Source organism: Rhinolophus hipposideros (assembly GCF_964194185.1).
Source record: "Rhinolophus hipposideros genome assembly, chromosome: 2".
In the NCBI taxonomy this organism is placed as follows: domain Eukaryota; kingdom Metazoa; phylum Chordata; class Mammalia; order Chiroptera; family Rhinolophidae; genus Rhinolophus; species Rhinolophus hipposideros.
The window spans coordinates 86,465,395-86,753,752 of record NC_138048.1 but is presented as its reverse complement, the minus strand read 5'-3'; the positions used below and the strand labels follow the sequence as shown (position 1 = coordinate 86,753,752).

Below are 288,358 nucleotides of genomic sequence, written 5' to 3'. Positions count from 1 at the left end.
GAACATATAAACTGTGTATTTAAAAATTATTTTTCCATAATGCTAATTTGGAAGTAACATACATGAAAATTCTGTAGACAATCTCAGCTGGACATAGTCAAGACTGAAGTCATTACTTGTTTTTCCTCCTACTTTCCTGGTTCATTTTCCTCCCCAACTCCTTTACCAGTCCTTCCTCTTCTTTATAATCCCTACACATTTGTCTGATTCAGGACTGTTTCTCAGCCTTCTTACTTCTTTACTCAGGTTCATGGTTTCAAATATATACATATTTGAGATCAGTGGTACCCCGGTTTCCAAACGTCTCCGTTGACGAACATTTCGGTTTATGAACGCCATAAAATTTTATGGATCTATATGGTATCATTAGATAGTAAAACTTATGCTAACTTTGCAGTTTTAGGGGTTGATTTTAAAGGTCTGGAATGGATTAATCCATTTTGCATTACTTTCTATGGGGAAACCGCGCCTCGGTTTTCGAATGCTTCAGAACTTGAACGGTCTTCCCGAACAGACTACATTCGAAAACCAAGGTACCACTATATATTCGAAATATATTTCCCCATTACCAACCTAACTCCTGAGTTCCAGATTTATACATTCAAGTCCGTATCTCCAATTTTCTGTACCTAATCTTTTCAATGTCTAATAGGTATCTTAAATTTTACATACTTAGAGAACTGTTGTAAACTTGATAAAGTTAGAGACATTGTTTCTTTAAAACTGTTATGTATGTTGTAAAAGCATGCTAAATATTTGTTGAGTGAATAAAGTGATTGCCCTAATTTCCTCCCAGATCTACATTTTGTCATATATATATATATATATATATATATATATATATATATATATATATAATTTTAGTTAATTGTACTGCTATATATCCAGCTGACTAAGGTAGAAAACTTAGGGACATTCTCAATTTTTCCTTTATCTCACCTTTCACATGAAATCAATCATTAAATCCTCTTAATTCTACCTGAAAAAATGATAGGTAATCCCTTTCTTAACATTACTACTATCACTGCAGATTCTTGCCTTCCCTAACAAAAGTATTATAGCTTCTGTTATTGGCTGAATTTTACTCCAATTCATACGTTGAAGCCCTCACCCCAGGACCTCAGAATGAGACTGTATTTGAAGATAGAGCTTTTAAAGAGGTGCTCAAGTTAAAATGAGATGTTTGAGGTGGGCCCTAATCCAACCTGACTATTGTCCTTATAAAAAGGGATCATTAGTACACACAAAGACTCACCAGGGGTGCATGTACACAAACAAAAAATCATGTGAAGACACAGCTAGAAAATGACCATCTGCAAGTCAAAGAGACAGGCCTCAGGAGAAACCAAACACTGAAACCTTGATCTTGGCTTTCTAGCCTCCAAAACTGTGAGAAATAAATTTATGTCGGTTAAGCCACCGAGTCTGTGGTATTTGGTATGGGAGCCCTAGTGGACTAACACATCTACCCTAGAAAGATCTTTTAGTCTTCCTAACATGACATCATATCCTCTCTCATTACATATATATATATATATATATATATATATATATATATATATATACATATATATATAATCTCCACTTATTGTAGCTAGATTACGAACAAAGAAAAGACAGGAAAGTAAATATAAATAACAGATACTTGAAGGATAAAACACGGTCTCACCCATCTCTCTCTCTAATCTCCATGCCTCCATAGTGATCTTTCTTAAATGTTGAACAACTGTAAATGAGCATGTTACTTCAGTGCTTCAAAAAACATCTGGTTCCTTATTACCTGATAGTAAGCGCAAATGTCCTCGCATTGTACACAGAACTCTCTGCATTTTGTTTTTCCTTTACTTGTCTTTCCATGTCCCTCTGATCTATAGCCTAAGAAAGAGAATAGAGCAAGAAGCAGATTGCCGGAGAGAGGCAACGATGAGTCAGTCCCATTGGCTTCCCATTTCCAGGTCCTGCAAGCCATGTGCCAGGCACTGTTATGAGAATTCTCTACACCAGATCTCAATTGTATATCATAAAACACAGAGAGATCATGTAAATTGTTCAGTCTCACAGTGAATGAGTAGCAGAGTTGATATTTAAAGCTACACAATCCAGCTGTGCTATTCTGCCCCTTGCACCCTATTATTATTCAAATACACTTCAGTTGTTGCTAATTTGTTGAATGAAACATTTTTTTTTAATTAAGATAGCTCAAATTGGTTTCTATTACTGCCAGTAAATTACAAAAACGTTAAATAACCTAGCTTAAATGTCACATTCTCTGAGGAGAAAAAAAAAGAAAAAAAAGGCAAAGTTATATAACCCTCCTCCTCTTGTCTTCTTGGTAACCCTTTACACTCTCTTCATAATAACCCTCATGAAATAATGATATAATTGCTTATTCACAGGTTTTTTTCCTCCAACTAGCATCATGTCCAGCACATAGTAAAAACTAAAATAAATAATACTTACTTTTATTCTATGGCATGTAAACATCTCTAAAAGAATTGCAACATCTTACTCTTAGCATACACCCATAGGGCCTGACATATAGGAAGTGCATAATACACCACTGATGAATAGTCGATTCATGTAATTAATTAGAACACTTTGGCAAAGTCCATATTCATTGATATAGTAAGTAAAGAGTGAAGAAAAATACCATATTTCCCCGAAAATAAGACCTACCCCCAAAATAAGCCCAAGTTAAAAATCATCAGCCAGATGGATGCATTTAGTACGTTATGATGATGTTCAAGAGGATGACATGACTGTATTTGAATAAATGTAAATTGTTGTACATAAAAATATAAGACACCCCCTGAAAATGCGTCCTAAAGTACCTTTTGGAGCAAAAATTAATATAAGACCCGGTCTTATTTTCGGGGAAACACGGTACATGAGGGGAAAAAAAAGAACCAAAACCCAAATGGGAATTTTAAGAGCTTTGATTGGAGGAGCTGAGAATTCCGCATTCTACCTGTAAAAACAAAGTTCTAATATCAGATAGATTCTGGTACTGGTTTAAAAAGTCTGACATTTGGATTCCAGAAGCTAGGATTTGTTTGATTGCATCTCTCTCTTCCTCTTTATTTTGTCTCATTTTTCTTTTTACAGATTATACCTATAATGTTCTTAAAGACAAACACGGTGGTATTTTTAAAGTTGGGTTGGAAACAGAATACAGGGTCTTAGTCTTTTTGTAAATCTGTTAGATAAAACATTGCTAAAGATCCTAACTCTGTTCATTTTAATTTTGTCATCACAGGTTTTCAAAGATTGACTGGGATTTGGAAATTATTTATTTTTATTTTTATTGAAGTTTATTGGGGTGATGAAGTTTCTTGAAGCACTAGACATTTTGAAGCTGAGAGATCATTGCAGTTTCTATACTAAAACTTTCAATTACCAACAAATTATAGCTTTATAGATTAATATAGAAAGGAACAATTCTTATACGTGTAGACAGAAAAATAGTAAGAGGAAGAATTGCTTCCTAAAGCTGGTAAACTTTTATGTTAACAGACTTTCTAATTGAATAAACCAAAACAAACAAACAAGTAAACAAGCAAAGTCCAGATTTTTTTCCTACTTTGTGTCCCTTATAATTATTAATTCTATATGAGGAGTAATGGGTTTGGATGATCAATAGAAGTAATACCATCTGGTGAATTCTGAATAATTTCCCCCTTCTTGTACATACATGGATATCTTATCAACTTCCCATAACAAAAATATTAGAGAAGACAGATATACATATCAAAACGTATTTTAAAGCAGAGGTCTGATTGTAAGAATACCTGACGTCTCTTATATTATGGCTTAGGAGGTAAAAGCATACCGCCTATGAATTAATTCATAAAAGCACAAGTTGCTTTTCTTTTTAATAGCAGATGTTTCTTCTATAACAATTAGAAACATATTAAAGCCTCTAATACTGTGAATGATACTCCAGGACAGTGAATTATTGAGTGAAACAATCTTTTTTTAAAGACTAAAATAGCACGAGAACAAATACTTGCAAATGTCCTGACTAAATTTCTTACAAGACAGGTAAACAACCTGAGCACGCAGCATCAAACAAAATTTCAAACATATGAGAAATTTTAGTTGGGCAACTAACTGTTACTATCATTCCTAGAAACCAAAGGGAGACCTTAACCAGTTCAGCCACATTCCCGGAAGCTAGGGCTTCAAGGGCCAGGTTCAGCCTCTAAGAAATCCCCATGTGTGGGATAATAGGTTTTCTAGCTACTTGCGAAAAGTGGCATCAATTCGAGAAAAGGTGTCATTGATTTTGATGACTGTGCCTTTTCTGAGAAACAGAGTGAACAGCCAAGAATCTGGGCACAGTTATGGCAATGAGACATTACAGTTGTCATGGATAGGCAAAATTAATCTAAGTGACAGAAATTAGATCAAGGGGGTTGGAAACTGACTGCCAACAGCATAAGTGAACTTTCTGGGCTGATGGAAATGTTGTATACTTTGGGGAGTTGGTTACAAGGCTGTGTATATTTCTCAAAACTCATCCAACTGTACATTAAAATGGGTGCATTTTATTATCAAAATCAAATTATACCTCAAGAAGCTGATAAAAAAATAAAAATCAGGGTTGAAAGAGTTGCTGGCTTTGGAGGCAGGGTCCTATGACAAAACAGGGAGGCAAAGAGTGTCCTGGAAATGTCCCCCTTCTGAACTCTATGATCTTTTTCTTGTTTTTCCTCTTCTTAGCCTAGATATAGGGTTCTCTGGAGGGCCCCACAGACTCCTCAGGCAGAACTTTTGGTCTAAATTTTCCCTCTCTCATCTCTTCACGAAATTCTTATCTGTAGCACCCAGGTGCTCTACAAGTATGTGTTGATTAAATGAATGGATAAATAAAGGAAGGAAAGGAAAGTTTAACTAAACAATTTATACTAACGTATCAGTATCTTGTAACAAACTATTTAATTAGAAGCGTTTTTTTTCTTTCTTTTTTCCTTACTTTTGTATTAAAAATCAATTTCTAGTAGGACAACTATCTGAAAGGAAGGTATTTATTCTTCTAGACAACGATAAGAGGGATTTGTATTTGTTTTGTTTCCAACTCTATTGCCAGGGTAGAAAGCTTGACACCGGGTAGGCACAAAAATCCTCGTTGTGTGAAAGAATAAAGCCAAACAATGTTGTCACTTTAAGCAAGACCAGAAAAAATGAGTACAACCATTCTCTTTAAATGACTTAAGATCCGGATTGCTACTGACACTTTTCAAGATGAGCTTTACTGAAAGTTTTGCTCTGAGAGCATTACAACTGTCTGCAAAGTTGCCTGAGAACAATATAAGTAAGGAAAGATTTTGAATGTCATTAAAACTTCTCTGCATATACCGCCCACAAAAAAGAATTTTTTTATTGTAAAGTAACAAATGATCTCTGCAAACAATTGCAAAAGTATAGAAAATAAAATAAAATTATTCCACCCAGAGATACACAATTTTAAGGTATTTGTGTTTTTCCTTGCAGTTATTCTGGGTGTTTTGAAGGAAAATATAAGCACTCACCTGCATACATTTTCAGAATTGAAATTATATTGTGGATGGATTTTTGAGTTCTAATTTTTATCGCATCATATTATAAGCACTTCATCTTCATCATTCTTCATAATTCTTTAAATTGCTGCCTGCTCTATGGAATGTGTATCGAACATTTATGAGAAAGGAGCCTCAGTGCATTGCCGAAATAGAGTTCTGGGTGGGTGCCATCAGTAATGGTTGGCTCAAGAATGAAGTACGCGTACCTGCCCCACCTCCCGAGATAATGATGTCATGCTGTCTGTGGTGCTGAAAAGTAGCCCTTCTGGGAATCAGACTAAGGACACCTGAGGGCCTGGAGATGAAAGGAAGAAATGACTTATGAAAAAGAAGCCTGACAGGGAAAGCCGGGCAATCAGTGCTAAATGCCCTGTCAGCCAGTTCAAAGTATTTTGGGCATTGAGAGTTCTGTCTATCATTAAGGAATGGGGTAACGATGTATCTGTGTGAGCACTGGCATCATTCTTTACCTATACACTTGAGCAACCTGGAAGGAAGAGATGTCTAAGTGAGTATTAAAGCTCTCTTAAGATGGATTATCTTTGCTGTGATGATCGTTAAGATCTACTGAGTGTTTACTGTGTCGCAGGAAGTGTTCTATGTTCTTTCCACCCAGTAACTCATTTAACCCTCGCAATGATTCCAATAAATGATTTCTGTCATTATTTCATTATCCTCATATTATGGAAAAGTTAGAGGCAATGAGAAGCTATGCAAATTATTGTCAGAAAATAAGATGTAAAGCAAGGGGTTCTGGTCCCAAAATATATGTATATGTAGTTATTTTATAAATATATTTGAATATATAATTCATGATATATCTGTAGCTTTATATCTATCTATCTATCTATCTATCTATCTATCTATCTATCTATCTATCTATCTATCTATCTATCTACCTACCTACCTATCTGTAGTTTATATAGACCACGCTGTAAACTGAGGCTGTCTACTACCAGTCCCAGGCCTACGGTAGCTCTGCAAAAAGCCAGGACACCCTAAGGTCTGCTGCCACCTGCCGGCTCCCTTAATGTTCAGCTGCTGATGGAGACTCATGGGGTACTCAAGATGAGTGAGGCAGGGTCTCAGGGAGTCACTAGAGTGGGAAGAGTTGTGGTTACCAGGTTAATTTTAATTCTAGTTTGGTTTCAGAGCTAAGCCTGGAGCAACTCAGAGGCACTCTAAGGCCAGTCAGTAGTCGCCTGCCTGGCACCCATGGACTCCAACAGTTTTCCAAGAATGAGTGCAATGCTGGTAGGGCTGGTTGCTCGTGGAAAAAGTGCCTCCAGCGTTATGAGAGTTCGGTGGGGTGGAACCCCAGTAGAACTCACCAGGCCAATCACATTCAGATTTGGCCATGGTGTGGGAGGGCTCAACACAGGAATGATATTGACTACCTGCTGGCTGCATAAGTAATGGTCAATGCTACATAACTCAGTCTGCCCCCATGTGCCTCTGACACCCCCTGAGTCACTGTCCCTTCATCAGAGCGCAAGGTGAGTGCCTGAGAGTGAGTGAGTCTGTGCGCCGGCCATTTAAGAAGATGGCTAGGTTTCCAACAGCCTTCCATCCCACCTGGACAGTCGGGATCCCCACTGTTTTTCACAGCCAGATGTTGTGGGGGTTCCTCTTCCCAACACCAGTACTCTGGAATGGAGAGCTTGATGTGGGTCTGGGGTCCCTCGCTCCTCTGGGGGGAACCTCTGCAGCTGAGATATCCTGATTCTCAACTGCCACATGGAAGTCTGGGACCCATTCCTCATCTCCGCCTGTCCTGCAAGTCTCAACGTGGTTTTTCTTTATATTTTTAGTTATAGGGCTTCTGGTCGGCTAATTTTCAGATCATTCTCAAGGTTGATTGTTGTAATTTTTGTGTGTGCATGGAAGGACACAAGCACAGTGTTAATCTACTTCGCCACGTGGGATCTCTCCTTGAACTACTCTTATAATCACTTTTCCTATCTGCTCAATTTCATGTCCTGTCCTCTCTAAATCCATTTTCAACGCAGAGGTCTGATTTCATGTAAATAAGTAAACAAATAAATAAATAAGATTGTGGGTATGGTATGTGTGAGTGAGTGTATAACCATTACCATCTATATCAAATCCTTCAGAGATCCCATTCTCCAGCAAGTTAAAATCCACATTCCTTATGGCCTCCTTGACTCCGAGACCCATCCTTGGCAATCCAACCTCAAGTATGTTGACTTTGGATCTGATACATCATCCTGTAGTTATACCACACGGCATGTGTTTTTGCTCAACACAGTAAACCTTTTCTTTGCTTCCCTGATCAAGTTGCCCTTGCTTGTGCCTGCTATGCCTGTTTCTGTATTTCCTTTACCCAACTTCTACTCTGCCTTTAAAGCTCAGTTCCTGTTCTTTCCCCCGGAAATCTCTCCAACAGATATTGAACTCCCTCAATGACTTGTGTATATTTGTATCACTGCAACAAATGATTATGTTTATATCACCACCTTTTCCCATCAGAACACAAGCTCTCTAAGGGTAAGGACTTTGGGTTAAAACACCTTGGTACTCCCCATACGAAAACATTGTTTGGTGAGTGGTACACACTCTAGAAATACTAGGAAAATGAAATTAAGAATGAAAATACCATAAACTCAATCAATTATATGAGTCATTAATTCTGAGATATGTAGCAGAATTCTGCTTTAACACATTTATAAATCACATATTTGACCTACTTGGAATCATGTTATTGTATCTTCATTATGTCCATTTATTTGAAGTTCAATTAAAACTCCTTTCATTAAATGATGTGTTTTGAAAATTAAGTAATTTGATTATTTTAATTTTTTAAAACAAGTGAAATATTGCCAGAATTACGTTAGTCTACATTTTCCAACAAAGCAAAATGGCCAAAATAGAATTTTTCTTTGATTCTGCAGCTTACATTATTCCAGCAATATCTTAATTAATATTATCATCTATATAATGCTGTGCTTGAAAAGGGTATTAGCTATTAGATTAGATCTCTACTAACCCTAGGGAAACATCCTAGATTCTTTTCACATAAATCCCTTTATCAACCCGTATTAATGAAATGTACTCTTTAAACTCATGTGACTGACTTCATTTGAATGACAACTATTCCCCCCCCCTTTCTTTTATGATACATATATATCTGACTTTCCTTCTCTTTTTTCACAGTAGGCACTCTACATCTTCACTGCTCCATTCATTCATCCAACAATTATTTGCTGACTTTTCTGAAAGTTGGTCTCTGTCACAGAGCCTCTGTTCCGGAGCTACTTTTTCCCCAGGTGTTCTTGTTTACTTTCATGGTGTCATCGTTGTGTCCAAACGAGACCTCTCTTCTGACATCCAAAGCCTGTATCCATTTGCTTGCTCAACATCTTTGCTTGGATTTCTAGCAGACACCTTTGATTCAATATATTCCAAACTGAACTTGCTTATGCCCCGGTTTTCTCCTTCTGATCAGGGAGAAGGAATATGCAAGCAAAAGCACTGAAAATCCTTTTTATGCCTTCTTTGTCTCTCACCTTCCTATCAATCACCAAATCACATCGATCTTGCCTACTTGATACCTCTGCCATCCATCCACTTATTTCTTTCTCCACTGCCAATGTCACAGTTGAAGTCACCATCATCGTCTTTCCTGCGTTACTCTAATTCACTCGTAAATAGCCCCTGGCATCTACTTTTGCTCCTCTCCAATCTATTATTCACACTGTTGACCCAGTGATCTTTTAAAAAATATTGATCTGATCATCTGATTCCTATGCTTAAAACTCGAAATGATTTCCCATTGCTTTTAGGACAAATTCCAAAATATATTTCAAATGGTCCACAAAGACATGCCTTCCTTTCCAAGCTAATCATTATCTCTCTTATCCTGGATCCATCTTTAGCCTTCAATCATGAAATGTGCTCTAGTTTCTCAAAGAATGTTCTTTCTCACTGCAGGACCTTTGCACACTCTTTCTTGTTTCTGTTCATATTAAAGCAGAAATAAAATAGCCATGCTTTTACAAAAATCCAGCAGCATAAACATCTATAAAATGAAAACTAATAAATTTTTTCCTCTCATCCCCATGCCTGCCACTCTTATCAAAAGTATCCAATGTCATTTGCCTCTTGCACTTTTTTGCTTAAATGTGTTCGTGTGTGTGTGCATGTGTGTGTGTGTGTGTGTGTGTGTTTGTGTATATTTTTGGAAGAAGCATAAAGAAATGGGTTTACTCTACACTCTATTCTGTAATATAGTGCAATGATTAAAGTGCAAATTCTGGAACCTGACTGCCTGAATTAAAATCCCATCTCTGCCACAAAGTAGATAGGTGTGTAACCTTGGACAAGTTACGTATCCACTCTCTCTTAGTCTCCTCATCTGTAAAATGAGAAATCAACAGGATCTACCTCATAGGTTGTTGTAAACATTAAATTAATATACACATAAGCATACATGGATGGTGATTCTGCCCATAGCTGAATATATTTATTTTATCAAATACTCTAAATGTAGAAAATAACTACAACATAGACACATGGACCTGCTCTTTCCACTACGAGACGGTTCCAAGCCTAAATCTTATTTATGACCCAACTTCAAAAGCCTCAGTCTAACTGACAGATTACCTCTGGGTTAGCTAATAATCCCGAAGACCTGGACATTTCATTACTCAAGTATTCACTTCCTTTGGCAAATGATTACCTGTCCTTTTGAGAAAGGCAAAGGAAAACATTATAGAACATATTATTGGTGCTGTTTTATGGTTTGTTTGTTCTTTTCCAAAGTATCTGGGCCTCCCCATCATCCAGGGGGCTTTGAGTCTGAGAAACCTCTCAGGTCTAGTTATTGAGAGGCTATGATGTCATGAAGACTCATTATTGTAGCCCAGTCAGTGCTCTGCTTACTAGGGAAGTTACATAGCTCAAACAGGATCTCCGTTTTCCAAGGAGTCCCGTGATCAGCTAGCCACCACCAGTGATCTCTGTCAATGAAACTATTCTGAGAATCACTTTGACTCTGCTGCCTGTCATGGCACTACACCTCCTTTTGCCACCCTGAGATTCCTTCATCCCCACTGGCTTCCCCAACCTATAAAGACTTGTACCTCACACTTTCAAAGGATTTTAGTGCTTTTCTCGCCAGTGTATTAATCTTAGAGTCAGAAATAAAGTATCTGTGAAACCCTCTTAGGGGACATAAAGAAATGGGTGACTGGGTCACATATGATCTAAGATTTCGAGTTTTTTCTTCTACCACATACAGATGGTGTCTCTCATATTGGTTTCATTCAGCATGGATCACCATTGAATTGAGTTTTCAGTCAGCCGTGCATTATCGTTGCTCAAGCTGCCATGATGAATACTGAATCTCTGATGAATTCTTATGTATTGATGAATCGGTCTGATCTAAAATTGTATATTGTCCACTTTGGTCTAGCACTTTGGGATTCCAGTCTCTCACACAGTCTCAGTGTTTTTCCCAGAAAGATTATCAAAGCTTTGCAATTTTTTTGCTAAACAACTTTCTCTTTTGAGATCTAATTTGTGATAGTGACCCTGAGGCACGGAGCAGATGATTCTAGTTATAGATTTGTGGGCAATTTAAAGATGGTCATAGTAAAGCTTAAAAAGAGTTATCTTCTCATTGCAAGGTAACTGTTTCAGATAACTTCATTACCTGGTCTTTGAGCAAGGCAAGAACTAATTATACAATAGACTGGAGAGAAAAGATTTCTTCTGCTGGCAAAGCATACTCAGTGGGATTTAGGAACCCTAAACTTCTCAAACTGTCATCGAAAGTCTCCCATTTCAATTACTAGGGACCCATTTTTCCCTCCAACAATGTCTTAGTTTTCTATAGAAGACTTAGTAAGCCTGTGAATTCATTCTAGATTATTCCATGTGATAACTGATTTATTTACTCCTTTCTTTGTGCACCTTGCCTTACCAAGTCCTGCCCTTAATGCCAAAAAGTGGCCTGAGCCATCAGCCCCTCTCTGATCCAATTCTAAATTTTCCTAGTTCTATGAAGTTTGTTGCCAAGACATTTTTTGAGAACTATTTCTAGATTACTCAAAGCTCTTAGTTGTACACAACAAAAGTTGACCCTGGAAATTATTCTAAACGTGGTTTTTCTTTTAATTATATTTTACATTTGGTTACTGTTTGCATATAGAGAATCTAATAATTTTATATTAATTTTTTGACCTTCCAACTCACTAATTTATCTAGTTTTTTCTGTTCTAGCACTATTCCGAGTATGCAATTATTATATCTCCAAATATTATAATAGTAATCCAAATATTATAACAGTAATTTTCCTTTTTATTTAGTGTTTGTACCTTTCTTTCTCTTGTATATTTGCTTTTGCTAATACTTCTAGATCAATGTACATAATATATTTACATAATGGATTTGTTAGTGGGCATTCTTGTCTTATTTGTGCTTTTAATGGTAATGCTTATACCAGCAATTCACCAGTAAGATTATTGATGCTGACTTTTGGTTTGAGAGAGGGGTACCATACAATAATGACTGTCATTATTTTAAAAGTATTTATATTTATGCCACCAAAGGTGTTTATGCAAAACCGATTTTGAATTTTATCGGATGAGATTTGTGATCACTTGAAATGAGCATATATTTCCCCTTTTGACTTATTAGCATGATGTAGTATAACAGAATTTCTAATTTACGTCCCATTATTTTTAGATATTTTAGTCATATCCCACTCTTCCTTTCTTCTTAGTCCTACCTTGTTTTTTTTCCTGGTCTACAAAATAAAAACATTTATTTTGGGTCCGAAATTCACTTTTAAGATTTAATTACCGTACTTAATCAACTTCCCGAGTAGTATTTATCTCTCCGACAATTTCTCCCTTTTCCATTATTCTTTCTTCTCTCTGTCCCTTTTTCCTCTCCAATAACTACACCTTATATGATATTGATGAGAGATTTATATTCCAGGACACCTCGCCGTGGGTACTTATCAAATACTTCGCAGTGAAATTTGGCTAAAAGAACAGATGAAAGTACGTTTGTACACCTGCCTTTCGAAATTAAGGTAGGAGAGTCTAAAACAACTTAATATTTATTACATGTCTGCAAAATTCCAGACACATTGCTGAAATGGTGATTATGTCATAGTTTTAACCTTAAAGGAACAGTAAGTCTGATGAGAGACCAATGGGACAATACAGTACACTACAATGGCCTGTTGCCTACATAGGAGAGATGCTGCTATCTGGGAAAGACCCTGCAGTGCATGATATGTAGTTGAGATCTGAAAGACTACTTTCCTGGTTTATAACTATTGATAAAGATTCAAAAGCAAAAGGAACTAGATATCAAATTCTGGAAAGTTATTTAAAATATAGCCAATGCTTGTCATTTTTCCTAATTTTGAATCTCTGTAAGAATGAAATACAATGTTTTGAGCTGTCTTATAAAGATGTGCAAAGTTATTAAAACTTTACCTCCAGAGGGTGATGTCCGCCAGCTAATTGGTGGAAGTGCATTATCACATGGCATCTTAAATCAACCCCAAGTCGCTTGTCTACTCTAAGATCTCAATTTTAGAGCATCTGTCTGCAAATTTTGGAGATAGATTTCTCTCTATCCCAGGAAAGAAGAATACCAAGTGTAATGGAGATTTTTAATAACATGCCATTGGCTATTAGAACACGTTATTCAGACTAATGAATGTAAGTCTGGGAGTTACAAGTGGAGGGGCATTAAGTTTATTTACTTGAGTATACTATATTTAAAGCAGAAAGCATCATATATAAAAATCACCATCCTCACAAGTTTTCAGTCTTTACTAAGAGGTAGTACTAATGATAATAATAATGATAATGGATGTGAAGGAGAGTGGATGGTGCTTGCAGTGGACAATTTATGTAAGACCATCTCTTTGGAAATTGTTTTCAGAGGTCTATTGGACTTACAAATTTGAAGTCATATGTAACTTTTTGTCCTAAAATGACATTACTAATTTTGTCACATATCTTACCCATAAAAAGATCTGAGATGACTTTTTGATGTTTAAAAAAATTAAATTTATTCTTTGAGATTGAATATTTGACATCTCTGAGGATATATAAAATGTGTTGCAGATTCTGAAGGCAGATCAAAAATAATGGCAATGATAGAATTTTGGGAATAAGTACTTAGCCCCCTGGGATGAGTATTCGGAATATGAAAACACTCAATTGGATGCCTTGATAAAAACTACTAGTCATCATCTATGTCCATTGTTCCTTCTTATATAGTAAGAGACTGTCCAAATTTTTAGCTGGATACATGACCACATGGAATAAAGACTACATATTTCTGCCTCCCTTTAAACATAATGTGACCATGTCACTTAGTTTTGACCAATGGAATATAAGCAAAAGTGTCATGTGACAGCCTTGAATTTTCATGAATAGACAATCATCATGCATTTTTTGCCCTTTCTTTTCTGTCCCTTTTGCCTTCCTACAAACTAGAATGCTACAATATTGCTGGACCTAAGGCAGCAATTTTGGTCCATGAGGTCGTCTTGGGATTGGAGGCCATATAAGTAGTAGAATAACAAGACAAAACCCATGCATTTAAAATTTTTATGAAAATGAGCCCTGTATAAGTCCTATACCGCTTGCCTTCAAGCTTTTATTTAAGAGAAATAAGCATATTTTTTCTGTAAGTCACTGTCATTTGGGATCTCGAGTACTCAAAAGGATCTTCATCCTATCTGATACGTATGAATAAATTCTTGTGTGTCTGATCAATGTATCATATTATTTTTTACAGTCAATATGTACTTTCAGAATAACAGTAAAAACAGGCATATATTTTGCAATTTACCAAACTCATCTGTGCTTTACATTCACATTGGTGTTTTGTCATTTAAATATTAATTTTCAAGAAAATTTCCAAATTGGGAAAAATATAAGAGTATCATGAGATTGGCCAGGGATGGGGGTGGTGGTGAAGAGAAGCTCTATTCCTGATATCCTTGTACAGAATGTAGGAGAGGGCATACTCCTCGTATGATCTACCTAAAAATCCATCCTTGTTCAGTCCCTACCTATTATTTCTGCCAGAAGTATTGATTTGGCACTCACTGTGCTACAGGTACTATTTTAAGGCCTGACTATAATGTAATGATTAAAAGAAAGTCCCAACTTCATGGAACTTATATTCTAGTGTGTGAACATAGATGGTAGATAAGTAATCAAATAAATACATAATATGTGAGAACTGATAAATGTTATGCAGAAAACAAAGGCAGGATGAAGATGTAGAATAGAACTGAGTGTTTGTTGGGGAGTGGTGATATTCCGAGATCTTCTCAGTCTGGAATAAGGCAAACATTTGATAACCATATACTTTGTCCCATTGTTTTTAATATGTGCCAGCTCCTGCACTCTCACAGATGAGCACACACCAACATGGCAATGACCTACCCATTCTTGTCCCAACAACATTCTAAAGACTCTTAAACGTGGACATTCCATAGGGCTTGGATTCTAGAATGAGAAAGGCAAAAACCCCCATTTTATTTTTGCCGGTTTGAGGTTATTTTTAAGTTCATGCGTCATTCTTGACAGTAACATTTAATTTCTAAGAGCCTGATCTATATTCAAATTTCACTTTTTACATATTGTTGCAGAGGTGATACTTTTACTTCTCACACTTTTTTTTTCAACCAAGAAAAAAATGTTTTTAAAAACTTTCCTTTTAGGAAGGCTATCCTGATTAAAAAAAAAAAAAAAAAGTCTGGAATTCAAGATGGTGAAAGAACTACGTGTGTATACTGGTCATGTCTTCCCACTCACTCCCCAAATGCCATTGGGCAAGTCAGTAAGCTAAGTTCTTCATCTGTAAGATGAATCGAAGTTCACAGGCTTCTCCAATTAAATGAGATGCTCCCTGTGACAAACGTAAAAGAACTAAAAAACCCTGAACATTACTGTTCTCTTAAGGACCAGGACATTTTAAAGTATTGAGATTACCTGAAGAAGTACATGTGAAGACCCTGTGGGCTGAGAGAGCAGCAGCTTCTGGTAGGCAGAGTTTGAGTAATTGCATATTTGTTTAAACTTGTTTCCTTAATTTATTATAATCATTACTCCCTGCCAGTAAGGGCATATTCTCCACATTCTATGAATAGTTACAAATTAAAGAGAAATTTGCTGGGGATAAACCCATCTCAGTATTTCCTCTTTAAACACATATACATATAATAGTTGTTTATAAAAAAGAAAAAAGAAAACCTCTAAACACAAAATTAGAAGTTGATGCCAAGCTAGGAGAAAAATTGCAACATATATGACACATCCTTACAATAGAGGGAATTTTAAGAATCAATAGGGAAGAGGTACATATACTGAGAAAGGTAAGAAAGTATCTGAATACACAATTTAAATAAAAGGTTAACCTAGAGAGATATGAGAAATGTTCATTTCCATTGATTATCAAAGAAAAGAGATTTTTAGAATGATGCAATTTTTTTTCCATTGGCAAAGATTTTATAAAAATTTTAAAAACAGAACATATTTGTGAGTGATACACACATCTGCTGGTGGTAGGTATATAAACTGGTACAGGTGGAGAAAATTTAGTAACATGAATATAAAGGCATAAAAATGTGTATAAGATGGAAAGGTTTTGAAAATAGAGCTCTGTTGGTTTTATTTCTATTAATTGATCTAGTGAAAAATAATATACCAACTAAGTCTGATGTAGCAAGATGTCCATTAGAGTATTATATAGAATAGAAAGTTGTAGAAACAATCTAAATAAATAACTGGAGATTGATTAAATTAAGTAGGACCACTTAATGATCTTAAGTTACTTAATAAATTAAAATATTACTTAATGAAAAACATGTTATAGTTAATATGTACTTCATGTGTTCACTAAATGAATATATGGAGAGATATATTCTAAAAATAATGGGAGAATAAATAAAATGTTTTTCTTTAGGTGGAATGATAAATATTCCAAATTATCTGATTTTATATATATACATAAAATCAAATTATCTGATTATATATATATATATATTTATAATTATAAATAAATCCCAATGAACAGAATTTGTTTCTTTTAAAAATTATTAAAGACTGGAATCTTAAAGTAGGGTAGAAAATTCAACTCAAATATGCAAAAATATTATATTATTTTCTCTAATTGACTTCCCCTTTCTGTTGAACCTATATGCCTTCTAAATCTTGGGTCTGGAGAGGTTAAACATTCTCAATTAAATGCAGCTGAATTTGTTAGGAAGTTACATAGACTTCAGGTGTACAATTCTGTAATACATCATCTATATATCACATTGTGTGTTCACCACCCAGAGTCAGTTCTCCTTCTATCACCATATATTGGATCCCCCTTTACCCTCATCTACCACCCCCTTACCCTCTGGTAACCACTAAACTATTGTCTGTGTCTATGAGTTTTTGTTTCTTCATTTGTTTGTCTGGTTCTTTTCTTTTTTTAGTCACCCCAATAAACTTTAATTTAAAAAAATGCAGCTGAATTTCTCCTGGCTTAAGGGTCATTTTAAAGTAAATCTTATATCAATTCAAAGCTCAGACAATTTCTCCTCTCTCAAGGAGTCTCCCTTGCTCCTGATGCTTCCACAAATGTTTCAAGACCGTAAAAGGAGGATGATATACTTAGGAGGAAAGTGTCTGCTGCAGACTGGCCTGTGGATGTGCTGTCTTGTTCCACTGGTTGTTGGGTATCGGCCTCTTTTAAAATAGAAGTTTTATCATTTTCAAGTGTGGTGAGGCCAACGGATGAGGAGACAACTGTGACTGAAAGGATAGTTTGTTACTCATTGTTCCACCGAGTAGAGCCTACTCCACGCCACACAAGGAGCCAGACCGGGAGTAGCAGGCTCCATCAGGAGGGGAAAGTGTGTTCAGGAGGGTTTATTGTGGTGTCCATGGGAAGGAATGGACAGGCAGAGTAAGCAGATGAGCTAGTTTGAATCATGTCAGCAGGCTCTGGGTGTAGGGGCCGTGTCTAGTTGTCTGGTTACCTGGCCCTGGAATGATTAGGACAGGAGTATAAAAGCACCATAAAGGAGGTAGGTGGGAATATAGGTTTTGGACTGGTTGGTTTTCAAATAGAAGATGCACATACAGGTCAATTAAGTCCTTTAGACGTGAGCAAGCCTTTAGAGGGGCAGTGTCATCAAGTCCAGGGTCAAGAAGGACCCAGACGTCAAAATGTTAGAAATACATGGTTAATGCCAGCCTCCATTCCTGCTCCCATCCCTAACATAACTTCTCCCTTCTGGTCTCCAAACAGCTGACATCCACGGTCAATGCCCATGGATTCTATACCCTTGATTCAGTCAGGGTCTCTGCACCTGCAGTTTCTTGCCTGGATTTGTCTCTTCTGGTCTCTGGTTGTCTTGGCACTTTCACTTCACCTTGCACGGACTTGTGGCAACTGGAATTTTCCACAAACCCCACACATTCACAGGGAATGGGGCCTCAAACTCAGGTCCTCTTTCTGCCTAAACTTAAAATTTTTGTTGCTTTGCACAGTGTCCAGGTACATTGGAGGCAGTTTTGTCTCAAAGTTCTACAGGCAAGATGACATAGACACACCTCTGTTTTGGAAATCTTCCTCAGCTTGTTTTGGGGGAATAGATGTTTGAATGGGCTTTCCTGTCTTTCTTCTTCTCCTCCTGCCTTTCCTGTCTCTTCTCCTCCACCCTTCCCAATTTCTCAACTCCTCCCAACACCAGGAGAGCTTTCCTCCTTGTTTTAGAGGAACTTAATTTACATGGCATCCTCATTTGTCCCTACTCTGTAGTTTATAAAAGCAACTCTGTGATGGAGTTACGTTAGCCTGGTTTTGTATTCTTGGAACTGTGAGAAGACGAAAAACTAGGTTTCGCTAGTATAAACACACAATGGTTTAATATATTAAAATATCATTCCTGCTGTAATCTCCCCTTAGTGAATTGGGCATCCCCACAAAGGACATTCAGCTCATGTGTATACCTTCCCCTCTCAGAAGGGTATCTTCTCAGAATTCATTACTCTCATCTCTTCAAGTTCATCTGGGTAAACTTGGCACCGTGCAAATCCTCACATTTCACAAATAAAGGTTGTTTCTCTTTCCCCAGGATGCTGAACTTCTTGTAATCCTACCTCCATCCTTATTCCTCCTGATCACTTCCTTAACCACTGGAAGACTTCGCCAAAGCTGCAAACAAAGCTACCCCTAAAATGGCATAATACTAGGAGATGTCTTCAACACTGGGGATGCAGGAAGTCAGTGTCTCTCTGATGAAGGGTGGCAGGAAAATGCCCCCACCTCTCCCAAGTTACTGTGGAATCTCGGGCCCCCAGACACTTGATGTAAGGACAGAGGTACAGGTGTAGCCACGGAATCCTTCTGTCTTTCCTGTGATCTTTCTGGCAGGCGGTGAATATCATATAGTTGGCTGGGGCTTCTTGTTCTGGCTCATCTATATTCTCCTCCTCTGAAACAGTCTCCAAATGTGCCGCAGACCACTGCTCATTGGCCTGAGCTGCTGCTGTGGAAATTGGAATTCCTTTCTAAAAGGAGTCCTTTAAAAATCCAAAGTCCAAGCTAGGGGACTAAAAGATGCCTTTCCATTTCCCGCCCTCTCTGCTATCTGCTGGCTACCCGATATCTGTTTCTGCAGGTGGTTTCTCCCATAGAATCTTGACCCTCAATTAGAAATACAGAATTGTACACCTGAAATCTATATAATTTTACTAACAATTGTCACCTCAATAAATTAAAAAAAAAAAAAAGAAAATCCCACCCCCCCAAAAAAAGAAATGACATAACTTCTAAACATGGGTCCATTTTAGATCTATATATTCTGACCTCTACATCTTGTGCTTTCAGTGTTTGCATATTAATATACAGATATAAGCTAGCAAAGTATTTTCATTTTCTTTCAATTAAAATTATTCGATCAGGATAATTGCATATGCATGTATAGCCACACCTAGCTACATCATAGTGAAACTGCAGAACATCAAAGCCAAAGGAAAAAAACATCAGAAGTTCTCAGACGAAAAAGACTGAATTATCTGGTAGAACAATTAGCTTGAACCTTGGAATCTTTACACAGTTAGCTATCATTCGAGAGTTAGAGTAAAATGCAGATATAGAAAGACCAAGAAAATTTACTGTTCGTGACTCTTACTGGAATAGTGAATACAGGATGTAACTCAAGAACAAAAAAAATGAATCCTGATGGAATGACTGGAATGCAAACAACAATGAAAATAATAGAAAAAATAAATATGTCGGCAAAAATAATAATATGCATAATGTTGAATATTTTAAAAAATATAAAACTAAAGAATAAATTAGTCAGTGAACTTTTGGCTACCAAATGCAAATTTTTTACCAATTTGAATTTTGACTTAATTTTGTTACTGTGTTTTTAACTGTACTGAACTTTTACATTTTGTATAGTAAAGCTATCAATCTAGTCCTATATAGCTTTTTTTTTTTACTTTGATATCTTGTTTAGAAAGTCTCATACGCCAAGGTTTATGTACAAGGTTTATGTACGCCAAGGTTTACATTTATGTCATTTTTAAGAACTTACATTTTTTCTCTTGTTTACGAAAGTAAGAGACACATAAACTTAATTAATGTAAGAAATAGGAATACACTTATATACTGAAATAGAGATCAGGGGCCGTGTTAGAGTACAAAATCATAAATTTAAAGAATCTGAGGCTAAAAGAAGAGATGTCATAAGATCTTGACGCTCCAAATGAAGACTTTAAATTTACTCTGAGAGTTGCTTGTAAGTTGGGTTACCAATTATTTCTTCTAGTGCACTGAGAGGGGGCTGTGCCCTCAGAGTGAGAACAATGCCATCAGCAGTCTTACTGTGCTGATATTTTTAATTAGAGATTGAGAACATCAAATGTGACATGACATTATGTCTATTTCCTTTCTTCAGATACTTTAGATTGCATGTTTTAAGTGCTACAAAACTGTTTAAACATGTAATGGGATTATTGGGTTGGGAAAAGTTCCAGTTGATGACAGTCAATTGAAGCAAAAGGTTAATTTTATTAAGGGCTCCTGTAGCTGTCTACCAATAAGTAAATAAGTAATAAAGCAAAAGTTGTCTTTCTATATTCAGACCTAAATTATACTTTTGGCAGTGTGAGCAGTAGGACACACACACACACACACACACACACACACACATCTATACATATATCTATATCTAATATATGTGTATATGTAGAGATATATGTATATAAGACAACTAAAGTAAATTAAACTACAGAATATGGAAAAAAAATATTTTTCAGATTCTCATTGTCCCTGATGTGTTATGTTTACACTGTAGTTCAGAGGAAACAAACCTTTGAAGCCAGATGGTCCTGGATTAGGGTTGTAAGATTTAGCAATAAGAATACAGGGTGCCCAGTTATATCTGAATTTCAGATAAACAATGAATAAATTTTTAGTGAACATCCCATGGTATATTTTATTAGACAACCCTATCCTGGATTGTATCTCAGCGTCACCTGTCCTGCTGGGTGACTCAGACTTTAATTTCCATAATTGCCAACCACGGAGAATAAGAGCCACTTTTCAGGTTGTTGTGAGTCTTGCATGTTGTACACAAAAAACTTTGAACAATATCTAAAACATGATAGGTGCTTAAGAAATGTTAGATTCTTTCCCCTCTTGAGACTCTATCCAGCCACATCGAAATAGCTACAGTTATACATTTACAATCCTTCATGTTAAGAAGTATGTAAATCAGTAACGGATAAATTAATAAATTTGGATGTTGCCAGCCAAGATTTTAAGGCACTCTAGAATTAATCAATTAATTCATGCCCATGTTATACCTGTTATCTTACTACAAACATTAAGAATCTTCTGGTCCTGAAAGCTGGGAGGGTGGACAGAGGCTAGATTAGAACATTTGAATGTTAAATTTAAAATGCCCAAAATAGAATCTAATTGTTTTTGAGATTTTCTAATTTCAGTAAAAAATGCAATCATTTATCCAGTGCTCAATCTAAAACCTAGGAGGATTTCAGTATGATCCCAATCAAAATACAAATGGATTTGCCTGTAAAAATGCAAAGAATACAAAAAACTCAAGACAATTTTGAAAAAGGACAGATCATACCTACCATCTAAATCATGGCTTCAAACACTGTTGCTTAATAAAAAGAAACAGCGTTCCTTGGATAAATGGCTAGTTCTTGAACTGAGGCAGGAGATATAATAGATTTGCCTGAAGCATCTTGTAGTTACAAAAAGTAAGAAGTGTTAACAAACAAACAAACAAACATAACCTTACATCAGTGGGTGATTGTCAAAGTGACATAGGCGCTGACAGAAAGAGCTCCCAAAAACCAAGGCTGGAATGATTTGAGCAACAAAATAAATTAAGTAGTATTAAATTATAACCCAAAGTATAAAGTAAATATTTATGAGTTCATACTAATACAAATAATTGATTTGGTGAATAAATAAGAGATATATGAGGCAAATATCCCTTGTGTAATAATTCCAAATACAGTAGTCCTCCCTTATCCCCAGGGGATGCGTTCCAAGAGTTCCATTGGATGCCTGAAAGCATGAATAGTACCGAACCCTACAGTATATATTACACTATGTTTTTTCCTATCCTGACATATATGTAAAGTTTAATATATAAATTAGGTATGGTAAGAGATTAACAATAACTAATAATAAAATATAACAATTATTTTTTAAAACATATAACAATTATAACAATGTACTATAATAAAAGTTATGTGAATGGCTTTGGGGCCATCATTAAGTACAATAAGGGGTACTTAAATATAAGCATTACGATGCCATGACAGTCAATCTGATAACCGAGATGGCTACTAAGTGACGAATGAGCAAGGCAAAGGGATAATTCATGTCCTAGGCAGGATGGAGAGAGATGTCGCAAGATTTCATCATGCTATTCAGCACAGCATGCAATTTAAAACTTATACTTTGTTTACTTGCGGAACTTTCTGTTTAACATTTTCAGACTGCAGTTTACCAAGGGTAACTGAAGCAGAGAAAAACAAAACCTCAGATAAGGGGTTACTATTGGAATTTATGTATTAATAGATACTCTGCCCTCGAAAATGTAGAGTATAACTCCCCACTCCTTAACTATGGACTGTGCATAATGACTTCTTGCCAAAGAGTACAGTATGGAAAGGGTGGGGTGAAAGAGTAATTTTATGATGGTGAGACCTGATAAACATTACCTCAAATAGGCAATCATGCTCAATATCAATGGTGATAAATTATGTTGGATTATGTGCCCTTAATATGTGTGACAAAAATGCCACGTTACCTCTGTAGTCTTCCTCCCCACAACCCATAATTTCAGTCAGAGATGGGAAGCAAGTGGAATTCTTATATGTAATTGATGGTACTATAAAAATCATATAATCACTTTGGAGCACTGTTTACCAGTTCTTTATAAAATAAAACATGTTACTTAGCAATTCCATTCTTAAGTTATTTATTCAAAAACAAATGAAAAAATGTGTTATAAAAAAAACTGGTACACAAATATTCCTGGTAGCTTTAGTCAAAACAGCTAAACACTGGAAAAAACCCAGATGTCCATCAACTAGTGAATGGATTGCAAATTGTGTTCTCTCTATCATGGAATAGTACTCTACAATAAAAAGAAACAAACTCTCGATGTAACAACATGGTGGAGCCTTAAACACATTTAAGCTAAGTGAAAGAAGCTAGACACAAAGAGGACATGCTTGTTTGATGCCATTTAAATAAAATTCTAGAGCAGGCAAAACTTAATGAATGTGGCAGAGAGATTAGTGTTTGCCTAGAGCTGGGGGCATCAAGCTTGGGGGTGGGGGATTTAAACTCTGAAATGGTACAGTGGGAACTCTTAAGTGATGGAGATAGTCTGTGTTTTGATTATGGTGGTAGCTACACAGTTCTATCCATTCATCAAAAATCATTGAACTACTCACAGGTGGTACATTATAGATGATGTAAATTATACCTCAAAAAGTTGATTTAGAAAGTAAATATATAGTATATGTTTAAGTACGCAGTTATGGATTTAAATCACAGCTCTGCCACCTACTGTCCGTATGACTTGATCGAGTCTTATCATTTAACCTCTTCATGCCTCAATATCTTTAAATGGAGCTAACAATAATATTTGTCAGGATTGTTATAAGGGTTAAATGAGCAAATAGATGTGTGAGAAGTGATCAGAGACTCCCTGGCACATAATAATAAGCTCTAAAGGAGGAATAGTGGCTCTTTTTACCCTTATTTTTCTCTTTAATATATAGCACCTTTTCTTTTTTACTCCTAGAGCAAACAGCCTTTTAATTTATCTCTTTACATTCACTCTTGTCCCCCTTCTCCGCTGAGTGGTTTTTTAAAAAATATGGATGAATGTTTTCCATAGTGGCTGCACTAATCTGCAATCCCACCAACAGTGCACTAGCGTTCCCTTTTCTCCACATCCGCGCCAGCATTTGTTGTTTGTTGATTTATTGATGATGGCCATTTTGACTGGGGTGAGGTGGTATCTCATTGTGGTTTTTATTTGCATTTCTCTGATGGTTAGTGAGGTTGAGCATTTCTTCATATGTCTGCTTGCCTTCTGTATGTCCTTTTTAGAAAAATGTCTCCTCAAGTCCTCTGCTCATTTTTTAATTGGGTTGTTTGTTTTTTTGGAGTTGAGTTGAGTAAGTTTTTTATAGATTTGTGATATTAATCCCTTATCGGATATATCATTGGCAAATATCCTTTCCCATTCAGTAGGATCCCTTTTTGTTTTATTGATGGTTTCCTTTGCTGTGAAAAAACTTTTTAGTTTGATGTAATCCCACATGTTTATTTTTTCTCTTACTTCCTTTGTGTGAGGGAATATATCAGTGAAAATCTTATTCTGGGTAATGTCTCAGGAATCTGAAAATGGAACTACCCTATGATCCAGTAATTCCACTCCTAGGCATCTATCCGGAGAAATCCAAAACTCCAATTCAAAAATCTGTATGCACTCCTATGTTTCTTGCAGCACTATACACAATAGCCAAGACATGGAAACAACTGAAATGCCCATCGGTAGATGACTGGATTAAGAAACTGTGGTACATTTATACAATGGAGTATTACGCAGCCATAAAGAAGAAACAAATCTTATAATTTGCAACAACATGAATGGATCTAGAGAACATTATGTTAAGTGAAATAAGTCAGAAAGAGAACAAGTACCATATGATCTCACTTATATGCGGAATCTAAAGAAAAGAATAAGTGAATGAACTAATCAGAAACAGTTCTGGGGACAAAAAGGAAAAAACTGAGAGTTGTTAGATGGGCGGGGTGGGGTGGGGATAAAGGGAAAGGTGAAAGGATTAGGAAACAGTTGGTAATCACAAGATGGCCTCAGGGTTTTTTTAAATTAATTTGGGGAACGTAATCAATAATGTAAAGATTTTGTAGGGTATCTGATGGACACGTGTCCCATTTGGGAGACCACCTCAGGGATACTGTAGATACCTGATCATGGCATTGTACACCAGAAGCTAAACAATAATGAATGCGAACTATAATTTTATATATATTATGTGATGGCTCTGTGCGAGGTCGGAGGGATAGTGGATGGGGGCAGGGGGGTTCACAGTGTGAGGGATATAAATGATGAATGTCTAAATATTACCTTGTCGTGTACACCTGAAACTAATAAATTCAAAAATATATATGAAAATATAAAACAAAAAAAATAAATAAAATATACCCTTAAAGTTCAAAAAAAATATATGGATGAATGCATATTACATTCTTGCTAAAATCCTTCAATGATTTTCCTTGGCACCTTCAATGAAGTTCCACACTTTTCATCGTCGCCAATGAAACCCTTCTGGAGTGGCTGTCTAAGCACCTTTTATCACTCCTCTCTTACTGCCTAGGCTCCAGCTCTACCAAATACTTTTTTTTTTTTTTTTAAATTCTTGGAACTCACTGAACCCCTTCATGCCTAGGGCCTCAGCACCAGCTGTTCCATCCGCCTGGAATGCTCTTGAGCCAGATTTTTGAATGATTGACTTATTTTTCAGCTCTTGGCTTGAAATGCCACCTCTTCAGAGAATATTTTTCTGACAACAGAAATTTAAAGGAGTTGCCCATGTGTAGTCACATTACCTTTTTACATATTCATTACTTTGAAACAATCACCAGACAAAAGGTAAATGTACAGTCAAAAATGTTTTTTCCCCTGAACCACTTGAGATGCCGACATGATGCCCCAGTCTCTACAATTTTAGTGAGTATTTCCTACAAACAGGAACATTCTCCTATATGGCTGCAATACAACCAACAAAATCAGAAAGTTAACTTTAATGTACAGCTGCCATTTAAGCTTTGGGCTCTACCCACATCATGTCAACAATAGCTTTTATAACAGAAGGATCTGGTTCAAAAGCACGTATTGGATTTAGTTGTCCTTAGTCACTTCAATCTAGAAGAGTCTCTCAGCTTTTCCTCGACTTTCATGACCACATTATTAGCCCATTATTTTGTGGAATATCCCTCAATTTGGATTTGCCTGATATACTTCATGGAAATTACCACAATATAATTTACCCCATTTCTTTCTTTCTTTTTTTTTAATTGTATGTTTCTCCTAGAAACATACACTCTGTTGTTTGTTTCTAGGAGAACTAGAACATAAACTCTGCAAAAGGAGGCACATTTTCTGTCTTGTTACTGAAAAATTTGGGCACTTGAGAGGCAAAACAATAGATATCTATTTCTTCTGCGGTGCACATCATGTAGAGGATTAAAAGAAAAATTAGAGAACTTACTTTTCTTTAGATTAGTAAGACTTGGGTGTCTATAACAAAGCAAATAGCAACCAGTTTAATTGCACATTTCACATTTAAATAGGTTGTTTTAGACTTGGGAAGGCATAGTTTTAAAATTACAATTTTGTCAACTTTGGAGTTAACTGCCACCAGGATAAAAGTACTTGTACTTGTTGGTGTTTTGTGATAACGTATTATATTTTTCAGCGCATATTACCTATAACTATAACACTCCCCCCAAAAGATTATCCTGTTGCATAGGTTTTTAAGTCAGTCAACATAGTGTTTATAAATTGATTCAACTGAAAATTTATTTTGTACACTTAAGTTATGTAGTTTCTTTACATTTTTTCTTTACCCATGTAATACACATATTGCCATTTTGAAAGAATTGTAGCAAAGAAAAACTGATTTAAATACAAATTATCTTCTATCTGTCAGGGAGGTAAATAACATAATTCATTATGTGAAGAGGTTGGTTTATTTACTTTCCATTTCCTGCTATGATCTCTTCCAGAGGGACAAGCTTTAGACTTGGAGACATTCTGCATGCTACAGCATGTCCCATGTGATATGCTAGTTGCTAAGGTAACTGTATTTTCCTGAAAATATCAAACTAAACAGGAGCCTGAATCATCAGTGTGCAATTTGCTGCTATTATATTCATTGAAATTTTCCTTAGCATTCAAACAAACACAGAATGCTCAGATAATTCTGGATCCTTTCTCGGACCTCCTTCCTCTGGCTTTGACATTCAAAAGCACAACCACAGGGTAGTCGATTACATAAAGAGGTCAAAATATTTTATGAATTAGAGCGTGTATAAATGTTTAGGTTCTACTACTTAGGGGTTCTACTACTTTAAATCATTTGATTTAAATGAAACTTATCTTTGTAATCTCTCTGCATACAAATTTGCTAAGCAAAGTTGCAAAAGAAATTTGGTTGCAGGACACGTAAGAGTAAGAGGTTAAACTGCTTTTCAGAGCCTTAATCTATCTTTATAAATAAATTGATACCTCTAATAACAGTTGAATCTTTTTTTTTTTTGAAGCAGAACTTCAAAACATAGGCTCTTTACTTTGAAATATCTTATCAAAAATAGTATAGTAACTATGTCTATTGATGGCTACACATATGTATTAAATTCACTTGAAAGTAGTAAATCTGAAAGTCTACGTTTTCCTTAATTGATCTGAAAGTCTTTATTTTTCCCTATAGTTCATATATTTCCTAATTTAGACTCTTCATTCCATCACTTACCAAGTTTTTTTAAATACAGCTTTTATTCAATGAAGCAACATACTAAGACATATAGAATTTCATAGCTTTGGCAGCGTATTTATGGAATTGATGAAACCACATGTTGTTGATTGATTTGTATTAGTTAAAGTGTACCTTATCATTGTCAATGTCTCCCTTATAGATTTTTTTATTCCCTGCCCAATTTTTATAAAGGATTTCAACTTCACTTTGAAACCACAGAAATACACTTCCTGATTAGATTTGGGTTTAAGAGTGTACAATAACATTTTGAAACGAAATGTTATTTTTGGAAATAACATTGACATCTGAGTGAATGACAAAAATCTACCCGAATCACAGATATCTACTGTCTCTAGAGTGAGTGGTCAGAATTCAAATTCAGCTCTCCTCTAGTCTACAGGACCTGGGGCTAGCCAGGGAAAAGTCAGTACTTCAGAGATTATAATAATGTTTACTTAGGGTTGTTGGGACATTAAATAAGATGATCCTTGTAAAGAAATCAACATGGTGTTTGACACATAATAAGTGCTTAATAAGTGCTATTATTTATATTATCATTATCAGGTACATTGGAATGAGAAGCTCATTTAAAATATTCTTTCTTTCTTTTTTTTTAAATTAAAATGTATTGGGGTGACAATGGTCAACAAAACTACATGGGTTTCAAGTGTACAATTCTATAATACATCATCTATATATATTGCATTATGTGTTCACCACCCAGAGTCAGTTCTCCTTCCATCACCATATATTTGACACCCTTTACCCTCTTCTACCCCTTTAGCCTCTGGTAACCACTAAACTGTTCTCTGTGTCTATGAGTTTTTGTTTCTTTATTTGTTTGTTTTGTTCCTTTGTTGCTTTCAGTTTTATATCCCTCATATCAGTGAAATCATATGGTTCTCTGCTTTTTCTCTCTGACTTATTTCACTTAGCTTAACAATCTCAAGAGCCATCCATGTTGTCACAAATGTCAGTATTTCATCTTTTCTTATGGCAGCGTAGCATTCCATTGTGTACATATACCAACCACATCTTTATCCAATATCCCAAATATATAGGAACTCATACAAGTCAACAACCCAAAGATAAACAATCCAATAAAAATGCTCTTTTGTATGTTGAATGTAAGATTTGGGACTTGGGCACTATAGACTTCATCCAGTGCTGTTTTAGCTTTCTATAGATGTGAATTTTATCTCAGAGCACGGGTGAGTCATCTTTTGGTGAAAGCTCAATACCAGTTTTCTAAGGAAATGATCGTTTCAACCAAGTTAATTTTTGAAAGCAAAGTTTGACCCCTCCCTTAAATGACAAAGCTGTCTAGTTTAGTTCATGACACACTCCCAAGTCTTAGTCAAATAGAAATATTTGAACATAGGTTGACATTTTCTTGATGACTCATGCTGCTCCTTATGAACTTCAAGCTAAAATGGTGCAATCCAGCATTGCCCTTGGGGATTTCTGAAATACTTGGGCAGGTTTGTCCTAGACAACTGTGATTTTTCTGTTTGGTGTTTCATTGGACTCCCTCCTCACTGTCAGCTGCCACTTCTATGCCTTTAGCAGTTCTGACCTTGTCTCCTATGTAACAGAGTAATTTGGAAACAGACCATGTTACCAAGTAAAACAAAATGCCCAAGCAAAGAGAACACGGGACAAGTTTACATACAGTAGTAAACCAGCTGAACCTCGGATAGTTGCTCTGCTACCTGTCAGGAATCTGTGCTGGGAGGTTTGAGGTTGCTGTAATTCCATCAACAGGCTAAATGGCACAGGTTACAATTAAATCTAGAGATCTTGGGTGAACATAATGATACGCTATTGAAGAATGTTTCGTTTAGTGGGGAGACTGAGTGAGAATATCTATTAATTCCACTCTCAGTAGCACGAAATAAAAATGAGTCATGCTTGTTGCATAATCAGTTTGTCTCATGAGTCACGCCAGTTTTCCAGAAGCAGCTTCACCTGCTTTCTTTCAGATAGTAATCTCATTGTTATTTTAGTTATATTTACAGTGTCTGCAGCTTTACTTATAGTATGTAGTCCTACTGGGGGCAAATGATGAGAAGGCAGGGTTCTTTGGAGAACACAATCATGCTGAGGAAAATGAGGGCAGCAGAAAAGGAGAAGACCAAATATGAAATGGAATGACCCATAAAGGAAGCCATAGGCAGGAGTCTACAGGAGCTGAGCAGGGCTGCTGAGGACAGGACACTGTGGACATCGCTCATTCATAGAGTTGCCTGGATTCAGGGCTGACTTAATGGAGGCAACACGTACCGAGGGTGCCAAAAAAAATGTATACACATGACTTATATTCTTCTTTTGTTATCGGTATATATTGACTATTACAATTTTAGCACAGTTTTTTCCTTTCTTAAAATGTGTATACATTTTTTGGCACTCTCTGTATATAATCTGATGCAGATATTAGTTAATTTGAAACTCCTTTTAAATTTTTTCTTAGTCTAGGAGCTTCTAATATGGTTTTATTGATTAAAATCTGTCACTTGAAAACATTACGTACTGAAGTCTATTGTCTTTCAAGTTTGGAACTTTCTTCTTTTTGGATATACAATTTTATACTAAACTTCATATTTTCACTTATTTTTGGTAGCAAAAAATTGAGTATATACTATGTTTAATTTATCTGAATTACTCAATTACATTGTGTACCTATTATAACATTTGTTATTTTTGTAACTAAGGTGTTATTATTTAGTTGGTTCAATATTTCTATTTATTTCAATATCTTCAGAGACTAGTTAGTTAATTAATTAAACAAATATCCATTATGATCTTCTTGTTAGTCATTTTTGTATCATTATCAGCCAGCAGAATGTCTGGCATACAATAGATACTCAATATATGTTCATCCTGAATAAATAAAAGAATAAATGTTGATATCAGGCCTAGTGTTACCTTAGTTTGACACTGTGTAGAAATTGATGGAGATGCTTTTGTTGCTGTTGTTGGTAGTGTATTTTTGCTGATCCATCAGGTTACTCACTTGTTTTTTGTTATTGGTTGAAGTTTTGCAGGATATGATTTTGTCAGCATTGGAATGGAAAAGGGGCTAAGTACATTAGCTCCTCCATTGTAGGCCCAGCATCTCTAGGTATCAGACACATGGTAGATGCTTAATAAATATTTCTTGACTCAATGATTGGATTCAGACAGCTCATTATAGGATGATGCATGAAAAGGCAGAATTCTAATTTATTTGCTGTGGTGAGAGCTATGGGCTAACATTCCCCAAACTACTTATGTCTTCATCAGGAGTTCATTATCACTTTGTGAACAGTTCTTTGGGGGAAGACAAAGACCAAGTATAATTGTCTTGGGTATTGGGAGATGAGTATGAAATGTGCCCTAACTATAACAGATTCCTTAAAGAGTATGGGAGCAAAACATTTCCTCACCCACAGCCCCAGTCAGAGACTGTATCAGTCCATGGCTCAGAACACCCCCTCTCTTTCAGAGTCCAGTCATTTCTTCTAATGTTTCCTGTGTTTCAGATATTCCATTGCTGATAATACCATCCCTTTGATCATATTCTTTGTTCAACTTTGAAAACCACTGTCTTAAAGACTATTCTGGTGTAATCCATGATATGTCATTCTTATAGCTTATACTTCTAAAGGCAAACCTATTCCCTTTCAAGTTATAGAAACCCTAAATGGCTTACTTACTCAATCGTTGAAAAAAAATGAGTAGCAAAATATGTAGACTCGTAAAATCATAGACTTAAAAATCAATCAACCATTCCTTTGTTGCTTGCTACTTTCCATCCTAACTTAAAATTTTAACATCTGGTTCTTGTCTACATGTCTATGGTTCCTTCTTCACAATCATGTTGCTTAAACATATTTTTTGTTAGATGATAGCTAGGAATAGAGATAATATGTACAAATAACATATATAGAGAGTATATGAGGGTAGGACACAGTACTATCAGTAATATAGATCATAGAAGCTGGGAGAGGCAATAGAAAAAGGCTACAGAAAGAGACTTTGCTCAACAAATATTTATTAAGCACTTACTAGTGTAGGCATTGGTACTACATAGTGGTGGAGGCTGCAAAATGGATCCCGCATCCTTATCCCTGGAACCTATGAATGTTACCTTATCTGACACGAAAAGGTCTTTGCAGGTGTGATTAAACTAAAAACCTCAAGATGAGGAATTTATCCTGGATTATCCTGGTGGGCCTAATGTAATCACAAATGTCCTTAAAAGAGAGAGACAGAGGAAGGTTTTATGCAGAGAGAAAGGGTGTGAAGACGGAATAGAGGGACATTTTCAAATACTGGCCTTGAAAACTGGAGTGATGTGGCTGGCAGCCATTCCTTGAAGAAAAGTGGAAGAGTCAAGAAACAGCTTGTCTGCTAGGGCTTCCAGAAGGGCACAGCCCTACTAGCACCTTGATTTCAAACCAATGATACTGATTTTGGACTGTGATATCCAGAACTGTGAGATAGTACATTTCTGTTGTTTAAACCACCAAGTTTGTGGTAATTGATAACAGCAGCCTCAGGAAACTAATACAGTGCCTGAAGTAATATCAGAAGGGAAAAAACATACAGGCCAAAATCTGGCTCCTTACTTCCTAAGCATATGACTCTAGGGGAAAAATCAGGGGAGAACGGTACACCTACTACCCACTTATTATGTGCCAGGCATGTAAGCATTTTATTAACATCATTTCAATCTTTACAACTCCCTTGTTTTTGCCTGACCAGCATCCACATTTTCAGTGATGGCTTTCATATGGGTGTAAACTTAACTTATAGCCAATATTACTTGGACCTCTTAATGCAGGAGATTTAATTTAAATGCAAAGCTATTGTGCATAGCATGTGGTTGACTAATAACATCATTTGCCTTAGATGGCAGGTATGTTTTCCAGTTTTTTGTTCTTATTCAAAATAGCTATACTTATTGGGTTTCTCCTTATTTTAGCCTGTAAGCTGAAGTTGCCCTACGTGTATCAGCTACTCTGTCTGGAATGAATATTAGGGAAAATCTGAAGGACAGACCATAGCCTTAAGAAGAAAGTATTCTTATTTGGTATCTCTAAATGCTCAAGATAAAGCAGAATTGGTAGGAAGCCATCACTCTAAGGAGTAATCCACCAACCCTGGAGGTGTGGAGGGGAAGGGGGAAAAGGGGGGAAACACCAAGGTTGGTAGGTAACACATGTTTTCATCAACTCCTATATCCAACCAGGCCTCTGTGTTTTTCTGACAGTTCTCCTGAGGACACCAACCACAGTGGCAGTTGCCACAGAATTCTGACAACAGGGGACTAACAATAATTGAACTAAGGGAACACAGAGGGCAAGGGAAATAGCAGAACTTAATTTGATGATCCCTTCTTTGTTGCTGCCAGCTGCCCTTGACCCCTGACCTCAGGCTCATCATCTTCTTGCTTCACCAACACACATCCATTTCAATACGAGTAGCTTTCTTTCTCCTGATGGTTTTCTCTATATTTGTGTGTTTGTTATGTCTTAGAAAGTGTATTTCCTCCACACAGTGAGACTCACAGAAAAAGGTCTCTGTGGCCATTTCCCCAGGGCAGATATTGAACATTCACATCATGGGCACCCTGTTGTCGCAATACTATTAAACCTGCTGGAACTCTGTCAGAAGTTTTGTTTCTTAATGAATAACTAAGACTGAGCCATCTCCTTAGGGACCTGTAAGCTTTTGAAATCATCTGACCACTTCTTTACCATCTGTGGATGACCTGGGATTTCTCCCCTTTTCTTTCTTCTGAGTCTGGAAACCTGGGATGCAGCACTAACTCTTGTTGTGTTTTCCTCCTTATCTCTGGTATACTGTATTCTTTGTGTAAATGTCAAAATGATAAAAGAAAAAGGAACTTTCCTTTAGTTTGACCCTCAATGCTCAGAAATTAGTCTTAACTAGACTGAAGACTCTCCTAAGAACATGGACCTTGGGTAGAACCTCTTCAAGTCTGAGAAAACATTGGAACTGGTTGATAGAGGGACATTCAAAGACAGTGTTCCAAATTGCCTTAGTTCCAGTCTTCAATTTTAACATATTTTTTTATTCTGCTCATAGTATACAAAAGCCATTTGTCTTGCTTATCACCGAAAACCTTAATCAATTCACCTAACTTACAGGTTATTAGGAAAAACGAAATAAGATAATATATGCAAATCATTAAGAGTGGTGCTGGGCCCAAACATTAGATGAATATAAACTATTGATATTATTAAGGATGATGGTGGAGGTCAAATCAGAGTCATCAGCACTTATATGTAAGAGCTTTGTGAAAGTTATAAATGCTGGTTATTATAAGTTTATTACCATTCTTGCTCTAAGAGGAACAATTCAACATATTTAGATTATACATTCTTGTTAGTTGAATTCATGTTGTTTTAAAGGTTCTGTCTTATGCTTGTTCACTCCACTACATTAGAACTTATTGTCCTAGTTCTTTCTCTTTAGATAAACAATGATAATGTGCTCAAATTAATCCAGTTGGAATTAATTAAATTAGCCTATTGGCAAAATAACATATTTTAGGTACATTTCTGAAGACCCCATCTCAACAATAAACATTTCCTTGAGAAATTAATAAAATAAGCTGATGGTTTGTCTCATCTGACCATCTGGGTTTCCACACTAATTGCTGCTGACAAGTTGCTCTTTCTGTTGAATTTTTAAATTCAGGGAGAAAGAGTATTTTGTTCTTTATCATTCATGCTTTAGTTCACACTCACTTGCTAAAGAGAATCAAACAAACAGATTAAGAAAAATTAGCAGGGGCATATTCCAGGGTATGTCCTTATACTTTCATTAGAAAATAGATTTAGGCCTTCAAAGTTAAATATTTCTGGATAAACTTAATTAAAAACAGATACCATCATTAAGCAGAAGAAATAGAATTCCAGGTCTGGGCTTCCTGGTGTAATCAGCGGATAGCTATAACTCTTTCTCGCTTAGATACAGCAGGTGTGCCCCATTCCGTAAACCAATGAGCAAACATTTCATGAGTGTTTTTGTGCTCAGCCACTGATAATGCTATTTCAGGGGTTACACAGGACTAAAAAAGTTAGGAACTCTAGAGTCATAAGACTTATTTGGAGATCCAGCTTCACCACTTATTAAATATCATAACTGATATTCCTCAGTGAAAACTAAGGAGACTAATGGTTTTGCCTACCACTTAAGGCGATGCTGGAATCAAATATAGTAATCCTCTCTTTTCCATAGGAGATATTAATAATTTCAAGACCTCCAGGTGATGCCTGAAACCATAGATAGTACCCAACCCTGTATTTTTACTATTTATACTCGCCTATGATAAAGTTTAATTTATAAATTACGCACAATGAGACATTAACATCAGTAGTTTTTATAAAATATAACAATTAATAACAACATAAGTAAAATAAGGATTACTGGAACACAAGCACTGTGATATTGCAACATTTGGTCTGATAACCCAGATGGCCACTAAGTGCCTAATGGGTGCATAGTGTATACAGCTTGGGTACCAGAGGTGCCAAAAACAGGTGCATAGGTGGACAGTTGGGTCAACACTGCTCAAGCAGTAGTATGCCACTATGAGAAGTGTCTGGACGCTGATGGTCACCACTTTGAGCACCTCTTGTGATTGCAGAAGTCAAACGAGACTTGTATTCATCTTTTGTTATTGGTCTGTATTGAGCATTACAATGTTAATAGTTTTTTTTTTCTTCTTAAAATGTGTATACATTTTTTGGCACCCCTCTGTATATGCTGGACAAAGGGATGATTCACATCCTGGGTGGGATGGAGGGAGACAACCTGAGATTTCATCACATCACTTAAAAGTTTAAAATGTATGGATTTTTTTATTTTTGGGATTTTCCATTTACTATTTTAGAACTGGGGTTGACAGTGGGTAAGTGAAATCATGGAAAATGAAATTGCAGAGAAGAAGGATGACTGCAGCACCTGTGAGAATACTTGATAAATATCTAGAAATTATTCATCATAATCATTTTGAGATATGGGAATTGGTGAGCAAGGCATTATCAACTATAAGGTAACTTTTTACCATTAAGTACAAAATTGGTGGTTTAGACTGCTTCTGGAAACATTCACAACCTGGACCATAGTTTCATGAAGCCAGTAAACTTTTAATTAATATTTTTTCTATCTTGGTAAATATCATCACCTTGGAATCATACCTCATACCCCGTTTTTCACTTAAACCCATATCTGATCCATCAGAAAGTCTTGTTGGCTTTACTTTCAACACAAACCTCAAGTCTGCCCACGTGTTTCTCCACCTCCACTGTCAGGGTCCTAGACCAAGCCTCCATCACCTCACCCGCTAACGTGTAGAAGCTCCCTAACAACCCACCTGCATTTTCTTTCATATCTTTGTTATTTATTCTCATAGTAGTCAGTGACTCTTAAAAATGTACATCTTATCGTATTACTCTCCTGATCCCAACTCTCCCATAGCTTCCCATACATTTAGAATAAAATGAAAGATGCTTCCGAGGGCCATAAGGCTTTCTGTTACCTGGCCAACATCTGCTTCTGCAACCACATTTCCCCCTCCTCCGGCCTTTTTCACTGGCTCCAGCCTCTGCCTCTGATTCAAGTTCCTGAAATCTCAATCTTTGCACTGGCTATTCTCTCTGACTAGAATATTGAATTCTACCTCACACCAAATATAAAACTATAGATACAAAAAAATAAATCTAGGTAAACTGTGAAAGGCAAAACAATAAAGATTTTAAAAAGCAATATAAGATAATAACTTCCTCATTTGGGGTAAGAAAACATGTATGGTTTTAGACACGCACAAAACACTAACTCTAAAGGAAGATTACAAATGGCAGTACATTAAAATAAAAAATTTGTGTTCCTCAGTAGATACCACTAAGAGAGTGAAAGCAATACATCATTACACTGTAAACATTTGTTTTGTACTTTTTGTTACATATTGTATGCTTTATTTTACACACTTGCACACACATAAAGACTACAAACTTGAAAGGGTGACTTACAATTACTTAGGGGGATGGACAGTGAAGGGAGAAATTACAGAGAGGGCACAGGACTTATAATGCTATTTAAAGTGGAAGGAAGAATTGCAGGTTGGAGGTCCAAGGCGCTTGGAGGGCAGAGAATGAAATGAGGAGCCCCCAAATTGGGCCTCATCTCTGTGTGGTCTGGCAACTGCTGAGAAACACATTCCTATCTAGCTTACATGTGGTAGGTTATTCTGAAATAACCCAATCTCTTTAGTCATAGTATTCTTCTCTTCAATATGTGCTTCTTTCTGTAGAAGCTAATTACAAAAACTTGAATCATCATTAGATATAGTTTTACCTTTTTTTCTGCGGGATGGTATAGAAACTAAATTACATTCTCATGAAATCTAATTAAAATACTAGATGATAATCCCACAATGTTGATTCATTAGTTTAAGTTTTATAATCTTCAGTACATATTAAAGAGAACAGCTAGCAGTTTAAGCATTAAATTAACGATGAATACAATCCCTGACTTTCTTGTAAGCTTTGGCTGAGAAAAACTCAATATTTTACATCCATTAAGACTTGTGCTCTAGCACAATACCCACATGATTAAAAATGTTATACCATATATAGTTATCTTTCCCTAAAGAATTTCAATTTGTTACTGCTGGAAATAAATACATCATAGTTTCTAAATATCTTCACTGAGCTTTAAAACAAAAGCAACTCATTATAGTAAATATTTAGCCAGGAATTAATAAATAGATCAGCTCAGCGTGACTATTCCAGCTGGAGGAAGACAGATTTCTTGCTGCTCATGTTACTGTATAAACCCCTCTTTAAATAAGGTTGAGAATGGCAGGACTGATTATTTCTATTCCTGGGGTTCAGTACATTCTCACAACACACTTGCCAGATGAAGTCCACATAATGTCAGATGGAACTCAAAGGAAGGCTGTAGTTAGTCTTCAGGTTATTTCCATTACCTGAAGTTTCATGTGTAGGACTCAAAAAAGAAGGCTATTCCTTCTGCAAAGTGAAACCATGTATAGATATAGGTGTTTTGTGACTGGATGTGTGGAGTGGTCCACCTCTAGTGTAAATGTAGCCCATGTGCCAGGAATAAGGCCCCTGTGCAAAAGAGATCACTTTTCCCAGCCTTCATTCTTAGTCATAATCTGTATTTCACCATGTTCAAAAATAATATTCAAGTGCAATCAGGCATGCTGTCCTTTAAATAACTTCATCTCTGCAAAGTACTTTTAATGTGTATTCCTATATGTAAGTTTTTCCTTTAAAAACGTTACCAGAAGTCTAGATAATATTAAAGATATTTTACCCATTTGCCCATAAAAATACCCACCTCTTAGACTAAAATGTAAAGGGTCATAAAATAATGAGGTGAGGGGGTACAATTCATTGTTATTATCATACCTCATATGAGTTTCCAATTCTGAAATACATACATTTTTATGGATTTTAGATAATTATACACTGTTGTCTTTATTTCTTAAAATTAACCATTCTGTTGACTTTTTTTGTTGATATTGACATTTTATAATTATGCTGCTATTGTTCAATTCTACTTTCCAAGAACTTTCCTCATTATCCAAACTTAGGAAATGGAATTTTAGTTTGGACCATGCCTCTCAAAAAGTAACCACTCTAACCTTTCATATGACATATGACTACTCTAAGAGATATGAGTCAAACATTTCAAACACATGATAATATTGTAAACATTGTTTCCAGGTGACGATTGTTTTACTTTTTTCATTCAAAAATTTATGAAAACCATATATAATTGCACATAAAGTGATCCTCTCTCCAAAGGGGAAGGAGAAACTTGATTTCATTTTCTACAGCCACTGGCAAGCTGTTACTTATCTGGTTGCATTGTCCTTACACACAAGCATGTGTAAGTGGGTGAGCACAACTCATCATTAGCACAGAAAGAAGTCAAAAAACTGCAGTAAAAACTAAAGTATGTGTAACGCATCTAAATGTCCAAAACACTGCTACACACACTACGTTTTTAAAGACTGCACATGACCATATTCTTTTTTTTTTAAGGGTACTATTTTATTTTTTATTTTTGTTAATTTGCTAATTTTTTTTTGCTGGATTCAGTTTGATAACTTTTTTTGTTTAAGTGTTATTTTTAAATTTATTTTTAAAAGATGTTTATTAAAATATAGTTAGCACACAGTGTTATATTAGTTTCAGGTGTACACAATAGTTATTCAATTAGACACAATAGTTATTCATTTATATTCCTAAAGAAGTGATCTCCATAAGTCCAGCAACCATCTGACACCGTACCATACTACCACAATATCATTGACTATATTCCCTATGCTGTACATTACATCCCCGTGACTTACTTGTTTTGTACCTGGAAATTTGGGCCACTATTGCCCTTTACCTTCCCTCCCCCCTTTTTATTTATTTTTATTTTTATTTTTTTAGTCAGACATTTATCATTTATATCCCTCACACTGTGCGTGACCATATTTTTATATGGCCAGCGTCCCATGGAGACAAGACTTGCCGGGGAACAGTCAGTCATCTTGGCAGTAAGAAGAATGAAATAAGACAAGAAGATGGGGTCTGCTGACAACATCGAAGGGCTGACCTTTCCATGCTATCCCTGGAGAATTTCACTGAAGTGATTGAGTCGCTTTGGGCATCCATGATGGCAGTCCAGTGTATCAAAGCCTGAGGTCTCTCCACCTGCCCTGGCTGAGCATGAATGTGAATTCCAGGCCTCCTCTGACTCACAAGAGAACAGCAAAGAGCTGCTGGGCTGAAGCTTTCCTCCTTAGCACATGTAAGCCAGCACTTATCAAACATGGAACAGAAAAAGCAGTGAGCGAACTCCTATGCATACCCTTGCCCTTAAGGACTTGAATATTTGGCTTCTCCAACTGGTCCCCAGGCAGACTGTGAACTCTTTGAGGGTAAGAGCTGTGAAGTCCTTAGGGCTTAGCGCAGGGCCAGTTATAGGCAGTAAGCACGCAGCAATTGCTTGAATGAGTTAAGAATCAGTGAATAAGATTTTAAATAAAATTGAATATAATATTAAAATAAATATAATAATATTAATGGATCAAGGAAGAAGCAATTGATATTCAAGAGGAAATAAAATCATAAACATTTTTCTATATTCAATAATATCTGTAGCTATAAAACATGACATTATTTATGGGTATTACAATACTTTTCTATATTTAATACTTATTTTAATAATATTTAATATTTTTCTATATTTAATAAGTTAGCAAAAATGAAAATACAAAGTAAATTAATACAAAATACAGCATTTGGACTATTTGAAAATAGTTGTAGCCATAATACTTGTTGGTGAGTAAGCAATGAAAGATATCCTTATGCATTATCAGCAGTATTTTAAATGGTAGAGCCCTTTTGGGGAGCAATACGATAAGAATCAATAACAATTAAAACTTTAGCTACTACTCATCAGTTTAATCCCATATCTGGATATTGAACCTCCGGCAATAATATCAAATCTGGAGGGAAACTAAAAAATATATTCACCGTGACACTATCTAGAAAAAAAAGGGGGGGATAAATGTAAGCAACTGAAATGTCTATCTGTGAGAGTAGCTAAGTTACTTATAGCACATAAGAATAGTAAAATATGAGGCAGTTTTGAAGATGAGGAATATGAAATATGTATAGCAACAGAGAGCTCTATATGCTATTGTAAGGAAGAAAAGCAGAGGTCAGCTCTGTGAGCGCACCGAGATGGCAATCATGTGAATATAAAGCTTCCTTGTTGTCAGAGTCTAGAAGTGTTTGTGGAGAGATGAGAACAATTTTATTTTGTAAGTTGCATGGCTGTGAGAGCAATATATCTCTCACAAGAGTTAGGTTGATGTTGCTGTGTTGGTACTATAAAGTTGATTAAAATAGCATGCATACCTTTAAGGAAAGAGAAGGGAAACTTTCTGGTGCTTTTTTCATCACACTTAAGAGGAGGATTGTTATGAAAATGGCACGCATGTTAGATCCAGCTGTAGTAGAACGGACATGGGCCAGATGTCAGGAGCCTGAGCTCAGGTCCCAGTTGTGCCGTCCGTGATACTACACATGCCTACCTGCACCTCAGTTCGTCGAGTTGAAAAATAAGACTGTTTGACAAGATGTCCCCTAAGCGATATTTATGGTATGTAAATGGGTAATTTCTTTTTTGAATATGTTTGTATGTAGGCTTCTGCAAACCTTTTTTGGCAGCATCACTATGTATTTTTTCCTGTGTGTAGTAAAATGTCTATTGTGCAGTCAAATGACTGTGATACCTGAATCTGCAGGATATCACCTAGCAAAAGCAACATCCTAACGGAAGGAGTGAATGTCATCATTAAGAGCTTCAAGATAACTTGGAGACACTTGTAAATCTGGCAGAGAAATAGGTGCATATGATATGTGTATTATCAAACCACTCTGCAAGTGACCAAAGCTAGGTTATGTAGGGTGTGTTCATTTGTTTTCATTCTTTTATGAGGCAAAGGCATTAATAACAAAATTAGATTTATTCTGGAGCAATTAGCCTAGTGCATCTCAATACTGTTTAATATATATTAATAGCAAGAAACATATATTCACTGTTTGAGTCAAATTGATGGTCAATTTCAACACAACAACGTTCTTTAAACTAGCAGAATAGCAGCCTAGCAGTGTTTCATTTTAAGTTATAGCACACAACTTGTAAAGTTTTGTTCTCTTTCCTCTTTGAAACATGTGATAACAGCCATGATTTACTTTTTAATTGCCTGAATTATTAATATATTCTTGGTAATTTTATTCTTGATAATTTATAAATGAGCACATACATATATATATACATGGCACTCATGTACATATATGTATGTGTTTTATATATACCTTTTTAAAATAATGCTGCTATGAACATTCATGTTTAAGTTTTTATGTGAACATATGTTTCCAATTCTCTTGAATCTGTATCTAGGTGTGGAATTGCTGGGCCCTATGGTAATTCAATGTTTAACTGTTTGAAGAACTGCTTGACTCTTTTTCCAAAGCAGCTGCACTGTTTTACTTTCCCACTACCAATGTATGATATTAGAACTAAAAATTATTTATTTATATTGTATATTTACTTATTTATTAATATCCAATTCCTCTGCATCCTCACCAACATTTGGTATTGTCCATCTATTTTATTATAGACATTCTAGTGGATATGAAGTAGTATCTTATCATGGTTTTCATTCACATTTCCTTAATGACTAAAGATGGTAAGCATCTTTTCATGTGCTTATTGACCATTTGCATATCTTCTTTGGGAAAAGGTCTATTCAAATCCTCTGCCCGTTTTTAAATTGGATTAGTTGACTGTCTATTCTTGAATTGTATAAGTTTTTTATATATTCTGGATACTAGACCATCACGTATATGATTCGCAACTGTTTTCTCCTGTTCTGTGAGTAGTCTTCTCACTTTTATGACAGTATCATTTGAAGCACAAAAATTTAAATTTTGGTGATGTTTAGTTTTTCATGTATGTGGGTTTTTTGTTGTTGTTGTTGTTTTGCTAATTTAATTTTAAGTTTCCTATCTAAGAAATCATTGGCAAATCTAAAATGATGAAAGTTTACTCCTATGTTTTCTTTTAAGGGTTTGTAATTGTAGCTCTTACATTTAGGTTTTTAATTCATTTTGAGTTCATTTTTTTGTATATGGTGTTAGGAGTATAGCTGTATTGCTTTGTATATGGATATCCAGTTGTCCTAGTACTATTTGTTGAGAAGACTGCTTTTTCCCACTGAATTGTTTTGGCATCCTTCTCAAAAAACAAACAAAGAAAGAAACAAACAAAAAAACCAACTGCCCATAAATGTATGGGTTTATTTCTGGTTTCAATTCTATTCAATTGTTCTAAGTGTCTATCCTTGTCTAGCACCACTGAGTCTTTTTTTTTTTTTTTTTTTTTTTGCTTATTAAACATAATTTATTGAAACTTTACTCACATATTAACATGTTTAAGTATTTGGCAAAATTAGATCACATATTAATTTATTATATTATCTCCATATTTTTCTACTAGTTTGAAACTACTACTAGTGACCTAGCAAGTTGATAGTCTTGGTAGCATTTTTGTGGGTGATTAAATGAGTATGAAAATAGTCTTAAATCTGAATTCTAATTTGTTTCCAATTGGAAAAAAGAGAGATTTGCTCATAAAAGTTTATATTTTACTATAATAATATTTATAATTAAACTTAAAGACCGGAATGTATTTTCAGATGTAATTTATATATTATATTACAATTTTTGAAGTCGACTGTGAGTGAATACTTATTTTTTTGTTTATTAGCCAATAGCTACAAAGACAGTTTGCAGCTTCCAAACAACATAGCCTTAAGGAACACACAGACTGAGTCTTGATTATTATAGTTTTGCAGTAAGTTTTGAAATTGGGAAGTGTGAGTCCTATACATTTGTTGTTCTTTTCCAAGATTGTTTTGGAAATAATGAGTCCTTTGCATTTCCATATGCATTTTAGGAAGAGCTTGTCAATTTCTGCAAAAATGGCAGCTAGGTTTTGAGAGGGATGACATTGACTCAGTAGATCAATTTGTGGATTATTACCATTTTAAGAATATTATGTATTTCAATCCAGAAACAAGACATAACTTTCCATGTATTTAAGCCTTCTTCAATTTCTTTCAATGGTTTTTTGCAGTTTTCTGTGTACAAATCAGGCATTTCTTTTGTTAAATTTATTTCTTAATATTCTAAGGCTATTAAAAATAAAATTGTTTTTTTACTTTCATTTTTGAATTATTCATTGCTAATGTAAAAATTACAATTGATTTTTGTATACTGAACTTGTATCCTGCAACCTTGCTGAACTTATTTATTAGATCTAGTAGCTTGTTGTTAATGATGATGCATACTATTTTCTACATAGGAGATAATATCTTCTGCAGTTAGACATAGTTTTAATTCTTCCTTCCCAATCTGGATATCTTTTATTTCTTTGTCTTGCTTAATTGCCCTGGCTAGCAACTTCAGTACAATGTTGAATAAAAGTGGTGAGAGTGCACTTCCTGTCCTGTTGCTGGTCTTGAGGGAAAGCTTTTCATCTTTCACTGTTTAAGTATTATATTTTTCCTATAAGTGCCCTTTATTAGATTGAGGAAGTTCAAACTCTAATTTGAATATTTTTATCATGAGGCAGTATAAATGAGTTGTAAGTAGTAGGTATAAGAGTTCTGTTATAATATTAAAAAGTTGTGTTTTTAATGATATAACGTAATATTTAATTATGTTATTCTATTGCTTAATAGTCACCAAAGGTTCCAGGATAAACAGCAGCAAACTGCTTAATACAAGTTTCTTCCCACTCTTACTCAAGCCTATCCATTCACTTCACTTGCCACATATCACCTTAGTGATCCACAGTCCAATTGCAGAGAAATCCTACTGTTCCAATAGGATCATACTCTTTCATTTCTCTCTGGTACTGCAAAGACTATTACTTTGCCTAAAACATAAACTGCTGTCTTTTCCTGTAAAACTCCTATTTGTCCTTCAATATCCAGCACATGTGGCAGTTTTTCTTCATTAGATGTTCACTCTATGGCTTCCCCGAACACGTTTACTCTATCTCCATGTCTGTCTATGTAATCTCAACGGTACCCAAATAATATGTCGGTCTAACTTCCACTAGACTAGGGATTTTCTGATGTGATATTTCTTTTTATTCCCATTATCTAGCATGTTAGATAGTTCAGAATAGGTTCCTAAATTAAATAAATAACTTGTAGTTCTAATATCATGAGAAATACCTTCTGGACAATGAGCAAACTATAACTTACATATAGAAGAGGGTTTTTATTTTCTTTCCCTGTTACCACCAATTTGCCCATAGAAGGGCAATTCAAATTTTTGGCATTCATGGATAACTTAACGGGCTTTTGACACACATTCAAACCACAACATTTGGATATATTTTCAAAGATATGTCACAATTTCAATTATTAAAGCCTGGTATTTTAAAAATCAACCTCAGTGATAATACAAATTATAAAACAATGTCAATGAGATGGACCATATATAATCTTGCTGTAAGAGATCTATAAACCTTGAAGACAGAAATCTTGAATAAAGAACCAAGTTCCACATCACTATTACTATTTTATTTTTGTTTTAGAATAGAAACTCCTAAGTCACAATGGAGATATATCAGAGAAGGCAACATGTGTTCGATGAATCTCTGAGCTGGTTCTAAATAGTTGGATCATAAGAAATTACAGTCATATTACTCATCATAGACTACTTTTTTGTACCGTGTTAGAAACTAGGATACAAATGTATCCCATTGAAGAACCTATAGGTTGGAAATAGAGGCAATAGAGCCCTCATCCAATTTTCACGTTGTGTTTCAACAGTAGTTAAGGCTTTTAAATATACCTAATAAAATTTTCTCTTTCTTTCTCTAACAAGTACAGAAAATTACCAAGTGTGGGGAAGGATCAAATGTTAATGGTGGAGCCATTTGATTTTTTAAGGAACTTGTGTTTCCTCCCTGAAGTGATAGATTCAGGTTATCCAAGATGTCTACCTTATATAATAGTGCTTAGGATCTGGGCTCTGGAGTGAGATAGAATTTGCCTGCATCAGAATCCTGGCTCAACTGTTTTTTCTTCTTGTGACCTGTAGCAATTTATCTACCATTATTTTTAAAGTGGGGATAATAGTAATTTCTACTTCAAAGGTAGGTGGTAAGGATTAAATGATGGAAAAAATATAATATGCTTAGGATAGTGCCTGGCATAGAGTATGCTCCATAGCAGGGTGAATAAGCAGAGTTGAAATGGAGAAGACATTCCTGACCCTTCCCTGTCAGTCTCCCATTCCCTGCCTGTACTTCCTAAAGGCTGAAGCCAGTTGCAAATCAACTAATAATCTTGGAGCCATGTTAGAATTGTGCCTTCCACAAGGCCCATAACATTTTGCTCACACTTGCCATATTTTAGCTGTCTAGTCATTGCCTTATGGTTAATGCATTTTTTTTCTCTTAGTTGTGGGTTCCTTGAAGATAGGGATATTATCTTTTTCGCAATTGAAACTCCATAGGGCTTTAATAAATATTGCTGAATTGAAAAAATACCGTAAGGATGATACATACTCAAGTACGGAGGAATGCAGAGAAAGGAGACGAAGGATTTTGGAAATGGCAATATTTGGAATGGACAGTAATATATGGTTAGTTTCTTTTTCCTTTAAGATAATTTTTATTTTTTTTCCTATGGCTATATATTTGAAGTTTTTTTAAAAAAATACTACGTGAGTATTCTTTCTTTGTAAAAACAACAAAAAAGAAGTATATAAGCATTTAAAATAAATAATGAAATTTCCTTTTACCAGACTCTCCAAATTCTACTCTTCTCATTAAAAGTAACTAATTTTAATAAATCAATGTGAATGTCACCCAAACTTTTATATATTTAACATGTGTGTGTTTATATGTGATATGAGTAATGATACAGTATGGATTATCGTTTTACACAATTTGGTTTATATTTCTTGTTGCAATGTCATACGTCCTGACTCTTTTGCTAAAAAATATATGTTGGAAATCATTCCTTTATATAAACAATGCTGTGATGAACTTTTTATACCTGAATTTTCATGCACATTGTAAACTACTTCTATAACATACTTTAAAATGGAACTGCTAGGTTTAAAGTTATGCACATTGTAAAAAAATGACAGAATGAGAAAAATTTTAATATAATTTTTGTGTTTAACATTTTCTCTTGAAATATATTTTAGAAACTTTTATCAATTTGTAGGTAAATGGGAGTTATAAGTGACCAAATATCTATCTACTGAGAATGATTGAGATTCCAGTTAAATAAAGGTGTAAAGAGAGATTTATTGTTGGTAAATTGACATTTTTAATGTTATTTATTTATCAACTTGTTTCCCCAAAAAGATTTATACCTATGTGAGTTTCTAATTTGCCATATCATAAAGACTTACGAGAAAAGATGGAAGAGGATGAAAACAAAATAAAGAAATACTAGCAGGTTAAAATTGTTTATAACAAAGATAATATCTACCACAAATAAACGTGTAAATACACAAACCAAGAACAGTTGAAGTGCTCAGAATGCTGGATTGAACTGCTTTTTAAAAACTTATTGTATAAAAGAGAACAGAATGATACCTCAGCTAAAATGCAATGTCTAGATAGAATTTCCCTGAAACACAGCCTGAGATAGGGTTTCAAGTCTTGTACATCTTCCTTCCACTGCTCTTGGGTTACCTATTATATGTATGATGTGGAATTAGTCTTTTGTTTCTGTATTCTAATTGTCTTTTAATATCATAATGCTTTCAAGGAGAAATACTAATAATACTCCTATGAGCAATACCGTATTCACAAATATTTCTCAATTAGCTTGCATGTAGCAATTTTGAGACCAGTTTTATTAGTCCTAAAAAACTTTCTGAAACTTAAGACAGTTGAATCACACATATTTTTTTTCTGGTGGCTGATTAACACATGGTGTTAATTCAAGACCATGAGCATTTTGAAAATAAAGGTGAAACATAGCCAAGGCTTAGTTTGAACTTACTTTTCCTTAAAAAAAAAAAATCCAATTACAGCTGACACAAACTTTGTTTTTCTGTAAGCAAAATTATTTGTTTTCTTCTTCAACATGTTCTTTCTTTCTCACAATGTGTTTGGGTAGTGTTTTTTTTCTCAAATAACAGTGAATAGATCCATAATCTCTATAAAACATTGTGTTGTTAAGGCTAGAACCCCAAAATATGGAAGAAATAGATTACTCTCCTATTGGGAACCCAGGCACTCAAATGGGCTGGCAAAGATCTGCTTCTACTTGGGGAGTACAGTGGCACATTCTGAGAAATTAGTCATTCACTGTGGTATCAGTGCAGGAAAAAGCAACTGTACACTGTAACAAATCTTGCTTTTCCTGTGGAACAATGCAGAATTCAACTCCTGCCTTCACAGGAACTGGCAGAAAGCCTCAAATGTGTGGGTTTTACTTTGGCTGGAAATCTCTTTGCCGTCTGCAGTCACTGTAGGACACAATGTAAAAAGATAACAAATGACTTCGAGGAGTGATACAAATTTGACTAAAGCTACCTAAGTTTGTGTTACCAACAGTTCACATACATGTTGAGATCATGAATAAGAGGTGTGATGTGATTTCTTCCACTCCTAGTCAGCACAAAATTCAGGTCTCAGCCATAACCTCTTGACATTTGCAGATGCCAGGTTTCGGTCCAAAAGTGACTCAAATAAAATAATATGACCATAGGGATAGGTACAAATGCATTTATTCCTCTTTCTTGAAGACATTCTATAATTTTTGCTTAATTTAGCCGAATGTGTTTACAACTATTGATTACTGGAATTTAGTTGTAGTTGCTTATTTATGTCAGTAGAAAAATGGATCAAGGAAACTTTGTGAAGAAACTAACTTTAAGTTGTGCATGTGGGAAAAAATGTGTAAATCTATTGCCTTCATGCCCAAATCAAATATATCTGAAGTATAAGGAGCTGAAATGTAATGCTGACCAAAAGGAATATACTTTTAAAACCCAAGCCATAAAATCTGAGAACATGTTCCAATGATTCTCAGAAGGCATTTCACACAGGGTTAGCAATTTGGCACCTGAAAATTTCCTTCTGTTCACAAGTTACACGTTGAGAAGAAAAGCATCTGTCTGGTGAGCTTATATCTATGAACCTATATTCTTATTTAAAAAATAAATAAATATCATCCCAAGAAAAGCATTATTTTTTGTTTGGTGTATCAGTCTTGCATACTTATTGTCACATGAAAAAATTCATGTTCCAAATGCTTCTTAGAGAATAGTGCCTTAATGATCTTGTATTTATCTTTTTATTAGACAATTAGACATGCACAATAGTGTGTTTCCCTTTTAACTATGTTTAGTAGGAAGCTCTGTACCTCCTTTTTTACTTAACTATGTTTCCTTTATCCTAGATTGCTATGTAATTGTTCTATACATCTTGCCTTACTTTGATCTATCATTTTACTCTTACCTGTCGGTTATATTTCAACCTGTATTTTATTGCAAGTAATACATTTTTTTTTCTGGATTAACTAGAACTATGGAGAGATAAGCAAGACAGTGGGAGATTGGTAGTGAAAGCCAGAAATACACACAAGCCTTTATTTGATTCCTTTTTAAAAGCTTTTTGATCCTACAGATAGTAATCAAAATATTGAAAGGCCGCCTGTTGTAGCAAGAAGTACCGTGTGCTAGAAGAAATAGCATTTACTCAAACACCAGACTGGTTATTCCCTGTGTAAATGCATGCAAATACTTGGATTTTTCTGAGCTTCTGTTAATTGACAGTGAAATAAAATATAATGTATTTGCTCAAAAACAAACAGTGATAATGTTTGTAACATGCTTAACACATAATAGTCAATGAAAGTTGAACATTACCTAGATTAACTTGTTTGTTTGTTTTTTTAATCCCTGGACCAACAAATCAGAGACAGACCTATATTAACAGCTATTAAATCTGCTCTTGTCTAACTCTTTTGAGTTTTAGATTCTAGTAATAATTTGGTAGGTTAAATAAATGTGACACCTGCTTCTCTTCCTGTTGGAATTTCAGCATTCATTCCATCTACTGTCTGCATTTAGTTGTTTGCTTTTTTCCACAGGCTGTTACTTGGTTTATGCATTCATTTTGCTTCTCCAAATTAATTTCTTACGGCCAAGAGGAAACAAATACCCTTTGCTAAAATGCGGAAGTTTCTGCTATGTATCCTGCATTGTTTTAGTTAAGGTCAATATTGGTGATCTCTCCTTATGTCTCTTTCCTGGCAAAAGAAAGAACAATTGTCAACTTAGCCTTGAACTGACCACAATCTTTTCTCTATTAACCCAGCCCAACACGTGTTCTTTTTGGCTTCTATGTAGACCTCACTTATTCTTTCCCTTGCAATTTCAGTTTCCTCACTGGAATTGTTTGCAAGTGATTAATTTTTTAAAAAAGAAAAAAAGTTACAATCGCTCACTTATCTCCAGAGACACTAAAATTCTGATTGACTTCACAATTCTATATCAATATATTTTTTAATTTATGGCCAATTCTTATCATATACATAAGGTTAAAATAAGATAAATTTTAAAACATAAATTTCAAATTAAAAGTTATCAGAATACAGATTTATTTCCTAACAATTTTGAATTTATGGTGTTTTTTTTAAATTACTTTTACCTCTTTGCGCACAATTTTAACTGAATCTATAAAAAAATTGATTTTCTTTCTTATATGTGTATCTTCTTAGCTTAATTTTCCTTTAGTGAAGCCCCTTGCTTCTGATTGCACATTATGGAAATCATGTAAATAATACTCCCTGAAACAGTCTCAAGGTTTATGAACAGTGAACAGCTGTCATAAATTTATTTGGTGGGGTAACTCACTTCAAATTACCTCCAATGATATCTCACTAAGTAATAATTTCATGGATCTTTCTGAAGGAGAACTTGCCCCAGAAACATATGCATCTTATCAGGAAGGCTTTAAATAAATTGGTAATTATTACATTTGGAAATACCTTTCATGAGGATAGGATATCCTCCCTTGCTGTTGGGAGTCTTTCTTCCTTACTCTTCCTTTCCTCTTCAACCTTCCATTTAAACTATCAACCCATTTTTGGTTTCCTGCTTTACACATATTCAGGTCATGGCTTCTTCTCACCGCCTTAGTCCATGCTCTCACCTTTCCTCTCCTAGGTTACTCAGATAGCTCCTAACTGACCTCTGTGAGTCTTCTCTGCCTCCTTTCTACTATGTAGGTTTAACACAGCAGCAAAGTGAGGCTTTAAAAATATTTGTTAGATCCTACCACTCCTCTGCTCAAAACGTTCTGGGGTCTTCCATTTCTCTGAGAAAAATCCAAAGTCCCAACAGTAAACAATAAGACTTCCATAACTTGGGTTTGCAGCTACCTCTCCAACCTCTTCTCTCCCTCTCCCCCTTGCTCTCTGACAACTGCAGGCATTGTCCTCATTCCTGTTGGTTGATGGCCTCCATTTCTTGCACTCGCTGCTCCTTTCACCTGAAACCATTCCCCTGGATAAGCTCAGGGCTCACTCTCTCACTTCTTATAGAGCACTGCTTAAATTTTACTTGATTAGTGATGCCTTCCCAGATCACTCTATGTAGAACAAGATAGTAAATCAACCAACCTGCCCAATCCAGTGTGCTCTTACCCCATTACTCTGCTTTATCTTTCTCCATTAGCACCCATCACGATTTGATATACCATATAAAGTTAATAGATTACTGTTACTCTCTCCTCTCTAGAACAATACCTCCATAGTGACAGCACTTGTATTTTGTTCTTTACTCTTCCCAGTGCCAAGAACAATGCCAGGAATATAGACTTTGGTGCTCAGTACTATATATTCAGTGAATGAATAAGTGCCCCCGTAGGTCTTACTCTTCGTTACACCACCACATATTCCTTCTTGGACTCTAAGACAATCCATTAATTTTGCCACTTATTTTCCTCTCAGTTTCTGTAGAAAACAGGACTATGTTTTTCCCAACCTCTTCACTACTTCTAGCTTCAAAGATTTTTCTCAGTTTACAAATCAACTACAAATAGCAGGTAGGCAATGTGCTAAAATGCGTAGGATACCATCTGACTACTTCTCATCAGTTGGATTAGACAGTATGTTAGAAGAGGTGGAACAAATCTATTGAAAGGTAAATAGTGAGCACTTGCACTGTGTTATTTATGCTAAAATGTGATCTTGTATTACTCATTAGATTTCATACCTGAAAACCTAGTCACGTAGATATTACCTCACCTGTATTTCTGTCTGTCAGTCTTACAATGCTGGATATACAAAGTTGAAGTTCCTGAAACTCAGTGTAAGACCAACATAGGTGGTGGCTAAAAATAATCTACATTAGCAAATAAATGTTATGGACCCTCTAACACTGATTTTCTTTAAACATTTGTCCAACAGAATTAAAGATTGAAGCTGGATTCCTTACAGGAAAGAAAACTTTAAAAAGACAGTTGTTGGGAGCCTCAGATTCTAGTCCATTGTCACGTGCAATTTTACTCTGCCTCTGGACTTGTGACCAGCTTGCAAAATAAAAGCTTTTCTTCTACTTTTTGCCTGGCTTCTTAAGAACATCTTTTGGTATCTCGTCTGTCCTATCCCAAGTAGCTTAATAAAATAGTCCTTTCAACTTCATATTATATTCACACAGTGAGTTCTATAAATACACCTTTTCCAGTGAGAGACAGTGATTGTTCTCTGCCCCTATATATTGGTGCCCATAGCAGGGGCCCAGCTGGCTGACCCCTTAATCTGGCCTGGTCAAGATCTTACAGCTCTACCTACTATTACTTAGAAAAGGGGAAGAATGTTGTTCTTGGGTAAAATGATAGTTATTAGCTGCAATCAATTAAATCCAATCTTTCAACTATGGTAATTAAATAAGCCTTTGAAAACAACAGCAGTTTCTATTATTATCATGGACAGAACTCCAGCTTCAAAAAAGAAAAGATAAAAACAGTGTTTTTCCCCAAATCTAAATTAACATTTAAAGTGAAAGAAAATTGCTTAACTAGAGATTGGTTAGTTAAGTGAATCAATCAGATTCCACTGTGGTTTGTTGTGTTTTGCATTCCATTTGCTTTCCTGGGCAGGTTCTAAATGGCCTCTGAGGAGCTTTCTTCAGTCCTGTGGGCCACACCAGCACGTCTGAGGGACTCCATCTTGCAAGTAGGTCAATGCTGATAGTAGTACAAAGGCAAAAGCAGTAATGACAACTGGAGCACTGGTGCCTTGTCAGATACCACAAGAGCAAGCAAGGACAGTGAGTGAGACAGCCAAGGTCAGGGCTCATGTGAAAGCTGAGTAAGGTTAGAGCTGCGTCTTTTCAGCTTCAGCACCACCATTTCCACTAGGTAGTGGAGAGTGTGAGATATCTCTCCGTTTCAAAACAATAGGTTTATGTCTATTTATGCCTTTCCTTTAATAAGCAGGGACTAGATTCAATACAATGGTCTAGTTTATGTCTTTATTTATTAAATAAAGGCTAAGAGAGAGGAAAACGAAGGTTACTTAAACACCTATTGGTACCATGTAATTCTGTCCAGTACTGACTGACACAATTAGGACCCAGATGGAGTCTCAGGACTCCTCAAATCACCCTAAATCACCCCAGGTTTCCTTGATGCAAAAGGCGAGTGCTATTTCTCTATTCACGCTTACGCATTCCCCACTCTAAAATGACACTATTTTTCCTCGTATAACCCAAAAGTCACCTGCTAGCATACTTAACTCTTCCAGCCTCCCTCTTCCAGGGCCGCCACATACTTCAAGATTTTCATAAATTTGCTCCCAGCCCCTTCTCATTGTAAGGTATTAAATGCCATATCCCACTAAGTATTTGGGACTAGATAAAGGCTGTAAATTTTTGCTTCCACTGAATGCTATACTTTCACTTTACAGTTTATCACCTTTTCCATGCTTAGTCACTCCACTGAAAAGTACCTGGATTCCTCATACCTCAGGGTATTACCAAGATGAGGCAGCAACGTTATCGCACTTCACTTCATTTTGGGATCAGCTGACTGATTTTTCTCATCAGGGTATTTTCATACCTCCTCGCACACCTTCTATTGTTTTATCAGTTGCCAGACACTGTGCCTTGCTGTGTCTGAATATGTTTGTATTCTTATAGGTATTATTGACTTTTGTTCTGCATGTGGCTAAGTTATTTGGAAACAGTTTGATCCCTTTGGGCCTTGCTTTTAAGTTTTGTTGACTGGGATGAGAATTAAGGTTACTATTGCTCCAACAATGAGGCAAGACATTTTCAAAACTTTACGCATTATCCTCTAAAGTATGAGGTTTTCTACCTCGGCTGATGGGCGGAGGCACTGTTCCCGATCCTGTGTGCTGTCTGAGCGTGTTCCTTCTAAGCCTTCAGTGTGGTACTTTCCCTGAGCTCCCATTCGTGTGCGGATCACCATCTGGCCTAGGGCAAGAGCAGGACTCACCTTATTTATTTCTTAGCATTGAAGGATTCCTGTCTTTCGTTGTCTGATGTCCAATGTCTTGTGTGTCATTTTTTCAGACATTTTTCCTCTTTAGTTCCTTCAGGCAGGATGGTAAACAGAATTCCTTTTATTCTATCTTGAACAGAAGCAGAAGTCCTTTGAGATTAATCTTGTGGACCAACTGCTAATTCTCCCATTCACACCCTCTGCAGAGATGGGAAAACCTGGCTTGGTTGTCACCTTTTCTCGTTAACTTTAATTCTCTTCTTACTCCTAACCTCGCTATGGTGAAACTTATTGTTCTTGCTCTACTTTCGCATTATTTTACGCTTGTATCTATTTTAACATTTGTCACATACCTGTGCATTATTTTTCAAAGGTATTTCAAGTATATCTATCCACAATAAATGCATTTCAAACATATAAAATACCACAGACAGGGTACCTTATAAATGATGGAACTTTTTCTCGTACTTCTGAAGGCTGGAAGTCCAGATGCCAGCGTGGTTGAATTTTGTGAAGGCTCTCTTTTGGGTTGCAGACTGCCAACTTTTCTCTGTGTCCTCACATGGTGGAGGGGTGATGGGTCACTCTCTGGCCTCTTTATAAGGACATTAATTGCATTCTTGAAAGTTCCACCCTCATGATGTAATCACCTCCCAAAGTCTCCTCTTCCTAACACCATCATAAAAAGCATTAGAATTTCAACACATAATTTTTTTTTTCTCTCTCTTAGTGTGCATTTGTGGAAAAGTTACAGAGCTCAGACACTCTCTGAGAATTCAGTCTTTAGACTGCCTTGCTTTTTCCATGTTACCTGCTCTCCCACACGCAGAGACCCTCAGTGGGTTTGTGAGGTAAACAAGCTCATTTCCCATCAGAACTCCCTTGTGTGGTCAACTAGCTCTGCTATGTCAGTTATCCCACCTCCATTTTATTCTGTTTTCTAAAATGTTACTCTCATGATTTTTCTGGTTATATTTGCTACTTCTCTTTGTCCTCTTAGTTAAAATATTTTTCACTTTTTAAACCATTTTTTTTTGTGGTGTTTGGGGGAAGAGGAAATAATCACATGTGGTCAAACCTTTATATTTAACCCAAGGTCAGCAAATGTATTTTTAAATATTACTAGTAGGTTGGGGCAAATGTAATTGCAGTTTTTACAATTATTTTTAACCTTTTAAACCGCAATTACTTTTGCACCAACCTAATAGATGTATGTTAATTTCTTATCATTCTGTGTTTTTTAAACCATAGATAGTAAATGAACATTCATGTAAACTAAACATATATGCAGGTATCTGAGGAAAAATTAAGAAATCCCAAGTCATGTGGATATTCTGCGTGATGGGTCACTAGAGGGGAATGCAGAAATCTTTGGTAGAATTTAGATTGTAATGGGACTAATTTGGCCAATTATGGGCTCCCACTATTGCTAAACCATTTCCTGAAGTTTCAGCCACAAGCTAGAATGTCATAGTGGTCCCCTCAATTGTATATCAGTCCCTCACTTGTACATTCATAATGGATCTCAGCTACTAAGCGTAATGTCTTACTGTAGTCTATAGTTCAAAAAAATAGTATCTTACCTGCTAATAGTATCTTAACTGTCCATAGTAAATGGGCGATGCATTCAATTGTAGATGGAGTTTTGTAACAATAATTTACCACCTGTTTTTCTTCTTTAAGGCAGAAGAAGCAAATACCAGACTAAGTTGGCAGTAGCATAAATTGAGGGATCTTTCTGAGTAGACAGGAATTTATTGAGACTCCTTCATTTAATGTAGCATATAAGAACAAAGCAAATGAAATGCATGAAATGATTTTCATCATCAGTAAACTTGTTACTCTTGTGTCTATTCCTAGTTGAGTAAGAAATGTAAGTTATTAGGTATTTTGCTTATGAAAGCAAAATAAGATATCAATCTTTTTATTTTCTAAATTTTCCTATGAGAGACATTTTCACTTTTCCTGAAAGAAAAATTAATAAATATGACTCATTGTTTACATAATTATTAATAAGGCAGTGTATATTATATGTGTCTACAATTGTAACCCCTGAGAAAAGTCTATTATAATGCTATGTTGTAAAACTGTTGAGAAAGAATTCTTTTCTGGTGGATTTTATTGATTGGATTTGAATGGATTAGCTTAAAAACCAATAAAAGAATTAAGGCAATACTTATTTCATCCTCAAAACCCATAGTTAGAAAGAGGTCAGTAGTAGGGAAAAACACTAAGCTATGTACAAATTACAGCAAAACCAGTTTCAAATGGGAAATATAAGGAAACAAAAAATGTGATGATCATTAAACTATCATAAGCTGAGCCTTTAGCCAGAGGCCCATTTCTCACAAAGGGAAGCCTATTGCTTAGCACAGGAAATGTAAGGCCCTCCGTTGTCAGCTCCTGCTCTGGCAGAGACTATGGTTGCCACTACAATAGGTAGTTCCCTTCCTTGCTAAGAAAATCTTGATTTATTACATAGATTGAGATTCCTTGAGTTTAGGAAAACTGTATTCCTCATCTAGGTGGGCACATTAAGGTATAAGCAGAAGTTTTCTGGAGAGTCAACTGGGAAAGCATTTTTCTCCCTGACAAGTAAGAAGTACTCTAAGAGAAAAAAGTTCTTTCCTGTGCCATTCAATTACTTGCTCCTTGCATGTAACATGGGGTAGGAATGACATGATCAGAGCTGCTGCAGTCATGTTGATTCCATGAGAGGAAGACTTAGAGAGAGAACTTCAGCTCTGATATAATTAAGCTGCTGGATCAAAGTCAGTAAGTTCTTACCATAAAAGTCCCATTAGAAAGCTAAATTCCTAATTACTTAAGCCACTGTTGTTTACATCCTTGTTATTTGCAGCCATTTATCCTGACTTGTGCATGACTTCTCTTTGCCACTTTGCTGTGTTATACTTGCTACCACTCTACCCTCTAGCTATATAGGTCAACTTGCATTTCCCAAGCTGCATCTTGCTGTCTCATGATTCTCTGCCTGGGTCCAGCAGCACCTTCTGTCTGAATGCCCTGTCCCTTGTATTACCCTCTGAACTTCTACTCGCCTTTCATTTAACGTGGTTTCACTCTATGAAATTTATTCTATGAAAGCTTCCCTATACCAACATCCTCTCACGTACTACATTCATCTTTTGATTTGCCCACTATAACATAAACAGAATATACCTTTTTTTTTCCTCTGTGTTCAGCCCACGCTGGTCTTTTTTCTGTTGTTGAAGCACACTGCGACAATTCCTACCTTAGAGCTACTCTAGAGGGCAGCTTAGATCCCTACCCTGACCTTCCCTTGCCAGAAATGTCCTGCCCCAACATCTTTGCATGGTCAGTGACTTTTTGTCCTTCAGGGTTTAGTTTCATCCTCTGCAATGAAGGCAAGATCAGATTCATCTTGTTCAACATGGCATCTTTAAGACACGTGACATAGCCATGAATTGAGTAGGTTCACAATAAATATTTGAAAATAAATGAATTCTATACTTTAAATGGGAACTTCTTCAACGTCAGCTATGCCATACTCGTCTTCTATGTAGATTACAGAATCCAGCTAAGCACACTTACAGCCTTTGGGTAAAAAATATGATTGCTACACAATTGCTGAATGAATGGATGATGGGCATAACACTTTTCTTTTTTAAAATTCTGAATTATATATTCTATATTTTATTATCTGAGACATCTTATAATATCTTTTTATTTTAGCAATAATTTTCATAATTTCTAATAGTTCTTTTTGTTGCTGAGTTATCCATTTTTTTCAGAGCTTTCTTGTCTTTTGTTTGATATATATGTATTATTTTTATTAGTTTCAGGTGTACAAAACAATGTAATATTTAGACATTTACACCCCTCCTAAAGTGATAATCCCCTCCCCCAATCTACTACCCCGCTGACATCTTATATAGCTGTTATAATTCCATTGACTCTATTCCCTATGCTGTACTCCACATCCTGTGAGTATATATATATATATATATATATATAAAGTTATAGTTGACATTCAGTATTATTCAGCTTCAGCTTCAGGTGTACACTGCAGTGATCAGGCATCTACACCATCCAGGAAGTGGTCTCCCTAATAAGACAAGTGACCATGTGACACCCTACAAAGTATAATCAATAATGTGGTATAACAACTTTACCGTTTTTCCCCCCTCTGGTGAAAAGCACATGCTTATTTGCAGGAAAGAATTTGTTTGTGGTTAAAAGGAATGGCAATGCTTGTGAGGTCAATTCTTTGTAAAATAGATTGATATCTCTGTAAATTCAGGACTTCACTTTTAGCACCCTTCGGAGCACACTTATTGAATTTAAGCATTCTTAGGAAGACTTTGTTCCCAGAATCTACAAACTGAAAGGTTTGTAGAGGTCAAGCCATTGATTGTTTTGTATTTTGATGAGAGGATCTGTGACAATCTTTCTCTCCCAAATACTTCTCTCCATTTTAGAGATGGGTGCACCATTAAAAGATTTACAATCAATCATTTTAGTCAGTGGAATTTTGGAGTGGAAATGGGAAATAATAATTAGAAGTTGGGCTTAAGTTAAAATCAAATCTTTCTTTACAAAGTTATCAGTATTAATAATGTTCAAAATGTGTCCATGTTAAACAGCAAAGACTGAAACTTAACACAAATCAAACACCAAGAGCAAAGAAGGAAAACAAAATAGTTAAACATTTGCAGAGACAGACAAACTGTGAAACAAGAAGTGATTCTGAGGATTCTTCAGCATTTTCCTCTTTGTACAACTTCATCTGATTGCAGTGATACTCCATCCCATTAGTCCACTTGGATTTATCTGCTATCAAATGCTTGTAAAGGAATTAAAACAAGAAGCCTTTGGTCCAAGAATTTCCTCTTCCTTTTCCTACTTTAAAATGTCTGTCTAAAGCATTATGTTTCAACCACTAAAATAATATATTTCAAAATCCAGATATGTTTCAAGATAGAAACTTGAATCAAATGCAATTTCCATTTGTTGGAAAGATAAGATTTATACTGGTGAAATGTTAAGACAAAAATACCTAAGTACTAACATATGTGTTACAATGAGTGTTCTAGAAGATCAAGAAATGGAAAGCTACTTCAGGGTAGGGCAATCTCATGCATAGGGTGGGATTCGTGCGGCTTTGGAATATTCAGAGGATTGAATAATCTAAGGTGAGAGAAACTAGGTGAGCACTATGAGCAATAAAAACGTTATGAGTGTGAAAATGTTCACAGCTTGATACTAAGGAAACCATATCAAAAATCCAAATAGATCATTGCACCAGAGAAGTTACCATTGGTGTTAGGAAATGGAAATGCTATTTGGATTTCAATGTCACCTTTGCTGACAGTGGTGAATCAGGTCATTAGAAGAGCATGTTCATGGCCTGTTTATTGAGGCTCTTGGGCTCAGGCTAGTGAGACCAGATTGGGCAGAGGTAATAGACTTTACAGGGTCATTTAGTATTTATTGCCTCTCTCTCTCTCTCTCTCTCTCTCTCTCTCTCCCTCCCTCCCTCACCCTCCCTCTCTCTCTCTCAGCTTTAAATATAGACAAATTAAGCATCATAAATATACACACATTAAACATCTTTTGGATGTTTTCTCAGATAAGACATCTTTGGGGATTCAGCTGATGATTATGTGTCATTGTAACAAAAGAAGGAATTCAGTAACGTTACCTATCCTCTGAGCTGCTGGAACAAAAGTGTGCAACAAGAAATCACATTTCTTCAGACCACATCAGCCCAGTCAAGAAGATCATAAAACAATTAACTCAGGTTTGTTATTGTATTTAGTACATGTGCTTTTTTAGCTCATGTACTAAATGAGTGTAGTTTTAACTAAGTGTTAACATTGTATAAAAATGGGGAGGCAGAGTCTAAAATTCAATCTGGAGGAAAATATTAAAAATAAAATTGAAACATATGCAAGCAAATGATAAAAGGGATTTGAGTTGGTGAAAATCTGGACTAATTTGCAAGGCTGCATTATATTTTTTCTAGTTCTAAACCTTTATAACTTAGAAGCCATTATAGTTCTCTTAAGAAACCTGAAAATAAGAAAAACAGGAGAATTATGAATAATTTTTCATTGGCATTCTAGATTTACCTTTCATGTTTTATTTATATTATACATAATACTCATAATCACTATAATGTATTTACTATATGTAATTCTAGCAAAGAACCTTATTTTCCAAATATTTATCAATACATGATTATGTTCCATAAAGTTAAATCATTTTTATCTATAAATAACACTTATTTTCTCACAAGCTATTTTATTAACTGAATATCCTTTTATATTTTCACTGGTCAGGCAAGATGAATTTCAAATGCTATGATATAAATGTTATATCAGAAATTTGAACTTATTAGCATACATGGTTGATGAGGGTCTATATTCAGTTAACTTTGATGACAGAAAGACTGGGTCTTTAAAAAGAGAATTTATATATTCTAATGCATAACAATGAATTTAAATGTTGAGAAGTTGAACATTGTCCATCGTAAAGTACAGACAAATTTAAATCCTGCTCTACATATTAAAAAAGCATTAAAATTAGTTCTAATTTTTTATTTGCATGCTTCTTTCCTTTCTTCAAATTAAATATACCAAAAATCTTATTATTTTCTGATGTTTAAGAGTGTCCTTGCTAAGATATTTTAAAGTAAAATTGTTGCTTATTTCTGTATAAGTAATTATGTTTCATGTCAGGAATGAGATTGAGATTAGAATGGGAAAACCAAAGTGGTCCTATTTCTTATGCCTCACGTCTAACCATTGTTCTACCACCTTACCGTCCCTCTTTTTCCCATTCTTCTTTCACTTTGGTCATTAAAAGGAAGAGGCAAGAATCAAAAAGAAAGCGATAAAATAGGAGTGGATCAAGAGGCGAAAGGCTAAGAAAGAACTTGGAGAAATTTAAAAGTGGAGGTGAAATAAATCACAGCAACATGCATTTATTTAGTGACCTCCATATGTAAGACAGTAAGAAAAAAGCTCCCTCATGCCAAAATAGATCATGAATTCCTATGCTCCTCCCTCTCCTCTCTCACTCCTCCAATGTATTTCACAAACAGCATTCTATGTTTCCATGTAGGGAAATAGGACTGAGCCCAAATTTCATTCTACTGAAAGGCCAGGAACAACATTAGGGAAACTAAACCAGTGAGGTGTCGCTTTGGAAACTCTCTCTTTCCTTTGCTTGTGTTACTCTCCCCTTACTTGGATCTTTCTGAGATGGCATGAAATTTCACAAGGGACCTGGATGCTTTTCTGCTGCCCTTTCGCTGCTTCACCCATCCAACAACTCCCCAAATAAAATGTATGGACAGGCCATGTACTAGTGATCTCCCCGATATGAGTGAATAAATGAATGACTACTGAGTATTAATCTGTTACTGTGTTATAGAAGAATCTTTGTGGAAGTGTATTAACCTGAAGAAATGGCTAAAATAATGGGACCATAGGAGAACTTAGAGCACTAAGATTGACCACATGTAAGAAAATATTTGACTTTAAGGAACCTCTTCAATCCCAACACACTAGAGATCATGTGCTCCATCACACATGGTTAGAGCTATAGAGTGGGGAGCTTTGGTTCTGTATAACAGTGCTCAGAAAACTATTATTCATGGGCCAAACCCAACCTACTGCCACTTTTTGTAGACGTTTAATAGAAACACTTTCATGCCCATTCTTTAGAGCATTGGCAGCTTTCGTGCTACAATGGCAGAGTCGAGTAGTTGCAACTAAAATATTTACTATATGGACCTTTTTAGAAAAAAGTGTGCTGACCTATACTCCCTAGGAATAATAAAATTGAAAAGTATAACAAATCTTTTATTTCTTCTTCTTTCTCTTTTCTTTTTTATTCAGATTTTTTTATTCAATTGTATTATAGAACAAAGCAATTCAAACTCTTAGTTTGAATATTTAGCAAAGAAACCTTACTTCAAAAGTTAAACATAATGCATCATGGTCATCCTGAAACATCTTCAAATCTTGCTGCCTCTACACTTTAGATATAATTGAATGAGAGTTCATAGTGATTGTCTTGCTTTGGTTATATAACTCCAAATCAATTCTTATTTTGCTTCCTTTAATCATTTCTAGTGACTGATGATTTAACTTATTGGGAATTTACTACTAATGTAGTACAGAGAAATGCATATTTTCTTCTTATCTTACACTGCTAATGCATCATGTATATAAAGAAGGAGGCAATGGTTTCTAAAGTTTATAAATATTACGATGATGATATATAGATTATAACAAAAAACCTAGGTCATCACTATTTTGATTGAACTTTAAAATTGCAAAGTGGCCAATATTTTTGGAATGTGAAATTTTATAGGGCATTAGTAGCCCATCCTTTGTGTCTGCATTTCCCAAAACATGCTTCCCAGAAAGTGTTCTACGTAAGTAGATTAAGAGAAAAAAGGATAAGGAGGACAAATAAGCCTGGGAAAGGCAAAGTTAAGCGGATGTCTTTAGAGAAGGACTTCTCAGAGCATTTAATATGAAAACGCTCATTGTTAATTGCAAAGAGAGTAGAGTATTCTTTGTTCTTTAATTCATTTATTCACTCATTCAATAATTGTTTTTTGAGTGCCTATTCTCTGCCAATCACTGTTCTGGATGTCCCAAATAGAGCATTTCAAAGGCTCAGGAGATATCAACAGAGGTTGAGAAAGTTTTGGAAAGAATTCATAAAGGAAAAGAACTCTGAAGATAAGTGGAATTATGTATGCTAAGCAGACTTGTCTAGGGAGCGGCATGCTAGTAACTAGAAATACATGACTAGCAGATGTGCACAGATAGGGGCTAACACATACTTGCTGAATTTAATGGAGTTACATGCCACAGACCATTGCAATAGCATGATGAACTCTTCTGCTTTGGGAATGGCACCACATATATGTTATCAGTTTGTACATATACATGTTCACACACGTGTGTAGAACATAGTCCAAAGCACTGAGATCAACCTTGTTGTGGTGCATCATTTAGTATATTGTTAACCTGCTAAATATGAATCAAATTATCACCTGAGTTTTATTGCTTCTATTGGCTTTTTCAAATTTTAATTGGATTTAAAGATTTTTCTTCAGCATTTGATTGATTTCTCAGTGTCTTTAGTTTTGTTCTGGAGTCACACCCCACAGTATTCTTGATTAATTCTAAAGCCTACAAACAAACAAAAATAAAACACTAATTTTATTCTCAAATGTTGGTTCCATTTAATACATAAAGGAAGATGCCAAGGTGTTTCGTGAGTTTTCTCTTGGTAGTCTCATTTATCCACATTGACTTCTGTTTAATTTTCTGTTCTATTTAAGGAAGCGTTGCTATAACATACATTAACCTGATGAGTGAGCAATTTGCATAGCACTAAAGTGAAATATATCCAGTATTTAACTATATTTAACATATTTATATTTCCATTGGGACCTTTCCAGACACTTATAACCAACTGCCAAGTTGGTATACTTTCTTGGACGTCTAATAAGTATCTCAAACTTAATGTGTCCAAAATTGAGATTTTGATCTTCCCCCTGAAACCTGCTCCTTCTACTATTGTCATCTTACATTCCACATCAATCCCTCAGCAAATTTTGTTGTCTCTGCTTTAAAAATATATCCCCCCTCAGATCCTTTTCACAACCTCCATTGCTACCAAATAGGGATCAAACCACCCTCATCTGTCTTCTGTGTGATTGCAAAATTCTCCATATTCCCCCTATTTCCTTAAGTCTACCTGAGGGATTTTGTTAGATTGTGTCACTCTGTTCAAAGCCAGTGGGGGCATCCAATTTAATTTAAATTAAAATCTTGAATCTTTATCCTGATGTTCAAGGGCTTGCACCTAATTGTTACTTCTCTGTCCTCATCTCCAATTACGTTCCTTTGATCATTCTGTTCCAGACACTCTGGCCACGATGAGATTCCCCAATTATACAAGCCTCATACCTTTGCACTGACCTTTGTGCTTGGAGGACCCTTTCCCCAGATATTCACACATCTTGCTTCTTCAACTTCAGGTATTTATTCAAATATCAGTTCCTCAATGAGACATTTCCTAACCACTCTACTTAGAAGGTGAATGACCCCCAACTCCTGACACATCTTATTCTTCATCCCAGCTTTATTTTTCCCTATTGCCACTCATCACTATCTAATATATTATATATTATTTCACTTATTTATTTTGTTTACAGTTTCTCTTCTTTTAAATATTAAATTCCACAAGGGCAAGGAATTTTGGTTAATGATTCAGTGTTGTCCCTAGTACACAGTGACACAGTATATATTGAATGCATGAATAAAAATATGTTTTCTTTGATGATTCCAAATTTACTTTTAGGCTTTTTAATGTCTGGAAGATTGCGATGATGAGCATCAATTATATCACGTTATATACAGAAGTTAGATAATCTGGATTGATTCTAAAACGCGTAATGGAATTGTTGATTTATTTTTGAAAACAAATTTCTGATATTAAGTGATTAGTATAATTGAAAATCACCTTGTGTATAAAACCAATAAAAATGATCACCATTTTATTTATATCAGCTTTCAGTAATAGCAGTAATAACAATGATGGTGATAATATCTATAATTTTTATATTTACCAGTCATTTTGTATATTTTATCTTCTTTTAAACTTTCCCATCTTAGCCTATAGGATTTATTATCCCTATATTGAAGAAGAGCTAGGCTAAGGAATCTGTACAAAGGCAGGCAACTAGTAAATGGCAGCCCTAGCTCCAAATACAGGCCCATTTAACTGTAAAATCGGGACTCTTTTCCACTGTCTCTCCCATAATAGCAACTCCAATGTATACATTATCTACAGTCAGCCAAGCCGCATGCCAGGTACTTTATATACATAGGCTAATTATTTTATTCCTATGATAATCTTACAAAGTACATATTACTATACATCCTTATTCCACAGCATAGTGATTACCAATATGGCTGTCGGAGTCAGACTGCCTGGGTCACATTCCAACTTCACCACTCACTAGCTATGACCGTAGACAAGTCAACATTTCTGGGGCTCAAATTTGTCTGAAAATGAGTATCTTAAAATTGGAGGTGGGAGGACAGAATTCTGAGCTTTCAGATTGTTTGAATTCCAAATAAAAACAGCTTTTGAAAATGTTAGGGCACGATCTTGCTATCATTTGCACACATGTCACCATAGTCTTTCTTTGCTCATTTTTATCAACTCTGTCGTGTACACAGTATTAATATTTCTAATAACCTTAAGTATTTCAACTGATGCTTTGGACATTTAGGCCAATTTAAAAACTGTGCTGAAGACAACTTAAGAAAATATAAGAAAAGCTCTCCTATATGGCCAGATGATCCTGGTAAGGGGTCGGAATATTGTTATGACCCAACCACATAAATAGAAAACCTAGTCAGGCCACTTGGTTGGCTTTGCTCCCATGCCTGTGAAAACTTTACCATTCTTTTCTCCCCTTCCTCTTTCTCCTCTTCTAACTGACCTACTTTTCCCCTTTAATTTTACTTGTTTTTAATGGACCCTACATTCACAAGGTACAAAAGATCCCGAGGAGCAACTACTTCACTTCTCCCACCCAGTCTTGCCGCTTAGCCCCTCGGTTTTCCTCTCCAGATGCACTTAAATGTTACCTATTTCCTGCGTACCCTGCTGGAGATGGTCTGTACGTAATCAAACAAATATATTTATTTATGTTTTTCTTTGTAATACAGGCAGTTATATATCACATATTCTATAGTTTGTCATTGTAACTAACTATGTATCTCAAAAATTACTTTCTCTTAGTATAAAAGAATGACTGTCTTGCCTTATACAGCTGTGAATGCTCGTAATGTGGATATACCATAAATCATTTAACCATTTCCTTGTAGATAGACATTTTGGCTTATAGTAATCTTTTGCTCTTATAAAGTGCTTTACGCATATTTCTTGATTGATTGATCATTTACATCTTAGAAAGGGCCTAAGGTGCTTGTAAATAGGATTTCATAGATCTTAGTCCACAAGAAACCAGGCAATACTTACATTTTTATATACAATGCTTTTCCTCCTTTAAAAGATACTTAATATGGCTTACAAACATAAATACAATTCCATAAAATAAATAGGAAAAATGGGAAAAAGGGAAATTAAGATCACATGGCTCTATGTCGAGGGGTCCTATATACTAACTATAAATATTCACTACTTTCAACACCCTTATTTTTCTATCTTGGTCTCTGTGGTATTTGCCTAAGGAGAATTATACTTATTAATTGTATCTTTCATTCCTCCGCTAGTTTTAATGACATTGTAAGGTCAACAAGCAATTAAACATTTTAACGGTTGCCTAACTACAGTTGTACTGAATTGGTGACCCATAAAAATCTGAATGTGGCATGAAACGATAATTTAGGAAATTCAAAGTGCAAGGAATCCAAGTATGTATTCCTCAGAAGTTGACCTTTGCAAATCAAGAATCTGTTATAAGTCATAGCACTATAAATATAAGTGAGTGAATATTGCCAGGTATCATGATTATCTCATTTAATCCTCTGAACAATCATGGGAAGTTGGCATTATTAGCTCATATTACAGATGAAGAAATTGAGGTAAGGAGTGGTTAATAACTTGTCCTAAGTTACACAGCCCACAAATGGTAAAACCAGTGTCCAAAGCCAAATCGTCTCATTACAGAGTACACAGTTGTTTACAAATGCATTTTATCACTACTTCCCATTACATTCTACTATTTCTTGGAAAGATGCATTAGTTTCACAGGTTACCTAGGCCTCCTTATATATTATATAAAAGTATCTCTGTTCTCTAGGACAGTGTTTCTATTGGGGTCCTGGAAGAGAATATCAGAAATTCAATTTGCAGTTATTACATATCTGTAAAAACGAGAAAGAAAAAGAGATTTATTACAATTTGTGTATTTCTATGTATTATTATTTATTTACTAGTATGGATGGACACTGGTACCCTTGCTTTGTTCTTATATCAGAAGGTAACAACAGTTACATATGCAAGATATACTAAGGGAAAATGGGAGTGCTGCAATGCCAAGGATCGGAAAGTAGTGTTCCACCTCGTCTGCCTATAATAATGAATTTGTGTTTGTGTGCCTGGTAAATGGATTTGCAGATTGTATTATTTAGTTTAAATTAAACTCTGTGGCTTAAAATGCATCTGCAAGGAAGCTGCAGATAGAAGATAATACTAATAATGAAAACAAAAGCAAAGTACAAGAAAATGGCAGAACAAACCTTCTACTCCTATATAAATTCTTCCTCAGTCATACCAGGAAGTAACAATGGTCATCTAATGATATGTGTGAAGGTCTCAGCCACAAAGTTGAAATTATCAAGAAGACCACTGAAGTAGGAATTTCATCCAACCTTGTTAATGAAAAATATGAAAAATCTCATCCTAAGTATATGCATTGTCTTTTATATCAGTTAATGATGATGTAAGTAGACAGCTTGATTGGCAAGCATTTTAAACCTGAGCATCCAAAGCTATTTTTAGTGACAAACAAAAGGCTTTATGCTTTTGTATAATTAAAAGTAAAATAAATAATTATTCATTATGGGTTTATCTCATCCTTATAAGATTCTATATCTGTGCATGTTATAAAATGAATAAAACTTTCCATAGAAGTAGACATATCTATAATTTATAAATAAATTTGAAAATTACACATATTAAAGGTAAATGGTTAAAATATGTTTGGAGATGGAATGAGCACTTACCAAGTTTGAAAAACACTGCTCGGTAAATGGTAATTTCAGGTTAGTAATAGATATATTGTATATACATTTCCTCTTTTTACTTGTCACCAGTTGAACTGAAGAACTGAAGATTTGTTTGACACATATTTTTTTCTGAGTTTCCCCAGCTGTTTGAAACAAGTTTTAAATCAGCCCAGGAAAATGTAGTTAGCCAGTCCGAAAATTACATAATGTGCTTTTTGTTAGAAATCGGGCCCTTTGTTGCAAAGACACAGATTTAAACAAATAAGACCTATTGTTTTCTTCAAATAAAAATAAATGTAATTATAGACTTTGTTAGCAATAAAGCCATAAAGTATTTTAGCAGGCTGGGTTTTCCATTAGCTCCTTTCAAATTCTCTCAACCTTGCACAGAAACCCATTCCATTATGTAAAAGAGTGATTTACCACTAATCAGCGTCTCCAATGACAATGAAGATGTGTTTGTATGTCCTAAAATTCATTTAATTAGACTGTACTCTAAGATTTGCCACACCATCCAAGCTAATACGGTTATTTTGAAACATGTGTTGAACTACCAGTCTTCTTTTATTGAAAATTAATTAGATCAATTTATATTATGGAGTAAATAATCAGCCATGTACCAAAGCTACTGGAAGTTACTTTTAGCATGGCCATGGCAGAGGTCAAGATGTGGTGAAACCTATGAAAAAGCTTACAAGAAAGTAATAATGACATATCCTAAACAAATCTGCCCCCATCATTAGTGTAATCTATGATCTGATACAGCAGTGGCAAAGCCTACATCTTGTAACTTTTCACTGTGGATGTGTATCTGTAGCATTTGGGAGCGTAATCTAAGCCCAGAAAACTAGGGTTTATTGGCTGTGAGATCTTAGGGAACTTGTTTAAATAACCTTGCTTCCATTTCCTTATCTTTGAGAAGGAGACAAGAATAATACTTTTCTCATATGGTAGTTGTAAAGGTTATTAAATGAAATAATGCAATTGAAGTTCTTATCAAATAGAAGGGTAGGCATATGAATTTATATTCCAAAATTATAAACTATTATTATTACAAATAGTGGCAAACATAACCAAACAATTGCAAAATATGATGTCATACTTAACATCAGTATTTAAATGTGCATTATCTGAGATGCAGAAACTTTCAGATGTGGTATCATCAATATGAACGTATCTTTTCTCCTTTACTAGGAGCTATTAGTTTAGATAAGTAATGAATAATTTCAAAGTAAAATTTCTTAGCAATTGGTGCTAATTTCCCCAGATGGTTTATACGCAATGTCATGATCATGTGCAGAAAAGACCTCTCCAATGAATAAAAGTTAAAATAACTGATCTACATTTCCAAAACTGCAACTGCCTTTGGGACCAGCTGTGATGTCTCACCTCTTCATTTGTGTGTGTGTGTGTATCTTAAACTAACATCATAATTTTTAAAATGAAGCTTAAAAAGATGGTCAGGATGTAGAAGCTGGGCCTTCATTCTTGTGAAATAATATACCGTGTTTCCCCCAAAATAAGACCTAGCCAGACAATCAGTTCTAATATGTCTTTTGTAGCAAAAATTAATATGAGACCCATTATATTATATTATAGTATATTATATTATATTATACTACACTATACCCAGTATTATATTACATTGCATTACATTACATTACATTACATCATACTTGGTCTTATATTGTAGTAAAATAAGACTGGGTCTTATATTAATTTTTGCTCCAAAAGACACAGTAGAGCTGATTGTCTGGCTAGGTCTTATTTTCGGGAAACATGGTACCAACTCTTGAATAGTAGACAAACATATTGATCAAAATTGATAATGAACTTCAAAGTCCAAAATATCATCAAAGTGGCATTTGTAAAAATGTAGATAATAATTCCTTGAAAGTCCAAGTCAATCCAATTCAACCAACAACTTGTTGGGTCCTAAGCATGTGACTTACTTTGAGCAGTCTTTTCAAGTTAGTGGCAGCAGGTCAATTAGCCAACATGGAGGACCTAGTGGCAACATGTTTGTAAATCTTTTGTTGTCACTGATGCTTCTGTTCCACCTTGCGTATATATTTGCGTTTGATGGTTATTTTCTTATATTCTGCCCTCTTTTTATCGTTGAGAATGAGAGCTGACACTTTTAAGGTATAAGTTTCCAGTGAGGGCCATATCTCCTTACTGCATAGTTTGAGGGAAAACACTGACACTTGAATACCAGATCAACTGAAGACAAAAGGAACAAAGTTGAACATATGACTTTCTTCTGTGCTTCTTCCTCAGTGTAGACCAACTACCTTATACAACTGGGAAATCTGGAGTTCTAAAAGATCAGGTGTAGTAATTTCCCAGACTACTACTAACAGAAAGTACAACAGTGTTGCTACTGAAATGCAGCTTTTGTTCTCTTTGTCTTTTATTTTACATAGGAAGGTGGAGCCTTCTGGGTAGTGCCATGCCTAGATGAAGCTAAGATTACTCCCTCAGTAGTAGTAATGCAACTGCACATTTTCATACTCTCATTAACCTAGCTTGGCAATAGTTTCCTAGCTGGGTTGTGGGCTTTCACCTTTTTAAAATGTAGGTTAGGTAAAGCTAATTCTGGTTAATAAATTTCCTTCCCTGTTAGTATCAGAGAATACTGACTTAGTTTTGACTGCCCAGTGGTTGAACCCATCATATTTTGAAGGTATCACGTTATGTGAGTTTTAGCAAGAGGCTGGTTGCTGTCTCCTCTAGAGAATAGATGGAAAGATAATCACTCTTCCTTCCCCTGGCAGCTATAGAACCCACATTCTCCTAACCTATGTTCTTGCTCACCGTTTTGAATTTGAGCTCGTGATATAAAAAAGAAGAGGCCATTTAAAAATTATTACACTGACCAACATCAAGTAAGCAGCAGGAGCAATCCTGGAATGCCAGCATCTTCCTAATGATCCTGTTTTGTTTTGTTTCTTGTTTTTGATATTTCCTTGGTGATTCCTTGTATCCACCCTCTCTTGGTTCCAGATCATTTCTGAGTATGTTTATAACATTGTTGTCCAGTCTATGAGGATCTATGATATTCTTCCAATAAATTCCTTTGTAATTTAAATGTGACCCACCAGAATTTGTCCTCTACCAGTCTTTGTAGACTTATCTCTAATTATACCCCTTAATAAAAACCATAAAAAGTCATAGTGCTTGCCATTCCCCTAAAACATTCTTATGACAAATGATTTGTTCTCTCTCCGTCTACCAAGCTACCTCCTGAAATTTCTTCCATTCTTCAAATCCCTGGGTGAATTCAACTATCTCCAGTTTGGAATTACTCTTGCCCTTATAATGCAAAGACAGTGGAAGAAAGCCATGTTCTTGAACCCACGTCAGTGGCACTCTATTGCACTTGATTTGGAGTTTACATTCTATCTTTCTTCTGGAATAATAGTTTCATTTATTCAAGGTGGAGCAATTCAAAAGTTATTTTAAAAAGCATTGTTTTCATTCTATCAATATTATTCCATGCTTCTCTAGAGGTGAGGTTAAGTAAAGAATTCTTTGTGAAATAATGTTTAATGTATCAAAATTTAATTTTATAAAGTAAAAAGTAACTCACAGTAAATACTCATTAATACCTGAGGTTTGTTGGACAAAGCGAAAAGACATGAGGCTGTTTTTTTTTTTCTTTTCAAATTATTTGAAATAAATTCAGTTGGAAGTCCACAAGGACTTAGTATACTTTTTAGTTCTCTAGTTGACTCTAGGTCTGATCACTCACATTTAGAAAAATCTAAAGGGAAATGTCTGTCTATTCTATGAGCATCTGTAGTATAATTTCAATAAATTTTTTTGTGCCTTAAATTAACCAGTCATTTTCTGTTGTTTGCAACCAGAAAGCCTAACCTGGGTTTCTGCACAAACTCCTAATCAAAAAATACCTACCTTTGTATTACACAGAGAATCAAGTCCATGCTAATCAGTTTGACTTCCAAAATCACCTGAAAAAAATATACAGTCATTTAAGATGGCACTGTAAGATCTGACAAGGAAACTAGAAATCTAAAAATTATTGCCGATAATTAGTATTGTCAATCTTCTCTTACAGAACTTTTGTTATGATTCTCGAAGCTAATTGACAGCAAGTCTTGATGACCTTGGGGGAAGGGGAGATAAAAAGTAATAATAGAACAAGAAACTGAAAAGAAACACCATCCAAATACAGACTATCATTTAAAAATCTTTGGGATGTCTAAGATTCAAAATGTGTAATCTCTTAAAAAGTTGATTTTGAGTTATAAAAACTATTTGGTAAAAGCATGGAATTTTGGCTTTGTGTCAGGTATAAACCCAATGTGCCAGCTGCCAGTTCTCACCTGGATATGGTCATTAAGCTATACGGTGCTGATGTAAAGCAGTGTTAGGAATTTTCTTTAGAAAAATGTATCGTGTAGCACATATTAGTACAGTTATTTGGTTCACAAAAAAATAAATAACTTTAATCCAATTTGCTTCATCATTCTTCTCTCCCCAACAAATCCACAAAACTTAATTCCCAGAAGTAAAAGATGGATATTGAGCACATATAGCGAAAGATAAAGCGATGAGTATGTAACCTAGATTATTAGATTGGTTTTTATCATCTCCTTTGGTCTTGATTTCAGAGTCTCCTTAGATAGAAATCCTATATTAAAATGTTCCAGTTTTGGGAGAATGTTATTGCATCCCTCCTGTCTACTGCTTACTTGTGCACTTAGGAGGAATGTAAGTCGTTCTGAATTTAACTATTGAAGATCGAGGTAACTGTCTCTGTGTGGTCAACCTAACTGCAACACAATGGTTCCTGACAGGTTTTAGTCATCAAACTCTTTATTTACATGAAATTTTTATGCTAAAGACTGGTATGTAAATATACAAAAGGACTCTTTATGACAAACTAGGGTATCAGGAATCTCCTTTCTGAAACCTCTCAACCTGTCCTTGCCACACTGCCACTCCCTCTCCCACATGTCACAGATGTCTGACTTTAAACTAAATGTCCTGGTATTTGAAAACAAATAAGCAGTAACTACAACAACGACTATATATAAATACACTTTTTAACTGAGTAAATTTATTATCACATGATAATGCGACATAGGCATATAAGCAGTCAACTGCTGTAAAACGGGTTAATGTAGATTTTTATAAATAAAAATCTGTGTGATTTTCATTATTTCTTCCATATTCTTTTTATCAAGTTTGTCTGGTGTTGTTGAAATCATCGAGAACTCTTACTCAGATCATAATAATTGAAGGCCATTAAGTTAGGAAAAAGAGAGAAATTACAGGCCTCAGCAGTGGGGGCCACACATCTGGGCTGACTTACTGGCCGGATGACCTTTGGATTTGTTCTCGTCCATTCCGTAGAAATGAAGCTGGGCTAAAAGTTTCCATATTTTCCGAGATTTCATCATGATAAGGATCACCTGGGGAACTTGCCCTTGCTCAACATGCAAAGCCCCAGATTCATTCCAAATCCATTAAGTCAGAATTCTCAGGAAAGGGCCTAGGAAGCTACGTATGTGTTTCACAAGACCTCCAGGTGATTCTTGTCATTGGAAACTTGGGAAAAAATGAGTCGAACAACTCTAACACCCATTCTAATTGGGAAATTCTCTTAATGTTTCTGTGATAATAAAATCTTGTAATTAAATCTACGGAGTTTTGAGGGGAGATGGTGGGAGGAAGAAAAAATGCTTCCTTTTTTTAAAATGAAAATTATGTTGAGTTTGGTATTTTTAAATGAAATATTAAAATAATATATGCATATATATGCATTTTAATATATAATGTATGCATCCGTATGTTCATTGCAGCATTATTTACAATAGCCAAGGTATGGAAGTAATTTAAGTACCTATCAATAGATGATTGGATACAGAAGATGTGGTACATATATACAATGTAATATTACTTGACCAGAAAAAGAATAAAATCCTACCATTTGTACATAGATGGACCTAGAAGATATTAATCTAAGTGAAATAAGTCAGACAGAGAAAGACAAATGCCACATAATTTCGCTTACATATGGAATCTAAAAAGCAAAATAAATGAACAAACAAAACAGAAACAGACTCATAGATACAGAAAACAAACTGCTGGTTGCCAGATGGGAGGGAGGTTGGAGGGCTGGGTAAAAAAGGTAAAGGGATTAAGAAGTACAAGTTGATGCTTACAAAATAGTCATAGGGGTATAAAATACAGCATAGAGAATATAGTTAACAATATTGTAATAACTATGTCTAGTGCTAGTTAAGTACTAGGCTTATTAGGGGAAATCACTTGGTAAATTATATAAATGTCTAATCACTATACTATATACCTTAAACTAATATAATATTGAATGTCAACTGTAATTTAAAAATTTAAGTTAAAAATAATTTTATAATATTGAACAGTTAGAAATTAGACTTTACTTGAACTTCTCCATATCTTATTTTTTCATTTCTTTTTTATTGCAGATTGCTTTCATTTTGACTTTTCTCTTTTTCTCTTTCTTCCTTCCTTCCTTCCTTCCTTCCTTCCTTCCTTCCTTCCTTCCTTCCTTCCTTCCTTCCTTCCTTCCTTCCTTCTTTCCTTCCTTCCTGTCTGTTTTTGTTTTTGCTCTTGGGAGAGATTTCTCCTTACATCTTTGTTTTTAAAAGTCTGACCATTCATCCTTATGAGTCTCTTAAAGTGATGCTATAATCTTTCTTTTAAGTACCATGTTACAGATTTTCTGCAAACTTTTGGCAGAAATTTCCCCCTAATTAACAATAAGATTGAATTAACTTTTCAAAGCAGGACAAAACAGTTATTCTCTCAGCAAACGTTTATTGTGTACCTTCAAGGTGACAACAACTTATTCTCAGTCAATTTGGGGATCTCATGTATTTTTTATAGGTTTTCTTTTAGTTTTGAGTGTTTTCTTTTAGTTTTGAGTGTTGTTACAGACTAGATGTCTACCTGGCTCTAAAAGACATCTTTTCAAATAAGTATCTTTAGAGGCATCCTTTGGCTCATTTGGAACTCAGCCATGAGTCCTCAGATGTTACCAATAAGATGTCATTCATTCTTGGTCTCTTGGCTCCCTTGAGGCTGACTTCTGCTTTCCTTATTTTTCCTCTTCCACTCCTGGGAGCATAGAGATCCTTCTACAGTTCCTGGGGCCCAGAAAAGCTCTGTGAACTTGTCTGAGGTCCCGTGTGACTAGATAGCTACATAACTTACAGTCATTCCCTCTTAGGAGACTTGTCCTCTTTTCTTGATGTCTACTTCAGGAGAAATTCACAGAATCCTTTTGTTCTCAAATCCCACACAAGTATTAGGGATTTTTACTAAAAAACTATCTTAGAATATTGTGCATTTAACTTCAATTTCAAATGCTACCTAGCTGATATATAGATGCAATGTGATAAACTAATCTTTATCTGTAACATGTGAATAGTACATACTTTTCTCTATCTAAATCTTATAGCAACAAATACTTTTTAAGTATTTTTTTTAAAGACAACTAAATATCTGTTTCCGTATGAACATGAATAGCTAATTTGTTAAATATACTCTCTAAAGCCTCATTCTAAATACTTCAATGATTTCACTGTAGTTTAAAAATAGCAAGAAGTTATAATATATGCTGGGGGGATAGAAATCTAAGGATTAATCAGTTGCTTTAGCTCAAAGTATTTTTTAAATGATTTCAGGTTAGAGAAATGAGAAATGAATTCACACACAAATTGAACAGTTTACAAACCATTTAAATAATATCATTGTCTACCTATAAAAATGTCAGTGGCATTCTAAGAAAAATAAAAATATTGCGTCATTTGTTCCATGGCTTATTTTTTTACTTTTTAAATTTATGACTGTTTATATTATTTGTCATTTTCAGGGACTCATTCTGTCTTCCATGATTTTGGAAGTGATTATTTTAATCTATTTAATTTCTTAGAGAAATTCCTGATGATTTTTTTGGAAAATGTTAACCTTTATTTCATGTCTTACATCTTGTTTGTGATACTAGAGAATCACTTTTTAACTAAACTAAGCAAAATAATGAGAGCAACAAAAGTTCATGTAGCATAAATCAATAGTTTTCATTTTCTACTTTCCCTTCAATTTTCTTCAATTTTTTGAGTAAACTTACTTCTAAAAATAGTATACATTCTATTTTTTAACATAATATTATAGCATAAATGCTTTTTCATATTACCAACTGGTCTTTAAAATTATATTTTAATGGCTATATAATATGCCATCAGCTGCTTTGCCATAATTTAATTAGTTCCAAGATTGTTAGACAGTTGGCAATATACAGTTGGTTTATATTAGAAATAACTTTGTAATAAGAATCTTATATGTACATTTTAGCCAAAACTGAAGGGGATGATATTACTGGTTAAAGAGAGCTAAAGTTTTTTTAGGGCTCAGTGTAAAGTTTTTTTAGGGCTTAATAACCATACAATTAAACCATTTATTTTGAAGTATGACAATTTCAACATATATGAACCAGAATGCTTTATATGATTTTCATAGATTTAAAATTATGGTTCACAGCATTTGAGATTTTTGCTTCCTGGCAATTGTCACCAGTTTTGCTCAAATAAACTCTTATAAAAAATTAGAAAAATAATAACTAAATAAAATAAAATGATGTTTCATTGTTTTAATTTCCATTTATTTGATAACTAGTCACAAAAAGAAACTAATAGTATCTCCTACTGTATGATATTTGCTTCCTTTTATATGTAGCATAGATGTCAGTATAAAAATTCTGATATAGAAAGGTGAAATACTAAACAGAATTCAATGTATATTAAAACAACCATGTATAGTGAATAAATATTATAAGAATATATGAGTATATATTTTTTAAACTCATCCTTATTTTAAAAATTTTCCTGTGCAATTTTCTAGTCAAACTTTAAAAGATGACATTTTCAGTATCATTTCCTTTAACTTAAAAATTGCCCATGGATTTTTGTATTGTAACATCCTTTTTTTGAGTGTTGAGAAAAACTAAGGTGATAAAGTTGGTATAATTAATATAATTACAATGCTATTGGGATTAGATACCACAATATTACTGTCTATCACCCTAAAAGTTAACATCTTTGTTTGGCCTTTATGTTTATTTTTAATAAATGCTTTACCTCACAATTTGCTTTTTAATATCAGCAAGTTAAGCTGTCAAATGTCAGAATTAGATTGGCTTGACTGCCTAATTAAATACAGATTCATTTGGAACAGTGTTCTCCTACTCTCATATTTCACTCTAATATCTGGTCAAATTCAGAATGACCCCTACATGGCCTAAACTTTAGAGCAAGGACAAACAGACAAAAATACCAACCCTCTCCTATGTTGCTGTTGCGTCAATTCTTGACCTGAAAAATGCAATGTCAACTTAGTATAAGTTGGAAGACTTCAACACAGAGACAGAGGGGGTACCTCCCAAATGGGAAAGGCCTACGCTGACATGACTCAACAGCAAGGAGGCAGAATGCATCTGTGTGTTTCTCTGTCAGTGGTCCCTACTTTTTCTGCACCTGTCACAACACATTGGGAAGGAGGAAAAAATGGTGACTTGCCAGCTCTAAACATTCTTCCCTAGTGACACCATGTAGAAAGTGGGGGGCAGCTGAAACTGACAGGAAAGGATGGTCAGTTAGTAAACATAAACTCTAACCCCCCACTCTGCTCCTCACTCACTGCATGGGGTGAACAAAGCCACTCCATTTCTCTCAGATTGTTTCTTTCCCTGAGATATGTAGGAGATGGTCTATGTGCGCTGTAAGATGTCTCATGGTTCTAAGTTTCTGAGCTTCTCTGATCACCAATCTATGAAAATTTCATTTCTTGAGTGCTTTGGCTGGCTTTATGATATTGTGAAAATCATAAGAATGTTGAGCTTTATATATGCACAGAGTAAGCTGGTTTTCTCTCAGGCTAGCTGAAAGTGGAAGATGCAGTGTAACATCAATTGGTCGGAAGAAAATCTGTCCTTTTATGATGACTGTGAGGGAGAGGATTAGGAATAAGCTTGGAGACTAGAAATATTTCTTAGACTGTCAAAAACAAAAGTCACCCTGTAGATAAGATATCAAGTTGTATGGCACTTCTCGTAAATATCTGTTCCTGAGAGGGCCAGGCTCCGAAAAGGCTCAAACGGCCCTCAGACCTGGACAAAAACTGCTCTCTTTCTATGGCTCATAGTGGAGGGGGCGCCACAGGGACAGAAAGCAGTTCCACTGTGTGCCTTTGCTGGGTGTTGGGCTAATCACTGTGCTTCGCAAAGTCAACTATTATTTTAAAAAGTTTTCAACATAAGCAAGTACTTTGCACATAAGTAAAAAGAGCAGCACAAATTTAGTATCTAGCTTACAACACCTAGTTTCAACATTTCATTGAAAAGTACAAAGTAGAACCCATCCAAGAATATTTTTCTCCTTCTTTAATGAGTCACAGTGGGAGAGGGAAGAGATAATAATCAGTGTGTTCAACTTACAAGCAATGACTGATGAACACCTATGTAATTGCTAAGCTTACATGGTTTTTGAACAAAATAAGGCATTTTTTACATTGATAGATCTATTCAGTCTCTTTTAAATATAACGAGTGAAGATTAGGTATTTTTATATTTTAAAATGAATAGAGAATCAGTTTATAATATGGGAAATTATAAACCACATGCAGATTAGCAAATGGTAGGCAAATCTTTTACTATTTTTATCCTGTCATAGTTTAATGACTTCAAGTAAGCCTTTTTTCTGTTAGAGTCTATTCCAGTGAACCATTGACTTACGAGGGATTTTTCAAAATAGATAGAGCGTAAAATACAAAGAAAATTATCCACTAAAGACCTAGGGCCCACTGGGGACATAATAAGAACTGTACTTATATCCCAAAGCATTAAAATACCACATCCATAATAACAGTAGTATTGACCTCCATAATAGACACCACTGCATACTGACATATGAATTAAGGATTAGTTATTTAGCCTTTCTCCACCTGGGTTTCCACTTTTGTAGAACAAATGTCATAGTATGATGTACAGATAGGGTTTTTTTGAGGAGTAGATGAAATCAACATGGAAAGTCTTATAACTGGTATATATTAATTCACTTAACAGTACCTTTAAAATCACATGAATAAAAGCACAAATTCTATAGCTAGAGACCTTTAAAATCTTAGGTCTTTATAATGCCTTGTACCAGCATTATAACCTTCGGCAAATTACTTTACCTCTGTGGATTTAGCTTCTTCATTTGTAGAATGAGTTAAAAATATCTAGCATGCAATGTTGTTTCAAGCCTTCGTGATAGTATATGTAAAACACTGGTTCAGAACTCAATAAATGTGCATACTAAGTGCCAACAAAATATTATACATGTGTAAATTCATGAAAATGAAAATGGGTAATTATAAAGGTATATTTAGATTTTTGTATTTTGGGATTTTAAAATATTATAAATTTTAGTATATCATTTTAGAATATATGATATTTTCCTACTATTCCTGCTTATGCCATAGAATGTAGTATAATCACTTATATAATATGTTACTTCACCCATCCAACTGTCATTTGTGAACTACATAGAGACAAAGGTCAAATGACTACTCTCACTGACAATGAGTTTAGAAGAAATGATTCTGGATAGCACCAGAGATTTTTTTTGTTTGCTTTATTTGTGGGTGTTTTTTTTTTTTAAGGTAATCATAAGATGTGTTTAGAAATACTCTGTCTTTACGACAAGAATGCCATGTCTTTCCAACTTGGGAGTAACACCAAACTAGACATTTGAAAGAATTCTGCCCTGGATCCTGAAAATGGGTTGAACAGTAATATTTAGATAGTTGTTTTGTTTTGGCATGCTCATTTCCCAGATGCTATGTTTATTTTATTTCCTGTTACAAAGAAAGTAAATGTAGTAGTTTATGTCTCAGAGCTCTTTTGCTTTTAATGCTGGGAAAAATCTCATTATATTTTTGCATTATAGATTCAAAAATAAATCACTGTCAGAAAAATGGTAATGAGCACATTACCAACTTTCTGTTACATTTAATTTGGCTTTTCTGCTATCATTTTTCACCATAAAGAAGCAATAAAAGACTCTAGATTCAGCAGAATTCTTTGCAGGATCAATAATTTGCTTTTTTGAACACCTTTTAAGTGGTCTAAAGGTACAAACATCGAGGTACAGTGAGGAGTTTTGGATTTTACTGTTAACTTTTTAACCTAGTCAATCTTTTCTACTCTTATATATTTTTGGAACTTGGACAAAATATTTGTCCTGTGTGAAACTATAATGTCATAATGATTTTATTAAGAATTATTAGGCAGAAGGTGTGATTGATATTTATATACATTTATCCATCTGCATTACAACATTTAAATGGTGCTCTGGATTTTCAGAAATGTTTCTTCACTAGTGGCTTTCTTTGATATTTTTAAATACTAAGAAAACATGAGTTTTTCTGTAAAAATTTTTTCTCTAAATCTTTTTTAATCTTCTTGCTAATTAAATTTAGTTGATCACTATTCATTTATTATAACTAAGCTAAAATCTAATTGGGACTGTAGTTCTCACACTAGAGAGAAGCACAAAAACTACTACTGGTATAAGATAGTTTGAATGAATATTAGTGCCATTGCTGAAAAATGGAAATGGGAAATGAGAAAAGAGTTTAGTTTTCTTTGGGGGGAGGAAAAATGATGTTTTATAGTTAGAAAAATTGAGTGCTTTTTATATCAATAAGAAATGCAATTGCTAATTAGTTTGTAGTTCATGTTTAGAAATTGTGTACAATTTACTTTACTTGCCATGGCTATAGAAAAAACTTCTTTCAGAAGGGTACTATGGAATAATGACAGGGATTATCATTCTGTATCACATAGTCATGGATTATTGATTTTTTGGATAATATTGTTTTTTTTCTCTGTATTAGCTCTTGACCATGAAACATTGGCATGATTGAGTAAACCATTAGCTTTGCTTTCTTTTGCCTTTTGAAGAAAACTCTTGATAACTACAATTGTTTTTGCTGTAGTTTGTTTATTTTAGGTTATTGCGTCTTCCCTGTTTCTCCCTTTCTCAGTTCATCATCCCAGGGATTATTTATGCAATATTACTCTCCATCACCTTAAATGAGGCTGAATGTGTTTTTCCAGGTTATTTTGCTTGGCTTCCTGTGTCATAAGAAATTCGCCTAAGATCTAAGTTATTAATATATTACTTAAGGAAGAACCTATGTTTTGAAATTGTTAGGAAGGTTTTCAATAGTCAAACATCATAAGAAAAGTTCTATTTCTAAGGATAGTTTTTTATGCTGGTAAAATTTGACATTTCTATACAGACTGAATTTTAACACACTAGTTACTTCCAGGAGAAATAACAGTGAGAAAACAATTAATGAAATTTATCACTAGAGACATACATAATCAATATTAAGCCCGGTATTTTGAAAATGTTGTCTCCTATGTTACTAAAGTTTATGATTACTTTAAGCTTGGCAAACATATTTGTTAAAGTATGTTTTGGTTTAAAAAATAGTGAGAGGAGAAATGAGAGGGAAAAGTATGAAACAGAAGTACTGTTAAGGGTTAATTTTAAAAATCAATCAAAAAACACTAACTTGTTGTGTTATTCAGTATGCTGTTGACACAGTTTTACATGGATTAAAGAAGAAGGGTAGCAGAGCAAACTGGAAGGATCATGAATTTAGAATTCAACAGAACTTGGATTAAATTCTGGCTTTGCCTCTTCTGCACAGTACCATGAGCAATGTTATGGAATTGTAAGAACTTCTACTAACTAAACAAATAATAGAATCTGAACTTGGTCTCCTCATTTGTATAAAATGGGGATAATAATAATTTTCTTCAAGTTAGTCTACAAATGAGATATCATGAATACATTTGAGAGATACTTGGCGTTCAATTAGTCCTTGTTGTCACTAATATTAAAAACCAATACATAGGCACATTTTTGAATATTCACTTCCTTGTTAATTTCTCCAATTTCCCTTCTCAGACCCACATATTCACCGATGGAGGTTATCTATCTCATGATAAATACAAATTATTTCCAAAAATATGTTAATAAGAAATCAACACAGTGATTTTGACAGTAGAATCTTTTATGCTTGATTGTCAATACAATCTAATGACTAATATTGTGCCAAACATTCTTAAGATATGAAAATATGGATTAAAGATAATAATGTAACATTGGGAAGTCATATAGAAGAAATACCATTGATTTTGTCTTATCATGGAAAACTTGATTTTCCCAGTACCCATAGAACTACATTCCATTTTTGCTTTGGAGGATTTACATTTCTATTTTCATCACCTTTTTTGTTCTTTAGTGGACCACTTTTGAGTCATTGATCTCTTTTTGTGAATGCACTATATGTCATGTAACATAATGAAATATAACAGTACTAATAAAATTCATGTCTAACAAATATTAAAAATACAAGCCTATAAAACGTTTTAAAAATATGTATAGGCAAGAGGCATAAAAGTAGTTGACGTAGTGAAGTTCCCCTACAATACTCCCCTTTAACCAAGCATTAGAAAAGACTAATAAACAATGCAATCCATGTAATGTTGAGATGGGGCCAAACCTGGCCCACAAAGTGTAATATTTGCATAGTATTAGCCTACATGGTGTTTGAAATTTGAATTATTTGCCAACGTATATTTAAAAAGGTTGCCTAGAAATCCAGAATTATGGCTTCTCTTTAAACTATAAGCATACAAATATACATTATACATATAATAAAATAAGTACACCTATAACATGATATAAATATGTACATATATCTCTATATTACAATATAATATAATCTTAAATTCTTATGTGGCAACATTTGGCTAGATAGCTTAGAATCTTCCCTTTTTAGGGAGAATGTGCTCTCCAAGTTTTCACAGTTCCATCCCCTCGTAATTTCTCCCTGACACTGAAAAACAAGTTACAGACAAACTGTTTCATTCATATATATAATCTGCTTAGGATATTTTACTTTAATTCCCTATAGCACATGCATACTTTTAAAAATGTAGTGGTCATAGTGACCACATGTTTTCTGTGAAAAGCATAATTGCTTTTATATTGCAAATTTATGAAATGCATATGAATGAAACTTTATTATGTCACCTTCTACAATAAGCCAACCATCTCTGGACCTGGTTGTTCAGTAGATACCACTGGTGGTTTGTGGAAACCACTTTGAGAATCATTGGCTTATAGCATAGAGTAGTAAGTACATAGCATTGCATTAAAGGCTTAATATCATCTGGTCCTGGCTTTCCTTTGTAACCTTGACTCATACAAAACGTACTTCTTCCCAAAACCTTTTTTTCAAAATCATAAGGAAAGACGTATAAGAGTTAGAATTTGCATACTCATTTATAAATTCATTTGTTTATGCATTCCTTTGTCCAGTATTTTTGCTCACTCCTATGTCTATCTGGAAAAATAAATTTGGCTTATATATAGCCTTCCTGATTTATCTGGGAACTAATGAATAGGAAACTTCCTGTTTAATTTTTTTACATCCAGCATTTTCATAGTTCATGGGACAAATTAAACATCAGGTGGTTCAAATTATGCTTATTGAATGAATGAATGATTGAATGACTGAATGGTGTTGGAGTGACCAATCTGAATCAAAACTAAACCTACAAATTAAATCAAAACCTAATCAGCAACCATGGTGATTTGTAGAAAAGATAAGTTATATTCTGAGTGTTTATTCTCAGAAGATAACCTAAGAGAGAAAAAGATGTTTTAAGATTCTGTATGAGTTAGGGACCATTCCATTCAAGATAACTCTCACATTGGAGGCTTTTCTTTATATGTCTCTTACAAAAATCTCTAGATATTCGAATATTTCACTCTATTTGTTGAAACTTTGGAATTATTGGAGTTATCGTAGATTTTAGATTGCAGATGTTTAAGCAAGAAAGACCTTTAGAACATTACTTTTTATCCATTTAAACAGGTATTTGATTTTGTTAAAACTTTTCTCACAAAAGCAAAACCAAATGTTTTGGTTTGGAGTTCAATTTCTAAAGTCACGAAGGTTTTAGAAAACTTTAAAACATCGAGTCACAAATGATCTATACTGAAAAACTTTCAGGAATATTGTGTCTTTGAGAAGAAACTTCACAATAAGATTCTGGTTTAATTTTTTAAAAATATCTAGACTTCTCCACATTAGATATCAATTCATCGACAATCAACAACACCTTTGCAATAGTCTGAATGGATTCCAGTGGTTGTCAACAGTTATTAATGAAAATCATGTGAAATTAGTTGAATAAATATTGCCTTTTCATGCAACTGCTTTTGCAGTGGAAGGTAAATGAAGAAATCTAGTTTCTTTATTGCTTATCTATTAAGTTCTTTTTTTTTGCTTTACACCCCAACAAGGAGTTGGAACTATGTATAAAACAGGCAACAATCAACAAGAACAGTAGAAGTATGCCTTCCATGTATGTAATAGTGTTGGGGGATATAAAGCAGTTGAAATGTTAAGAGTCCTAAGGCCTTCTCTTCCATCCTTCCCTTAAGTTTTCCCTGGCTGCCTACCAGCTCCGGAAGCATGGGGGATCTCTGTGACCCCTGCAGCTTCTAATCTTCAACCCCAGGGGCTGGATCCTGGGCTTCCCTCCTTCTCTGAAGGTATTTATACTCAGGAGGACACCTGGTAGAAGGGCTCTGTTGAGGGTTGGAATGACGGTCTTTTGGTGCCAAACAGCTTCTGAGTCAGAAGCAAATTCATAATGTCTCCAAATGTCATCAAGAATAGCTGCTAAGTGATGGCATCTGACTGTAAACAGTTGTACTCTGCTTTCAATAACTGAAACAATATTCAGCTGGGATATAGTTTATTTGAGTTTTAGTTATAGTGATGGAAAGATTAACCTTTCAGAGAGATGTACCAACATAAAAATTAAAGATCAGATACCAGGTACAGTATAAAAATCTGTCCGTGAAAACAGCTAGAGTGATAGCTGTGCAAAAGCTCTAGAAATTATTTCATTACGGTGTATCATAGAGGTAAATGAGGAGACAACTTTCTATTTCAATTTTCTACTTCAGTTTTTGGTTGCAATCTAAGAAAAACAAACATTCTTATTTTTCACAATTATTATCTGTAGTAATGAAGAATACATCTCCTTGCATCATCAGTAATTGGCTGCATTGCCCTATCTTATTGAGAGTGGATGTGCTACCATGGGTGCTCTGAGAAATGGTTTTTTAATGTAAGGCACCAGTTGGTCTAGGGTAGCACAATTTACAAGCCAATAAAAATGAGTCTGACACTGTGTCGTTCTATCATCCAGTCACGAGATACATTTTACCAGAGGCAGTGGATAAATTTCAATAGAGTTTGTTTTAGCTGGCATGGAAACATATTCGTCTCATTTATCTCTTCAAATTATGCTAAGATCAAATAAACTGAGTGAAATATTATTGAATATGAACTAAATTATGGTATAACAAGTAAGATCATATTTCCCAAACATGTAATCCATCACTGCACTGTTAGATAGCGTGTACTATGCTTAAAAGAAATCAATTTTTCAAAATCTACACATTAAAAAGGACTCTATTTATAATAACAGTAACTGACACATATTAATGTGGGTGGCAATGAAGGAAAAAGCTAACCTAGGAGTTTCCCAATGTTTAATGTCAAATAGTTTAAACACGTTTAAAAATAGAAACTTGACCAAGCAGTTACATTATTCTATTATCTTTTTGGTTTAGATTTCAGTTGCACTTGGGAACACATGCATCACCAGAGAGAGACTTTAAATATGTGGTTTAGAGTGAGAAAGGGGAAAAGACTAGATTCAGTGATATTTTCAATAGGAAATGAGAAAAAAATCATAATTTTGACTAAATGTCTAGAGGTAGCCCTTCTTCGTTAACAACACATTGATGAATCTCAGCACATTTTCATGGAATCCTAGGGTTATATGGAAAAAGAAAATTATGAAACCTTAACCTAGAAACCCAGTTCCATTAAAGTTTCTTTTTTTGTTTTGTTTTTTCTTTTTCTTCTCTAACAGACAGAAAACGTCCTTAAAATTAACACAATTGGGAGATAATCAGTTCCTGAAGATTAACTTTTAATTCATGACTCTTAAGCTATAAAAGGAAATTTTAACAGGAAACCTATTTAGGGTAGAGAGATTCTTATCTTGACAGGAAGGAAATGGCTGCTCAGTCTCCACCTTCCCTGGTGAGGAGCAGAGAAGATAACGTATGTGGACATTCTGAGGGTGTGTGAAATGCTATATAAATGTTACTTGTTAAGAAGTCAGAGGTAAGGGGGTGAAAGGGATAGAAAGGGTAAAAGGGGTCAAATATATGGTGACAAAGGAGATTTGGCTTTGGGAGGTGAACACACAATGCAATAAATAGATGATGTAATAGAAAATTGTACACTTTAAACCTATACAATTTTATTAACCATGTCACCCTAATGAATTTAATTTAAAAGAAAGCCAGGCAATCCATAACATACAATTACCTTCTGTGTGCTTCTACTCCCCGCCAGTTTTTTTTTTCTTCTTTTCCCTGCCTTCCCCCAAAATGAAGTAAAGAACCTTACAAAGCTGCCTGATGTTAAGGAATTGCAATTTGTTAACCTGATACATGAAGAGGCCCCACTAATGTAACACAATACGGCAACATGGATTCTCGTCTAGTTCCATTCTAATCTTCATCATGAGCCCGCAATCCAGTTTAAATATAATCCAATCCAATACTCATAAAGCAATGTGACGCTTTCATTCACTCAGAAGGCCTTTCTTCAGGGACTACTCTGTGTAAGACAGTCTTCTAGGGGCAAGGAAATCAACAACGGACCAAACAGGAAAACGAAAACAAGCCCTGCTATCGTGGAACTTATATTCCCTTGCTTAGGTATTACTTTTATATCTGTTAAGAAAAACTCATTCTCTCTTAGATAAGAAGACTTGTTTTCTTAGATGATCTGCCCTTTCTCTGCTTTTTTCCCTAAGATAATATCCTGGTGTATAAGTAGATGTATGTGCTTATATGACCTCATCAGGAAAGCGAAGAGTCTGCTTTTTATGTATTGACTTCTGACCTCAGGTGTGATGTCCCTTGTCTACTTAGTGAGACAGTGAGAAAGAAAAGTCAGCGGGCAGTGACCTTACAGTGTGGTAGACACACTATAAATATGGCTACTACCTTGTACAACTCTAGGGACACCATTCACACAGACCATGATGTGATAGCACCCCGTGAAGTTGAGCAGTCCAGGACCTGTGCAGCACAAAAGAGAGGCATGCCATTCAGTTTGGGCATTAGAAGAAATAACATATAGAGTAAGCTCTATAACATGTAGAGCTGGAGAAAGGTGAAGGGGGAGGAGTAAATAAGAATCAGATAAACAAAGGCCTAGATTTGAGGCAGAGAAAACATAACTTAAGTTCAGTTTAGCTGGAGTGCTGAGTAGAAAAGGAAGGAGTAATGAGAATAGAGGAGAGAGAAGAATCAAGCATCATGCTATAAAGAAGTCAGTAACCATATTGAGAAATCTGACCTTTAATCAAAGGACAAGTGTGTACCATTGTAAGATTTTAAGCTGGGGACATACCAAGGGCAGATTTGCATATTAGAAGCATGGCATTTAGAATTTACAGGGTTAGATTTGCTTTTTATTTGCTTTGCAATGAATAGATGAGTAGTTAGTTGGCTGTGGCAATAATCTGACCTGAAGACAAGGAGGCCTGGGCATGGTTTCATATTTGGGATGGAGAGAAAAGAAAGGCTGAAATAAATATTTGACAACTGGAAGTAAGAGTCCTTCATTGATTGGATGTGGGGACAGAGAAAAAGGGAGGAAGTAGGGATCTTGACCTCTTTGGCCTCAAGTAAGCTGAGCCATTCTCTGAGGTAGGTACCTGAGGCAGGTGAGGCAAGGACTGGAAGGAAAGATGAGTTCAGTCTTTCACATGTCATGTTTAAGTGCCTTGTGGGCATCCAAGAGGAAATGTCCAAGGAACTATGGAAACACATGCTCTGGTATCCAAAGAAGCAAATTGGGACAGGGAGATAGACTGGGACAAAGGGATAAATTTATGAATGTTCATTAAAAAAATGATATGGGAAGAATTTCCCAGGGAGAACATGGCTGTTTACGTCTTTTAGATTTTTACAGTAACAATAAAAGTTACCCAGAAAGTGAAAATACACAAAATATATTTTTGTCTACGGGATGTAATGGACTTCTGTAATTGTTGGTAGTTTCCATCCATCCATCTTTATTACATACTTACATAACTATAAGCAACATAACATTGAATTGTGTGTTTTTGACATTTTATAAATGGAATCATTCTGTTCTGATTAGTCTGACTTGCTTTTTTTTCCTCCATTGATTTTAATCATTTGGGTCTAATTCATTTATTTAACTGTTTTATGATATTGCAAGTGAAAATACGGCAACATTCTTACAGTTTCTTGTTGATTGGTTATTTCGAATACATCACTTTTACTAAGAAGCCATAATGGGAATGCCTATTCATGATTCCTTGTGCACCTATGCAAGATTTTATCCACTGTATACACTAAGTCAAAGCATTTGAACACTTTTAACTTATTACATATTTCCAAATTGCCCTTCTCAGTTATTCAACCAACTTATCCTCCGATCAATATTGTGTGATTTACTCCATATTCTTTCCAACACTTGGCATTATCAGACTTTAAAAGTTTTGCCAATCTAATGAATATGAAATGCTTGCTATTGGTCTAACTGAATATTCTTGTACATTTCTGAGCATAAGCATTTTTCATTTTTTGGCACTTGGATATCTTAGTCTCTCAATTTATGCTTTATCCATTTATTGATTTGGGGATATTTATATTATTAATTGTAATAAACGCTTTATATAAATAAGAATCTTTAATTGTTTATGTATTAAGCAAGTATATCCTTCCTTTCTATGCTTATCTTTTGCATTTGTTTATGATACCTTTGGCAAATCAAAAATCAATCTTTTATGTTACTGTTTTCTCTTTACTCCTATTATAAAGAAATCTTTCTATACCACAAGATCATAAATTCAGTCTCTTAAATTTTCTTCTAAATACTATTAAGTGGCTTTTAAGTTTGGATCTTTAGGCTGTGTGGAAATTCTTTGTTTGGGTTAAAGTGTGTAGGTTTTTGGGGGTTTTTTTCATCATAAGAGCAGTATTTTTTTAAAAGCAGTATTTTAAACATTATTTTAATAATCTAGCCATGTATTGAATAGTTTGCCTTTTCTCAACTAATCTGTAATGTGATTTCTGTCATCTTGCAAGATTTATATATGTGCAGGGCTCTCCATGAAGTTTCATTGTTGTTTTTGTCTATCCCTCTGACAATATCACACTCTGAATTACTATAGCTTTATGATAAGTCTTGAGATTAGATATAGAGCTTATTGATACAGAGTCCTCCTTCTCCTGCTAAACATATTGATTATTTATTCTTGGCCTTTTGTTCTTCCATGTCAGTGTATGATTACCTCACGAAATTCTACATAACACCCACTGGGGAGCGCAACGAACTGATGGATGACTGTGGGTAGAATTATAATATCTTTTAATTAGAAAACATTTTGAAAAAAATGTATGTTTGAAATTCAGAAGGGCTCTGTTTTACTAGATTATGCTATCCTGGGGGACAGGGCCAGATTCCTCTTTACCTTTGCACCAATAGCACAGTGACAAATAGATACTGAATAAATATTCCTTAATTGATTAATAGACATGATGAATAAAGAAATGAATGTTAACTTCTTTATGATCCTATGTGGAGTGAGACGAATTTTTATCTGTAATAAACGACTAATCAGGAATAAAGATGGCTTGCTTCCTTAGTATTTTAATCCATTATGACTCCTATTATTCCAACTAACAGTGACAAGAACATTTCTTTGAAAATTAAATGCATAGGAGGTTTTATCATTTCCTTCTAAGAAGCCTTGACGTGTAGACCATGACTCTTAGAAACAAGCTGCATATTCATCCATGCAATGTCCTTTGTTGAATGCCTACTAAGTTCCAGATACTAGTTTAGGTGCTGGAGATAGAGCAGTGAGCAAAAGAGACAACCTCTGCTTTCATGGGGCTTGCATTCTAGGGGTATAGAGACTAAAAACGTAATAAGTAATTCAATGATATTGTGTGTTAAAAGTACTGTGTGCCATGGAAAAAAATAAAGCAGATGATAGTTGGTATTGAGGAGATTGCAATTTTACATAGGATGAGAGAGAGAGAGACCTCAATGAGGAATGATAATAATTTGAAGGAGGGGACAGAGCTACATGTAAGACACCTGGATAAAGAGTGTTTCAAGTACAGGGAGTAAGCAAAGCAAAAGTGAGAGGCGGGACCTGGGCTAGCATATTTGAAGAATGACAAGGAGCACAGTATTGCTAAGGTAGAGATATCAGTGGAAAGAAGAGCAGGAAAGGGAGGATTGCAAACATAGTATAGGGCTTTGCAGGCCACTGTCAGGATTTTGGCTTTCAGCTCCTGGCTGCATAAACCTGCCTTCCAGTGAAAATTGTTTCGAGAAGATCGCTATCCTTCTAAAGGAGGTTTCCTCACTTTTGTCTACTAGGTCATTTTTTTTTCAACCTTCTAAGAGAATGTTGAAAAACTTTGTATAATCACATATTTTTAAGTTAAATTATGAAAATAATAATTTTCATAATTATTTTAAATGATTGCAAAGGATATGGCTTTTGATATATTATAAATATTTAAAATCAATTGTTATACTACTCTTTCCAATGCAGTGGACTCCTAATGCCTTAGCAATTTATGATATAGTCACATTGTCCCTATAAATGATACATGAACAAGCTCTTTAACAGTTGGAAACTTTACATGATTTCTTTATCTCTTCGAATTGTTATTTCATTCCAAAATCTTATGCAATATTTTATTTTTTGTAATGTAAACCTATGTTTTAAAGTATTTTACTCATCATCTTAGCAATTTTGCTACATCAAAAAATATATGTGTAAATTTACATTTAAGGCTTTATGGTTATTATTATTATTAATAGTAGCAGTAGTAAGTAGTATTTCCCGTCACCATAATACTGTAATTTTTATTAGAGGATAAGTAGGTTGAATAACTGAGAAGGGCAATTTGGAAATATGTAATAAGTTAAAGGTGTTCAAATGCTTTGACTTAGTGTATACGGTGGATAAAATCTTGCATAGTATTAGTTAGTTTGTTTATAGGTTTGTCTTTCTCTAAGTGGCAAGGACCTCATCTGTCTTGTTCACCCCAGTATGCGCAGCGTGTAGAATCATGTCTGACCCAAGGCAGGTAGTCAAACATGTTGATGCATGACTGAATGAAAAATAAAATGATTAGACCAAAGTTATGGAAGAAAAGTTGGTACAAACAATGAAAATTGATCCAAAGGAGACAGTCTATTTTCAAAGCACTTTCAGATGGACTTTATATTTACTTAAATCTGTTTTCTTATATTGGAATATCCATCTCTTAACCTGCAGTTTTCATACATGTCAGGATAGGAGCTGTGTATTTGGTATCATAATGCACATGGCCTAAGATATATTTCTTGAGCTGATTTAACAAAAATCTATTTGAGTGGTCCAGTTTTTCATAAAAAAGTTGCACCCCCCACCTTTTTACATCTCAGTTGGCTCTGGCATCTATTTTTGTACCTCAATGATCAAAATATTTAACTACAGATGGTCTTATAGGAAGAGTATTGGTATCTTTTGGAAGAGCGCTGGCATGGCATATGATGTATGCCTCTCAGTTTGGGTCAGGGAAATTTTTACCAGTGTGGCTTTACTGGTTCTGAGTAACTTTTTAAAACTTACTAGGCTAAAATTCACCAAAAAGGTTTTCTGATTCACCTTCCTTATGCCATAAAGTAGAGAAAATTCAACTACAGACGGATAGTCTAACCTCTCCCATAGCTCTTAAGTAGAAGGACGTTATTTTAGGAGATGGATGATTTTGCTTGCCTGGGTTCTTCTTTGTTTGGATGACATAAATCTCTCTCACTCCTGCTGATGAAAAAAATTAATCTCTTTGTCTAAATCTCAGCATATTCCCATGAGAGCAGCTCTTTTGCAAAAGCTGTTTAAATAATTACAGATCTTAGAAATAACAAATTATTAAGTCAAAAATTAGGCTTCTAAAATAAGTGTTACCTATGTCTGCATCATTAAATTTTCACCAGGTACTAATAACTTAATTTGAGCTTCTCTTTATATAATTTTGGAACATTGTACGCTTTGTGGGGCAATGCCAGCAAGTTGTTTTCATTTTTATTTTAAAATTAAAAGTATTACTTATTTTAGAAAGTCACATTTCTATTAATTAAAGACCTAGGGCACCTTATGAAGTAATAGAAGAGGCGCCATTTGGGAATTACAATAGATGGATCTCTGAATGCCATATTACTTTATTGTAAGTTTGAGGCTCTAAAATTAAAGTAACTTTAGTATAATTTAGGATTGTTAACCAAAATTGGGCTCCTTACAATCTTTTCAGTAATGACTGAAAAATGGACTGCATAGATGTTTTTTTTCATTAATCCCTTAGCATTTTGAGGTGTGTATATTAATGTCAGAAAAAGATAATTTTTTCAATACGTACTTGATAATTAGAATTATTTGCATGACTTGTATTCAGTTTCACTTTTCCTTTTTTTATTTACAGCATCAAAATGAGAAAAGAAGGGGAGAATATAAATAAAAATTTATATTTTAAAGTTAACTTTTTAAACATCATGCAGCTAGCTTTAGTTATGTAATTAGTAATATCTGCCAACCCAACATAAACAGACATATTGTTAATATGACAACAAAACCACAGCTTTGTTCGTTTTTAAACCTGCACTTTGTATGGCTATTTCCATGCAATTTCATCACGCCTGTAGATCTGTCGATAGGTACGTGTATATGCAAATACATGAATCACAGGGCTGTAGAAGCCTTCAAAGTGATACCAGTTTTAGAATCTGACTAGATTGCTGAAGTAATCTGTTATGCCACTCACTGAGATAGCCTGCCTTTATTATCTAGTTTTTCATTTTACACTCAAAATCTTCTTAAATCATGTCCAAAATCAGAGGGTTTTTTTTTTCAGTCACTGAAAATGACTATTTAATGCTGATTCTTATAAATCCTTTTAGTTATATTCAGCTATTTAAAATAGGGGCAAAATTTATGTCAGATATATTTATGTGTGTTCTGTTAGGTGACATTAAACAGCTTATAATGGGTGTGTAGTTTCTATGAGAAGCTCTACATAGCTGGACTGAAGGCTCCCTGAAGGCAGCACACAGAGTAACTGTTCACTAAGTGATTATTAACTGACATACTATATCTTCCAAAATACTTGAATAACATTATATATTATATTAAGCAATTTCCAAATGGTAGACTGAATACAATGATAAAAACAGCTATAATTTTTAGTGCTGCATGCTGTGATGTACACATTCACTCCAGACACAAACCCTGGATTCTCCCTGAAAATAAGATCTAACTGAACAATTAGCTCTAATGTGTCTCTTGGAGCAAAAATTAATATAAGTAAATTAAGTAAAATAAGACCAAGTCTTAATATAATATAATAATACAATGTAATGTAATGTAATGTAATGTAATATAATATAATATAATATAATATAATATAATATAATATAATATAATATAATATAATATAATAATGTAATATAATACCAGGTCTTATATTAATTGTTGCTCCAAAGACTCATTAGAACTGATTGTCCGGTAGGTCTTATCTTCGGGGAAACACGGTATTATGTCCAATATTATGATTAAGATTATGTCCAATATTATGATTAAGAAACTAAAGATCAGAAAAGTGCAGTAATTTTGTCAATGTCTCATAGCTGATGCTAGCCCAAATCAAAGTTTAAACCCAAATCTTCTGATTCTCATCCACAACGTAGTCAGCCTTCCTCATAATTTGTTTCCTCTGTTCAAGCAGATCAATGAAAGACTATGAAAGGTTAATGATAGTTTTAATGCCCAGCTGAACAAGTCTGTCCCATCTTCCTTTGAGAGTCTAAAAACTGAGTGAATGTTATAATTAGGCTGCAATGAGGAAAAGCAATTAATACACAAAAAGAAGGAACACTATGAAACCAGTTTAAGAAGAGTTTTTCTGTACGTGAGGTTGGCTTGAAAGTACAGCAGTTGGTCAGTGTTTTACAAACTATCTATTCTTTAGTATCAGGCTGTAATTTATCGAGTCTCTGATGTACGTTTTGGAATAGAAAACATACTCATTGTCAGCTGACCTATTTTATAGCTATTTTATTGTGATTGAGTAAAAATTTTATTTGATTTATTTTATTAAGAGGCAAACAAAGCACATTTCTATCTTCAAGTTACAGAAAGGAACTAAGATAATTTTAAGAGACTTTTAATGCCCAAATTATCCTTAGAATAGATAATTTTATGTTATGCAAAGTTCATGTCACAATTGGATCTCTAGCTTCCCATTATGCACTAACTATATTTTTCTATACACTTGATAATTTGGCCATTGACGTTAAATTATAATTAGAAGTTTAAGGAGACCCTCGCTTTGGTAACATAATTACAAAAGACAAACAAACAAACACAGAAATAGCCTCTAATACACATCAGTACTGGATATTTGTTCTTTATCTTCCCAACACTTGTTGGGTTTTCATCTTCTCTTCACTCTGTTTTAATGCTGAGATGGTCTGCGCAAGGTTGAGTAATGGCCCTCAAAAATACCCAGGTCCCAATCCCTGGAACCTGTGAATGTCATTTTCTATAACCAAAGTGATTTTGCAGGTGTGATTAAGTTAAGGATATTTAGATGCTGAGATTACCCTGCATTATCTGGGCAGGCCCCAAATGTAATCACAAATGTCCTTATAGAAGGAAAGCAGAGAAAGATTTAACTACAGAAGAAGAAGGCAATGTGACCAGTAAAGCAGGATGTTAGATCCCTGCCTTTGAAGATAGAGGCAGGGGCCAAGAGCCAAGGAAAAAGCTAGAAGCTGGGAAAAGCATCCAGAGCCTCCCCAGGAAGCATGCCCCCTACACACACCTTGATTTTGGCCCAGTAAAATTGATTTTGGACTTCTGACTTCCAGAAATGTAAGAGAATGCACATGTTATTTTAATCCATTTATTTAAAGTTTGTGATAATTAAAAGTTTGTGATAAAGCCATAGAAAACTAATACAGCTAGGGTTCTGGAGTGGACAAACGATTTAGGCCTAAGCTAAACGTTGTATCCCATTCTTCTGTTGACAATTGGGAACACTCAGGAATGGTTTACCCCATCAGAAGTGAAAGTAAGCATTCACCAGGAATGCTGGGAAGAGACTGGAGAATTCTCCCTCCTGCTAGACTGAATCTTAGAGGATGTGAGCTCTGGGAAAGCTGAACCACCTACAATTCACAGTGGGAAACATGGTGGAGACCTCGAAAAGATGCAAGAGCAGAGAGAGCAAAAGAGAGAAAACAGAAAAGAATAGAGGAGAGCAAAAGACAGGGAGAGGATATGAGAGAGAGTGAGAGAGAAAGTACTTCAGTGCATACATGGGTGAGCACATGCCTGTCAGTCTCCCCCATACTTCTGTTAAGTGAGAGAATCAGCTCTCTCTTTCCTTAAGCCAGTTTGGGTTGGATTTTCTGCCATTTGCAAGTGAAAAAGCCCTTTTGGACACATCTCTTTGGTCTGAGGGTTGTTTTGTTTTTGCTCTTAATGACAAAGGTATTATTAGTATGATAGTATGACTGGCAGCATATGTACTTCACTGTGTAAATATAATTAGAGTCCGCATCAACAAGCACATCTTAAGTATTTTATTATAAGTGATAAATATTAGAGCTTGCCAAATAATCCTTAGAGAGAGAACTGGGAAGACAAATTCTAAGAAGAGGATTAATTCACTTGGTAGAATTTTAATCCTATTTAGTTAGGGAGAGAACCTTTTGGCAAATTCTATGGATTTTTCATACCTAAAGTATCCAGTCACGTTATTCATTCCCAAATGACTTTTTCTTATGAATAAAATACGGCTTTAATTAGCCTTGTTATTTTTCTGAAATTAAAGACCTGTTTAGGGATTTCTTTTGGTAGTGCCTAGTTATTCAATCCCCCCACCCCCACCCCTCGCCCCATGTTTAACTTACCATCTCATAGAGCATTTTTTCTTCCATGAAAAGAATGAATATTGCATTAAAAAACAAAAAGTCCACCACTTGACAAAGGCTTTGGAGTCTGCAAAGTTCCTGAGGTGAAGTAAATTACCTGATGTGGAAGTATTGGGTAAGTTCCACATTAGCTACGAGAGAAGGAAGACAATTCACAGACTGTACCTGCAGTTTTTGTGGGATACCGTGTTGTAAGGGACAATTTCTTTATTATTTCCAAGAGATCATTGTTCTAAATAGGAATGGTGAGAATGGAGTGGTATAAATGTCCAAGGTATATACATAGTTTTCTTAAAAGTTTGCTTGAAAATATGAATATTATATCACCCAGGCACTCACGGACATGTCTTAATTTTCCCTAAACATTTGATTTTCAGCTGTAGTTGTTGCTTTGCAGAGTGTAAGTGATAGCTAGCATTGTAAACAACAACACTCATTCCTCCCTGAGAAAACAATTTGTTTTTTGTTCTAAGCCTTCCATTTGTTGAAACTATTCTTTATCAGGAAAAAGTTAACCATGTGGCAGCGTATTTTTTTTTGTCAAAATACAGCTGTATATTGATCTGATATACTATCTAGATGGTCAATTAATGACTGAGAACTACATGGAGCTATCATATGAAGAAAGGGAGGAGGCTGGGAGCACAGATCCATGGCTAATCAATGGTTTCATACTCAAAGGGGCTTGGTATAATTATATTGATTCCATTTTTCTTGTAAAAGTAGAAGAATATAATTTTACTGTAGCACAATTGCTCTGGCAGGAAAGAAGGGACCTGAAGTGGTTAGGAATTGCTGTACCTATCAACTCAGAACTATTTTACAGCCTTAAAAACAATAATAAATTTAGCTATGCTGAAGTGGCTTGCTCTGTTTCATTAGCTAACAGAGGTAGATCTTAATGCTTTTGTTAAAAACAGAGAACTAATATATTGTTTCCATCTCTTCTTAAAAGTGATCACTGGGTTATCAAACACCAGTCATATAATTAATCAACTTCATTCCCAGGAGGCTTCTTGAAACATTAATTTGCCAGTTCCTGGAGACATCTTCTAAGTTTTGTGATTAAGAACTCTTTAAATTGGGATTTTTAAGTGCAGTTTCATTATTCTTTTTTTCTGTGATAAAAGTTGATATTATAAATAAACATTTCAAATGATAATTGGAGAATCTCTAAACCACCCAAGAAATATTCATAAAGACATATTCTGTAAAACTTAATCCCCTCTTGACCGAAATACAACAAAGTACAAAACTCTATGTATTAAATAAAAAAGTAAAAACAACATAGTATGTGATGAACATACGTAATAAACATATATCAATGACATATATTTTGCAACTGTAGACACAATCTTAAAAAGACTTTATGCATAATTGACAAAGAATTAGTTAAAACTACAATGATTTATAATAATAGCAAAATTGATTCCATCCTTAACAAATACCAAAATGTGACTATTTTCTATAGGTTTTCTATAGCTAAATTAATTCAAAATCTTATTTCACTAATTTGCTTTTCTGCAATCTTAAAAAATAAAAGTAGATAAATCACTTATCACAAGAAAAATGTCAGGGTTTTGTTTTTTTACTTGTGTTCTAGACTAGATATATATCCATTACAGTCTTTTATGCAGTTTCTATTTATATAACCAAAGTTGACATCCATAATGACTGACCCTGAATCACTGTTGAGGATTAAATCATCAGAAATCAAATTACTTGCTCTATACAGAATACTAATGTTGCTTTAAAAAAATAAATCATCAAAATCTTCAATTGTTAAAATGCAATCTTTACTTTTTTCTGTATCTATCATCCATCTTATCTATTTTTTTAATCAGAGCTATTCATGCAAGCAGGAACAACAAACAACAGTGCTAGAATGTATAGCCAAGTCTGTTAAATTTTAAGTCCTTCTCCCCAAAAAAGACTGTTTCACCTTTTTTTTTAAATTAAAGTATATTAGGGTGACAATTGTTAGTAAAATTACATAGATTTCAGGTGTACAATTCTGTATTACATCATCTATAAATCCCACTGTGTGTTCACCACCCAGAGTCAGTTCTCCTTCCATCACCATATATTTGATCCCCCTTACCCTCATCTCCCTCCCCCCACCCCCCCTTACCCTCTGGTAACCACTAAACTATTGTCTGTGTCTATGAGTTTTTGTTTCTCATTTGTTTGTTTTCTTTTGTTGTTTTGGTTTATGTACCACATATCAGTGAAATCATATGGTTCTCTGCTTTTCCTGTCTGACTTATTTCGCTTAGCATTATAATCTCAAGATCCATCCATGTTATCACAAATGGTCCTATTTCACCTTTTCTTACCGCTGAATAGTATTCCATTGTGTGTGTGTGTGTGTGTATATATATGTATATATATATACACACACACACACAACTTCTTTATCCATTCATCTATCGAAAGACATTTTGGTTGTTTCCATGTCTTGGCCACCGTAAACAAAGCTGCAATGAACATTGGAGCACACGTGTCTTTATGTATAAATGCTGTCAGATTTTTTGGGTAGACACCCAGGAGAGGGATTGCTGGGTCATGTGGTAATTCTATTCGTAGTTTTTTGAGGAACCTCCACACTGCCTTCCATAGCGGCTGCACCAGCCTGCATTCCCACCAACAGTGTATGAGGGTTCCTTTTTCTCCACAGCCTCTCCAAAACTTGTTACTATTTGTTTTGTTAATTATAGCCATCCTAACTGGGGTGAGGTGATATCTCATTGTGGTTTTTATTTACATTTCTCTGATGATTAGTGATGTGGAGCATTTTTTCATATGTCTATTTGCCATTTGTATGTCCTCCTTGGAGAAATGTCTCTTCAGGTTCTCTGCCCATTTTTCAATTGGGTTGTTTGTTTTTTTGTTGTTGAGTTGCATGAGTTCTTGTATATTTTGGATACTAGCCCCTTATCGGAGGCACATTTTGCAAAAATCTTCACATTCAGTTGGTTGCCTCTTTATTTTGTCAATGGTTTCTTTTGCTGTGCAGAAGCTTTTAAGTTTGATACAGTCCCATTCATTTATTTTAGCTTTTACTTCCCTTGCCTTTGGAGTCAAATTCATAAAATGCTCTTTGAACCCAAGGTCCATAAGTTTAGTACCTATGTTTTCTTCTATGCAGTTTATTGTTTCAGGTCTTAAATCTTTGATCCATTTTGAATTAATTTTGGTACATGGTGACAGATAGCAGTCCAGTTTCATTCTTTTGCACGTGGCTTTCCAATTCTGCCAGCACCATTTATTGAAGAGGCTTTCTTTTCTCCATTGTATGTTTTTTGCTTCTTTGTCAAAAATTGTCTGTTCATATTTATGTGGTTTTATTTCTGAGTTCACAATTCTATTCCATTGGTCTACATGCCTGTTTTTCTGCCAATACCATGCTGCTTTGATTATTGTTGCCCTGTAGTACAAGCTAAAGTCAGGGAGTGTGATACCTCCAGCATTGTTCTTTTTTCTTAAGATTGCTTTGGCTCTTCGGGGTCTTTTGTAGTTCCAAACAAATCTGATGATTTTTCGTTCTATTTCTTTAAAAAATGTCATTGGGATTTTGATGGGGATTGCATTAAATCTGTATATTGTTTTGGATTATATGGTCATTTTAACTATGTTGATTCTTCCAACCCATGAGCATGGAATGTCTTTCCATTTCTTTGTGTCTTCTTCAATTTCTTTTAAAAATGTCATAGTTTTCAGCATATAGGTCTTTCACATTCTTGGTTAAGTTTATTCCTAAGTATTTTATTCTTTTTGCTGCAGTTGAAAAAGGAATTGTTTTCAGGTTTTTTTTTTATTTCTTTTTCTAAGATTTCATTGTTAGTATATAGGAATGCAATGGACTTTTGTATGTTGATTTTGTAGCCTGCAACTTTGCTGTATTCGTTGATTGTTTCTAACAGCTTTTTGGTGGAATCTTTAGGGTTTTCTATATATGTAGCATCATGTCATCTGCAAAGAGTGACAATTTAACTTCTTCATTCCCAATTTGGATGCCTTTTATTTCTTTCTCTTGCCTGATTGCTCTGGCGAGGACTCCCAACACTATGTTGAAAACAGAGGTGATAGGGGACAGCCCTGTAGTGTTCCTGAACATAGAGAAAAAGGCTTCAGTTTTTCAGTTAATTATGAGAGTAGCTGAGGATTTGTCATATATGGCCTTTATTATGTTAAGGTATTTTCCTTCTATAACTATTTTATTAAAATATTTTAATCATAAATGGATGTTCTGTCTTGTCAAATGCTTTTTTTGCATCAATTGATATAATCATATGATTTTTATCCTTTATTTTGTTTATGTGATGCATCACATTGATGGATTTGCAGTTGTTGAACCATCCTTGTGTCCCTGGGATGAACCCCACTTAATAGTGATGAATAATCTTTTTAATGCATTGTTGTATTTGATTTGCTAGAATTTTGTTTAGGATTTTGCATGTGTATTTATCAGAGATATTGGTCTGTAGTTTTCTTTTTTTGTGTTGTCCCTACCAGGTTTTGGTATCAGGCTAATTTTGGCCTCATAAAATGAGTTAGAGAGTACTATCTCTTCTTCAATTTTTTGGAAGAGTTTGAGCAGGATTGGTATTAAATCCTCTTTGAAGGTTTGGTAGAATTCACTGGTGAAACCATCTGGTCCAGGACTTTTGCTTTTGGGAAGGTTTTGGATGACTGATTCAATTTCTTTACTGGTGATCTGTCCGTTTAGATTTTCCAGTTCTTCATGGTTCAACCTAGAAGGCTATATGTTTCTAAGAACTTGTCCATTTCTTCTAGGTTTTGTATTTGGTGACATACAGTCCTTCATAGTATTCTTGGATGATCCTTTGTATTTCTGTGGCATCTGTGATAACGTCCCCTTTTTCATTTCTGATTTTGTTAATTAGTGTCTTCTCTCTTTTTATCTTAGTGAGCCTAGCCAAGGGTTTGTCGATTTTGTTAATCTTTTCAAAGAACCAGCTCTTTGTCACATTAATTTTTTCTATTGTCTTTTTCATGTAGTTGAAAAACTACTATTGTCTTTTTCAACTACATGAAAAAGACAACTACATGAAACAGTTGAACTGTTTCATGTAGTTCTGCTCTTATTTTTATTATTTCCTTTCTTCTGCTGACTTTGGGTTTCATTTGTTCTTCTTTTTCTAGTTCTTTAAGGTGTAACGTGAGGTTATTTATTTGGGATTTTTCTTATTTCTTGAGATAGGCCTGTAATGATATAAATTTTCCTCTTACAACTGCTTTTTCTGCATCCCCAAAATTGTGGTAGGATGTATTTTCATTCTCATTTGTTTCTATGTATCTTTTGATCTCTCCTCTAATTTCTTCTTTGACCGGTCGTTCTTTAAAAGTATGTTGTTTAATCTCCATGTATTTGTGTTTTTTCCTGCTTTCTTTTTGCAGTTGATATCCAATTTCAAAGCCTTGTGATCAGAGAATATGCTTGGTATGATTTCAAACTTCTTAAATTTGCTGAGGTTAGTTTTATGTTCCAATATATGGTCTATCCTTGAGAATGTTCCATGTAGAAAAAAAATGTATATTCTGATGTTTTAGGATGAAGTGCTATATAAATGTCAATTATGTCCATTTCATCTGATGTGTCATTTAGGGCTGCTATTTCATTATTTATTTTCTGTTTGAATGACCTATCCATAGCTGTCAATGATGTATTCCGGTCCCTAGTATAATTGTGTTTTGCTCAATTTCTCCCTTTAGTTCTGTTAGTAGTTGCTTGGTGTATTTCGCTGCTCCCTGATTGGGGGCATAAAAATTGATGACTGTTATGTCTTCTTGTTGTATAGTCCCCTTTACCATTATGAAATGTCCATCTTTGTATCTTGTTACCTTTTTTACCCTGAAGTCTATTTCATCTGATATCATCAGTATAGCTACACCTGATTTTCTCTGGATACCATTTACTTGGAGTGTCAATTTCCACCCTTTCACTTTGAGTCTATGTTTGTCCTTGTAGCTGAGATACGTCTCTTGGAGACAGCATATGGTTGGGTTTAGTTTTTTGATCTAATCTGCTACTCAGCCTTTTTATTGGTGAGTTCAGTCCATTTACATTTAGGGTGATTATTGATATGTGAGGATTTCCTATCATTCTATCTTTAGTTTTCTGGTAAGACTGTGTCTCCATTGTTTCTTTGCCTTTTTGTTGTTGTCTATTATTTCTGTGTGGTGTTCTATGATGTTTCCCTCTGTTTCTTCTTTTATTACAGTATATATTTCAGTTCTGGATCTTTTTTGAGTGGTTACGCTTAAGTTTATGTGAAAGAAAGTTTGATATTTAGAGTATTCCATTTTCTTCAGCATGCCTACTTTCTCCATTCCCATATTGTGGTTCAGGCCTTTACTCTCCCCCTTTTTATGTTTCGGTTGCCACAAGTTGTCCCTGTTGATGGTCGTTGAATAGCCTCCTTTAGTATCTCTTGTAGTGCAGGTCGTGTATTAGAAAATTCTTTCAGTTTCTGTATGTCTGGAAAGTTCTTTATTCCTCCTTCATATGTAAAGGATATCTTTGCTGAGTATATTATTCTTGGCTCATAATTTCTCTCTTTCAATAGTTTGAATATTTGGTTCCACTCCCTCCTGGCTTGTAGAGTCTTTTTCTTCTCCCATCCCTGTCATTTCCAGGTTTCTGTCTTCAACATCAGTGATTCTTTCCTCCATGTGGTCAACTCTACTACCTAAGCTGGCTATTTCATTCTTAATTTCTTCTATTGAGTTCTTAATCTCCAGAAATTCTATTTGGTTCTTTTTTAAAATTTCAATCTCTTTGGTAAAATGTTCATGTTGTTTTTTGATTGTGTTTCTGAATTCATTAAACTGCCTTTCTGTGTTTTCTTACATCTTGTTGAGTTTTTTCAGAACTGCAATCTTGAATTCTCTGTCATTTAAGTTACAAAATTCCATATCTTTAAGTTCATTTTCTGGAGACTTTTCACTTTCTTCCTGAGCTGTCTTGTTGCCTTGGTTATTCATGGCAATTACTGATTTATTATTTCTCTTCCTAGACATCTACAGGAGTGGGTTCTGTAATAGGTTGATAGAAAGAGGTCTTTCTTTTGTTTTCCAGTACGTGTTTGTAGAATGTTTTATTTTCTCTCCGACTGCAGCCTTTTTTTCTCTCTCACACTGTAGTGTTATGTTTTCTCTGCACTATTCCAGCTTCTCACGCAATGGGGGGATTCCCTGGAAGGCGGGCTTCCCCTCTGTTAACAGTTCACCTGGGTCATAGAGCACCGCGTCCCTGTGGGGATGCGGAGAGCTTTAGAAGTTCCAAAGGTCTTCCTGCACCAGATTCAGAGCCCATTTGTTTCAGCAGTTCTGTTTACTCCTGCAGGGATCCACCCAGATAGGTGAGGACAGGGGTGGGGTGAGTTGTGAGAATTGGCCCAGACCAGTGGCAGCAACCAGCATCACAGCCGGTCCTTCTACCACAGCTCCCTCCCCTTTGCTGGAATTAGTTGGGCTGCGAATCTGTGTCTGCGGACCACAGTTCTCAGAACAGCAAATATTCTGTTCTTTTGATCTGACACTGCTACTGTTCCACTTCTAGCACCAGACAGATGGTGGCGGGGCGAGCTCTGGGAGGATAGGGAGAGGGCGGCTAGTCTCAGTGCCTAAGGCTTCCGTTCTCTGCTCGGCAGTGAGGGCTTAAACTACTTTCTTCAGCCTTCTTCCCTCAGTCTTTTCTCCGAGGTCTCTGCCGTGAGCGTTGGGTTCAGCCGTGTTATATGCTGCCCCCTCAGCCCTGTGAGCCATAAGTGGAGCCCTAGCAGTCCGAGTTCTTCCCTCTCCCGCAGCTGCAGTAGTTCCGGGATGCAGCGAGCTCGGAGCACTGAGCTAGGTCTACATCCTGCCTCCATACGTCTCCCTTTTCTCCTCCCCTGCTCATTGCAATTTGCCCACCTTTAGGTGAATTCAGTAGTGAGACTCTTCCTCTTGCCTGTCTGTTGTGCAGGGAGTCCTTTGTGGAGTTATAGTTTTTCAATTTGTTGTAAATTCCCAGGGAGACTTTAAGAGGCTCACCTCACGCCACCATTTTGATGACGTCTCTTCATTAGATTTCCCTGTTTCAACTCTTTAAGCTTTCTTTAGGTATTTATCTCAATATTCAGTAATGTCTATAGTGCTGATTTTTCAACTGTACACTTTATATATTACTGGTTTCTTTTAGGTATTGAGGATTTACCTCTTTTAGCACTAGCCCCATTCCCTTTTCTTTCCCCTATTCTCACGAACTAGTCATACCATATTTTGAAATAATTTCCTAATCTGGCTTTATTATATGAATGCAATTATTGTTCATCTTATTTCCAATCCTCTCCTGTACACATTTTTTCCATTGGAATTAACAATAGATTTATTTTTGTTTGCTTAACTTTCTATGTGTTTATGGAAAATTGTATTTTCTAATTGTTCCAACATATGCATCATTTTCTGCATTCATCTGTTCTCCTGCTCTAACTTTGACTGATTCTTTCTCGGTGTGGCACACATCTGTAACCCTGGACTTGATGTACCATTCTCCTGTATTAAATCACCTCTCTCCTGAATCCTGTGTCTGCCTCACTCTGAGATTACTTGATCGTTTTGCTATAGTGCATGTATAAGTAACTTCTCAGAAAAAGGTCATGGAAGGTTTCTTTTCAAGATTATTTTGTATTTTGTCTTTAATCTCACCTACTTGAATGATAGTTTAGCTATGCATAGGATTTTAGGTTAAAAACCATTTTCTTTCAGAATTTTAGGATATTGCTTCTCCTTTTAGCTATTGGTGTTGCTACTGACAATGCCAATGAGATTACAGTTTTATCTCTCTGCATGTATCCTGCTTCCCACCTCTGAAAACACTTAGGATCTCCTCTTTGTACCTTGTTTTCTAAATTTTTACAAGAATGTGCCTTGATTTTCTTCCATGCTTTGGGCTGATAATTCGTTAGTCTCCTTTATTCTGGGGATTATGCTCTTCAATTCCCTCCCCTCCATTTTCTCTGTACTTTCTTGAACACTTTCCATTTGAATGTTGGACCTCCTGATTGAGCCAAATGTTTCCTTTTTTTTCTTACTGCATATTTTTATGTTTCCCTCTTCTGTCCCTGCCACACGTTGTCTAGAGGATATTTCTTTGGCTTAGTCTTCCAAATCCCATTGGAATTTTTAATGTAGACTATTATTGTTATATCACTACAAAGTATTTTATGTATACTTTAATGCTCTATCATTCTTTTGTGGTATTACATTCTATTTTTACAAATAGAATATCTTCCTTAATTCACTATAGATGTTATTGTTTTGCAGTTTCTTAAAAGTTTTTGAATTCGTCACTCTTTGTCTTTTCTGTTTTTTGATGTTTGTTTGTTTTGATCCTTTCCTTTCAAACTAAAGGCCTTCCTCAAGTAATTGGAGTCCCTTGATTATATATTTATATTGGAAATCAAGGCATGTCAATATTTGGAAATCTTTCTTTTGGGTAAGGAGTAGGGTTGGAGGAAGGGCCTTTTGGATACTAGAGAAGAATTAGTGAATCATCTTCTTAGAGTTCAGGTTGGAGGTGTGAATGAAAGGATGGAAGGTATATATGCTGCCTCACAGAGGCTGAAAGTCCATCCATCATTCATAATATAGATTCTTCACTAATCTTTGTGGTTTCAGACCTGATATCACCACAGTCTTCTATTTAATCCAAAGCTGCCTGGTTCAGAGTTTGAGATAGTGGTCGGCAGGGAGGGGAGGAGTGGTCAGAAGAGGCAGTTTCCTCACTGTATAGAGTAAGGGAGGAGACCCGGAGTTCTCAGCCTAAGTTTCCTCTTCTATGCACAGATTTTCAACCAATCCCACCATTCTTATGATCTCTTTTGGTATTTCCTGTTTCCAAATAATGACCCTTTCAGTCATAAATTTATTCTTTTCCTGTAGAAGTTCTTTACTTCAGATACAGCTTTCTTTTCTCTGCGACATCAATGGACACCACTATGAAAAATTTATTTACATCTTTCCTCTCTTAATTCCTCATTCTTTTTACCTTTTGTGGGTTAATATTTTGTATCCTTTACAATTATTCTATCTGTGTATTGGAAAGGAAACAAAGTATCTACAATATTTAAGAAAATCCTAAAAAATAATTTTATGGTCAACTATTGTCTTTTCTGAATACACCATTACTCTATTTTCTTCTTTAAGTTTTCCTTTTTTTAATTGGGGAAGTGGAATAGGACTTTATTGGGGAACAGCGTGTACTTCCAGGACTTTTTTTCCAAGTCAAGTTGTTGTCCTTTCAGTCTTAGTTGTGGAGGGCGCAGCTCAGCTCCAGGTCCAGTTGCCATTGCTAGTTGCAGGGGATGCAGCCCACCATCCCTTGCAGGAGTTGAACCGGCAACCTTGTGGTTGAGAGCCCACTGGCCCATGTGGGAATCGAACCGGCAGCCTTCAGAGTTAGGAACATGGAGCTCCAACCACTTGAGCCACCCGGCCGGTCCTACACCATTACTCTTGATTTTTCTCTACTATAGTTATAGTCATTTAAATTTTGATTTTCATTTTTATTTTTATTTAAAAATCTACCTTAGCATTTTAATAAAAATATATTTAATGTATATTAATGAGGGCTCAAAATATATAAGTTCTTTAGTTTCTTACACCATACCTATATTCAATAAATATCTTTTGAATAAATTAATGAATGATTTTATAATACGAAATGAAGATGTTACCTATGATAAACATCGTTGTTGTTTTTTTTTACTTTGCTTTCATCATAAACAATTTCTAAAATTGGCTTCAACAACAAAAAATAGAGTTTTAAAAACTCCAGGAATTACAAGGGAAGAAGTAGAAGGATCCATGTACAAGCAGGAATTCCTCCATCAGAAACAGATTTTCACTCTCTTCAAGATTCTGGGGAAAAAAGAATTAGGAAAATCTGTCCTTTAACTAGTAGATATTAAATCTAGCTATTTCTCTTCTTCTTCCTTACTCTAGAGGCTCCCCAGAGGTGCTGATTGTAAAGCAGGGGCTTCACATCGGACGGAATGACAAAGCAGGATGGGAGAGAATTTGAACACTTAAGAAAACAATGTCATAAAAATAAAAGCTTTGAATTTTATAGAGAAGTTTAAAATGTATACAAATAAACATTTTATTATTAGCTTTGAGTATAAAATATCACCTATAAACATATATACACATATACATTTTTACTTATATACATATGTATAACATATATACAAGTATAGTCTTTCACTGCATCAGTTCTTCAAGGATTTTAAAGGATAAAAAATTGAAAAGGCAGAAAGGACAATGAAAGGAAGAGTCAATGTCATGAAGAAAGGTTGAGAAGCTAGAATTATCACAGAATACATGGGAAACAGAATGATATTGCCTTAATAGGAGGGCAGAGTTTGGAAAGAAAGTCTTGGGGCTATTATAAATCATCTTTTAAAATCTTAATTTAATGAAATTTGTAGGAAATATAAGTCCTTTGATCATAGCAAACATGATGAAAGTCCTATTTAAGAAAAAGGAAGAACAAGAAAATATTTTGGCTACATACAGATTCATATCATCTACTTCTTTGTGTTTCAGAATAAAGTAACGTGTGATAAGGTAATAATCCAGATTCCATGTTATTAAGTATTAATGAAGTAAATGGTAAAAACAGGTACTTAGCGAACACTTATGTGATAGATGCTATATAAAGAGTACATAATTGACTGAGTATAGATTCTCAAATACCTAGAGTTACGTTGCAAAGTACAAGGTTATATAACAACACTTCCTTAAGTTTATGTAGCATCGGTTTTTCCAAACAACTCAAAGTGAAAGTCCATTATCTAATTCTCAAAATATCCCAAGAGATGGGTAGATACAGAAGTTAATACTCCCAATTTACAGACAAAGAAACTGCACAGGGAGGCTAAGTGCCCGTTGTCAGGCAGTAGGTGAGCTGAGGCTAGACTCCAGTATTGATTCTACGTTTGCAACTTCAGTGATATTTGTGTACCAAGGGTTTTGAGTTCTAGGTAATATTAATTTTTATCATTCCTGCAAAGTCATCCAAATTTTCACTGAAAAGACCTCATCTTGTTAGTTGTCTCTTTTAAACATTTTCACAGCAGAAGAGACACAAAAGATATTGCAAGTCCAAATTGCTGAGTTTAGAGAAGCAAAGTATAAGGATTATTGAGAAAGAACGAAAAATTATTAGATGGTGATCGACACACTCTCTGCACTGAGGACAAAAGGGAAACTTCCATCATTTTTACAGGATTTATCGTAACTGTGAAGCTTAATTGGTGGAAAGCATGAAAATATGTGGTTTTGAGATTCCCTTATTGAGAAAGAACAAACCACACATGGAGAGCACTGAGTTGTTACACTAGCTAGAATAGAAGGTGGTAATTCCATTTTGGGTGCTTTGTGCCCCAAGGGGAACTGACCAGAGAGAACCAATTTGTGAGTCTCCCTGTAGTCTTCTTTTTATTATTATTATATGTTTGAGGTGTACAAAACAAAGTAATAGAGAGTTACACCCCTCACAAAGTGACAATCCTCCTCCCCCAATCTACCACCCCTCCTGAAGCTGAATAGTGATTGGTGTCGACTGTGGTTTTATATATATATGTGTATATATGTAAAGTCCCTGTAGTCTCTTAATTTGATACTGTTACAGAGAAGCCATTGGAATAACACTTGTATCTTTAATACGTTGAGTCCAGTGGGTCCCATTTACTCATATTCCAGAAATTAGCAAATGAAATAGCATTTGTGTTTTGATGTTTATTTTCTATATGCAATATTTTATCTTTATATATTCACTATTATCGATAGCATTTAAAAGTACTACTTATGTATGCATTTATTACTCTTCCCTAACGAACAACTTGCACGGTTTTGAAAATCAGTTTCTTACATTTTCTTTATCCTTCAACTTTTTCTTCCTCCTCTTTTCTATGATGTGGTTTATCATCTTTTCTATAATGTGGCTTTTCCCACTTGGCACATTCTCCTGTCTCCTTTACTCATTTATAGGCGTCTGCATTTCTGCTCTCCCAGAAAGACTTTATCCCCATGATTAGGACTTTGGGGTATTTTCTTCCTTCTAATAATACCCAGTGCGTTTTTATTTAAACCTCCATCTTATCTGCTTCTTCCAGGTAATTTCCTGTGACTTCTGTGGTTAATAATCTCAGTCATCTGGCTCCCAAATCTTTTCCTATAATACATTCCCTTAGTAGGAGGTACTTTACCCTTACATGCTTCGTTTGGTAACTGCCATGATTTCCTATATTGGTTTTAATTGGGACTTGTTGGGTTTTTACAAAACGTTCTGTGTGGTAGCTCCGCTTTGCTTAGTTTTGTTTCCTGTAGCTTCTTGATGAGTATTTTCATACCCTCATCACCCAACTCAGCAGCTTCTAGTTTGTGGGTATTGATTTACTTGAACATCTCATTGCATTTAACTTGCTCTACTTTCGTTTACTAAGTGCAGGTCTTCACCTTTGTCTCGGTGCCTTTATTCTCCCTTATCTTTTCTGTTCTTTGCCTTTTGCCCATTTCTATAAAACCTTGCCTCTTCAACAGAGAACTACCTTTTTATTATTCCCAAAGATTATATGAGAAAAAATATAAAGTGCTGTGGACTTGACACCATAAGTGCTCACTAAATATCTACTATTACTTTTATGACTGTCTTGGTTATGGCTATGAATTACCACCACACCTTGAACCACTTGGCTTAGCTCACTTTATTTTCAAAAACAACTATTTATGATTCCTCATTATATTCACTTTCCTGTTTCTAATTTATAATTTATCTTTGGAATTTCCTTACATTTTTTATGTAAATAATTTTTTTGTTGTTGTTCTTCTTGTTGGTTTAATGGCTCTTCCTACAATTTCTTGTATAGGTTATATTTTTACTTCTCCCTTATGTTTTTTATTGTCTTCATTATTTCATCTTTGTCCTTTTAATTAATTGAGACTAAATACCCATTTCACTTTGTACCTTAAATGCTAATTCTTCTGTTTTTTTAAATTTAATTTAGAACTACATTAAAATATTACATATCTGTGTCATGTGTCATTTTTATTCCTTTCTACCTGAAAACTGAGCAAGGAATATTGGGTTATAAAGATTTTGCAGTAACTTAAGGGATAAGAGCTTTATCATTGTCTGTTATTGAAAAGAAAATTATGGTTTTTCTGATTCAAAGTCTTAATATAAACTTAACTAATGCACCATAATATTGCTTAATAAAATGGGGCTCCATTTGTCCCTCTATAGGGTGTCTCTGTATTTTATGTAGCAAGAACTCTGCTATTATACAAGTCTTTCCTGTTTAATAATACAAGTATTCTCTAGTTTTCTTTCCTTTGACCTTTCAATAATATGATATCCTGTTACCACTAAGAAAATTAAATTTGAGAATTCATCCTAGAAAAAGTGCTACATACCTCATTGCTGAATGTCACTATGGTCACCTTAGAAGTACTCCCCTTGGGAAGCTATGCACTGATGTCAGTGCCTACTCCACCCTTCAAAGCAATCTGGAACTCTTTTTCTGGAATGGCCATCAGAGCAGTCGTCGTATTACCCTTGATGTCCTGAATGTCATCAAAATGTCTTTCTTTCAATATTTCCTTTATCTTCTGATAAAAAATAAGTCGTTGGGGGCCAGATCAGGTGAGTAGGGAGGGTGTTCCAATACAGTTATTTGTTTACTGGCTAAAAACTCCCTCACAGACAGTGCCGTGTGAGCTGGTGCATTGTCGTGATGCAAGAGCCATGAATTGTTGGCGCAAAGTTCAGGTCACCTCACTTTTTCACACAGCCTTTTCAGCGCTTCCAAATAGTAAACTAGGTTAATTGTTTGTCCAGTTGGTACAAATTCATAATGAACAATCCCTCTGATATCAAAAAAGTTTAGCAACATTGTTGCAACAAATTCGTGAACTTAATTGTCAGGCCTTATATATATATATGCACTGGCAGGAAGGCATGATGCAACCATAGGACCTTATTTTAAAATGTACATATACATACATATTCAAATTAATGTAATTGAAGATAAAAATCTCCTGTTGAGTAACTATTAATATTGTGGCCCTGGGATGGAGTTTTGCATCTGTTTTTCTGCGTGTGTGTGTGTGTGTGTGTGTGTGTGTGTGTCTGCTGTATCCGTTTTTTTTTCCCCATAGCAACGCTGTTCTTGGGTAATTAGTTGAGTTATTTTTATTAGAAATGAAATATTTTTAAAATGATTGCTAAGCCTCTTTATTTAATCAGACTTGACATTCTAATAGTCTCCCATAAGCCAGCATTACAGGGGACAGAGTCAGTTCAAGCAGTCTACAGAGGGAATTCAGCTGAGACCATCAAACTAGGAAAAGCTTCTTCTCTAAAAATGCCATCACGTCACTCACTTCTGGAATGTTGAAGTCTGATAACAATGAAATTCTTCAGCGCTGTCACCATGGCATTAAACCATATCTTTTGTAATCACATTTTAGATTATCCACATGACAGTCAATAATCCTCCAGCTTTCTTTACGGAAGATCCACAAGTCCTTCTTCCTTCAGTTTCCATTTTGCTTCTTTTTACCACACACACACACACACACACACACACACACACACACACACACAGTGTTTCTGTGTACATATACATATATGCCTTTCATTTCAGAGGGCTATATAACCAATCTTCGTCAATCTTCTGAGGCCTGAGGTTATTCTTATTACATATTGTAACTTTAAATTCTGCTTTATCCAGATTTGGAGCAAGTCCATCAGTCCTTAAAGGTTTTTGGATGGTCAAATTTTCTTTTACCATTGACTCTTTTCCTTCTTTCTTTCTCTCTCTCTCTCTCTTTTTTTTTTTTTTTTTTTTGCCTCTCGAGTAGCAACTGCTTTATTTCCCCTACTGCTCTTGAAATGTCTATTCCATGTTCTTTCCTTCTCTTAGATCCCCAGATATTTTCCCTGCTTTTTTCTGAGCAGACGTTCCTAGCTTAATTCTTTCATTTTCCCTTTTGTTTGCTATAACATACAACATTACTTTATAGCATATAACATGCTCTTGATGAATATTATAAAGATAATCTTCCCCCCCCCCCAGGACAACTATACGCAAAATGGCCTTTCTTTCTTTCTTTCTTCTTCTTCTTTTTAATAACTATGGACATCAACATTATCCTCCATTTCTGAACCACTTTTCCATACTTACCGAACACTAATTTCATGACTTTGTACAGTCTGTCTTTGGCATATATCTCTGAATGTCCCCATGCTGGTAATAATCTCTAACTGAAGAGTACTGGGTTGGTAGTTAAACTCGGCTTCCTCTTGCCACAGCTGCCCTGCATACATACTTTATTTTTTAATCCAAACCTTTACCAGTCTGCAGTTTCATTTTAGCATCTGCCACTTGGGAGATGCTAATCTCTCATGGTACCTTCACTGCAAACTCTAATGTCTCCTATAGCCAAAATGTCATTCCTGAGAGGAATGAACAGAGCTTTTAGACCTGACTGGTTAACAAAATCACCACAAAGTTTTTCTAGCCTTGCATTCCACTTTCTCTTGAAGCACCCATAATCTGAACCAAATTCAATTTCTCTGCTGCTCTGAAGTTCATGTCAAACTCCTCATTTCCAGGGACTCAATTACTCTAAATATGTCCCTTGAGCTCCTCCCAACTGTGTTAGTAATTAGGGTCCCAGTGGCAACATGCCTTGGGGCTGGTTTCCATAATGGAAGCAGGACCTCATAATTTATCTTTGATTGAAGGAAGACTTCCAGTTCCCTGGCAGGAATGCAGAGTTTTTTCTTTCTTTCTTTCCTACTTTTCTTCCTTACACCCTTACAGTGAAGGGAAAATAGATACGACAACGGTATTTTTCTGCCCTCTGTCTTCTTAGTTCATTCATTCTGTTCCGCTCCTCCATTTGCCCTATAAATCTCCTCTTATGTGCTCACCTTGTTATTTAACTTCTCTGCCACAACAGTAGGCTCCCAGGGCCTGCTGTCGCCAATCCTGGAGCAGTGTTTCCTCCACCAGGTTCTGCATAGGCTCAGCATGATCCTCTAGCCTGAGACTTTGGAGTTTGCCTGTCACAGTTGCATTTCCTGAAACGCTTCTCTTCCTCCTCTTCCCTCCCCATCCACCAATCACATCGATGCATGGTCACACTGCCTTCTGCACCAGAGATGATAACGATTTCATTAGTTGATCACATCTTCTCTGCACTTATATCCCCTCCTAACAGAAGTAGCTCGCCGTTCTCTTTACGTGGAATCTGTCAGTCAGCCCTAGAGGAAGGCTCTGATTATTTGGCCCACCCCCTTTTCCTCCAGGCCAAATAGAACTGGACAGTGTCAGTCCACGGTCTTTCCCCAGGAATTTATCATTGAAAATAATGGGAGGCTTTGAGTGATGTCCATGTTGAGTCATGCCCATGTAGAAAGAGAGAAAATTCATCAGCAAAGAGAAGGAAAGAAAGAGGAGGAAGAAGAAAGGGAGGTAAAGAAGGAGGGAGGGAAAGAAAAACAGTGGTTGAATAGAGAAAGGCAGAGAACATGTCTTGGAGAAGTAGAAAGAATAGGCAAAATCGCTGATTTTTACGGTTCTCTGTCCACTTCCTTGTGAAACTCATATTCCCGTACCCTTCCAAGCAGAATCCCTTTATTTACCCAAACTGATTTTGATGAATTTGGTTTCTGATACGCAAATGCTCCTTTATCAAGGTAAAAACAATGCAAGTATTATAAATTGTAATGATAATAACGACTATAATAATAGCTACTATTTATTGTGCTCTTACTATGAAGTAGGCGCAGTCCTAAGCCATTTACATAATCACATTCTGCAGCTAAATTGTGATATAGGAGTTATTTGATGAGAATATTTATACAGGACAGCTTTGGCAATGTGTCTAGTTACACAGTTATTAAGTGACCCTAGCTGACCTTTGAACCCAGTTCTGTCTTCCCCAAAACAATGTGCTATGAGCTAATATATAAAAAGCATTCCAAATAGTTCATGGAACATATGTCATATATGGTTCAATATCCCTAAAGCTTTAAGGTTTTTTCAGTTGCTGGGTAGGAGGAACTAGATCTGTTTTAAACTGGCACAGCAAAGCAATGCCAGGGTGGGATCCTATAAAACCTTGCTACTCAGAGTGTAGTGGTTGAATGAGGAGCTGGGACATCAAAGAGAACTGGTTAGAAATGCAAGTCTTCGGCCTCACCCGATACCTACAACTGCCTCTGAGCAAGATCCTGTAGTGATCTGCATGCATATTCAATTCTGAATTCTGTGCTAGGAGGTTCAAAGTAGACGTCAGTGAGCTAAGATAGTGTGTTACTTACCTAGTTATAGTAACGATGACGCAGTCTCTGACAAGTATTTAGCTGGAGTATCAGGTGTCTAGAACCGGAACTAAAGCTGAAAGATGTAAATCAGAACTAATTGCAGGTGCTGAGGTTTTGCTAAACTCTATAATTGAAAACACAAGAAGTCATCAAGGAATAACTAATTATTTCTCCAACCTGAAGCATTATCTAGTCTCTATTTTGGTTCTTTGTCACCTACAAACGACTGTTTCTATATTGATTGTTATTTTATTCCATTTTATTGTTTTTATAGACAAGGGATGGGACTATTTCACCTAGGATTCTCACTCATTGGGTGCTCTCTTTGGTCACCCAGAATCTTTCCAGACAAGTGCCCAAAGTTTGGCTTGCTGAAGAAGACTCCCTGGGATTAGCCCATCCTGCCAGCCTTTCTACAAGAATCTAAACTAACAAGATGATAAAAATGGACACGATGCTCATTTATTTTAAGTTGTTTCACATTTTGAGTACTACAGATGAAAACTTCTTATGAACTTTCGGGAGAGTCAAATTCCAAAATCTGAAATACGAGTGACAACAATGTCTATTAACTTTAATATTGAAAAGATGTGAAATACTCAGGACATAATTGAGATCATACTCCTGGAGTGACTAACCGCAGATGAGACGGAACAAAAACAAAAACAAACACTAACAGGTATCTCTTTATTTTTCCACATGATTTTCATTTGCCTATTTGAAATTTAGCTTATATATTCACTAAATGGATGTATTAAAAATCAATAATAGGGTGGATACAATAATGATGACAAATAACTCAAATAATGTCATATTCTTATTCTTTCTGCTACCCTAGAAACCTTCCATGGTCCATAATTATGGTGTAAGAATTCAGAAATGAGTATCTGGCTCTAAAGATATTTGTGCACCCACAGGCTTTATGAACATCTATTCCCCTGTCTTCTTAAAAAGCTAAGTGTATAAAAAACTTGTAGAAAAACTGGCGTGTAATATAGCATTTCTTATCTGTCATCAGTAAACATTATAGGACACACCTTCGTAAACCCAGAGAGGTCAGAGACAAAGAGAGCAAAGGGAATGTTTATCAGATAAGGATGATTAGAGAAAGACTGGAGCCTTTTATTCTGGATTTAACAAAATTCTTTTAAAAATATTATAAAGTGCACAAGACTAGGGACTAAAGTTTCACATGGATGGGGGGTGGGGGGATAAGGGAAGTAAATATTAAAAAGTCAATACAGGAAAGCAGTTCCCTTGAGTATCCTTAACTTCTGGTAGCAAGAAACATTCTGAAGGATGGAAGAAGATGTTAGTGGCCTGGGAGTTTATAGGTTCTTGCAAGTGACAGGGCACAGATGGAAAACCAAGCTCTGTGTCGTCTGCCAAGGGGCAAGTACTCAATAGAGACATTACTCTGACCACAGAAACATGTAGCCTCTGTCATCTCACTACCTCTCCTACCATCCTCTCCTGACACCCTCCTAGATTTAAAGCTGAATAATTGAAAAGCAATGCTCAGTAAGCTTTCCAAAGCTCTCTACCTATTTCTCTGCAAGGACCTTGCTTTCTCTTCTTTCCCCTCCTGCACTTCTTTGTCCTGCTTCTCCCTTTTTCCTTCTCCCCTCTCTTACCCAGGTTGTCCCTGGTCTCTTGCTCTCCTCTCCTCACTCCAACCTTGGAGCACCAGGCTAGCTGTCTCCTATTCTGTGTCCTATACCCCTGCTGTGATTCTTAATGAAATAAATTTCAGGAAGTCTACTGATTGGATCCATGACAAGTGCATAATTTATAGGAGCAGCTGGGCCCTTCCCAGCACAGGAGAATCTGTTCATTCTTTCTCAGTATATTTCCTTTTCCACTTGCACTCCACCTCTGCCCTCTCACCTTCTCCTACCTCCTTAGAGGACATCAGCTGTGAATTCCTTAGATTCTTTCTTCTCCTCTTTCTCCTATTTTCTTCTTGGGGAATACAAGAGTCTCCTCACTTTTCTAAGGTATATTTCAGAAGTTATCACATCTTATTTATTATACTTAGAAGGCTCTTTCACATGATCCTCTTAACTTTTAAATCAGGGTCTCCTTATCTCTCTCCTGCAAAATCTCTAACAGTTATCCTGCCCATTGATACTCCCTTTGTTCACAATGCCACCCAAATTAGGTTTGGCATTTGTAGTATTGTGTTTCTTTAATCAAATTTCACATTTTTTAGTCTCAACTTTAAAGTTGAGAGATTTTATGTTTATCAGGTGTGGTTTTTTTTGTCCTTTTTATGTCTTTTGCCCTTAATTAAATATTTTCAGTGATCTTTCCATCCTCCATGATTTTTGGATTTTCTGTGACTTTAAGGAAGAAGTGATTTCTAAATATAGTTATGAGAATCTTTGTAAACACAAGACGGGCAGCCTTTTCATGAGTCTGAGGCTAAGCAGATCTGATTTCCCCATAATTGTGAGTCCTTCTCAGATCATATATAAATTGTTAGCTATTTTAAAAAGCATAAGTAGAGAAGTAGAACTTTTGGGAAGCTTCTGAAATATTCAATCAGTACCTTCAAGATCTGGCTCAAAATTTTCTGTTTATAGAAGGCTTATGGGATGACACTTTTTTTGCTCAATCTGTAGTGGTCACTAAAAGGTAATTTTCCTGTTAATGCCCTGTACTTGTGTGTATTTCATCATAGAATAGTGGTTAAATGTATGGGCTTTAGGAATAGATGGCTGTGTGATTATGAATGAGTTACTTAACCTCTCTGTGCCTTAGTTTCACCATTTATAAAATAGGAACAAAATTGTCAGCCATCATCATGGGATATTTTTAAGGATTAAAGATGCTAATCCTTGTTAGACAAGCACAGTGCTGCGTATATAGGAAATGCTTATTATTGCTGTTGTCATATATTATTATTATGGTTAGCTTAGCTATGTACTGTGTTTCCCTGAAAATAAGACCTAGCTGGACCACCAGCTCTAATGAGTCTTTTGGAGCAAAAATTAATATAAGACCCGGTCTTATTTTACTATAAGACCAGGTATAATATAATATGATATAATATAATATAATATAATATAATATAATATAATATAATATAATACCAGGTCTTATATTAATCTTTACTCCAAAAGACACATTAGAGCTGATTGTCCTGTTAGGTCTTATTTTCGGGGAAACATGGTATGTTCTTCGCATTTCAAATTAAATGGTAAAATTCGAAGTCAGGCATTTACATCATTAATCAAATACAAAACAAATTAACACAAAATGTTTGGCGAAAGGCACTTACATTTACAGAGCACATTCTTTTCATATCTTTAAGATACTTATAGTTGGTCTTCAAACAACAATAACTACTGACATGTTATTGTATCGTAGATGGTTTTATTTTTTCTGTCATTAAATCTAGTTCAATATTTTACAAATAGAAAATTATCAACAAACTAAAACTAAATACATGTACATTATTTCCACAAGGCACCATTTTGATTTAAAATATAACTTAACCATATTATAAATATGTAGTTAAATATGCTGAATGTAAAAGCAGTGTTTGCAATATTTACCTTTTTAACATCATTAAAAAGAAGTCTGTGGTGTACTCTGGACAACTATCTCCTCCCAATTCCTAGTAGTAAAGTGTTAAGTTTTCTGAAAGTACTTAATGTTATTTGGACTAAGTGTACATTTCAAAACACATTATGAGTTAATGCATTTGCAAAGGACTTCTGAGTGAGGTTCCATATTGCTTATCTTGCAAATGAAAAATGCAAAGGAGTGAGAAGTTAGGACCTATTGAGAACCAATGAAACCCTTAATGGTTTTCAATGCTTCCTTTTCCTCTTAATAGAGTATCAACCCAGTTAGTGTTATCCCAATCATATAAAAATGTTTCATGTTAAGGTTCAGAATTATAGAATCTCTTCATTGGGGGCTGGAGTGAAAAATGAAAGATAATCAAATCCAAGCCCCTCATTTTATAGATGAGAAAACTAAGGCCTGTAGCACTTATTTCAGTTAAGATGGTTTTCAAAAACATTCATGCCCTTTGAGTTATTCACTCTTAGTTTTATCATTTATTTTCATGCTCTTCAATTGACCACAATTCATAATACGAGTGTGCTCACCACATCTTGTGTTGGGATATGGTCCTTTCTGTATATGTTCTTCCGATGGAATTTTCCTTTGTGATTTGAAAGCCCGGAGCTCCTGGGGTTCCTCTGAGTATTTTTAAAGATAAAACCATCACATAACACCTAGGACCAGAAAGAAATCTTTCTGGTATATATTTCACAGATATTTTCTTTTTGGATTTTTTTCCCCTCTTAAGAGAAAAGCCTTTGTTACTATTTCACATAAAATATACTGTTAATTAGTAAATGTCAGGAAATGCTAGATTCCATTGCTGTGTGGGCCCATTCAAATATGTCTCTGAACAGCTAATAATTCATTTATTTTCCAGTTAAACTTAAGTACAATTTTGAAATGCATTCACACCATGAAATAGAAAGTTTTTCAAAAAATGTAGTATTTAAGAAAGTCCCAGCCTATGTTGTTAAGCTACTAACCAGAGATAATTGTGACTAATCACTTTACCGTACAGAAACAAGATTGGTAATAAAACCCAAAACCATACCTTCATCACTTTGGAGTTCTACGTAATTGTCTTTTACGTCTACCTGTAGAAAGCTGTATTCAAGTTATTTGCAAACAGTATAGTTTTGATTATTTTTTATTGCAGCCTCTAATCTTTAATTAAATGTACTAGACAAGAGCATTTGGGGAGCTTGTATTGTTGGTAGGTGGTAGGTATCACGTTAAATTGTGCTGAAGCAACCGGAAGTACCCACTAATAATATTTTTACGAGGCCCTTTTAGAAAGTCTCACGTTGATATTACCAATGACGTCGGTTTATTAGCTTGTGGTTAATTAAGAAAAACAATATTGAAATAAAAAAAGAAAAAGCAGACTAGAAGAGTCGAAAGCGACTCTCCCCACCCCCCTCCCAGCCCTCCCTCCTTGGAAAGCTCGAGTTCTCTTGGAGCAGCAGGTTCCTGCATGTGCCAGGAATCCGGTCTCGGTGCAGCGAGTCGCCCTGCAACGCCAGGGCGTTCCCAGCGGGGGACTGCTGGCTGCTAGCAACCTGCACACACCTAGCGTGGTCCTTGAGGGCCCTAGACACTTCTGCCTCGGAGGGGTCGGCGCTGGGCTTGCAGGCAGAAGGCTCCGAGCGGTCAGAACGGTTTCCTGTGTGTCAGCAACTTCACTTTGCAGAGATAGCTGGCGGAAGAGCGAAGGAGCGCCGGCGGGCCAATCGCTCCCCAGCAGCCAGCCCCGACCGGGCGCGCCCCTCGTCCTCGCCGCGGACTCCGGTAGCAGCGGCACGGCTGAAGCTGAGCGCGCCGGGCCACGGGGGAGACCAACTCCCCAATAGACGCCTCCGGCTCGGGACGAACGCTCGGGAGAGCGCCCGCGGGGGGCCGCGCGGGCTGGGTGGAGGCACGCCCCTCGCCTCCCGCGGAGCCCAAGCTCCGCCCACCCTCGCGGGGCGCCGGGCTCTCCAGCCTGACGCCTGCACTCGGGACCGTGCGGGGCCTGGAAAAGGGTCCCGGAGCAGGACTGACGGCGACGGAGACTCTCAACCCAGAAGCGCACGAGTGTGCGGCCACGCGCTCGGGTGGCTCCCCGAGGCTGAGCGCAGGGGGCGCGGAGGCAACGGCGCGGGCTCCAGACACAAACTGCTTGCTTGCAAGGTAGGGAAAAGAAAGATGCCCAAACGAAGTTGGTCTTTGGGGGAAGGAGGCTGGGGAGCCCCCTCCCCACGACGTAGCCCAGCATAGCCAGTTTGGCTGGACCTCCCTGAGCCCCCGGCTCGGACCCGCGCGGCCCCTCGGGAAAACGCAGTTGGAAAGTTGTCGGCGGCGTTGCCCTGCGCGCCCTGTTGTGTAACCTCGGCGCTGCCAGCCGGACCGGGAAGTTGCTGGCCCGTCCGCCAGCCCGGTTCGGTCCCGGCCCCGGGCGGATTTCATGGCCCGCGGCGAACGCGGGGCGGGAGCCGGCGTGGGCGAGCCCCCGCGCGCCCCCTCCCCCGGGGATCCCCTGCGCCCGCTCCCTTCCGCTCGCCGGCTGTTCCGATGCTCGCTGCGCCCCTCGCCGCCACCGCCCTCTCGCCGCCGCTTGCCCCTCGGAGCCGCCGCCTAAGTCCGGGAGGAGAGAATGACCGAGGCGCTGTGGTCTGCTGTCCCCAACGGGACGGACGCCGCCTTGCTGGCCAGCCCGGGATCTCCCTGGGGGAACAGCACGGCCGCCTCCACCGCCGCCGTGGTCGCCTCGTTCAAATGCTCGCTGACCAAGACGGGCTTCCAGTTCTACTACCTGCCGGTCGTCTACATCTTGGTGTTCATCATGGGCTTCCTGGGCAACAGCGTGGCCATCTGGATGTTCGTCTTCCACATGAAGCCGTGGAGCGGCATCTCCGTGTACATGTTCAACTTGGCCGTGGCCGACTTCTTGTACGTGCTGACTCTGCCCGCGCTCATCTTCTATTACTTCAATAAGACAGACTGGGTCTTTGGGGATGCCATGTGCAAGCTGCAGAGGTTCATCTTTCACGTGAACCTCTATGGCAGCATCTTGTTCCTAACCTGCATCAGCGCGCACCGCTACAGCGGCGTCGTGTACCCGCTCAAGTCCCTGGGCAGGCTCAAGAAGAAGAATGCCATCTACATCAGCGTGCTGGTGTGGCTCATCGTGGTGGCGGGGATCTCCCCCATCTTCTTCTACTCGGGCACTGGGGTCCGGAAAAATAACACCACCACCTGCTATGACACCACCTCGGACGAGTACCTGCGAAGTTATTTCATCTACAGCATGTGCACGACCGTGACCATGTTCTGTATCCCCTTGGTGCTGATTCTGGGCTGTTATGGATTAATTGTGAAGGCTTTGATTTACAAAGACCTGGACAACTCGCCTCTGAGGAGGAAATCAATTTACCTGGTGATTATTGTACTGACTGTTTTTGCTGTGTCTTACATCCCTTTCCATGTAATGAAAACAATGAATTTGAGGGCCCGGCTGGATTTTCAGACCCCAGAAATGTGTGCTTTCAATGACAGGGTTTATGCCACTTATCAGGTGACAAGAGGTCTAGCAAGTCTCAACAGTTGTGTGGACCCCATTCTCTATTTCTTGGCTGGAGATACATTCAGAAGGAGGCTCTCTCGAGCAACCAGAAAAGCTTCCAGAAGAAGTGAGGCAAATTTGCAATCCAAGAGTGAAGACATGACCCTCAATATTTTATCCGAGTTCAAGCAGAATGGAGATACAAGCTTGTGAAGACACAGGAATCCCCAAACACCCACTTTTGTAACATGGTAGGATGCTTAATAGAGCCAAGTGCTTGTTTTTTCCCCTATAAGTTTCTAAAAGTTTAGAGAAAAATCAAACCGAGAAATTAGTGAGTTTAAAAAAAACAAACAAAAAATAACTGGAAATGTCTACACCCACACGTAGCTTGTTTGGGTTTGGGTTTGCTTTCAAGGCCTCCCGCCCTTCTTTCTAACCTGAAGTATGTATAATAAAATACTACTATCCCAGTTAAATATTTACTTTCTCTTCTGCCTTTAAAATTTACAAGCTCCTCTGTTTAAAGTGCACTTGAGTACCGGAGCTGTTTTGATGGTAATAATTTCTTCAAGAAAACTGACCACCTGAAACTTGAGTTTGCAATTCATCTAGTCTTTAATGTTTTTAATGATACGTGATAGGAACAATTTGAAACACCACATTCTCAAAGTTAGAAGTAAGATGTAGCAAAATACTAAACTCAGTTCATTTCAGTATGAACAGATCTCAGCTGGGTGTCATTTTTGGTCCTATAACCATAGGTGGTAGCTAACTTTTGTTTCTTGGATACTTGAATAGAAAAGTAAAGCCAATGAATTTAAAAGCCTATAAAGTGATCATTTTCCAGTTATTTCTAGAAAACTGTTGAGTATATGTTGGGTCCTAAATGTTTGGTGATGGAAGCCTGCATCTATCATCTTGTAGGTAAATGCATTCAACATAATCAAAGTGTATGTACTTTCCTTGTAAACACCACAAACTCTGTTGGACTTCCTGTGATAAAGAACATTTACTTGCATCACTGCTGTGCAATGCCTTAGGAGTTTGTTTGTGTTCCAGTACACATGCTCACTCGCATCTGTAAAAACAATTTTAAAAATCACAGATAAGTTACAGACCAAAGTTGAATAACTGAGCAAGTTGAGGGCTGTAGGGCAGAAGGGTGTTGTCAGAGAGAGAGGTGGTGACAGTCATTCACAATGCATAGCTGCCAAGCACATTCTCAAATGTATGAGGCAAGTAGGGAGAAGACATCTTTACAATAAGGACGTAAAATCATGGTGAAATGTTGGGAAACATTAAATGCAATATGAAAAGAAGGCAGAATTTGTTTAGGTTGTGTTCATAGAATGAGAAGCTATAATCCTTTACTAAATCTTATATCCTCGTAGTTAAAGGGAAAACAAACAAACAAACAAAACACCTTGAAATAGATGAGAAAGGGAAATAAGGAGAAGTAAATTTAAGTACCTAAAGTACCATAGCAGTGAAAAGTAAGTGGCAGAAACTACAAATAGTTTAAGAGAATACCACTGGTCAGTGTTTTCTTTTATATTTTTTTCTGTCAGGGCAGTAATAAATCTGTAAAATACTTCAATAATTTTAATAATTATTTTCAATGAATATTGAATTGCTGCATTTCTGGCCCTTAAAATCTTTAAATTCTATATAATGTAGAATAATGAGGTGAGGTAACAATTTATAACTCCAAACACATAGATCCCCTGTCAAAGAAGTGTTTAATTGTGAAAACTAGCCCCAATAAAGCCAACATTAGCGTCTGCAACTGATGGTGGAGTAACTTGCTTGAAAGCTCTTTCGAAGTTAAATAATTTGGAGCCATGTCTTAAAGTTAAAACCTTGGCGCCCCGTGGGACATAGTGACAGGTTCAGTCAGAGGTTGATTTCAGTTCGTGCAATGCCTGGGTGGATTGCAGATTCATAAGAATCTTCTTAGAGTTACTTCAGTTTATCTGGTCTCAGGCAACTAAGACCAATGAAGAAAAGCTGTGTTTAGCTTCCTAAAGTTATTCCTTTTTACATGTTCAGTGTTAACACACAGAATTATAGAAGAAACCTTGTAGATGAGATGTCCTACCTATACTTCCCCATTTTGAGGAAACCTAAGGTTAGTTAGATTCTTACTCGGTTAGGGTCCTACAGCATTTTCTGTTGTGGATTCCTCAAAGAAATGTCTAAAATATGTCATTACTGTTTTGTCCCTGTCAAATGTCAGTGAGACAAAATTAATAGCACTCAATTGACCAAAATGGAAATTTCAAAGCCTGTACCATCCGTGAACTCAAAGGCTAATGGTACACATCTGTGTAGTATTGCCTCACCATTTACTTTAATTTTCTTCCATTTAGGTCTCAGGATGACCACCCTGGTTTCAAGTATGTGTTAAATACATTGTTGCAGCTTCCAGAGAACTTTCTTATGGAGAGGGGATCTAATGAAAGATAGACAGTGACTAGAAATGCCCCTTTACTTCTTGGCATGAGATGTTTTTGTGTGTGTGTGTGTTTTTTCCCCCACAGTGTTTCTTCTTTAGCTCTATACATCACATAGTAGACAATGATGACATGTAAATACATGTCAAATAGTAACAAGAATGATCTCACCAACTCCTTCCAGGCAAAAAGAGGTCTCTGGGAAGAGTCTGTACTAATAGTGAAAACATACAGAGCATCAAGATGAAGCAGTGATGTATTGGCTTAAAATCTGATTTGTGACGTGCGATATGAATACATATTTTAATAATAAAAGCGGAAATCTGTTTGCATTTTGATGAAAGAACTGCTAAAATTATAGAACTTGTCAGTTAACTGAATTTCACAATACAAAACTATTTGACTGCCAAGTTCAAGGTATTTTATGGCACACAAAATACATCTTTGACTCTTTGAACGTCAACGTGTTTGCACTGAAATGATAAGAAAACAACCCAAGAAGAGATACAGCATGAGTGTAGCGTTCAGAGTTAAAACCATGACATTACCACTCAGCCAGTTATGGAACTTTTAACCATCTCAACACCATTATTAGTGGATCAGAAAGGTTGGACGGCATCTGTCTGTTGGGGCTTTGGGGGAATGTGGAAACATTTAACCTCCAGACAGCCAGAGGTGTATAAAATCTGCTACCTGGACTCTTCAATTCCAGTCCTTGGCTAAAAGTTCTTACAAAGTTCACCGGTTGTGATGTGGACCTGCGCCCTGTACGTTTTCTCCATCTACTTGTGTAGTACACTAAACTGCATTTGGATACAAGAGACCTCAGTGCTTGTAGCAGCTGCAATTGGACTAGTGACAATAAAGATGTGTAACTAGTTAGAGATCGATTGAAGCTTTAACTTTGCTGGTCAAATTGTAGCTATCATAATAGTATTTATTAATGAAGCTTACAGTTCTTCAGTTGTACAGGTTGAAAGACTTTCTTGAAAGACGCAACACACTGATGTAAATTATATTTATTGCAATGTATAATATTAATGTCACACTGGTGTATTTTGCGTAATATATGGTACATAGATAAAGTGAGCTATTGTATATTATGATGCTTTTCAAATATCAGTATCGTGAAATGTGTAAGTCTTTACAGATTTTTTTTTTTTATCTAAAGTCTGAAAATCTGTTTTGTGATATAAGGGATTAATTTTCTCTAGAAATGCTTTTGCATGTTTGCCTTTTTGTTTAGGGTTCGTTCTATACAGACACAATTTGGTGTCAAACTATCGTAAGATTAATAGTAAATAGCATCTTAGCTAGACTGGATCTGTATTGTATACGTTTTTATCTAATAGAAAAGTTTATATTGTCCTTTCACGACATTTAGAACTGTGCCCCCAAATATAATCAGAGCTTCTATTTCCAGATGCAAAATGCTTGTCCTAAATTCACAGTAGATCTCTTAGGTTTTAGAAGTCTGGTGGGATGGGCATTATTGATGCAACATTAGAATTTAAGGAAAAACTTTAGGGAGATGGGGAAAGAGGCAGCTGGTGTAATCAGTTACTGTGCTCAGAATCTGCTTAAATGTTTGTGCTGTGTTTCTTCTTAAGGTGAAATAGTAAAACCTTAGGTTATTAGAGACGGAGTTTCTAAGTAACACACTACCAGCAAGTTTAACACTGCTATTAGTTCTAGTCCGTTTTATTTGTTCAGTGGATAACTTTAATTCCAAGTTTTATAGTGATAACTGTATTGTATTTGGCTGCTGAATTCTGTTACAATTTTTATTCTGTTGTACATTGTATTATACACATCGTTATAAATTAATATGAAGGGGAATATATGTGACATATAAAAATGTGTGAATTTGAATTCTGGTATGTTTTAGTGCTTTTGCAAAAATGTTTATTTTTATATTATCTGTGATTTTAATATAGATAATTGAACTAGGTTTCTTCGTGATTAATAGTGCCATTGAATAAGCGATATGGAAACAGTGTTACTTGACATTTTGAGCTTTCTCAGGTTTATCTAAATCAATGGTAGCTTAACAAATTCCAGACTAATTGTGCGCAGTTGTGTTTTTAATAAAAGGAATGTAGAGTTCCTATACATTTGCATGCAGGAGTGTACAATATCGCGTGTGTGTGTGTGTGTGTGTGTGTGTGTGTGTGTCTAAGGCATGACAACCAACTTTGCATCTGCTATTGATAATAACACCAGAACCTTGATATAATCAAGGCCAAGAGAATTGTATCTACCACAAACAATTAAAACGGAAAAAGTCTCAATAAAATTATGAAATGTGGTCTGATGCTTCTATCTTATTACACTGTTAATACTCACAGGTGTCCCCAAATTTTGACACATACTATTATACCACCTGGCAAATGCTGTGGAATGTACAGAATTCATGTCATGTCCTAAGGTGTAGCCTGGATTGTTAAGAGCGAAGAGTTCAAGAACGAATCCTGGTGCAAAATAATTGATAATGTTATCGTTATTTGATATTATTAATAGATATGTGACCTACTTCTGTGAAGAAAATGTGAAATGCAACCTTAGTACGTGTTTCCCGGTACTAGTGTTTTATGTTTAAAATCTTAGCTGGAATCTTTTCTCTAATTTGTAATCCATGCAGGTAATGATACTAACAATCCTTTGTGGTTTCTGTTTATCTGTTAGCCTCCATTGCCTGTTTCTCTCAAGTTTATTAGAAAGTACATATCTAGTTCCATGCAGTGAAAAAGTGTATAATGGAATGAAAGCATTCTTGAAGCATTACCGTTTTTTCCTCAGTGTTAGAAGTGCACAGTGGTTTTGGGTTTTCTGTTTGTCAGCTGAGACAGGTGCCCTGTCACAGAATTCTGTGGGTAGAAAAGTGCAAATCTCTTGCAGCGCTTAAAATATGTCTCACTCCGTTTTAATTTGTTGTATTGCCCAGACTTCACTGCTTGGGAATCATCACTTATTAATATAGGCTTTGGTAGAGTTTTATGGGTGTGTGTGTATGTATGTGTGTGTTTGTGTATGTTCATTTAGCACATACATAGAAATTATACAGATAATTATCTTTCTGATTTAAGAAGAATTTACCATAAAGCTTTGAGAAACTTTTTTATTTTCAAATCATTTTGGGATTGGAGCCAGAGAAACTTCTCTCTCCACAAGTAAATGTACTGCAATTAAATTCTCTTTTGCTTTAGTGGGCTGGAAAGTTTATACTCTCTTTTCAGGAGGTTTAGAATTTTGCCCCCAAATCTGATCAGAGTTTCTATTTCCGAATGCAAAAAGCTTGTCCTAAATTCAAAGTAGATGTATTATGGTTTAGAAGTCTGATGGGATGGGGCATTAAAGACAAAACAGATGTCACTAGAAATCCATGTTGAAACTAGAAATCCATGTTGATTTAACCCTCCAAGGTTATATTGCTTTAGGGTAGACCCTGGGGACTGACATTCCCAGGTTCCATGGTTGCTGGGACCTGTGGTGTGGCTGGACTGAGTCCCCTGGGCTGAGCCTCAGACAGCGCCGCAGCACCTTGGAAACACGTCCATAAAGGGTTAGGGGGACGCAAGGCATCTGGGGGCAGTTAGTACTGCACAGAGGGGGAAAAAAAACATGCTGCCTTTTCTGATTACCTGATGAGGAGAAATCAGCTGTGTGGAGGTAGAAAATCCTTGATGATGGATTTAAACAAAAACAGGCCTTGGAGATGATCCAATCCCACCACCTCGGTGTGCTTGTGAGAGCCAAGTATTCACACACAAGTGGAGCTAGCGACAGACTCAGGGCTCTCGTTCCTGTGAAAGTATTTCTCCCACATCCCAAGGCTCTTCACACTGTGGTTCTTGACGCATTCGTGGGTCAGGAAATCAGTACAGTAGGTTATGATCAGCACTTACTAATAAAACAAATAGAACAGATCAGAGTCCATAACTCAGTGAGTAAGTGTGGTAATTTTAATTTCAGACACACACACACACACACACACATACACACACACTCACATATGCAACACAACACATATTTATTTACTTGTAACTTGGTTCACAGGGGACTTTAGATTTCTTACTGAGGTCCTGGTCAAAAACATTCCAAAACCACTACTCAGTAAAAGGTGTCATAGAGTTATAGGAACTGAGGATGAGAAATTGTTTCCTAAAACTATTTTTAAATAAACACAAACATACTCAGTTGTTAATTATGTTACACGTCCTCTCTCTTTTTTTTTTCTTCTGAAAACTACATTCAGAATTCACAGTCATTTTAAAGCAATATTTAGCCTACATCTAAGGATGGCTATTTGCAGTTAAAGATAGTATAAGTGAAACTCAGATTTATGTAAACTTTTACAGCATAACTCTTCATACTATTCTCTCTACTCTGAACAGTTAACAGCAAAACAGCAAATGTCCACCATGTTTAAGAGCATCAGCTTTGCAGTCCAAACACCTTACATTTGAACCCATCTCTGCTACTTACTACTTGTGTCCCTTGGCCAATGACATAAGGCCTCTTGACTGTGTATTCCTCAACTATAAAATGGGCATAATAATTTTCAGCACATAGGATTTGGGGAGAATTAAATGAAATAAAATATGAAAAACACCTACCACGTAACACATAACAAATGATAGATATATCATTCTTGAGGCTGCTGAGGATTTTGCCACGTCATGGGCTGCTTCGTTGTTGTTTCTGTTTCTAGTATTAATATTTCTCTGGTCTTTCATGTCGTAGAAGCTTTGGGGTCTCCTAGAAATTCACATTGTGGGGTTTGGAGGGGGTCTCCTAGAAATTCTTGTGGGATTGAATGCATTTAACATTGTTCTTTTGGACACTCCATTGAATATCGGAGGTCAGATAATAAGCAAGTATTCAACTTTTTGATGCTTTTCATTGTGATAATCCCTGAGTGGGACAAAAGACATATAAGGCGAAGTGCATATGGCTAAAAATACATCAACAAGAAGAGTCTGCTGTCCTCCTTAGCTGGAACCTCACCTCTCCGGCTCATGGTCTATTTTCAATCACCACAGTCCAGAGTGTGGTCTTCAGTTTTACAGATGCAGAAACTTGATCTCGCCACAGTTCACCTAGAGTTCAGCAATGCAGGGGCACTGACTCACACCCAGCAGACTGACGAGAGATCCACTTACCAATTAAAATGCCACCGTGTGAGTATACAACAAGTATATCCCAGCCACGATAACAGACATCTGCCTTTTCGTGCAATCTAATTATGGATCAGAAAGTTGCCTGCAGGTTTTAAAATAAAGACAAAGAGAGGAGGTACTCTTAAAAAGCGTTTCCAGTAAGGCAGAGGAGCTGAAAGAATTGCCTATCCCTGGAGATATTGGTCATGATAATCAGCATCTATCCCGTACATGAAAAAATTCTGCCTGCCTGGGACAGCTTAGCAACTCAGAGTTTGAAATGCTCACATTTGCTTATTTTCAATCAGTCCCACCATTATTACTTCTTTGCTTACAAATTGTAGTAATGTCTCCCGATGGTGGGTGTAGCAAGAGGGTGGTGGTAGAGAAGGCGGCAATGCTTGCTGAGTTGGAGATACTTAAAAGACACCCAGTTAGAAAGGGTACAGTGTGGCACTACAAATGCTCTTCCAGAGTTCAGGACAGAGTTATAGCAAGACATAGAGGTTTGGGAATTGTTCATGTACAAATGATAGCTGGGGGTATGGGGTGAACCATAGGCAACACCAGCCTTGGGGTGGACAAAGAATACTGAGCAGGAAGAACGGAAGTCATACGATTCTGGACCGCCTCCTGAGGAAGCCAGTCTCCGAAGAGAGTTTTAGGGAAGGGGTACATCTGTGTCACTCGTTTCAGAAAGGAACATAAAGGGTCTATCGGATTTAGAAATGAGAAAGTATTGGTGTTTCATTGAGATCACTTTTACACCATAAAATTGGTAACGGTTACTGATCACAGAAGAAGTGTTTTGTTGATATTGAGGAAAATAGACTAGTAGTTTGAAGAGAAAACAGAGATTAGAGAGAGCGAAAAGTTTAAAGAGATATTTTGATAATGTCAGAGGAAACGAGGTCCATGGGGAAATTGGAGTAGATGAATGACATCAACAGGACAAATGAGAAGGGATAGTGTAGAGAAGGAGCTGCTGTGGTTATTGAAGCTAAGCAGCAGGAGGGCCATCAAAGTAGAAGAAAGCCATAATTGTGAGTCTAGGACATTATAAAGGTCACTGAGTAACCAGAAGACTATGAGTTGTGGAGGAAACTGATTTGAAGGTTGGTGGATGAGAGTTCTGGGTAATGGGACAGCTAGCAAGAATTAGTTTGCATGATTCTCAAGAGCAATTTACGTGGCAGGAGGAGAATAATGTCAAAAGCCGTGGAGAGCGGAGAAAATGCCTATCCCTTTTCTGGTGTGTTAGGGTAGCCCAATAGAAGAAATGGCCTCTACTGGGAAAAAAGAGTGAGCAAAATATTTTACTGGGGTATTGTTAGCAGTGTTTGGTTAAAGAAGGTTGAGGGTGCAGAAGTTTCATTTGGAAAGAGTTGTATCTCCAGAATACATAGCTAAAAGGGTAAGAAGCATGGTCAAGAGAGGGTAGAATATTCTGGAGGAAGAAGGGAAGGTATTCCAAGCTTGCTTTTTTATGGGGGTGAGGTGTGAAAACAAATGAGCAAAGATAGCAGATTGGAAAAAGGGTGGACTTGGGTAGAAGAAAGGGAGAAAACAGATTCACTGTGGCTAAGTGGGTGATAAAAATTAAGGTTAACTAGGCAGAATAAAACCACACTGGAAAAATAAGCGAAGAGGTTTGAATTCATGAAAAGTTTGAAGTAGGGAAAATAACATTTGGAGAATCTGGCAAGGGGGACAAAGAGAACTACTAAGAAATTGTTGCTCTCAACAAGATATTCAGAGAAGGGTGGTGGTGGGAAACTTAGGAGGCAGACCATGAAATATTTTGTAGGAAGGGAGGATCAGTTGAGAAGTCTGACGATGGAGAAGAGAAAAAAAGGTCAGAGATGACTGAGGTTACATCTGGAAAATTCAGAACAAGAGTCGTGAATCTGACAGAAATAGAATGTTGGAAAGGGAAGCAGGAGAGTACAAAAGAGAGAAAAAGGTGTAAGACTCAAAGGCTCCTGTGTAAAAAGTATCACTCCATTTGTTTTACTGTACTTCAGCTTAGTTTTTATGCCACTCTTCTGCTGATGACACAGAAATTTAATTTCACTTTGTTCATTTCCCCTGCCATTGTCATTGGAGTTGTGACTTAAATTTGTAAGGGAGTGAAGTTGAAAGAAGGGTTTGTCATTTCTCAAACACGTAGACACAGGGAACTCAGGCGGCAGCCTGTGACTACGCCATGCACTGCTTAGTCACCCCTTGTTTTCATTCCCAAGAGCCCTTCATTTCTGGTTCTCTGAGCAGATACTCTGCCCTTCTTGGGATAACTGCATCTTATTACTGGGGAATGGGGCAAGCGCGGGGCATCTAGTGAGCTCTCCCAGGCCATTCCCTTATATATACCACAAAGCTACCTATTTGTATTCAATGTTTATTCATCTTCCCAGAAAATTTTAAAAAGAAAGAATCTTGGAATATCAAAAAAGAAGGACACAGTAAATCAAAATATGGGTAAAGAGAATAGATTTTCCTTCTTCTGAGTTTTCTAAAGTATGATGCTTGAAGCAAAAATTGTAATACTGTTTCATTTGGTTTAAAATGTATTTAGAGAAAATATTTAAGATGATCATTTTATAAATGGGGGAGAGTAAAGAGACATAAAGGGAGGAAAGGTTTCTGTGCTTCACTTGAACTGATAAAATGATGAAAACAGTAAATGGGGAAAGTTATGTCCATATAACCTAATAGCTACAGCTATAACTGTAAAAGTTATACAAAAAGCTACTCTCAAAAACAATATAGGCAACACAAAATGGAATTCTAAATAAATTGACGAAACCCCCAGAAAGGCAAGAAAAATCAGAGAAACAAGCAAACAAAAACAGAAATAATACACAGAAAAAAAACAAAAACAAAAGAGATAAACTTAAACATTAAATATAAATGGGTCCAAATATACGAAGTAAAACTCACAGATTGGCAGACTGGATTTTTTTTTTTAATATTTAAATTTATTTATTGGGGTGACAATTGTTAATGAGATTACATAATTTCAGGTGTACAATTCTGTATTACATCAACTATAAATCCCATTGTGTGTTCACCACCCAGAGTCAGTTCTCCTTCCATCTCCATATATTTGATCCCCCTTACCCTCATCTCCCTCCCCCCACCCCCTTTACCCTCTGGTAACCACTAAACTATTGTCTGTGTCTATGAGTTTTTGTTTCTCATTTGTTTGTCTTGTTTTTGGTTTATATACCACATATTAGTGAAAAAATAGGGTTCTCTGCTTTTTCTGTCTGACTTATTTCGCTTAGCATTATACTCTCAAGATCCATCCATGTTGTCACAAATGTTCCTATATCATCTTTCCTTAACGCCGAATAGTATTCCATTGTGTATATATACCACAACTTCTTTATCCATTCGTCTATCGAAGGACATTTTGGTTGTTTCCATGTCTTGGCCACCGTAAACAAAGCTGCAATGAACATTGGAGTACACGTGTCTCTATAGAGAAATGCTTTCAAATTTTTTGGGTAGATACCCAGGAGAGCGATTGCTGGGTCATATGGTAATTCTATTCGTAATTTCTTGAGGAACCTCCACACTGCCTTCCATAGCGGCTGCACCAGGGCAGACTGGATTTAAAAAACATGATCGAACTTTATTCCGTCTGTAAGAAACTCACTGCAAATACAGAAGAAGACGGACGAGCTATTTGGTTGGTGCAAAAGTAATTACAGTTTAAAAGGCTAAAAATAATTGCAAAAACCTCAATTACTTTTGCACAAACCTAATAAAAGAAAAAGAAAACAAAACAATGGAAAAGAAGGAAATAATAAAGATAAGAAACAAATTAAAGAATTTAAAACAAAATCAATAGAAAAAGTTAATGAAACAAAGAGGTCTTTCAAAGATCAATAAAAGTGACAAACTTCTTTGTCAGCAAGACTGACAAAAAAATACCAATTATCAATATGATGAATGAAATGCAATACAACTAAAGACTTGCAGACATAAAACATAAATAAATAAATAAAATAGTATTGGAATACCACAAACAAAAATTGATATTTTAGATGAAATCCTTCCAAAAATACAAATTTTTCACAACTCACTCAGTATGAAATATATAATTTGAATAGCCTATAAGTATTCATGAAAGTGAATCTATAACTTAAAATCCCCCCAAAAAGAAATCTTCAAGCCTAGTAGGTTTCACTGGAAATACAACCAAATGCTTAAAGACACAACAATCTCATACAATGTCTTCAGAAAATAGAAGAGGGAACAGTTACCAGTTTATTATATGAAACTAGTATTATCCTGATACCAAAACCAAACAGTACAAAAAAAGGAAAAATAAACTATACACTGATATCTCTGATGTTAAAAATCTTTAACAAAATATTAGCAAATAGAATACAAGAATGTATGAAAAGCAGGATCATGACCACGTGGGACTTGGGATACAAGGCTGATTTAGTGTTTAAAAATCCATCTATATAATCATTATACTAACAGATGAAAACAGAAAAATCACATGATCATATCATTGATGAAGAAACAGTATTTGACAAAATACATTTATTCATGATAAAAATTCTCAGAAAAATAAAAATGGGAATTTTCTCAGCCTGACAAAGAGCATCTATAAAACACACACACACACACACACACACACACACACACACACACAAAACTACAGATAACATTATACTTAATGGTGAAAGACTGAATGCTTTTCCCCTAAGATTGGGAACAATGCAAAGATGTCTGCTCTTACCACTCTTATTCAACATAGTGCTCGAAATTCTAGTCAGTATAAGACAAGAAAGCAAATAAAAGACATAGACATTGGAAAGGAAGTAACAAAACTGCCTCCCTGTTTGTAGATGATATGATTGCCCATCTTGTAGAAAAGTGTAATGTCTGAAACAAAAGTCCTGAAATTACAAAGTGAGTTCAGCAAGGTCACAGGATGTGAGGTATACATACAAATATCAATTGTATTTCTACAAATTAACAATGAACATGTCCGTGCTGACATTAAAAATACAATATTATTTACAATAATTCAGAAAATGAAATAAAATCTATGAAAACATATACAGGACTTGTATGCTCAAAAACCACACAAGTTAACAAAAGAAACCAAATTGCTAAATAAGAGACATAACGTGTTACTGGATTAGAAAACTCAATATAGTAAAGATGTCAATATTCCCGAAACTGATATATAGGTTTAATACAATTTCTATCAAAATTCTAGTAAGGCTTTTTGTAGATATAGACAAGATTATTCTAAAATATATGTAGAAAAGCAAAGAAACTAGAATAGCTAAAACAATTATGAGAAAGAATAACAAAGTAGAAGGAATCAAGACTACTTGATTTCAAGACATTATATATGTTAATGAATACTGTGCGGTGTTGGATGACAGATAGACACATAGGTAAATTGAACGGATTAGAGAACCCTGAAATAGAGCCACAAAAAAATGTCCAACTGATTTTTGATAAAGGTACAAAAAAATTAAATGGAGGAAATGGAGCTAAAGCAACTGAACATCATCTATGGCTGAAAAAAAGGAAGGTAGGAAGGAAGGAAGGAAGGAAGGAAGGAAGGAGGGAGGGAGGGAGGGAGGGAGGGAGGGAGGGAGGGAGGGAGGGAGGGAGGAAAGAAAGAATGAAGGGAGGGAGGGAGGAAGGAAAGAAGAGAGGAAAGAGGAGAAAGAGAGAAAGGAAGAGAAGGAGGAAAGAAGGAAGGGAGAAAAGGAAGATGGGAAGAAGAGAGTAAGTAAGCAAAGTAGGAAGGGAGGAAGATCACCCTACACCTCATACCTTATAGAAAAGTTAAATCAAAATGGAGCATGAGCTTAAATGTGACACATTCAACTATGAAACTTTAGAAAAATCACAGGAGGAAATCTTCAAGGTCTAGGACTAGGAAAAGAATTCTAGGCAACACCAAAAGCATGATCCATTAAGGAAAAATTAATAAATTGGATTTCACCAATCTTAAAATATTTTCTCTGTAAAAGACCCTGTTAAAAGGATTAAAAGACACACTGGGGAGAAAATATTTGCAAACTTCGTATCTGACAAAGATCTAATATCTAGAATATATTTTTTAAAAACCCAACAGTAAAAACACAAATAATCCAAGCAGAAACTGGGCAAAAAGCATAAGGATAAACAGATGACAAATAAGCACAACGAAAGATGTTCAATATCACTAACCATTAGAGAAGTGCAAGTTAAAACCACAATGAAATCACTACACACTTATCAAAATGGCTAAAATTTAAAAATATGACAACACCAAATTCTAGTGAGGATGTGGTGAAACTGGAAAACTCATATTAATGGTGGGAATGTAAAATGGTACAGGCTGTCTAGAAACAGTTTGGCTGTTACTTTTTAAAACTAAACATGCAACTGCAATATGATCCAGAAATTGTCCTCTGGACATTTATTCCAGAGAAATTAATACCTATATTCACACCAAAACCTGTACAAAAATATTACATAAGCTTTGTTCATAATAGACTAACATTGGAAACAACCCAGATATCTTTCAGTGGGTAATTAAACAAATTGTATTTTGTTTAATTTTGTTTTGGGTAATTAAACAAATTAAACTAGTTGTATTCCAACAACTAGTTTATGGAATACTACTGAGCAATAGAAAGGCACAAACTATTAATGTAGCCAATGACCTGAATGAATCTCCAGAGAGATTATGCTGAGTTAAAAAAAACATACATCTCAAGGATACTGCTATATTATTCCATTTACATAAGATTCTTGGGATGAGAAAATTTTAGAAAAAGAGAGCAGATTAGCCATTGCCAGGGATTAAGGAAAGGGTGTGAGAGGGTGGGGAGTGGATGTAACTGTACAATGGTAACGTGGGGATTCTTGTGGTGATGGAAATGTTCTGTATTTTGACTGTAGTTTTGTAGCTCTACTTTAGTTACTTGTAGCTCTACTATAGTCTTGCAAGATGTTACTCTTAGGGGAAGCTGGGTGAAAGGTACATGGGATCTCTCTGTATTACTTCTTAATACTGCATGTGAATCTATAATTATCTCAAAATGAAAAGTTAGATGAAAAAATAATGAGAGAGGAAGAGAGAACTGAAGTATCCAAAGCTGGAAATAATTCAAATGTCCATCAACAGATGAATGACAAAATGTGTTAGATCCTAACAAAGGAATGCCATCTAGCAACAAAAAAGGAACACTCTATTAATATACACACCATGAATAAATTTCAAAAATGCTACTAAGAAAAAGAAGCCAGACACAATAATACATTCTACATTATTTGTATGAGATTCTGGGACAGATAAAACTAACATATAGTGACACAGAGGAGAGATTAGTAATTGCCCAGGGCCAGACTGTGTGGGGATGAAAATGACTGAAAAGCTGCTTTAGGGAATTCTTGGGGTGATGGATGTGTTTCATATCGTGACTGAGGTGATATAGGTATCTATATTTGTCAGTACTCATTAAACTATACACAGAAGTGCATTTTATTGGATTTTTATTGTATGTATATTATTCCTCAATATAATTCATTTTAAAGAGGAAGATAGAGTGCAATTGAGAAATCAGAGTTGATACTGTTTTTGTAGTTGTTGTTTTTTGTTTGTCTGTTTGTTTTGGTTAGAAACTTTAGCAAGCAAGGAAAAAATATATCGGGAATCCCTTTGACACAGAGTGGCAAGACTCATCATAGGAAAGGCTTTCAAAAGACACAAAAGATTTGTTAGTAATGAGAAAGTCATAAGAAACATATGAGAAGGAAGGAGTCCCTAAGGAGATTTGTGCAAATGAGAAGATGGAGGTAAGATCTTGTAAACACCCAAATCTCAAGGGCTGGTGGAGAGAGGCCCATCTATTCCTAACAGCTTGGCCTATTTACCTTGTGGTGGTTGGTAGACTGAGAGGCTGAGGGTGAAACAGTTGCCTGTGGTGAGGAAGAGGAAGATGTATGGAGGACAGGGCAAGCAGGAGATCCAGCGAGGTTGATGTTCATAAATGCAGGCAAATTACTTGTGAGGTGGCTAGGTTTTAACTCATGAGGGCAGACAGCCAGGGGCAGAGCTGGGATGGCCAAGTCGATCATGCAACCAGGCTGATAGGTCAATAGGAAGGCGGAGAGAGGGAGCTAGCCAGTAGTGTGGCTAAGGCCCAGACTTAGGCATCACACTAAAGGAGAAGTCTGGCTCATGAGACACAAACTTCACCAAATCAGGAGAGAACTAGGGAAGAACAGGAAAAGGCGGGTTTTAACAGCATCCAAGGTGCCATATTCTGCCACAAAGCTCAGTCATGACACTGATTCAGATTCAGTGCTGAGACTGAATCTGGTTCCTTTTGAGAGTCAAGCATCAACCTCTCCCCTAGCTTTACCAGTTGATTTGTGAGCCAACATCTATTCGTTCATAACTGAGTCTCCAGATCCTAGAATGTCATTATAGGACAGGATTCTGCTCATCAAACACCTGAAATGTGCAAGGAAAAGCCAGACATTGCATGTGCAATGAAAGTCTCTTCTCCAATTTTCCCTGGTCTCCCTCTGCCAGGCCAAAAGGAAGGGGAGTAATTGGGTGACAGTGCAGACATTCAAATATAGAGAAACCCAGTCACCAGATGTGCAGTACAAGATGGAAACTGTCTAATAAATGAGGTGGGTATAAAGGAAATCACAGCATAAAGTCAGGGCAAGTCTTGTTATATGAATGCTTACAAATTAGGGGCCTCTATTCCATTATGTGTAAGAGTGAGACTCAATTGGATTCAAATCCCAGCATAGACAATTATCAATCATGAGAAATTTGGCAAGATACTTACCCTTTCTGAGCCTCACTTTTTTCCCAACAAAATAGGATGGATAATATTTACCATATTGAGTTCTTGTGAGGTAAATGAGATTATCTGTATGAAACTCTTTATGCAACTGCCTGGAACTTAGTAAGTGTTCCATGAAGGGTGAATGCTGGAGTGTGAGGCTGGGAACCGAAGAAGTAGCATTGGTCAGAGGCTGCCTGAAGATGTCCATGGAATCAGCTATAGAAAGAGGATAACATGAGAGGCTCGGTGTCAAACTAAAAGGACTCAGTTGAGGAAACCAGGACAGGATACCCAGAGAAGCAACGAAGAGAGAAATATGTGTCTAAGAAACTCAGATGGAAGTAATGATCAGCAGGGGTAAATCATTAAAGAGAAGGAGCATGGAAAGAAGATAAGTGGTAGACAAGCAATAAGGAGGTGATTCGAGTGGAGGAAAACCCAGAGGGCAGAGGGTCGAGAAGGAAGTGTTAGGAACACTGCGTTCTCAAGGACAGATTAAGAGAAGCAGTTGTTCTGAAAGTTTGAATAGCAAAATGTATTGATTCTGAAATGCGATGTTGTTGAATGTCTTTGTTTATGTTGTTGTTTTGTTCAACTCTCGAATTCTAAAAGAACAAGCAGACCCCAGTTGCCAGGATGTATTACTCCTGTTGCTTCCAAATCCGATTCTGGCAAGCGCAGCCATTTCCCATGGTATTCCGGTTAGCATTTATACAGTACTCATTAGGGCTTGAAATCTTTTCAGCCTTGTCAAGTTCCATTATATGGCACAACAAATCTTGTAGATTGTAGTGTTTCTTTTCACATCCACTTGGTTTCAAAATCAACTGCTGAAAATACTGTCAATCTTTCTGCGTTCTTATATTGATGTCTTTCTCATAATAAGAAAATTATCACTTCACTAGGTGTTTAGCAATCATAAATTAAAACCTGTACATTTCAAAATAATAATAATAATAATAATAATAATAATAATAAAAATACCAATAGTGGGTTTTTTCAAGTGTTTCAACTAATCTATTATTTTCTATATATTTACATCCCATCAGAAATATCTAGACATCACTTTTGATCTGCCAGAAGAACAAATAAATAAAAAGAATAGAAATATGTAATACCACAAATATTTAGAAGTTTCAAGATTGCTCTCTGCGATGAAAATAAATAATTTGAGGTAATATTAGTTGATCCTAATTAGATGCAAGGGATAGTATTATAAAACTGCCTAATTACACCACTTGAATAATGTGAATTTTCCACAATGCGTTTAGCTCCATATTACGACTATTATATCCACCAATATTACTTAAAATTTAGTCTGCTTTGCCATGAAAATTACCCTGAAGGAACTTTCTCTTTTCAACTGTTTTCTGGAATGTTTGACAATGATTCTTATAATATTACTTTGCCACTCACCAGCAACAGAACATTTTCTTCAGTACAAATTATATTAAACTGAAACAACTTCAGTTTCCAAATCTGTACCCAATAAGAAAAGCTTAAATTACGTTTTAAATTTTTTTTGCAATCATATTTGATGTCATTTAGAAAAATCTATCAAATTCTTGGCACAGTAATGTGTCTCAGGGATCTCTTTGACCTTTGGGGGAAATAAAATCTATTTTATTAAAAATTAAAAATCATACTTTATATCTATTTGCCTAAAAGTCTGTATATTTTTACCAGTGATATCTAAAGTTTTCTTTGAATTTTCAGTATGATTTTCTTTTAAAACATTACAAAAAGATGAGATATTAAACTACATTTTAAAGTAAGGCAATTTTTGTTTTTTATAGCCAAAATAGGGAATATTTCTAATTCAACAGAATATATTGAGTGTGTGACAGTTGAGACATGATAGTTGAGTGTATGATAGTTGAGTTGGCACCCAGAGCTTGAGTGGACGTCATAACGAATGACCAGAAAAGATATTTAGGAGGCACAATCAGTAAGATTCATTGAATATAAAAGAGATGAGGGAGATGGAACAGTGTAGACCTCTTACGACTTCCACATTTCTAGCTTGAGCAATGAATGGGACGAATGGTGGAGCCATTCTCCAGGCCTGGGAAAAAGGATGGAGAATTAACAACTTCCTTTTTTGATTAATTGAGTCCAAAAATGGAGTTCTAATAAATATAATTTTGTGTTTTCTAGCCTATTCATTTGCTTCTATTTAAAAGTGTCTTGTTATAAATAGAGCGAGGTTTAACTATTCTGAAGAAATACTGGTTAGAGGGCAATTGCAATTGTCATATTATTGCTAAATATGGTTGCTAGGATCATTTGGCTCAGAATTGGCCAAATATCCAATTTTATCAAGTAAAGAGCATTTTTATGCATTCGACAGATAGATTTTGAGTGCTTACTGTATTTCAGGCACTGCTGTAAGAGCTGGGGATATAATAAAGGAAAAAACAGGCACAATCTTTGCTCTCATTGAGTTTATAATCTGCTGTGAAAATGTAAATGGTGACTAGACAGCAATGAAGATAAATTCATTTCTGACAATTACGAGTGTTATGAAAAACATAAAACAGTAAGGAAAGAGCAACTATGGTGGGGAGGAAGGATATGACATTATTCCTCCTTGAACGGTGGGCATTTGAGTTGAGCCTTGCATTGTGAGGAGTCAGCTGTGTAGAGACAGAGAAGGGTTTTTAGTCAATGGACTCCAGACTTTCTAATCAGGTGTAGCAACGTGTTTAGAAGTTTGAGGGGGCTTTTTTGGAAGTGACAGTTGCATAGAAAACAAATTGTTTATTTACAGTCCATATTTATTTGAGATGGAACGAGCTGACACAAAAAGCCGGTGATTGGGGGTGGAGGGTTAGCTCAGTTGGTTAGTGCATGGCTCTAATAATACCACGGTTGCTGGTTGGATCCCCACATGGGCCACTGTGAGCTGCGCGCTCCTTTGGGAAAAAAAAGCAGGTGACTGAATGCACTCCCTTCACACCCACCAAGCCGCCCTTTGGGCGACCAGTTAGAAGCAGAAAGCAAACGTCAAGGCACAACTGCAAAAAGTAGCGTGGCTCTCCCAGGGGCAGGTAGAAGGCCAGCAGGGCTGGAACAGGTGAAGAAATAGAGGCGTAAGAAGAGAGGAGCTGGGGGAGGCAGGCACATCATGCCTGGCTTGGCAGACCACAGCGAGAGAATTAGAGGGTCTTAAGCTGGGAAGTGATGAGGAGGGAGGCTGATTTCTGTTTTATATATTAAATCAGGTCATCATTTGGTGTAATTATTGTTTTAGTTGTCACTAATAGAAGAACAGTACGTTTATTAAAAAAGAAAACATATTTGTTGTTATGCTTTCAGTGTTTGTATGTAAAATACCTTTTCTGGCTGCATCTAAGTTAGAGATGCAATGTTACTATTTATCATTAGCACCTTCAAAAGGTGTGCCAAGAGCTTGTCTTCAGGAGGGAAAATATAGCATTATCTCAAAATGGCTTTTGCTGCCAGTGCATGGTATACTTTAACTCAGGGGTGTCCAAACTTTTTTCAACGTTTTTTACCAAGGGCCATATGCGGTAAAATACACAAACAGCCAGGCCACTCACTGAGGTGAAATATGTATTGCCTCATCTGGTTTATTTAAGTAAACTAAATATATTTTTGGAATTTGCTGCAGGCCAATTAAAAATGGATTGCGGGCCGCGGGCCACAGTTTGGACACCCCTGCTTTAACTCATGTTCTAAAGAGATGTTCTGGTTGTAATGTATGTAATAATAATAATATTCTTAAGATTTGTTGAACTTCTTATTAAGGAAAACTGTATAGCTAAGGCAAGTTGGAATAACAAACTATGATCCATGAAGCTACCTATTTGTCTCAAGACATTGGTAATGTTCTTCCATCAATGATACCAAATATCTGATGATATTGAAGCATTTTCTTTGGGGTAGGGTAGGAATAGTGTATTAGATTTTAAAATTGTTCCTTAACTTTATCAAGTAAGGGGAAATCTCTTATCTGCTCTAGCAATTTCTCATCAGTATGTGCAACTAAATGGATGAATTGCCTCAGAATGTCATAATGATTTTCTTACATGAAATTAGGGATATCTATGAGATAATTTTTTAAAAATATATTACAGAATCCATAACAAGTGACAACCTGATCAATGAAAGCGAGAGATCTTTTTGTCTCTTGAAAAATCCAAATCCAAAAGCTTTTAGAATGAGAAAATGCTTTTAAAGTATGGTTAATACCAAGTACTTGAGATAATTGATTGGTTGATTAGACCATTCATTCATTCATTCATTCATTCATTCATTTTATAAGCCATTATATACCTACTGCTATTTTGAATGATACCCCTAAAACCACAACAAAATAGTTATTAAATGTATTGTTTTTATAATCAAACTGTTTACAGCCTAGTTAATGAAACAAAGCAGAAACCTATAAAATATTTACGAACAGGAGAATTAACATGAGACAGCAGTAGAAGAACTATCACAGGGCAGCACAGGGTTTTGAATGCTATATACCAAAGCACTACAAATCACTCAGGGTAGTAAGAGCCCTGAAAAATCTGAGTTCACTCAGTTTGGCTCCCTCTTGTCTGGACATTTACTCAAAGTGTGCAGACAGGTTTCTTCAACAGTTTACACCTACTGAGGTCAGATCAGTGTTAAAGTTTACATTTGAACAACAGAAAATGTGTAAGTCTCAAGTCCATTTTGCAATAACAGTTCTACAACCTTAAAAGGGAAAGTTCCCCCCCACCGTAATCAAAAGATCTTTCATTTATCCCATTCTCTGTTATTTTCTTTACTGAACAGACACTTTAAATTGCATACTTGTAAAGCTTCTGAAAAAAATATTTTCAGAAATCCATCATTAGTCTTCTCTCCTTCAAATGATTAGATACTCCCTCTGTGTTCTTTGCTGTACACTCAGGAGGCACCACAGACAAGCATTAAGAAGATTTATTTAAAAGAATTTTCAAAACAATTTCTGACCAGTATGCCCAAATAGAGGTATGAATTGCTTAAGTGTGACTTGATGGTTTCCTTATGTGAAACTGAGAAAATGTAAGAGAAAAAAAAATTTAAGTTGCAGAAATTCAAAGCTACATAGGTTATTGTAAAATTGTCATTTTGGCTCTTTTTTCCTCTCCTTCTCCCCCTTCCTTACCCCTTCTTTTCCTGAACAGTTTAGTCCTAAAGCCATTATGTGGAGCAGAGTGAGGTAGGAATCTGTGCTAGCCTGGAGGAGAAACAACAGGCCAAATCAGAGTGCCAGAGCCCCAGTGGGTTGAAAGGGCAGCTGGGTAGGAGGGCAGTCGGACATGGGATGTCAAAGCCTAAGCAGAATGAGGGTCCATGGGGTGATTGTCCCCATGGCCCAAACAGGGAAAATATAGACATCAAAATAAATAATGGTAAGCATAAATGATAATCCACTTAACAATCATGAGTCCATTCAAATACAAATAAATAAAAGAATAAATTTGAAGTTTGATAAGGAATGGAACAGTAATATAGTTTCAAAGTACCAGCAACAAAACGCTTATTGATTACAAAAGGGAAAACTAACTTTATAGTGGAGAACTTTCACAGACTCAACCATAACTTAATGATCAAAATGAGCTTCCTTGGTAGTGGAATTAATTAAACTTGTGTGTCCTCTGCTGGGACACAAAAATATAGCAATACTTCTCTGTTATTCCTGCCAAAGATGCACGACCTGAATCTAAAGTTGAGGAAACATCAGACAAATCCAAATTAAGAACATTGTACACAATAGCTGGCCTTTAAACTTCAAGTGTCAAGGTCATGATAGTCAAAGAAAGATTGAGATTGTTCCAGGGAAAGGAGACTAAAGAGACTAAATACATCTTGTGATTCTAAGCTGGATAAAGCTTTTTGTGATAAAGGTCATTATTCAAACAACTGGTGAAATTTAAATGGGATCTGAGGATTGAATGTTAGTGATGCATTTGTGGTAATTTCTTGATTCCAGTGATCATAGTTGTGTAGGAAAACATCTTTGTAAGAAATGCACACTATAGTATTCTGGGGTGATGGGGTATCAGGTGGCAACTCGCTTTCAAATGGTTCAGGGCAATAATAAGTTTTTGTACTATTCCAACTTTTCTGTAAGTTTGTGATTGTTTGAAAAATTGTGATCTTGAATTTGCTCTTATAATCAATGGTATTCCTTCAGTATGAATCATACAAATTGTTGCTGTAAATATTATTTTGTTTAATTAGATAATCCAAGTAGCATTGTAAAGCATTTTATCTGATCACCTGACAAATGATGACAGTACAAACTGTCATTGGGGTTTCATTAGTATTCAATGGTCATGCAACATATTCTTTCTCCATTAAGAAAAAAAAAGGCAAAGATCTTGGTGATCAAGTGCTTTGTTAAATACAAAGAAGAAGGATGATTTCTTTTGGTATTCTATTTTCATTATTGAAGTTGAAAGAATGTAATTTTTTTTTGAAATAATAGCAGAATAATAGATGCAGTCTCATGGTGAAAAAAACAGTCATTTTTACTCATTAAAGATATCAGAGGCAGATAAGACATTGTTATCACAACATTAGCTAATTTACCTGCTCCATCCAATTTTATAAATTAACTTTATAATTTCTTTTATACCCTCAAACTTATTCTTGGTTTTGCTCTTTAAAAATGCATAACCATTTATCTAAATTGAAACCTGTGATGAAAATACCTATTCAAAGGGATTGAAACAGAAATTTTAACCCCAAGTCAGAAGGAATAACAACTAACATTTATTAAGTGGTCATACATGAGAAACTCTTTTCCTATAGAGAGATCGATGGATCGATAGTTAGAGATACATGTAAATGTACGTGTGTATACGTTTACAATAATATAGTGCTCACATAACTGTGTTAGATACTATTATTAGACTTATACTACAAATAAGTAAACCAAAGTATAAGAGGTTACATAAAGCCATACAAGATGTTAAGTGAAAAGCATAAGTGGTCATGTGGAAAACGTTTCTCACCGTCCATGCTCATAAACCTCTTTGTGCATCAGTCTTCTGAGGTGGGTATGGCTGTCTTTAGAATTGCACAGGGCTCAGAGCAATTGCATCCCTACCACCCCTGTATCCTCCTACTCCCAAATATTAGTGTTCCTAAGAAATCTGGGTAAAAGCCATATCTAAAGAAACTCAAAGTGGAAGAAAAGTAATACAAGGACAACAAGCCTCATATTGGTAGGGACATGAAACACTTCATTTGAGGGTTGGGAGTTTTATAGGTTTATTGTGTTCATCTGAACCTTAAGTCTTTTTGACAAAGTGCACAAACATATCACTTTTTTCAATTAAGAGCCTCCCTGATTCACTGACCTAAAACAACAGAAGCCCCAAAGGAAGGTACCAAAAATAATCCTTGTCTCCCCCCACCCACCCCAGTTACCATAGTCATCTGCATTTTCATTGACTGGGGAAGGAGGCAACGATTAAAAGAAACACTGATTATCCTTGCAATTTCAAGTCCAATCTGTCTTAGGAACAAGAATTAAGATAAAAATACTAATAGAATTCCATGTTATGGCCCATATTTAGAAATTCACATATCGATAACTGCTGGTTTATTTTTTTTAAATGAACTTTTTTGGGTTATTATTTTTATTTTAGATATAAAATTGGCTTTGAGAAAATTAGTCTGGGCATAGAGTAAAGCTCAGGCTAATTTTATTTTATTAATCTAATCAGCAAATATGACTAAATGGACTAAATGTGTCCCCCACCCCCAAATTCATAGCTTGAAGCCTGAACCACCAATGGGACTGTATTTGGGGATGGGGCTTTCTGGAAGTAGAATAAATGAATTCATAAGGGTGTGGTGCTAACTGGATAAGACTGTTGGCCTGATAAAAGGAAGAGAACAAGAGAGTCAGATCTGCCTCTATTTACATGAACATATAGAGGAAAGGCCCTGTGAGCCCACAGTGAGAAGGTGGCCATCTGCAAACCAGCAAGACAGCTCTCTTCAGAACCCAAGCATTCTGCCACCCTGATCTTGAATTTCCATCCTTCAGAACTGTGAGAAAATTAATTTCTGTTGTTTAAGCCATCTGTCTATAGCATTTTGTTATGGCATCCTGAGTTAACAAAGACATTTCCCAACTTAGAGATCAATTCTATACAATTATATTTAATGCCTAGTTTCAAAATGTCAATATAAGACACATCCAAACCTGTAGAGAATTTATTTTTTAGATTTTATTATTATTATTTTTAATTAAAGTTTATTGGGGTGACAGTTGTTAGTAAAGTTACATAGTTTCAGGGACATAATTCTGTAATACGTCATCTATATATTCACATTGTGTGTTCACCACCCAGAGTCAGTTCTCTTTCTATCACCATATATTTGATCCCCTTTACCCTTATCCACCATTGTCCACCCCCCTTACCCTCTGGTAACCACTAAACTATTGTCTGTGTCTATGAGTTTTGTTTCTTCTTGTTTTTTTGTCTTGTTCCTTTGTTGTTTTCAGTTTTATATTCCACATATCAGTGAAATCATATGGTTCTTGACTTTTTCTGACTTTTTTCACTTTGCATAAAAATCTCCAGATCCATTCTGTTGTAGAGAATTTTTATAAAAGTTTATTTGAGCCAAATAGAGGATACACCTGGAAGCAAGATCTTAACATACTGAGATAAATGCTTCTGAGAATAGCAGTTTGCAGTTTCTTTTATGCATGTGAGATTAAGGGGGGAACATAAGGAAGACAGCATAAAGGTGGGAGGAAGCAACCCTGGTTCACAAGCTTATGTGCTCTCTTGGGGGTGGTTACAACTTATTGCAAAGGTGTCTTAACCTAGATGCACAGAAACAATGGACAGGGTTTGCTTAAGGCAAAGACAAGTCTTTTACTAAGGAAGCGATATCCCTGGAGCATGACTACCCACCATGACCTGTCCAGTTAGGAATTTATGATCGGGTCACTCAGTGAGGTTATTTTCCATAGAACTCCTTTTTTCATTCACAAAATCTACTACAATCATTACTTCTCTTACAGAATCTCCTTATTCCTTATTGTTGCATAAGAAAAATATTTGATTTCTTTCTCTTTTAAAGAATTGCACAAATTGCTCTTAGAATCATGTGGTGCACAATATTTTCATAGTGCCACAGTTAAAGAGTTATGCAGCATTTCAGAAGGATGATTTTAAAGCTTACCAAACAAGCTATAGTTATGTGTGATCTGGTAAGTGGATCAACAGGATGTGAATGAGGTTAGAGAGGGCATGTGACCAGGCCACTCTCACTGAAGAGAGGGTTGGCTAAGTTCCCTTTCAACACAGAACATCCTAGATTCTGATTCTCAGACATTGTACAGAGTTTGGGAAGTGGGGCATTTCTTTCAGATGAAGATAGTTTGCCAACTGAGTAATTATTCCTCAAGTATAATCACACAAAAACTCCTGAGACTCCAAAATTAAGCAATTAAGACAAGGTCTGTGTGCTAACAGCATAGACTTAGTTGTAGGGGTAGGAGTTAGGGGAATATGCTCCGGAGACAGATGTCTGAGTTAGAATCAGCTTAGAATTCCACTTCTTGTTATTAAACCTGAGACAGCCTCTCTGAGCTTTCGTTTCCTAACCCTAATAAGGATGATCTGTAATCACCTGATCTGTAAACCTTCCTTCTCCTTGCCTCCGCCAATTTAGGGTGGTAACACCATATCACTTACAAACCCTGAGTAAGGGTGCTTTATGATTCCTTGTTACTTTCCTTGTCTATTTTATTAAATGTTATTCAATTTTTTTTCCATCTGCTGTGGATTCTAACCGATACAGATGCCTTTAGTTTACTATTATGTTTATCTAATTGATAATATTCTTAGGGGTCACTTCTAATTTTTCTCTTTCTACATTACATATTTTAAATCACAATATGCCTACATAGAATCATAAAATAAATTAACTGGAAATTATTGTAAAGCCAGAGAGATTAACCTCTGCTCCAATACAGAAATTCTTTCTTAGATTTTTAAAAAAATATTATAGTCATATAACTTATTAGTACCACTCAAGAATAGAGCTAGATACTGACTTACGGTCAATTCTAAGGCTAAATGCCAGGAACACAGGCAAGGCCTTAAAATGGGAATACAGCAAACTCTTTTCCCTGTCATGAAGATTTTTTTTAAAAACCTGACTGGTTCACCCAATTATTAGCACCATTGTGGATGGCATGTAACCCATTCATCTGTAATCTCATACATGAATTATTATAGTAAATTCTTGAGTATTCTTCACTTGAAGATGTAGCTTGGAAAATGTCAGAAGCTAAGCATTTTTTGATTTAAGGGATAGTAAATTGACAGATTAACATGTTCCTTCTATCCTGAAGCCAAGCTGAATTATTACTGTCCTAGTAACATGAGGCAAATAAATTGAATTGAGGAAATAGTATAATATCCAAGTACACTCCCATAAGAATGTGAGTCACCAAACTAGATGGTTGACTCTTTCTATAGAATACTTAACAAAATCTCAGAAGAGAAACTAGAGCCATGGTCACATTATAAATACATATATACATAGCATAAAACTTTGGCTGAGTTCTTAACCCCACCTTTGCCATTCTATTCAGTGACTGAAAATGGATAGAAATCAAAATATCTCTCAAATGGTAGCAGGGCACAAGAAACTTAAGAAGAATCACAAGTGTATTCACAATATATCTGAAAAAAATGGCTGAATAGAGCTGCTCAATTATGAGTAATGTGAAAGGAAATGCCATGGCAGATATGTAAACATATCACAGGAAGACAAAGAGAAAAATGCAGAGAAGAGAGAAAAAGCAAGCAAGAAAGAAAAGTAACTTTCGATGGAAAGATTTAAAAAAAAAATTTTTAAAGGAAACATACTTCAAAGCACAAGAAAATTCATTATACACTCTCACCTTAATAAGAACATGAATTCAAGAGCTCAAAGACAAAATCATGAACAATAAAAATAGAGGAAAAGGAGGAGGTTGCAGGTTTAGGAAAACAAAAGGAGGCTATAAACCTAACTATGGAAATAAGTAATTTAAGAAGATGAAATAAAAACAGATTTCACTAAAAATCGAACAAAAATATGAGATCATTTTTTTGTAAATATGAAAAAAAAATTAAAGCAATCACAGAATAGCCCATAGATATGGAGGACAAAGAAAATCCAACATAAGGATGTGCAACACTCCTGAAATAAGGCAATCAAAGAAAAGCATATGTATCCAAAGAAGGAAAGGAATTTTTCCTGAAACGAAAAATTCACTGAAGTGCTCTCTCTCTCTCTTTCTCATTCTACACATACACACACCACACTCTTAAAGGGAATGACGTTCATCTAAAGTAATGATAACTACTACCCAATGGTCAAATTTGGAGTGATTTTTAAATATTTGTCATTTTCACTTTTCTAACTTGTTTAAGATAAATACGTTTCATCTTTATAAAAAAATAGATTAATTTACCTAAAAGATTAGGTGCTATATGGATGCAGACACTGCTAGTGTCCAACCCTCCTGTGTACTCTGAATCCCTGATGTCAGTATCCACATTTCTGCGTCCAAGCGCCACCCCCTCTGCTGTAGAAGACTGCTGTGCCCCTGCACACACGGAACGGACCGTGATCCAGAAGTACTGAGAGTTTAACAGCCACCTCCAGCAACCCTAAGTCCAGCCCCCTTGAACTTTAGGCGGGATCACTGAAACCTGTGTTTTGCACCATTCGCCAGAGTTTTTCTAAGGGACAAATTCCAGTTACCTACTGGAGAAGGAAACTAAATGATGTTGTCTTCCTTAACTGCTTTCCCTTCCCTCATTGTCCCACTGCCCTGTGGGCGTCCCCTGCTCCCCTCAAACTATCTGCACTCAAATCCTTGTCTTGAGATGTTTGTCTAGAAGTACGCAAACTAACTTATCACATACAAATAAAATAATAAACACTGGAATTTTGAAAGTGTGCCAGAATGATTCTGGGTGGTGAGTATAATGGTTATTTTATCCTTTTTCTTCTCTGTGTGTTTTTACATTTTTCAATTAAAACAAAAAAATTATAAACAAAAAGTGAAGCAAAAGATACAGGCTAAAGTAAAACACCAAAACAGACATTATCAGTGTAAAATAGCAACCAACGTGTATAACTAAGCAACACTATAAGTTGTCATCACATTCTGTCCCTTAAAACCATTTTCTTTGTGGAAAAAAATTTGCATGACAAGTCTGGAGGGCAAAGCTACCCATCAATGTACTAGATCTATCTCTTCCCTGTTTTCTTCTCTACCCCTAACAAGTGTTTTGATCCTATTAATCTCTTGGTATTATACTGTCACATGATTATACTATCATATCTACTCCTCTGCTTATTTATGTATTATATATATCAACAAATTCTGTTTTTAAAAAAGTAACCTATACAGAACTATAATGTTTATTCCAATGCAATAATTTTATAAATTATATTCAGACACATAACGGGATTCATTCCAGGTCAAAACAACTATATAAAACCAACTAGAACTAGAACCAAACCAGGTCTCCTGCATTCTAGCCCAATTATTTCCAAAATACTTCTTCATTTCAAATTTCCTTTTAAACATATTTCCCCATCCAGATGTCTGGTAGACAACAATGTGAGGCAAACAGGCAGGTGACAAGGAAAAGGTGATCAGAAGCAAAAGCAATAGGTAGACCTTAAAAATGTAAAGATCCAATGGCCTACTCAGGAATAAACACGATTCACTGCTTTCCACTAGACAGGCATGGGCGGGTCTGATGGACAGAATGGGAATGTTTATGAAATGAGCAGCAGATCTCAGCAGGGCTAAATCAAGCATATCCACCCTTGTCTGGCCAGTTTCTCTTCTAGGTTAAGGTTTAGTCTCAGTCCTTGCCACAACTTCTCTTCCTCTTTCGACCCAGAAGTTCAAGGTTCTGCAGTGAAGAAAATACACCACTAAGCTTTCAGATGTTTTGAAATAGGTTCAAAACACAAACACTTTTATAATCCTAAAGTCATTTTGAGGTTGGACCCTTTAGAAGTAAATGCCTGCAAATTTAGCATGGGACAACAAAATCATGGCTCTCAGTATTTCTGAAGGACAAAGAAAACTGAAATGTTGAGATATCTCCCACTAACAAATTATGTTGTGTCTTGGATATTTTTAGCTATTTTTTTCCCCTTAGGAAGATATCTCCTAATAGGATCATGAATTGATTCATTAAAAATTCTCTAGCTGAAGGAGTCTCAAGGGCTTTTTTATTAATTACAGACTTAGGGGGTATGTAAATTACAAGGATTTAACCTCTTAAAGCAACAAAATGACTGAATGAAATCAGCATTTATAAGTTCAATAACATAGGGTGACGTCTAGTAGAAAAGTTACCATATGCAGGAATCCACTGTGTAAAACCTCAAAATTCTGAGATAGTACCAATCTTTTTATCTTACATTATTTTGTTCCTGGAATCCTGGTTGTCAAAAGTACATTGTCTTGGGTTGTAAGAAAGTCTGAATTATCTCCTGAAAGATAGAAAAAATTTTACCTCTTCCTGTCTCTACTTACTAAGCTGGACAAATACACAGAACCCTCTTACCATCCCAGTTCCATTTTCTCTTTTAAATTACATTGCTGGTTCTTTCCCTCCACTTCCCATTACACTAAAGGACTCGAAGAGGTGAACAGGAAAATTCCTGTATAAGCGATTCATGCCAGGGATCCTGAAATGTACAAACACCAAGATGAAGGGAGCCCCATGATTCTCTGTGATATTTAACATAATAGGATTGATAGTGTATAACCCTTATTACAGTCTTTCTGCTGTGATAAAATATACCAATAGTTTGTATCATGTGTGAATGTCCATAGTACAACTTAAGAGAATCCTATGTGAATTTCATACACACAAACACAGGTATTGCCCCACTGCCATAAACATATATAAAACATTAGCAAACAATATCTGAAATTGATATTGTTAGGGACTTTTCCAGTAGTAGCCTATTTGCGAAATGATGTTAAACCAACAAGCTATTAAAAAGTACACAATTTTCCAAAGCTGTAAGAGATAAATTAGACTGCTTCACTTCCTGACTTACTCACTCACACTACACTTACTTATGTCCTACGTGCGGATGTAATACTCTCATCAAGATCAACACCCCAATTTTCTCTGAAAAGACCTGAACTTTGCTTCTTTGCTACCTTTGCTGTTTTCTCACTGATAATGATTATAGTCCCTTCTGTCTAGAACAGCATTCTTTAATAGAACTGTGAGAATGGAAATATTCCACAATTCTGTTCTGACCAATATGGTAGCCAGAAGTCACTTGTGGTTATTGAACCCTTGATATGTGGCTAGTACAACTGAGGAACTAAATTCTTAATTTTATTTAATGTTTAATTAATTTAATTTTCTGAATTTAAGTATAGTTGGTACACAATATTATGTTAGTTATATAAGTTTCAGGTGTACAGTAATGTGTTGGCAAGGATGTAGAGAACAGGGAACCCTTGTTCACTGTTGGTGGGACTTCAAACTGGCATAGCCACTATGGAAAACAGTATAGAAGTTTCTGAAAAAACTGAAAATAGATCTTCCATACGACCTAGCAATTCCACTCTGGGTATTTATCTAAAGATGATGAAAACACTAATTTGAAAAGATATATGTATCTCTACGTTCATCACAGCATTATTTACCAAAGCCAAGATATGGAATTAATTTAAATGTAAATTTCCACACAGGCTGGTGACTACTGGAGAGAGCAGGTCTATGTCCTGCTCCCATCCCTCCAAATTATCTCCATCCTCCAGTGCCGAGGTCAACCGTCTGCGATGCCTTTACTGATTTTCCTAGTTGGAGTAATTCCTTCTTTGACACTTACAACAATTTAGCTGTATCTTTTCACAGCGTGTGTCACTCAGTAAGATAATATGAAGAAAAAGTCATTAAGGCTTGGATTCTGTATGCACATCACCACACAGTAGCTGTGTCACTTTGGGTAATTTACCCAATATCTCTAACCCTTAGTTTCATCATAGTTGCTACCTCAGATAGCAGTGGCAGAGATTAACTTTTTAAAAAGGAAATGCTTAGGTTTGTTTTATTATAAGTATTTGTGCACAAATTCCTAACTGATTCCTTAGAATTATGAATCCATCATCTAGTGAGCATTCACTCATCACTTAGATGCAAAGACAATAAGGTACAGTCCTGCCACTATTGAACCCACAGATCAAATTTACTCTATGGGTCTCTCATTCCTTTTGGTCTAGTTACCTAAGCATGTTATTTTCAGGGCAAAAGACTATATCCAAACCCACAGGTACATTTCCAGTCTCTGCTAGTTTCATTTCAGCAACATCCCATTGGCCAAAATAAGTCACACAGCCAACCTGTCATCAACAGGATAGGAAAGATATTCCTCCCAAAGAAGTGAGGGCATTGGGTAGTTGAGTGAACATTTATGAAACAATAATTTAATCTACCACATCAGTTCTGGAATTACTCAAAACTTTGCTGACACAACACTCTCTTCATCAGATATATCCAAATAATTTCAAATAAATGCTTACTGGACACCCACTGTGTGCCAATACTACTCAATCCTTTGTTTCTGGGACTTTCCCTCTCCCCTTTACGAAAATTTTGTGACCTAAGAATTCAGTAATGATCTATTTGGACTTCCTTCCAGGCGCATTGGATGTACAGAAATGAGTGGAAAATAATGAACATTGGAACCAATTTAATTCTTTGTTAGGGAGAATTTTACAAGCAGTGTTCAAATGAACTATTAGGGAAAACAGAAATGATTGTTGCACACTCCTTCCCAGTGTAGAGATTTTGAGGCATGGCTTTCCCCAGGGAAGCTGGTCCATCAGGCTGGCTCAGCAGTTTTGCAAGCCCAGAAATATCATACTGTCAGTATCCTTTGTGATGGGATGCCTACATATCTCATACCATACTCTGCCTTACACGTTTTTTCTCCACTTATTTCAAATGCATGTGTAATTCCAGCCATTCAGAATTGTTGGACATTTAGATTCAGATTTTCACTATAATAAATTATGATGTAAGGAACATATTTGTATTTGTATTCTGTATATCTTAGATTGTTTTTTAGGCTAGCCCAGAAAAAGATCATTGGATGACAGAATATAATTTCTTATAAGGCATTTGATACATCATAGGACAGCTCTTTATACATGTTTGTTTTTGCTTTGCACCATAGAAATGGAATGTAACCTGTACAAATTATCTTTTCCTGTGTGGCCTATGATATCTGTTGACCTACTTCTATATTTAACTAATATTGATGCTTATCACAAATCTTTTATATCATAACTTTTGCATTCTTAAAGTCTTACATTGTAATCATCTTTCAATTAGCTACACTTATCTATCTTGAAATAGTTTTTAAAATTTTTTTAAAGTAGTTCAAGAGAGTAAAATGTTTTTGAAATCTTTGCACATTTGAAAATCTCTTCTAGTACCCTACATAAACAAGAACTTTGCAAGGTACAAATTCTTCCTTCAGAATGATGTGGATGTTGCTCCATTTCCTGCTGGTATTAATTTTTTAAAAGAGAAAACTGAGGCCAGGTTAGTTTCTTTCATAGGTAACATATTTTCTGTCTGTATGCTTTTAAGGCTGTTCCCCTTGTTATTCAAAAAATTCTCAGATATTTCATTAATGGTTTCAGGTATGAGTAGTCCTGCTTTATTCTAGAAAGTGACGTTCAGTTATGTTTTTGATTGTTGCTATTTTCCATTTGTTTTGACTTTTTCTTTAGAAATAGCTGAACCAATGTAAAGCTCTTCCCAGCTCACAACCTATTCACAGTCAAGACGCAGCTGTTTACGAAGGGCTTATAGCTACCATCTCAGGGGCCCTCTCTTCTCCCATCTCAGACTTCTTACTCTGGTTACACTTCTCACACACTCGTATCTGGGTTCTGCCTCTCTGCTTAGGCACTTGTGACCTATGCTTTAAGGATGCAGGCTGCCCCACATTCTGTTGGGGGTCTGCTTTGTTTGCCATCTTACTCTTGGTTCCAATGCCCAACTTTGGCTGAAAGTAGGCCCTCAGGAGGCGAAGCCAGATCTACTGCCTCAGATTTTTCTTATGCAGGATGAGAATCCAGACACTTCTAAGAGCCAAATTTCCTGAATGTAATTTTTCTTTTTCTTTGTGAAGTAAATAGAATCAGTAGTTTTTAATTGACTTGTGTACATGATCTTTCCATAAATATTTCCAAACTGTTGTGAGAAATTAATCCAGAGAAATAATTGGTTGTCTTTTTAAAAAAATCAGTTGAATTGAAACAACAAATTTTATCCACTTAAAAAAAACAGTTGCTAACCTTTTCTTTCAAATGATCCATTTAAATGTTATATTTTAAATTGATTTCAATGTAGAATTATCAGCAAAAGGGCTCTAGCAACTACTCTAAATAAACAGTATATAGTCTCACTATTCAAACAAACCATGTCACTTTAATTACCACCAACCCAATAATTATTTAAAGACAGGTTTGGTACAGTTCACAATTCAAATTCATAGCCTTGGCTTCTAGCTCTCAAGGGTGTCATTTTAGTAAGTCAATGATGCTTTATGTAAAATCAATATTTTTGTTACGTCCAATTTTATGTGGTTATATACACAGCCTGTGTGTGTGTTCATGAGTACTTCTCTGTGTGTGTGTATTTAAATGAGCTACATCTAGAAGGGATTAAGAAATACAAAATGGTAGCTACAAAATAGTCATGGGGATGTAAAGTACAGCATAGAGAATATAGTCAGTAATGTTTTAACAACTATGTATAGTGCCAGATGGGTACTAGACTAATGAGGGAGAATCACTGTATAAATTGTATAAATGTCTAACCACTATGCTGTACAGCTGAAAATAACATAAAATAATATTGAATGTCACCTGTAACTAAAAAAGAGAAAAAAAGAAAAATAATAATAAAAGTAATTTTTAAATCCATCATAAAAGAAGGCTAGCAATTCCAGACAAGTTCAATAAATCAATTATAATTAAAAATAAAATAATAATAATAAAATAAAAAACTTTTAGTAGGTAAATAGGGTTAGATAAGATCATGAGGGTGGGGCCCTTATAAAGGGATTACTGGCTTGATAAAAAGAGGAAGAGAGAAGACATGTCTGTCATGTGAAGACACAGTGAGAGAGCGGCCATCTGCAAACCAGGAAGAGAGCTCTCAACAGGCACCAATTGGCCAGTACCTTGATCTTGGACTTCCTAGCCACTAGAACTATAAGAAATAAATGTCTATTGTTTATGTCCCTTAGTCTATGATCTTTTGTTATAGCAGCCCAAGCAGACAATAGATCTACTATGTGCCAATCCCTGGGCTTGGTAGAGTAGGGGGCATACAGCATAATAACATATTACTAAATGCCCTGCCCTCATATTTCTCAGTCTGGTGGGGAAGCAAAGAAACTTACCCAATTATTCAATAGCATGATACAAACATGGTGGGATAATTTATTGTGATCTTAATTTCTGTCTTGTTTCTCATTCTTGAAAGCTTGAAACTATTATCTATCTCCCTACTTAAAAGGCATAACAATGCAAGCTTTTATGTTTCATTTACCTTTACCAGGTTGTGTACCAAGGCCCTAACCTATAAGATTATAGTCAAGTAAAAAACATCACCACCCAGAGTTTTATTTTCAAATGAAAAAGGGAAAATAGAGGGTTACTATCCACAAATACCAAGAGACACTGGTGCTGATGGGTTCTCAGTGAGGCCATGCAGTGTGGGCACTAAAATCCTTGACCTTGGGACCATGCAAGTGAAGGCAGAGTGAAGCCACTCACCAACAGTACATCACACTCGGGCGGGGCACTCACTATCTCAGGGTCAAACATAAAGGACTGAGGTCTACAGGTTCTTCCGCAAATAATTTCTACTTGGTATCAGCCCTCTTATACACTTATCTAAACTTGGAATGGGGGAGTGAGATCAGTCCCCTCATAATGACCAATATTGGGTTTCTCTCTCCTAGATAAGAACTCAAAGTCAGATTTCACATGATTTAATAATAATGATAATAATACAAGTAAACTTTTCTTGTACCAAGTAAGATAATTCAAGTTCATACCAGGCCACATATATTGCATGTAAACATGTGAAGAGGGTGTTCACATGTTACCCAGAGTAGGAGTTCCAAACTCATCCTTAGAAGTCTTGGGAACCCTGGGGGAAAGCTTCTCTAAGGTGATATTTCTCAGTTCTGCTATAGCTGCCCAGTAGAATTCTATTGAGAGCTTTTATACTCCTAAAGCCCAGACATACCTCACAGTAATTAAATAAGAATCTTTGGGCATGAGACCCAAGCATCAGTTTTGTTTAGTTTAGTTTTGTTTTTAAAGCTCTCCTGCCACTGCATAGCAAATGAGAACTATTGATTTAGGGGACTATACTGAGCCATGTGTCAGTTAATACTGACACCATGGAGTAAAGGGATGGTAGTGAAAGTGTGGACAATAATCAGATGAAAGTGTGTGTGTGAAGCCATGAGGCATGAAATTGAGGAAGATGCATTTAAGGCACTACAAATTCAGGCAATGGCTTACACTATATATTTCTGGAACGGTAGAGGAAGTGTTGAGAGATGCATCTAGACATGCTCAGTAGAATGTTGGTATATCCTTGTTGCCATGATAAGAAGTTTGGCTTTTATCCACGAGTGTCCATTGAAAGACTGTAATCTGGTCGTTGGAGAGTTATCAAATTGGATTTGCATGTGAAAAGGAGCATTTTGGCATCAGCTTGGAGAATGAACTGGAAAGAAAAGCAAATGAAACTGGTAGCAGGGAGAACAGTTAGCATTCCTGAAAAAAAAAAAAAATGATGAGGCCATGCCCAGAGGAATGGATTAGAGAGAAGTGTGGCAGATATTTAGGAGGTAAATGGATGGGGTTTGGAAAGTGGCAGCCATGAAAATATATCTCTTAAGTCACCGGCAGTGAGGATTATATTACTGATGGCCTGAGCTTTTATCCCACTAGTTCCAATACTTTATTCATGACAAGGGCATGCTTCTGTCAGTTGCTCTCAGCCAATAAATGAGCATGGCTGGGGGTAATAATGCAAGCCATTACCGCAAGATGTAAGATACAGGACATCTATGATGTTTTGGCTCAAGGACTCCTCCATGGCCTGCTTGAAACTTTCTTGTCTTTCTACCCTATCTTCCTTCCTTTCCCTTCTCACAGAGAAGAGATCTGCTTTGCAGTCTTAAGGCTCATCATATTGACTTTTGCTCCTTCCCTTTATCCTTCACAGGTGTTTCCCCCAATAATCTTTTTATTATTATTAGTTTCAGTTGTACAAAACAATGTAATAGTTAGACATTTACACCCCTCACAAAGTGATAACCCCTCCCCCAATCGACTACCCTTCTGACATTGTATATAGCGGTTACAGTTCCACTGACTCTATTCCTTATGCTGTACTCCACATCCTGTGACTACACACACACACACACACACACACACACACACACACACACACATATATAAAATTATAGCTGACATTCATTATTATTCAGCTTCAGCTTTAGGTGTACACTGTAGTGGTCAGGCACCTATGCCATCCATGAAGTGGTCTCCCTAATAAGACAAATGTCCATCGGATACCCTATAAAATCTTTACAACATTATTGATTATATTCCCCAAACTGACTTTCGTACCCCCATGGCAATCTTGTGGTTACTGATTGTGCTTTCTAATCCCCCCACCTTCACCTTCATCCCCACCCCTCTCCCATCTAGAAACCCCCAAGTTTTTGTCTATATCTCTGAGGCTGTTTCTGATTAGTTTGTTAATTTATTCTATTCTTTAGATTCCATATATAAGTGAGATCATATGGTATTTGTCTTTCTTCATCTTACTTGTTTCACTTAGCATAATGTTCTCTAGGTCCATCCATATCGTTGCAAATGGTAAGATTTCATTCTTTTTTATGACTGAGTAATACTCCATTGTATAAATGTATCAGTTTCTTAATCCAGTCATCTATTGATGCACATTTTGGCTATAGTGAATAGTGCAATAAACATAGGGGTGCATAAGTTTTTTTTAAAATTAGTATTTTGGATTTCTCTTGATAGATACCTAAGAGTGGAATTGCTGGGTCATCAGGACATTTTTACTGACATATATCAGTAAAAGGACATATGTCCCCTCAGGCAAGGGAAGTAAGAGAAAAATACACATATGGGATTACATCAAACTAAAAAGTTTTTCCACAGCAAAGGAAACCATCAATAAAACAAAAAGGCATCCTACTGAATGGGAGAAGATATTTAGCAATGATACATCCAATAAGGGGTTAATATCCAAAATTCATAAACAACACAGTCAACTCAACACCAAAAAAATAAACAACCCAGTTAAAAAATGGGCAGAGGACATGAAGAGACATTTTTCTAAAGAGGATATACAGATGGCAAACAGACATATGAAAAAATGCTCAACCTCACTAATCATTATAGAAATGCAAATAAAAACCACAATGCGATACCACCTCACTCCAGTAAGATGGCTATCATCAATAAATCAACAAACAATGAGTGCTGGTGAGGATGGAGAAAAAGGATCCCTCGTGCACTACTGGTGGGATTGCAGATTGGTGCAGCCACTATGGAAATCAGTATGAAGGTATCTCAAAAACCTGGAAATGGAACCCCCAATAATCTTTTATACATTTCACCCACCTGCTTCTTGGAGAATTCAAACTTACATAGTACTAATTAAGTGTGGGGAAATGGGAAAAGGAAAGTTTTAAGAGAATTCTCAGGTTGATGGCTGGGGTAAAATAATGACTGAATTTTGGTAACAGTTACAAGGAATTTGGTGAGAGGCTAGGAAAACAAGGTCAATTTCATACATGTTGTCTTTTTAAGATTCTAGGACCATCAGGTGCAGATTTCCCATAGGGAACTGCATGTTATGAATGAAGAATTCAGAAGAGAGGTGAGAAATACAGGTACAGATTTGAGAGTCATCACACATCAGGGGTAGTTTGTGCTGTGGCCGTGAGTGAGATCACCAAAGAAACTATTTAGGGTGAGTAGTGAGTCAAGTATAAAACTGGGAAAAGACATGGTGGATACAATGAAGGAATCGGACAAATGCCTAGAAAGGTGAGTAAGACACATGTACACACATGAACTTCTCTATGTAAAATAATGGAGGAAAAAGGGTGAGGCAAGGTCAGTGAAATATACCTGATGGCAAGTATGTTAGGAAATGAAATTATTCTCTTGGCATCAACAGTGTTAAATAAGCTAAGTAAGGGTTGTTAATTACAGTGATTGTGGAAAATGCCCCAATGAGAAATGTTTAAAAAGGAATGGGAAATTAGGACATTAGACAAGAACATTTGAAGAACTGTGGTATGAGGAAATGAGAAGAGGTAGGGTGCTAGTTGGAAGATGAAGAGAGGCATTTCTGTTTCTTTTAGAGATAGAAGAGACTTGAATGGATTGACAGGCAAGCAACAGAGCCCGGACTTAGAATGAGAGATGGAAATAAATGATTTGGCATTTTCCTGGAGAGTTAGAAAGGAATTAGATAAAAAAAAAAAAAAAAAAAAAAAAAAAAACAAGTGGTAGGGTTAAGCTTGGTCAAGATGACCCCATAGCTCCCTTTCCTCTGAGCCTGGTAATAGTGAAGATAGACACCTACATTTCAAGGTGCAAAACAGGGAAAGTAAGGTTGTTTCCCTATGGTGGCTCCAATTTCCTCAACAAAAGAGAATGCTGGGGGTTGGGGTGATACTGATAGGAAAAATGATGAAAAAATGAAATTGATGAAATAAACAAATTCCAGAAGGTACAAAGAAAAGAGTAATAAGGTTAGTGGTAAAGAATATACAGAGGACTGTGGTAATGAGATTATTAGTTTTGTTGAGAGTTTGGACATGAACAGAGTCTCTGAATTCTATTTTCTCACAGACACCTCTGCTAGATTTGCAAAAAGGGTATATACTACAGTTAACAAGGACCAAGAAAATGACTAAAATGACATAGTTTATAACTAAATCAGCCCTTAACCTTATGTGGAACACTTAATGTTAATAAGATGCAATGGACAAATGAGGCATATGGTTCATTTTTGACTCTGGTTTAAGACCCAGACTAAAAGCAAACCAAGGTCATCTACTTGACTCTTTCCGACTAGGTTCACACTCTCATCTCCTAGGAAAAGATCACAAACTGGGATGCCTGTGAGCCAAATCTGGTCTGTATTTTGACCCACAGACTGTTTTTTTAATTTGAATTAATTCCCAACATTTAAAAAATCAGATTTTTGCATAATAAATAAAGCAAGATGAATAAAGAAGGTCAAATATAGTAACAATTGGCTATGCTGAGTAGAAGCTAGGATAGCCAGCTCATGCCAGTTGCCCAGGACTTTACCAGGTTTAGCACTGAGAATCTGACATTCTGAAAACCCCCTCAGTTATAGGCAAATCAGTTATAGGAGCAGCCACTCTTTTTAGATTGATTCAGTGGGTTTGTGGGTTCTCCAGAGTTGCTGTCAGGCCAACATTAATTATTTAGCTGGTTTCCACAGGTCTCTGAGTTTTCTAGATTTGGACATATCAAAGACTTATAAACAACTGAATTAATCCTCCCACTCCTAGACAGTACCTCCCAATAGGGAAGTGACTGACCTCTTAAAAACTCTCAAGGGGGCACAGAAAGAAAAGCAATGCATGTCAGTGAATACTTATAAAGAATGAATGTCCATAGGTCACACTACAAAGTTTGTCAGCTTCTAACCCATATATTCATAATGTACAAAGGCCCAAGCTCAATAATGGCTTACCTTGATTCCTTAGCGTTTTGTGGTTGGACCTAGGTAAAGAGTAAGCCTTGGGTTCCCTATTGTTGTTGGAATCTATCCCTGCATAACTGGACGTGTTAAATTTGGGGGCAGTGAGAAAGAATGGAATAAGAGATATAGATGCAGTTAATTGGGCCAAGTTTTCCCTTGGAACTCTGAGCCAAAAGAATCAGCTTGTAAACAGGAGACCCGGGCCATCAAGGCCACCTTCAGGGGCTGGGGCTGTCATGGTGTGAAGTTCAGTGTGTCGTTGCTGTTGGTGAAGGTCTGATTGACAGTACTCCAAGACCAGCCAATACAGATGCCAGACTTGGCTCATGAGCCAAAAGAGAACAAAACTAAATTGTATGTAAGAGTTCCAGAAACATCCAGACTCAGGTAGTCCAAGAGATTGGTGGAAGCTACGAGATATCTGTCTTGATGGATCTGTGACTTCCCCCCAACCCCATTCAATTCCACTTTTCAAAATATAAATACTGTATAATAATCTATTATGTAGTAAATATAACATACCCCATTTACTCAGTTAAATGTGAAAATTTGGGCTGTTATTAAATGCATTAAATATGACTGTATTTCAATTGAATGGAGGTTCCCCAATGTTAAGAAATGTGTGGTCCTTTAAAGCTACCCTCAGAATTTTCTTTTAAGAACGAGTGGGTACTGCCTCTGAAAATTAAAATTTTGTCAATTTTATAAATAGTAATTCAGATTAAACAATAGTTACTTCGGGTAAAGTTAAATAAGTCAAATGGTATGGTAATGAAATAACAGTGTACAAATGCTGGTGTGGCTTGGTAATTGCCTATGATACACTCTCTTGCTTCCCTACTTCATGGATCTGGAGGGGACAGGTTTGACTGTGTTTATTACCTATAGCCATTCCAGCTGGCAGGGAGGTTTCCTGGCCACTTCCAAGATACCTGCCACTTTGCCACCAATGCTGTGGTACTAGACATCAATTTCCTACTGAGATATAATAGTTTATATGGGCTCTACCGAGGTAAACCGAGCTGGTTATTTTATCAAGGGAACAAATTAAGGAGTTATTCAAAAAAACAGAATAGATAGTCAAACTCATTCTATAAAAAGGACTTTTCTTTTGTTAAAGCATACTAGAACCTAGCAAGTGGCAGTTAATCTATCAATATTTGTTCAGTGAATATTTACTGGATAAGTTATTTGACCTTTGGCCATGTTTTACTTTTCTGGAACCAATAATAGTTTTAATAATTAAATGAATTTAAAGGATGAACAAGCTAAAGTTAGCAGATCTGTCTTATTGGAACAATTGTTTTTCTGCTTTTGGCATAACAACAAACCTACTCACAAATTATATTATTCTTAAAACAAATCCAAAGCAAATGCTCTTTTCTTTAATATTAATCTGTCGGTTTAATATCTGGCAATAGTTGTGCTCTTTTTAAATTTTTTTCTCATTTCTTATAATGCCAAAATTGTTAATGGGCATTTAGACTATGCAAAACAACATCAAAATGACACTAATTAACTAGGAGAATCAATACGAAATGGAAATTAGACTCAACAGAAATCATCTTTCTTTAACAGCTTTATTGAGTTATAATTTATGTACAAAGATCTACACGTTTAATGTGTACAATTTGATGAGTTCGAACATATGTAAACACCCATGATACCATCACTAGAATCAAGGTAATAGATATATCCAACACCTCCTAAAGTTTCCTTGTGTTCGCGTGTGTGTGTGTGCGTGTGTGTTAAAAACACTTAACAATCGATCTTCTTAAGAAATTTTGAAGTGCAAAATACTGTATTGTTAAGTCTAGGTACTATGTTTTACAGCAGATCTTTAGAACTTACACATCAAACCTAACTGAAACTTTATAATCAATGAATAAAAATCACCTTAATAAATAGAATGTCACCATAATAAGTAGATCAAGCCAAGAAGAATAGCATTGAGAAATATAATCTACATTTACCAACTAGGAAAAATAACTCAATCACTTATTTAAATATATGTCCTCACTCCATGTCCCATGTCCCTGGCAGTAACAGCCCTTCCACTCACATTGGCAGCACCAGCAGGCCAGTGTCTCCAGTCCTTTCATCCAATGTCAGAAGGCAGCCCAGGGCCAGCATCTCTGGATCCACTAGCCAATAGAGAGAGCCACCCAGATCCAGCAACTCCCAACCTTCCACTTAGCAGAAGATCCAGACAGGCATCTCTCCTCACCCTCCACTCACTGGTAGAAGGCAAGTAAATCCAGTGCTCTCCACTAACAGTAGCAGAAGGCAACCCAGAACTCACGATATCAGCAGCTCCTGGCTCTCCACCCAGTGGCAGAAGTATCTCAGCTAGGTACTTCTCTCTTCCAGTGACACTGCAGATAAAGTAGAAAGACCACTAGTACAGAGTGGCTAGAGGACAGACCTAGAGAAAGGCTCTCTGTCCCTTAGGCCAATACTAAAAGGAATCAGATATTGCAGCTCTCTGAAAAATGTTTTAAAGCAGCCAACATAAACATGTCTTGAACAAGAAACTAAAAACTCCTTGAAAACAAATGAAAAATGGGATATTTCAGCAAATAAATAGAATTTCTTTTTTTAAAAAAAACTAAATGGAAATTATAGAACTAAAAATCATAATAACCAACATTTAAAAAAAACCTCACTGGATAGGCTCAATCGTAGAGTAAAGATGATGGAAATAATCAGTGAATGTCAAGGCAAATCAATGGAATTTATTCAGTCTGAACAACAGAGAGCAAACATATATATTTATATCCTTACAGAGCTGTAGGACAATAACAAAAGATCTAATATTTGTATTATCAGAGTCCCAGAGGGAGAAGAGAAAGAATGTGGCACTGAAAAAGTAATTGAAAAAAATAAATAACTGAAAACTTTCTAAATTTGACAAATATAGTACAGCATAGGGAATATATAGGAAATATAGTCAATAATATTGTAACAACTATGTACAGTGTCAGATGGGTAATAGACTTAGTGGGGTTATCACTTTGTGAAGTATATAAATATCTAATCACTATGTTATTTTGTACACCTGAAACTAATAAAAAAAATATTTAAAAAATTCTGATCATATAAGAAATTTCAAATAAAAGTTTACAGAATAAAAAAAAAAGAGAGAGAGAGGGGGAGAGTTTTTGTCAAATAGACCCACCCATTAAGTAAATAAAGGAAGTTCACCAACAGGAAAGGAAATGATAACAGAAGCAGGCTTAGGGCTTCAGGTAGGAAATAAGAACAGTTTAATGGGAAGAATTAATGGAAAACATTATTGACTATCCCATTAATTTCTTAAATCTTACTTGTTACTTGAAGTAAAAATGTATAGCTCAATTTGTTGTGGTGTTCAATTTATGTAGAAATACTTAAAACAACTATATATGAAAATGGAGAAGATAAAGCGTTTAAATTTAAGTACTTCAGTAGAAGTGGTAAAATTTTGATACCAGTACATGGTGATAAGTTATGTATATATACATAACTTATATTACTTGTATATTACTTATATAACTTGTATATTACTTATATAACTTGTATATTACTATATATATATATATATAGTAATACCTAGATCAACCACTGAGAAAACTATACAAAGTGATACTTTAAAAAATATGAATAAAACAAGAAAATATCCTTAAAAAATGTCCCAGTAATCCATAGCAAGACATGAGAAAAACAGGATCACAACCAAAGAAAACAGAAAGTTAATAATAATATGGCATACTTAAGTTCCTATTAGATCAATTAATACTTTAAATGTGAATTAGTTGAATAAATTAATTGAAAGGCAGAGATAGGAAGACTCGATTAAAAAGTGTGATTCAACTATATCCTGTCTATAAGAACTCACTTCAAATAGTACAATGTAGGTAGATTGAAAGTAAAAGAATGGAAAAGATATATTAAACCAATATTAATAAAAAAGCGTGACTGTACTATCATCAGACAGTAGACATCAGAACAAAGAAAATTATTAAGGAAAAAGGGGGACATTGCCTAATGATAAAAAGATCAACCCACCAAGAAAACATAGTACTAAACAATAGAACCTCAAAATACGTGGAAATAAGCTATAATATTAAAACTGAAAGGAGAAATAGACAAATCCACAATTATAGTTCAGAACTGCAACACCCACTCTTGAAAATTTACAGAATTAAACAGAAGATTAGCAAAGATTAGCAAAGGTAAGAATTAAACTGCACCATCAACCAAGAGGGTCTAACTGGCATTTATAGCACACTTCACTCAAACAAAACAAAACAAAACAAAACAGAATATACATTCTCTTCAAGTGTCCCTGGAACATGCGTCAACATAGGCCTGAGTCATAACCAAACCTGAAATGAAATCCTAAAGATTATGTTTTTTGACAATAATGGAATCTAAATGGAATCAAACTAGAAATCAATAACAGAAAAAAACAGAAAAATCTTCAAATACTTGTAAATTAAACATGTTTCTGAACAATCCATGTGCTAATGAGGAGGTCTCAAAGGAAACTTAAAAATACATAGAACTGATAAAAATGACTACACAATATATCAAAATTTGTGGGATACAGCTAAATCAATCTTGAGAGGAACATTTATGGCATTAAATCCTAATATTAGAAAAGGGGGAAACTACTTAGGCAACTCAAGTATCAAGTCCCCTTGGCAGTTATACTTTTAATGATAATAAACTCATTTGTCTTTTTTTTCATCAATCTCCCATTTTATTGATTCTAAGCTTTACCCACAGGCATTACATAATGAGTAGTCATCATGATTTAGTCAATATGTAGTCTGCTTCCTAGTGTGATCATTTCAGTTCTTTACAGTGTTTCCTATAATTATCATACTATCCTGAAAACCAGTATGGATGGAACTTAAATCAGGTACAAGATAATTTTTTTTCTGGACAAATTCCTAGATATGAAAAATTGCTTCTTATTTCAACAAATGCATTGAAATTCCAGTCAAAAACTTTATTATTTTTTCCACATCTGTTATTCTTGAGTTTAATAGTTCACAGTTATCATGATGATAATAAATTTTCATTCCATCTAAAAGTATAGGTACCAAATAATTGAATTTGTGTTTTGAGAATAGACTGAGGTTTAGATAAAGATAGAGAATCTGATCATTTCCAAAGTTGTAACACCTATGAATTTTCACAAGACACAATCAGCCTATTATCTACAATGGCTCTCAAGATTTTTAAAAGATTTAAGAGATCGCTTAGCTAGGTTTGCTTTCAAAATAATAATAGTAATAATAATAATAATAATAATAATAATAATCACCATCATCATCATCATCATCATCATCATCATCATCATCTAGATAAATCAACAACAACATCTATAGGGATAGTTTTAAAAAAACAAAAGCTAGTAAGAGCATGCCACTTGATTGTTCTAACATTCCCAAGATCTCTTCAATACCAAGGGATCTTTTTTTTAATTTCATTAAATAAAGTGAATGTTCAAAGCCATTAGATAAAGTTTATTTAAACTTGGAGTCTTCATGTAACTTAATAAAAAGTGGATTTTTCTCCCCAGATAATTCAGAAAATTGCTTTGTCTCCTTACTGTGAAAGCTTTTTTAGAATGCTCTATTAGTTTCTTTTAAAAAAATGCACTTTCTATGTAGAAGTTTTGATATTCATTTAGCTAATAGAAGGCCTTCATTGTTGAAAATAGTAATTTTTTCTGGAATTTGTTTTATTTATTTTTCTTTTTTTAATTACAGGTTATTGGGGTGGCAATTGTTAGTAAATTTACATAGATTTCAGGTGTACAATTCTGTAATACATCATCTATATATCACATTGTGTGTTTACCACCCAGAGTCAGTTCTCCTTCCATCACCATGTATTTGACCCTGTTTACCCTCTTCTAGAACACCACCCCCTTAACCTCTGGTAAGACACAAACTATTGTTTGTGTCTATGAGTTTTTGTTTCTTCATTTGTTTGTCTTGTTCTTTTGTTGTTTTCAGTTTTATATACCACATATCAGTAAAATCATATGGTTTTCTACTTTTTCTGACTTATTTCGCTTAGCATTATAATCTCAAGATCCATCCATGTTGTAACAAATGGTACTCTATTTCATCTTTTCTTATGGCCAAATAGTCTTAAGAATAGAATTACCATATGACCCACCAATCCCTCTCCTGGGTATCTATCCAAAAAATCCGAAAACATTTATCTATAAAGACATATGTGCTCCAATGTTCACTGCAGCTTTGTTTACGGTAAATAAGACATGGAAACAACCAAAATGTCCTTCGATAGATGAATGGATAAAAAAGTTGTGGTATATATACACAATGGAATACTATTCGGTGATAAGATGATATAGGAACATTTGTGACAACATGGATGGATCTTGAGAGTATAATGCTGAGCGAAATAAATCAGACAGACTGGGAGGACACTAAAGTGTCCTTTGATAAATGAATGGATAAAGAAGTTGTGGTATATATACACAAGGGGATTTATTTTTTTAAAAGTAGTTGTATGTTCCAACTAAGAACTGGAGGATAGGGAAAGGTTGGCTACATATTAGGGGAACTGAAAAGATATGAAAATTGTAACAGATAATTGAAAAGGATCAGTTGATAATAAACAACAACAAAAATGAAGCTTAATATTGTAAACCTGAATAGATTTAAATGAGTGAAAATGAATTATAACAAATAAAATATAAAAATAATTTTCTGCATAATCAGTAGATTTTAAGACCCAATGGGGAAACATTTAAAAGAACATTTAATTACATAGTATTTCACTATAAGTAAACAAATTGAACAAACCCTTATAGACTGTATTCCAATTCAAATCCACAAACATTTACCACATATCAGGCACTATGATAAAAACTTTGTTTTACATTATTTTATTCCCTATAGTGCCAGTAGTATTATTATTCTTTTATTAGGGAAGAAGAAACTAATGCTCAGAGAGTTTGCAGAACATGCTCAGTATGACATTGTTAGTAGTCAATCAAATCCAGGCAGGCCATTTTCAGAGTTCAAGCTGGTTTCTTTCTTTAGTAGAGGTAATACTCTTGATCTATAAAATAATCTACAATTTTATTGAGTGTCCATCTGCCCCTTACTATCTTACTATGTGTAATCCTAAAGGTAATAATTAAGGGGTTATAAAAGGCTTTTTCAAGGATGGATTAAAGAGGCTTGTTTCTAATTTGGGGAAGGGAAAGATGGTGCAAAGTAATAGAACTGAAAACCAATAAAATGTTATTACCAGAATGTTGTGCCAAAGGTAAGTAGAGTTAATCTGCAGCCTGTGGTTTATTTTATTTAAGTGTGAGAGAAGGAAAATCTTAGTTATCAAAATTTTCCTCACACTAAGCTTGGAACGTGACTTAGAGTATACCTCAGTATCTGGCAGCCGGCTCGCCTGACCCATAGCCAGGGCTATCTACATTTTATTAGGCTATAATTTAGAGTCACACCACATGACTTCTCAAGATCCTCACATTATGCTCAAATAGTACAATTTGTGATTTGCATAAACAGACAGAGATACAGAGTCTCTACCAGCTTTAATAAGGGGGAAGGAAATAATAATATCTCTCTCTCTCTCTCTCTCTCTCTCTCTCTCTCTCTCTCTCTCTCTCTCTTTCTCTCTCTCTCACACACACACACACACACACACACACACACACACACACATACACACACACATACACACACACACACAGCAGTTTAAAGTGTGGTATCAGGCTGCTCTTCTATTCAGGTTATCTAGAAATAGCAGAGAGACCTTGGGTGCCCCTGACAATTCTCAAAGAGGCATGCCCAGTAGAGTTGACCTTGGCTGCCACACAGTGATTCAGCAATTTACTGGAAGAGAATGTATGAGGGAGAAGGAGGAGGATTTTTTATCCTGGGTTTGGATAAGGAACATTTCTCTATTGTGCACCAATAAAGAGATTTCTACAGTTGCTAATTTTGTTTATTCTAAAGCTACCGATGTGTATAGCTAGCTGATTTCAAACAAAAAATCCTATTTGCCTTAATTGAGCATTTAGAATGTGGAAATTGATTTTATGAGCTCATACCAGGAATAAAATACAATTTAGATTATGTTAAATTAAATGGCAATTACAGAAATGTATCTATATTACATTGCTAAAGATATGGTAAAAAATTTTTTTTGATTCTGAGATATCGTTTCATTTAAGTCTAAAAGACATCTGGGAGAGAGATTGATAATTTTCTTAATCCTATTTTACCAACGAGGAAGAGGAGAACATTAAAGGAATGTTCCTCAAGCCATGTAGCAGAACACAACATGCGAACGACACTGTTCCCTGAAATCAGACTCTCCAGACAATACCCATTTTATTAAAATTAAATCAACTCTTCCTCAAATTGGCAGGTTAAAAAAGCAAACCTTAATGTGAACTCCGTCAATCTTTCTATCAAATGATTCAATGTGAGTATGAAATGGTTCTATGAAAAAAAAATGATAGCAAAGGACTTCTCAAAACAACTTTTTCCAAGAAAATTTTGCCCTCTGGGAGACAACTGTGACTACTTGGGTACGTGACTTGATTAGAAGAAAACAAAAAGTGCAACTCTCCAAGAGGAAAATGGAAATCAGCAGTGGAGAAAGAAGAAGAAAAACTTTCAAAGCCTAATTCTAAATTCCTTTCTGAAATTCACATGAGCACTTTAACTCTAGAACAATGTTTCCAGAAACACAATCTATCAATAATGACATTTATAGGTCAATTACTATTACCAGGGGAATTTGATCTGCTCTTATTTTACAGTATATCTGCCAAAAGAAAATCATATATGGCATGTTTTGACTTGGCTCTAAGCTTTCTAAAAGCTTTTCTTTCTTTTTTAGCTGAAACTCTGAAACTTACCTGCTACCCTTTTGGCCCAGTGCCAGTTCACAACTAAATCTACACTGCTGTGTTTCTCTGTATTCCAGCCAGCCTTCTATTTCAGACTTTGGCACAAATAACAGAGTGCTGATAGTGAAGCCACAAAATGTTAAGATGAGCTCTTTTAGGAAGGAGCAGGAGGAGAAAAGTATGGACCTTCTTGGTTAAAGCCTGGAAAAGGCCAAATAAGCAGAGAATACTCAGTTGCTGAAGAACCAACAGGGAGATTCCTTATAGCCACTGTGATGACAAGCCACTCCCTTGACAGTTGCTAAGACAACTTCTCGGTCAATGGATTTAGAAGGCCCATATTCTCCCTCTTGGTAGATAGGCCACTGGGCAATCTGCTTCATTATTCTTTCACTTATTTCTTTATCCATCTATTCCCTCACTAAATAATTTAACCAGCCATTTAAGAATAACTTTATTTTGAAGTATACAACAATGCTTCTAAAAATGTAATGAACATTTAAATTACTTGGGAATCTTGTTTAAATGCGATCTGTTTCAGTAGTCTGGGGTGGGCTCAAAATTCTGCATTTTTCCTAAGCCCCCAGGTAATGCCTATGCTGCTTCTCCAAGGGTAGGAGAAATAGACATCCATTTTATTTCCACTCCCCTACACCAGTGGATTTCAAACTGGTTAGAAAAATACAAATCTTGGGCCCACCCTAGGCCTACTGAATCGAGGTCGGATTCAGCAATCCATGTGTTACCAAGCCCTCCAGGTGATTCTAATATATACTCAAATTTCAGAACCCATAGCTCTTAAAACCTGGCCAGATGTTAGAATCACTCAGGAAGTTTGCAGGTTGAATTGTAGGCCACAAAAAGAAGTGCTGAAGTCCTAACCAGGGATACCTGTGAATGTGATCTTATTGGGAAATAGGATTTGTAGATGTAATCGAGTTTAGATGAGGTCATACCTGCTAAGGGTTTGCCCTAAATCCCATGATTGGTGTCCTTATAAGAAGAGTGAGATTGGAGCCACAGACACAGGGAAGAGGCTAGGCAATGAAGGAGGCAGAAATCGGGAGTGATGCAGCTACTGTGTTTCCCTAAAAATAAGACTGGTCTTATATTAATTTTTGCTCCAAAAGACACATTAAGGCTTATGTTCAGGGAATGTCATCCTGAAAAATCATGTTGGGCTTATTTTCTGGTTAGGTCTTATTTTCGGGGAAACACGGTATAAGCCCGGGAATGCCAAGGACTACTGGGAACCACCAGAAGCTGGGGGAGAAGCATGCAACTGAATCATCCCTAGAGCCTTCAGAGGGAGCATGGCCCGGCCAACACATCACTTTGACTTCTAACGTCCAGAACCGTAAGTGAATACATTTTTGTTGACTTAAGTCACTAAACTTACAGTATTCGGTTATAGCAGTCCCAGGAAACTAATACAGAGTTGGAGGGAGGAAAAATGCCTATCCTCTTATCCATTAAATCAGAATCTTGGGGCTAGGACTTCTGCACAAGGATTTTGACATTTTTATCAAGGGATTCCAACATATAATCAGAGTTGAAATCCACAGCTTTAGACATTTTTAGATATAAATAGATTGTTTATGCTTAATTTTGCAGTAAGTCAGAAACTACAAAGCCCTTGAATATCAGCGTAAATTTATCTATGAATTTTTTAAGTGTCAAAATCGGTTATATAGATAAGATATACTGAGACATTTCTCAGAGTTTGGCTAGGAAAACACTGATATTAGAATTACCTACATCTATTAATCAAGTGGGTTCTGGGCCCCTTTTCAAACTTAATGATTAAAGTCCCCTGGGGTCATGCCTGGATAGTGCAAGTTATCAAGCCCCTCTGCGGAGACCCCAGTGCCCACTAGGTTTCAAGGCTGTCTGGATAGAGGTGACTGAGCAGTCTTAAGCCACCAGGGAGAGCCTTCCCAAAGATGAAGGAATTGGATGAACAGAGAAAAGGAGCCTGAATGAATAATGTCATCAGAGGCACTGTTGAGAAACATTGCTGCTAGAACAAAGGAGATTCTTTCAGGAAGCTGACAGACATCAAGTATGGCTGGTAAGAGTATTAGTGGAGAACTTTGAAATACAGGGTGACAAAATGTGGTTGAAGAAACGTAATCGCCATCACCAGGGAGTGAAGTAGATATACAGAATCCCGGGTTCACCCTCAGCACTGTTGAATCAGAGACAGCTTTTTAACAAGATCTCCAGATAATACGAATGTACATTAAATTTTGAGAAGCACTGTCCTGGTGGTAGTAAGAAACCTGTCAGAGGTTTCTGAGCAAGGAAGTCCTAGCACGTTAAAATTATGCATAAACTAGCTTAGCAGAATGGAGATTTTTAGGGTGAACTGGAAGGCTTGTTTGAATGATGACAATGCTCTACATCTGGGCTATTCAGTACAGTAGCGAGCGGCTACTGTGTCGGACAGCCCAGGCTTAGAGGCTGCAGATAGACTAGTTAGGAGGCATCAGTGGTCAGAGGGTGCTGTGACTGCACTTGTGGGGGTGACATTATCATACATTATCAAGTGTTAGTTCTCATACCATTTTTTTATACGTGCTTAGGAAAATGTAGGCAACCCAATTTTCTGTTGAATGAAGAAATGAATTAATGATTGTTCAGTTGTGCCTACAGTCAATTTTCAATGATAAAGGATCTGATTATCCTGGCTAGTGCTTATCTAGTGTTCATGTCAGTTGCTTGCTTCTCTTCACTTTCCATCTTGCTATCTATTAGGTTGGTGCAGTTTTTGCAATTATTTTTAACCTTTTAAACCACAATTACTTTTGCACCAACCTAACACATTCTTTGGTTTGTCAATATCACTTGCCAGAGGGGCAATAGAGACAAGCAAACTTGTATTGCAAGGGATCTAACTGGTGAATGAAAAGACATTACTAATTGCCGGAAATTTTTGTTTGGGTTTGTTCAGTCAATTTAAAATGTCTGTTTCTCCCAAACCCATTGTCTTTTTCCTTCACAAAATAATCTGTTTAACAATAGGAGTGAGAGGAGAGATGTGAGTGCATGCCTTTTACTGTTAGTGGGGTTTGTGTGACATCCCAATACTGGAATGAGAAATGGAAGAATACATAGCTGGGAGCCCCGGGAGGCTGTAATTTTTTTTTCTTGTTTCTTTAGCCCATTATGCTGATCCCCTCACCACCACCTCTTTCTTAATCCATGACCCTCCCTTACTTACTCCATGCTCTGGAAATCAAAACCCATCTCTGAGTCTCTCTGAAGCTGCAGATGTGCTTCTTACTCATCTGTGACACCTGAGCTTATTCTCTGGGTGCTGCTTTCTCTATTTGCTCTTTGCTTCTTATATTTCCCTTGTTAATTTTTAGTCACCAATCTACTGACTCATCTCTTCTTTAGCCTTATCCCCAACTTTTTCTACTGAGTAGAAATTCTCATTTTCTAGACATGCCTTGGTCAAGGTAGAAGATTCCAAGAGTAAGGTCAGATGGAAAGATTTCTGAAGCATCAATGCAATGCATTAAATCCCCAAAGTTTATGTTTTTAAAGATGTTTGCTTGACTCTAGGGATATAACTCTAATGGTCTTAATAAATTTATTTATTTCCAAATAATCATTGAATACCTAGACACAGTCCCTTCTTGCAAAGAGCTCAAAATCTGTTAGGAGGAGATACATGCAAAGAAATAACTTCAGTACAATCTTATTCTTAAAAACAGAAATAATGATTTGGATATAAAATCATTCAGAAAGGAGAAGGAAGACTGCGCTGAAAGGGTAACTTTTAACCTGGTCTTCAAAGACAAATAAACATTCTCCAGGTAAGATGGCACTGAATGCTGAGGGAAACGTGTACGATCTCGAAGGCAGGGACACCCATAATGGATTTAGGGCAATTCCATATGCCTGGAAGAAAAGGTATGAGGAATTGCCTCCATTGCTGACCATGGAAGCAGGGGCTGGAGGTGGAATGCCTTGGACATGATACTGAATCATTCTGACTTTACCTCATTGGTGATGATAAGCCGTGAAGGGTTTCAGTAGGGATTAATAATTAGGTCTTTTATTTATTGTGGATAATGTATTGCAATGGACAAAACTAAACTCACGAGGCCACGTTAAATGGTATTGCAACAATCCAGGTGAGAGATGCTGAGGCCTTAAATTGAGACCAGAGCAATGGGATGGGGACAGAAAGCTTTGAGATCAGTTAGAAGCTGAGAAAACTGTCTAAATATCAAGCAATACGGTTTTTAGTAATTTTTTAAAAAGTCATTTTCTAATAAATTGCCGCACTGGCAATATAGATCTGGTGGCTGAATAGGGGTGGAATGCACTTGGACTTGGAAATCAGAGAAGCCTACACTTAGGACCCAAATCCATCACTTCCACAATGGGGGCTCATGGTCAGATACTTAACCTGTAGGAATTCAGTGAACTGAAGATAATTCCTGCCCTGCAAGATTTGTTGGGATGTTTAAACTATGAAGAATACCTGGCATAGGTGCATAGCCAATTAACATGAGCTCCTTTTCTGCCCTCTTTTCCAATTCTAAAATTCATGATAGTGAATCCTTTAACATAAAAAAAGACAACTTCTTTGGAATTGGCAGTCTGAATGCCTAAAATATATATATTTTAAAAAATAAGCAATTTATTTCTTCCTGCTAGGACCAGGCCCAGTGCACCACTCTGTAATGAAATCTCCAACTGACAATTAGGTTAAATGTAACAAAACTGGAATGTGCCTAAAGCTGACATATTCCAATCAATATACTTGTACAAAACGTCAGATTCAATAAAGCATTGCAAGGCCACTTCCACTGCCAATTGGATTATAAACGATTTCTGATAATAACTGAAAATCCTCGAAGTGGAACACTTAGTTCAAGCCAAATGCTGTGCAAAAAGGTTGTCCTCCATCTTCTAAGGAGCTTTCAGAAATAACTTCGAATTAAATCTGTTTAATTCAATAACATAAGCAATTATCAAATGCACCAATAGGAAAAGGCTGTCAGAAAGAGAGATTTAGTATCAATGATTGCTGTAATCATTAATAAAATCCATTTTGAGGAAAAATTTCTGCACTTGGCCAACATGCCAAGAAACTTTTTTAATTTAAAAGGCGAAAAGAAACATTTTGTTTTTATAACATTGGTTTAAGTTTACTACTGTGAAATACAGGTAGAACTATCTCTCGGAAGCTTAAGCATAATTCAATTGCTAAATTTGCAAAAACTAAACAAAGACTAAAACAACAACAAAAGAAAGCTATGAGAATCTTATCTGATAATAGTGCATACAAAGATGAACTTACAAAATAATAAAATGAGAAAGTTTAGACTTCGGAGGGACAACTGATATTGAGTTAGAAATTGCTGAACTTTATCCAAAATTTTACCAAAGACTATGTCTTGTAGGGAATTTCTTGTTGGGACATGAAATATATATTTTTTTTAATTAACCACCTCGTGTCTGGCACTATGATAATTACATTAAATGCATTATCACTTATAATACAGAAACATTGAGGCGTTGTACAGGAGGGAACACTGAGCTTTAGAGAGTTTAAATAATTTGCCGAAACTCACACAGATAAAGTTGTTCATACATCTAGAAAGGAGTTTAAGTGATTTGTTCAAACTTACACAGTATTTGAACTCCTGGATATCCTGAGTATAGTCTTTTAAAGCCTCAACGTTATCACTTGAAAAATGGGAATAATGACTGTTACATTAGTCAGGATTCCAACAGGAAATAGGTGTACAGCCAATAGGTAAGTGAAGTTTTTAATAAAGGACCATTTACTAGACTGTGAACAGATATATGGAAAAAGGAACAATGCCCTGGGCTAACAAGAAGGGAGAATCCTTACCACTCATTGGCTGGTCAGGACGATGAAACAGAATGACCCCTGGAAGTGCAAAGAGTTATAGAGAGGGCTACTGGCCAGGAGCTGAGGCTTCAGGAAAACACAGCCCATGTCAGCCTGATACCAGGCAGGAGCTGAGGCTTCAGGAAAACACAGCCCATGTCAGCCTGACACCAGGCAGGGAGGAAGCTGGGGGCATTTACATCCTACCTTCATTCTCTTCTCATCCTGTGATGTCCCATAATTGCCTCCCTGGTATGGGCACCATTCAGACACAGTCATGTGGGTCAGCCTCCCAGGCCCAGAGCAGGGTGAAGAATGAAGCTGATCCTTTTATAAACAAAAAACGTTTATCATCATTATCCTCCTCCTCATCAATGCGATGTATTTGGCACCTACTATTTGAATTATTGTACTAAGCATCTTTTTAACTCTTCCCCAAACACGGGAAGGCAGGTATTGTTATACCTACTTTACAGATGAGAAATTCTGAGACTTTGAGGTTAAGTAATTTGACTAGTGTCATATATCAAAAGTGACAAAACTGGGATTTGAACATGTAGGCATATTCTTCTCGCTATAGGCATATTCTTAACATGTTTGAAATTAGTTACATACTGGTGGCCCAAATTCAAAACTTTCAGAAGTAATTTCTGTTCATTCTCCCTGCAGTCTAACACATCTAGAAACCTCTGTGTTCTTTGATCTCTTCCTTTTCCCTATGTTCGATTCCACATTCAAATGGTCATGAAAACTTGGCCTAGCTTATCTTAGCTAATGGCAAGGGCTCCATAAATCCATGTTTTAGCTGATGCTCATAAGCAATAATATTTGCTTATATTAGTATGTAGTAATCATTTCTCATACCAGTTTCATTCATACCAGTGTCTAAATATAAATCCTGTGTATGTCTCTAGGTACAGATCTTTACAGGGACGTATTGATGTAAAAATATTTTGGGTAAAATATTTTTTTTAAATATAATATCAGTGAGTTTTGTAAGATGCCCACCTCCTTTGTTCTTCATCATTCTTATAATTATCTTCTCGTTATTTGTATCTGTTTAAATACATAGGTATTTAAATTTTGTTTCTAATTTACATCTTAATGTATATAAACAGGAAAAATATGCCTTTAAAAGTAAAGACAAAGTCTTATTTATTTTTGTGTCACCCTACTTAGGGGTTATATTAAATGTTAAGTGTGGGTTGAAGCATAAAAACTGAAAATATGTAAAGGTCTTCTTTTCTTATCCATTCAGTCACTCTATGTCTTTTGATTGGAGCTTTTAATCCATTTTCATTGACGGTAGTTATTGATAGATATACATTATATCCTCATGTACTAGGCAAGTGATACAGCCTCTATTTCTTATGTTCCAAACTTCAAGTTCATTCATTGTCAATTATTTAGTCATTCCTCCACTAGACAGATAGTTATTGAGCTCCTGGGCCTTCGACCAGGTTCAATGCATATGATGATGAAAAAACTAGCATGCTTCCTTCCCTTCTTTAGCTTACAAGTGGGGAGAGCACACAGACAAATATAAAATTTCACAGTGAAAATTGTTACAAAGGAGAGTTTTATTGCCCACAGAGAGCATATAATAGTGAGATTTGAACCAGCAAAGGCAGGGTTCCCAGGGGAAGTGAAGAATAAGATGTGATCTGAAGAAGGAGTAGGAGGAAACCCACGAGAGCTGGCTATCACAGAAGCCAGGGAAACCATGGGTCATGAAGAGTGGAGTGGTCAACAGGGTCAAATGATGCTGAGAGGACAAGAAAGGTGAGGACTGAAAACGTTCAATGGATTTAGTAGCACGGTGACCTTAACAAGAGAGAGTCTGGTAGGAGGTTGAAACAGAAGCTAGATCAGATAGTCTAGGGAGTGAGTGAAGGAAAGGAACTGGAGACAGGGTGTGTATACAATTCTTTGCAAAAGTTTGACTATAAAAGGGGAGAAAGCTAGATAGAGTAAGCTGGAGAAACTTGTGGGACTGGGAGTGGTTGTTTTGTTTTTTATTCTTGTTAATGGAAGAGGACTGAACCTGTTTAAAAACCTAGGGAAAGATTCAGATAGAGTGTCTGAATATATATACTAGACAGAAGGCATTAAGAGTACACAGTTCATGAGAAGCGGCAGGAAGGAGAACACGATAGAACAGCAGAAGATAGGATCATATGTTCAGTATCAGAGATATGAGAAATTCCTATCTGAAAGTTTCTATTTCTATATAATGCATGAGATGGGTCACCAGCTGAAAGGGGATGGTTGGAGTTAATTGTGAGGGTCGGAGATTTAAGATAGTGGGGAAGATTTGAAATGACGGCTGGGATAGATGAGAGAGGGTGGATAACAGAAATGTAGTAGGATTACCTGGGATTGAGGACTTACTTGAAATTGATACTCATGGAATTTTAATGGTACACATTTTTCTGTTGCAAAATAAAAAGGTTATGTTTATTTTCCCACCAGTAAAAATATGCCAGTAATACTACGTAGTACTGGGTGCAAGGCTTTCTCTTCAGCCTCAAGTTTTTATGAGTTTCATTCTGAGGCTGTCCATTTCTCACTTAGACTACATTTTTCTTAGAAATTTGATTCAGGTTGACAATTTGCATTACCATCTACAACAGAGGTGTCCATTAACTTGATGTGGCTAGCCATCTAATTTGTTTTGGCTCAGAAAGTGTCTGTTAAAAATCTTAAATGAGTTAGAGATTGAGAGAGCTCTTATTAAAATCCAGGTTTCTGGTTTCTCTTTAAAAATAATATTTAAAAAATCTGGCGGCACGGGGCACACAGTCCCACATCAATAATCTATCAGAGCTGAGTAGTAGCTGCCCCCTTATTATCCACTTTGCTCATTTACTTTGTCTACCCAGCAACTATACCCTGTAGACAGTTGAATTTATCACTCTAAATCTACAAATATATGACTACCAAAGATTTAATTTCAGCTCAGTCCACTCTCTCTTGTACTGCAGATATCAATAACCAGCAGTTGATTGGACAGTCTTTAGGTGACTGAAACTCAGTATCTGTAGAGATAAATGACCTCCCAAACTTGCTGCGCTCCTATAACTCATATCCTGGCTTTATACCACCATCGACTCAGTTTACCAAAGAAAAGAACCAAGAGTCTGAGTACTTTTCTATTCACTCCCCTTCTTCATCCCTATTTCTATGACTTCAGTTTAGACACTCATCATATTTCACCTGGGTTATTAAAATAACTCTCAACAATAACCTCCACTTTCTTCTCTCTTTTAATACTTCCTCTGTATAGCAAGAAGACCTTTCCAAGCACAATATTTTTTCTGGCACATTTATTTGAATTATAGTAAACTTCTCATAATTTTTTTAATGGGCTGGCATACTTTACATGTTCATCTTGCCAACTGCTGCTGCCTCGACCTGGAATGCCTTCTGTCTCTGTCTTCTTGGTGAATCCCTATTCATCCTCCAAGACACAGCTCAAATATCCTGTCCTCTGGGAACCATCACTGCTACAAAGTAACTTAGGAAGAGTCTAATGGCATGGCCTTTACCATAGGGCTCTAGAAATGTCTACTTGCATGCCGAGTCCCCACCATCACCACCACCACCACCACCGACTAGCTTAAGGGTAGATAGGTGCTTGTAGCTCTAGCCCAGCTATCCTCATGTCCTCAGTGCTTAATTCCCGGTCAGACTTGTCACTCAATAAGAATTTTAATAAATACATTCCTAAGTTCAGAAAAACAATCACATCACATTAGAGAAAGTTTTGCTAACTTTAAAATAAAGGTTATTGATTTATCACAATTTTTTAACCCTCTGATGCACGCTACAAGAATCAATCCTAAAATGGCAGCCAAGAGGATATAACGTGTTCTAAAAACATTTGCTGGTATTTGTGGGGGTGTGTATTCTTAATATATAAGAACTGTGGGATCACTATTTCCTACTACCTATTAAAATAAATTTCAAATGAATTTAAAAGCTAAATGTAAAAAATAAACTCATAAAGGAAAGAGAAGAGTGTATTTACAAGAGTAGTTATATAATATTAGTGAGGGATTAGCCATTCTGAGCGTACCACCCAAAGCAGGAAACCAAAAGTAAAAAAAAAAAAAAAAAAAAAAGAACAGTTTTGACAATGAAAAAATATATAAAACTTCTGAAATAAAAAAAAAGTAATAACAACCATGAGAAAATATTTGAAACCTGTGTGATCGGTAAAGGTTTTATTTATATTCTTAATACATGAAATAGTCCATCGGCCAATAAATACAAATGAAAACTGAGGTGTCTCCTAATTACAATGCATTAGCTGAAGTAAACAGACTCCTCAAAAGGCTCTTATACATACTATGTTTCTCTACTATCTTCTCAACTAGTATTTTGTCAATATCTGATTTTATAGATAGCTAAAGTACTTAGGTACTGGTATATTTTTTGCTTTTGGTTTTTATTTTTATGTTGTAAGCAGTTTTATCTAAGGCCAAGTGAGTATTGCATACTTTTTGGAAAAGATATAAAATTAAAGATGTTTATTTTTCTCCTCTGGATACCATGTATACTGATGAAGGGAGATGAGAAGAAAAAAGATGACATTTTGTGCTTTAGTTTCCACCTTCCTGTTATTCAATCCATAGAAATTGGGGACATTAATGATATAGTTACAAGTACCTTTCTGAATATGCTTCCTACTACGGAAAACTTTTTCAGAGCTTCTCCAAAGGGAACACTTTGGAGAAAGGATTGCATATGAGGAAGAAGTACATAGTTAGAATATTTAATTATACAATAAGCATGTAAAGGATAAATGAGGTAATAAATGCATAGTATAAGAGAAGGGTGGAAGTACAAAAGACAGTCAACTAGAAATACAAAGGAGCTGGATCTCCCACTGTTGCGTAATTCTCTAGGTTAACTTCAGGGCATTGCTCTTAGCTCAGGGTTTGGATTAAATTTGTTTTTCCCCACAGTCTGCATTTCCCCTAACAGAGGTTTTAATCTATGTAGACAGTTGGGAAGCCTCAAGCATTTAGGATACTCAGGTCCGGCTGCAGTTTTTCTCTACATATTCCTTGAAAGAACAGTTTCTAGGCTAGGGTTATGCAACTGAGAGAGAAACAAGAACCAAAAACTACCTAAAATAAATTACAAAGCCTAAATTATGGATTTTTGAAATTAAATTTATTGTGAAGATGAATCTGTTCAGAATCGTTTTACATTTTAGAATTCAAGCAAGTGTGTCATGTATAATAACGTGGATGTTAAGCCCCCTGATTATAATGTGATATTAATATATACAACAGTGGCTTCAGAGTAACAGGCAAAGCTTTACAGAAAAGAAATACATATATATGGGAGAAGATACAAAGTATATACCTGCATGTAGTTTTACACTGTGTTCAAGAGCCTGGAAATAGGAGGTTGTATTTTTTTTGTGGAATACTCTAACTCAATATCTTTGATACAGAGTCGTATTTTTTTAATCTTGGACTTGAATTTCTACATGTTGAATTTAAAGTAGCACGGAATTTTATATTGTTTTCTAAATTACTCACTGTAAAATAATAATTTATTTCCTTGTGGCTAACTTAAATGTAAGATTTCACACATTTTTAACCATTTAGAACCCAGCAACAAGCTTAAAATTAAACAAAAAGTACCATTGAGTGGTGAATGCCTTGGGAAACTGTTGTCGTAAAGCCAACGCATTGCGCTCTAAGGAAGAGATAAAGCATTCAAAGTGGAAAACTCCAGATGTAAGAAGTCAACAAATTAGAAACAAGAACACAGGAGAAGAGAAACAAATGCCAAAGAGACCTAAAACTTCTAAAATCTGATAGAACTACAGAAGCAGAATATGAGTATGTTGGGTCCACTTGGTCTGGGGAAAATCTTTCAGTCCTTCTCACCTCAGTACAGCCCCGGGTCATTATCAAGGACAATGCGTTATATGGTCTTGAGTCATCTTCTAAGGGACAGGAGTGATTAACTTCAATATCCTCTATTTGCAAAGCCATGTGGTATGTTACATTTCAGAAAATAGTCCTGGTGCTTCAGTTATCTGGAAAATTAATCTGTATGAAATAATTTCCTGGCAGTGCTGGATAAATGGAGCACCACTGCTGGATAAATAGATTTGTTGAAGAGCTATGTATTTGGCAAAACTCTTCCAGTTATCCATTTAGAATAAATGGCTTATAAGTAGGTATCCAACCTCACATCTTCTCTCAGTTTTATGAATGCTACTGTTTTAATTTTAGGCTTGGAAGATTCAGTTCTTAAATAAAACTTTAATGGGATCCCCCTCAGAATATTTTCAGTTTTAAAGAATTGCCCTGAAGATTGATTTTGCCTAGGACTGGAAGACATACCAGTGTATGCCATTCTCTCATCAGATTCAGCAGTAATCCGACTTTCAGAAAGCCTCGCCTGGTAAACCTTAACAATCTCCCCCAGCTCAGAGTAGATGCTTTTGATCCATCAGTCTTTCAAATTGTTATTGTAGCTTATATACAGTTTAATCACATTTTGATAAACACCTTAATTCTCTCAGAGGCTTGGGGGTGCGCGTTTTGCCTCCTCGTGAGAAATTACTAGGCTTTACTTCTCTATTTTTCCATGACACTAGAAAGTTACTGAAAGTCGGATGGATCAAAGAGAAGCTAGATTCAGACTCCCATCTCTAAGAATTGTAGTTGTTTTGTTGTTTGGTTGCCCTTCCTGTTGTCTGTCTGTTTCCAGAGCCTAATCTACTCCTATGGGGAAAAATTAACCACTGTGTCCCTCCCTAGAGCCAATATCTGACATTCCATTTCTCACTCCTGTCCATCTTTTAGTTCTCTTGCCCTTACAGATTGTACCATGCACATTATTAATCTATTCTGACTGAACGTGGACAACTGTTTCTTATATTTTAATAAAGCACATACAATCAGGTATATGGTCTGCAAGATCTGCTATGATCATGAAACACTTTTCAATGATCTTGTTGATATTTAAACTACAGAATTATGCAAGTAGTCATTAGCTTCTAATTCCCACTCAAGCTCATTACTTGAGTAAAAACTTCCCATTATCTCAGGAGACAGTTCCATTACTCATTATAATCATGTTTTTAGTGCTTGCGGCCATGATTCTTTTAGTAGCATTCCATATAGCACCTTTCAAATTCTTCACCAGAAATGAATTTTGATACCCTCCTTTCAGTGTCCCTTTTATTGTGGCACACCCCAGTAATCTTTAAGTCAATCTTATTTTTTCCATCTTTAGCTTGTTTCATATTGCTATTATCCTTTTAAATAATAAAATTTACTTCCAATAACATGTCAGTTATAGCAACTTATATTTACTTAACCAAGTAACTTGATGGGGTTGTGTGAAGCGTCCCTGTTTTCCTGATTAGTAGTATTCCTCAGGTTTTAATCAGATACCTTGCTTTTCTAGCTCGCTCCAATTTGCTTTATGTTCTCTTGAACCTTTTATTCTTTGGCTTGAATTTAGAGCCATTATTCTTGCTGAACAATACTAATTTTTGGGCTCTAGTACCCACTTGTGTCCTAGTTCCCTTCAAATTTTTGCCCCAAGTATTCCATTCATTCACTTATTCATTTGCATCAACATTTATCAAATCCCTGAGAGTCTATTGTCCTCTAAGAACTGTGCTGGGCACTGGGCACACATTAGTAAAAATGATAGACATAATTTCTTCCACCATGGACCTTTCCAATGAAGAGAACCAACCAAAAGCACATCCACAGACATAGAAAATAATTGGAAAGGTGATAAATTTTATAAAAGAAGCAAGTAACTTAGAAAAACATGCTATAAGAGCTTCAGGAATCCTATTTTTGAGAGGGTGGCCAGAAATGTCTATCTCATGTGGGAGAAAATTCTAGCTATATAATAGCATTACAGGTGAGGGAATCCTTGTGCAAAGGGCCTGGTAGAGTGTGTACATTTAAGGAGCTAATGTACGTTTTATGAGCAAGGTGAGAAATAGAGCAAAACAAAGAAGTGTGAGAATCAGGGGGCTTTGGGGATATACTCTAAAAATGTTAGAGTGATTGTCATGTGTACTAGAGCTTCGGGTCTCAGGGCTGAAACACAAAGTCCCTTGATGACCTCCTGAAGCAAGGGAACCACCTAGATCTTGAAGAGAAAGAAAAGAAAGAGAAAGGGCTTGGTCAAATTCTCAAAAAATATGTTGTTATTCCATGTCTTCTTCAATAGTGAATAAATAAATATATATATATACACATATATATATATATATTTAATATAATATAAATATATATATATAATTAAGTTAGCCTGTCTCATGTGATCCCCATGCTAAAGCAAGTATCCTTGAAAGAAATACTAGAATTAAATGTATTCAAAATTGGAAAGGACTTTGAAGCTCATTTTCCATAACATCTTTGTTTTCCACCCTGGAATAGCCTTTTAAAAATAATTTAATATTTTAATCTAGACTTTATTCCCTTTATAAGATATGTTCATGGTTGAATGTAGTATCTTTCAATGCCGCATCTTTGTAGGATATATGCCAGTATGTCATTTTATGTGACTTCCAAAGAGATTCAAGTTTTGCATTACCCTACCCGTTGAATATCTCTGCAAAATATGTCTGCAAAGACAACTGGGAGCAAAGAATTCTGCACCTGTGCTGAGATCAAGCCTGAAAGGCCATGTGGGAACTGGGAACTGGACTAAATCCCCACAGAATGAGAGCACATGCAGCAGGATATTTCAGGACAGAAAGGAAGGATCTAAGGCAAAGCTGCAAGGTGGTGGAGGCCTCTACAAGATTTCTAGTCTACTCCTAGGACAGTGTGTCCACGCCTGGGGAAGGACTGTTATAGACGGACCCAGATCAGGCAGTCAGGCTTGAGGGCTCAGAAAACATTCGGCCTCCAAATAATTCTTGCCCGATTTTTTTTCATCCTGATTTCTAAGAGTTCTGAGATGAGTTTTGTCATCACATAAGGAAGGATGTGCGATGAATGGGTCACATGTCTCATATGCTTCCATTCTCATTGTATGTGTTTCACTCACTTTTTTATTAATGTATTACAGGGCTTGGATTTCATGATTCTTTTTTTTTATTGCAATTTATCTACACAGACACATGTATATTTATAAAAAAGAGAAATTGATTTGCCAAAACTGATCCAGCCAACTAACAGCTAACTTGAGATATCCACTGAGTCTAGTGTTCTTTCCAAAAAATACTGGTTAACATTCTGAACATTGAATCATGGTTTAGTAGGACCTAAGGATCAAAGAGAAGGTTTTGATAAGCCATAGGTGGGCACAAAACACTGAAAGTCACAGGAAGCTAGAGGTGGAAAGCCAGAAGATGTGCCTTGACCATGAAGCCTGTAGGTGCTCAGCACCAAAGAAAATCTATTACTATTAACAACTTTTTCTGAGGTTGGCCTGATTACCACATATGGTGATTATTTCCAGGAATGCATTTTACTACTTAGCCATTTCTGCTTGCTCTTTCTCCATTTTAAGAACATACTGATTTTTTGGTGTATATATACATATGTATAGAGAGATATGTATAGTTACATATATTGGTAATATATGCACATATATGAAAACTGGGTCTTCTATTTCCATTTTAAAAGACAATATTATGGGGATTCCAAAGATAATAGTAGTAGTGGGATAGTTTATGATGCTTCCCAAATCCCCACATAAAAACAGAGAAAATTAATAGCAAAAGCAAAATCTCAAAGACAATATTTACAATAACTAGGAAATAAGGTATCCTCATGAAGTCAAAAATACATGTGAGTGAAGACAGTCTTCCAGCAGCTACAGACCTGCATACTACCAGCAGCTACACAGGACGAGCAATGGGAAGCCACGTGGTGTCTGAGAACAGAAGAACAATAAAATAGCCAATGGGTCTTCACCAGGAAGTGCAGTGGGGCAGTTTGGGAACAGCAGCTAAAACTATGAGGGGTTGTGCCCTCTCCAGCGGCAGGTGGGAGCAAAAGCTTGCGGTGGGTCTACAGGGCCTGAAGTAGTCTAGAGGCTGTGAACTCTGAAAACTGTCCCACGAGGGTTCTCTTCCAAAATGGATCCTTACTGTGATGAAAACTGCTGAGAATCAAAATGGAATCAAAATGGAATAGGATACAGGACAAGAGAGACATTGGAAAGAAGATTCTGATAAATGTGGGAGAGGAGAAAAGAGCCAAAGAGAAAGAAATTATCTTACACACATATAAGTAATGAAATCATCTTCTCCAGAGAGGAATTGCTTTTAGGTTGCTTTATCCCTGATGCTACCCACAGCCCAGCACTGTCAGAAACTTAATTTTCAGATAGAGGGTTTTCGTGGGCTACGCAGGTAGTGTTAATCCTGTCCCCTAAATCACATAAGTACATGCTCCCAATCAGTCCCGAGTCTATGACTATTGCCTTAAGGTCCACTGACTGATTAATTAACTTAATGTACCTTCTAAAGAAGTTGCAATTTGAAGTTTTCTGCTTTATTAAAATGTGTCTGATCTGACCACCATACTTTGGGGGTTCAAACCTTTGTTTCCAGTCCTAAGCATGTGTGGCCAGTTAAAACCCAGGTGCCGAGCCATCAGGAAATGACAGATACCTTCGGATCTAAACAAACTCTAGATTCGGCGGCTTACCACTGTGCAATTGCTCTTTATTCTTTGTCTGGCTTCTGATTGTTTTTATTACCAGTGCTCAGACTTATTTATTAAAAGTGTATCATATTTCATCTAGCTTTTTAGGTTTTCTACACCTGAAGAAATTTCTCTGGATGTTTAGTCTGGCAAATTGCTTAAAATAGACATTGTGTTTATCTATTGGCCATGATGCATCCAGTCTCATTGCTTTAAATAGATGCCCCCTTAATTGACATCTCAGTCAAGGTCTCGCTGAACATCAGAATCACCTAACTACTCCCAAACTTACTCCATATACAGTCTTAACATCTCAGTAAATGACAATCCACATTTGCATTGTTCGGGCCAAACACCTTGTAATAACTCTTGTCTCCCTTCTTTCTCTGACAACCTTCATGTCAAGCATTAGAATCCCTTTTGGCTCTACCTTCTAAACATATCGACAATTGTATTATTTGTCTCCACCTCCACTCTTACTACCACGATCCAAAACAGCTTCCACTTTCACCTGGATGACTGCAATACATGATAGCGCTGCTTCTATCTTTTCCTTCTTACAGTCTCTTCTCAACACAGCCAGAGCGAAACTGTTGAAACACTAAGGTAGGTCATGTCACTGTCCTGCTCCAACCCCTGGATGGCTTATTTCATGCATATTAAAAATCTAAATCTATACAAGGACCTATAAGACTTCATCCAACTCCCGTCTGATCCCATCACCTACTACTATACCATCTATTTGTCTCAGACACATAGACTTTTCCCTATTCTTCAAACACACTGGGCACATTACTACTTAAGAATCTACTCATTGCTATTTCCTATATCTGTAAGGTTCTTTTACAAGATATGTATGGCGCCTTTCCTTATTTTGTTCAAGTCTTTGCTGACATGTCACCGTCAACCCTAAATATTAATTTCATAATTTTAAATAAATGAATCCCCGACCCCAGCAGCTCAACTTTATTTACCTTTATTTTATTAACACTTTCTAGCTACACTGTATGCTATACGATGTCGTTATTTCTCATGTGTATTTCCTGTCTCTCCATAATAGAACGAAGCTTCATGCGGTAGCATAGTCTCCTCATTATTTTGTTTTCTGGTGTATTCACAGTACCTAGAAGAGTGGACACATTGAAGGCACTCCATAAATGTGAAGTCTGACAATTAAGCCATAAATATGAGGTCTGACAATTAGGTTCACTAACTCATCCTAGAAAAAGTGCTAAATATTTCATTGCTGAGTATCACTATGGTCACCTTAAAAGTCCTCCCTTTGGGAAGCTGTGCACCGATGCCAGTGCCTAGTCCACCCTTCAAAGCAATTTTGGAACTCTTTCTAGAATGGCCACCAGAGCTGTCCTTGCATTACCTTTGATGTCCTGAATGTCATCAAAATATCTTCCTTTCAATGTTTCTTTTATTTTCTGGTAAAGAAAGAAGTCATTGGGGGCCAGATCAGGTGAGTAGGGATGGTATTCCAATACAGTTATTTGTTTACTGATTAAAAAACTCCCTCACAGACAGTGCTGTGTGAACTGGTGCATTGTCGTGATGCAAGAGCCATGAATTGTTGGTGAAAAGTTCAAGTCATTTTGTCTAACTTTTTCACGCAGCCTTTTCAACACTTCCAAATTGAAAACTTGGTGAACTGTTTGTCCAGTTGGTACAAATTCATCATGAATAATCCCTCTGATATCAAATTTAGTGTAGCAACATCATTGCAACAAGTTTGCAAACTTAATTGACAGACCTCGTATGTATTGAGTGAATGACATACTGAAGAAAATATGGTGAAAAGTGGATAGATTCTTGCTGTGCAAATTTAAAAAAAAACATTGTGTAAAATCTGAAGAGAATACAACAATAATAAAGAACAGAGAATGATCCTGAAACAGAAAGTCATATTGTGTGTCTGTTCAGGAACTTCCAAACTAATTATTTTAAAATTCTGATCAACAATTTTCAGAGTGAGTGAGCATGTCGCCTTAATACATACTTATAGGACGGCCAGATGGCTCAGCTGGTTGGAGCGCGAGCTCTGAACAACAGAGTTGCCGGTTGGAGCTGAGCTGCGCCCTCCACAACTAGATTGAAGGACAACGACTTGGAGCTGATGGACCCTGGAGAAATACCCCGTTCCCCAATATTCCCCAATAAAATAAAAGATAAGGCGCAGATAACTCACGTAAAAAAAAAATCATACGTGTAGTGTCTGTACTGCTGTGCTAAGGAATGGTGGTTAAACGGAGCTTTCTGGAGTCACAGCCCCTGGGTTGGAGTCTTGACTCCTCCGTGTCTCAGCTACACAAGGCGAGGTCTTCTAGCCTCTGATTTTCAGTTTTCTCATTCGTCAACATCAAAACTGAGGGGACTAATCTGGACTCTCCACTTAAGCAGTTGCTATTGTTCTGGTCTTATCCTATTTGCTTATTAAGCAGCACGGTATTTCTTTGCCAACGTGAATTTTTTTAATCTATTAGGAACTCCCAGAGATAACCTACTTTTAGTTAATATTGTCCATATTTCCAATGGCCTGTTCACAGAATTATGCAATGCTAGTATATTTTGATCTATTGATGTTTGGAATTGGGAAGGCCTATATGATATCCTTTGAACCAAAAGCTGCTGCCCCAGGTTTTATATGCTGATGTTAAATGTCATAAGATACCAGTAGCTTATAGCAAGAAGATAGGAAGAGACACTCAAGTGCAAATATTTCCCACTTGGAAGAAAAGGTTACAGTTGGCCAGCTGATACCTTGTCCCCTAATATTTTTGGTGGTGTGAAGCACTGGATTGTGAAAAGCGGGTAAAATGTTGCAACGAAGAGGTTGTTTTAAATGACGTATATAAGTCATCGTCTAGCTATACATTCTTTGTCAGATTATGCATCCTTTGAGCTATTAAAACTGCAATGCAGTTCTCATTAAGCTGTGAGAAATACGAATTAAACTCCTTAAAGATTCTGTAAGTCAGATTTGTGTTTACCGTATATTAATGTAGGCACTAAGGTTGTCATCTGCCAACCTTTTTTTCAGAACCACACTATGTAGTCAAATTCATCTTGACAGATCTCATCAAACAAAACTTTTCAAATTATTACACTGGGATGGTCTTGAGTGAGCCTTAAATTTCTTTTTATTTCTGATCAATTAATATGTATTCTACTTTCAGAAACTCAAGATTATATTTAAAATAAATGTATACACATATTTATTATTATTTGCTTCTTCTTTCACTCTACCCCAGTGTCCATTCTAGAAAGTTCAAATTATTTCAACCAATTGCAAATAGATTTCCAGGGATACCAGAATATTCTTAGGTGACTTATGATACTTCCTGTCACACAACATGAAGGGAAGAATATAGAAATACATCATTGTCTGTTTTTCATTATTATCTTTATTATTGCTTTTTACTATCTAGCTTTAATTGCTACACTTTTATAGCAGATATATTTGAACATTTCTTGTACGAATACAAACCATAGAATACCTTTGAGCAGCTCATATAACACATGTGTCCTCCATACCGGTTAATAGGTACTGAGGGGATCTTTGAAATGAACTTCTTATTCATGCAGTAAAACATTGCATAACTGACACTGTTTTTCCTAGCCTATGCTGCTGCGATTTAACAAGGTGTCACATTTCCTTTAGTAGATCTTCAGAATGCCCTTCAATATCACACAGTAAATAGCTGACCCCATCTCTTTTCTGGTATATATGAGCCACTTTAGGCCTGTCAGCTTCCAAACTACCCAGTGCACAAAACTGCTGCTCGCCTACAGGCTGCAATTTTTTTATCATCCAACTTTATTTGAACTTACTTGGACTCACTGAGGCAACTTCAGCTGCAGGGTACAAAAAAAAGCCAAATGCTTGAGCAGTACAGATGAGAAAATACAATTTTGATTCCCTCTGTGGACCTGTTGATGGCCACTAGAGGGGTCTATTAATCAGCATAGCCTCCCTCTCCTAACATTGCTTAATCCTTCAGATATTTGATCCAAATTGTCTGTCCTCTGGCTTATTTTCCTCATTGAAGCCACATGGTTGTACTTTCATGCTTTATGGCTTACTGGAAGCAAAATTAGCAACCCTAATCTCCTTTTGTTTAAACAATCTGACACTTAATAATTCACTAAAACGAACTGTTGTCTTTTTTGACATTTACATATATCTAAATTTTAATAGAGCTTTATTTTGAATTTGGTGTAAAACTCACATTTGGGCAAGTAACAGAATTTTTTAAAGATTATTAGAATTTGTCTATTGACATTATTGAACTAGGTGAGCTAAAAGCCTCTGGAAAAGTAGACATTTTGCTTTTTTAAAAAATTAAATTTATTGGGGTGGCAATGGTTAGCAAAGTTGCATAGGTTTCAAGTATACAAAGAATTCTGTTGCAATGATATATATTTATATATATATATATATATATATATATATACACATATACACATATGCACCACACATAGGAGGTCTGACAATTAAGTTCACAAACTTGTTGCAACGATGCCGCTAACATTTTTTGATATCAGAGGGATTATTCATTATGAATTTGTACCAACTGGACAAACAGTTAACCAAGTTTACTATTTGGAAGTACTGAAAAGACTGCGTGAAAAAATTAGACGATCTGAACTTTTTGCCAACAATTCATGGCTCTTGCATCACGACAATGCACCAGCTCACACGGCACTGTCTGGGAGGGAGTTTTTAGCCAGTAAGCAAGTAACTGTACTGGAACACCCTCCCTACTCACCTGATCTGGCCCCCAATGACTTCTTTCTTTACCCGAAAATAAAAGAAATATTGAAAGGAAGACATTTTGATGACATTCAGGATATAAAGGGTAATACGTCAACAGCTCTAATGGTCATTCCAGAAAAAGAGTTCCAAAATTGCTTTGAAGGGTGGACTAGGTGCTGGTGTTAGTGTAGAGCTTCCCAAGGATAGTACTTCGAAGGTGACCATAGTGATATACAACAATTAGGTATGTAGCACTTTTTCTAGGATGAGTTTTCAAGTTTAATTGTCCGACCTCATATACATGCACACATGTAGCATATATACATATCTATAATCTTACACATCAACAAAGATGAAATCTCAGTGTTTGATGTCATTGACAGTTGTCAAGATATCGTTTTACTTGCTGTCATCCTTATGAAGTCACAACCAAGAAGGTAAAAGGCTAAGTGGGTGCTTCAATGAGAAGGTAATATTCTGTATTAGACAGAATTCTTCTCATAGCAAATAATTTAAAACCCAACCAAACTGGCCTAAACATATAAGAAATGTATTCAGTCCTGTAGTGTGAAATCCAAGAGTAAAGGTGGCTTTAGATGGGCTTTATTTCAGGGGCTCCAATGAAGTCACTGAGGCCTGATTCTCTACATCTCTGAACTTGGTTCTTTTTAATGCATTATCTTCATTCTCAGGTAAGCTTTCTCTTGGTTTCTATATCGTTATTTTGTAGCATCAGGATTTATACCTTTTCAGCTTCAAGTCAACGAAATGGAACTTTTCTCTGCTAACAGATGAACAAAAGTACTGGTCTTGGTCACTGCCCAAATATGGTCACAACACATCAAATCAATGTGTTTTGAACACAACACAACAAATCAATTACTCTAGTCAAAGGGATGTGAAATGCCGATTGGCCTAAAGCAACCCACGGCTCTCCCCTGAAGCTGAGGCTAAGTCAAAGCCTGTCCAAACCACGTAGCTTGATAGGATGTTTCCCCAAAGAAATTGAGTTGTATCAGAAGATGAATAAGGGCTCTGGATCTGGTAACTACTACAATTTCTTTTCTTGTTTCAGGTTTATAATTTATGTAGAGTTGGCAAGCTTGCCCTGAGTATGGCAATGAACCTCTTAGTCAGTGGGCAATCTAGTACATCACCTGTAATGTGCAGGGATGGGAAAATAGAGTGAGCAGAGAAGCCAGGGGTTGGCTGCTGCCCCAGCCACATTGATTGTTGTCACCAGTGAGTTAGGGGATAAAGATTAGCAATGAGTTGAATTTTTAAAAATAATTCTTCTAAAGTTTTAAAAATTCTTTATAGTTAGTTGAGCCATCTCCCCACTTTCCCTTTGGATGAAGACAAAGGCCACTTCCATAGCTACAAAGACTCATTTTGCCACCCTAGGATTTAATCGTGGCCCATACCAGGCTTTTGTCTTTGTGTATGTACATACCAAATGCGAGAAACTCCTTATTAATTACTATATTGTTAGAATGCATTTTCCTATATGACTATTTAATGTGTCCCTAGAAATCTTTAGGTATTACAATTTCTGTTACACCAAATAAATTATACTAAGACTACATCTAAGTTAAGAATTCCAAAACACCACAATAACAGTAAATTCTATACATTCAGAGACCTAATTTTGCCTACTGCAATTGGTTGATGGCTGAGTTTTTTTGTCTAAACCTGCCTGGGGAGAATCTATTATCTGGAAAAGGTATGTTTGTCTAAAAGCCAAAGGCACTCCCTTTTTAATGTGCCATCAAAAATATTTCTGGGAGCACTATTTTTCCCCACCTTTGTGTGTATGTATATGTGAGTATATACACGTGTATGTGTGTGTGTGTGTGTGTGTGTGTGTGTGTGTGTGCACATGCGCTTGTAGGGTAGGAGGTAGGCAGGAAGAAAAGAAATTGAGTATCTATATTTATGTTTTTACTATTTTCAGAACTGAATGTGGGAACATGGAAATTACATCCAGATAATAGATTTATGGATTGAAAATATCTTGGTTTTTTTTCTGTTTGTACTATTTATAGTTTCGATCCTCATAAGACTTTGTGGTGAACTTTAGTGTGTAAATGTGGTTAAGCTCACTATTTCAGTAGAAACCTATTATTATAGAAAGGCTTAACTGGAGCTACTGAAAGACCTGGTATCCCATATCCTCTCAGGTTACGTAAGTACCATCGAAGGGAGAGAAAGCTAGCATTCTGCACAGAGTGAGGTGTGTTTCACAAACATGAGGGCCAAATGCTGAGAACCACCCCCAGCCTTTCTTGTACTGAAGTTGGCAGACTTTGCTGGCTCAGAGTGACTCTTTGTACCTGTCATAACCAAGCATATTTAGCCATTTGTGCAGTTAAGACTTTGTGTCTAAACCTGTTGGGCAGAATTTTATTTCTTGGAAATAGTTCTATGTGCACTATAAACCACACCCTTTTTATGGTACATGAACCACAGCTTCTTACAATTGCTAGAAATGTCCCTGTGGCTTTCTCACACTGGGAGACATAGAACACTATTATATACATTTTAATAAAATTTTATGAGAGCAAAGATAAAAATGCTCCCAGATGATTATCTTTGTCATATTTGATACCTGGAGAAACCCAGAAAATAACACTAACTCTTTTGGGAGAAGAAAGCACATGCCACAACTATTCCTTCTCTCCATATAGTGGGCCATGTTGGGAAGCCATGTCACTGCAGGTATTTCCCTCAAATCCCTTTTCCTTGATGTGACAGAACAAGTCCCCGGGGCCCAGCTCTTTCTGCCTCCAAGCCTCATCTCAAGCAAGCCCTTCTAGCACCTTCCACAAGCAACACTGAATGACTGATAATCAGGAGAAACTCTGTTCTTGCTGTCCCCTCTAGATGAAATGTTCACTCTCCATAGTTCCACCTCAGTCCTTTGCATGATGATCTCCTGCTCCTGAAATAACGAACGAGGGATGACATCCTTTCCAGTCATGGCAGGTTCTCCCATTGCACCTAAGGAAGGAGCCACTTCTCCTACAAAAAGATTGATACCGCTCTTCTGCAAGAATACAGCACCTTCCCTAAGGATGGTATTAGTATCTCGACTATCTTGTATGCTTTTTAATGTTAATTTAAAATATTAATTATTAATCAGTTAATTATGTCCAGGGTCCTATTGCTGATATTTGCATTTACTTGTTGGATGGGGTTTTTCTCCTTCTGAATCTTATTCCCACATCTAGCCATCTGGCCAACCTGACTTTTTCTCAACAATCTCATCTTTATTATCTCTTTTAAGTATTCCCTAACCTTCGCTTCCAAGTCATTCTAATTATGAGGGTGAAAAGTATATTAATTTTCTAACATCAAATTATGTCATTTCACAACAAATGAATCTATGATCTACCAATGAAAGACAGACTTTCAAGCCACTTTAAATTCAACTTATGTGCTTACCTGGGACCCTGGTACATCAGCAATGTTTAGTTCCAGTAATCCCCCTCAGCTGTGTGTGTTGAACCTAAATTCAAGAAATATTTGATAGTCAACCAACTGTATATATGAGCAAATGTCTACTTCTTTAAAAAAAAAAAGTTTATAAATAAAACAAACTCAACTATTAACTTGGGAAATCGAAGGAAATAAATAAATCTATTACTTTGCCAATTTCTATAAACTCAGTTTTGATATGATATATTATACTATATAAGACTGAGTCATATATAATATAAGACCCCCATATAACATAATGCCCATATAACATAATGTAATATAGTATAGTATAATATAATATAATATAATATAATATAACATAACATAACATAACATAACATAACATAACATAACATAATGTAATATAAGACCGGGTCTTACATTAATTTTTGCTCCAAAAGACGCGTTAGAGCTGATTGTCCAGCTAGGTTTTATTTTCAGGGAAACACGGTATGCTTGGGGATAGGGAGAAGAGAGTCCCATAAAGCTACTGATTTCAGAATTGACATTTGAGCTAGCCTTGAGGGTTGAATTTCTGTTGATCAGAAGTGGAGGAAAGATATTCTGGGCAGAGGAACCCACTAAAAAAAACTTCAGGGAAGAAAGTGTTGGGAATTGTAAGTAGTTGGTGGGAATAGAATGGAGGTATGGAGGGGCACTGGTAATGCCAAGGATAAAATTGTAAATTTTGGTTAGGGCATAATTGTGAAGAGCCTGTAGTCCAAGTTAAAAAGTATTTGGCTCTAGAAGTACTAAAGAATTGTCAAGAGAGGAATCACATCTTCTATCTTAGTGATTCTTGGTCATAGGCCTCCCGTAGTGGGAAAGACATTATTCCATACTTTAGCATTCACATCTTGGCTTTTTAGCCTCTAGTTTGTATTTTGAGCTCCACAAAAATTTGTCGATTTGTCGTGTGCTCTGTTTCTCCACCTGGCTTGCATAAGAACATGTAGGAAACCTCCTTTCTTTAGCTCAAGTCAGACAAAATGTACATCGCCTATTATGGTGTGACTGCGTTTACCCAAAAAGACATTTCCTTGAAAAAAGTTTTACAGTCATTTATATCTAAGAAGAACAAATTCTTGAGAGAAACCTTGAGAAAGAAAGAGAGAGACAGAGACAGAGACAGAGACAGAGAGACAGAGAGAAAGCCCAGAAACACAGCACCTTTTGGGTAAAGGAAAACAATCTCTGTTTCTGTACTTTGAGTACCATCTTTCATGGATCTTTCCAGGCCTATTGGTGCAATTTGACTCTTCCTACAGAAATGAGGCACCTAGCAGGAAGAAGAAGCCCCAGTTGTCCAGTCATTTCTTCATTCCTCATGATGGGACAAGAAGAATTGGGACTTTCATACATTCCATTTACTTATAAAGTTAGAAAATAATGAAATGAAATGTCTGTATTGGTCACGGGCATTATACCTATGCCTTGTCAACAGGTATTCCAAAACCAATCTGTCATTGTGCCTTTGTTGGAATTAAAACACTTAATTTCTTAATTCTATTTCAGCTATGGGTTCATTTCACTGTCACTAATGGATAAATGATTCAGACACTGCAGTTCTCATCTCATCACATTAGGAGTAAAGATGACAATACATGCTGATTCTAACAAAATGAACATTTAATGTGCAAAAAATTACTGGGTGACTGAGTACTTTTAAAGAGAACAGTTTATTTTAATCACATGTAATTAAAAACTCAGAACATTTCTCTGTAATTTAATTACAGATTAATCAATGAAAATATTTTTATCAAATTTGGTCAAAACATAGGGCACATGTTGATTTATTCCAGCTATTTTAGAAAATTTAGAATCCTAATGTATGTGATGATTCTTCTTCTTCTTTTTTTTTTTCTGAGGAGATCTCTAGCTTACTGTGTTCTGATAATATTAAGACATTTCTAAATTTAGTAATTATATTATAGATGTCATAATATGACACACCATACTGTACGAAAAAAACATCCTATTTTAACATGAGTCCCCATAAATTCCTGCCTATAAATGAAAAGAATATAAAGCGGCCGCACACTGCAAGACTTGTCAGAGAGAAGAGTACAGAACTGATGTTTGTTGGAAGTCAACTAAAGGTCTACCCTTGTGCTAGATGCTCTAAATATTGTATCTTGTTTTATCTTTGGAAACACTCCAGGAAAGATAGTATCCTCATTTGCTATTCAAGAAAATGAGTCTCAGAAAGGTTAAGGAATTTACTCAAAGGTACACATTAAGGCACTCTATATGCCACTGAACTTACTTTACCTATGCAGAAACGTTATATCAGAAAAAGATATAATCTGGGATAAAAATGTGTTAAAAATCTTAACTAGAAGGCTTGTTCTCAGGCAGGGAAGGGCAGTAAGAAAATAGAAAAAAAAAATCTCGAAAGGTGGGATTGCTAAATACATAATTTGGAATGTTCACATGTTCCCAGAAATGCTTAAATCCACAAAGGCCCACACTAACAAAAGCTGAGAAGTGACATAGGTGGAAACCAAGTCCAGGGGATGCCTGGGGTGGATTAAGAAGTTTTGGTTCAGCACTGATTGCACACAAAGTGCTGGGCAGTGCTGTAGAGACACAAAAATGTCTATAGTACACCATTGGGCTGGGAGCGCCCCACACTGTCCCCAGATCACCTCAATGCCTGTGCAAGCAAGGTTTGGGGTCCTTTCATTCTCCGCACAGCTGACTTCTTATAGAGGAGCTAGTCCCAGAGCAATTGCCCATTTACACATTATGGTATTTAAATATTTACTAGATCAGAAGTTTCTATAACCCTCTAATGTTTATGATTTTATTTAGAATATTGACCCTAAATTTATTTTATTCATGTGTTCTTTGGATAGCATCTTTCTGCAAGATAGGTTTTCACTTCCATGAGCCACACTACAACTTTTAAAATATTTAAATACATTTACTGCTGTTCTCTAGTGGATAGAATCACGGTCTGGCCTTCTAAGTATTAGTTACCTTCTCAGAACAAATCTGGAAACAAATCATAGAATATTATACTTTTAAAGCATGGGTGAACCTTAGAGAGCATTATCATAGAATACTACTGTTATTATTTCATTCACGGACTCGAATTGAACGTACTTGATTATCATCTTAGTTTGTGTGTTCCTTCCTTAGAAATTTAGACTTTGCAGGAGTGGGAAGTTAGAAATCATCTACAGGAAGGAAGGAGGCGCCAAGGAGCTGGTGTTCCTTTGAAGTCAGAAAGCTGGTTAAGGCAAAATGTGGATTCAAATCCAATTGTCCCCTTTCACCATTCTCTGCCCCTCTGTCATCAAGCTGCCCCTTTATTTGTAGTCACATCATGATGTCCTGGCTACAGGAGCCTTTTCTCTGTTAACATCTAGTGTACCTTTAAAAATTAAACACTACTTTGAATTATAAAAACAACACAGAATTGGCTTTCATGCCTTGACGTAGTTTTTAAATCTGTTCAATTATTCACAGGGGTGTTTGAATGAATATTCAGTCAGGAACATCATTATCAAAGTGTTATTCCCAAAGCTACCCTAACGTATATTTCTAATGTTAAAAGGAGAAAATTATTTTAAACTTTTAACTGCCTGGTAATCTTTATAAAGATTAGGGGTACACGAACCCATAAGACTTTTGAAAGGTGCGTTATGTTTATCCTATAGATTTATTTATACATACTTTAGTATAAGTGACAATATCATGCTTTTTTTAAGCACATATATACCTAGTCTTGAAATATGTAGTTTAATCCTTTACAGTAACACTTGACTACTTTAATGCTCAGATTTCTCATTTGTAAAGCTGCCTCTCGGATTTTTGTGAAGTTTAACAGAAATAAGGTTTTTTGAGTGCCTGGTTCATTTCATGGTACAGCATAGAAGATAACAAAAAATAGTTCCTCTCTACGCATTCATCCCAGTACCACCAAAACTTCATTCTAAAATTCAAAGCAATTTTTAAAAAGTATGTTTGCCATAATTTTCAAGATACTTTGATTAATACTAATCAAAAAGTACATTTATATGTTACTGGCTGCACATATCTGTGAAAGTTGCTAAGAAATTTATCACTCTGGTTCAGTTGAAGAATCAACATATTGTGCATAAATTTAAATTGTATGGTTTGATAGATTGTTGGGGTTTTCTTTCCTTTGTCGCCATTTCATAACAGAAAATGAATGTGATCATTTTCATGAGTTCTCCAACATTTACTATACTCATGTCCTTATGAAAGTGCTTTCCCTGCCCAGGCATTTTGTTTTCTTCAATAACTACAGAAGTTGGTACAATCTGAACTGTTTAAATGATGTTATGAGGTTCTATTTAGTCACATCAGTCCTTGTGAAACTCCTTGTCATCTGTAATGCAACGTAGAGTATCAGATATTAACATTTGTGAATGATTATCAGAAAACATTTTCCATGTTAGTGTTTAGGGTTTAGGAGATCAACTAAAGGATAAAATGTGTCAGAAGGTCATTATGTACTACACACTGCCTTTCAGTTTCAGATGGAATTTTATAAATGCCAGAAAAGCCTACGTGGTAGAAAACAGTTTTGAAAGAGATGAGTTTCACCCCCTCTCTTCTTTCTCCTTTCATTAGATAGATCAAGCCCATCAAAAATGAGTGAATTACTTTCCAACTTGGGTTTTGCAATCTAGTGAAGGAGCAAATCATTGGCCAAAAGAGCTGCCTGTAGGTGCCATTGCGTGAGTTAGCCCACTCATATATGCTATACCCAAATATTTACTCTTACAAAAAAGAAAAATGAAATAATCCTAAAGGTTAACCTTTTATTCATAATATGAGGCCTGAAATCTTAATCCAGGTGAATGTGTGACCCTATGTTCAAATTTGTACCTGTTGTTCCACAGTAATTATTATTAGTGCTCTTTTTATTTGCAAAATTTTCCCAGTTTGAATGATAAATTAAAAGGTTTTCCTAATTTTTGGTAATGAGCCTAATTACAAATAACATGTATATTAACTTTTATAAAAAAACGTAAGTGAACTTTTCAGGATGTAGAGTAGAGAATATAGTTAATAACGTTGGAACAACTGCGTATAGTGCCAGGTGGGTACTAGACTAACTGGGGGAATCATTGCATAAATTATATATGAATGTCTAACCACTATGTTGTACACCTGAAACTAATATAAATAATATTGAATGTCAACTGTAACTGAAAAAGAAAGAAATAAATAATTTAAAAATAAATAAACTTTTCTACTTCCAAGATAATAGTGACAGGAAGTGACAGTATGTTATATTCACATCCAAAATGAGGTTTTGGAATGGATTTAAGTTTTATTTTTATCTATACCTCATTATATATATATAAATTCAGTGGAATCGAATACTTCTTTTTATATAAACAATTTATTCTCTAGTATCTTTGATAAATTTTCAGTGTAAAACATTTAATAAAAGCAAAGTGGGGGAAAATCAAAATTACCTGTAATTCTACTCCCTACAAAGAGAGAATTCTTGCTCATATATCTCCATAATTAGATACATATATTTTTGGCAAAATTGGGATTATATTCTTTATACAGTTTTGTATCTGCTTTTTTCACATATCATGAATATTTTACTGATTAAATATTTTCCAAAATATAATTTCAGTGGCTACATAATGTTCTCAAGATGGCACATGATGGTTTACTTAACCATTGTTCATTTAGGGTGCTGCCAGTGCTGTCCTATTATATAACTTTCTGTGCTGTGGCTTTTACAGAACATTAATTAGATTAAATCTTCAGTTAATTTCTTTGATTGCAAAGCAAGGCAAAGTACACAATATACTTTTAAAATTATTCATTCGAGATAAAAATCACACTAAGTTATTTTTTTCCTTCTGAGTGTTAAACTTCTTTTTTAAGGGTACAGAGATCTAAACATTGATCAATCTATACAGTCATTTAACTACCACCACAATAAATATAGGGCAGGTGTTGGGAAACTATGGCCCGAATGTCAAATGTGGCTGGCCCTTTGACAGTTTTTCTAAGTAGTTTCATTGTAACATAACCACAACTAATCATTAATTGAAAAGCCTAAATTATTTATTTTCTTGCCCTTTACAGAATACATATGATGAGAGTTGTAAATTTTTATAGATGTCCCTTATCAAATCAAGAAATTTCCCTTCTATTCACACTTGGATGAAAATTTTTATTATGAATGCATATTAAATTTTGTCAAATTCATTTACTGTGTATTGACAAAATATAATGGTATAAATTATACTGATTGATCTTTAATTGTTGAAACAACATTGCATTCCTGGAAAAGCCAGCACTTGGTCATGATTTATTATCAATTTTATATAGAACTATATTTAATTTACTAATATCTGTTGACGATTTTTGGGTATATTCTTAAGGGTTAATAGTGCATAGTAGTTATTTTTGTCTGAATTTTACCAGAATATTTGCCTCTTTTAAATATTTCTTCTTTTGTACATTTTTTTTTAGTTTCAGGTGTACAGAACAATGTAATAGGTAGACCTTTACACCCCTCACAAAGTGATAACCCCCCCAATCTACTACTACCTCTACTACCTCTCTCACATCGGGTATAGCTATTACAATACTATATTCACTATATTGTACTCCACCTTCCATGACCATATATACATACATATATATATATATATATACACACACACAATATATATACTATATATATACCATATATATATATATATATATATACTATATATATACTACATATATATGTGTGACATTCAATATTATTTAACCTCAGCTTCAGGTGTCCTCTTTAGAGAAATGTCTCTTAATGTCCTCTGCCCATTTTTTAATTGGGTTCTTTGTTTTTTGGTGTTGAGCTGTATGAGTTTTTTATAAATTTTGGATATTAACTCCTCATCAGATGTATCATTGGCAAATCTTTAATTATAGTTGACATTCAATATTATTTAACTGCAGCTTCAGGTGTATAGCACAGTGGTCAAGCATCTCTCTACAGACTATGAAGTGGTCTCTCTAATAAGTCCAGTGCCCATCTGGCACCCCACATAATCTTTACAATATTATTGATTATATTCCCCAAATTGTCTTTCATATCATCAATAAAACAAAAAGGCCTATGGAATGGGAGAAGATATTTGCCAATAATACATCTGTTGAGGAGTTAATATCCAAAATTTATAAAAAAAAACTCATACAGCTCAACACCAAAAAAACAAACAACCCAATTAAAAAATGGTCAGAGGACATGAAGAGACATTTCTCTAAAGAGGACATACAAATGACCAACAGACATATGAAAAATGCTCAACATCACTAATCATTAGAAAAATGCCAATAAATACCACAATGAGATACCACCTCACTCCAGTCAGAATGGCTATCATCAGTAAATCAACAAACAAGTACTGGTGTGGTTGTGGAGAAAAGGGAACGCTGGTGCATTGTTGGTGGGCTTGCAGATTGGTGCAGCCACTATGGAAAACAGTATGGAGGTACTTCAAAAAATTGAAAGTGGAACTACCTTATGGCCCAGCAGTTCCACTCTTGGGTATCTATCCAAAGAAATCCAAAACACTAATAAGAGCACTTGTTTTTCCTTCTTTCAAGCTTTGAATATATATTCCTTCTTGCAAGCATTCCCTCTTCCTTCCTCTACACCTATAAAACTCCTACTTACCCTACAAATATGAGCTCAAATGACAACTCTTCAGGAAGATCTTGGTGCTTTTTCTCTGGTGGTCTTAACACCATTGTTTATATACACAAATTATAATATTTATTATTTATATTAAATTAGCTTGCACATCCATCTTGATGTCAGGGGCCAATACTTAGCAGCATGCAGTAGATGATTAATAAATACATGCTAAAATAATAAATGAATGAATGAATAAATGAAACAGGATTGAAGAAGGTTTGAGAAGGACTTGAGAATTCAACTGGCTCCAGTTCCCAGTAAATACTTTGGTTTCTTTTGCTGTGAAAAAACTTTTTCATATCCCCGTGGCTATATTGTGACTACTAATTTGTACTTTCTAATCTCTTTACCTTCTTCCCCATCCCAGCCCGCTCCCATCTAGCAACCGTCAGGTTTTTATTTTTCCCTGTATCTCTGAGTCTATTTCTGTTTGTTTGTTCATTTATTTTGTTCTTTAGATTCCACATATAAGTGAGATCATATGGTATTTGTCTTTCTCAATCTGACTTATTTCACTTAGCATAATATACTCTAGGTCCATCCACATCATTGCAAATTGTAAGATTTTATTCTTCTTTATGGCTGAGTAATACTCCATTGTATAAATATATCAGTTTCTTTATCCGATCATCTATCAATGGGCATTTTGGTTGTTTCTATATTGTGGCTATTGTGAATAGCACTGCAGTAAACATATGGGTGCATATATATATTTAAATTAGTGTTTTTTGAAGCTCTTATTTTTTTCATTTTATTTTCATTGTGACTTTCTTGTGTGTTGGTGTGCTTTCTTAGTATTTTTTTTTTTCCAAATTTCATCGCTCGTGAGAAAAGTAGTCTCTTGATATGTCCTACTTTAGCTGTTGGAAAGCAAAGACAACCTTTGAATTAGGAAATAGATTTGTAAATGTGTACTTTGCTTGTGTCTCAGAGCATGTGTGTATTTAATAAGCCTAATGAAATTTGAATTTATTTATTTATTTACTTACTTACTTAGTACTTACTTACTTATTTATTTTACTTAACAGAGATAATCCTAACTATCACCTGTGTATTTTGGCAACTTTGATTCTGAAGCATCATTTAGAGCACTCAGGGAACAATTGGTGCTTAGAGAGACATTAAAGAAATGAGAAATGCTATTTAAAGTTTTGTGGGTTTCTTTTTTCGTATGTAGAAAAGAATGAGACTCTTGGGACCTTAGCCCTGTTGAAAAGAAAATGGAATATTTGAAATGAAGCAGGCTAAGATGCTTTTCTAGGAAGTCAACCTACCACTTTAAGGTACTCAGGGGTCTCCCGTATGAGAGTGGTGATACAGTGTTACCATCATTGTAAACCTTTGTCCCACTTTAGCTAGATGGCTGAAAGGAAAGGGAGGAGCCAACGATTATTAATAGAACATATATTAGGTTGGTGCAAATGTAATTGCTGTTTTTACAATAAGTTTTAACCTTTTAAACTGCAATTACTTTTGCACCAACCTAATATGTAATGTATCCAACAAATGATAAGGATTTCTTTTCCACTGGTTTATTTAATTAAATTTTCCACTTCAAAAATCATGATGATCAATGTGATTCATGAAGAAATAAAGGCAATGAGGATGGCCAACCTGTGGCACACATGTGTCGTGGCTTCCTCCCATGACTAAAGTTCTTTATTGATTACATTGCACTTTCCTACCAAGCCCAGAGGAGGCCTCAGAATTTTTTTCAACATGGCCTTAAAGCCAGTCACTTCCAAAACTATAATAGGAACCAAAGGATAACCCAGAACTATAGAATTATTAGTTGCAAATGGGAGGTAGGGGGAGCATTGTAAGCATGTGCTTATCAAATCACTGAGCAAAATGAAGCTAGTAGGTTAATCTGTTAATACTATTCCTTATGCTCTGTGGTTATTGTCACGCGGGGGACCCTGCTCTCTGCGCCATTTGTCGTGCAAGGTGTCCAGTGAGGCCTCCTGTCCTGCTCCCCATATAAGAACACAGGATATGGCTAGGCCAAAAAGGAACACCCACGGAGCCATAGGTAGGGGAGTCATACCACTATATTCTCACTGGAGGCTGGGTTGGAGACACAGGAAACAGGAGCCACACTATCTGCAACCTGCTGTCCACTTCTCTGCAATCTGTAACCCACACTCCGCCATGCTAGCTGCAATCCGCTTTTGCCAGCTCAGCCACCATCTTCTTGCTAGCCCCCATTTTTCTGCTAGCGTAGCCACAGCAGTTATATTAGTGGCCAGTGGCTCACTGGTTACAGCTGATGGCCAACTAGCCACAGCTGATGGCCATCCAGTCACAGTTGATGGCCGTTTACTCCCTGAGCCAGCACCTCTCCATGTGAGGCCAAGAGCCTGGAAACTGCTCTCTGGGGCTCTGTCCCCGCAGTTATCAAAGTTGATAAATTGACCATGCCAAGCCCTCTTAAGCCTGGGAACCTAATAGAATGCTGACAATCTGAAACTCTATTTTGATAACTTATGTCCTCGCCTTCATATTAAAAAAAAATCACATTTGATGAGTTTACATAGGGCATGGACTGTACATATCAATGTGTATTTAAAGTGAAAATGCAATTGATGTAATCCCAGCTAGGAAGGAATAAGGTGATGTGAAAAACAACGTAAAAAAATGGAGAGGTTGAATATTCATTGTACCAAAACCACAATTATCATAGGACATGTATGTTTTTCCCCAAATTACTTTGGAGTAATTTAAATTACTTTGGAGTAATTTAAATAATTGGCAATAACATTACCGTATTTCTCAAGATACATTTTCCTTTAGGTATGAATTGTGCATACAGACAGAGCTTTGTGGGAAGAGATCTTAAGGTGTACTTTGACCAACTTCATTTCATTGGAGACGTAACTGGGTAACTTCTCCAAATAGAACTACTAGTAGGTCATGACTTTTGAACTAAGATTCAAGTCGTCAGTATGTCTAACCAGTTCTTTCACTATCCCACATTGCCCATTATATCATTCATCTACAAAGATTTCTGTGTATGTTATATATTTTGTTTACCTGACCTACGCTTTCATCAGTTGTCAGAAGTGCCTTCTAATAATTCCAAAGATTCTTTCTAATGATTTGTAATGGGGACTAAACATACATGGGTTGCCATACCAATTTTTACTCCATCCAGATGGAAATCACTTTTCCACTGTTACAAAATACCACAGATTTGTTATCTACAATCAAGGGAGGCATGCATCAGTATAATAATGTGCCTCAACTCAATTAAACATAATTACATTCCCCGACTGGAAATGACACTGTAGAAAGGAAGTCTGTACTATCATTTACTTTCCTTACAGTAAATGTTGTGCTGTAGGCACTGGAGCATGAAATGGCTGACTTCGTTCATTATTGTTTTAGATTCTGTAGGCTTCTGCTCAGTTTCCAGTAAAACTACAAGTTTTTATGTTTCTTCTTTTATCATTGTTTAATGAATGTTGGCACAAGCATAGTTGTTGAGAAATGTCTCCCTAATGAAAATTTAAGTGTATTAATGATACCATGTTTCCCCAAAAATAAGACCTAGCCAGACCATCAGCTCTAATGCAATGCGTCTTTTGGAGCAAAAATTAATATAAGACCCAGTCTTATATAAGACCCAATATTATATTATATTAATTATATTAATTATATTATATCCTATCCTATCCTATCCTATTATATTACATTACATTATATTATATTATATTATACCCGGTCTTATAGTATATTAAAATAAGACCGGGTCTTACATTAATTTTTGCTCCAAAAGATGCATTAAAACTGATGGTTTTAATTTTCAGGGAAACACGGTACGAGCCTCTTTAAACATTACTAAATTTAAAGTTCATGTCATGATCTCCTTTAAATGTCATTTTTTAAATTTTTATTCTAGCAGGGGTACCTGCCCTTTTGGAATCAGTTAAAACTATTTTAATCACTAAAAAGTATAAAATATTATAAATTACCATAGGGACTTTTTTAAAAAATAATATTCAAACTTCAATAATATCCTCTCAAGAAGCATTCGAGGGGCAGCTCATTAGCTCAATTGGTTAGAGGGCAGTGCTCTAACAACAAGGTTGCCAGTTTGATCCCCACATGGGCTACTAAGAACTGTGCCCTCCACAACTAGATTGAAACAAGTACTTGACTTGAAGCTGATGGGTCCTGGGAAAAAAACACACTTAAAAAAATAATAATAAATAAAAGTTTAAAAAATAACAATAATACGTTTTAAAAAAAAAAAGCATTCTACCATGTTACCCCGAAAATAAGTCCTAGGCAGACCATCAGCTCTAATGTGTCTTTTGGAGCAAAAATTAATATAAGACCCTGTGGGGACAAAACCCCAAAAAACAGTTTCCAGGCTCTCAGCCTCACATAGAAAGGTGCTGGCTCGGGTAGTAAATGGCCATCAACTGTGATCAGATGCCAGCAGCTGTGGCTAGTTGGCCATCAGCTGTAACCCGTAGGCCATTGGCCACTAATATAACGGCTGTGGCTACGCTAGCAGGAATGGAATGGGGGCTAGCAAGAAGATGGTGGCTGGCAAGCGCGGACTGCTGTTAGGCAGATTATGTAGATCCTTCTTCCTGTGTCTCCAGCCCAGCCGCCAGCAAGAATATATTGGTTTGACTCCCCTACCTATGGCTCCGTGGGTGTTCCTTTTTGGCCTTACCGTGTCCTGCGTTCTTGGGCGGGGAGCAGGACCAGAGACCCTGCACGACAAATGGCGCAGCGAGCAGGGTCTCCTGCGCGACAGACCCTGTCTTATTTTAACATAAGACCGGGTATAATATAATCAATACAATACAATACAATACAAGGTATAATATAATATAACATAAAATAACAAAATACTAGGTCTTGTATTAATTTTTGCTCCAAAAGATGCATTAGAGCTGATGGTCTGGCTAGGTCTTGTTTTTGGGGGAAACACGGTAGCAGGTTTTTCCTTTGTACGTATAAAACACATAAGAAACAAAGAACCTCTGTGGTTCACAATGAGTTACAAATACAATTGGATTAACAAATCCAAATTTAATATAGGCAATCCCCAGATTTTGCTCTTCTGCTTATTTCAGCCTTGCCAAATTAAAGCAAAGAAAACCTACTGCTCAACACCCTTTACCTTTTTATTTACCAGTTTTCCACATAGTACCAAACTCATCTGATCAAGGAACCAGTGATCACAATTTCACCATAAGACAATTCTCACTTCTACCCAGGTGTGGGGACAGAGTGCCAGAGAGCAGTTTCCAGGCTCTCAGCCTCACATGGAAAGGTGCTGGCTCAGGTAGTAAATGGCCATCAATTGTGATTGGATGGCCATCAGCTGTGGCTAGTTGGCCGTCAGCTGTAACAAGTGAGCCATTGGCCACTAATATAACTGCTGTGGCTACACCAGCAGAAAATGCGGGCTAGCAAGAAGATGGTGGCTGAGCTAGCAAGCAGCGGAGTGTGGTTTGCAGACTGCAGAGAAGCGGATTGCTAGCAAATGAGATAGTTTGGCAGAGACAAGTGGATGGCGGGTTGCGCATAGTGTGGCTCCTGCCTCCTGTGTCTCCAACCCCGCCACCAGCGAGAATATAGCGGTATGACTCCCCTGTCTATGGCTCCGTGGGTGTTCCTTTTTGGCCTCACCATGTCTTGCATTCTTATGTGGGGAGCGGGAGCTGAGACCCCGCAGGCCGCCCTGCACGACAGGTGTACAGTGCAGTGATGAGGCATCTACATCATCCCTGAGGTGGTCTCCCTACTGGGGCAAGTGTCCATCGGATACCCTACAAAATCTTTACAACATTATTGATTACATTCCCCAAATTGACTTTCGTTTCCCTGTGGCCATCTTGTGGTTACTGACTATGCTCTCTAATCCCCTCACCTTCCCCCTTACCCCCACCTCCCCTCCATGTAGCAACCCTCAGTTTTTCCTCTATGTCTCTGAGACTATTTCTGTCTTTCAACTTTTTGAATGCTTGAAGTTTTTAATAATAAAATGTTGGAAAATGTAATGATTAATTAACCAGTATAAAAATTTATCTCTTATGCTTTGAAGTGAGAGCAAAGGCAATAGGTTTCTGAAGTAGGTATCTAGATTATGTATCTCTTGGATGTTGAGAAGAAAGGGTGCTGAAAGTGAAACCAGATGAGGGTTCAAATTCCAGTCTGTAATTTACTTGTGCAAATAAATTAGATATTTGCTTAAGCTCTTTGAGCCACAGTTTCCTTATATTTAAATGGAGATAACCCTTTCTATTTCATAGGGTTCTTGGGAGATTAAATTAGATTACAAAAGAAGATATTAAATGAATCCTGGAGACAGATCAGTCCACAGTCTGAAGCTCTTTAAATTCTACCCACTATCTGTGAACAAGCCAAATTTGGGACTCTCCCAACTCTCTCTCAATCTTAATTAACCCAATTGTCAGCCTCACTTCTTCAAGCACAAGATTTCCAGATAAACATATTGTTTTCTAATTTGTTTGAAATGATATTTGGAATAGTAATTTCCAACCTACATTCTACTTCTAAGAATGAAATGTCTGGCAAAGAAATATATTGTTTCTATAAATAGGGATGCTACTGTATTGTTAGAAGTAAATTATTTTGCACAAATTGAGGCCTTGATGTAATAATTCTATACTATACAAACAAACCTATGCACACACAAAAGCCTGAACTGGCCCTCACACACGTTTTTCAGCTTAAATCAGTCATCTGGACCAAGAACCCAATATATCTGCTACCACCTGGTGGTAGTTTACCCAAATTCCAACTTAAACTTGTATTTGAATAAATACCTTGATCAATACAGCTTTCAATCTATAAATCTAAAACATGTTGCCAACTCAAACCTTTTGAGGCATACATTTCTAGGTGTTTAGGCATCAGTCCAGATGCTTCATTTAGTATCCTTAACACAGTAAATCATCATCAAATGGAATATCCTTTAGCGCTTTCATATAGTACTATTTCAACCTTATTTCCCATTACTCCCATTCACACAGTGTGTGTTCCAGCAAAGACTTATCTACCGGCTGCATTTCACACAGAGCCTGTACTTCTCCCTCTAGCTAGGAACGTCCGCTCTCATGCCCATCTCTACCCATACAAATCAAATATTCTAATGGTACCTCCTCCACAAATTGTTTTTCATTTTGCCCACCTGGGCATACTGTTTTTCTTCTGTTATCTCTGTTAGCAATTCATTGTAACACCCAATCTCATAGGATGTAGCAGTATTACTACAGTATTCATCCAGTTTCTAGGGAATCACAGAAGAAGGTTGTGTCCACTGGTGTTATGCAAAATTATTTTTGTAGTTCAAAATGAACATTTATCATTTTCATGTACATGTACTAAGAGGCAGTTTAGAATCAGCTTAAGTGCTGGGATCAGACAGCGTGAGTTCATATCCCAGATCTACCATTCACTAGCCCTGTGTTTTTAAAATGGGACACAAATGATAGAAATTAGAGAACTATTTGGAGGGCATAGTGTTTGTGTTTTTCCAACATTAATGACGTAGACTTTGCTCTTAATAAAAATTTAACCTATACTTTTAAGTAAATTAATTAATATAGTCTTTCATATGAGTAATGACACAGGGGCATAAGAAATAATCTCTGCACACACATACATACACATATTCTCTCTCTCTCTCTCTCTCTCTCTCTCTCTCTCTCTCTCTCTCTCTCTTTCTCTCACATACACACATTGCATTATGATATAACCTGGAAATAATTTTCACCCATAATGTGATATAGTTGACCCATAAGTAAATGAGTTAAGAGAACCAAATCAGACACTGAGAAAATCCAAATTCCACATTTCAGACCCAAATTGTTCTAGCTGCATAAAAATTAGCTCTCTAGTCATTGTTTTAATGCCTGTGTCTAATTGTTTTAATGGCCCATGTCTTAATTGCTTCCCTCCAATCCATTGTCTTTATCTGTACTTAAACACACACACACACACACACACACACACACACACACACACACATAAAACCTTGAGATAAAAAGTAGGTGTCAAAATGTGTGAGACAACAGTGTTGAGATCTTAGAGTATTGCTAAATTATATTCTGGCAAAAAATGAGCCAATTGAATTTATTTCAGTACATATTTACTGTTTCCTACAATGTGCATCAACTGTGGAGGGAATCGAAGATTAATAATATATTCTATTCAGTATTAAGTTGGACAATTAGGTTCATGAACTCATCCTAGAAAGAGTGGTACATACCTCATTGCTGAATATCAGTATGGTCACCTTCAAAGTACTCCCCTTGAGAAGCCATGCACTGATGCCAGCACCTAATCCACACTGGAACTCTTTCTGGAATGGCCATCAGAGCTGTTGTATTACCTTTGATGTCCTGAATGTCATCAAAATGTCTTTCTTTTAACATTTCCTTTATATTCAGGTAAAGAAAGAAGTCATTGGGGGTTAGATCAGGTGAGTATGGAGGGTGTTCCAATACAGTTATTTGTTTACTGATTAAAAATTCCCTCACAGACAGTGCTGTGTGAGCTGGGGCATTGTCGTGATGCAAGAGCCATGAACTGTTGGCGAAAAGTTCAGGTCATCTAACTTTTTCATGCAGCTTTTTCCGCACTTCCAAATAGTAAACTTGGTTAACTGTCCAGTTGGTACAAATTCATAATGAATAATCCCTCTGATATCAAAAAAGTATAGCAACATCATTGCAACAAGTTTGCAAACTTAATTGACAAACCTCGTATGTATTGAGACATATTAACATCAATGTAACCCCTGATATGATGCACGCAGAAGGACACAAGATGGCATCTGCGCTATTCTTGCCAAAGATGAAAATTTAATTATAAAAAACAAACAAAGAAAGAAACAAAACAAAAACATTAGACAAAAGAAAATTGTGAGAAATTCTGGTGAGTACTGATCAAAAGTGTCCAGATTGTGAAAGACAATGAAAGACTAAGAAACTGTCACAGATTAGAGTAGACTAAGGAGCTATACAAGTGAATGCAGTGTGGAATCCCAGACTGAATCCTGGAACGAGAGCTTATTTTTCTCTGTTGATTTTTGAATTGTGAATAAAGTGATTCAATCTGCGCTTAATGACAATTGCTTGTCAATAGAGTTGAGTTCCTCAAGAGAAGGAACCATATTTATTTCATTTATGAGTGTCTACAGCCTATCATACTGCGTGTGCCTCATAGCACTTCTCATAATTTGTTGAATGAATGGTGACAAGGGGAAATAAGGAGAACAAGGGACTGGAAATGAGGCTATTGAACTAGAGATGAGGAGGTCTGAATTTCAACTGAGGTAAAAGCATGGAGTGCATGGGACGGCTATGAGAGACATTGCAAGGTAGAATCTAGAGAATATGATGGGTAATTAGCTGGAAGACAAAAAAAGTCAAGATAGTATCACATTTTTGAGCCTAAAGTTATTTGGGAAAATAGAGTACAATTCGGGAAAACAGAATGCAGTACTTTTAATAGAAAATAATCTTAGAAAAGGTCCATAAAACCAATTTTTTTTGATGCTCTGATTTTGGCTTACTAATTTTTACTGGACAAAAGCTGGGCTATACAACTCATGCATGTTGTTGCTAAAAGATGAACTCTTATGTAGATAGCCATGGAGAGCCATTAGTAATTTTGTGAATTTTGGTTCTCCTTGCACTACTAGTTTTAAAGATTTCTTTTCCTAAATGCCTTGCATTTTTTATCAGTGCTACCATTATAACTGAAATTTAAAATGGTACCTGGAAGCAGAGTGTTGCCATAACAAGTCCCTAAAACATGTGAAATTGGATTTAGGGCTAGCAGCTAGCATGGGCCAGAAGAACCTCAAGGAGATTGTAAATGGTGGCTGGATAGAAAGTGAAGACTGAAGAAAAGAGTACCTGTGTTACGTAGTGACAGAAAGTTTGGCAGCATTTTTACCTGCAGTACTATGGAAGAGGGGAAATATTCTTAATGAAATTTTAGATATAGGTAAGAACATTCCCAGGCAGTATTTTGAAAGTGCTAAGTTTATTTGTGTATGGTAAGATAAAAATAGATAAACTGAAAAAAGACCCATTCAGTTTTGAAGTTGACTATAGAGGAAACTTTTCCAACCCCAGAATTTACTGGCTTGGGAAATAAAACTCTTTGTCATTTCCAAACTCCCAGCTCACAAAATACACTCAAAATAAATTAAAACCTGGAGGCAATGCCAGGATACTGCCAATAAAACACAGCCTCAGGCTCAAGATCAGTTCAGGGAATGGTTGTAAGACCCTTTGTTAAAACCTCAGAAAAATGTAATGGAGTATTCTGTTTGCCCTCTGAGCCAGACTATAGCACTTTAAAGAACCTTAAGGACATGTCTTATGGACCTCAGTTTCAAAATCGGATCCCCCGAAATCATAAAGACATGATTCTTATGCCCTTTCCACTACAGTCTTTAAAGGACTTTAAAGAATCTTGGAGGTGCTTTCCCACCACCCAAGGTAGAGAGGAGCCTGCCTGAAAGAAATTTGTAGGTCAGTTTCATGTAATGGAGTAGATCATAATTTGATGCAGAGAAAATCTATAATATTTTTAAAGGAATTCTACAAGCTTGGGCCAAGTGTTACAGAGAACATTTACAATTAAAGGAGGCCCCTGGGTCCTGGGAAAGCTACTCAACTCAAATGTGGGCCATTTCTTATGGAAAAAGGACGATTCAGAGGCCAGAGTGAGGAGTCCCAGGACTGGGAGGGGGTGGGGGGAATTCAAGGACGATAGAATTCACTCCTGGGGTGCAGAACCTCCCTAATCAAAGAATTATTCCATCCGCCTGGAGTAACAGGCGACATGTACCCAACTGGCTCTGAGAATTGCTATGGACTGGTGATTTCTAGGGGCCACCTATTTGCTCCTTCTTTGAACTGGGGTACCTACTGCATTATTCTACCCTATATCATCGTTGTAAGTTAAGAATGTGGGTGATGGATACTTTGTCTCCTATTTTAAACGTCTCTCTGGACTGAGCAAACTGCACCCAAGGAGCCCCATTCACACCAGGACCTGATTTAAATGGCAAGACTAAATCATCCTGGACTTCGAGCTGTCATAATGGGATGAGACTTTTGGGGTGTTGGGAAAGGCTGAGGGTATTTTGCATGTATCAGGATCATGAACTCTTAGAGCCAAAAGATAAACTGCAATATCTAATCTCCAAAAATGGTCTTCAACCATTTCTTTCCTTCTTGGAAGCATATGCTATTCTGTATATCAAGATGTGGAGCAATTTCCTATCCCGTTGAATTTGGGCTAACTTTGGGCCTGATTTTGACCAATAGAATGCAATAGAAATGACATTTTTAAGCTTCCAAGTCCAGGCCTTAGAGCACTGACAATTTTCACTTTTTGCCTCTTGGAACCCAGCTGCCTGACAGTAGGAATCCCAAAACATGTGGGGGAGGTCATGCAGAGAAACCGAGGCATTCTACAGCTTCAGCTAAGCTCCCAGAAAGAGCCAATACAACTGTCAGCCCTGTTAGTGAGCCAACTTGTACTCCATCCAAGTCAAGTGTCCTGATGGCGTGGCCCTAGATGACATCACATGGAACAGAAGAACCACCCAGCTGAACCCAGTTAACAAAAAAAATCACTAAGATAAAAAACATTTATTTATTTTTTTTGTAGTTTTAGGCCTTTAAGTTTTGGGGTGATTTGTTATGTAGCAATAGATTAATGAAAAATAAATTTGTATTCTGATATTGGGTCATCTGAAGAGAATACATTTGTGAAATTCAAACATGGTTAAAGACACATAGATATTCATTTTTCTTCATTAAAATCCTACACAAAATAAACCGTTAATTAGAAACATTAGTATATATATATATATATATATATATATAAAATATAATAAAATAATTTTGGGGCCTGCATTTCCCTAACTTGTTCATTAGTCTATATATGTGTATATAGACTATATATATATATATATTAGTCTATATATGTGTATATAGACTATATATATATATTAGTCTATATATATAGACTAGATATTAGTCTATATATATATACATATATATATATATATACATACATATACATACTTTTTTTTTTAAGAAAAACTTCCTCTAAATCAGCCTACAAACTATTAGATTTCAGTTATGTGCGTTTGCACTGTGATGGAAACAACATTTTATTTTCCCAAGAGAATTTTATTTTTAAAGAAGTACTAAATTGCTATATCGCTGTAAAGTACATTTTAACCACAGTTTACATATTTTTTTTTATCACTCTACGAATGTGGAGGTATTAAAATACCTGGTTCATGAGCTAGGAGACTAGGTTGGGTATTGACATACCTGTATCAAAATAATGATGTGTGGAATTATGATTTAAATTCCCAGTTTGTGATGCTCTGAGAAAATCTTTCAGTTTTTCATATTTCTTAAACAAATAACCAAAGGAGCCTCTACACTGTTGAAGTGTGATGACTCAGGTCCTTGATATTCTCTGAGAGTCTGCATACTAAGTAAACCACAATGGAAATGCTCTGGGAGAATGGGATTCAATTCTTCTTGGCTTCTTCTTTTCTACCACCCACCAGACATTTGAGAGGCTTTGGCCAACCCTTATCAGAGAGACTGGCTACTTTAGGAGTTGAAGAGGCAGGGGAAATAGGCACATGACCTGGCACCAGGCCACAATTTGCAAGCTCCATTTCCAGGATGCGTCAAACCTGGCTTTAGAAAGCAGGGTGGCCTGCCGAAAAACACACTGAGCAAAAGCCAAAGAAAAGAAAGCTTTGAATCTAACCCAAAGAGTAAATTCACCGCGCTGTATCCAATGGGCAGTGCCCATCTTACTTAACCTTCTGGCAGCACTTCCAAAACTGATACCTCCTTCCTCCTTGAAGGCTTGAAGCGTTTACTTCTCTTGGACACCACACCCTCTTGCTTCCTTCTTCCCTCACTGGTCCCAGGTTGTACTATCTCAGGATAAAGTTCTAATATCTGTTCTTGTCCCCAGCTTCTTAATATCAGAGTGTCTTAGGCCTCAGGATTTGGTCCTGTATCTTTTCTCTCACTCACTCCCTGTGATCTCATCCAATCCTGTTGTTTTAAATAATTTCTGATAGGCCAGAAATCCCCAAATCTCCAGCATAGACTTGACCCTGGAACTTCAGACTCCCACAGCCGCTCCTGCTTGAAATCTACATTAGTATATCTAACAGGCATCTCAACTCGATGTGCACAAATTGAGCACCTGATCTTTTAGTCAAATTGTCCTTTTCATGTTGGTAAATGGCAACTACTGTACGAAGTCTGACAATTAAGTTCGTGAACTTGTTGCAACGGTATTGCTAATCTTTTTTGATATCAGAGGGGTTATCCATTATGAATTTGTACCAACTCGATAGGTAACCAAGCTTACTATTTGGAAGTGGTGAAAAGGTTGTGTGAAAAAGTTAGACGACCTGACTTTTCATGGTTCTTGCATCACGACAATGCACCAGCTCACACAGCACTGTCTGTGAGGGAGGTTTTAGCCAGTAAACAAATAACTGTATTGGAACACCCTCCCTACTCACCTGATCTAACTCCCAATGACTTCTTTCTTTACCTGAATATAAAGGAAATATTGAAAGAAAGACATTTCGATGACATTCAGGACATCAAGGGTAATATAATGACAGCTTTGATGGCAATTCCAGAAATAAAGGAGCTCCAAAATTTCTTTGAAGGGTGGACTAGGCACTGGCATCAGTGCATAGCTTCCCAAGGGGAGTACTTCAAAGGTGACCATAGTGATATTCAGCAATGAGGTATGTAGAACTTTTTCTAGGATGAGTTTTCAAACTTAATTGTCTGAATTCGTACATCCTTCCAGTTGCTCAGGTCAAAATCTCAGAGTCACCCTTGGTTGCTCTCTTTACTTCAGAGGAGGCATTAACTTCCTGAGCAAATCACGTTGCTTCTCTGCTCAGAGTATAACTAGAATCTGACCACTTCTTTCTACTTTCAAACCAGCATCATCACTTTCCTAGATTATTGCAATGAGTTCCTCATTGGTCTCTCTGCTCCCACCCTGCCCCCATCCAATCTATCCTAAACACAGCAGCCAAAGTAGAGTGGTTCAACCGTAAGGAAAAGCATATCAGTTCTCTTTTCAAAACCGTGTAACAGCTTCCCATTTCATTCAGCATTAAAACCTTGCAAGAATATCCATAGTCCTATGTGGTCTGAGCCATTCATCACCTTGTGACTCTGTCTTCTACCCTTCTCTCCCTAGATCATTCCGCGTCAACTACACAGGCTGCTCTGCTGTTCCTGGAACTTGCCAGACATTCCCTTGCTTCATTTCTTTGCACTTGTTGTTTTCTGTCTCTGAAAACCTCCTTCCTTAGATATGCACATAAATTGTTGTCTTAGCTCTAAGTCTTTGCTCAAATATCCCTTTCTCAGTGTGGCTTTCCCCAATGGTTCCATTCATAACTGCAACTCCCATCACACCCTGACACTCTCTATTCTCTTTCAAGTTTCATTTTTCTCCATAGCATTTACCACCTTCTAGCATTCTGTGTAATTTACTTATTTCTTAACACTGTCTCTCCCAGCTAGAAAATAAGATCCACAAGGATGAAAATATCTTTTTTGATTTTTTTTTCACTAATGTATCCCCACCACTTAGAACAGCCTGCCATACTATAGGTGTTCAATAAATATTTGTTAAGTGAATGTTGATTCCATATTACAGAAAGTTCTCCATCTCATCCTCCTCCTCATTGACTAAATTGATCTAACAGTTACTTAAGAAAATACGTGGGAAAAAAAGTTCAAACTTAGAAAAACATAAAAGAAAAAGCCTCTGTCCTCAAATTGGTCTACTATCTTATTAAATGCCAAATTATTGCTGGAAATTTGGTGAGCTGAGTTGAAAATTGGCTTAAAAAAGAAATAATCAAATCTATAACTGAAATTAAGACTCAAACCCTGTCGTTTTAATCAGTCTTCCAAATACTTTCCATACATAAAAGCCTTTTTATGTAACAGTCCCAGCCTCTCCTCACTGAATAGCTTATTCATGGCTTTACACTTTCTGTCTCAGGAGAGTTTTCTGGAAATAATGACACAAAAAACCAAGGGAGCTTGACATTAACTTAGATTTTCTCTTAGCAAAACCTAATCTGGGCTTTTAATCAACTGTTAGTATCTTAATGGAAAGGGGTGTTGATATCAAGCCATAAAATGAAGGTAAAATGACGATGCAGTTAGAAGGCACTAAATTTTAGCTCTTCATTTTGCTTTTCTGAACAAGCACTTGGTTGCCTGAGATGACTGGGTCTGAAGCCTTCATTTGTCAACTTTGGGGCTCAAATGTCTTTTTCAGGCACCCCTGGGCACAAAATACAATACTTTGTGCTGATGTCCGGATCAGTAAAACAAGCACTCCCGCATGGAGGCCTCAGTGGGTCACTTGAAGCCCTAGGGGATGAAAGGAAGGCAGTTCTGGCTTTTTCCCAAAGAGTATCTGCCTTTAGCGGCTAGACTCATGTGTGTCTTGGGGAGCAGGGAACAGGGGAGTAATGCACATTTATAGTGGTCTTTCCTTTTTATTTCCTACTGCAGGACTTTGGTGGAAGTGTCCAATTGTCTAGAAAATAGTCATAATTTGAGTTTTAAAAATATATGACATCTTAAAATTGGAACATTGATAAAACTTTTTTATTGCCCAAACAGAAAGTATCTCTTTGCAAAGCAAATCACTTGTCTTGATAAAAATATATGTGAGTAATTTTTCAAAAAACAAGTAAGAGTTTCTCTCTGGACTCGGAGCTTCCTCAGACCCACCCCCTATGCTGGTTCCCAGTGACAGTCCCAGGACTTCTGCACTTTCCAGACACACATGCTAGGATTCAGGGTCTCCTGGGGTGTCACCGGGCTGGTCCAACTTTCTCCAACGACAGCACTGCTCTGTTTGTGGACCTTCTAATGTTTACCATCAAAACTGACCTATTTTGCATCTCATCCCCTTAGATTTCTAATGTTTTTCTTTCAGGATTAATGCTTTTTTTGGCTTCATGCATGACATCTTTAAAGTCAACTTGAACTTTAACAAACATCTTCTGGAGACACCACTGTGCCTAACCTAAAGGAAGGTCGCTAGTGAAGGGAATTTAGTCACCACAAATGAGTGTGACACAGTGAAAGGAACATTAGATTACGAGGAAGAAGACTTAGGCTTGAGTCCCAGCTATGTTACTCATCGACTCTCTGGCCTTTAGCAAGTCAGCATCTGTTGCTACATGTTGACTGTATTTGATGTGCTGGAGATAAGACTAACAGAATAATATATTCAAATAACAGCACAGAGTTCTCTAACCTACCACCATATTATGGACTGTGCGAATAGATTTTGGGGACACAGCCCTTTTGGTGATTTTTGGATCACACTATGTGCTGCCTACGCCACCCATATTTAGATCTGTACCTATGTACATGAATGAAAAAATAGACTTTGAATAACACAAGTGATTGCCATGATCACAGGAGAACTATTATTAAAAATATTACTTTGATTAAAAATGTCAGTTTTGAGAAGCTTTTAACATCTTCCACCAGTACTAAAGTGACACCAATGACATTTCAATATTAGCTTCTAACAGTTGGTCTTCATTTATATCTTTATTTCACTGAGCTTTGCATGTTGTCAGTTTGTAAAAGGTAATGGCTTTCACTCAGCCCTCTATTTCACAAACATCATTATTTGGAAATGAACATGTCAACGTCTATGTATTCTGAGCAGATGTGAACATATCCCCAATAGCTGTAAGCTCTGACATTGTATCACATGGATCATAAGAATGACTATTCTTCTTATTATTAGGATTTGTGTCTTCATAAGTTGAAACGTACATTTAGTTTTTACTATTCCCAAATAAGTTTATAGTTCAAAATTAGGCATTTCGTGATAAACTTGGGTTTTTGATGTCCACCTCAGATAATCAGAGAATTTACTATAAAACCAAAAATGAATGGCATTCACTCACTCAGCTAAAACCTATAGAGCACTTTTAATTTAAAAGATTATTTGCCTGACATTGAGCATAAACTGGTGAACAAGATAGACAAACAGTTTCTGTCCTCACAGAGCTTACGTTCTTTATTATACGAAATATAATCCTAGAGAATGTGTAACCAAATAAACTCTCTGAAGTCTTAGGTGAGTATGTGTGTATATATGTGTATATACATATGAATGCATGTACATATATGTATGTGAACCTATATGTGTGTAGATATACATGAATCGTATACTTTTTTTTTAATTGGGGAAGATTGGGGAACAGTGTGTTTTTCCAGGACCATCAGCTCCAAGTGAAGTAGTTGTTTTTCAGTCTAGTTGTGGAGGGTGCAGTTTACTGGCCCATGTGGGAATTGAGCCAGTGACCTTGGTGTTATAAGCACTGTGTTCTAACCAACCGAGCCAACCCACCGCCCTGTATCACATACTTTCTGAAGCCAAAATGAGAGGGGAGAAATGGGCTGTCAGTTCTTCCCATGCAGAAACTATTCCCTTAGGGATTTACAGTGCCAACAAAAGTTAGTGTCATAATATTTTCTCCCCTCAATACTATATCCCTCCAAAAATCTCAAATCTTAAAGCTGATACTTTCCCTTCTGCACAATAACCATTCAGTTTTATGGGAAGCCTCTGTTAGATGAAACACACTTACCATGTTTCCTGGAAAATAAGACCTAGCAGGACCATCAGCTCTACTGCGTCTTTTGGAGCAAAAATTAATATAAGACCCAGTATTATATTATATACCTTATCTTATATTAATTTTTGCTCCAAAAGACATATTAGAGCTGATGGTCTGGCTAGGTCTTATTTTCGGGGAAACACAGTATACTATTTAAAATGCCACATCAGTTCTACTCTCTTCATGAATCATGCTATTTCCATTTAAGTTTTCAAATTTATATGTCTGTTTCACGTTACTGCTTTTCTCAATCTGCTGTCTGATTTACCCCTTTTTCTGACTGTCAGCAATATGGAGATTCTTTTCTATCTGGTTCATCAACATTTTTTCTAATCTCTCTACTCCTGATTTCTATAAAATCACTTATCTTTCTCATCTCTTTTTCGGCCTTTACCTCCAGTTCCCCCATCCTTTCATCAAATACCTAATGTTAAAGATGAAAATGGCAGTTCATTCTGTTGGAGATGTGCGATACCTGAATAATGCAACCAGGCAACCATTCTTAAAAGTTATCACTGACTAGACTGTAAGCACTACTGCCCTCCCCAGTTATGTTTTTTTTGGCTGGCTTCAGGGCACAGATAACAAATGGTTCAACGAATGGCATTCTACTGTAAATAACTCTTGTAAATCTTACTGACAGTGAGAATATAACATTGTCAAGAGGAAAGTTGGCATCTTTGGAAAAAAAAAGTCTTAAGAATATGCTTTTCTTATCCAGCCATATTGCTTTTACATTATCTTTTCTTTGGGCTCTGTTTTCCTTAACAATGATAATTAAATGTTAATTTAAAATCCTAATATAGTGTTTTGGGGTTCAACATTTTATTCTAAACATCAAATATATTGTAGCAAATACTTTTTGACATTCAATATTATTTTATATTGGTTTCAGGTGTACAGCATAGTAGTTAGACATTTATATATTTACAAAATGATTCCCCCCATAAGTCTAACACCCACCTGGCCCCATATACAGTTATTACAATATTATTGACTATATTCCCTATGCTATACTTTACAGTCCTGTGACTATTTTGTAACTACCACTTTGCACTTCTTAATCCCTTCACCTTTTTTACCCAGCCCCTCCCAAGCTCCTCTCATCTAGTGTTTCATAGTTTTTAAAATATTTTCTCATATATTATCTCATAAGAAATAAGGATGGTGACGATGATGACGATGAACATCTATTTTACATAGTAGCTGTTGCATCCAGCACAAGAGCAGTGGGAAGTGAGAAGGGCGGCGCAAGGTTAAGAAAGACAGTAGCCAAGAGTAGTGTGCAAGCGGGGCCAAGACTCAAGCCTCAAGGACTGAGCCCCGAATCGGGCCAACGCATGGCTTTTATTAGTAATCATACAAGGAAGTAAAGTTTGATTTTTCCATGGTTCACGAGTCACGTGCCTGACTGGCTGTTCTCCCCGAAAGTCCCAATCGTGCTCCAACACGTACTGTGCCTTCACACACACACACACACACACACACGCATAATCCCAGGGGATGGAGTCACTGTACTGAAGCCATCAGACAAGAGAGCCTGACCAATATTATTCCATCAGTTCCCAGAGTTCCGGGACATTCCCTCAAGGAAGCTTTACTGATGATATTATCCCATCGTTTCTCAGCTTTCTGAGACACTTCCTTGTGATGTCATGGGGAAGGCGCGGGGAACAGGCGGTTGGGCAGCTGTGAGGCAACAAGTAGCAACTTGTGTGACTTGTCCTTGGCGACCCACCTAAGTGGCAGGGGGAGAAAGGAAATCCAAGCCTGAGATGAGAACATGAGATTAATTTCACTACGATAGCACATGGTGGTGCACAATTATTTACAAACTTATGCGGTTACATTATCTCAAGTACAAAGTGGCTCATTAAAATCCATCCTTTTAATCTAGTAAATAGAAGGCCTTTTATTGATACAGATTTGATCTGGTAAAGGCAGTAATGACCAAGACTGCAGATGATTGCATCACGCTACCCGTGCTCAAATTTTTCACTCAGCTGCTTACAAACTACATAACTTTGGACAATTTAGACAATTTACTTAACTGTTCTGGGACTTGATTATCTCAATGGTAAAATGGGAATAATAGCACCAGTCTCATACATTGCTTAAGGGATTAAATGATACTGATCCACAGTAAATACTCAACAAATACTAGCTGTTATTATTCTTTATTATTACTCCAAGAGCTGATAACAGCTCTACTATCTCCTTTCTTTAAAATTTAGCACTCACTATATTCTTCTCTTGCTAAATCCAGGTCCATGACAGTGTGAAGTACTTAGAGTCCATTGAAAATTTAACTGACGTATATTAATCTATACTACATAGTTCAATACAATAATATACATATTCACTTTAAAATTTCAGTTAATAATTTTAGAAATTATCTCTCCCTTAAAAATTAAACAGGCAATTTGATACTTTGAAAACAAACAAATGGTGGCAGCCCTGTAAGGATACTGTTAAATTTTACTAAATCTCTCTTTGTGTAAATTTCAATCTGATTACAATCATCCCCAAGTAAGAAACCTTTGAGGAAATGTTCTTGGGAGCACTAGATTATTTTGACTGTGATATCACGTTTTATCATGACTCTGTGTGATGCATAGTAATTAACCCATATGGTCATTTAGGCCAGAAATGGGGATTTAATGTTGAAAAGGTTGCATTTGTTCTCTTCTGTAGTTATTGTTAATATCTATATATCTAATCAAAATACTTTGTCTATGATAATGCAAACTAAAGCGATCATTATTTTATGAAATCATTATGATACTGAAGACTCATCTTTTGCTCTGGGATTCAGAATTCCTTAGTTGATTTAGGGCAAGTTGATTTTTCTGAGCTGAGGGACTTCATCTGCAAAATGGAGATAATATTAACTTTACTGAATCCCTAGAGAGTTACCTCATATTTCATATTTGATTGTGATGTAAATGAGTGTTAAAAACTGTAAAATGATGCCTAAATATATAGCTTTCATTGGTCTAAACATGTACAACAGTCAGTCATTTCTAACATGTGGGTCAAGTTGCAAAGCAGAACTTTCCTTTATTTCTAACTTCCAGTGAAAGTTACAAAGAACACTTCTTTTTCCCCTCTTAAATAAATGCCTTCTGTGGCATTTCTTTTAAGAACAAAAACTAAGGTGACTATGGCTGCCAGAAAAAAGATACTGTCATTTTTTTACAAGTTTTCTTTATCTTTTCCACCCACAAGGCTAACGAGAAAATAGGATTCTCATGCTTTATCATGCTTCCATTTCTGCATACTTTACAATGACTTGCTATCACTTCTGGCTTTTAAAGCCCAAAGTCTACACTGAAGATCTGAGAAAGAGAAGTAGAAATATTCTGAGCTTGTGAATAGATTTCCCCAAGTGTTTTCATTTCTTGGTCATCAAATTGGAAATGATTGGACAAATTCCATTTTTTATTCTCTTTGACACCTTTATAACCCCAAGATTCTGCGGAGAGTTTCTATTAATAGCACTTAGACATTGGATCTAATTTTCTTTCCTTGACCTGGCAACTTGTTCTACTTGTTCCCATCCCTTAGCCCAAATTTCCATTCTCCTACTGTGGCAAGATAGACAGCAAGAAATAATACACTATTTTAGGATTCAGTAAAATAGAGCTAAACTTAGAAATAATTGGATACTAAGCAGAGTCTGTCTTTCACCTTTCTTGAATCCATAGAGTTTCATGGAGAAAATTGTCCTTCATTCCGTAATGCACGTAAAACTTGGATGGTAATTTTTAATATATAGCCACTTGATATGTATATACATTTCTTCTCTGAGAGCCTGATTTAACCCTTTGTAGTTCTCCACTTACAACATATAGCAACCAGAGCACTTACTTGCAGGTTAGAGAAATTGGTCTTAGTTGTCTTAAAAGAGAGAAAGGTCTTTATAAGAAGTTTAGCAAGGGCTCATGGAGTCAATGAAAGGCTGGAGATCAAGATTTAGGAACTGAATAAGAATTAAGATAGTATCAGAGAATCAAGAAGAATAAATGAAATAACTGTTTTTTTTGCAGAAACCATCTCAACAGAGAGCCAGCAGCTTTATTTGTTCCAGATTCAATGGTCCAGGTAGAAGCATCTGATTGACTGAGGCTTTGTCATGTTCCCTTACTTGTTGCCACCTTGGGTGGCAAGAGGGTGTTTAAAACATAGTTGGTTCTTGATAAACATTGAACGAATGAATGAAGTTGTTGGATTTGTAGTCGTAAGAACATATTTTGCTTGAGTCACTTCTAGATCTCAAGACCGTACTCTGAATATTATTTTATTTTGTGACACGTACAATGAGCTAATGTGAGTCATAGATCATTTTCCCTCATCTTCAATTCAGAAGGTCATTATAACTAACTCTCTTTTATTTTAGACCATTTATCCTCCTCTAGAAGGGAGGAGGCTGGACTGGGCTGATGATGTTAAAAGTAGAGAGTATGTCATTTGTTAACTTACGAGGTCTGATTTTTATTTTCCTCAGTGGTCTCTTAAACTTTCATGAGTGATAGGCACAAAAAGCAGCAGGAAAGCGTTAAGAAGAGAGTTCTGATTATACTGAAGGGGTTTGAAATAAAAATATATATGAACAGGAAAAAGAAATATCCAAGGTTGATTTTTTTAAATGGCTGTTTTGCTACATCTCAGTGAGGGCCTGGAAGTTATCACCATGTGCAAGACATTCTCCTTCTACCTAAATCAGACTTACTGTCCACACAGGCCTAAATGCTCTATTTTTTTTTTCTTTTGGGAAAATACATTAAGGCCTATACTAAGTCCTAGCCACAGTGGCCATTCCAGATGACTGTACCCTGGTGAGATAAGACAGGCCCCAGAGCTGATTTAACAAAGTCATCTCTATCATTTATTAAATGTGAGAAATCTTAGACAGGCTTTCCGACCTCTCCATACGTTAATTATCTCATCTCTAAAGTGAAGATAGCAATAGCATCTATCTCCTTAGGTATTGGGTTGATATGAAATTTAATTGAAGTTGTGTAGGGCAAAGCTTAGGGAATCTCAAATATAATAAATACTTAATAAACATAACTATTATTTTTATTAATAGGGTGAAGTATTTAGGAATTTTTATTTTAATAAAAAGTAGCTTCTGATAAAAAGACAAACTAGACATTGTCATTTATTTGTGTTGAAAGATATAAAATATTTGTACATTTGCAGTATGAGAAAGCATGTGATTAAAAAGAAGAAAATAAAGGCATTCTGAGGTGCAGATTTAAGTCTGGGTCCCATGGTCATTTGCCAGTTTTCACCCTCATTTTGGACTCTATCAATTAAGAAAAAAATTAATTCAATCAGAAACACATGAAGGATGTAGAGATTTCATAGGTAACAAGGGATTTGCCCATCTTTCTGATTTAATTTTGATAATATGCTATTTTCAGCAGAATGGCTAAGTATTTCTTCAAATTAAAATGACAAATGCTAAAGTACAATAAATGCATGTTAAAGAATAATCAAATGATGGCATCAAAACAGTGTGGTATTGGCAAAAGAACAATCAATCAATCAATCAATAGAACAGAATACAGAGTCCAAAAATAGGCCCATGTACATAGTAAATATAGACAACTGATCTTTGACAAATGAACATAAACAATACAATGAAGCAAAAAACCTTTTCAACAAATGGAGCTAGAGCAATGAGACATCATGTGCAAAAAAATGAATCTAGACACAGACTTAACATCCTTCACAAAAATTAACTCAAAATGGATTACTGATCCAAATGTAAAATGCAAAACTATAAAAATTAAAGAAGATAACATAGGAGAAAACCTAGATGATCTTGGGTTTGGTGATAATTTCTTAGGTAAAATATCAAATGCACAATTTACAAATGAAAGAATCGATAAGCTGTACTTAATTAAAATTTTTAAAAATCCAGACAATAGAATATTATTCAACACTAAAATGAAATAAGCTGTTAATCCATTAAAAGACCTAGAGGAAACTTTAATGCATATTACTTAGTGAAAGAAGCGAATCTGAAAAGGCTTTATACTCATATTGTATGATTCCAAGTCTATGACATTCTGGAAAAGGTGAAACTATAGAGGCAGTAAAAAGATCAGTGGTTGTCGGGTTAGGGGAGAGGGAGGGATGACTAGGAGCACAGAAAATTCTTTGGGGAGTGAAGATAACCTGTATGATGCTATAAAGATGGATATGTGTAGGTGGATGTGTGTCATTATAAATTTGTCCAAATTCATAGACTGTACAATACCAAGAGTCAACCCTAATATAAACTCTAGACTTTAGGTGATTATGATGTGTTGATGTAGGTTCATCAATTGTAACAAGTGTACCACTGTGATGTGTATATGATAATAGGGAGGCAATGAAATAGAATCCCTAGAAAAGAAATCTTCATGGAGGAAGTAAGATGTTGATTAAATTTTCGAGGAATTATAGGATGAACAGAAGAGATGATCGTTCCTGATGTCAGAGTTGTCACAATATTTAAGTGTACATTAGGAAGAAAACTTGGAGATAGCAGACATCCTGGTCAGATTCCAGATTCTGCCTCTGTTAGTTGTGTGACTGATGAGTTAGATGATGTACTAGAAATTTTAATATATTCCTTTATTTGACCCTTACAAGAAAGCTGAGGTTATTAGCCTCATCTTATAGAAAAAGAAAATAAAGAATGAAAGAAACCAAGGTCAAATCCCTAATTATATGATAAACTGTAATTTGAACCCAGATCTCTCTGATTCAAAATTGTGCTTTTCCTACTATGAGATCAAGTTCTATTCCTTGCACATTCAGATATTACAACATGTATTTCTGTATGTACAACTTTGATCTTATTTGAATAAAAATAAATATAAGATGTATACACATGGCTAATGGTCTTAGTCTTGTTCTTTTTTGGAAAGCCAGTATGTTTTAAACAAACAATTGATAAATTTACTTGACTAACAAGTCAAAACAATAAAGGACACACGGAGAAGTCTTGCCCCCATCCTTGCCTTTTCTCCTCATTCTTTCATCTACCCATTCTAGGTAATGGTTTTGTTAGTTTCTTGATTGTCCATCCAAGAGTCTTTAACACAAACAAATACGAATATATAGTCCTTTCCTCCCCTTTTACATTATCTATACTTATCTGCGCCTTGCTCTTTTTATCAGCAGTGTATTCTGGAGATCATTTAGTGTCAGTCACCAGATGTCCTCCTCATTTTTTCTTAAAGTTTAATAATAGTCCATTGTGTGGGTGTGCTATAACTTATGTAACTGCTATTCTATCAAACTGTTCTGATCTTTTGATATTATCACAATAAGTAAGCTTATAAATAGATAATTTCGTATATGTGTAGCTATATTTGTAGAATAGAGTTCCACAAGTGAGATTATTGGATCAAAGGTATATACATCTTCAGATCTAGTAGCTAGTTCCAGTTTCCCTTTTATAAGGGTTTTACCATTTGGCATTTCTACCAGTAAGATATCAGAGGGCCTCCTTCTCCATCACCTCAACACCAGAATATGCTCTCAAACTTGTGAATTTTTGACAACTTATAGGTAAGATGGGAATTCAGCGTGGATTTTATATTTCTCTTTCTATTAATGAATGCTTTTTTTTTGGAACATCTTTTCATAAGATTGAGGACCATTTGTATTTTATGTTCTGTGAACTGTCTGTCCATGTCCTTTTACCTATTTTATATTGTATTCTTTGGTCTTTTTCTTCTCACTTTATAGGATTGCTTTATAAACTAGGGAAATTCATCTTTTTGTCTAGGGTTTCAATATGTAATTTGCTTTGGCATATAATGTTTTATTGTAATGTAAAAGTAAGAGTGTGTATGTGTGTGTGTGTGTGTGTGTGTGTGTGTGTTCAAATCCATCAATGTTTTTTTTCTGTGGCTTCTGGATTTTAAGCCATAATGATGATAGGCATTTCCTACACCATGGGTTTAAAGGAAATCTCCCGAGTGTTCTTCTAAGAAGTCTCCATGAACATGAATTCCCTTCAGAATATAGAAATAATGCTTGCACTGCCAGTTTGTTGAAAGTAGTTTGAAGTTAACAAGTAATAAGCGTGATATCAGGCAGAGCACACACACAATGAATGGTAAGATTCTGGCACTGTCTTTGAAGTGCTTATAGCTTCATCTTGATATGCCTTGTACCAGAAAAGGGTTTTGTGCAGAGAGCTGGGACAGCTCAGATATGGGACGCTTAGTCTAACCTGGTGGTCTGTGCAGGCTTCCTGGAAGAGAGGATGCTGCTTTGTAACGCTAGGGGGACACCATGACAGAGATTATCTGTGAAAAAGAAAAAAAGAAACAAAACAAAAAACTAAACCAATATCATGGATGAACTGCATACAGTTTTCTTAATGGTAAACTTCATTTGTGTGTGTATATATATATTAAAGTTTATTGGGATGACAATTGTTAGTAAAGTTACATAGGTTTCAGGTGTACAATTCTGTATTAGATCATCTATAAATCCCATTGTGTGTTCACCACCCAGAGTCAGTTCTCCTTCCATCACCATATATTTGATCTCCCTTACCCTCATCACCCACCCCCCTCCCCCCTTACCCTCTGGTAACCACTAAATTACTGTCTGTGTCTATGAGTTTTTGCTTCTCATTTGTTTGTCTTGTTCTTTGTTGTTTTTGGTTCATATACCACATATCAGTGAAATCATATGGTTCTCTGCTTTTTCTGTCTGACTTATTTTGCTCAGTATTATAATCTCAGGATCCATCCATGTTGTCACAAATGGTCCTATTTCATATTTTCTTACCGCCGAATAGTATTCCATTGTGTATATATACCACAACTTCTTTATCCATTCATCTATCGAAGGGCATTTTGGTTGTTTCCATGTTTTGGCCACTATAATTAAAGCTGTAATGAACATTCGAGCACACTTATCTTTGTGTATAAATGTTTTCAGATTTTTTGGGTAGATACCCAGGAGAGGGATTGCTAGGTCACATGGTAATTCTACTCATAATTTTTTGAGGAACCTCCACATTGCCTTCCATTGTGTCTGCACCAGTCTGCATTCCCACCAACAGTGTATGAGAGTTCCTTTTCTCCACAGCCTCTCCAACACTTGTTACTATTTGTCTTGTTGATGATAGCCATTCTAACTGCGGTGAGGTGACATCTCATTGTGGTTTTTATTTACATTTCTTTGATGATTAGTGATGTTGAGCATATTTTCATATGTTTATTTGCCATTTGTATGTCCTCTTTGGAGAAATGTCTCTTCAGGTCCTCTGCTCATTTTTCAATTGGGTTGTTTGTTTTTTTGTTGTTGAGTTGCATGAGTTCCTTGTATATTTTGGATATTAGCCCCTTATTGAAGGCACTGTTTGCAAAAATCTTCTCCCATGCTGTTGGTTGCCTCTTTATTTTGTCGATGGTTTCTTTTGCTGTGCAGAAGCTTTTAAGTTTGATGTAGTGCCATTCATTTATTTTAGCTTTTACATCCCTTGCCTTTGGAGTCAAATTCATGAAATGCTCTTTGAACCCAAGGTCCATAAGTTTAGTACCTATGTTTTCTTCTATGCAGTTTATTGTTTCAGGCTTATGCTTAGATCTTCGATCCATTTTTAATTAATTTTGATACCTGGTGACAGATAGCAGTCCAGTTTCATTGGAAAGCACGTGGCTATCCAATTCTCCCAGCACCATTTATTGAAGAGGCTGTCTTTTCTCCATTGTATGTTTTTTGTTCCTTTGTCAAAAATTATCTGTCCATATTTATGTGGTTTTATTTCTGGGTTCTTGATTCTATTCCATTGGTCTATGTGTCTGTTTTTCTGCCAATACTATGCTGTTTTGATTATTGTTGCCCTGTAGTACAAGCTAAGGTCAGGGAGTGTGATACCTCCAGCATTGTTCTTTTTTCTTAAGATTGCTTTGGCTATTCGGGGTCTTTTGTGGTTCCAAACAAATCTGATGATTTTTCGTTCTATTTCTTTAAAAAATGACATTGGGATTTTGATGGGGATTGCATTAACTCTGTATATTGCTTTGGGTAATATGTCCATTTTAACTATGTTGATTCTTCCAATCCATGAGCATGGAATGTCTTTCCATTTCTTTGTGTCTTTTTCAATTTATTTTAAAAATTTCTTACAGTTTTCAGCATATAGGTCTTTCACATTCTTGGTTAAGTTTATTCCTAGGTATTTTATTCTTTTTGCTGCAATTGCAAAAGGAGTTGTTGTTTTTTTTTTATTTCTTTTTCTGAGATTTCATTGTTAGTATATAGGAATGCAATGGATTTTTGTACGTTGATTTTGTAGCCGGCAACTTTGCTGTATTCGTTGATTGTTTCTAATAGCTTTTTGGTGGAGTCTTAGTGTTTTCTATATATAGCATCATGTCATCTGCAAAGAGTGACAATTTAACTTCTTCATTCCCAATTTGGATGTCTTTTATTTCTTTCTCTTGCCTCATTGCTCTGGCGAGGACTTCCATCACTATGTTGAAAACAGAGGTGATAGGGGACAGCCCTGTCGTGTTCCTGAATGTAGAGCAAAGGGCTTCAGTTTTTCACCATTAATTATGAGATTAGCTGAGGGTTTGTCATATATGGCCTTTATTATGTTAAGGTATTTTCCTTCTATACCTATTTTATTAAGTGTTTTAATCATAAATGGATGTTGTGTCTTGTCAAATGCTTTTTCTGCATCAATTGATATAATCATGTGATTTTTGTCCTTTATTTTGTTTATGTGATGTATCACATTGATGGATTTGCAGATGTTGAACCATCCTTGTGCCCCTGGAATGAACCCCACTTGATCGTGATGAATAATCTTTTTAATGCATTGTTGCATTCAATTTGCTAGAATTTTGTTTAGTATTTTTGCATCTGTATTCATCAGAGATATTGGTCTGTAGTTTTCTTTTTTTGTGATGTCCTTGCCAAGTTTTGGTATCAGGGTAACGTTGGTCTCATAAAATGGTTTAGGGTCATTTGTATATTAATTAAACAACTATTTACTCGTATTTCAAACAGTACATGTAAATATAATTAGAAATAGGATATGACAGCTTAACTTGATTATGGGGCTAACATAATTCTAAAACTCTTTGTTGCATGGTCTGTGTTAATAACCTGGATAATCTAGGACATCCTAATTCTTTCTCTGATTTAGATTGTCTTTCTCTTGAGTCCCAACCTGATTCGTTCCTTCTATAACTGGCTAGAAAGTGTCCTGCCATTGATTTTCTCTGTAGTTCCTTTCTGCCTTTTGACTACGGAAAGTTAATGCTCAGTGACCAAATTCACCCCTGATGCAACTAGCAAGAGACAGCAGCTTAGCTGCCGTTGGATTATTGATCAACACTTTCTGGCTCACTATAATTGAATTATAGGATCACTGACAAAAATGAGATCACTGGTAAATAAAACTGATTTCTGGAAAATAGAAAACTATTGCATTCAAATTTAGGGATGTAGACTCTGTGATAATTATGGAACATTCATGTGTCAATATCAGGTCTAGATTAGCTCTACCTGAGTGCTCCCCACTATTCTTTTCAACGCTGGGCTCACATTCCCCCCGGACATTGTTCTGCTCTCATCTCCAGAGAGGCCTTCCTCAATCTGTCCACGTCCAGGTCCCCCTGCCTAGCTCATCATTCTGTTTGTTGACTATCCATATTTATTCATATCCATACCTTACTATCTTAACTATCATGCTTGTTGATTTAGTTGTCTTCTGTCTGCTTCCCTTCGCTGGGGTATAAGCTCCATGAGAGCTAAGACTAAATCTCATTTGTTACATGCTGTTTCTCCAGTGCCTATGACAGTGAACAGTACATAATAGGTACACAATAAAAGTTTGCCAGATAAACAAGTACCAAACACTGTGCTCAAGTGTTTTCCCCTGAGCAATGACATACACTCTTAATTAACTAGGAATAAGGCCACTGGTTCCTTTAAGAGATGCTCTAGTATCTGATAAGATTATGACAATTACATCAAGTTTTAGTTGTGAGAAAAATGTCATTCTGGTAATTATTTGTTTTGACATCACCTATGGAAATCCTGAAATATAAGTCCATAGCTTAAATTAAAGCAGAAGTTTTTTGTGACAAAATGTGAATTTAGGTGTTCCTTCAATTTGTCTCATCTCTTTGGGAACAAAAAGTTCAGTAGGGGATAGGTTTTATTCTGTGAATAACAAGCAGCATTTAATTACAGTAGACAGAATGGGAGCGACATTATTTATACAGTAGTTACCAGAACTCTGATAACTTCTACTTAATCTCTGTCAGCTCCAAAGCTCTGGGTTCCTGCTGTTTATTTATACATCTGGAAAATTTGCTTAACTTTTTTAGGCCCAATTTATCATATAAAATAACGGTGCTAATTTCTTTGAAATAAATTTCTTAGACAATTTAAGATAATGAATATGAAGGCATAATTTATATTTTTAAAATATTCTGAACTTTACTGCAAAATCAATCTAGTAAGTTTATTCTGTTGACATTTACATTAAGAAAGAAACAAGATTCAATTCCAGCTTCAGAGATGATGGTTAACTTTATAGATTACAAAGTATGTAATTCTAAACTAAACTTTTTCAAATTAATTCTAATTGTTTGTCAGGTTACTTGCTAAAGCATGTCAAACTAATGATGTAAAAATGATTCATGAATTTTCCCACAGTGAAGATTTAATTTGGCAGGTGTGTTCAGGCACCAGGCAGAAAAAGGCATAAAAAATTGGAAAAGATTTCATGTGGCATGTGGGAGTTAGTGGATTAGAAGACTCTCTGTTAAAATCATATTTTTTATTTATTATTTGGACTTTCTACCATATGTATTTTGTGTTTTTTTTAAAAAATAAAACATTTTAGAAAGAATATAATTGTCTAAGTCAATATGTTTTTAAATTAAGTAATGTTATAAACAGCTAAAAATATAAATGCTAGGAATGAAAGTAATTCAGCATGGAATCACACATTCAACTTTTTCTTACAGATGTAATAAGTGCTTAGAAAGCTGAAAACTGAAATGTTTGCTAGTTCTCTTTAATATTTTAGAATTGTGTGCACAAAAGAGTTTCAAACTTGTTACAAATTATATACCTTGATGGCTTAATCTGCTTCCATTCATTAGGCCCATATTTTAATTTCCTTGGTTTCTATAAATCCTGGAAAGCTACAAAGAAAGAAGAAAATGAAGTAATTAAATACATAACAGCTGGATCATGGATGGATACTTAATTTGAATAAATACTTGATATTCTAGTGTATGAACTGCCAATAAAGCCCCAAATCTTCCTGATAACGTAGTCTTTACTAAATCCATGATTTTAGCCAATCAACTTTGGCATCAAGCCAGAAATGAGTACTAATTGGGAGCTAACAAAGCAGACAACTCTGTAAACATTCAACAAGTCAAACATACTGTTCAGAGATGAGATGTGGAAAAGGATAGGAAAATATAGTGAAGTTAATTGAAGAAAACAGAGGCTTATTAAAGTGGCAGTCTATCTAACACAATAATGAGGGGAATATGGTGAAAGTGGGTGTGAAGGGAGCTAACGAGTGAGTAAGGTTTCTCTCTGAGAAGAAAAGATGATTGTAGGATGGCTGAAAATCCATGCTCTAAAAAAATCTAAAGAATTCATAGTATCTTCCAGCTTACATCTTGAAAGGCACAGAGCAAAGCTTTTCTCACTTGGAAAAATCCAATATCCCCAAATGAGAGCTATACATACCTAGATAGATTTCTGTAGCCATCAAGAATCTGGAATAGTGTTCTGATTATCTATTACTGTGTAATAAACTACCCTGAAGTTATTGATCTAAAACTACAATTAGTTATATTGCTCATGAATCTGCAATTTTGACAAAGCTTGTTCATTGCCCCTTGTGGTGGCCGAAAGGTTAGAGTGGCTCAATAGCTGGAGATTGAAATCATCCGAAGTCTCATTTACTCCATGTCTGGAGGTTGATGCTGGCTGTTGGCCAGGACAGGACGTCAGCTAGGGGTGTTGGCTAGCATGTGTATACATGGCCTGACCCCTGTGACTGGTAAGCTTCCTCAGAGGATGGTAGCTAGGTGTGAAGAGACGGGTAGGAGGGACTACCAGTTTCTTAAGTCACTTATGTTGTATTCTATCAGTCACAAAGCACAATATCAAAGGAAGAAGTCACCGCCCACACTTCTCAATGAGAGAAGTGTCAAAGAATTTCAAGACCATTCTTTTAAAAGCCCCACAGATAACAATTTCATTGCCACATCCTCAAGGATTAAGTTGTTTCCTGAGTCATCTAAAATTATCCCATTACTCAATACATTGTTCAGATTTGGGCTGGTAAAAACAATGTGCAAATTATTTTAATACTTAAAGGGTTTGAAGACCAGAGTTTAAAGTCATTGTACACATTTCACCTCATGAAGGCCTCATGTAGTTCAGTTTTTTAAGGTGCTAGGCAAAATACTTTATTGAAATAATAATAAGTAAAGTCATGCTTCAAGTAGTGTCATCAGATTGTCATGGTATCTGAGTGTCTACAATAGTAACCATAAAAGTCATATTATAAGGTGTTTGGACATCATCTACCTTTGGGATGGGAATTCATGTCAGAGACATCTTTCATAAGAATCTATACTCTGAAATAATTCTTAGTGGTTACCACTTCCTCACAACTTGGAAAATTACTAAAGATGCATGCTGACTAGCTAAGAAAAAAAAAGGAAATGAGAGGTGGCCATTAAAATGAGGGCATATCGTTAGCTGACCTCAAGATATGGACGAATCATTGTGAAGTGTTTTCCTGCAGCCACTACCCTTTGTATGTTTTCAGAGAAGACAGAGAATCATTTGGGTTTAGTCACTGTGATCCCTGGAGTCATTGACAGGCATTCTCTGACGACTATTCTTTACATAGGGTTGTCTGCCCGAAGGTAAGACCTAGATATGTGGGACGTATAGTTATTCACAGGTCTGTAATTGTAAGATTTAGGAACAGATGTATTCATCTGGAATCTTAAGCTAATTAACTAATTCTATTTATATTTTATATGACTAGAAAAGATAAATATTGATGGGGTCAACCCAGAAAAATTTCCCCATAATTATACAAATGACAGAAAGCTTTGTACCCTAAATGACCCAAAACCCAAAACTAATCATATTTTCTTCTTATATCTCAGGTTCCCAGGAGTATTTTAATCATAATCCTTGATTAGTGACATACCAGTCATTTAACATTTATTTCTTGGTTACCTATTTATATCTGGCCCTCTTTTAGACACTTGAGATACATCAGTGAATAAAACAATGATCCTTGTCTCTTAGAACTAATATTCTGGCAGGGAGAGACAGATAATAAATAATAAATTTATAACATAAACTAATATTTTATTATAAATTTATTTTATATTTATTAAGTGTATTTATTTATATATGATATATGGTGGTTATTCTGTTAGGCCCCTCTTGAAATTCATTCTCTCCCTATGAACAGCCCTTAGGTTCTTTTGCCAGCTAGCTTCTGGTTGAGTTTGGCTGATGTGAGGTAGAAGTTGGGTTACTTCTTACCACTTTCTCCCAGTTTTGCGCTGCATTTCTGGCAGCAGCTGTGTGCCTGCACAGCTACATAGTTTCTTGGATGCCTTCCTTTTGCAAGGCACCAGCTCTGTCTGGACTCCAATAGCACTATTTCCTCCCTTTGCCCTTTCTTCAGGTCTCTAGGTGTCTCAGTATTCATTTTTAGTTACCTTAAACTTAATCCAACTTACCAATTAGTCATTTCATGAGCCTCCTTAGTTACATTCCATTTCTGTCATCTGAGATATTTTGCTTTCTGCTGAGATTCTAACTGATCATAATATTAAACTGTGGAAAAAAAGAAGAATGAAAGCAAGATAAGGGGATCAGGTGTTGGAGTGGTCAGAGTAAGCCTCACTAAGGAAAGTGACTTTGAGTTTGACTTTCATTTGAAGGACTCCAAGCATTGCTGTTATTTAATTCAATTTTTTATTTTATTATTAGATTGGTGCAAAAGTAATTGCGGTTTAAAAGGTTGAAAATAATTGCAAACACTGCAATTACTTTTGCACCAACCTAATTATTTTTTCCCATAGGCTCGTATCCCTAATTCAATTTTTATTCTTTCCATAGGTAAATGCTCTTATTTTACGTATTTAATGCAGGTTCATATATAAATATAAATATATATATAATGTATGTATGTATGCATAAAGTATGCATTGTGTATGTTATAGATATATAATGCACATGTATATATGTACATATACATATATGTATATATAATTAATTATACTATCAAATGTGTATATACACATATATAAATTATTATACATGTGTAATAATTATTTATGATCCACCTAAGTATTATATATGATATATATATATATGCTGTCTATATGTGTGTGATATGTATCACACATGTATATATATGTATGTATATATACATATATACATATATAATACATAATGCATATTTATATATACATGTACACATGTATACACATGTATATATCCATAACTAGTATGGTATTTGTAATTTGCATAAATAGTATCATGTTACAACTCATTTAGTTTAATTTATAACTCACTTATGTTTTTGAGATTTGTCCTTGATATATATGTTTGCTAACTATTGTATTCTTTCATTTGCATATAACATTTTGTTTATCTCTTCTTCAATTGATGACATTTAAATTATTTTCAACTCTTTATTATTGTAAGCAATTTTGGTAAACATCCTTGAACATGTCTCTTTGCATATCTAAGTAAGATTTCACATTCTCAAAAAATTTGAAATTCTTAACTGGGGTAGAGCTTTCACTAAAATGATAATTCCAGAAAGTAGTATAAAATTGACAAACAAAACAAATCAAACTCCATTTTACTGGATCCTAGGTGGACAAGAATGAACTTTTTACTCATTTTTATTTTTATTTTAAAAAGCAACATGCTTGTTCACATAAAAAATTTCTCAAAAATAAGTCACCTAGCCAAAATATCTTGAAGCATAAGATGTAAACACAATGAAAAGATTTTGAAATTTTTAACTATCATATAATCAAGAGGAAAGTTTAGGGACTAAATATATTCAGAGAACTGGAGATCATTTTAAATTATTTATTATGGACCGCTGGTTTAAATTTATCAGTACCGGAGACTCCCAAGTTGAATATAAAAATAATAAATCCTGGAGGAATCTTGGAGCAAGTTTATTCTGTCTTCTCTTTTGAATATCATATGACATGTTTTAATCCACAGCAGTTTTCAAGCAATGCTTTATTGTGATCAGTAACGCCACCTACTCAAGTGTTTTAAAGTGTCTTTAACATCGATATCTGAAAGGTGCGTAAGTCATTGAGCTGTGAGCCCTTGAATAATCATGATGATTTAGGCAAACATAAACTGTGCTTCTTATTCAACTATGTAACATGTCTGGTGCCCTTTGGTGCAGCGCCAACAGAAAGTAACCCGACTTGAAAGAGGAATGACTGTGGCTGTGCGAGGGCAGGTAGGATCACAGGAAGCCTTGGCAAAAGTGCCCATGCCCTAAGAGTGGCACAGAAACAGCAGAGCACTGAGAGACATGAGTTCTGAGTGAGTTAATGAAGGATGGGATGGCTAACAAGAAGACAAGCAGAGTGACAAGGACCATGGATAACTAAGTGCCAATTGTACTCCCTACACCCCACTCACCTACGCATTGCGAATATCACTGATTTGTGGATAAATGAGAGTAAAGGACCCTTGCAACATGAATGTTACAGTTTGATTTTTGTTCCTTTTTCCCTCCTGCCAGCCAGACAAAAGAGACAACTGAAATAAAAAATAAAGTGTACCTTTAGAAAGGAAAGAATATTATACTTCTTATATTCCTGAGTTTGTAGAGTAAGAGTTATTCATACTTGGTGATAGTAACTATTGTGTTGATGTTACTCAAGAGTCTGAACTATGTGATGGAAAGTCCAGTGCTTCACTGAATTTGGAGACCCGAAGAGGTGCTACCATGTGCATTTGCCACTTCTACACATTAGAACACTTAACAAGGGAATCTAGACTAAAGGGGCAACAGGTGTTAATTACGTGAATAACACAGAAAACCAGAAACTCCCTTCAATTCTGAAATATGAATATTTTGGGAGCAGAACTTTGTGTGACCTTCACTCAATACCACGATCCTCTTTCTCTCAGCATTCCAGACTCTTTGGCCAGTAAATACATTCTGAGCCTTACACTTGCTTCTCCTAGATGTAAGTCTGAGTTTTGCTTCATCTGGTACCCTGAAGTCAGCAGCTGCAATTAACTTCTGTAGACTAGGGAGGCAGAGTTGCCACTCAATTCCTTCCTGAGTTCTCCCCCTTCTTCCTTAAGAAACACCATTCTGAACCCTTTCAACCTTCCCAAAAGGCATTAACAAATTTTCCTCTCTGGAACTCTGTTCACTAAACTTGGCTCATATTCCCTTCTGATAGTCAGCTCATCATCTCTTCCTAAGACTGATGTTAATGCACAAAGGCACACCTCCAATAACCATGGATTGTACAAGTGTTCTGTGGTACAGATTTCCCTGTACCACAGGGAATAAAGTATCTGTGCATGATAAACACTTAACAGTAACATTACTTTTCCTCTTGAATCAATCCTTTTGGTTTTTTACACCCACTGACATCATATATGCCAAATTGTTAACTACTGATCTGTTCACTTGTGAACTCTTACCAGCTTTTGACTTTTTAGTGCCACTCTGGATCAGAATCTGGAAAATTTCCCAAATATCACTCATTTTCCTTATTTTATTTTTCTTTCACTAATAAATAACCCACACACCTCTTCATCTTAAGCTCTCAACATATAGAAACAAATGGTTAACAGCATTGACCATCTGATAACAAAACAGTGAATACAGTTTTACTTCTCATTGAGAAAAGTAAATACAAAGGGTGGCAAGAAAATGTATACACATTTTAGGAAAGGAAAACTATTAAAATTTTAATACTCAATATATGCCGATAACAAAATTGTAATACTCAATATATACCAATAACAACAATGAATACAAGTCCCGTTTGACGTCTGCAATTATGAGTCACTCAAAGTAGTTACCATCAGCATCCAGACACTTCTAATTATGGTAAACTACTGCTTGAGCAACACTGACCAAAATGTTCACTTGTACACAACTTCATAACAGTCTTTAGCATCTTCTTGACTTCAATTCATTTTCTCTTTAGGTAACATACCCAGGGTGCCAAAAGAGAACCAAAACCTGGCCTTCTGCTCCTGCTCCTCTGTATCTACATTCTCTGATTGGACATCTGTGTATCATGTGATTTCATTCTAGAAGATTTTACTGGTAGAAACAAACATCCAGGAATTGTCCAGATCATCATTTGTCATAGAAAATTACCTCCTAAATACTTTGCTCTGAGTTTGCACCAAATCAATTAGCCAGAATATTTCCACTGTGACTTATTTTTTCTACAGTAACTTCTCTCTCTTTCCACTTTTTGTGGCTTAATATCATTGGTTATTTTGTAAATAATTTATATAGTAGATGATATTGTTGTTTCTGAGAAGTGTTTGATCTTTTCCAATATTTATAGGCTTTAAGATAGTAGCAGTAAGTTCAAGGTTTTTGTTAATGTACCAGAGAATTTAAAATGCCAAAACCAGTTGTTTCATTAAAACTTCAGGGTTCTTATTTCCTTGGATTTGATTTGATTCCATATTATTTTCAGCCTCTGGGCTGTAGAAGGGTTATAGGTCTGCTCTGATGAGTAATCAGTGGAACCCAGTTGGGGGCAGAATTTGATAGCAACATAAATGACAGAGGTTTAGTGATAATCTCCTCGGGTAAAGGACAGAGCAAAGAAATTGGCAGGTTGCTACAATTAATTCCAAAGCTTTTGAACAAGCTAGAATTGAATTTTAAATCTCTTGCTCAGAAAAGTCAACAGCAGTATGACATTCATCAATAATTTATCATCCTAAAAGTCCTTACATCATATCGAAGGGAGTACCAGTTTGGAAATGAAGAAATATGGATTCTCATCCTACCTCTATCATTTACTTAATGTGACTTTTAGTTTTATATGCTTCATTTTCCTGATATTTAAAGAGGAGTTGCTTACTATTTCATGAGACTAATGCTTATAGTTTGAGTTTATTGTAGAACCACTAATTATTTACATATGTTTATAAGTAATTTACACTTCACTTTGAATCCATTATTCCCTACAAAAATGGGGAAAAAATGCTGGTCATTATTCTACATGTATACTTTTTCTTATTTCACATATGGGTCTAACATCTTCATGTAGCTAGGTTGTAAAAATTCACATATAACAAATATTGAAAATTATGATATGGCAATGAAGCTGTTTTATTTTCAACCGTATAACTATACTATGTAACTTGCAGAAGACATATTCTGTGATTGTGAAGTAGCAGTTTTGTTCATGGGTAGCAGTTATGAATTAGTACTACCTGCCAGGTGCTGTTGTAAATGAAGGAACAAGATGAAATGGAACCGAAAACACACCTGTTCTTTCAAAATAATATAATCCACACATCTTTTAGGCAGAATTTCTTAACTTTTTCTACAATAAAGTTGGTTTGTGCTAAAGAAATGTACCTGGATGATGTTTATTTGTGCTTCATAAACATAAGATTTCTGTTTGGCTAATCGTTCTGCTCAAGACTGGAACTTCATGTGTTGTGCGACCGCCCCTTCTCACCTTCTCACTGCCCTTGTTGCGCGGGACGTGACATTCATGTTACTCAATACAATGGTCTAGAGAAGTTTTTTTGTGTCCTAGTCATTATATATATATATATAAGTTTTTTTGTGTCCTAGTCATTATATATATACACACACACACACACACACACACACATATATATATATATATATATATATATATATATATATATATATATGTATATATATATATATATATATAATGACTAGGACACAAAAAAACTTCTCTAGACCATATATATATATATATATATATATATATATGTGTGTGTGTGTGTGTGTGTGTGTATATATACACACACATATATACACACACATATGTGTGTGTGTGTGTATGTTTGAAGACAATTTCAAGATGCAAAATTAAGAATATTTTCATGATCCTGGCTATAGAATCAATATGCTCCCACTGTTTAATAAGTTGGTATTTTCTTTTTACTATGAATGAATTGAATTTGTTGGTATCTATATTTAGGATTGGATTCTACCGTGTGTGGCAGAAAATAAAACAAATAATAGTAACTAAAACAAGATACTGTCACTCGAGTAACTGACTGATTCTAATGTTAAGCATCTAAAAAAAGATACCTACATACAACTCTAATAGCTCCAAACTATAAGATGCAGTGTGATGAGTGTCCTAGGTCTTAAAACCTTTGGTGTACAATGACTGCCTTTATAATGCAAGAAAGATAGCATCCTTGGAGTATGAATAGTTGTAATTCTCATTGCAAATATCTACATGTTGGAGGAGAAGAAAGAACTTTGCAACAGAGACTTGAAATAATAAAGAATAAAAATCCATTATTTAGTATTTCTCATTCAAGAATCCTAGAGAGTTATATAAGTCCATAGAGCAGAGTTAGCAAAACTTGTTTGTCAAGGGCCTGATGGCAAATATTTTAGGGGATCACAGGCCAATACAGTCTTGGTCACATATTCTTTGTTTTTTGTTTGTTTGTTTGCTTTGTTCACAATCTTTTAAAAATATAAAACAGACCCAGACTACATATGACCCCTTAGCTGTAGTTGCCATTTCCTGCCTAGCGGAGTAATTATTCTTGTATTCAAAACAATTGCAGACATCAAACTTCTTGAGTAAAGGGGTTGAGAAGAAGGTGGTAAAGCTAAAACATGAACCTTAAGATTCACATCAAGGGTAGCAAGAAAGGTCTTGCTTCTGCACTATTGGGGACCAATACTGGATATGTTCTAGCGCAAACACAGAAGCTGGCTTCTGAACTGTCCTCTCTTTCTTGGGTTTGCCACTATATGTATAAACTTTATTATTCTTCTGGTATATATAAAAATAGACTCAGACGTGGGAAATTAAACTACTTACTCAAAGTGAAATAGATTTTAAGCAAATAGGGAACATAATGGAGGACTAAAGAGAAGTAATCATATGGCTTTCATTGTTCTTTCTACTCAAAACCTACCTTCTTAGAGTAGTATATGATTTTCTTAGTAAATATGAATATTTATGAAAGGTATATTTCATTTTCTAAAGCCCTCAGAGATGACATTTTCTTGAACTCTCTCAATTTATTATTATGCATATTTCCATCACTTTTTTCAATGATTGATCCAGCAGGCAGCTGCTATGTAACAATCTGATTTACATAACGAATGTCTTAAACTGTCAGCAGTTAATGAAGTCACAACATCTTCTGTTTTCCTTTATTCAGTTTGCTGAGAAATTAATCACTTAGTGAAGTTCACATTTTCAGACTTATCAAACTTCAAATTTAAAAGGATTCCATTTACATTCAGATTAGGTGTTGACCAAACCATATGGTCTCTCAAGCCTCAGAATTTTGATCTCTCAGTGGAAGTAAATTTCTTGGTAGCACTTGAAAAGCTTTTACTTAGAGTATGGCTATGATCAAAAATCAAGTGGTTTGTGGGTTTCCATAAGCTCCCAAAGGTAATTGATTGTACAGTAATGCAAAGTTATTTTAATTACCACGAAATTCACAGTGGCTAGAATCACCGAAGAGCTTCCACCATTAGAAAATTACATTATTTAGTATTTCATCGAAAAGCTTCCAACTATGGACATTATTTTCATTACTTTTACACTGTAACAATTCTGGTGCATGGTAATTAGCAGTGAACATAAGAACTCACTTAGGAGTTAATTATACTTCTAATGGTCACTCTATTGTCTCGACAGAACATCCCGCTTTCTGGGTGTTAGACTTGATGCCAACCACATCAAGCAAGACGAAAACAATAATAAAAAGAGAAATATAATGCCACTGAATGTAACTATCCTTCCTTCTACTAATTTGTCTTTCATTCCAATGAGAAAAACCTAAAAAAATAGTCCCAGAGATAAATGCCATGATCTTTAAAAGGGATGGTTCCTGGGCTTTTTTTCCCCTTTGGAAGCTATCTGTTTAGCTTCAGAAATCAGGTAGCAGGCATACAAGGCATAAATCTGACCATTTATAAAGGACAAAGCCGCAGGAAGCTTATTGATATTCTTTTTATTTTCTTCAAGCTGTAGGCTTGACAGCCAGTTTTCCTGAGAATTGATTGCTTGTACAAAAGATGAACTTGAAACATACTCAGCTGTTGACGGAGGAAGAAAAAAAAGTGATAAAAGTATGAAAGGCTGTACTTATGTGCTGCTATTGAATGAAGCTCATGGCAGTGAGTTTGTCTGATTATTAAATTGCACATGTTGACTTCGTGCCTACATAAAATACTCATTTACTTTAAATGATTATCCTTCCTAAGGGGCGACCTTGGGAGAACTGGCCTTTTGGACAAGTGTCCTAAGAATGGAGGCATGTGTCATGGTCAGGGTGACTCACGAGAGCAAATCTGGACCTTCACATTAGATAGGCATGATGTTGTAATTCATGCGAATGCACACACACAGCAATATAAACAACTAATACTTTTTTACTTGTAAGGAAAATATAGGAAACCAATATCTGGAGATGTTTATAAAACATCATGAACTCAAGAAATCAACTTTCTTTTATATTTACCTTCTTTGAGATGCAGCATCTCAAGTCCATCCATACTTACGTATTTTCCAATGATATTAACAGTCTCAATAAAATGCTCCTTTTTTGTGAGATTAGAATAAACTTAAATATAAACTCAATGTGTGTGTTTTCAATGCAGAGATTTAAACTGAAGCAAACCTTCAGTTTAAATAAATGTAAATACCATTTAGAAAATGATTTATACAAGCTTAATACCAACAAAATCAATTTTTGTTATTAAAACATTCTTTTAAAATGTTCTAAGACAAAATCAGCTTTCGAATTAGTAGATCCTGCCCAGTAAGAAGAATTAAGTTATTTCACAAGCCGGTAGCATGTAAATGTCACATAATTCTCTGTGTTTTTCAAAGTTACATGCTTTGTTGTGGTAATATTAAGTCTAGCCTTCTAGGCCAGAGGAGTTTTTGTTCTTGTCATTTGTTTGTTGCTTTCAAGACTTTGTTAGGAAAAGTTTTAAGTTCACAGCAAAGCTGACAGGAAGGTGCAGAGATGTCCCGTATATCCCCTACCCCCACACATACACAGCCTCCCCCATTATCATCATCCCTCACAAATATAACAAGGGGAACATTTGTTATAATTTATAAACCTACATTAGTGCATCGCAATCATGCCAAGTCCATAGTTTACCTTCGGGTTTATTCTTGGTGTTGTATATACTATGGGTTTAGACAAATGTACTTGTAAAATGACATATACTCACCTCTATAGTACATACAGAGAATTTTCACAGTCCTAAAAATCCTCGGTGCTCCTCCTGTTCATTCTTCTGTCTCCCCAATGTCTGGAAATCTCTGATCTTTTTATTGTCTCCATAGTTTTGCCTTTTCCAGACTGCGATATAGTTGGAATCATACAGTATGTAGCCTTTTCAGATTGGCTTCCCTCACTTAGTAATATGCATTTAAGTTTCTTCCATGTCTTTTCATGCCTTGATCGCTCATTTCTTTTTAGCACCGAATGCTATCCCATTGTCTGGATGTACCACCTACTGAAGTACATCTTCCAAGTTTTGGCAATTATGAATAGAGCTACTGCAAGAATTCATGTGCAGATTTTTGTGTAGACATAAATTTCCAACCCTTTTGGGTTAAAACCAAGCAGTGAGATTGCTAAATATCATGGTAAGAGTAGTTTTACAAGAAATTACCAAACTGTCTTCCAAAGTGACCGTACCAGTAAGGAGTGAGAGTTCCTGTTGCTCCACATTCCTGTTTGAATTTGTTGTCAGTGTTCCTGATTTTGACCATTCTAGTAGGTATGTAGAGGTATTTCACTATGGTTTTAACTTGCATTTCCCTGATGACATATGATGTGGAGCAGCTTTTCATGTGCTTAGCTGCCATCTGTATATCTTCTTTGGTGAGGTGTCTGTTAAGGTCTTTGGCCCTCTTTTTACCAATTAGGTTGCTTGTTTTCTTATTGAGTTTTAAGAGTTCTTCCTATATTTTGGAAAACAATTCTTTATCAGATATGTCCTTTGCAAGTATTTTTTCCCAGTCTGTGTGTGTCTTTTCATTTTCTTGACATATTCTTTCACAAAGCAAACATTTTAATTCTAGCGAAATACAGCTTAGTAACTTTTTCTTTCATGGATCCTGCCTTTGGTGCTGCAACTAAGAAGTCATCACCATACTCAAGGTCATTCATCTAAGTTTTCTGCTATATTACCTTCTAAGAGTTCATAATTTTGCATTTTATATTTGGGTCTGTCATCCATTTTGAGTTAATTTTTGTGAATGGTGTAAGGTTTGTGTCTAGTTCTTTTTTTTTTTTTTTTTTTGCATGTAGATGTCCAGTTTCTTTTGTTGAAAAGATTGTTATTGCTCCATTGCATTGCCCTTGCTCCTTTGTCAAAGATCAGGTGACTATATTTACATGGATCTATTTCTAGACTTTCTACTCTGTTCAACTAATTGATCTGTCTTTTTTTTTTCCACCAATACCACATTATCCTAATTATGGGAGAGGGTTATTTTTACTTTCACAAAATAAGCAAAAATATTAAATTGGTTCAATATTTAGAATAGCATTATAGAAATTATATCAAAAGAGATAATGAAATGCTTACCATAATTTTTGTTTTACTTATTTAGCAAGTATTTACTGAACATCTGCTCTGTACTATATGTACTCTGTATTGTACAGATGTTAGAGATTTGGTGAATAACTGAACAGATATGACTCCTGCCCTCAAGAAGCCTTCCTGTTAAATGAAATATGGTTCATTGACATGTATTATATTTATACCCACTTTTTTCAATATGTCTATGTAATTTTACGAAATTAAGTTATCTCCAAAATAAGCATAATGACCCAGACTAACCAATCAATGGCTTTAGGTAACTAGGAAGAGACATTTTATGGTGTCACCAGTCATAATAAGAAAAAATGTCATTAACTCTATTCCAACTACTTCATGAGACCTCTGTATGTTAAAATGAAAGTTATAGAAATATGGCTTATAAGTCCCAAGAGTTCCCAAAAATTAGCCACAAAAGTTTCCATAAGAAAGTGGTTCCTAAGTCTGTGTTCTCATAGTCCTCAACTCTAAACACAAGGAAATGGCTAATCAGTGGGCACATGGCGCTGCCTGGTTATAGGGGATGCAGATTCATAGATATGCACAAAATCTACCATATTTACAGAACTAAATTACATTGTCTCTAAATGTGAAGGCAGTGCTAAATAGAATGAAGAGAAAGGAAAAAGAAAACAAAAATATGAATGGAAAATGAAAACTATACATATTTGAGGAAAAGACGGCGTTTTATGCAATATTTTGATATTGAATGTTATACCAGTGTTGTTCCTGATGGATTCCCACTTCCTTACTTATATAATTATAATGGTCCGATTCCATTACACATAGTCTTGATAAGTTTCAGGAAAATTAATTTTTTGTTTTATAGCCATAACATCTCAGGTTTCAAAAAGAACTCTTTCAAGTTAGATAGTATAAATTCTCACTGTATCCAATTCACATTAAAACTATTTTGTGGGCCGGCCGGGTGGCTCACGCGGTTAGAGCTCTGTGCTCCTAACCCCAAAGGCTGCCGGTTCGATTCCCACATGGGCCAGTGGGCTCTCAACCACAAGGTTGCGAGTTCGATTCCTCGAGTCCCACAAGACCCTGCAACTAAGATTGAACACGGCACCTTGAGCTGAGCTGCCGCTGAGCTCCCAGATGGCTCAGTTTGTTGGAGCGTGTCCTCTCCACCACAAGGTTGCCTGTTCGGCTCCTGCAAGGGGTGGTGGGCTGTGCCCCCTGCAACTAGCCACGGCAACTGGACCTGGAGCTGAGCTGCGCCGTCCACAACTAAGACTGAAAGGACAACAACTTGAAGTTGAATGTCATCCTCCACAACTAAGATTGAAAGGACAACAAATTGACTTGGAAAAAAAGTCCTGGAAGTACACACTGTTCCCCAATAAAGTCCTGTTTCCCTTCCCCAATAAAAAAATCTTTAAAAAGAAAACAAAACTATTTTATAATACATTCCTTCTTCGTTCCAGGCACTAGGATAGAGACTAGGAATACAGATCTGAAGATATTTATGGTCCCCACCTTTGAGACATCCATGGCGTAATGAGGAGGGAGACATACCTGGACCCAAATAATGAAAACAACACGGTATCATAATACAGGTATGTATGAGAAGCATCAGGGACATGAGGGATGATGTGCTTACTCTTCCAGGAAAGTACTGATATTTGAGCTGAGTACTTTCAAAGTACTTTCAAAGATGAGATGGAGTCCATCAAACAGACAAGGAGGTGGGGGAGTGGCCATAAAAAAGGAATCACATGGTAATTGGGTTTGGCAAAATAAATAGGTGCTGAAAAAGCTGTTTGGAAAATCTGTATTTGAGTTGGATGTGAAGGACCTTGTCAATTGGCAGGCTTTTCTATAAAATGATCATTCAGCAAGCCAACTGTTTTATTCTGAGACCTCTGATGGTCATTATCAGGCTTTTCTCTTGAGTATGTCATTTTCCCCAGAAAAGAATACTCCAATCTTGTGCATGGTTAGGGCGGTATATGGTTGGATGCCAGATTATATGATCCAAGCAGGAGAAAGGAGTACTCATAACTTGTACTTAATCCTCTTTGTATGCATGGTGGCTACCTCCACCCCTACCTCCTTTTCCCAAGCCCTTTGAGGTTTATAGTCAACAGACTTACTTGTCATTGACTTTTTTTAATTAAAATTTATTTTGTAATTACAATTTTTAGTAAAATTACATAGGTTTCAGTTGGAAAATTCTGTAATACATCATCTATATGTCACCTTGTGTGTTCACCACCCCAGAGTCAGTTCTCCTTCCATCACCATATATTTGATTGCTTTTACCCTCATCTACTATCTCCATTCCCATTACCCCCTGGTAACCACTAAACTATTGTCTGTGTCTATGAGTTTTTATTTCTTCATTTGTTTGTCTCCTTCTTTTGTTGTTTTCAGTTTTATATTCCACATAGGAAGTCGTATCGTTCTCGACTTTTTCTGTCTGACTTATTTTGCTTAGCATAATAATCTCAAGATCCATTCCTGAGGTCGCAAATGTGACTATTTCATCTTTTCTTATGGCAGAAGAGTATTCCATTGTGTATATATACCACATCTTCTTTATCCAATCTTCTATCGAAGGACACTTTGTTTGTTTTCATGTCTTGGCCACTATAAATAAAGCTGCAATAACTTTTCTGCTTTATTCCATCATAGACTTAGGTTTCACTTTCTATGGTCTTCTAGGTTAGTAACCATGCCTATATTACATTTTTAGCTTCAAACACGAGGGCCCCCCTCATCTACTACCATTTCTACTCAGATTATGCATTTTAAAATTATTGTGATTTGTGAGTCTTAAGAAAGAAGTAGAAATAAACATTCATCTTCGTATTCATTTTGCCATTTTTATTTGGAAGGCCTGGTTCCCTTTCTATGTCTAATAAAGTAGGCTTTTAGTAGCTACTTTGGAGCCTACCCATAATCAACAGCTGCCTCTTCAGTCCTTGGTGCATTTATTTATTTGAGGAACTGCTTTTTTCTTTCTTTCTTTCTTTTTTCCTCTATTTGCCATTTCCTAGGAGTAGTTCCCCTTGTCATAGATCACTGTCATTGCTTCAGCAGTCTGACTCAGGTATAGCTTCCCCCAGTTCCTGATATTTAATTTGTCTAGGCAAAAGAACATGAATCCATGGAAGTGGCTAGGTGTTCTCCCATAATGTCTTTACCCATCTTCAAAATCTATTCCCTATTGCCAGCATTTGAGCTACCCTCAGGCCAAAGATCACTCTTCTTTATAGAAAAGATGAACAGGAATGTAGGAATAAAAGAGTTCTACTTTATTTTTGTCATTTTCTAAAACTGAATTAATTATTAGCCCCTAGAAACAGATTATAACTTCCTTATGCTCTTGATTTTTCTAAATATAACTCGTATAGTGCATGTTGGTGCCCTAGCACTTTTGGTAAGTCTCAACTCATTAGGAGATGGCGGTTGCTATGGTATAGTCATTAAGACTACAGATTTTAGAAACAGACTACCTTCGTTTAAATACTGAGTCCATCACTTACCAATTGTGTGACACAGAAAATTAGTTAACTTTATTTCTTCATCCACAAAATGAAGTTGATAGTGTCTGCTGCAGAAGGCTTTTGTGAAACTCTTATGTGTAAACACATAAAACATTTGGCTCTGGACCTCGTCATTCACATAAGAAAATAGATGAGAAAGAATCCAGTAAGAGTATTTATGGCCTCAGCTATCTGTGCATGCCAAGCAAAGAGCATGGGAAATACACAAAGTGCATTTGAAACAGGGGTTACCAAAAGTTGGTAAATAACACTTCATAGGTTTCCTTGAACATTAGTTAAATTAGCTTAATGATAGAATTGTAGTAATTGTAGGGTAATTCGCTGAATCCAAATCCCACTTCCTCCTGGTAAAGTGCCTTCCTGAATACAGCTTCTGGGCTTGGGAAAAGCTGATCCCAACCCATCATTAGAGGTGAGCCCTGATTAGGTTTAAGCCTATCAGCAGGTATCATCTACTAGCCAAATATGAGAAACGGGAGATGAGCATGTGACCAGTTGCACACAAGAAAATGCATATTGGGGCCTTGGAAGAAAAAGCTTCTTTGCTTTTACCAGAAATTCACAGAGGAATTCTGTTATATCTCATTGCTAGGTGTGAATATGGCCACTGGATGCAGTTGAAAGCCATCTGTAAAGCTTTAGGATAACGAAGCAGTGAAATCACAGGTTATATTGCTGAGCTACTGAAGCAAGATTTACCTAGGGCTCAGACTTATTCTTGATTTTACTTTATGTAAACCAATACATTATTTTTATTGCTTAGCTGAGTTTGAGTTAGGTTTTCTGTTACTTGGCACCTGAGTGATACAATGATGGAATAGTATTGCCTCTTCAAAGGAAACAGAAGCAAATAACTATTGTTTACCAAGAGGAAATATATCTGTGTGTTTAAAAATGCACAAATCAGAGATTGCATGCATGAAGCAGCACACAGAGAAGCAGCTTGTGATGGTGAGGACAAAGCTGCCAGAAGAGAAGTGCTGTGTTGTAAGTAAGCTATAGGCCACCCAGTCAGGGGAAGGAAATTAATGCTTCATTTCTGAAACACATCATTATTTTCATTCAACCAACTGCTAAATATTTCTGTAGATGGAGAATCCCAGCTGAGCTTAAGATGACATCCAGACTGCTGGCTATGCGAGACAGATGACTTCCTAGAGCATATTGTCATGGCTCTATTTGAATTGAATAAAGAAGGGCTTTAAGGAGGAGTTCTAAAGCAATACAAGAGTGCTTTTGTATTATCAATCAAGAATAGGAGAGGAAACAGATTGACTTATTTATTTATTCATTCATTCATTCATCTTTAGCAAGGAACTATGGGAGAAAATGCTGAAGTTATATTTCAAAAGTTACTGTCGGGATTATTGAAATTTTTTGATAATGTTCTTCTTTGTCTGAATTATATCATCATGTAATACATCAGAGGTATATACATGTTCTACTCTAATGACCAAACATAGCTAAGGGTGCTGTGGAATAAGCTGGGCAGTGTGAATGACAGAGGTGCACAGGGCGCCCTCTAAAGGGGGGAGGTGTAGGGGAGGTAGCTGGGGTTGCAGCTGAGTCAACATTCAACTGAGAGTTGGGACTGGACTAACTGTGGGGCCAGTTTGGACATGAGTTGTCCTATAGACAGGCCAACAAAAACAACCAATAGAGAGTGGTATGTTAGATGACATACTTTGACGCAGAATTAAGGAAAGAAAGTTGGATTGCTTTTCAAGTGATTCTTAGTGAGATTATGGAATTAGAGTTTCTATCCCTCATAAATGTCTTTTTAGTGTTGGGGTTAAGAAGACTGAGTTAATATATGCAAAGAATTTCCAACAAAGTCTGGCACAGGGTAAGCACTAGAAGTGTGAGCTATTAATGATCTCATTGTAGAACAAAACATGCAGAAAGGCAAAGGAAAAAAGTGCTCTGGGCCATAGGCCTGGGCCTGTGATTAGGCTCAACCTTGCATGACCTCTCCAGATTTCTCCCTCAAGAATGGCCACTCATTAGCATCAGGCCACTTCCTCTGAAGCCCTTAATTCCACAGACAGAAATGAGAATACAGATAGATAGAGATCCATGCCAGAGGGCAGCATAAGGTCACGTCCTTTCAAATCTGTGAAAGACATTTGACCATATGCCCTTGCAAGGCCTGAGAGCTTAGTCGTCTTGGTCTTGAGTGCCAGGAGTACTCTGCAGGTGGAATGCAGGTGCAACGCAGATGTGGGATTTCTGGAAGAGGCTGTGGGGAGAGAGGTCATGGGCACTGTGCGGGGTATCTGTGCAGAACCCAAATTCCAGCTGGAGCAGCATTACCAGTCAGTATCATCCCATTTCCTTCCAAACATTAAACCATCCCTGTCTGCTGCGGGCTCCCAGGACAGCTCCCATGGTGACTGACCTCTATCACAGAAAACCTGGAGTAAAAATAAGGTGATGACTGACTCACCTCAGCTGAATCGTGTAGAGGGTGGAAGGGAAGATAAAAGCAAAAACTGCAAGCAAAGAGAAGGTGTTTGTTCTTTCCAAAAGAATGGACGGGGCTGGCAGCTAAGGAGCAGCCAGTGGGTTTAGTGTCAGATTTAAGGAGTGGGAACTCCCCACCTTCACCACTTCTCTATCATCACTATAACTAGGTTGCTCAGGGCAAACCTTGCCTACAATGGTGGCCTGGCAGACAGTGAGAGAAACCAGCCAACTTCTTTCGAAGCTGATTCAGATTCAATCCTGAAGCAGAAGAGAACCAGATCATCTTGATCTACACAACTTGTATGTGGAGATGGTTCCCTGTAGGTGTGACATCCAAGTCTGTCCCGTGTGACCCAGAAATCCTGGGGATCACAACTTGAACTCTTTCCCATTGAGAAAAGACTCTTGAGATGTGGTTTCTCTGATATATGTTTCAATGAGAGAACAAAATATGCTATTATTCCCAGGAGACACCCCCCATCCCCACCCCCCAGATTTAGTAAAACTTTCTAGGAGCTCTATATCTAGAGCTGAACTACAATGGGATTAAGCTTAGGATTTCCTACACGTTACAATCAATAACCGCTCCTCACTCTCATTTCTTGACATGTGGGTAAGAGCCTCAGCTGCTTTTCTCTGTTTGGGTTATCAAAAGACAAAAATAGCCACCTCTCTTCATGGAACACTCCAATGGGTTTCCCTTCTGACTACTGTATGCCTTTGGCATAATACCTTAAGACAGAAAATCAGTGATGGACTACGCATATAGGATCAGGATTGTGGACCAGGCATCAGCTCTGGCCATAGAGTGTGGGTATTGTAGAAAGTCATAAGAGAGCAGTGATGAGGACCCAGTGTTTGGTGGCAGATTGGGGGAGATTTCAGCAAGTTTCTGAAGTGTGACTGGAGATAAGCGTTGTTTGTGTGAAGGCAGGACACTGACAACGACTCACAGATGCAAGAATAACTAGTGGCTTTCCCAGTCAGGCCCAAGTGAGTCCTGTCCTACCCAGGCAGACTCAGGAGATAACTCTAGGGATGAGGGAAAGGTGTTAACAAAACCAAGGGGAGGAGGCATGGTAGGGTGAAGAAAGAGAAAGAAATCTTGAGGGAGAAGGTCCAGGAGAGATGGTCCCTGCTGATGGAAGGTAAAGGGCACTCCATGAAGGATGTGCCAAGAATCCAGGTTAAATAGAACAAAGAAGCCAGTCCTAATGCTTTGCCCCAGAAGAACTCTTGATGAGTTATTATAGAGCCTTTCATCCTACAGTAACGTACTAGTAAAATATTCTCCAGGATTATTGTGTGCATGTGTGTGTGTGACTTGCTAAAGACCCTTTTCTTATCATTCATTCCATGTTAGTGCAGGAATGACACATAACACATCTGCTTCTCTTCCTTTCTACTTGGTTCATGACCAATTAGAAAGGTTAGACAGAGTGAACATGAGAGATAGGAGGAGAGTCTAGAATCCACGATATTTAAACTCTGATAGGCTCCACCTCACAAAATCCCAGCTTCCCAAATACCTTGTTGCTGTAAACTTCCACCATTCCCAGATACAGGAGAAGAGGCAATAAAGAACACAGTAATGGTGATTGCTCCAAGTCATCAGATATACGAGAATGGACAATAAAATTTGGTGCCAAAGAAGCTCCCTACTATCTCCAGCTTGGTCCGATGACCCTGAGTAATTAGTCACGTAAGTGAGGTCAAGATAGAAATGTTACTACTCTGAGTGGGGATCTGAGGTACAAAGTCTGGTAAAACGTCTTTGAGAGCTTCCATCTCTAACAGTGATACAATAATAAACTAAACTTTCAAGTAAGCCCAAGACTGAAGGGCATTACAAACTATATCTCACATTTTAGAAGTGGTTAGTGGATGTGTCAGGAAATGCGAAGTGTTTGCAACTATAGCAGAGAAACAAAGCCCCACAGCTTAGGAGAGATTTCTAACAGAAAGCAATAAGAAAAAACAATTGAAACTCATATAGTCCTTACTCTGTGCCAGGCATTGTTCTAACACTTCACATTTGAAGTTTTAACATATTTAATCCTCACAACACCCCTATATAGGGAAGAAGAAGAGCGTGTACCAGCTAAAGGAAAACTATACCAAGGCCCAGTACTCGTGTGTGTATGTGTATGATAGAAAGAGAGACTGTGTATCTTCCATAATAATCAGATGTATATATTTACCTGTTTTTTTCTCAGTCTTCTTTAATAATTACTTTAAAGCAACATTAAACAGATTTACCAGTTTCAGAGAAAATAGATTCCTCTTAGACCCTGTCAGATGGCCTCTTGAACCTCAAACTCTACAGTTTGCATCTTGATACTCTTTTTTCTTCTCCCCTCACTGCTGTGTGTGTATTTGTGTGAGTGTATATTTGTGTGTGTTATCCTGAGTGAGTGAATGAATGAAAATATCTGTACATATATCATTAATTAAAGCATCATGACGTAGTTGATGTAGTAGGACATAGCCTAGTATAAGTAAAAGTATGATCTTTGGGATAAAATATTCTTAGGTTCAAATTCCAGCTTTGGGAAGTTTATATAATCTCTCTGAATCTCTTCATTTATATAATGGCTGTACTAACGTTTATCTCATAACAATGTTATCACAATTGGATGACAAGTAGAAAGTATGTAACTTTCTACTGGTTGTCAAATCCCAGCTGCACCCTCTATTAACTCTGTGTGGCCTTGGCCAAGAAACTGATTTAGTCTGGATTTAGTCTGGAAACCTGGATTTCCCCAGAGCCTCTCCTGTCCAGTGAACAAATACACACAAGACCCACCGCCCAATGCCTGGCACACAGGAAGCACTGAATAAATGATTGTTGCTATAATTACCGTTGTTAGTTTCCGTCACAAATATATTCTTGTTTGGCACTTCTGCCACATAAATATGTTGTCTATGTTTGAAACGCCAGCTTTCTAAAATAAATTAGATAATTTTTCAGCTGTAGCACACCTTCATTTATTCCAGAGGTAGTGAAGCCTTTCTCTGAAAAACCACATCCAATGACAGGTGATTGCCACAAGGTGGCTCCAGATCAGTTCTATTATTTACCAAGTATTAAATCACCTTTCTGAAAGTTGTTTTTCAAGAAATACCATGAAAACCACTGTGCTTTTGTTTGTTTTATAAAGAAATGTAGCACTATAAAACCCGGGCTTCTTCATCTTTTCTATTTTTTTTTCCGTGTCCTTGTTACAGATAGGTACTATTTCAACTGAAGAATATACAGAGGGTGCCAAAAAAAATGTATACACATTTTAAGAAAGAAAAAAACTATTAAAATTGAAATACTCAATATATACCGATAGGAAAAGATGAATACAAGTCATGTGTAGTCATTATTTTGGCATTCCCTCCATATATTCAGACAGAGCCCTAAAGATAATCTGATCATGGTTGATATTCACTCAATCATGTCATTTTGCTATATTGATATTACTGTCTGAAATTATACTTTTGGTTCTTATTTAAAATTGTATGCTATCTAGTATTTTCCCAAATATTACAAAAAAGCTAGTTGTTTTCCTAACAATCCTGCTCATTTTGTTTGTTTGTTTGTTTGTTTTTATTAGTTTCAGGTGCACAAGACAAAGTAATACTTAGACGTTTATCATTTATATCCCCCATCCACTACCCCTCTGACATCGCACACAGCCATTACATTTCCACTGTCTCTATTCCTAATGCTGTACTCCGCTTCTTGTAAGTATACACACACACACACACACACACACACACACACACACACACACACACAAGCTTGTAGTTGACATTCACTATTGTTCAGCTTCAGAAAAAAGCTAGTTTTAAAAAATACAATAATGGAAGACTGATTTTGTTTTGTTTTAGAAGATTGATTTCAGGACAATTCAATTTTTGAGCTTTATTTTTCAAATTAAATGGAATGTCTGAGGCTTTCAACAATGCTTTTGATGGTATTTGCTTTCACTGTTCAAGATCCCAAGTGCTTCGGACAAATTTATTTAAGAGATGTGGAGAGGTACAGGTACAGCCCAACCATCAATGTATATGGTCTCAGTACAGCTCAGTGCTGCCTTTATTTACCCGGAATGCTTTTTTCCAGTTTGAAATGTCACAACCATTAATTGTGGGAAAAGATGTTTTCTCATTGATCTCTCCTGAAAGTATGAGTGAGACTCTAACACGGCTGTTAAACCCTCCTCCCAGGCTTACTGCTGGGAGTTTATTTTTAGCATTTTTCTTTCTCCTAGAAATTGGAGTTCTGCTGTTTCTCTCTTCCTGAGAAAATCGCTGGCTTAGACTTAGCATACCTCCAGCATGGGCTTCTAGATCAATTGTGAGAATGTTGTTTTCTGGCCCCCAATTTTCATTTTTAATTGGCTGCATTAGAAGGTATATGTTATGAATGTACATTTCATAATCTATAATACTTTTCCATCAGTAAAGTCCCCTTCTGAGTAGGATAGTCAGAACATAACACGCACACATATACATGTGTGTAAGCACCATTTATTCGGCATTTTTATTTTATGCCTGCGGATTATGCTATTTTATTTACATTTGGATTTGAGCATGGGATTTATGCAGGACCTCCTGAGAGGGCCTGTAAGCCAGTTTACCACACTCCTACTCTCGTCTCTCACATGTCAGTTGCGTTCACTCAGACATTCTGACTGCACTCAGTGCATTTGCGGTTTTGACCCTTGCCTTAAGGGTTCTGAAGAATCAGGGTAGGACAGCCAAGTGCACCTAGGGGAAAAGAGAAGTGGGAAAGAGTTTGTCTTATGAATGGATAATTCATAGGCTAGGGGCCAATTTGGCTTTAAGGGAATTAAACAGGGCTTTAGGACCTGTCTAGGAAGTGTAAATGAGATGAATGATTCTTCCACCTGCACTTCTGTGACTCTCTCCTTCACTGTTCACAGCACTTGGAACAGAAAGAGGCATGTGTAGTATGGAAAGCCTACGTGATAATGAACACAAGATGATTAAATATTAGAACCCAGCTATGGGGTTCTCTGTAGCACAACTCAAGAAGCAACAGGGAGTGTAATTGTTTCTATGCAATGGAGGAGTTGCTCAGGTTACAACAAATCCAGAAATATTTCTGCCAAAATCCAGAACAGGACGAGACACTCTCAGCAAGGGACCAATCAGAGATCTAGAATATGGCACAGATAGAGAGATATCATTTCAGGAGAATAAGTATAATAGCTAGGGCAAGAATTTTGTTAAGAAAGCTGGAGTTATATAGGTGATGTTGGATCTGCCGGCAGTTTCTGAGTCTGGGCCGGGATTGTGTCTCGTGAAGTCGAAGAATGGAAACACAGACCAGGGAGAGGCAAAAAGGTTTTTAAAAGAGGATAGTTTATTACAAGCAGGAGAAGAGGTTGCAGCTCTAGAGCAGGAGGGGGTCCCAATTGGGTGCCCCCTGACTGAGGCAAAAGCTCTTACTTTTATACCTTCCCTTGCCTGCTTGGGGAAGGGGAACTGTTTGGAGAAGGGAACTTGTTTGAAGAAGGGAACTGGCGCCTTCTAATGAAATTCATCTACCAGGTTTGTTCTGCTTGCCCATCCTAAAGGAATTAGCAAAGTAACCTACTCTTATCTATCAGATCAGCTCCGTGTGTCAGGCCAAAATGAATTTTATAATTAACCTCAAGGCCTTGTTACATTATGTCCTGGAGCGAAGGAGTGATTTCAAAACCTGAAGTTTTAGTATATGACTGTCTTTTCTTTATTCCACCAGGGACCTCCCTATCTACCTAGGGACATGCTAACTCTCCTGTCTCAGGAGCAGAAAGAATTTCATTAAGCTTTATGTAATTCTGACCACAGGCAGCTATAGCATACACAGAGTAACTCTGAGTGATGGCAGATGGAGAGAGAATTCTCTTTAACTAGTGACTAAGTCAATGACATAAAAAAAAAAAAAAAAAAAAAAAAAAAAAAAAAACAGCCTACCGGGGGATCAGTTGAGGGTATAAATCCAGGACAAAGAACAAACAAGAAGGTAGAACATACAGTTTAATCAGGTTGCACATTTCTCTTTTGTTCATTGGGATGAGTGTGTGTGTAGATAAAATATATTTTTAAAACATGGTTAAGTTAATTAACCTAGAAGAGCCCTGATATTCAGAACTTTCAACTCAGTCCTTGCTCTAAGTCCATTATCAAATATCTTCCAGATGCATCAATGGAAGAAAACTACACTTGCTACCTCAACTGGATTTTCTTGGTTATATGTCGCCTATAACATAAAGACACTAAAAATTGACAAACAAAGTTGGCAGGAGCCAGAGTGAGACAAGCAAGGCACAATTTTTGTTTTGTTTTAATTTTTATTGGGGAATATTGGAGAACAGTGTATTTTTCCAGGACCCGTCAGCTCCAAGTCAAGTCGTTGTTTTCAATCTAGTTGTGGAAGGTGCAGCTCAGATCCAAGTTAAGTCGTTGTTTTCTTCAATCTATTTGTGGAGGGCGCAGCTCACTGGCCCATGTGGGAATCGAACCAGAGACATTGGTGTTATGAGCACAGTGCTCTAACCAACTGAGCCAATGGGTGACCAGCAAAGCACAAAATTTAAGGTGGCACTCACTTTCCTGGTTGTGCAAGTGCAAGGTCAGCACCTGATGGTGAGATAGTGAGTGCCACCTTATATTGTACACCCTAGTTTTCTCATTTACTTTACCTTAATCCTAGTTCAAGCTTCATGGGTTCTCTCCCCATATTTGCCATATATGTCCAAGTAAGACATATTTGGTATTGTTGCCACTATTTTCAGGAGAAAGCTTGGCAGGAAAAACTGGATTCTTCATCTACGACAATGCCAACATGTTTCCTTCTGCCACCTGTTCTGTGAGACAGAAAGTCAACTTCAGCTGTCTGATTCCACCCACCCCAGCAGCTGCTTGGACCTGCTCCAGGCAGTACACAACAGGTGTGTGTGTGTGTGTGTGTGTGTGTGTGTGTGTGTGTGTGTGTGTATACCAGAGAAATGAGAGAAATATTTTTAAGACTTGACAAGAATCTACGCCGTTCTTTAGACATTTTTCCATAGTCTCTTTATAATGTATCCTTACTGTTAATAGAATTGGATGATGTAACACTCATACGTTTCAAAAGCAAATAAAAACACCCATCAGTTGTTTGATATTGATAGATCTGATATCACAGTCTTGGGGAAAAAAAAAAACAAACCCAAAAAGATTATTTTACTGAATTATGTATTTTTAGAGCTGAAAGAAAACTTAGCAAACTTCTATTTCTCCCTTTTCATTTTATATACTTTTGAAAGGTGCGTTTGATTGCAAAATAAAATTGTCCTGGACGTATTGTGAGAAATGTTCAAATGCCCTTAACAATTCAATTAAATGTAAGTATGTGAAAGTCTACAATGCACCAAGATAAATGAAATTAGAGTTAAGGAATATAATACCCATGTGTCTTTTAAGAGTCATAGTGTAAGAAAAGAAATTACAATTCTAAAATCTGATGTTATTGGATTATATGGGAGAAATAAAGTTAATGAATCATCAGTTACATCAGAAAATTGCCCAAGCAAAGAACACTCTGACCCCATAAAAAATGGAAATCACTCTAGGTTTCTCTATTACCTAAAACAGGATAATGGGGAGTAAAGCCAAGATTTTTACCTGGGATGATTATGAATCTGTAATCCAGCAGTATTTTTAAATGGATTCTTTCAGATACTCAAAGGCAGTAAAATTAGAAAGATAAAATGTATTTTCTACATTAAATGTGTTTCAGGAAGGACTGAATATCTCTTTCTAAGTCGAGGTACTATATTATGACATTAGTAATTCAACATACTGTAATCAACCAATACATACTGTAATCTATCAATAGTATAAAATATACCGTGAAATAATAGCTGGTGGAAAATGGCTGGATTTCATTTAATTAAAATAATGTAGTTTTTTGGGAAACTTTTGCAGATATGCAAACCATCTTTCAGAAACCAATTAAAATCAATATTTTAAAAATAAACTTAATCTACTCTCCCATTGATACATATTAATTGAGATAAAATCAGCAAAGCAACATACCCATTAGAATGTATTTACAAAAATTTCCGATTTAAGGTTTAAAAATATGACTTCAATCACTTCAAATAAAAAGGAAAAAAATGTTTGAAATACTAAATTAAACCTAATGGTTCTAATTTAAAATAACGTGGCTGTTTGTCAGATTATATAAGAAATGCATGCTTCTTTTAGAAAATACAGGAATTTAGGAAGGAAGGAAGGGAAGGAAAGAAAGAAGAAAGGGAGGGAGGGAGAGAGGGAGAGAGAGAAAAGCAAACAAAAGTACACGTATTCCCACTGAGCAGATATGAAGTGCCCTAAACATTTTAAATATGACCAAGACTCATGCATATATAGACAATTATGTCTTTTCAACTTTCAGTAAATCAGAGGTTTTTGTTTGTTTTGATTTTTGATGGTCTACAATTGTCTTCTCCTTCCTTCTTCTTCTAGATTTGTAATGCCTTTCATACATATTTTATGTGAGGCTCAAAAATAATTGAACAACAAGGTGAACAGTATAAAGGTAAATTACTGGATTGAGATTCAGGATATGTAAAATCTAGGCCTGGGTAAATGAGGCTTAAGTTTGGCCTGGTCTCACAGGCCCTTCAATCAGATACTCAGATTCGTTGGAAACCCTCTAGATCCTTTATAAACTTCATCCAATTTCTGAAAGTATTTTTAATTTTCTATATAGATTTCTATATAGTTCTATATAGAACTCATCACTACCAGATATTGTCTTACTTGTTTGGTTACTGTCTGTATTACCAAACTAGAATGTAGACTCCAAGAGATTAGATTCAGCCTATTATCCGCCTTGTTCACTACTACATACACAGCACCAAGACAATATAATAAGAGGTCAATAAAAGTCCTATGTAACCTAAACATAAGGTAAACTTTTCCCAAAAATTTCTAGAAAAGAAAATAACCACCTGTACTCAAATCCTTATGCAGTCTCTTATGTTATGGGTCACTGTCATAAGCCATAGAATACTGCTTAGGGTATCAGAAACTACCCTACAGTCTTTTTTCTACAACTAATGCTAATTTTGATGTTTACAAAGATCCTCTGTAAGAATTAATAAAAGGAAAACAAAAAAATTTAACAATTTCAATGTTTATTCCTGGATTTTGACATTACTTTTGCATAAGTTGGAAGCCATTATAAATAAGGCTTTTAAAATTTACTTTATAAAGCAATTATGGTTATTGCAAATGAGAATTAAGACTATAAACCTAGAAAACCTAAAGGAAGAAAAAAAAGAAAAAAACTATACTAAGGTATGTGAGTGGGAACTCCAGTGTCAACATCACACATACTGTCATGTAATACTGTATCTGAAAACAACTGACGTATAAGTGAAGCTGCTATGATGACTTAGAAATACTCTGATGATGACAAAGACAGTGATGTCCAAGATGCACTTTAAGAGGTTGAATAAATTTTTCAAATGTTCCTGGGGGGGAGAAATCAATATTTCTAAGTTACTCTATTTAGATAATATGTAGTAATTCAAATATATGTATGACAAGAGTAATAAGTTAAATTCTACAATTAGAAAATTTGCTGTTTCATCAACACCCTATCAAGGTTACATTTTCACACGAGACAAAAGATTTCTTTGGTGGAGCCTTCTCACTGGAATAAAAATAATCTATTTTAAAAATATATCCTGCTATGTATTGTGTGGTACTTCAATATGAAATTATATTCTTTTCAGTTCTCTATAATACTACTCAATCTTTAACTTTTGCTTCTAAGCTATTTCTTCTATTCTCTTTTTCAAAAACTCCTGGTAAACAAGTTTTGGAGTCTTTCCATAGTGTATCTGTCTCTTAACTGCTATTTCTTGTATAGTTTTCAATGCCTTACATCGTGGGGGCTGGATTCTGTGTATATTTTACAGTACCCTTTTTCTAATATTTAAAATTTTTCTCTTCAACTGTATTTCTTCTTCAATTAATACTGCTTATTATATTTTCTACAATGATATTTTTAATTTCTAAGGTTTTTACTTGATTCTTTTTTCATATGCTACTGCTTTTGTTTTCCATAATCCTTATATTCTTAGGATTGTTATTCTTTCATCTCTCAGCAGAATCTTGTCAAAAATCTTAAACACAGCTGTTTTAATTTTTCAGATAGCTTTATTTTTTTCATTTCATCCAGAATGATTGTATATCCCAATCTTTAATTTTCTTGTTTATTTTTTCACTTATAAAATTTCTGATGTACTTCAGAATTTTGGTTTTCAATCTCATTTTGCTGGGAGTTTTTTTTTTCCTCCAGTGTTCTTTGTTTTTTTATGCACTGTTTACATCTTTACCTCTCCTAGTGATGTACAACCTAGACAACTGGGGACCCCAATCCAGAATGAGGTCCTGTCTGTGACTATGAGCTTACCCAAGAATGATACTGGGGGCAAATGCAAGTCCAGGCACTGTGTCAATGGGCAGATTGGCACAAGTCTTGGGTGCAAGGTAGTTTTTGCTTTCTCCCTCATTCTAGTTAAGTGACTGTACATAAGCTGTAACTTCAGTTGTTGGTCAAAGGCCTTTTTTTAATGCTTCTCACAGATTGGGGAACTCCTTACCCCCAGGCTTTTATTTCAACCTGTGGGCCAGGTTCTTGTCCCCTGTTTTTCTTAGACCGCAGGAGCTAAAAGTATAGCCATGTCTCCAGCTTCTGTTCCAGGATCTCAGCAGGCCCACTTTCATCCCAGTATTTTTCCACCAAAGTTACTGATATTGTTTCTGAGCAATACTATAGCTTTTTATCTTTTCTCTTCCTATTATAACTATCATTGTTATGTGTTTGGAGTTTAAGGGTTAAAATGGTCTCAGTTTTGAATAGCACCAACAAAATCATTTTCATCACAAGGAACAAAAGTAGAAGATTCTTTATACCTAAAGTAAATCAACTTTTCTCCACATAAAATTCAAATCCAGGGGCTTGTCTCATTTACTACTGTATGACCAGCTCTTAGAATGTATGAGGTATACAGTAGGAACTTAATTAACATTTCTCAACTGAGTGATTTGCTGTTCATTGCTGCATTAATGAGGCAAGGAAGATGAAAGGACAAGAGGAATGTAAAATTAACACTGGACAGTATGAGGTTATCTTTGATTCATTTATAGTCTAGTGGAAGTGGCAATGCTAATCTACATGAAACAATACACAGTATAAGACGATATGCAATAAATTTCTCAACTGGATCCTGCCAACTATCCATGTGCCAAGTGCCATAGTATTTGATAAATTTACAAAGTACATCCAGCCATAACTTTGAATAGAAGATAGAGCAGGGAGAGATGTAAATAATTGCTATCAATTTTTAAATTAGAAGGAGGAGGTTTGTATAAGCTGTTTCATTTGTTGTATTTAGTTCCTGGTGGCTAGAAGGATGCGGTCACAACTTTAGGGAAATAGTATGTAACTGTGCAATGTCTCTAAGGTAGGCAGTAAATGTCAGAGCTTAATTTTACAGAGCTATTTCTTTATTAAATATGTAATTTCAGACTGCAGAAAACTTGCTTACAGACCTGAGTGAATGCATAACGTTTCAATTCTTTTCAGAAGAAAGACTCTTTTATAATAAGCGGTGTCTCCATGGTAACTATAAAGGCAAATCTTGCTTTGTGTATATTGTATCAACACCAATAACGGCTGGGATAGGTTGAACAAAAATGGCATGGGAGCATAAGCTGGGGAATTTGGAAAGAGAGTGAGTAAGGGAAATAGCCCGAATCACACAATGTAATTTAAGACTACCTTGATTCATTAGTACTGCTTTTGAAGAAATCAGACTTTAAAACCTATTTTTTTTTAAAGATACTTTTCTTCCTCCATCCTGCTCAAATCAAAGATGGGCCAACTATTATTTTATTTTTTAAAGAAAAATAAATTACTTCAATTACATGTATTTTAAAAATCAGTGAGCATTGAGAAATAAGGACATATTTTTTTAAATCGATGTCCTTGACAAGCACCACACAAAGAAAGTGAAAACCGCATATATATGCCCAGGCTCAGATAATGAATTAATGCAAGAGGAAAGCTGTACTGTTGAGGGATTTCTTTTCACACTTCAAAAAAACACTGTATAATGCATGTCCATATAGCACAAAGACGCTGTAGGACTGAGTCGCGTGTTAGTAGATGCACCACAAACAATAAAAGCAACGCACCAATGGAGGATGGTGGCTTTATTTGCTGAATGAAACTGTATTTTCACATGTTACATTGTGGCTAATAATATGTACGAAATGTTTAGTTCACTTTTCTTAGGTATGTGGAAAAATAATTACAATGAGATAATGGAATTATCTATATAATTTTAATTACTATAATATTTATTTTGAGACAATTAGAGATTCATATGTAGATGTGAAAAAAATCCAGAGATCTCATGTATTTTTACTCAGTTTTTCTCCAATGATAACATCTTACAAAAATATATTCCAATATCACAAGCAGATATTGACACTGATGCAGTCCACAGATCCAGATTTCCTCATTTTTGCTTATAGCTCTGTGGTGTGTGTGTGTGTGTGTGTGTGTGTGTGTGTGTGTGTGTGTGTGTGTGTGTGTGTGTGTGTAATTCTATGTGATTTTATCACCTGTGTAGATTTGTGTATCTCCCCCCACAGTAGTGACAGAAAGTAGTTCTATCACCACAGGAGCTCTTGGATTGCCCTTTTATAACCACACTACTGCCTTCCCACCCTGTTCCCTCTCCCTAACCACTGACAGCCCTAATCAGCTCTCTATAATTTTTGCCATTTCAAAATGTTATATAACTAGAACCTGGGCCGAACCTTTTAGGAATGGCTTTCACCACTCCGAATAATTTATTTGTGATCTATGTCCAAGTGCATCAACAGGTCACTCCTTTTTCCTGGTGAGTAGTATTCCAGAGTACGAATGTGCCATAGTTTGTTTAACCATCCACCTGCTGAAAGACATCCGGGTTGTTTCCAGTTTGGAACTATTAGAAATAAAGCCATTATGAACATTTGTATACAGGTGTTTGCATGAAAACAAGTTTCCATTTCTCTGAGCTAAGTGGCCGTGGTGCAATGGCCTGACTATATGGTAATTGTGTGTTAGTTTTATAAGAAATTGCCGAACTGTTGGCCAGAGTGTGTGCCATTTTACATTCCCACCAGCAATATATGAGTGATCCTTTCCGACATAATTTTCTCAAGCTAATTAAAATAACTGTTTGCCCCACCAGAGCAATGGAATTACGACTGTTTGCTGTTGCCAGAGTTTTTATGCTCAGTTGGCCTGGATTCAAAATCTTGCTCTGCCACTTGATAGCTATGTGCCCTCAGATATGTTATGATTGCACCTAACCTCAGTTTTCCTATCTGCAGAACTGGAGCAATAATATTCCTATCTCACAGGCATGTAATGGAGGTATAATAATCATTATTGTTTGATATATTATTTAAAGCATGATTATAAAAATGTTAAAGAGAGGTGTATATGATGTTAATAATGCAAAACACCACATACTTTATTATGATGCTCTGACAGTGTTGGTAGAAGAAAAAACTTCTGGGACTGTCTCAATGTTGTGATATAATTATGGGTTTATACATCGATCCTTTCCGACTTGAAATTTATTACATAATTGATCACAGTGAAATAGTGGCAAAATGACAATGTTTTGAAGTGTGGGAAAGTGGAAAGGAACAGAATTATTCCTTCAAAGTCATACCAAATGGGAAAGCCTGAGTTATGGAAAAGTTCAATTTTATTGCAAGTTGATTGGACGGGAAACAAGATGGCACTAGTGATCAGATGGAAGCAATAAAAGGTGGCAAGATGGCTGATGACACATCAGTAGCTCAGTTCCTCCCTGCCATCAGTTACTACTTCTAAAGAAAGGTAAACAGAAGAATAAAGTGTTTACTTTTTAAATCTTCTACCAAAAGAAGTCATTTCAAAGGAAATGATAATAATCAGAATCTGACCCTAAAAGGAGCTGTCATTTCAGTTTGTTTTGTTTTGTCTTTATTTGTGTCTCCGTCTGTAGCTGTGTGTATGTGTGTGTGTGTGTGTGTATGTATGTGTGTTGAGACAGAATACAATGCAAGTAGCTATAACGTTCAAGTCTTGCTACATAAATTTAATACAAATCATTTTATATTTACTAAAATTCATTTAATTTATGAGAGAAATACATGTGATAATTGAAACTTGCAACTTTGTGTGGAAGATTCACCTTTGGCAGGAGCTACCCTACCATGAGATAGGAAAAGCAAAGTAAATTTGTATTAACATCTTATGTCGATGTATAAAAGATATGAAAATGCCACTTTTAGTAGAGAGCAAGTTCAGTACAGCATGGATTCTGTGTGCTGAAATCTGGCTTACCTGGTTTTTAATTTGCATCATAGAGCATTTGAGAAAGTTATTAAAGCTTGATTTGTTTAACAGTCTATTAAATTGTGGCACCCATAGAATGGTAAGCAGAGTTTCAATTTTCTTGTGTTTTTTATTGTTATTTCTATGGAATTTAGCTCCTCCTTATCTCAAGTAAAAGTTCACCAAATGCATTTTGTTAGACTTTTATTTCCCAATGTGCCATGTGTTGATTGTTTAAAATGCTGGATTACCTCTCTGGTTTATTAAAATAAGACATTTCCATATTAATTCTCTTTTCTAATAGTGTTTAAAGAAAATATTTCTGATTACTTATTTCTTATATTTCACATATATATATTTTACTTAAATTGTTTTACAGCTGTTAGTAATAAAAAAAATTGTCTCTAAAGGGAGGCTATTAAAGGGAGGCTCTTTATTACCCATATAACAAGAAATTCAAGGTAAAGCAGCCTCTGGATGGTTAGCTTAGTGTCTCAATAATGTCCTAAATGGCTGTCTTCCCATCTGTTTACTTTGTCATCCTTGATATGTGAAATCATTCCCCTCATGGTCACAAGATCCCTGCAGAAGCTCCAGGCATCACGTTTTCAGAAATCAATGTCAAAAGGCAGAAAAGGGAGTATTTCTCCCTTATGTTTCCTTTTATCCAGGATGAGAAACTTTTCTAGAAAATCTCTTCTCTGTGTCATTGGCCATAAGTGAATTACATGTCCAACCTTAAACAAATCCCTTGGTCCCAATTCAATGGTACAAAAAAGACAAGCTTAAGCAACTATGAAAGAGGAATGGATAACATTAGGCTATAAAAAAGCCACACACACACACATACAAAGGCAAACAAACAAAAGCCACTCATGAGTAACATCTTATTATGGTCTTTAAAGACAAAAAAAAAAAAATGGGATGGGCTTTGGCTATGTAAACTAAACCTCTGAGCCTCAAGTTTTTTAACCCATTCAATTGCCTTCTTTGTTTAACCATTCACCTAACTCCTCTGCAATATACGTGTATGTTAACCTTGTTCTTTCCCTGCAAAGGTGCAACATTAAAAAAAAAAAAAAAAAAAACAGATGAGGCCAAGTAATACAAATTTTAGAGCTTGAATATCCTAGATTTCCTGATAGCCCATTTCAAATTCTGCAAAAAACTCCTAACATGATTTTGAAGAATCTACAGCAATGACAATGCTTTGGTGTAAAAAATTCTAATTTTGTTATTTAAAATGGTTTGTAAAAGTTGCATCAGCCTTTAAAAAATGTAGGTAAATGTAACATATATGTAGAACCATATATATATATAATCTCTGAAATCCTGTAATTGTCTCCATTTATCCATCTGATTTCAAACAGATGATCTAAAGCTCATACACTATGCTGGATGTCATTCTAGATGCTGGAGACTGAGTAAACACTGGGAGGCAGAAGTCCCTTCCTTCTCCAAATCACCTCCACACTCTTGCTTGTACCAGTGAGTATTGATTTCCTTAGTTTCAAACCAATGACTTATCCCTAAAACTCAACTATTTCTTTTTAAAAATAATTAAAACAAATTTCAATTACAGTTCACATACAATATAATATTAGTTCCAGGAGTACTGCATAGTGGTTAGACATTTATATAACTTAGGAAGTGATCACCCAGATAAATCTAATACTCACCATACATAATTACAATATTATTGTCTATATTGTCTATATTCCCCATGTCGTGCAATTTCATCTCCAAGACTGTTTTTATAACTGCCTGTGTGTACAACTTAATCCCTCCCCCCTTTTCACCCTCAACTGTTTCTTTAGACTCATTTTTCCTATGTAGGAAATACCAAAACAAAAAAAAAATCAAATTCTTTTAGTTGCTTTACTCCACTTAATCACTAGATGGCACCCAAAGAATCTATTTCTCTCCAGCTGACTGGAGAAAAAGTACAGATAAAACATCCGCTGTTCTCAGTGTGAAATGGACAAGGTCTCCGCTGTCTGTTCAATTTCTATTTTACTTATCTGTTATTTGGGAAAAGATGCACAGATGTTTTTCATTATCACTTGGCACTCACAGTGAATTTTTAAAAATAGCCTTTTCAAGTCCACTACAATTTTGTAAGGACCTTTCCTTCACAATAAGTCATTTCTATTCCTTTATCTTACACAACAGCAGTTATTTTTCCCTTCTCTTACTCTGATGCATACACTGCTCTACTTTTTTGGAAAAAAAACAAACACAAAACACTTGAGTGATTCTCTTCTCTTGAGAATTAGAGAATTACCAAATATCATTCCTGTACTCCCTGATGAACATTTTGCCACAACTTGCTGTCAAAGTGTCTCCTGAAAAATTCCCCATTGCACTTCTGCCTTCCAGCTACTTCGGAGTTTTCACAACATTTATATCTCCGTTAGGTGTTTATACCATGATATAATCTAATGCACCAAATTTTATTTGTTTACTCTCATGAAAAAAGTTTCATCATTGCCCAAGTTCTATTTAGAAGGGGGAAAAAAATACTGGCAAGAGATATTAATCTGGCTGAGTCAAATTCCAGCTAAAGAATTACAAAACATCTTCTGCCCCCGGCTTCTGCATTCCCCAAGTACTGAAACTTGGGGAAACTGCTCTGCCCAAATAGTTAGTCAAGGAGTAACTGGCTGCTGATTTACTAAAATTATTTCTGTAGGTACAATCTTAAAAAAATGTCTGTTTGTTTATATGTGTGAATACACACATACACACACACAGTGCCAAAAAAATGTATACACATTTTAAGAAAGGAAAAAACTATTAAAATTGTATAACACTCAATATATACTGATAACGAAAGATGAATACAAGTCACGTTTGACTTCTGCAATGACCAGAGGTGCTCAAAGTGGTTACTATCAGCGTCCAGACACTTCTGATTACAGTGAACTCCTGCTTGAGCAATGTTGACCAAAGTGTCCATTTGTGAACATTTTTTGGCACTCCCCATATATGTATGTGAAAATACACACATGCACATATACAAACACACATAAAATCTCTCCCTTTGTCACCTCTACCTAATGTCACAGCTACTCAACCATTGGAACAGGGCTCTTTATGAGAACTAGCTTTACAGAACTTGAATCAGGGTCTTTGATCCATTTTCCTATCCAGTTTTTTCTCCCCCTCCAAGAATTATGCCCTGAGCTGAAAGTTACCACTTTTCCTAGTGTATATGGACTGTAACTAAGGGTGTTTTTTATAGAAAAAAAAGATCTTCCTGGAGACATGTTGTTCTACCTGCTACTTCTAAGCAGCACAGCCTTGCACACCCAAGGTAGAAGTGGAGTTTCCATACCCATTTATTTTATAAACTCAATATGCCCTACATTTTTGCTTCTTTTTATTTATTTATGTTCTTCATGATACATTCTGGAGGTTGACGGATTGTCTTACACTCAGGTTTTGAACTTGTTCATTTGGTTTCTTCATCTCGCTCTTCCATTTATTGGAAGGTATTGGGTGACCAGGGAGGTAGGTGACTGCACTACTCAGTTAAGACACCTCCTTTAGAAAGAGGTGTGAAGGTTTTCTGTAGAGCAAATTCAATAGAGTCTACTGACCTTTTGTCTTTCTCTATAATGAGTTAGAGGGAGGAGTTCTCCACGACTGCACACTGGAAAACTTGATGTAGATGGAAAAAAAGGGATTCTATGGAAAGTAACCTCACAGGGTGATCTAACATAAATTCCTCACTGAGCAGATCGTGATGGGCAGTCAGGCCCCAGACATTTAAATTCTTGAGTAAAAGACTAATCTTTGCCTTAAGCAAGCTCTGTGCATCTAGGCTAACATACCTTGGAAATGCCCCTTTTCAGACCCCTCCTTCTAATACCGTACCACCCTTTCAGACTTCTTCTAAAGCTACCACTTCAAGAGAGCACATAGTGGCATTAACTATCCGGTAATCAAGTCCCTCCCTACCTTGCTTGCTCCCACCTTCAGGCAATCTTCCTTACTTCCCTCCTTAATTCAAAATGCATAAAAGAAGCTGCAAAACTGTCCTTCTCCCGAGTATTTGAGATCTTGCTCCCCAGCACTTGTCATTAGTTTGGCTCAAATAAACTCTTACACAAATTCTCTACAGGTTTGGACCTTTTTACATCAATTTTAGCATCCAGCAATCAAGTTTTTATTAAGAAAATGTAGAGAAATGTAGAGACTCCTAGTTGGAAGACATGTAGAGTCATATACAGCATTGGTGATCAATCCTAGCTGTGCGACAGGATCCCAGGGGAGTTAACAAATTTCTAGCTCAGCCCCAGATTACTGACTCATAATTTCCAGAGGTGGGCCCAGGAATTTGTACTTTTCAAAGCAATCTTTTATTTAATTGAAGGCAATCTGACCCTCGTTCATGGACTGGCATTCAGGAAAGGTAAGTCTGAACTCTTGAATTATTACCTGTGACGTTTCAATTTTTGTATTGTCACTGTATGGTGGCTAAGTGGTCATCCAATGCATGGGGGGTGGAGAGCAAATACAGGTTCGATGTCAAGTACTAACCTGGGAACACTCCTGATCATGGCCCCAGGAGCCAATCATCTTGTGCATGTGATTTCTGCTCTGTCCCTTATTAACTGTAATGTTGGACAAACAACTTAATTTTGTTTGCCATAGTTTGCTTATCTGTAAAATGGGGACAATAGTAAAAACCTTTACTTAGTGTTGTTGTAAGGATTAAAAACATAAATGCATGGAAAGCATTTAGAATAGTGCCTGGCATTGAGTTTATGCTCAAAAAATAATATTCTTGTTTTGATTTTTATGTTATTTATTACTCGGGGAAAAAATGTTGCAAAAGAGATATTATTATCCTAATTTAAGATTAGAAAACCAAGGTTCATACAAATTAAATATCTTATCCAAGATAACAGAGCTGGTAAATGTTAGAACTGAAATTTAAATACAGACCAGATCACTTCAAGCCCATACTCCTCACCCTTTAAGAAGCTAGTTGAATACCTCAAGTGATGGCTGAAATTACTACCACTTCCAAAGGCAGGAATTTTTATCATTGGATGTGTGACATAATAGTAACAGCATGATAATGATTTATGAAGCAACTATTGAGCCACCATTTGTTGACTCTTTATTAATGGCAATTGCTACCCTTAGTACTTTGCACACATTGTTGACTCATTTGATCTTTATAATAACACTGCCAGTTAGATGTTATTTTCCCTACTTCTCAGACGGGGAAATTGAGCCTCAGCGCGGTTAAATATCGTGCCAACGTTCTACAATCAGTATGTGCTGCAACAGGTATTTGAACCCCTGACTTTCTGACTCCATCCTTTGTGTCCTTAACACTTTCTTGCACCTCAATTTGCTACTTCTGCTTTTCCTTAAGGTGCTACAGAATACGACACTTAGCTGTCTATGTCAAGTTAAGCTTTAGGATATTTGGAAAACGAAATGAAGTCTTCTCATTTTCTAGGTTAAATATCCAAGTTCCTGCAGCAAATCCAGACAGGGGACACGACCTCATTGTAAGACCTTTCACCATCAAATCACTCTTCTCTGAATAGCCTATCAAAGTCTTGATGACTCAAACTGCGATGTCCTGACGGTACCAGACCACCCAAGAAAAGACCCATAGCAGGGGGCCGACACTGCATATTAATGTAGTCTGTTTTCTGTTTTAAAAACTAACATTATAAAGGAGGTTTTGTTTTGGTGTTTTCTTTTTTTTGTCTGTTTGTTTTTTTTAATTATTTCTACCTTTGTGCTCTACAAGTAGTTTGAGGTAAACCAAAAAATTAGTCTTTGAAATGTTTCTGCTCATGTCTTCACAAGCAATATTTTGTTCAATCTTAGGTTTCTGAACTACCAAAATAAGTAATTTTTAATAAGAAAGAATACATTTTCCATCCAGATGGGTTGCTAGTAATTAAAGACTATCTTGGTATATTGGTAGTTGTGCGGTAGATCAGAAACCAGTTTTCACTCTTACCTAATAGCCATCTGTACAGAGAGACGCGACAATACTCAACTGATTTAAATCCTACTATTTCAGGCTAAATTTTACTAAGTTCCCTTTCTTTCTTGACGATAAACAAGTTTAATGTCCACCTTCTATGTTTTTTGTTTCTAAGGGTAACTGGTTGTCGCTCAAACAATTTCCCTCAGCCCATGTGAATTCTCTTAAAGGTGTTTGTATTTTATATTGTGGAAAGAAAAATCTCTTTAATAGGCACAACCATGCAGTCTTCCTTTTAAACTCTTTAGTTTCATTATTTTTAAAGCATTATGGAAGTGACTCAAATTGCTTTAGAAATCGTCAAATTATTAATCATGGTGAAATACTTCATAGCTGAAAACAAATGGAGTCATCTTTGGAAATTGGTGAGATGTCTGGGGGCAAGAAAACAAGGCTGAAATGGTTTCTGAGATCTTTCAGATTTTTGTCTTATAATCCTGTTCCAAGATAATCAGAAGGGTTGGATGCCGGGAACCAATCTGTCTCAGTTACCTTTTTGTGAGGATTTCTACCAAACAGGAAGGAAAATGTGTCTGGTAACATAAGCAATGATAGTCAAAACCTACTTAGTGGAATTATTTAGTCTCCATGCCTTATCTAAACCAACTTCAAAATATCACTAAATAATAAACTCTGCATTACTAATATAAAATCTCCAGGGTTTCTAGAACATGGTTGGGAATTAAGGATTAATAACCCAGATTCTGGCAATCATCTTTTTGTTTCCTTGATATTTACATTTAAAGATTTTTTTTAGACTTGTTGAAAAATTATTTTTGTAGGAGAAGCGCCAGGCACTTCCGCCATTTCCTAACCTACTGGTGGACTTTAGAGTTGCCACCTCAATATCTAATCTTTCAAATTTTTCTTACAAATAGTATGCAGATATTCCTTTGAGGAATTTGATTTCTAGTTTGTACCTTTGACCCAGCAGCACCAGGAATGGGCCCTGATTAATCATCATTTCCCAACATAAACGCACCTCCTTAAACACAGAGTGATTAGTGCAGGGAGAAATGTGTGAGTCAACAAAAACCAGTGAAAGTGAATCCTACAGCTTGTGTAGGAAACACAGTCTACTCAAAAGCAATGAGGTGTAAAGTCCTATGAGGAGTTTCGTGCTTCTGGGAGGCACCATGTGGCTCAAAGCCAAAACCAACACTTCAGAAAAGACAAAAAGAAAAAGCAACTGCAACTATGGTGATATGTGTTAAGGCTTTGGACCGAGCTCCACTTCTACACCTACCTCTAGACTTATCAGTTATGGGACCCAATACATTCATTTTATTATTTAAGTCTCCTCAAGTGTTTTTATAGCTTATAAATAACTTTTCTGAGCCTTGGCCTCTTATCAGTAAAGGGATGTTGATATTACCTACCTCTTCAGGTATTCATGATGATTAAATCAGATAACATTTGTAAAGCAAGTGGCATGTGCTGAGTAGTCAGCAATTATTGAATCCTGTTTTCTTTTACTCTTCTGCTCTTGCAGACTTCTGGGTACTGATGAGTCATACCAATGTTTCATGGATCCAGGGAGTTTTCAGAGAAGGGAGTGGTGTAGGATAAGCCTGAGGTCATTACAAAAACCACAATTCCCAGTGGCTTTCCTCAGACCCTACTAACCTTGTGCCTTTCCCAGGGAGCTTAAGCAGTCAGCAGGTTGGTGAATATCAGGGAGAAAAACATGGCAGTTCTTCAATGTAGGTGGCAATAAGACAAATGGCTAGACAAACTAGATTTTTCTAAGAAGCATGTGGCAGTGGGTCAGCATGTAAACACCAATGGATATTCTGTTTTCCTGAACTATAAAGCTGATTCAAGACAACGAATTTTGAGTGAAGATATTTAAAAGATGACTCTTGTTTCTGATGAGAAAATTTTTAGAGAACTGCAACTTAACAAGATGCCCAGTCTAAACTATGTTAAACAGTTCCATTTCTCTGGTAGGTGATTTTTTCATTCATTACACACTTTTGGAACTGGAAGGGATGATCCAGTTCAAATCCTTTTTCGATAGATGAGAGAACAGAGGCCCAGAGAGGCAAGGGGACTTGTTCACGCCCCCCCCCCCCCAGCCAGCTGAAGGCAGGGCCAGGGCAGCCAACCTGCTGTTAATTCTCCTTTAATAAATAGATGTGCTCCCTCCCAGACCCTGCTTAACAGACTCCGTTTTACTTTCCATTACAAACCAAGTGTCTGGTAGACACATAAACACCCATCAAGTCTAACAAGCATAGCCAGTTTTCCCAAAGGCGGCACAATTGTCATCTGTGAGTCAGCATTGGGTCTCATGGACACATTTTTCTGTTGCTGCACATGGACCAAGCGAGTCACATAACAGGGCCAGGTCGCTGTCTCAACTGGCATTGGTTTCACAACCTCAGCACTATTAACATTTTGACTGGATAATTCTTTGTTTAGTAGCAGAGGGTAAAGTGTGTGTTGTGTGTGGGGGTGGGAGGTGGGGAGGGGTGCATTGTAGGATGTTTAGCAGTATCCCCTGCCTCTTACCCACTAGATGCCAGTAGCATCCCTTCAGTTTGGGCAACTAAAAAATGTCTCCAGGGGTTGTGAAATATCCCTGGGTGGGAGAGAAGAGGGCAAGTCAGCCCACTGAGAACCACTGATGTAGAGAAAAGCCTTTTTTTATTTGCACTGGGAAGTCCTGAAACCATTTTTTCTCACAGTGCAGTGCTAAATGTGGGGAGGGGAAAGATGGGACAGAAGATGTGAAATGTGCTTGGGACTTGGAGTATATCTTTTCAGGCAAATTAAAAAATTGTCAGGCTTCTACCGACTTTATTTCTCTACCTGATACTATTCTAGGATGGTAGCAGAGACTGAACCTAAAAGGGTCTGATACCTTGTTACTACCACAACAATAAGGAATTATACATTAAGTAAGAAAAAAAAACAATTGAATGGGAAGATAATGCCTATAATGCAAGAGAATAACGAGGATAGGGAGTCCTCGGGGTTGAGAACTGCCCACGCAGACTCTATCCCCTTCAAATTCCTGTTCCTTCCTCCTTCTTGGATGTCCTTACAGAAGGAGCACACAATGTTTTCCCTCCTGGCAGCCTCTGCCAAGCTCCATGGTGCTGTGGTGCAGAACTCTAAGGCAGAAGCAGGATAAACATCAGAAAAGAAGGATAACAATGGGATGTAGAAATATGGGGAAAAGAAGCACAAGAGGAAGTGGAAGAAAAAATGCAAAAGAAAAGGGAGCAGGTATAAAGGATTCTAGCCCCAGTCCTAGAAAAAACATTTGTTAAAATTAAATGTTCTCAGCATGGGTTATTTTTGTGAAATGTGTTTAAAGTATTTCGCTTTTGGAAAATTTTGCATCAAAACAGCAATTGTGCTGTTGTTCAGAATACTTTCCTATGTCAAATTTACATTATTAAATCTGCTAGAACCAGAAATAACACCAAACCCTGTATCCATTCTACATAATCAGTCCTTCTGAATATCATAACGTTCCTGCTACTATTCCTGTCTGTCCTTGGAGGTAGCGACCACCCAGTAACACACAAAAGGTTTCCTTTCTGCCTCCATAATCATCTAGGACAACACATTCTTACATTTCATTTTTAATCATCTAAAGCTTTTCAGATAGTGCAGAGTATGTCTTTGGTAGTACAATAACTGAGATCCAAGGTTTCTAAGAGCCTTATGTTTCTTTCTTGTCATGGTTGATAACATGCTGTTTCTGCCTTGCATTGGATACCAGATGTAGAGCACATAGCATAAGGAGAAGAAAAGAAGAAAGCTATTCATGGGAAGGCCAGATTCATATGAGAGTGAAAACTATTTCCTCAAACCAGGAAGCCTCTTTCTTAAAGAGAGAGAGAGAGAGCAAGAGAGAGTAACTATTCATTTCAAGTGCTGAGGTAAAGCAATTTAGAATGATTTTCACCTTGGCACAAAAATCCTACTTAGAAACAGTACTATTAGAAAAGGATGGAATTTTTGGTAGGGAAACAGGGAAGCAGAGATATAGATATAAATAAACAAAACTTTCCAACTTAAAAAATTCTCCAGAATTATAAATTGAATTATAAACATACTCCCACATTTGGAGAGCTATAGAATTAATGATGTTGTATGATTTTAAAAGAAAACTCTTGGTACAGTATTTTTGCGTAAATAACAAAGATTTACAAAAATAAAAACAAGATGATGGAGACTCTAAGTAAATACTTTTACTGAAAGTATCAGGGGTCCCCAAACCTGACTGGAAACTAGAATCAGTTTGGTCCTCCCCACGGATCCTAACTCAATAATTCTGAGATGAAGTTTGGAACTCTATCCTTCTCACCATCTCCTTAGATTATTCTGATGTTCTGTTAGGTTTAGAAAATGACTAAATTTCAAAATGTGTCCATTTCATCCACTGCTAGACCGCTGCTCCTACCTTAATTGTTGTTGAGCTTTGTGAGTCCATACAGTATTTTTTGGAGCTGATGAAAAGTGTTGACCTCCACTCTAGAAAAATACCTATGCCCAGACAGATAAAAATTTTATACACAATTTTAGGGTAACTATAGATTACTAAAATCCATCTGGGAAGAAGAACTTCTGTTTGAGTGATAATTGTCCTTGTGGTTTGTGGGAGTTCATTGTTCAGTGGCCTTGTTGGCTTGAGAAACATCCAAACCTGTAGAAAATTTTTATAAGAATTTATTTCAAGCAAACTGACAACATATGTCAGGGAGCAAGATCCCAAATGCTCTGGAGAATAACAGTTTTGCAGCTTCTTTTATCTATTTGAAATTAAGGAGCGAACATAAGGAAGATTATATGGAGGTGGGAGAAGCAAGCTGGGAATTGGATTACAGGAAAGTTCGCAAGTTTACCTGCTCTCTTGAGGTGGTCATGGCTTATTTCAATGTGTATTAACCTAGATACACAGAAACAATAGACAGCTTTTGCTTAAGGCAAAGATAAACCCTTTTACCTAGTTGTATACCTGAGGTGTGACTATCCACCATGACCTGCCCAGTTAGCAATTTTTGATCAGATTACTCTGTGAGTTACTTTCCATAGAACCCCCTTTTTTCGTCCACACCCTGAAGTCTTAGCACTTAACAACAGCCTATGTGTTTTTTGAAAGTTGTTACATTTAAGAGACCAGTTCTAAGAAACCACCAGGAAGACCATAGGCAGTAATTCAGGTTATTACAGGAGCCTCGTAAATAATCCCTCCACCTCTGGTGCTGCTCTTTTCCATTCAGTCTCCACAAATCTATCAGAGTACCATATTGCCCCGATAATAAGACCTAACCGGAAAATAAGCCCTAGCATGATTTTTCAGGATGCTCGTAATATAAGCCCTACCCTAAAAATAAATTTTAGTGGGGCCCGCCCGGTGGCTCAGGCGGTTAGAGCTCCATATTCCTAACTCCAAAGGCTGCCATATCAATTCCCACATGGGCCAGTGGGCTCTCCACCACAAGGTTGCAAGTTCAATTCCTCGAGTCCCGAAAGGGATGGTGGGCTCCGCCCCCTGCAACTAAGATTGAACATGGCACCTGGAGCTGTGACCTCCACAACTAAGACTGAAAGGACAACAACTTGACTTGGAAAAAAGTTCTGGAAGTACACACTATTCCCCAATAAAGTCCTGTACCCCTTTCCCAATAAAATCTTTAAAAAAATAAAATAAATAAAATAAAATAAATAAACTCTAGTTAAAATCATCAGACAGACACATTTAGTACATCCATTGCAAGACACGATGGACATATTAAATTATAAAATAACAATATTAATATATAATTAAATATAAATAAATATTATTGAAATTAATACTTAAGATAAATAATATAAGTTATAATTAAGTATTTGCAATTATCCAAGCGAAGTATTTGCAAATACCCAAGTTTGGACGAGAGGTAAATGCCTATGTTAACAGATGATCTCGAGACTTATTGCCAAATGACCAATTGGAGGACAGACACAACACACGAATAACTTGTGCACTTGATAACAAACAGCCGTGGTTGTGTCTAATATAAATCTTCATAATTCAATACATCGTGTGTTGTAACAGACGCACTTAATGCACGCGTGTGAAATAAAGAAATGTTTTCTGAATTTTGGTGCCTGCAATTTTTCGTCACTTTTGTGTGGACCATCATTCTTAACTGTCATCATTTTTGTTGCCAATCCTGTCTCATAAGTCTTCAATTAACACTTGACTTAATGGTGGATTTAAAGGGAATTAAATTTTGACACCCAGACAAGATGAGTGCAAAAAGAAAGAGCTATTCCGTCAAGTACAAGAAAGGAATCATGGAGGACTTCAGGGGCAAGAATCTCACTGCTTTCTTCAAAGAGAAGTTGGATCTCCGAATGGTCCGAAAATGGCAAGCAGAGTACGATAACCTCAGTCAACAGGTGGACGAGGGAAATGCTAAGAAGCACAAGTGTGGTTCAGGTCAGCAACCATTGTTTCCTGAGCTGGAAGACATCATCTGTGAATGGATTGCTGACAGGAGAGCAAAGGCTTTGGTGTGAGCAGGGCTGATATTCAAACATTTGCCCTTGCGATGGCACCACAGTTAGAAATATCCCCAGAATAATTCAAAGCATCACAACATTGGCTGGATGGCTTCCTTCAGCGATACGAACAGTCTCTAAGATGGACAACACTGTTCAAGCTGGAAGATACTGAAGTTATCAAATGTGCACTTGCATTCAAGTCCTTTGTTGATGGCATCGACTTTTCTAAATACCAGCTCTCCAACATGATTGCTGTGGATGAAACTGCAGTGTTTATGGGTCAAGGATCTCAAACGACAATTGATCAGAGGGGCACCTCGTCAATCTACATTCCCTCCACTGGTTAAAAAAGTGCACGTGTTACCTGTATTTTGGCAATTCATCTGGATGGAAAGAAAGCTCCACCTCTAATCATCACTAAGGGCAAGAAAGACAAAGTTGAACGTGTTTCAGGCATTTATGTTCTTGAAACCGAAAAAACCTGGTACACACAAGCAGTTATAAGGAAGTGGGTCGATTTAATGCTGCCACTTGTTTCGCGATGTGGCCAAAGTGGTCTGCTAGTCTGGGATTTAGCCAGCATTCACCATGCTAAAGACATGAAGAACTTCCTTGCAGAGAGAAGAATAGATCAAATAATGATTCCTGCAGGAATGACTGCCTATCACCAGACTCTTGATGTTGCAATAAACAAGCCATTCAGGGAGGATTTGTGCCTGGAAATCAGTGACTACACTGAAAATAGAATGGAGAGAAATCAGCATGGAAACGTTGTGAAGTCTGGTCTGCAAGAGGTAGTGACTTGGGTGAAGAATTCATAGGATAAAATCACTGACAGCTGTGTTGCCAATGCACTACGAGCAGACAACATGGACAAGAAGTGCTCATTTAAGGTGAGCTCTATTGCTGGACATGAGAGATTGGGGCCAATAGTTCTACAGGAAATGGAGTCGCAAGAAATTCAAGCCGGGATTAAGGGTTTGGAGAGTTATGACAATGTTCCAGAAGATAACATGACTGTATTTGAATAAATATAGATTTTTGTGCATGAACAAATGTAGATTGTTGTACATGAAAAAAATAAGACGTCCCCTGAAAATAAGCCCTAATGCATCTTTTGGAGCAAAAAAATTAATATAAGACCCAGTCTTATTTTCAGGGAAATACGGTAATATTTCCAAGTGAATCTCTAACTAGATCCAGCCCAGGCATAAAACCCTTCTTTCTGTTGTCCTAGAAGTGGTATTCAAGTTACATTCTGTGGTAGTCAAGGTTGAGACTCTGTACTGCCTTCAGCTGTTTTAATTGCCTTGCACTTCAGTGTCACCTTGTACTTTTTAAAATGCCAATGTGTGGGTCTCAACTCTTGACCAGTTACTTTAAAATCTCTGAGGGCTAAGAGGAGACAATCAAAGGCAGATTCTAGTATTTAAAAAGAAAAGGGAAGAGAAGAAGAGGGGACTGGAGGACAGGGGAGTAAAGGGAAGAGGAAGGGAGAGAAGCGATTCCTCAGAAGACTGAATTGTGTAGTGAGTCAGGAGCCTTGCTCTACTCAAGCCCAAACTGAACTCCTTGTAGTTCTGGCTGCATCTGGTCTCTGAGCTTTTTATGTGTTCTTCCTTCTACTTACAACAGTTTTCCCTTCTGCCGCTTTACTAGCCTAACCTGACCCTTCCTTATTTCTGAATTCAATATCCCCTAAATCTCCCAGAACTGAGTTCCATTTTCCTAATACATGCCTTCTGCTCATCTCTATCTAAGCAGTTGAAAATTAGTAGGGAGGTTTGGTGTCTTGGGTGTGTTTTGTTTATTTCTAGTTCTAGAACCAGAGCCTAATACTAAACCTACCACATTAAATAGCCACTTAATAAGAATTAGAAAAATAAGAAGCAATTCAGGATCCACATGTTAGTATATTCAAAGTATGATGATTACACCAGAGCTGAATCGTTCTTTACTGGGAAGGGTATGTGACACTGGACATGGAAACTTGATAGTGTAGATGGGAATTTTTGTTGTCTCAGACTTGTCTTAGACGACAGTGGTCAGAAGGGGAGACTAAACAAATCTTGGTTTGGTGTTCAAGCTCTTTCCTTTTATATTATCCTTTTAAGGCTTTGTCTTGGAGGATGCTACTACTTCTTCCAGACATCTAAAGAAGTTAGACATACTATAGTTTGTCACCCCATAAAAATTAGTTATTTAAGTGACTGAATGAGTCAATAGGTTTTATCTTGGTCTGTGAAACTTGGGTCTTCAGGCCTAGAGTTTATGAACATGTACTCTAGGTTAAAAGCATATGCCCCCAACTACATTGGGTCTGAAGTTTTTCTAAGAAGACAACTTGATATCTGTTAGGGTAGGTAATTTTGCACTAATGATACCACTTTGGATATTTTTTTTTAAATCTTGAAATAGATGATAATAGAAAAGGTTTTTTGAACACTGTCCATATGCCATATACTTTTCCAAAGATGTGAGATGTATTGACTCATTTATTCACAACCTTAAAAAGAAGTTTTCATGATTATCCCCATTTTACAAATGAGAAAACTTAAGCAAAAAGAGGTTGTCTAACTTCTCTAAAATTATATAGTTAATAAATATTAGAGCCAGAAGTTAAAGTATAGAATTTGAGAAAGCAAAAAGAGAAATTTCAAGTTTGATGAAAAATGAGTTTCAAAAGAAAGAAGGAAGGAAGGGAGCCATGCTGTTCATTGTGAAACGTGAAATTTTTCCAACTACGGGGCACTTTGCATTCTAAAAGGCATGATCTTGTTTTCAAGACTGCTAGTGAGATCCTGGGTTCTCACTATGGTGTCTAACCCTTACCTTTTTCTAAACTTTCTATGCACCAGTTTTCTCATCTATAAAACTATATACATATGTGGGCATGCGCACACACACACACACACACACACATACACCCTATATACATTTCAATATCATTTATAAGGATTAACTGAGACAAGCTATTAAAAAAGGGGACTCTTTCCTTCCTCTTGTTTCCCTTTCTGATGTGTACATTTTAAAATTATCCAAACCAAAATGTATCTTTGCATCGTTTTGGTAACTGCGACCGTATTACAGAATTCTACTGAATTAGCAAAAATAGATCTTGACACTACTCTCCTTGGGGACCCCTGTCGTCCTGCTGCATGTGTCCCAGACCAAACAAGAGTCTTTTACATCAGGGCTAACTAGATAAATGCCAAATACTTAATATTTTTGGAGTTATCCTTCCCCAGCTTTTCTATTTCTAAAATGACCTCGATATGTTAGTGAATTTAAAATCATTATTCTAAGGGTGTAAGAATATTTTTTTTTTTTTTTGTAAAATAGAAAAACCAGATTCCAAAAGGTATCCCATATCAGAAACTTAACTAGGTTGGATATTTTCAAAGTACAATGATTAACAAGAGACAATGCATTCTATGATCTGAATTCCTTGGGTAAATGGCAGTACCTTTGGGTAAGGCAAAAATACCCCTTCCCTTACCATGAAAAATTTTCTATTACTGAACTATTCAATCTTAGTTGGTCTGTCTGTACTGACTTTACCATTCTGTAGTCAATTGCATCTAAAAACAGAATAACATTTAGAGTTAGAAAAATAACAACTGTTGCTAACATTTTGAGTGCTTACTAAGTGCTAGACACTGTCCTGAAGAGTGTACAGAATTAACTCACTCATCTTCCTAAACATGCTGTTATCCCTCTTGACAGATGAGAAAACCGAGGCTCAGAACAATTAAGGAACAGTCTCAAAGCCTTACTACTATATTTATGACTTCGTGGAAATAATTTACAATTAGAAATTTAAAACTACTGTTTATGTATATTTTTTTGTCAGGAAAACATTCACCACTCCAATTCTTAACCCAGAATCACGATAGTAATTTTGATCACAAGTGGTTTACAAACTCAGAGCAGTGAATTAATCCTTTTACAGCTTCCCTTGTTACTCAATTTACACAGTTGTATTTGAATAAGATGGAGATAATCAAACCCAATATATTGGGCCAGGGCTTGAGGTGCATCAAAACCTTTCTATGACATGAACTAGAAAGTTAAAATTGGTGAAGAAATGAGTCAGATGATACTTTTTTAATGTAAAAGAAAAAATATTAGTAGTGATAATAGTATTATTCAAGTTATCTCTTTCCTGGTATTACCTTATGGAAGAAAAGGAGCAGTCTTGTAAGAAGAAAACTGAGTTTACTTTAGAGAGCAGAGGCCTTCTTTTTGTGAGTCTGGCTTCAAGGACGTTCTAGACAAGACCAAATCTCTTTTACACAGATGGATGTGGTTAGATTGAGACACTGAACAGAGAGGGCTGACGATTCCATGGTAAAGATTGTCTGTTCTTCAGGGGTTTCTTGTATTTGAACCTTACTTCAAAGGCCAGGATGATTTACTGGGCGAAACAAAACCAGCATTCACTTTTTCACTCTCAGTTTTGGCGAGGAGAAAGGTTTGAGAGGCAGTGTAACAACCGTCTTCACTGCAGTTAATATTAGAGAAACTTTCAGATGATGCTCAAAGCTGCACCAAACGTATAAGAGTTCCTTTTCCTACTCAATCTTATTTTATTCTGTCAGTAAATTAGGACTAGTTCTAATCTTCTATAGTGGTGAGCTGAAAAATGGTCAAATGGCTCCAAACTGAAGCTGCTAGAGCTACCATGTTTTCTTGATGAATGCCTATCTTGAGATTTCACTGTTGTTTTTAAAATAAGCCAGTGTACACTGGAAATTTTCATCAGAACCCTTCAGGAAGCATACTGTGCCTCTAGGAGGAACTCAGTCATGATTCCTCCAGGGCAGCAGGTCTCAAACTTTACCTTGCAGCAAAATCACCTGGAAGACTTGTTAAAATACAAGTCTCTGGGCAATAACTCTAGAGTTTATGGTTCAGGGGGTCTGGAGTAGGACTCAATAATTTATATTTCTAACAAGTTCCTAGGTGATGTTAATGCTGCTGGTCTAAGAATGAACTCTGGAACCACTACTCTAGAGAATGCTGCAGAGATCTGTGTGCTTGGGTTATTATGTCAATCCAGTGAAATCCATGCTGATGGGCCAGTGCATGGAATGACTGTCAGGGTTATGGCTTTGTCCTCTGGGAAAAGTGGATATGGACCAATAATCCTCAGATGTACTATTTGTCAAAATTACAGTAGTAGTTCAAAACAGAATTCATTGTAAAATATTAAATTCATATCAATATCAAGCCCTTAAGGTAATGACATGGAGACCATACAATGTAGGTGAAGTAGGGGTAGCAGGGAGAGGAAAATTTCTAGGTTTAAGATTGTCTTCATCATGAGGGTAAAGGGGATCAAATATATGGTGATGGAAGGAGAACTGACTCTGGGTGGTGAACACACAATGGGATTTATAGACGATGTAATACAGAATTGTACACCTGAAATCTATGTAAATTTACTAACAATTGTCACCCCAATAAAATTAATTTAAAAAAAAAAAAAAAAAACTAACAAAAAAAAAAAAAAAAAAAAAGATTGTCTTAACTATCAGGTCTTTAGCATTTATCTAACCAATCCTAGAAGACCAGGCATCTCAAATTAAAGACAATTGACAAGAAGGAGATATATAAGATCCTAACACGAGCTGAAGCAAATGTGTTTTAGGATAAAGGACTCATCTTTTTACCCCTCCCTAGTAGGAAATATTCAGTCAATCATGAGAATTATAAAATCAGTGCTATCATGCAATTTAAAAAAATAATTTGGATCTTAAAATTATTCCATTTTTTAACCTCAAAATAGAATGTCGTTTCTGTTCATTTTTTTTAAATAAAAATGTCCTTGTATAAAACTCTGAAAAATGAGCATTGTTATCCTAAAATCTTCTTAATGGGTAGATGCTTCTTAAGGATAAAGTATAGATTTACAAGTCACAAAATTTTCAAGGGACATCTAATCCTATATTTTTTCATAAACTGTCCTTCTAATAAATACCTCTAACCAACGTCTCCAAAAAATTCAAAGAAATTCCTATACCTTTAAATCACTTATTCTCAAAATACCTCTGGGAAGATGCAGACAAAGTATTATTAAACCCATTGCACAGACAGGACAACTGAGTTCCAGAGTGCTTTGTATCACCTAGTGAACTAGTGGAGCAGTCCGTCATTATACTCTTGGCTTTAGAATTTTCACATCCTACCTTCATTTTGAAGCCATAGGTCATGTTCTTCCAGAATTAGAAGTTTATTTTTGAATCAAGGCTTTGTAAACTACCGGTTGTTTAATCCTAACTGATCTCAGTCAACTCTTTCTCTGGGTCCTTACTACAAAGGGTGCCCAAAAAAAGTATACACATTTTAAGAAAGGAAAATTGTATTAAAATTGTAATATTCAATATATACTGATAACAAAAGATGAATACAATTCCCATTTGACCTCTGCAGTTACAAGAGGTGCTCAAAGTGGTTACCATCAGCATCCAGACACTTCAAGCAAACCACTGCTTGAGCAACGTTGACCAAAGTGTCCATTTGTATACATTTCTTTGGCACCCCCAGTATTAGCATATTCTGATTAATTCTGCTCTCTGTTTCAGCAAACTTACATATATTTTTCTCATTTTTATAATAATATTATTATGACTTTTTTCTTCTTATGAAAGTAATATATATTTATTGTAACAGTTTTAGAAAATATGAAAAATAGAAATCATCTATTAGCTCATCACCCAGAGATATCCACCAGTGACACTTCCTGAACATCCATCCACTTATTTTAAGACAGAAAATGGGATTGTACACTTTTCTGTTATGTACCACAGTAAAATATGCTTAGCTTCTCTTTACACTATTAAACACATTACAATCTTTCTTCTGGACAATGTTATTGAAGTATAGCAGACATGCAGAAAAGTAAACAAGCATCAATGTGCAGTTTGATTAACATTCACGAGGTGAACATCCCCACATATCAGTCTGAGACCAAGAAACAGAACATTGACAAACTCCAGAAGCCTTTCTGTGTCCACCTCTAGTCATGAGGCACCTCCAAAGTTAACCACTAGTTATTTTTGCCTCGTTTTGAACTAGATATAAATGACATATAGCATATAATCTTTTGTGCCTGTCTCCTTTTGTTCAACATTGTGTTTATTAGATATATTCATGCACAAATTCTTATTCATGGCTGCACAGTGTACTCTTGACTGTATTACCATAATTGAATCAAGCATGAACGCCAAAAACACTCTTCTCTGGGACATAAGCTATCTCTGATTTCTCACTGCCTTGAACAATGTTACTATGAGCATGCTTATTGCTTTGTTCACATTCTTATATGTTCCTTAGGATGAGTGCCTAAAAATGGAAATACTGCTTGGAAAGATAGCCACAATGTTAAGACTCGTGATGAGTATTACCAGATTGTCCATTAGAGTGGTGAAAATATATTTCCACCAGTAGCATGTGAGAGTGCCTGTTTCCCATTATCTTTTCTGTCACTGCATATTATGATTTTCTTTAATCCTTTCAAATCCTGCGATTTCTGGTCTCGGCATATTATAATGGCAGTATTTCTCAATTCAAATTTTGAATTATTTCAGAGATACAGGGACCAGTTTTCATTTTTCAAGGCTAAGTTATTCTTATAAAATATGATATTTGTATGAACTGGATTTTTGTTTAGCACATTACTCATCAATTAACAGCTCTTCTTAAATGCTAAACAGAAAACACAATTTAGGATTTCATGAATATATGCAGCCTTACCTAGCTAAATATTTCACTTCTCAAATATGTATTGTTCCAGGGTATGAAAAGAAACATAAATACCATATTCTTTATGTCTATATTTTAATTGCTTTCTATTCCCTTAAGTCTAGAGACTTACTAGTCTAAGTAGTAACTATTGCCCTGTGCTTTCATAACTTGAATTTTTCTTCCCATGGTCTTTTTTAAGAACTTTTTTCTTATTCTAAAAGTAACATATGATTGTTCTAAAATACAGATAAGTCAGAAGAAAATTAAAGTAATCTCTATTTCCTCCACCTCGTTGTGCATTTATTTGTTTGTTCCGTCTCACTGTAGTCTTTCTGAAATACATGTATAGAACAATTTTCAAAAAAACAAAAACAAATCAGACATCACATGTTTTGTAACCTGCTTTTTTCCTCTTAATGCATCACAGACAGTTTTCCATCCAGTCTTGGATCCAAATAACATAACTCAATCCATTAGTATATTATATATTTATATACATTCTCTCCAGAGTCTTTTATAAACACCAAACTCCAAAGGAGGTGAGAGTTCCTTGTCCTTGTGGAATTATCTCACAATTGTGTTTGGTGTTGAAAGAATCCTGGCATCCAGGGACCCAGGGAGCCCAGGTGAGAATGTGTTTATTGATGTAATTCTCTAGGCTCTAGCCCATCCCCACCTCTCATTTTGTCCTTAGCACCTCTGTCACACCAAAAGGAAAGTATCAACTCCTCCTTCTTGACTTTCATGTACATTTCGGTTTCCAGCCATGAATCTTGAAAGCAGAGGTCTGTAATTTTCTTGGATGGTTTCTAAACAGGCTACATTTGTTTCCCAGTGTCAATTTTG

General features: G+C 36.1%; 2 protein-coding genes across 2 annotated transcripts; both read left to right on the top strand.

Moving 5' to 3' along the window:
* Positions 1 to 115,576: 115,576 nt before the first annotated feature.
* LOC308510241 (uncharacterized protein) lies at positions 115,577 to 268,719 on the top strand (the record flags this gene model as incomplete). Its single annotated transcript, XM_081079372.1, has 5 exons — positions 115,577 to 115,669; positions 119,282 to 120,025; positions 171,855 to 172,014; positions 248,232 to 248,363; positions 268,642 to 268,719. The coding sequence occupies 4 exons, from the start codon at positions 115,577 to 115,579 to the stop codon at positions 248,303 to 248,305; spliced, it is 1,071 nt and encodes a 356-aa protein (XP_080935498.1). The 3' UTR covers positions 248,306 to 248,363; positions 268,642 to 268,719.
* P2RY1 (purinergic receptor P2Y1) lies at positions 119,635 to 126,157 on the top strand. Its single transcript, XM_081025205.1, has 2 exons — positions 119,635 to 121,648; positions 123,770 to 126,157. The coding sequence occupies exon 1, from the start codon at positions 120,489 to 120,491 to the stop codon at positions 121,608 to 121,610; it is 1,122 nt and encodes a 373-aa protein (XP_080881331.1). The 5' UTR covers positions 119,635 to 120,488; the 3' UTR covers positions 121,611 to 121,648; positions 123,770 to 126,157.
* Positions 268,720 to 288,358: the final 19,639 nt, after the last annotated feature.

Coding starts and splice junctions, on each gene's coding strand:
- P2RY1 (XM_081025205.1), top strand. CDS start 120,489: ATGACCGAGGCGCTGTGGTCTGCTGTCCCCAACGGGACGGACGCCGCC.